At 48.0% G+C, this 288358-nt stretch overlaps 2 protein-coding genes across 2 annotated transcripts; one reads left to right on the forward strand and one right to left on the reverse strand.

Moving 5' to 3' along the window:
- Positions 1-25994: 25994 nt before the first annotated feature.
- Positions 25995-114691, reverse strand: matn4 (matrilin 4). The gene is made up of 13 exons (XM_070894904.1): positions 114320-114691; positions 70173-70330; positions 64741-65310; positions 62927-63049; positions 55919-56041; positions 52679-52801; positions 50808-50930; positions 40503-40625; positions 38427-38549; positions 35673-36086; positions 32644-32796; positions 30370-30546; positions 25995-26134 (listed from the first exon to the last, which is right to left on the reverse strand). The coding sequence occupies exons 2-13, from the start codon at positions 70282-70284 to the stop codon at positions 25995-25997; spliced, it is 2304 nt and encodes a 767-aa protein (XP_070751005.1). The 5' UTR covers positions 70285-70330; positions 114320-114691.
- Positions 96220-172051, forward strand: rbpjl (recombination signal binding protein for immunoglobulin kappa J region-like). The gene is made up of 12 exons (XM_070894905.1): positions 96220-96268; positions 114249-114423; positions 127126-127251; positions 133753-133823; positions 156978-157093; positions 159987-160161; positions 161335-161472; positions 163897-164006; positions 165017-165157; positions 167063-167218; positions 169182-169285; positions 171577-172051. The coding sequence occupies exons 1-12, from the start codon at positions 96220-96222 to the stop codon at positions 171848-171850; spliced, it is 1635 nt and encodes a 544-aa protein (XP_070751006.1). The 3' UTR covers positions 171851-172051.
- The last annotated feature ends 116307 nt before the right edge of the window (positions 172052-288358 follow it).

Here is a 288358-nt window from a genome sequence, read left to right on the forward strand (position 1 = left end):
GCCTCCTCATTGTGTTTCATCCTACTGTCTACTGGTCCAACTCATTCCCTCTCAACACCTCAAACCTGTCAAACCGCCGATTTGCCTTTGTTTACTGTTCCTTCTACAGATCCTCCACCACCGGCGCCCCCTGGCTGCAGTGTGTACGTCTACAAGATGCACTGCAACAACTTGCCAAGGCTTCTTTGGCAGCACCTCCCAAAGCCGAGACGCGGACAGCAGGTGCAAGGAAACACCATCATTGCCAAGTTCCCCTTCCAAGTCACACACCATGCTGATTTGGAAATATATATCGCCCGTTCTTTCATCGTCGCTGGGTCAAAATCCTGGAACTTCCTCCTGTAATATATACACCTGCAAGTATGCTCATAGATTTGTAGAGCTGTTGCATTGTGAGTGGCTTAGCCAGTCATGTGATGGTCACAAGACTCAATAAAACCCCAGTTAATTGAGTCTAGGTCATCCACGATGAGGTATGCAGTCGTGAGCCTGATGGATGAACTGGTAATGTGTAGTGTGATTGTTGAACCTTTGTTATTGTCATCATAGGCAGTCCCTCGGAATCAAGGAAGACTTGCTTCCACTCTTAAAATGAGTCCTTAGGTGGCTGAACAGTCCAATACAATAACCACAGTCCCTGTCACAGGTGGGACAGATAGTTGAGGGAAAGGGTGGGTGGGACAGGTTTGCCGCAGGCTCTTTCCGCTGCCTGCGCTTGATTTCTCCATCTCTCGGCGATGAGACTCAAGGTGCTCAGTGCCCTCCCGAATGCACTTCCTCCACTTAGGGCGGTCTTTGGCCAGGGACTCCCAGGTGTCAGTGGGGATGTTGCACTTTATCAGGGAGGCTTTGAGGGTGTCCTTGTAACGTTTCCTCTGCCCACCTTTGGCTTGTTTGCTGTGAAGGAGTTCCGAGTAGAGCGCTTGCTTTGGGAGCCTTTGTTAATAACCTTTGTTAATAAACTAACTAGTTCTTAATTAGCAATGTGTTGCTATGAATTCTTAAACAAAGCACCCATGAAGCAAATACATTACATCTCCCAGCAGCACTGTGGGAGCACCTTCACCACATGGACTGCAGCGGTTCAAGAAGGCGTTTCACCACCAGCTTCTCAGGGCAATTAGGGATGGGCAATAAATGCCGGCCTTGACAGTGAGATCCTATGCCCTGAGAATGAATGAAGAATAAAAAACCTGCAAGCGTTAATATCCTGCGTTGCTGTCCCCCACTGTTAATTGTTCGATTTATCTTGCCTGCTCTCCTACTTGGTGTTTTAACCTTGATGGTGTCCTGCACTATGAGCTCGGACCTTCACCTGTGTATGTCTCAATAATTTAAAAAGAAGTTGCAGGTAGGGTTGCGATGGTTGAGCCTGCCTATTGCCATTCCCTGCTGACCACGTGGATCACCTCACTGCATTCCCGCCCGGGAGTAAAATCTGCCCCAATATTGTTCAACTCGGATTGTTTGAAGAATATTTTCTTCTAGGTATTTTAATGGTATAAATTGATCATGGCAAAAAAAAAATCCCACAGGGCAAACAATCCTGACTTCTGACCAGAACGACAATCTGACGCTGATGAATGGTGCAAGCTAATTAAAAGTCTCAGGGGTGAGAAATTCAGCATGTTAGCGCCCCCTAGTTAGTGCCTGGCGGGAGGGCGCTAACGGGGCGCTCAACCAGCAGCACGGCAGCGGGGCGAATCCACGCTGCACGGCAAATTCGTCAGCCCTGTAGTGCCGGCCATAACAGTTAGCGCCTTGGCACCTTTCACCGTGCAGATCGCACGTCAGTGAGTGTGCAATGCTCACTGAGCGCCCGATCTGCAAACGTCAGTAGCGCCCCCCACCTTACCGCCTCGCGCCAACAGCACCAGCGAGCAGAGGCATGAACCAGCCGGCTGTCGGGGCGCTACTTAACGGGATGTGCACCAGCTGTCACGGAACTTCCGTTCCAAAGCTCAGTTATACGTGCCCGAAAGCGCAGGATGTATCTGCAGCCAAATAAAGGGCGGCTGAGTCCCTGGAGTGTCGCGGGCCGTCAAAGCACTTTGCATTTCATCCCTCGGCATATCACCGTTCTGCTCTCCCCGAATCACTGGGGACGGGGGTGCAGGCTCCAGTCACCCTCCCCTTTAATGGCTGGACGGCACCTTCACCAATGCTCACTCCTGATCACACAACACCCCATATTCGTTACCGCTTGGAGCCTAACGCCAATCACCTTCGCCATTACTGCCTGATTTAGCACTCCCCTGCATTCTATGAGCGCTGAGACTAAATTTTGCGGCAGCGGGATTGATTAGCGCCTGGCGCTAAACTTCCAACTTCTCAAAAGTTACTGCCACAGCCGAGGCGATACCGAATTTCTCGCCCCAGTGCAGAAATATCAACTTCAGTTTGAGGATAATTTGAAGAGAAATTGCTGTCTGGTTTTGCAATGTATTAAATGGCCAATATTGTGCTGAAATAGTGAGGTAATCCTTCCACTTTATAAATCATTGGTGTGAGCACACTTAGACCACTGTGTACAGGACAAAAAGGATATTGCTGCTATTGAAAGGGTACTGGAGAGAGTAACTAGAATGATTGAGGGGGTGGAGAGATTGGATTACGAGGAGCAATTATGTACATTGAGTATGTTGTCACTGGAAGGGAGAAGGTTGAGAGGTGATAGGATTGCTGTTTTTAGGGACTGCTGTTTCTAAAGGGACGAGATAATGTTGACCATGACCTTGTCCAGAATAATGCAACCACAGGACATGGACTGCGCTTGAAACGGATCTATGGAAACAATATTTCAGTGAGTGATTGACCAATCGATGAAACAGGCTCTGTGGGGAGACAGTGTAAACAGTTAGTATTGGCTCATTAAATGCAAATTTCAGGAAATAACATTTTAGGATGCGGTATGTGAGTATTTTTGAGGTGCGACGTGTGGTGAGTACAGCGCGTTCGGTGACTTTGGACCCGGGGTTCCCAAAGCTCTCCCCCACTGGAAGTTTTCCTCACCTCATGTCTGGGTTTGTTCTAGACTCGTTGGTAGAGATTGATTGCTGTGATTGGTCAACAATTCCATCACTGTTGGATCATGTGACTACCAGGATGTGAGAAGGTCAACGAGATGGACCTTGGTCTTTTTCCATCTAGATGTACCTGATGTACCGAAGATGAGGTCTTTTGCAAGGCACTTCGCTGGGTTTGTACAACAAGGATATGTACAACGAAATGATCGCCAAAATATTGGCACAGAATTTGTTGGAGTGGGGTATCCCATGGCGTGTCCCGGTAGTTAGATTTCTGTTCCTCACCCTCCAGCTCGACAATTATTTGCGCTGTAACTTGCTGGACATGCAAGCGGATAACGGGATATTGGGACCTTGGCGGATGATGGGACCAACCAATCTCCTTAACCAATGAGATTTAAAGATTGAGCAAGAAACTGAGCCAAGGACGGAGAAGGAAATGGAGCGCATTAGAGTTGAATTAGATACAGAAAGAGAACTAAAGAGAGGGGAAGGAAGATTCAATTAAGAGAGAGAGAGAAAAAAAGAGAAAGGAAAAGAAAGAAAAAAAATTAAAATGTTGCTTTTCAAAACCTCTAGGAACAATTTACTACATGCAGGAATGAGACTCCACAATTTTAACTGTTCCCTTTCTGGGCTGGAGAGGTTGGGTGGCATTGCAGGAACATAAATCTTGTCATTAAAAGGGTCCTTACGCTGTTAAGTACCAGCCCTAATATTCTACGGCGAGTTTACTGGGTATTTACAGCGCAAATGCAGCAAAGTCTTGATGCTCATGGGGAGGTTGAGGGCGAGATCACGTTTTCGCAAGGCTAACGGCTATAGAATAGATTGTGGACATTCAGGCTGCAACTAATTGGTTGCAACCTTGAATATAGAAGATTAAGGGGTGATCTAATTGAGGCGTTTAAGATGATTAAAAGAGTTGATAGGGTAGATAAAAACTATTTCCTCTGGTGGAGAGAGTCGAGAATAAGTTAAAATTAGAGCTGGGCTGTTCAGGCGTGATGTCAGGAAACACGTCTTCAGTTCTTCACACAAAGGATGGTGAAAATCTGGAACTCTCCCTCCCGGCAAAAAAAAAAGCTGTTGAGGCTGGGGTTCAATTAAAAATTTAAAAACTGAGTTTGATAGATTTTTGGGGGGCAAGGGTATTAAGGGTTACAGAACCAACGTGGGTAGATGGAGTTAAGGTACAGATCCGTCGTGATCTAATTGAATGGCGGAACAGGCTCGAGAGTCTGAGTGGGCTCCTCCTGCTCCTTTGTTCCTATCTGTAGCTGAGCAAACTTCTCGTCACGTTTCAATCCGGCTTTTGGATGAGGCCATTTCAATGAAATTAGTCTGCCGGAAATTTTACCTTCAGTCAAGCCTGCCTCGCGTATAAATAACATACCTACATAGCTAAAATATTTTGAATAGCTAAATTAATTTTTTCTACAGAGTTAAGCAATACCAGGTTTTTGAAAACATGTCTCTTGGACTGGCAGAGGATTCTAGCTTAGAACAAAAGAAAGCTGAAATAAGGTAAGCCTATTTGGCCCATAAGAACATAACACAAGAAATAGGAGCAGGAGTAGGCCATTCGGCCCCTCGAGCCTGCTTCGCCATTCAAAAAGATCATGGCTGATCTGAACCTGGCCTCAACTCCACTTCCCTGCCCGCTCCCCATAACCCTTGACTCTCTTATCGCTCAAAATTCTGTCTATCTCCAATTATATGCAATGACCCAGCCCCCACAGCTCTCTGGGGAAGAGAATTCCAAAGATTCACAACCCTCAGAGAAGAAATTCCTCCTCATTTCCGTTTTAAATGGGCAATCCCTTATTCTGAGACTATGCCCCCTCGTTCTAGATTCTCCCACGAGGGGAAACATCCTCTCTGCATCTACACAGTCAAGCCCCCTCAGAATCTTATATGTTTCAATAAGACCACCTCTCAGTCTTCTAAACTCCAATGAGTATAGGCCCAACCTGCTCAACCATTCTTCATATGACAACCCTTTCATTTCAGGAAGCAACCTCGTGAACCTTCTCTGAACTGCCTCCAATGCAAATATATCCCTTCTTAAATAAGGAGAACAAAACTGTATGCCGTACTCCAGATGTGGTCTTACCAACACTCTATACAGTTGTAGCAGGACATCCCTACTTTTATACTCTATCCCCCTTGCAATAAAGGCAACATTCCATTTGCCTTCCTAATTACTTGCTGTACCTGCATGCTAACTTTTTGTGTTTCATGCACGGACTCCCAGGTGCCTCTGTACTGCAGCATTTTGTAATCTCTCCCCATTTAAATAATCATTTGCTTTTTTATTTTTCCTACTAAAGTGGATAACCTCACATTTCCCACATTATACTCCACCTGCCAAAATATTGCCCACTCACTTAGCCTGTCTATATCCCTTTGCAGATTCTTTGTGTCCTCCTCACAACTTGCTTTCCCACCTATCTTTGTATCATCAGCAAACGTGGCTACATTACACCCAGTCCCTTCATCCAAGTCATCAATATAGATTGTAAATAGTTGAGGCCCCAGCACTGATCCCTGTAGCACCCCACTAGTTTCAGTTTGCCAACTTGAAAATGACCCATTTATCCCGAATCTGTTTTCGGTTAGTTAGCCAATTCTCTACCCCCAACCCTGTGAGCTCTTATCTTGTGCAGTAACCTTTTATGTGGCACCTTATCGAATGCCTTCTAGAAATCCAAATACACCACATCCACTGGTTTCACTTTATCCACCCTGCTCGTTACATCCTCAGAGAACTCCAGCAAATTTGTCAACCATGATTTCCTTTTCATAAAACCATGCTGACTCTACTTGACTGCATTATGATTTTCTAAATGTCCTGCTACTACTTCCTTAATGAAGGACTCCAGCATTTTCCCAATGACAGATGTTAGGTTAACTGGTCTATAGTTTCCTGCATTCTGTCTCCCTCCTTTTTTAAACAGGGGCGTTACATTTGCGGTTTTCCAGTCAGCTGGAACCTCTCCAGAATCCAGGGAATTTTGGTAGATTACAACCAATGCACCACTATCTCTACAGCCACCTCTTTTAAGACCCTAGGATGCAGGCCGTCAAATCCAGGGGACTTGTCCACCTTTAGTCCCATTAGTTTGTCTAGTACTTTTTCTCTAGCGATAGTGATTGTTTTAAGTTCCTCCCTCCCCCCACCAATAGCCGCTTGATTATCAATTATTGGGATGCTTTTAGTGTCTTCTACCGTGAAGACCGATACAAAATATTTGTTCAAAGTCTCCGCCATTTCCCTGTTTCCCATTATTAATTCCCCAATCTCATCCTCTAAGGGACCAGCGTTTACTTTAGCTACTCACTTCCTTTTTATATACCTGTAGAAGCTCTTACTATCTGTTTTTATATTTCTTGCTAGTTTACTCTCATAAACTATTTTCTCTCGCTTTATCATGTTTTTAGTTGTCCTTTGCTGATTGCTAAAAATTTCCCAATCCTCTGGCCTTCCACTGTTCTTCGAAACATTGTATGCCTTTGTTTTCAATTTGATACCATCCTTTACTTCCTTAGTTAGCCAGGGATGGTTCATCCTTCTTGTAGAATCTTTCTTTCTCATTGGAATATATCTTTGCTGAGAGTTATGAAATATCTCTTTAAATGTTTGCCACTGCATTTCTACAGTTTTACCCTTTAATATATTTTCCCTGTTCACTTTAACCAACTCTGCCTTTGCAATTGCCTTTATTTAAGTTCAGGACACTAGTTTGAGACCTAGCTTTCTCACCCTTAAACTGAATTTGAAATTAGACCATGTTATAATTACTCTTCCCAAGAGGATCCTTCACTACGAGATCATTAATTAATCCAGACTCATTACACATTACCAGATCTAAAATAGCCTGCTCACTGGTTGGTTCCACAATGTATTGTTCCAAGAAACCATCTCACATACACTCTATGAACTCTTCCTCAAGGCTACCTTGGCCAATTTGATTTGTCCAATCAATATGAAGATTTAAAATCGCCCATGATTATTGCCATACCTTTCTTACAAGCCTCGATTATTTCTTGATTTATACTCTGTCTTACAGTGTGGCTACTGTTAGGGGGCCTGTAGATCACTCCCACCAGTGATTTCTTTCCCTATTATTTCTCATCTCCACCCAAACTGATTCTACATCTTGATCTTCTGAGCCAATATCATTTCTCACAACTGCACTGATCTCATCCTTTATTAACAGAGCTACCCCACCTCCTTTTCATTTCTGTCTTTCCTTCCAAAATGGCAATACCCTGAATATTTAGTTCCCAGCCTTGATCACCTTGCAACCACGTCTCTGTAATGGCAATCAGATCATACCCATTTATTTCTAGTTGAGTCGTCAACTCATCTATCTTGTTATAAATGCTGCTTGCGTTCAGATATAGAGCTTTTAATTTTGTCTTATGTGTATACGTTCCATCCCTTCTTGTGACACTCTGGTTATCATTACCCCTAACGCTACTCTGCACTTTTACCTTCTCCTTTCGCTTTGACTTTTTTAATTTCCGCTCACCGGATACCCCCCCGCCTCCCGCGATTTAGTTTAAAGCCCTATCTACAGCCCTAGTTATTCGATTCGCCAGACACTGGCCCCAGCCTGGTTAAAGTAAAGTCCGTCCCGACGGAACAGCTCCCTCCTATCCCAGTATTGGCGCCAGTACCCCGTGAATTGAAACCCAGTTCTCCAACACCAATCTTTGAGCCACACATTCACCTCTCTGATCCTGTTTACCCTATGGAAATTTGCTCATGGCTCGGGTAGTAATAGATTATTACCTTTGTGGTTCTGCTTTTTAATTTGGCCAGTAGCTGCTCTTTGTTTGTCCTATCTATGTTGTTGGTACCCACGTGGACCACGACAACTGGATCTTCCCCCTCTCATTCCAAGTTCCTCTCCAGCACTGGGCAGACAACACAGCCTTCGGGACTCACACTCTCCGCTGCGGAGATCAGTATCTATCCCCCTAATGATACTGCCATACCACTGCCACGTTTCTTTTTACTCCCTCAACTTGAATGATGGTGCTGTACCACGGTGCTGTGGTCAGTTTGCTCATCCTCCATGCAGCCCCTGTTCTCGTCCACACAGGGGGCAAAAACCTCGAACCTGTTGGACAAGAGCACGGCCTGAGGCTCCTCCATCACGGCATCCTGAGTCCCCATACCTGCCTCACTCGTAGTCACACCCTCCTGTACCTGACCACGGACCAAATTTGAATTATTTAACTTAAGGGGTGTGACTCCCTGCTGGAACACAGCGTCCAGATAACTCTCGCCCTCCCTGATGTGTCGCAGTGTCTGAAGCTCGGACTCCAGCTCATCAGCGCGGAGCCCAAGTTCCTCGAGCTGCAGACACTTGTAACTGATGTAGTCGCCGTGGATCACACTGGTGTCCACCAGCTCCCACATCCTGCAGCAGTAACACATCGCCTCCCCTGCCATCTCTAATGTGTTTGATTTAATTCCATTAAGTTTTCAAGTTTTGAATGTTTAGTTTTTAATCCCGGCTCTTAAATTAAACCAATGCCCAAGAAAAAGAGAGAAATATTGACCAACCAATCACTTCCCTGCTTTCCTGTGAGGTCGCACTTTGATTACTGTTTACTTCTCATTGGTTGCACAGTCCAGTTCAATCATTGGCTGCCACACCGCCTCCCATGGGGTGCACTGAATTCACCCGTAGGGATGGTAGGGTTCTGACCCTGAGGGACATTAGTCGTACAGTCAGGTTTTTACATTGACTCAAAAATGTTTATGGTCATTTCAGGAGAACGTTCTTTACCCAGAGAGTGGTGAGAATGTGGAACTCGCTCCCACAGGGTGTGGTTGAGGCGAATAGTATCGATGCAGTTAAGGGGAGGCTAGATAAATGACAACAACAACAACTTGCATTTATGTAGCACCTTTAACGTAGTAAAACATCCCATGGCGCTTCACAGGAGCGTTATCAGACAGAATTTGATACCGAGCCACATAAGAAGGTATTAGGACAGGTGGCCAATAGTTTGGGCAAAGAGGTAGGTTTTAAGGAGCGTCTTAAAGGAGGAGAGAGAGGTGGAGAGGTTTAGGCAGGGATTTCTAGAGCTTGGGACCTTGTCAGCTGAAGGCACTGCCGCCAATACTTGATCAATTAACATTGGAGATGTTCAAGTAGCCAGAATTAGAGGGGTGCAGATATCTTGGGGGGTCGAGGTGAGTCTGGGAGCTGGGGGAGAGCAATCAAGGTTGGGGAGGGGGGCGGTGTGATGTATTTGCTTCATGGGTTCTTTGCTTAAGAAGTCATAGCCACACATTGCTATTAAGAACTAGTTGGTTTATTAACAAAGGTTTAACAATCACGCTGCACATTACCAGTTCATCCACTAGGCTCACAATTACAGTTAGGGTTAGGGTGACGTAAGCCCAACTGGCTGGGGTTTTATTGATTCTTGTGAAGATCACGTGACTGGCTAAGCCACTCCCAATGCAACAGCTCTACAAACCCGTCAGCATACTCACTGGTGCATACATTAGAGGGGGGCGGGGGAACGACTGTGACCCGCAGTTTTAATGTAGAGGAAGGGTAAGCAGTTCGGCTCCTCCTGACTCCACATTCAGGCAACTGTTCAAACACAAACCCTTTTGGAGGCGGCTTCCAGTGGTCCCTTTAAGAACCCCCACACACCGGTTAGGCCGCATGGAGACCCAATCATCCTGAACGCAGCAGGCCCGATGCAAGCTCAGGGCAAACCAATTACTGGTATGGGTCCCAAAATAGGCTTTAGGCACCTCATTAGCATATTCAAGGGGGCCTAACGCCTGCTTTAGGCGACCCCCCGGGGATGCCTCAATAGCACCCAAACCAATATGGTGTTGGAAGTGTTTCCAGCGCTATTCGGGCATGGGAGGCAGGCCCCCTAAATTGGACTTTTTTGCACTCGTGTTCTGCCTAGATAATCTAGCGCAATTTGACACTCATCATCTCTGGTTTAGTAATCCAGTGCCAAAATCACCATGCTAATAAGGCCGAGACCTGTGCAAGTGTAGGAAAGCAATACTGCTGCCTTATTGCAATGCATAAAAGAGGAATACGCTCACTTAACCTCGCTCTGGGAGAGACAATCCCTACTTTAACTGCTCGCCAAACCACAATGAAAAATAAACTTGGTCAAACTTTGAAACCTTGACATTGTAGAGAAGGGAGCATTTTACAATCCCGAGCATGAATTGGAGACAGATGTTGATGTGGAAAGGGTCTGTCCGACCATCCCGCTCCATTGAAGAGCGCTGACAACAAGAATGTTCCAGAATGTTCCGCAGGCCAGAACCATTCCGAACTGCTGAGCCAGAGGGAATGACTGGGGGGGTTGGGTTGCCAACTCTGGTTGGACTTATTCCTGAAGATTTCATCACATGACCTTCTGCCCCCCCTCCCCCACCCCCCCACCAACCGCCCCGCCCCTACACACTCCCGCTATTGGTCGCCCGACATGTCCATCCTTGCGGGGCCCCGCCTTCCCACGACCAATCAGAAAGCGCACAGAAGCTTCATCACCCGATTGGATGATTCTTGACTGTCCGGCAAACAGCCAATATTTTTACAACTTGTAAACAAAAGAGTTCCAAGAATTTTTTTTGAAGAAACACGATTAAAAATTCTCCTGGGTGTTGCTCACCGCAGTGTCCTGGCGATGAATCTTTAATTCCTGGAGACTCCAGGGCAATCCTGAAAGGTCGACAACTCCACTGGGAGCAATACTCCAGCAAGAGGGAATGGTAGCATAATGGTTATGTTAGTGAATTTGTCATCTAAATGCATGGACCAATGATCTAGAGATATGAGTTCAAATCCCACCATGTCAGCTGGGGAATTTAAATTCAGTTAAATAAATAAAACTGGAAATTTTTTTTAAAAGCTAGTAATGGTGACCATGAAACTACCGGATTGATGTAAAAACCCATCTGGTTCACTTATATCATTTCGGGAAATCTGCCATCCTTACCGGGTCTGGCCTATATGTGTCTCCAGACCCACAGCAATATGGTTCACTCTTAACTACCCTGGTGGCTCACCACCACCTTCTCGAGGGCAATTAGGGATGGGCAATAAATGTCGGCCTTGCCGGTGATGCTCACATCCCGCGAACAAATGAAAAAAAGGCATGAAAATACATTATCCTCAATCATCAACACCGTCAGACGATATCGAGATCTGCGTCACACATGGTTTATTTTTCAGTAAACTTGCGGTATACATTTATATTTTAAAATATTTTTTTATAACAATAAATATGTTAACATCATGTTTTTAAAAATGCTTTGTTTTTAAAAGTATTTTTGTGGAATTACTGAATACTAGGTGGAAGTCCACTGGTGAGGATACTAATACGTGTCAGCATTATGCAACCGGGCGGTTCTGGCAGCTGGCTCCGTGACAGAGACACAGGAAGTGGGTCTCCAGCCACACACACACGGTTCCGACGCTCTCCTGAATTTTCTCGGGACGGAATACAAACTTGGGATCATTTACACGGGTGTGGGACATGATGATGTCATTCCCTTCAACCACTGTCTGTCCCACCTGTGACAGAGACTGTAATTCCCGTATTGGACTGTTCAGTCACCTGAGAACTCACTTTTAGAGTGGAAGCAAGTCTTCCTCGATTCCGAGGGACTGCCTATGATGATAGTGATTGGTGGGGGAGTTTGAGTGACAATGAGATGTGTTTCCGGATAGAGGTGAGATTGGCCGATATGATGAGCAGGCAGGTTAGGTGGGGTGGATTTAAAATGGATTAGTCTATTGGGCTCGATGGCTATTCCCAAAAATGGGGTTCCTCTGTGTGTGTTTTACGTGGTTTTCAGGGTGGGCAAGGGAAGTGGCGTGTTCTTGCACTCTGACGGTCAATCCTGAAACTGTAGGCCTTTGTACAAATCGACTCTAGATATTACAATCTAGATGCATTCCCTCCCCTCCCCACTAGACTGCTCGGGACAAATGGAGCCTTTACTAAATGCTACATTGCTGGGACTAGATGGCTTCTGGGTGGAAAATGAAATAAAAATACCGAAAGGAAACAAAAATGTGTTCTGTAGCTCGGCCCTTTATTGCTATGGTTCTGGTCCTGGGACCAAGGAGATGGACCCTTTAGTAAGGGAGGTGGCCATTTGTCCATGACTTGCCCCGCTGCCTCTGTGAGTGGCAATGGTCAGACAACAATGTTCATTCCTGCCACCTTCGAGGTACAAGCTCGGGCGAACTTGAATCTGACAAGTCAACCCAACTCATTTTGATTGACACTAGTTATCAATTTTATCAACACGGGCCTTTGCATATTGGCACAGCGACTGGCAGAAACAGGGCTGACCTTCTCAGATGTTGCACTGTTTGCCTGGACCAGCAGATAGCTTGGCACCAGGCCAGCTTGTTGAAAGGATAAGTATGTGTGGTGAACACATTCCTGTAAGCCCCGGGTACTTTGCATGAGTGCGTTTGCGCACGTTAATATGAAAATCTTACAAGGTTCTTGAAGCACCTGGTACAACTACGAAAGCGTGAGGCGTTAGCTGTGGTTCAGTGGGTCTCACGTCTCAGTGTCAGAAGGTTTGTGCTCCAGGGACTTGAGCACATAAATCCAGGCTGACACTCCCAGTGCAGTGCTGAGGGAGTGCTGCACTGTCGGAGGTGCCGTATTTCGGATGAGATGTTAAACCGAGGCTCCGTCTGCTCTCTCAGGTGGATGTAAAAGATCCCATGGCATTGTATCGAAGAAGAGCAGGGGAGTTCTCCCCCGATGCCCTGGCCAACAACGTTCCTGCTAAGCTACGCAGCCCCGTGCACCAAAATGACCAGGGCCAATATTTCTCTCTCAACCAACACCACACAAAAAAACATCATCGCATTGCTGTTTGTGGGAGCTTGCTGTGCGCAAATTGGCTGCCGCGGTTCCCACATTACAACAGTGACTACACTCCAAAAAGTATTTTATTGGCTGTGAAGCGCTTTGGGACGTCCTGAGGTTGTGAAAGGCGCTATAGAAATGCAACTTCTTTCTTTCTTGTTGACATGAAGAGAGGGGAAAGAAATCTCCAGCTCCAATATCCCTACTTTAACAGGGCCCTTTCATCGGAAGCTGTCCGATTGGATTCTCCTGCCTCTGTTTGCTGGACAGCAAATACAGGGAAGGGAGCAGCTCTGAATTACACTTCCGCTAACAGTTAGTAACCAGGCAAGCTGAAAAATGGAGGCGCAGGAACTCAGTCTGTGCAGGGCCATGGTGTAGGTATGGGCTGGAGACAACCCCAGGATGTATTGTTTAAGAAGGGATATACTTGCATTGGAGGCAGTTCAGAGAAGGTTCACTGGGTTGATTCCTGACCTGAAAGGTTTGACTTGTGAGGAAAGGTTGAACAGGTCGGGCCTATACTCATTGGAGTTCAGAAGAATGAGAGGTGAACTTATTGAAACATATAAGATACTGAGAGGTGGATGCAGAGAGGATATTTCCACTCATTGGGGAATCTAGAACTAGGGGGCATAGTTTAAGAATAAGGGGTCGCCCATTTAGAACTGAGATGAGGAGGAATTTCTTCTCTCAGAGGGTCGTAAATCGGTGAAATTCTCTGCCCCAGAGAGCTGTGGAGGCTGGGTCATTGAATATATTTAAGGTGGAGATAGACAGATTTTTGAGCGATAAGGGAGTAAAGGGTTATGGGGAGCGGGCAGGGAAGTGGAGCTGAGTCCGTGATCAGATCAGCCATGATCTTATTGAATGGTGGAGCAGGCTCAAGGGGCCGTATAGCCTACTCCTGCTCCTATTTCTTATGTTCTTCTTATTGTGACGAGTGGCTCGCATTCTGACCCCTCAAACCCTCGCCACCATCTGCAAGGCTCAAGTTAGGAGTGTAATGGAATACTCCTTACTCACCTGGATAGATGACGCTGCATCAACACTCAAGAAGCTTAGACACCATCCAGGATAGAGCAGAACACCACCACCTCCAAGTTCCCCTCCAAGTCACACACCATCCCGACTTGGAAATATATCGGCCGTTCCTTCATCGTCGCTGGGTCACAATCCTGGAACTCCCTCCCTAACAGCACTGTGGGAGCACCTTCACCACACGGGACTGCAGCGGTTCAAGAAGGCGGCTCACCTCCACCTTCTCGAGGGGCAATTAGGGATGGGCAATAAATGCCGGCCTTGCCAGCGACGCCCACATCCCAGGAACGAATTTTTAAAAAAAATAATAGAACGGTTACAGCACAGAAGGAGGCCATTCGGCCCGTCGAGCCCGTGCCGGCTCTCTGCAAGAGCATCTCAGCCCGTCCCACTCCCCCGCCCTTTCCCTGTAGCCCTGTATTTTCTATTCCTTCCAATTCCCTTTTGAAAGCTACAATTGGGTCTGCCTCCACCACCCTTTCAGGCAGTGAATTCCAGATCCTAACCGCTCGCTGTGTAAAAAGGTTTTTCCTCATGTCGCCTTTGGTTCTGTTGCCAATCACCTTAAATCTGTGTCCTCTGGTTCTCGACCCTTCCGCCAATGGGAACAGTTTCTCTCGATCTACTGTGTTCAGATCCCTCATGATTTTGAACACCTCGATCAAATCTCCTCTCAACCTTTTCTGCTAGAAGGAGAACAATCCCAGCTTCTCCGGTCTATCCACGTAACTGAAGTCCCTCATCTCTGGAACCATTTTTGTACATCTTTTCGATACCTTCTCTAATGCCTTCACATCCTTCCTAAAGTGCAGTGCCCAGAATTGGACACAATACTCCAGTTGAGGCCGAACCAGTGTTTTATACAGGTTCATCGTCACCACAAGAGCAGCAGCAGTTCAAGGAGAAGGCACTAAATGCATCTTCTCAGGGAAACTCAGGATGGGCAATACATAGAGGTTGCAACACAGGAACAGGCCACTTGGCCTAACCGACGTGCGATAAATAGTCAGTTGGGTGAGCTGAAGCCATTACCAAATATAAGATGGCAGTGAAAGAAAGAACTTGCATCTTTATCGCGCCTTTCATAGAATCATAGAAGTTTACAGCACGGAAGGAGGCCATTTTGCCCCATCGTGCCCATGCTGGCCACAAGAGGCTATCCAGCCAATCCCACTTTCAGCTCTAGGTCCGTAACCCTGCAGGTTACGACATTTCAAGTGCACATCCAAATACTTGGCAAATGTGGTGAAGGTTTCTGCCGGAGAGGCGGGAGTCCAGGGCAGCGTCGGAGAGGCCTATAAAGGCCCAGCAGCAGCGTCAAGGAGGCAGTCGGAGAGGCGTGAGTCCGCGGTTGGAGGCCTATAAAAGGCCCAGGAGTCGGAGAGGCAGTCGGAGAGGCGGGAGTCCGGGGTTGGAGGCCTATAAAAGGCCCAGGAGTCGGAGAGGCAGTCGGAGAGGCGGGAGTCCGGGGTTGGAGGCCTATAAAAGGCCCAGGAGTCGGAGAGGCAGTCGGAGAGGCGGGAGTCCGGGGTTGGAGGCCTATAAAAGGCCCAGGAGTCGGAGAGGCGGGAGTCCGGGGTTGGAGGCCTATAAAAGGCCCAGGAGTCGGAGAGGCAGTCGGAGAGGCGGGAGTCCGGGGTTGAAGGCCTATAAAAGGCCCAGGAGTCGGAGAGGCGGGAGTCCGGGGTTGGAGGCCTATAAAAGGCCCAGGAGTCGGAGAGGCAGTCGGAGAGGCGGGAGTCCGGGGTTGGAGGCCTATAAAAGGCCCAGGAGTCGGAGAGGCAGTCGGAGAGGCGGGAGTCTGGGGTTGGAGGCCTATAAAAGGCCCAGGAGTCGGAGAGGCAGTCGGAGAGGCGGGAGTCCGGGATTGGAGGCCTATAAAAGGCAAGGAATTCGGAGAGGCAGTCGGAGAGGCCAGCCGGTGCAGCTGCAGAAGCAGAAGATAAACAAAGAAGTAGAAAGAAATCGAAAGGTGACGTCACAGCCAAGGAGGTAAGTGATTGGCTGGTGATTGGTGAGTAGTTTTTTCTTTTTCTTTCCTTTATCTATAGGTAACCTTTATCATTGTTGTTGCCAAATTAAGTTAATCTAGGGATTAAGTCATGGCAGGCGAGCTCGGACACATGTAATGCTCCTCCTGTGCTACGTGGGAAGTCAGGGACGAAGCGTCCCTGATGACGACATATGCGGGAAGTGTATCCGCCTGCAGCACCTGACAGACCGCATTGTGGCACTGGAGCTGCAGGTGGATTTACTCTGGAGCATCTGCGATGCTGAGGATGTCGTGAATAGCACGTTTAGTGAGTTAGCCACACCGCAGGTAAAAGGTACACAGCCAGACAGGGGATGGGTGACCAACAGGAAGAGCAGTGGAAGGAAGGTACTGCAGGGGTCCCCTGCGGTCCTCCCCCTGCAAAACAGATACACCGCTTTGGGTACTGTTGAGGGGGATGACTCATCAGGGGAGAGCAGCAGTAGCCAAGTTCATGGCACCATAGGTGGCTCGGCTGCACAGGAGGGCAGGAAAAAGAGTGGGAGAGCTATAGTGGTAGGGGATTCTATTGTAATGGGAATAGATGGATATTTCTGCGGCCGCAATCGAGACTCCAGGATGGTATGTTGCCTCCCTGGCGCAAGGGTGAAGGATGTCTCAGAGTGGGTGCAGGACATTTTGAAGGGGAAGAGTGAACAGCCAGTTGCCGTGGTGCATATAGGTACCAATGATATAGGTAAAAAACGGGATGAGGTCCTACAAGCTGAATTTGGGGAACTAGGAGTTAAATTAAAAAGTGGGACCTCAAAGGAAGTAATCTCAGGATTGCTACCAGTGCCACATGCTATTCAGAGTAGGAATCGCAGAATAGCTCAGATGAATACATGGCTTGAGGAGTCATGCAGAAGGGAGGGATTCAAATTCCTGGGGCATTGGAACCGGTTCTGGGGGAGGTGGGACCAGTACGAACCGGACGGTTTGCACCTGGGCAGGACCGGAACCAATGTCTGAGGGGGAGTGTTTGCTAGTGCTGTTGGGGAGGAGTTAAACTAATATGGCAGGGGGATGGGAACCTATGCAGGGAGACAGAGGGAAGTAAAATAGGGGCAGAAGCAAAATATAGAAAGAAGAAAAGTAAAAGTGGAGGGCAGAGAAACCCAAAGCAAAAATCAAAAAGGGCCATATTGCAGCAAAATTCTAAAAGGGCAAAGTATGTTAAAAAGACAAGCCTGAAGGCTCTGTGCCTCAATGCGAGGAGTATTCGTAATAAGGTGGATGAATTAACTGCACAGGCAGCAATTAATGAATATGATATAATTGGCATCACGGAGACATGGCTCCAGGGTGACTAAGGCTGGGAACTCAACATCCAAGGGTATTCAACATTCAGGAAGAATAGACAGAAAGGAAAAGGAGATGGGTTAGCGTTGCTGGTTAAAGAGGAAATTAACTCAATAATAAGGAAGGACATTAGCTTAGATGATGTGGAATCTGTATAGGTGGAGCTGCGGAATACCAAAGGGCAGAAAATGCTATTGGGAGTTGTGTATAGACCACCAAACAGTAGTAGTGAGGTTGGGGACAGCATCAAACAAGAAATTAGCGAAGCGTGCAATAAAGGTACAGCAGTTATCATGGGCGACTTTAATCTACATATAGATTGGGCTAACCAAAGTGGTAGCAATACAATGGAGGAGGATTTCCTGGAGTGCATTCGGGATAGTTTTCTGGACCAATATGTCGAGGAACCAACTAGAGGGCTGGCCATCCTAGACTGGGTGATGTGTAATGAGAAAGGACTAATTAGCAATCTTGTTGTGCAAGGCCCCTTGGGGAAGAGTGACCATAATATGGTAGAATTCTTTATTAAGATAGAGAGTGACACAGTTAATTCAGAGACTAGGGTCCTGAACTTAAGGAAAGGTAACTTCGATGGTATGAGACGTGAATTGGCTAGAATAGACCGGCAAATTATACTTAGAGGGTTGACAGTGGATAGGCAATGGCAAACATTTAAAGTTCACATGGATGAACTTCAACAATTGTACATCCCTATCTGGAATAAAAATAAAACGGGGAAGGTGGCTCAACCGTGGCTAACAAGGGAAATTAAGGATAGTGTTAAATCCAAGGAAGAAGCATATAAATTGGCCGGAAAAAACAGCAAACCTGAAGACTGGGAGAAATTTAGAATTCAGCAGAGGAGGACAAAGGGTTTAATTAGGAGGGGGAAAATAGAGTATGAGAGGAAGCTTGCCGGGAACATAAAAACTGACTGCAAAAGCTTCTATAGATATGTGAAGAGAAAAAGATTAGTGAAGACAAACATAGGTCCCTTGCAGTCAGATTCAGGTGAATTTATAATGGGGAACAAAGAAATGGCAGACCAATTGAACAAATACTTTGGTTCTATCTTCATGAAGGAAGACACAAATAACCTTCCGGTAGTACTCGGGGACCGAGGGTCTAGTGAGAAGGAGGAACTGAAGGATATCCTTATTAGGTGGAAAATTGTGTTAGGGAAATTGATGGGATTGAAAGCTGATTAATCCCCGGGGCCTGATAGTCTGCATCCCAGAGTACTTAAGGAAGTGGCCCTAGAAATAGTAGATGCATTGGTGATCATTTTCCAACAGTCTATCGACTCGGGATCAGCTCCTATGGGCTGGAGGGTAGCTAATGTAACACCACTGTTTAAAAAAGGAGGGAGAGAGAAAACGTATAATTATAGACCGGTTAGCCTGACATCAGTAGTGGGGAATATGTTGGAGTCAATTATTAAAGATGAAATAACAGTGCATTTGGAAAGCAGTGACAGGATCGATCCAAGTCTACATGGATTTATGAAAGGGAAATCATGCTTGACAAATCTTCTGGAATTTCTTGAGGATGTAACTAGTAGAGTGGGCAAGGGAGAACCAGTGGATGTGGTTTATTTGGACTTTCAAAAGGCTTTTGACAAGGTCCCAAACAAGAAATTGGTGTGCAAAATTAAAGCACATGGTATTGGAGTAATGTACTGAAGTGGATAGAGAACTGGTTGGCAGACAGGAAGCAGAGAGTCGGGATAAACGGGTCCTTTTCAGAATGGCAGGCAGTGACTAGTGGGGTGCCGCAGGGTTCAGTGCTGGGACCCCAGCTATTTACATTATACATTAATGATTTGGATGAAGGAATTGAGTGTAATATCTCCAAGTTTGCAGATGACACTAAACTGGGTGGTGGTGTGAGCTGTGGGGAGGATGCTAAAAGGCTGCAGGGTGATTTCGACAGGTTAGGTGAGTGGGAAAATGCATGGTAGATGCAGTATAATGTGGATAAATGTGAGGTTATCCACTTTGGGGGCAAAAACACGAAGGCAGAATATTATCTGAATGGCGACAGATTAGGAAAAGGGGAGGTGCAACGAGACCTGGGTGTCATGGTACATCAGTCATTGAAAGATTGCACGCAAGTACAGCAGGCGGTGAAGAAGGCAAATGGTATGTTGGCCTTTATAGCTAGGAGTTTTGAGTATAGGAGCAGGGAGGTCTTACTGCAGTTGTACAAGGCCTTGGTGAGACCTCACCTGGAATATTGTGTTCAGTTTTGGTCTCCTAATCTGAGGAAGGATATTCTTGCTATCGAGGGAGTGCAGCGAAGGTTCACCAGACTGATTCCCGGGATGGCAGGACTGACATATGAGGAGAGACTGGATCGACTGGGCCTTTATTCACTGGAGCTTACAATGATGAGAGGAGATCTTATAGAAACATATAGAATTCTGACGGGACTGGACAGGTTAGATGCAGGAAGAATGTTCCCGATGTTGGGGAAGTCTAGAACCAGTGGTCACAGACTAAGGATAAGGGGTAAGCCATTTAGGACTGAGATGAGGAGAAACTTCTTCACTCAGAGAATTGTTAACCTTTGGAATTCCCTACCGCAGAGAGTTGTTGATGGCAGTTCATTGGATATATTCAAGAGAGAGTTAGATATGGCCCTTACGGCTAAAGGGATCAAGGTGTATGGAGAGAAAGCAGGAAAGAGGTGAATGATCAGCCATGATCTTATTGAATGGTGGTGCAGGCTCGAAGGGCCGAATGGCCTACTCCTGCACCTATTTTCTCTGTTTCTATGTTTACCACCCTTTCAGGCAGTGAATTCCAGACCCCACAACCCTCTGCGTGTAGAAATTTCCTCTCAAATCCCCTCTAAACCTCTTACCAATTACTTTAAATTTATGCCCCCTGTTTGTTGACCACTCTGCTAAGAGAAATAGTCCCTTTCTATCCGTTATATCTAGGCCCCTCATAATTTTATACGCCTCAGTGAGGTCTCCCCTCAGCCTCCTCTCTTCCAATGAAAACAAATCCAATCTAATCTGTCCTTATAGCTTCGATTCTCCACTCCTGGCAACATCCTCGTAAATCTCCTCTGTACCCTCTCCAGTGCAATCATGGCCTCTCAGGATGACCCAAAGTGTTTTACAATGAAGTACATTTGAAGTGTTGCAATGTAGAAAGGTGGATTGTTGGCCTGCAAAAAGCTTCTCAATAATGTATTTTTTGGCAACGTTCAATCCCACGGATGGTTCTGAGTGAAGGGTGGATCAAAGCTTTCGCAAAACCAAGATCACTGCAGACTTGCGGCTTCCGACCAAATGGACTCTTCTGTTTATGCAGGAAATTTATTTCTCGCGAGCCGTAAATTCCTGGTAACATTGTTTGTTTAACACAAAGGCTTTCACTATCACAGGTGGGACAGGTAGTCGTTGAGGGTAAGGGTGGGTGGGACTGGTTTGCCGCACGCTCTTTCCGCTGCCTGCGCTTGATTTCTGCATGCTCTCGGCGATGAGACTCGAGGTCCCCTAAATAGGGATGGGCCCATAGCATAAATCTATTGTTAAATTGTTAAATCCTTCAGAGGTCACAGGAATGGTTGGGGTAGCTGGTGGAGAAATGGGATTGGCACTGTTATATATGTAGACTTGTATTTACTCTGTACTGCCACCAGAGGGCTCATCCCCTGGAGTCCCAAGGGATCCCATAATCCCTTGGGAGCACAGGTATTTAAGGAGGCTTCACAGGTTGGAGTGGCACACTGGAGACCTGCAATAAAAGACTACGGTCACACTTTACTTAGAGCTCACAGTGTTCAGTCTGACTCTTTCTCCATACATAACAACTGGCGACGAGATACAGTTTGCGAACCCAAAGATGCAGAGAACAGTGGGCATCTTGGAGAAATTTTCGGAGGGAGATGATTGGGAAACTTTTGTGGAGCGACTTGACCAATACTTCGTGGCCAACGAGCTAGATGGGGAAGGGAGCGCTGCCAAACGAAGGGCGATCCTCCTCACCATCTGTGGGGCACCAACGTATGGCCTTATAAAGAATCTGCTCACTCCAGCGAAACTCACGGAGAAATTGTACGACGATTTGTCCGAGAGCATTTGAACCTGAAGGAAAGCGTTCTGATGATGAGGTACCGGTTCTACACCTACAAAAGGTCTGAAGGCCAGGAAGTGGCGAGTTATGTCACCGAGCTAAGACGCCTTGCAGGACATTGCGAATTTGAAGGACATTTGGAGCACATGCTCAGAGACTTTTCCATACTTGGCATTGGCCACGAAACCATACTTCGCAAACTTCTGACTGTAGAGACCCCAATCTTGAGTAAGGCCATAGCGATAGCCCAGGTTCATTGCCACCAGTGACAATATGAAATAAATCTCTCAGCACACAAGTGCTGCTACAAGTACTGTGAACAAAGTGATGTTGTTTTCGAATCGTAACTTACAGGGCAGGTCACACATACCTGCAGCTACACGTCTGCAGATGACTCAGAGTCCACCATCAAGGGTGATGAATGCAAGGCAATTAACACCTTGTTGGCGCTGCGGGGGTGATCATCGTTTCCATTCACGCCGATTCAAAGGATACGTTTGCAAGGGCTGTGGAACAATGGGACACCTCCAAGGAGTGTGCAGTAGAGCTGCTAAGCCTGTTAAACCTGCAAACCACCATGTTGCAGAGGAGGACAGATCCTCAGATAAAGGAGGCAGAGGTACATGGGGTGCACACATTCACCATGAATTGTTCTCCGATAATGTTGAATGTTGAACTAAATGGACTCCCGGTGTCAATGGAGCTGGACATGGGCGCGAGCCAGTCCATCATGGGCAAAAAGACTTTCGAAAGGTTGTTGTGTAACAAGGCCTCAAGGCCAGTCTTAACTCCAGTTCGCACGAAACTAAGAACTTACACGAAAGAACTGATTCCTGTAATCGGCAGTGCTACCGTAAAGGTCTCCTACGATGGAGCGATGCACAAGCTACCACTCTGGATGGTATCGGGCGATGGTCCCACGCTGTTTGGCAGGAGCTGGCTGGGAAAGATATGCTGGAACTGGGATGACGTCCGACGCTATTGCCCGCTGACGATATTTCATGTGCCCAGGCCTTAAACAAATTTCCTTCGCTGTTTGAACCAGGCATCGGGAAATTCCAAGGAGCAAAAGTGCAGATCCACCTAATTTCGGGGGCGCGACCCATCCATCACAAGGCGAGAACAGTACCGTACATGATGTGAGAAAGGGTAGAGATCGAGCTAGACCGGCTGCAACGAGAGGGCATCATTTCACCGATCGAGTTCAGCGAGTGGGCCAGTCCTATTGTCCCAGTCCTCAAGGGAGACGGCACCATCATAATCTGCGGCGATTATACAGTAACTATCAATCGTTTCTCCCTGCAGGACTAATACCCACTACCAAAGGCCAACGACCTCTTTGCAATGCTGGTGGGAGGAAAGACATTCAAGAAGTATTATCTGACTTCAGCCTACATGACACAGGAACTGGAAAAATCATCGAAGGCTCTCACCTGCATCAACACGCACAAGGGCCTTTTTGTTTATAACAGATGCCCTTTTGGAATCCGATCAGCAGCGGCGATATTCCAGAGGAACATGGAAAGTTTTCTGAAGTCGGTCCCGCACACCGTGATCTTCCAGGACGACATCTTGGTCACAGGTCGGAACACAGTCGAGCATCTGCAGAACCTGGAGGAGGTTCTTAGTCGACTCAACCGCGTGGGGCTCAGGTTAAAATGCTCGAAGTGCATTTTCCTGGCGTCTGAAGTGGAGTTCTTGGGAAGGAGGATTGCGGCAGACGGCATCAGGCCCACCAACGCGAAGACAAAGGCAATCAAGAACGCACCGAGGCCACAGAACGTGACGGAGCTGCGGTCGTTTCTGGGACTCTTGAACTACTTTGGTAACTTCTTACCGGGTCTCAGCACACTGCTAGAACCACTGCATGTCTTACTACAAAAAAGGGGTGAAAAGGTTTGAATAGGTGAAGGGGGCAAAAGCCAAGAAAATGCCTTTGTAAAAGCAAGAAAATTGTTATGCTCAAACAAATTGCTTGTGTTGTATGATCCATGTAAGCGTTTGGTACTAGCATGTGATGCATCGTCATATGGCATCGGGTGTGTATTGCAACAAGCTAATGATTTTGGGAAACTGCAACCGGTTGCTTATGCATCCAGGAGTCTGTCTAAGGCTGAGAGAGCCTACAGCATGATTGAAAAAGAAGCGTTAGCATGTGTCTATGGGGCAAAGAAAATGCATCAATACCTGTTTGGGCTAAAATTCGAATTGGATACTGACCATAAGCCATTTATATCCCTGTTTTCCGAGAGTAAAGGGATAAATACCAAAGCATTGGCCCGCATCCAGAGATGGGCGCTCATGTTGTCCGCATACAACTACGCCATCCACCACAGGCCAGGCACAGAAAACTGCGCCGATGCTCTCAGAAGGCTGCCATTGCCCACCACAGGGGTGGAAATGTCGCAGCCTGCAGATCTAGCCATGGTTATGGAAGCATTTGAGAATGAGCAATCACCCGTCACTGCCAGGCAGATCAAAATCTGGGCAAGCCAGGACCCCTTATTATCTCTAGTCAAAAGCTGTGTGCTTCACGGGAGCTGGTCCAGTGTCCCAGTGGAAATGCAGGAAGAGATAAAGCCATTCCAGTAGCGCAAAGATGAAATGTCTATACAGGCAGACTGCCTTCTGTGGGGCAATCGAGTAGTGGTCCCCAAGAAGGGCAGAGACATCTTCATCAATGACCTCCACAGTACCCACCCAAACATCGTAATGATGAAAGCGATAGCCAGATCCCACGTGTGGTGGCCCGGTATCGATGCGGACTTAGAGTCCTGCGTTCACAGATGTAATACATGCTCGCAGTTAAGCAATGTACCCAGAGAGGCGCCACTAAGTTTATGGTCTTGGCCCTCCATAACCGCGGTCTATGGTACACGTCGACTATGCAGGCCCGTTCTTGGGTAAAATGTTCCTTGTGGTTATAGACACGTACTCCAAGTGGATTGAATGTGAGATAATGTCAGCTAGCACGTCCGCTGCCACTACTGAAAGCCTGCGGGCCATGTTTGCCACTCACGGCTTACCCGATATCCTGGTGAGCGACAACGGGCCATGTTTTGCCAGTGCTGAGTTCAAAGAATTCATGACCCGTAACGGTATCAAACATGTCACATCTGCCCCATTTAAACCAGCGTCCAATGATCAGGCAGAGAGAGCAGTGTAAACCATCAAGCTCGGCTTGAAGAGGGTAACTGAAGGCTCACTGCAGACTCGCCGATCCCGAGTCCTGCTTAGCTACCGCAAGAGACCCCACTGACTCACCGGGATCCCACTTGCTGAACTGCTCATGAAAAGAGCACTTAAGACAAGGCTCTCGTCAGTTCACCCTGATCTACATGAACAGGTAGAGAGCAGGCGGCTTCAACAAAGTGCATACCATGATAGCGCAAATGTGTCACGCGAGATTGAAATCAATGATCCTGTATTTGTATTAAATTATGGACAAGGTCCCAAGTGGCTTCCCGGCACTGTTGTGGCCAAAGAGGGGAGCAGGGGGTTTCGAATCAAACTTTCAAATGGACTCATTCACCGGAAACACTTGGACCAAATCAAACTCAGATTCACGGACTATCCTGAGCAACCCACCTTGGACCCGACCTTTTTTGATCCCCCAACACACACACCAGTGGCAACCGGCACCACGGTTGACCACAAAGCAGAACCCATCATCCACAGCAGCCCTGCAGGGCTCAACACGCCAGGCAGCACAGCAAGGCCAGCTGCACAACAGCCCAGCGAGACCCCAACAAATGATTCAACAACACCAGCTTTCACACTGAGACGATCAACCAGGGCAAGAAGGGCCCCAGATCAACTCACATTGTAAATAGTTACACTATTGACTTTGGGGGTGGGGGGGGGGGGGGAATGTTGTTATATATGTGGACTTGTATTTACTCTGTACAGCCACCAGAGGGCTCATCCCCTGGAGTCCCAAGGTATCCCATAATCCCTTGGGAGCACAGGTATTTAAGGAAGCTTCACAGGTTGGAGAGGCACTCTGGAGACCTGCAATAAAAGACTAAGGTCACACTTTACTTTGAGCTCACAGTGTTCAGTCTGACTCTTTTTCCATACACAACAGGCACCTTGCTGAGATTGCAGTTAGAGGCACATTGCTGGGATGCAGATGAGAGGGTTTTACTAACTGGACTAAAATTGACCTAGGGCTGCTTGATGCTAAGATTGGGTGTGTCAAAAACTGAAAGATGTTTCGATTCCCCTCTTGGGTTTACATACGTTTGACTTTAACCTGCTTTACAATGCTGAGGGTGAAGCTCCCTGTTGCTGGGGTATGTTGTCTGAATCAGCACAAGTCTTGATTATATGATGCATCCTGCAAATTCTACTAATTTGAAGTCACTTCATTCAAGTAACTAATAATTCAAATGTGAATTTTGCAAAAAATGACTTGGAATAATTCGGAATTATCTGCCAGCAAAATATGAAAATAGAAAAAATGTTTATATAAATCATGTATATGTTTATATACTTACACAGGTACTGATAAATTAATATGTCAAATCTATGTATAATATTTCTGGTAATATATAAAAGCATTATACTTGGGGTTTTTTGAAACAGAACTGCCCAATCCTATAAAGGTTCTTTGATTTTTGGTATTTTGTTCTCAATCTTTCTCCCCTCCTTCCCTGGAGATGCTGAAAGGCTGGGCTCGAGATCCATAACTGCTGGCTGCCTCTGGCCCTTGACAAAGTGTATACTCTTCACAGAGTCTGCACAGTGAATCCAGGCAGGCAATAAACCATGGGGTGCATCACAACTCAGCCCAGTTCTGTCATTGCCCAAGCTCCACAAATGTAGGCGTGTGGTCACACACACACTCACGCACTGTCCAACAGAGACACTCACATTCTCACACACACTCGCATACACTCTCAGAGACACACTCTCACACACATACATAAACACACATACACTCACTCATTGTCGAACAGAGACACTCACATTCTCACACACACATTCGCACACACACTCTCACATACACTCTCAGACACACACACACTCTCACATACACTCTCAGACACACACACACACACACACACACACTCTCACATACACTCTCAGAGACACTCACACACACACACACACACTCTCAGACACACACACACACACACACACACTCTCAGACACACACACACAGACACTCTCACATACACTCTCAGACACACACACACACACTCTCACATACACTCTCAGAGACACTCACACACACACACACACACTCTCAGACACACACACACACAGACACTCTCACATACACTCTCAGAGACACACACACACACACGCTCACATACACTCTCAGAGACACACACACACACACACACACACTCTCACATACACTCTCAGAGACACTCACACACACACACACACACACACACTCTCACATACACTCTCAGAGACACACACACACACACACACACACACACGCTCACATACACTCTCAGAGACACACACACACTCTCACATACACTCTCAGAGACACTCACACACACACACACACTCTCAGACACACACACACAGACACTCTCAAATACACACACACACACACACACACATACACTCTCTCAGACACACACACACACTCTTACACACACACACGCTGATGATTCCTCTATCCCGGCCTGTAGACACTGAAGCCAGTTGTAAGTCCGGAATTGCTTGCCCTGGTTGAGATCAGCAGAGACTGGGAACCAAACCCAGGACCGTCCGGGTCTGACTGCTTCGGTGCTTGAAACCCACGGAGCGAGTGAGGACCTCTTCGAAAACGATGCTCCACGTGGGAAAAAAGACACGGTCGGATTGCAGCGGTTTATGAAAAATGACTGAAGGTGTGAAGTCGAGCAGATAACCAATGAGATGGCCAATGGGATCAAACATCTCGTTATGTTTATTGCACATGTTTTTATTTCATGAAATAGATTGTCTTTATTAATCAAAAAAAAATTATAGTAAGCCCCATCATAGATTAGTGTGTTTTTCTTTTATTTCTGTCACAGGATCTTGTCGTCCATCTTGTATTGCACTGTATGGGGGGCGGGGGGGGGGTATCATTTCAACTTAGCGTGATGGTGTCAAATGGCTGCTATTCAATGGGCTGTCCATTATATGGCCCAGTCCTGTCTGAGGATGTCAATGGGAAGGAGAATAGGGCGTGGTGCATATTGAGCGGACAATTCGATATCGGCCATTTCAGACCATCGGCCAATGCTAAAATGACCCCCTCCCCCCCCCTCTGTATGTCACCAACATATCAACCGCACGCACACATTGTAAAATGGCTGTACTAGAGCGCCACCTAGTGGACTGCTGATGTAATAACAATAAAAGGTCATGTGGCAAGGTCACGTGATCACAGTTCTGTCGGGAGCCATCTTGAAAGGGTGTGTGCTTGTGCAGCTGTGTCAAAGGATATCGCAATGGTGGCTACGTGTCTGCCCCAAAACAACGATAAAAGCAGAAATTGCGCAGCAGGCCTGTCAGCTAGGCGGTAGGAAGGGAGTCGGCCTGTGTTTCACACATAGACCCTCCATCACATCGAGTTGTTTTTTTTAACTAGGTTAAAGGCACTGTATAGATGCAGGCTGTTGGTGTTGTTGAATTAAGAGGCAGTTGGACCGGTTCCTGACTGGGGCAAAGATGGCATCACATAGATGGTGAGCGTCTTTATAGATAACACTCGGTCCGTGTGATCGTCATGGACTGGTTTCCATCGGCTGAGGGGGGGGGTGGGTAAAGAGAGGAATTATCCAGAGTACTTTTCCCCTTGTTGGCCCTGGGTCATTTCCCAGGAGATGAGAAGGCTGCTGGGTGGTGTGGGGAATAGAGGGATGAAGTGTCGAGACACAATGCTCCAGCCATCAAGGTACGGGGGAGTTTTGATGGACCAGCTCGTCTTTGCCTAACCCTCAAATTTTGTTCGTACTCCATCAGGTTCCCTTTCAGAAGCTGATGGTGCCTGCTGTGCGTTTTCAGTTTTTACTTCACTTTCCCCGCCATTCTTTTACTCCTTGTCTCCTTTAAAACAAGCCTCCGACCTACACCCCCATTCAACTTCTCCTCGTGCGCCCTCTCAATCGGCCTCCGGTGTCCATGCAGACCCGACACAGTTTCAGCACTTTGCTCCCTTCGAATAATGTGCAGTTTTACACGTCTATGTTTTAAACAAAAATAACGACAGCTCTTACTGCATGCACGCGTGTAATATAAAAAGAGGAAAGATATACATCTTGTAAAATAATCATGTAAAAATGGTCCATAAACTGTTAAATAGTTCAAAGCGGTGGAAAAATGCATCCTAAATGAATATTTTCTTTTTTTTTTTAAAAAACACCCAGAAAATGAGACAATAACACAAAGAAAGCTAAAATCAACTTTAGCGATGTAGGAGCATGTCCGATGGCAATGACGGTGACGATTTTATTTTTCACATTTTATTTCACAGAATGGGCAGCCTGTTTTCCAAATCTTCCAGCTTCACTGTCATCTGGGCCAGTGTTCACGGTCAAGGAAGATTCGGAGTTGTGGTCAGGAGGGAAATTCGATTTTAATCACTGATGATGCTGGAGTCACATGGAATGTACAGCGCCGAAACAGGCCATTGGGCCCAACGGGGTCGGTGCTGGTGTTTACGCTGCACACCACCCTCCTCCCACCTATATCTCGCCTCATCAACAACCTTCTATTGCTGTCTCCCTCATGTGTTAATCTAACTTCCGCTTAAAGGCATCTAGGCTCTTCGCTTCAACCATTCCCTGTGGCAGCGAGTTCCACATTCTCACCGCTCTTTGGGTAAAGAGGTTTCTCCTGAATTCCCCTACTCAATTTATTACTGACTATCTTAGATTGATGGCCCCCCAGGTCTGATCTCCCCCCTACAAGTGGAAACATCTTCTCTACGCCTATCCTATCAAAACCTTTCATACTTTTAAAGGCCTCGATCAGGTCATCTCTCAGTCCTCCCTTTGCTTGAGAGAGGGGCCCCATCCTGTTCAGTCCCTCCTGAAAGTTGTACCCTCTCCGTTCCAGTGGCCATCCTTACAAATCTTTCTTTGCACCTTCTCCAGTGCCTCCATAACCTTTTTGGATATAGAATGGGGTGTTGGTGCTGTGGTAGGGCAACATTTCCGGAGGGGACCTTATACCTGACCAGAGATCTGTACCTGAAATATTGAGCCTCTTGCCTCTTTTTTGTCCCAAATGCCGACTGATTTTTTTCCTGATTTCAGAATATTTAGCACTTGCTGCTGATTTAAAAAAAAAATCTCAGTTACAACTACACGTGAACACTCAGTTATTACCAGGCAGCCTACAATTATAGCTTCTGATCATTGTCTTCTAATAGGTTATAATCATTCTCCCTTTAACCTCTAACCTCCAAGCTTTTGTGGTTTTTACATTTTGTTGATAGTGACAAGGTCAATTTTTCCTTTCATTTAGGTTGCTTCTTGGCTTCATCATCCCACATGGGCTTCTTTCTCACTGCACCATCATTGAGCTGAAATCGGGACTCACCACTCCATGTCATACACTACTCCTTCATACCTGGGGACCCCCAAACCAAGGCACTCGTGACCTCTCTCAGTCCTTCGTTCAGTCTACGGGCAGTTCAAACCCATACGTGCCCACACACCTTCTTAAAGTAATTCACCTCTCCTCCTACACTTTCAATTTTGTTTGTGTCCTGCACCACGGATCGTCACTGAGGCATCTCAATAATAAAACACAAAATGGCACATACTCCGAGTGAGTGTGAGTAATCTGCGTCTCAACTAAATATCTGACATCTTAACGTCGCTGCTTCTCTGTACTTCACGTGGTTGCCCAGATTCCATCCCATCCATGGCCTTCACCGCACGGACTGCAGCGGTTCAAGAAGGCGGCTCACCACCACCTTCTCGAGGGCAGTTAGGGATGGGCAATAAATGCCGGTCTTGCCAGTGACACCCACATCCCAGGAACGAATCAAACAAAAGGACTGCATTAGCAACAACACCCTCGGTATTCATCAGTAAAAGGATATGTTTTTGAGAGAATCCTTCTAACAGCGACAGAGTGTCCTGTTGGAATGCTACAAGGGTTTCACAGGCACACGGGTCTTTAATCGTCTCCTGCCCAGTAGCTTCCTCTGAAAGAAAGAAAAACTTGCATTTAAAGCGCCTTTCACAACCTCAGGATGTCCCAAAAGTGCTTTACAGCCAATGAAGTACTTTTGAAGTGTCGCCATCATCATCATCATCATAGGCAGTCCCTCGGGATCGAGGAAGACTTGCTTCCACTCTTAGCATGAGTTCTTAGGTGGCTGAACAGTCCAATACGAGAACCACGGACTTTGTCACAGGTGGGACAGATAGTCGTTGAGGGAAAGGGTGGGCAGGGAGCCTGGTTTGCCGCACGCTCCTTCCGCTGCCTGCGCTTGGTTTCTGCATGCTCTCGGTGATGATACTCGAGCTGCTCAGCGCCCTCCCGGATGCACTTCCTCCACTTAGGGCGGTCTATGGCCAGGGACTCCCAGGTGTCGGTGGGGATGTTGCATTTTATCAGGGAGGCTTTGAGGGTGTCCTTGTAACGTTTCCTCTGCCCTCCTTTGGCTCATTTGCCATGAAGGAGCTCCGAGTAGAGCGCTTGCTTTGGGAGTCTTGTGTCTGGCATGTGAACTATGTGGCCTGCCCAGCGGAGCTGATCAAGTGCGGTCAGTGCTTCAATGCTGGGGATGTTGGCCTGAATGAGGACGCTAATATTTGTGCATCTGTCCTCCCAGGGGATTTGTAGAATCTTGCGGAGACATCGCTGGTGATATATCTCCAGCGACTTGAGGTGTCTGCTGTACATGGTCCATGTCTCTGAGCCATACAGGAGGGCAGGTATTACTACGACCCTGTAGACCATGAGCTTGGTGATAGTTTTGAGGGCCTGGTCTTCACTCTTTTCCTCAGGTGTAGTCACTGTTGCAATGTGGGAAATGTGGCAGCCAATTTGCACACAGCAAGGTCCCACAAACAGCAATGTGATAATGACCAGATAATCTGTTTTTGTGATGTTGATTGAGGGATAAATATTGGCCCCCGGGACACCGGGGATAATTCCCCTGCTCTTCTTCGAAAATAGTGCGTCTTTTATGTCCATCTGAGAGAGAAGGCGGGGGTTCGGTTTAACGTCTCATCCCAAAGGGCGTTAATAAGAATGGGTCAACAATGATTGAGTCTTAAATCTGTTTTTCCTTTATTTTGTTAAATTGAATTGTTAAACTTAATCTGTTTTGGGGCAAGAGCCTGGGGATGATTAATTCAGATAAGGCCAAGAGCTGAACTGAACTTGGACATATACTCCAAAAGGAACAATGTGCGGGGCTATGGGAGTGGGACTAATTAGAAAGCACTCTCACAGAGGCGGGATAGGCACGATGGGCCGAATGGCCTCCTTCTGTGCTGTTAGATTCTATGATCCTACTTCCCCCCCCCCCAACCCCTTATTGAACACTGGTTGGGAACCTCCACAGGGCTGTTCTATTTCCGACACCGTGACTTTACAGGAAGTGCCAGGTAGTTACGGTAGTAGAGCAGGTTCAAGTTCGAGGGGAATTCCTCGCCGAAGTGGGTGTGTTCAGAAAGCACGGGACGGGAAGGGGAAGAGAAAGAAAAAAGGATCATAGAATCATCGGAATTTACAGCACAGAATGAGGCCATTCGGCCCATCATGTCCTTGCCGGCTGACTTAGAGCTATCCACTCCATCCCACTTTCCAGCTCTAGGTCCGTAGCCCTGCAGGTTACGGCACTTCAGGTGCATATCCAAGTACTGTTTAAATGCGGTGAGGGTTTCTGCCTCTACCACCCTTTCAGGCAGTGAGTTCCAGACCCCCCACCACCCTCCGGGTGAAAACAATTCCCCTCTAAACCTCTAACAAAAAAAGGAGGGGGAAGGAGACAGAGGGAGCATAGGGCCGAGTGTTTGAAAATCCAGTTAAGGTTCAGTAATTAACAAAAATACAAAAGAAAACAAAAGGAGGTCCAAGTATTTCCCCCTTACCACCCCCCCCATCATTTTAACCTTCAACTTGAGCCTGAAATATACAAAAATGGAACATGCGAAAGGGACGGGCAGGAAGAGGCCTGTTGGTCCGTTAAGACTGCTCCACACTCAGGATTCAAACATATATTAAAGATCTGAAGCTTCAGTGGTTTTGAGCCCAGTTACTGAATCGAACCGATCCATCTGACACTTACCCTCGCAGATGTTGAGTTTGAGGTTTTCAGCGATTTGATCGATGGCGCTGAAGTCTGAGGCGTAGAAGAAGTGTTGGTCCACAGGGTCCGAGGCAATTTCACGCAGCTCATCCTCCACCGCCTTCCCAACACCCACAGCGTACATGGTGATACCTGCAAGGGTGGGCCGCACCCGGGGACAGGAGCACTCATTACACACAGCAATAGCGTCCCGCATTATACACTGCAATAGTGTCCCTCATTACACACAAGTATAAGTTCACTCATTACACAGGCAGAGAGACTGGGACAACAAGCATCCCAATTGCTGGGAGAGTGAGTATGTGTGTGTGTGTATGTGTGTGTGTGTGTGTGAATGTCTGGGTGTGTGTCTGGGTGTGTGAGAGTGTGTGAGAGAGTGTGTGTCTGGGTGTGTGTGTGTGAGTATGTCTGTGTGTGTGTTTGTGTGTGTGTGTGTGTGAGTGTGTGTCTGGGTGTGTGTCTGGGTGTGTGTGTGCGCGTGTGTGTGTGTGTGCGCGTGAGTGAGTGAGTGAGTGTGTGTGTGTGAGTGTGTGTGTGAGTATGTCTGTGTGTGTGTGTGTCTGTGTGTGAGTGTGAGTGAGTGTGTGGGTGTGTATGTTTGTGTGTGCATGTGTGTGTGTGCATGTGTGTGCTTGTGTGAGTGTCTGTGTGTGTGTGAGTGTGTGTGTGTGTGTGTCTGTGTGTGTGAGTGTGTGTGTGTGTGTGTGAGTGTGTTTGTCAGTATGTCTATGTGTGTGTGTGTCTGTGTGTGAGTGTGAGTGAGTGTGTGAGTGTGTGGGTGTGTATGTTTGTGTGTACATGTGTGTGTGTGCATGTGTGTGCTTGTGTGAGTGTCTGTGTGTGTGTGTGAGTGTGTGTGTGTGTGAGTGTGTGTGTCAGTATGTCTGTGTGTGTGTGTCTGTGTGTGAGTGTGTGAGTGTGTGGGAGTGTGTGAGTGTGTGGGTGTGTATGTTTGTGTGTACATGTGTGTGTTTGTGTGAGTGTCTGCGTGTGTGTGTGTGTGTGTGTGTGTGTGAGTGTCTGTGTGTGTGAGTGTGTGTGTGTGTGTGAGTGTGTGTGTGAGTATGTATGTGAGTGTCTGTGTGAGTGTGGGGGGTGAAGGGGTGAAGGGTTCAGGTGGGATGTCAGCAGTCAGGTCAGAGGTTATTCTAAAAAAAGGAAAGGTCACTTTAAAATTAAACAGAGATGTTCAGCACCAGTCAATCTTAGAGTTTGGACATAAATTACAGGGTTATACTGCTCCCCTCTGATGGAAAGTCCTTATTGTCATGTGATAGGCAATCCTTCTCCTACCTCCCGAGTCTCCAATCTCTCGAGTGCAAATTTCAGGTCTGGTCCAGATATTCGCTCAGGTGATCTTATCGAGATATATAAGATAATGAGGGGGCTCGACAAGGTGGATGCAGAGAGGATATTTCCACTCATAAGGGAAACTAAAACTAGGGGACATAGTCTCAGATTAAGGGGCCGTCCATTTAAAACTGAGATGAGGAGAAATTTCTTCTCTCAGAGGGTTGTAAATCTGTGGAATTCTCTGCCCAGAGAGCTGTGGAGGCTGGGTCATTGAATATATTTAAGGTGGAGACAGACAGATTTTTGAGCGATAAGGGAATAAAGGGTCATGGGGAGCGGGCAGGGAAGTGGAGCTGAGCCCGTGATCAGATCAGCCATGATCTTATTAAATGGCGGAGCAGGCTCGAGGGGCCTACTCCTGCTCCTATTTCTTATGTTCTCATGTTCAGCGATCCCAGCTGTAAGTGTGACTCAGTGGGCAGCACCCTCGCCTCTGAGTTAGAAGGTTGTGGATTCAAGTCGCACTCCAGAGACTTGAGCACAAAAATCCAGGCTGACACTCCCAGTGCAGTGCTGAGGGAGTGCCGCACTGTCAGAGGTGCTACCTTTGAGATGAGATGTTGAGTTGAGGCTCCATCTGCTCTCTCAGGTGGGTATTAAAAATCCCACAGTGCTTTCCTGAACAGTGAGCCAATGTAGCTCTGTGAGCACAAGGGTGATGGGTGAACAGGATTTGGTCTGATTAATGTCCCATAGCATAATCAGACAAAATTTGACACCAAGGCACAAAAATGATGAATAGGAATTTCTAGCTTGCAAATCAGAATTTTTTCCTGGCGCACACATGTGCACAAGGTTAGGCTGTATTTCTACCTCTGTAACATTGCCCGTCTCTGCCTCTATCTCAGCTCATCTGCTGAAAGCCTCATCCATGCCTTTGTTACCTCTAGACTTGACTATTCCAACGCACTCCTGTCTGGCCTCCCACATTCTACCCTACGTAAACATGAGGTCATCCAAAACTCGCACCAAGTCCCGTCCACCCATCACCCCTTGTGCTTGCCTCGATTTCAAAATTCTCATCCTTGTTTTCAAATCCCTCCATGGACTCACCCCTCCCTATCTCGGTAATCTCCTTCAGCCTCACAACCCAATGAGATATCTACACTCCTCAAATTCTGTCCTCCTGAGCATCCCTGATTATAATCGCTCAACCATTGGTTGCCGTGCCTGCTGTTGCCTGGGCACCAAGCTCTGGAACTCCCTGCCTAAACCTCTCCGCCTCTCTTTCCTCCTTCAAGATACTCCTTAAAACCTAACCCTTTCACCAAGATTTTGGTCACCTGCCCTAATTTCTTCTTATGCGGCTCAGTGTAAAATTTTTTGTTGTTGTTGATACGTCCTTACTACACAGGATAAATGCACACGAGGCCCATGCTTGAGAGAAGGTCAGTCTGTGACCTGTCCTTTATTTCACAGCACGCAAGTGCAAGAAGTGGGTGGAGCTTCCCCTTTTATATCTGAAGGTCTAGGTTAGGAGTGTCTCCCACAAGTTCACCACCTAGTGGTCAGTGTTCTCACAGTGTACAACTTAGGTCAGATTATACATGGGTTACAATGCTGGTTGAATACATGACAGTTGTCTTGTGAAGTGTCTTGGGATGTTGCACCACGTTAAAGGCGCTATATAAGTACACGTTGGTGTTGTATCTTACCGGCATCTTTGGATTTTTTGGCCCACTCCGAGATGCTGTCTTGCGAACGTCCGTCAGTGAACACCACGCACACCCTGGGGAGGTTTTCGGAGGCAGGCCTGGCCCCTCCTGCTTCGGAGAAGCTGTCCTCCACCATGTGTTTGAGGGCGAGCCCGGTCATGGTGCCCTTCTCCATGTACTGCACCGCGCTCACCGCCTTCTTCATGGCCACGGCGTTCGTGTGCTCGCCCAGGCGAAACTCTGTCCGGACCTGGCTGGAGTACTGCACCAACCCGACACGGGTGCCCTGTGACGAGATGTCCAGGGCATCCACAACGTTGTTCACAAACTTTTTCACCAGCTCAAAGTTCTCCGGCCGGACACTCTTGGATCCGTCAATGACAAAGACCAGGTCGATGTTTGCCTGGCTGCATCCTGTTAAACAAAAGACAAGCGAGCGCGTTAAAATAAAGAGGCAGGGAGGATAGCACCACCATCCCCACCCTCCCCCAGCAATGGCTCAATGGGTTGCCGCGCCACCCAGTGTAGTCAGAGGGTCCCTGCTTGCTGCTGAAATTACTAGATCTCGAGTGGGCAAGGGTGTGGACATTATGGTCGAGAAATTGGCCTCCTTAGCGCCTCCCGTCATCGCCTCCGGGGGAGCGATAGTGGGGCGCGAGCCGGGTTCCGACCGGGCGAGGCGATAACAACGACTCCCGCCATATTCGGCGAGAGGCTTGCGGTGTCGGTACAGGGTTGCGGCCTGATCTCCTTCGCCCGGAGGTCGTGATGTCATCGCCGTGCGCATCGCCCCGAACCCGCACTTGCGCTCCGCCCCCTGCGGCAACGGCGGGCGAAAACACCGACAGCTGCCGGAGGCGTGGATCGGGAGGCCGGGCGTTTCGGGAGGGGGGCGGTGACTAAAGGCGAGGTGGCAGAGATAAGTACTAATAACATTGACCTTCTCTCCTGCAGGTTTTTGGCCGGTATTCTTTGCCGGCGGTCACTCAGCCCGGCGCTGTGCTTCAGCACATCGAGCTGATCGGGCCGGGATCGCGGCTGCCGTCGGGGAGAAGGTAAGTTTTTTTTTTGCAGAGCCTGCAGCGATGGCCCCTTCCCTTTAAGGGAGGGAAGGAACCTTTGAACGCGGCAGTGCTGCACCCCCAGTGTGAAGCGCTGCTCCACTCACTGCCCCGCCTGCTGCCCATTGCGCTCCAGGAAGGAGGGGAGCGTCTGATTTAATGATCCACTTCCTTCCTGGAGCACCAGCCCCAAATTTATTTAAAGTAGGCAAAGATTAGCATCTGGCACTCATTGTTTTCTACTTTTAGAAGTTAGTGCCCCAAGCGGGGCGCTCCTGAATTTCTCTCCCTGTAGATGGCTTTGAGGTCAAGCAGGGGAAAGTGCAACTCCTGCTCTTGATCTTTAGCCAGAAAACCCTGCTGGAAAGTGATATATGGGAACAGGATGGGGTATACCTTCGTCTCCACTGCTGGGACGGTAATATGTCAGAGCGAGAACTGCCGTCCGTTATAGAACCCGACCGATTTACATTGTCCTGGTGTCAGCTGTGGCTCAGTGTGCAGCACGTTCTCCCTACAGTTATAACGGTTGTGGGTTCAAGTCCCACTCCGGAGACGTGAGCACATAAATCTAGGTTGACACTCCCAGGGCAGTGCTGAGGGAGTGCTGCACTGTCGAAGGTGCCGTCTTTCGCATGAAACATTAAACCGAGGCCCCGTCTGCTCTCTCAGGTGCTTGTAAAAGATCCCTTGGCACTATTTCGAAGAAGTGCAGGGGAGTTAACCCCAGTGTCCTGGGGCCAATATTTATCCCACTATCAACACGACTAAAAAAAGCAGATTATCCGGTCATTATCACAATGCTGTTTGTGGGAGCTTGCTGTGCGCAAATCAATTGCCACATTTCCTACATTTAAACAGTGACCACACTTCAAAAGTACTTCATTGGCTGCAAAGTGCATTGGGATGTCCTGAGCATGAAAGGCGCTATATAAATGCAAGTTTTGCCTTCTTTGAAAGGGATGGGGCGCTAACAGGTGGTGCTAACCAATCAAATTTCTCCCCCTAATGTTTGCGAAATGACATTCATCCTTATCTTACAATGTATAAATGCCAGGGATGGGGCTGGGGGGTTCCAGTTATGTGGAGAGATTAGAGAAACTGATGAGGGGTCATCGACCTGAAACGTTAACTCCGACTCTCTCCACAGATGGTGCCTGACCTGCTGATTTTCCAGCATCTTCTGTTTTTATGACTGGAGAAGGTGGGATAGTTCTCCTTAGAGCAGAGAAAGGGAGATTTACTGGAGATGTTCAAAATTACCAGGGGTTTTGACAGAGCAGACAGGGAGAAACGGTTTCCATTGGCAGTGGGGGTCAGTAACCAAAGGACACAGATTTAAGATATTTGGCAAAAGAACCAGCGGGTGGAGATGAGGAGAATTCTTTTTACGCAGCGAGTTGTTGTGATCAGGAACGCTCTGCCTGAAAGGGTGGTGGGAGCAGATTCATTTGTGACTTTCAAAAGGGAATTGGATAAATACTTAAACATGAAAAATGTGCAGGGGCTCTGGGGAAAGAGGAATGGGATGGTGGGACTGATTGGATCACTCTTTCAGAGAGTCTGCACAGGCACGATGGGCTGAACGGCCTCCTCCTGCACTGTGTGATTCTATGTTCATGGTGGTTCAGTGCCAGCGGTGAAAACAGTTGCTGATGGAGACCGAGTAAGCGCAGGCAGCAATATAACTCACTGTTGCAGGTCTTTCCATTCTGGTTGAGTTGCCTTCCTGTTGGGCAGATGCAGAAGTAGGATCCAGGTGTGCTGACACACTCGAATTCACACCCATGGTCCACCGTGTTACACATATTAATAGCTGCAAAGCAAGACACTGGTCACCTTAAGAAATGAAACGTTACCGACGTATCGCTGATGTGTCAGGAGTTCGATTCGAGTTATACCCATGAGCATTTGTAGATTGAGTGAAAGGCTTCTATTGAAGCTGCGGGGCCCCGTAGATTTAACTAAATGATGGGCCTCTCGACTTCCTTTATTCTTTCAGCAGACATTGATGACAAGATTCAACACCGCCTCCAGTGCGCCAGTGCAGCCTTCGGCCGCCTGAGGAAAAGAGTGTTCGAAGACCAGCCCCTCAAACCTGCCATCAAGCTCATGGTCTACAGGGCTGTAGTAATACCTGCCCTCCTGTATGGCTCAGAAACATGGACCATGTACAGTAGACACCTCAAGTTGCTGGAGAACTACCACCAACGATGTCTGCGCAAGATCCTGCAAATCCCCTGGGAGGACAGACGCACCAACGTTAGCGTCCTCGACCAGGCCAACATCCCCAGCATTGAAGCACTGACCACACTTGATCAGCTCCGTTGGGCAGGCCACATTGTCCACATGCCAGACACGAGACTCCCAAAGCAAGCGCTCTACTCGGAACTCCTTCACAGCAAACGAGCGAAAGGTGGGCAGCGGAAACGTTACAAGGGCACCCTCAAAGCCTCCCTGATAAAGTGCAACATCCCCACTGACACCTGGAAGTCCCTGGCCAAAGACCGTCCAAAGTGGAGGAAGTGCATCCGGGAGGGCGCTGAGCACCTTGAGTCTCATCGCTGAGAGCACGCAGAAATCAAGCGGAAAGAGCGTGCGGCAAACCTGTCCCACCCTCCCTTAACCTCAACGGCTATCTGTCCCACCTGTGACAGGGATACTGTGGTTCTTGCTTGGACTGTTCAGCCACCTAAGGACTCATTTTAAGAGTGGAAGCAAGTCTTCCTCGATTCCGAGGGACAGCCTATGATGAGGGTAGCACCATTGCCTACTGAGTGGCAGGAGGGTCGGTAACCAGAGGACAGAGCTTTAAGGTCACTGACTGGCAAAAGAACCAGAGGAAACATTTTTTTTAAACGGAGAGTTGTTGTGATCTGGAACACACTCCCTGAAGGTGGGAGCAGATTCAATAGTAACATTCAAAAGGGAATTGGATAAATACTTGAAGGGGAAAGATTTGCGGGGATATGGGGAAAGAGCGGGGGGGGGATGGGACTAAGTGGATCGCTCTTTTAAAGAGCCGGCACAGGCACGATGGGCTGAATGGCCTCCTTCTGTGCTGTATCATTCTGTGATTCTACTGCATAGAGTTAATGCTTTTTGTTACCAATATATCACTAGTGTAGTCTCTTTCTATTGTTCCTCCATTATCTGCATTACTAACAAGCTAGGCATCTTGACTCAATGGCTAGCACTCTCGCTCTAAGGCAGAAGTTCTGGGTTCAAGTCCCTACTCCAGAGACTAGAGCACATAATCTGGGCTGACAGTCCAGTGTAGTGCTGAGGGAGTGCTGCACTGTTGGAGGTGCCGTCTTTTGGATGAAATGTTAAGTCTGCGCTTATAAAAGATCCTATGGCACTATTTCGAAGAAGAGCTCCCTGATGTCCTGGCCAACATTTAACCCTCAACCAACATCACTAAACAGATGATCTGGTCATTTTTCTGCTCATGGGTTCCTGCTGTACGCAGTTTTGCTGCTGCATTTCCCTACTTTACAACAGTGACTACACTTCAAAAGTACTTCACTGGCTGTGAAGCACTGAGGGGCGTCTTGAAAGCCATTGTATAAATGCAAGTTTATTTTTTTCTTCTTTTGAACTACACACCATCTATAGAGTTCGTCAGCAATGGACTGGAACAGCTCAGAGTTAGGTAGAGGTGGACAGATTTGCAAATGACCCCAATAAAGCCGGAGAGGTAGCTCAGTTTTGGAAATGACTTTCATAACCGATAGCGCTATGGATGGAACCCATTGTTCCTGCTTACCGTTACACGTTTTCCCATCATTTTGCAGTTCAAATCCTTCTCGACATGTGCAGTAGTACCCGCTGAGGATGTTCACGCAGTCGTGCTGACAGCTGTGGTTCCCAAACGAACAGTAGTTCACCACTGCAGGGAAAGATCCCACGCACATTAGCGTCAATGCTACAACCAGCCTAATAAGCACTTGAGATGGAGTTGGGTCACAGACCGGCCACGAATAGTGGGGGACAGGCTCGAGGGGCTGAATGACCAGAAGGTATGCTCCCCCAATCAGTCGCCCAAAACCCCAAATCACCCCCAGAGTTTCTGGTGACTGGGCAGGGTGCAATGGATGTTGGAGTTAGGACCCAGGCAGCAAATTCCCTCCCCAACACCTCTCCGCCTCTCTCTCCTTCTTTTATGATGCTCCGTTAAAACCTACCTCTTCGACCAATCCTTTTACATAAGAACATAAGAACATAAGAATTAGGAACAGGAGTAGGCCATCTAGCCCCTCGAGCCTGCTCCGCCATTCAACAAGATCATGGCTGATCTGGCCGTGGACTCAGCTCCACTTACCTGCCCGCTCCCCGTAACCCTTAATTCACTTATTAGTTAAAAATCTATCTATCTGTGACTTGAATACATTCAATGAGCTAGCCTCAACTGCTTCCTTGGGCAGAGAATTCCACAGATTCACAACCCTCTGGGAGAAGAAATTCCTTCTCAACTCGGTTTTAAATTGGCTCCCCCGTATTTTGAGGCTGTGCCCCCTAGTTCTAGTCTCCCCGACCAGTGGAAACAACCTCTCTGCCTCTATCTTGTCCATCCCTTTCATTATTTTAAATGTTTCTATAAGATCACCCCTCATCCTTCTGAACTCCAACGAGTAAAGACCCAGTCTACTCAATCTATCATCATAAAGTAACCCCCTCTTCTCCGTAATCAGCCTCGTGAATTGTCTCTGTACCCCCTCCAAAGCCAGTATATCCTTCCTTAAGTAAGGTGACCAAAACTGCACGCAGTACTCCAGGTGCGGCCTCACCAATACCCTATACAGTTGCAGCAGGATCTCCCTGCTTTTGTACTCCATCCCTCTCGCAATGAAGGCCAACATTCCTTTCACCTTCCTGATTACCTGCTGCACCTGCAAACTAACTTTTTGGGATTCATGCACAAGGACCCCCAGGTCCCTCTGCACCTCAGCATGTTGTAATTTCTCCCCATTCAAATAATATTCCCTTTTACTGTTTTTTTTCCCAAGGTGGATGACCTCACACTTTCCGACATTGTATTCCATCTGCCAAACCTTAGCCCATTCGCTTAACCTATCCAAATCTCTTTGCAGCCTCTCTGTGTCCTCTACACAACCCGCTTTCCCACTAATCTTTGTGTCATCTGCAAATTTTGTTACACTACACTCTGTCCCCTCTTCCAGGTCATCTATGTATATTGTAAACAGATGTGGTCCCAGCACCGATCCCTGTGGCACACCACTAACCACCGATTTCCAACCCGAAAAGGACCCATTTATCCCGACTCTCTGCTTTCTGTTAGCCAGCCAATTCTCTATCCATGCTAATACATTTCCTCTGACTCCGTGTACCTCTATCTTCTGCAGTAACCTTTTGTGTGGCACCTTATCGAATGCCTTTTGGAAATCTAAATACACCACATCCATCGGTACACCTCTATCCACCATGCTCGTTATATCCTCAAAGAATTCCAGTAAATTAGTTAAACATGATTTCCCTTTCATGAATCCATGCTGCGTCTGCTTGATTGCACTATTCCTATCTTGATGTCCCGCTATTTCTTCCTTAATGATAGTTTCAAGCATTTTCCCCGCTACAGATGTTAAACTAACCGGCCTATAGTTACCTGCCTTTTGTCTGCCCCCTTTTTTAAAGAGAGGCGTTACATTAGCTGCTTTCCAATTGGCTGGTACCTCCCCAGAGTCCAGAGAATTTTATTAGATTATAACGAATGCATCTGCCAAAACTTCCGCCATCTCTTTTAATACCCTGGGATGCATTTCATCAGGACCAGGGGACTTGTCTACCTTGAGTCCCATTAGCCTGTCCAGCACTACCCCCCGAGTGATAGTGATTGTCTCAAGGTCCTCCCTTCCCACATTCCTGTGACCAGCAATTTTTGGCATGGCTTTTGTGTCTTCCACTGTGAAGACCGAAGCAAAATAATTGTTTAAGGTCTCAGCCATTTCCACATTTCCCATTATTAAATCCCCCTTCTCATCTTCTAAGGGACAACATTTACTTTAGTCACTCTTTTCCATTTTATATATCGGTAAAAGCTTTTACTATCTGTTTTTATGTTTTGTGCAAGTTTACCTTCGTAATCTATCTTTCCTTTCTTTATTGCTTTTTTAGTCATTCTTTGCTGTTGTTTAAAATTTTCCCAATCTTCGTGCTTCCCACTAACCTTTTGATTGATCACCTGTCCTAATATCTCCCTTTTTGGCCTAGTGTCAAGTTTTGTTTGATAATCGCTCCTGTGAACTGCCTTCGGATGATTCACGACGCCAAAGGCGCTATTTAAATGCGAGTTGTTGTTGAAGTTATCGAGGAATCTACAGTCCTTCCGGCCTCCTGCCACGGGTTTAAACAAACAGCAGGCACAGGGAACGTTTGCCACCCAGAGCAAGGGGGTTGAAGTAGCAAGACTGACACCCGCCCCTTCCCCCGTCAGCATATCTGCCGTATAGCCATGAACTCATTGAATGGCGGTGCAGGCTAGAAGGGCCGAATGGCCTACTCCTGCACCTATTTTCTATGTTTCTATGTTTCTATATATGCTCGCTGAGTTGGGAGCTCAGCTTCATCAGTTCCTCGCTAAGGGTAAACGTCCCTACAGTTTGTCACGGTCAGTATATCTCGAGGAGAAGGCAGAATCCAGCCCTGTCAATGGATCACCTGCCAGGCCACATCAACAGCGGCCACAGAGAGTCTGATCCATAACATATGAACACATGAAATAGGAGCAGGAGTCGGCCATTCTGCCCCTTGAGCCTGCTCCGCCATTCAATGAGATCATGGCTGATCTTCTACCTCAACTCCACTTTCCTGCACTATCCCCATACCCCTTGATTCCCTTAATATCCAAAAATCTATCGATCTCCGTCTTGAATATACAAAAGACTGAATCTCCACATTCCTCTGGGGTAGAGAATTCCAAAGATTCATCATCCTCTGAGCGAAGAAATTTCTCCTCATCTCAGTCCTAAATGGCCGACCCCTTATTCTGAGACTGTGATCCCTGGTTCTAGACTCCCCAACCCAGGGGGAAACATCCTCCCTGCATCTACCCTGTCAAGCCCTGTAAGAATTTTGTATGTTTCAATGAGATCACCTCTCATTCTTCTAAACTCGAGAGAATATAGGCCTAGTCTATTCAATCTCTCCTCATAGGTCAATCCCCCCATCCCAGGAATTAGTCTGGTGAACCTTTAATTAAAGGATGCGTCCATTTATATTAACTGAATGGCAGCCGTTTCTCTGATTGGCTCTCCATTTTCAAAGGACCTATTGCTGATTGGTCCCCTTGGAGGATAAGCCACACCCTGAAGTTCCTCTGGAATGTGTAACTGGAACCGTCCAGCCCAAGTTCTCACTGACTTTCCAATTTGTAACTCGATCCATTTTGACTTCAGAAGTCACAGAGAATAGATCTCCAAAAAGTCACCAAGTTCCAGCTGAAGTTCATTAACTCAGTATAAATGCATCACTCTGCCAGCTGAAGTCCCTTACCCCAGCGTGACCTTACCCCACCTCCCTCCCCCCCTGCCCCCCCACACATAGATGGGGTGTTGTGTGCGGATTGTTGACAGGTTTATTGTGTGTGAAGTGAATAGTGACAGTGTTGTGACTTCTGGATATCATCCTGCCCAACGATGTCCCTTGTAACACATGCACTGGGCTTGCATACACCAGGGGGTTGGAAGAACATGATCCGTCTTCTCTGAGTTCCCTCTCTCTCCTCTGATCCCCACCCCACTTGTCTCCCTCCCATCCACCCCAAGCTCTCTCTCTCTCCCCCCCCACCCCTCCAAGGTTCTCGCGCTCTCTCTCTTCCCCCCCCTCCCCCAAGCTCTCTCTCTCTCCCCCCAGGCTCTCCCTCCTTCTCTCTCCCTCTCTCTCCCCCCCTCCACCCCCACCCCAGGCTCTCTCTCTCTCCCCCCCAGGCTTTCTCTCATCCTCCCACCCTCCCAGTCTCTCTCTCTTCCCCCAGGGCTCTCTCTCTCCCCCCCAGGCTTTCTCTCTCTCTCTCTCTCCCTCAGTCTCTCTCTCTCAGTCTCTCTCTCTCTCTCCCTCAGTCTCCCTCTCTCCCCGCCCCCCCCCCCCACCAGGCTCTCTCTCTTTCCTCTCTGTAAAATCCTTACTCTATCGCATGAAACCACACGAGGCACATTCTGGGGACAAGGTCACTCTGTGACCTTAACTCTTTATTCGCAGCACTCCACAAATGATGACCCTGCGTGGGACCTCCCTTTATATACCTGGGTGATCAGGTAAGGCGTGTCTCCCACAAGTTCACCCCTTGTGGTCAAGGTGTGCATCTAGGTTGTGTGTATACAGTAATACAGTGGTGTTACATTGTGGTTACATACATGACATCACCTTCCCCCCCAAAGTCTTATTAGGATCATAGGTTTAGTCTTTCAGGTGGTCTATGCTCCCTCGTGGAGCGCCGCCGTTGGGGCTCTGGTTGTTGGACACTGACGTGAGTGTCTGTCACCTGTGGTGATTCCGGCCTGTCCGGGCTGACCGCAGGGACTGTGCATTCCTCTGATTGCTCTTGTTGCTCGTTCACTGGCAGTGGTGTGAGCTCCATCTCATGGTCTTCTTCAGGTTCCTCCGTGTCCATGCTGAACCTTTTTTTTTACTTGGTCCAGATGTTTACGGCATATCTGACCATTGTTGAGTTTTACCATGATGACCCTATTCCCCTCTTTGTCAATTACAGTACCCTCAAGCCATTTGGGCCCCATGGCGTGATTGAGAACGAATGCAGGATCATTTATTTCTATACATCTTCCCCTCAAATTACGGTCATGGTACTTGTTTTGTGACTTGCGCTTGCCCTCAACTATGTCGGTCAGGACTGGGTGAATGAGGGACAACCGGGTTTTGAGTGTCCGTTTCATTAGTAGCTCTGCGGGTGGGACCCCCGTGAGCAATTGTGGTCGGGATCTATAGGCCAGCAGGAGGCGCGATAGGCGGCATTGTAGGGAGGGCCCTTGAATCCTGACCATACCTTGCTTAATGATTTGGACCGCACGTTCCACCTGGCCATTGGAGGCCGGCTTGAACGGCGCAGTCCTGATGTGGTTGATGCCATTGCCCGACATAAACTCCTGGAATTCGTAGCTTGTGAAGCATGGGCCATTATCACTAACCAGGATGTCCAGCAAGCCATGGGTTGCAAAGATCGCATGTAGGCTTTCCACGGTGGTGGATGATGTGCATGAATTCAGAATGATGCACTCAATCCATTTCGAGTATACATCTACTACAATAAGGAACATCTTTCCCATGAACGGGCCCGCGTAGTCAACATGAATGCGTGACCATAGCCTGGTGGGCCAGGGCCACGGGCTGAGAGGGGCCTCCCTGGGGGCATTACCCAGCTGGGCACACGTCGTGCACCTGCGAACACAGTGTTCCAGGTCTGAATCAATGCCAGGCCACCAAACGTGTGACCGGGCAATGGCCTTCATCAGCACAATGCCTGGTGCTCGCTGTGGAGTTCCCTGATGAATGCTTCCCTGCCCTTCTGGGGCATAACTACCCAGCTGCCCCATAGTAGGCAGTCGGCTTGGATGGAGAGCTCATCCAACCGTCTGTGGAACGGTCCGACCTCCTCAGGGCATGCTCTGTGTGCAGGTGCCCAATCCCCAGTCAGGACACATTTCTTAATCAGGGATAGGAGGGGATCTCTGTTTGTCCAGATTTTGATCTGGCGGGCTGTGATGGGGGAGCCTGCGCTGTCAAAGGCACCGGCAGCCATGACCATCTCAGCGCTTTGCTCCGCTGCCCCCTCGGTGCAATTTTCAGTGCCGGGCTGGTGCTGGATGGAGTAGTGATAAGCAGCCAGCATGAGAGCCCATCGCTGTATGCGAGCTGATGCGTTGGCATTGACAGCCTTGCTGTCTGACAACAGGGATGTTAATGGCTTGTGGTCCGTCGCTTCTTTCTCGACCATCCCATATCCCCGTTCTGCTTGAGAGAGTGACACATAAGCCACAGGTTGTAGTTGACCCTCAGCATTGCCCTGCTGCAACACGCACCCAACCCCATAGGACAATGCATCACATGTCAGAACCAATTTTTTACAGGGATCGTACAGGGTCAACAACTTGTTTGAACAAAGTATGTTTCGCACCCGATCAAAAGCCCGTTCCTGACAGTCCCCCCCAAAACCAATCGCAACCCTTATGCAGGAGCACATGTAGCAGCTCCAACAACGTGCTCAAGTTCGGCAGAAAGTTCCCGAAATAGTTCAACAGTCCCAGAAATGAACTCAACTCCGATGTGTTGCAGGGCCTGGGTGCTTGTCGAATCGCCTCTGTTTTGGATTCAGTGGACCGAATCCCATCTGCAGCAACCCTCCTGCCCAGAAATTCAACCTCAGGAGCTAAAAACACACATTTAGACTTCTTGAGTTGCAGGCCTACCCGGTCCAGTCGGCGTAGAACCTCCTCCAGGTTGTGGAGGTGTTCCTCGGTGTCTCGACCCGTGATGAGGATGTCATCCTGGAATATGATAATTCCAAGAATGGATTTAAGCTGGCTTTCCACGTATCGTTGAAAAATCGCGGTCGCTGATCAAATGCCAAACGGGCACCTGTTATAAGCAAACAGTCCCTTGTGCGTGGTGATGGTGGTCAGAGTTTATATTCGTCGGCCAGTTCCTGGGTCATATAGGCTGAAGTGAGGTCCAACTTGGTGAACAGCTTGCCACCTGCCAGCGTGGTGAAGAGGTCCTCCGCTCTCGGGAGCGGGTATTGATCTTGTAGGGTCACTCGATTGATGGTGGTCTTGTAGTCGCCACAGATCCTGACAGAGCCATCCGCTTTTAGTACGGGAACGATGGGGCTCGCCCAGTCGCTGAATTCAACAGGTGAGATGATGCCCTCTCTCAACAGCCGGCCCAGTTCGCTCTCGATTTTTTCCCGCATCACATACGGCACCGCTCTGGCTTTGTGGTGCACTGGCCTGACATCCGGGGTGATGTGTATTACTACTTTGGTGCCTTTGAAAGTCCCGACGGCAGGATGGAATAGTGAATCGAATTGTTGTATGACTTCGCTCCGCAGATGACATTGCGTGAACATCCCCCCATTTCCAGTTCATCTCGACTAACCAGCTCCTCCCCAAAATACGGGACCATTACCCGGGACAATCCAGAGCGGCAGCCGATTCACTAACCCATTGTGTGTGACAGCCAACATTGCACTGCCTAGCACCGGAATGATTTCTTTAGTGTAATCCGTAATTGTGTCTCAATACGTGCTAATTTGGGTCCACTGGCTTTAAGTGGCCATAGCTTCTCAAATTGCTGAACGCCCATGAGTGACTGGCTGGCCCCAGTGTCCAGCTCCATGTGTACTGGGATACCGTTTAATAAAACCCTCATCATCATTGGTGGCGTTTTGGTGTATCAACTGTTCGCCGCATGGACCCGCTGAACCTCGGTGATTTGCCCCAAAAGTCATCCTGCCTTAAAGGACCACCTGAGGTGGTCCCTCTGCCTCATATATTAGTCTGGTTGCAGGCTTCTTGCACATTCGAGCTAAATGGCCACTGAGATTGCAGTTTCTGCAGACAAACTGTTGAAATCTGCAAGATCTGGCTGAGTGTTATCCCCCACACCTCCAGCATGAGTGAAAGTTTCCATTGTTGGGGACAAAGGGACTATGGCCAGGCATTCCGCGCTGACTGTCCCTTTGACTGCTCTTAAGTACCCTATTAGTGGGTGTCAATGGCCCCATCCCGAGCCGCATTGTTCACTGTGATGGCATGAATGTCCGTTCAGCCTGCCATTGTCTCTGTTGAAGTCCTGCTCTGGGGTCTTTTGCTGCCTGGGGAATGTCGGACTGCCCCTGCCTGCCTGCGGGGCTCTGAGTCGCATTGATGATGTTGACTCCCTGATCCATCGCCGTGTTAGAGGCAGAATTGCGCCCGTATATTATTTTCGTCTCTTCTTCCCCCGCCATGAAAGTTTGAGCTAACAACACTGCCGCTTCCAAGATCAAATCCTTGGTCTCAATTAATTTGCAGAAAATTCCCGCATGACCGATGCCTCGATAAAGAAGTCCCTTAGCATCTCCCCCCTGCAGGCATCTGTGAACTTACAGAGGCTGGCCAAACGCCGGAGGTCCGCTACAAAGTCCGGTGTGCTCTGTCCTTCACGACGTCGGTGGGTGTAGAATCTGTGTCGGGCCATGTGTATGCTGCTCGCCGGCTTGAGGTGCTCCCTGATCAGTTTGCTCAGTTGTTCAAAGGTTTTGTCCGACGGCTTTTTGGGTGCTAGTAAGTCCTTCATGAGCGCAAAAGTCTTTGGTCCGCAGCTGGTCAAAAAATGAATCCTTCTTTTGTAACGAAGCTTTGCTGAAGCCTCTCGACAAAATCGTCCCAGTCTTCCCCAACACAGTACTGTTCCTCTGTGCCATTCTCGTGGGTCGTGAATTCCCGTTTCTTGTCGCCAATGTAAAGTCCTTACTCTATAGCATGAAACCACACGAGGCACATTCTGGGGACAAGGTCACTCTGTGACCTTAACTCTTTGCTCGCAGCACTCCACAAGTGATGACCCTGCGTGGGACCTCCCTTTATATACCTGGGTGATCAGGTAAGGATTGTCTCCCACAAGTTCACCCCTTGTGGTCAAGGTGTGCATCTAGGTTGTGTGTATACAGTAATACAGTGGTGTTACATTGTGGTTACATACATGACACCCTCCTACCCACCAGTCACTCACTCTCTCTCCCTCAGTCTCCCTCTCTCCCCCCCAGGCTCTCTCTCCCCAAGCTCTCTCTCTTTCCCCTCCTAACCCCCCAGTCACTCTCTCTCTTTCCCTCAGTCTCCCTCTCTCTCTTCCCCCTCCCCCCTCCCCCGGCGCTCGCTCTCTCTCTCTCCCCCAGGCTCTCTCTCTCTCTCTCCCCCCCCAGGCTTCCTCTCTCTCTCTCCCCCTCAGTCTCCCTCTCTCCCCCCCCCGCAGACTCTCTCTCCCCAAGCTCTCTCTCTCTCCCCTCCCCCCATCCCCAGGCTCTCTCTCTCTACCCCCCCAGGCTTCCTCTCTCTCTCTCGCCCTCAGTCTCTCTCTCTCTCTCTCTCTCTCTCCTCCTCAGTCTCTCTCTCTCTCCCCATCCCCAGTCTCTCTCTCTCTCTCTCTCCCTCAGTCTCCCTCTCTCCCCCCCCCCCCCCCCAGGCTCTCACTCCCCAAGCTCTCTCTCTTTCCCCTCCTACCCCCCCAGTCACTTTCTCTCTCTCTCCCTCAGTCTCCCTCTCTCTCTCTCTCTCCCCTCCCCCCTCCCCTGGCGCGCGCTCTCTCTCTCTCTCTCTCTCTCTCTCTCCCCTCCAGGCTCTCTCTCTCCACCCCCTCCCCCCCCCCACCACTAGCTCTCCCCACTTTTCGCTCTCCCTGGTGCTCCGCTTCTCGCTTTCCCTACTGTCCCGCTCTCTGCTCTCCCCCCCACCCAAGCAGATGCTTGTGGCGCTGTGGGGGGCTCAGGGCTCGGCGCTGCGGGGGGCTCGGAGACGGCGGATGCGTCCGGCTGCTGCTGGATGGATCTGAGGCATGCGCAGAAAAGGGTTAGTGGGAATTACTGGGGGGGGGGGGGGGCGGGGGGCGGAGTCGGTGATATTTGTCCTAACTCGTGTTTCTGCGCATGCGTTGAGAGACATATGTGCAGAAGGGAGACTTAGTACAAATAGTTACTCCGTTAATAAAAACGGAAAGTGCTGGAAATCTCAGCGGGTCAGGCAGCATCTGTGGAGGGAAACAGAGTTAACGTTTCGGCTCAATGACCCTTTGTCAGAACCCTTGTTGCACTCCCTCTATGGTAACATATCCTTCCTTAGGTATGGAGACCAAAACAATACTCCAGGTGCAGTCACACCAGGGCCCTATATAATTGCAGCTAGATGTCTTATACTCATATACTCAAATTCTCTTGTAATAAAGGCCAACATACCATCTGCTTTCTTAATTGCTTGCTAGATCCATACTCAGCTCCCCTTCTAGCTCACGAACCAGAATCATTGAAAGGTGAAAATGAATTGCAGGTTATGAACAGTCCAATACTCACTGGAGCAGGTCTTCTTATCCCGGTTGAGGGTGTACCCAGGGCGGCACTGGCAGATATACGAGCCAGGGGTGCTCACACAGAGCTGCTCACAACCATGATCTCCCCTTTCGCAAAAGTTGATGGCTGGGGAGGAAGAGCATGATTTGTTTTGGCATTAGCACATAGGGTGCACAGATGAAAGCTCAGACGACAGTACAGTACACCAGACAATCGTGGGTTCAAGCCCCACCCCCTCCAGAGATTGAGCACAAAATCCAGGCTGACACTCCCAGTGAGGGAGTGCCGCACTGTCGGAGGTGCCGCCTTTCGGATGAGACGTTAAAACCGAGGCCTCACCTGCCCTCTCAGGTGGCCGTAAAAGCTCCCGTGGACACTATTTCGAAGATGTCCCTGATGTCCTGGCCATCTATTGGTCCCTCGACCAACAGATGATCCGGTTATTTATTTCATTGCTGTTTGTGGGAGCTTGCTGTGTGCACATTGGCTGCCGTGTTTCCTACATTACAACAGTGACTACACTTCAGAAGTACCTGGGCTGGTTGTAAAGCGCTTTGGGACATCCTGAGGTTGTGAAAGGCGCCATATAAATGTAAGTTGTTGTTGCTATACAGTCGCCTCTGAGTCAGAAGGTTGTGGGTTCAAGTCCCACTCCAGGGACTTGAGCACATAAAGCTAGGCTGACACTCGCAGTGCAGTGCTGAGGGAGAGCCGCACTGTCGGAGGGGCAGTACTGAGGGAGAGCCGCACTGTCGGAGGGGCAGTACTGAGGGGGTGCCGCACTGTCGGAGGGGCAGTACTGAGGGGGTGCCGCACTGTCGGAGGGGCAGTACTGAGGGAACATCACACTGTCGGAGGGGCAGTACTGAGGGAGAGCCGCACTGTCGGAGGGGCAGTACTGAGGGGGTGCCGCACTGTCGGAGGGGCAGTACTGAGGGAGCATCACACTGTTGGAGGGGCAGTACTGAGGGTGCTACAATGTCGGAGGGGCAGTACTGAGGGAGTGCCGCACTGTCGGAGGGGCTGTACTGAGGGAGCGCCGCACTGTCGGAGGGTCAGTACTGAGGGGGTGCCGCACTGTCGGAGGGACAGTACTGAGGGAGTGCTGCAATGTCGGAGGGGCAGTACTGAGGGAGTGCCGTACTGTCGGAGGGGCAGTACTGAGGGAGTGCCGCACTGTCGGAGGGGCAGTACTGAGGGAGCGCCGCACTGTCGGAGGGTCAGTACTGAGGGGGTGCCGCACTGTCGGAGGGACAGTACTGAGGGAGAGCCGCACTGTCGGAGGGACAGTACTGAGGGAGTGCTGCAATGTCAGAGGGGCAGTACTGAGGGAGTGCCGCACTGTCGGAGGGGCAGTACTGAGGGAGTGCCGCACTGTCGGAGGGGCAGTACTGAGGGAGTGCTGCACTGTCGGAGGGGAAGTACTGAGGGGGCGCCGCACTGTCGGAGGTGCAGATGAGACTTTAAACCGAGGCCCCGTCTGCACTCTCACGTGGACAGCATCTATAACACAGGCGAGGCAAAGATTCAGCGTTGTATTGCCTGGAACAATTTGGAAGAATTTGAAAACGTATAAATGCTGGGGGTCCGGTGAATTGAGTTCAAGGTCGCTCCAAAAGGCAACGCAGTAAGTTGGTGATGGCCAATGAACATTGAGGCTCCACCGGCCCAATTCCCATGCAACGCCCATGAGAGAGATAAGCTCTCTACCCACCCAAGGAAGAGACTGGCACGTGGGCAGTGGGAGGAGCTTGCCAGCTGGTAATCTCAGTGCAGCCCCTGGTGCAGGCTGTAATATTAATGCCTCCCAACCCGTGAAGCAGCAATTGTGGGCGAGGACGGAATGAACCACGAATGAAGAGGCGAATACTAACCGGAGCAGGTCTTCTGGTCCTGGTTGAGGGTGTACCCAGGGCGACAGCGGCAGTGGTACGAGCCAGGGGTGCTCACGCAGATGTGCTCACAGCCGTGGCCTCCCAGGGCACAGAGGTTGATGGCTAGGAGGGAATTAAACTGATAGGTTAGAACATGGGCCGAGGACAAGGACAGATGGCACCTCTGTCAGTGTCAGCTGTGGCTCAGTGGGTAGCACCCTCGCCTCTGAGGCAGAGGATTGTGGGTTCAAGTCCCACTCCTGGAATTTGTACACAACAATCCACGCTGACACTCCCAGTGCAGTGCTGAGGGAGTGCTGCACTGCCTTTTGGATGAGACGTTAAACCGAGGCCCCCCTTTGCCCTCTCAGGTGGACGTAAAAGATCCCATGTCCACTATTTCGAAGAAGAGCAGGGAGTTATCCCCCGGTGCCCTGGGCAATATTTATCCCTCAACCAACATAACTAAAACAGATTATCTAATCATTATCACATTGTGCCTGTGGGAGCTTGCTGTGCGCAAATTGACTGCTGTGTCTCCGACGTTACAACAGTGACTACATTCCAAAAGTACTTCATTGGCTGCGAAGAATTTTGGGACATCATGAGGTAGTGAAAGACGCTATATAAATGCAAGTCAGAGGATTTTGATCATTTATAGAAAAAGACAGATGAATTTTAATGCTGATAAATGCTAAATGTTTCACATTGGATGAAATAATGAAGAACAAAAGTACAAATTGTATTGGTACACTGATGTTTCCATATGTGGGGGTGGTAGCGGGGTAGTTCAAAGCTATGGGATATAAATATAAGATAATCACTAAAATAAATCCAATCGGGAATTCAGGAGATTTTTTTACCCAGAGAGTGGTGAGAATGTGGAACTCGCTGCCACAGGGAGGGGTTGAGGCGAATAGTATCGATGTATTTAAGGGGAGGCTATATAAACACACGAGGGAGAAAGGAATAGAAGGATATGGTGACAGGGTGAGATGAAGAGGGGTGAGAGGAGGCTGGTGTATAATGTTTTTTGGCCCTGCTCAGCCCCTTTAAGGTGCTGCGGGGGGCATTCAAAATACCCTCGTAGGTGGACGTAAAGATCCCACGGCACTATTTCGAAGAGCGGGGGAGTTATCTCCGGTGTCCTGGCCAATATTTATCCCTCAACCAACATTCTAATCACTCTCTGGGTAAATTAGTCTCTCCTGATTGCTTTATTGGATTGATTAGTGACTATCTCATATTTGTGACCCCTAGTTTAACTCCTCCATTAGTGGAAATGTCTTCTTTAAGTCTACTCTATCAAATCCCTTCTCAATTTGAAAGAACTATTTGGTCACCCTCTCAACCTTCATTTTTCTGGAGAAAAGAGTTTTTGGCTGCCGCGATAGTTCTGGCCGCTCAGCTCTGGTATCATCCTTGTTAGCCTTTCTTTGCACCTTCTCCGGGAGTATCTCCATATCGTGATATGGGGACCAGACAGCGTTGGCAAGTGTGCTATAACGATGGTTCTATACAAGTTCACCATGACTTCTCAGCGTACCATCCCCCTTTACATATATGTACATAAAATAAAGCAAGGCTGGCTTATGTTTAGAACAGTAGCAAGACTTATGGGGCTGGATGTTCTGCTGCCGACCGCCTCTGTTTTCGCCCCGGTGGGGACGCAATGGCGGCGGTGAGCTCTTCTGGGCAGGCGGCCAGCTCCCAGCGCCCCGCTGGGGGTTTTGGGGCCGGTTTCGGCGGGGCGTGGAGCATTACCACCCGGAAGGGGTGAGTCGGCGTACAACGCCTCTGGTTGCGACACCGGCTCGAGTTTTGGCTCCCGCCCGACGCGGAGCGCCCCACAGCGCCCCCTGCTGGGCCCGCCCGTGAAAGCGGGCGGTGCGACCTCATAAATAATACCGACCTCAGGTCAGTGTGTTTGTTTTTTTTATTGTATTTTTTTTTGCGATTTACGTTGTGGTGGCATGAGTTATTTATTGGGAATGTTTTTGGTGGGGGGTTTTATCGCCCCCCCTCCCCCCCCCCGCCCCGAGGCCTCTCTCAGGGCACTCCGAGGCCGACTGTTTAGCTCGAGATTTTCAGCTGCTCAGCCGGCCTAGCGCCCTGAGAGAGATGTATAACGCCTCCCTTAGTGTTCCGCCCCACATTCAGGGCCCAGCTGCCCAATTTTGCTGACTGAGGCGCAAACTGTTCCCGGGCGTAAACTTTAATGCCCCGAAATCCAAAAATCCAGCCCCAAGACTTCCTTGCAGGTTTATTAAAAGAGGTTCTGACAGACTTAGAACTCTCCATTTCAGGCTCACAAGACAATTATCATGGTTAAGAAAATAGTTATTTTTGGAATCTTTGGAATTCCCTGCCCCAGAGAGTTGCAGAAGCTCAGTTGCTGAGTATATTCAGGGCAGACATCGACAGTGGGACCCCCCGCCCTGCCAGGAAATGCCAGCTGCAGGTCGTGGATAAAAGGAGCTGGCCTCTGCAGGGAGCAGTGCAAGCTGTCACAGGAGGGCAACAGATCTGAGGTGGGCGGCTGCATTGATGTCATCAAAATCCAAGTGGCCAATTGGAACATGGGCAGGACCACTGGCGGGGCTCAGGTACAGCAAGAGGAGCGGGGAGGTCGGGGCGGAGGAGCGACGAATGATCGTGGCGGAGGAGCGGTGAGAGATTGGGGCCCAGGAGCGCCGTGGTCGGGGCTCAGAAGAGGCAAGGGGGCAGCACGGCCAGCCCACACTGCGCACTGGGTCCGTGCAGCGGAGCTGGTCTCCAGTTAGTCCTGGTTAACCCTTGCCACTGGACCGAGACCTAGCTCTGCCAAGCCCGTGTGGTGGCTGGTGTGCAACGGCCACCCCACGTTAAAACAATCCACGCACAGGCATCTTCCACCCTTCAACATGTCGTTCTGGACCTGGAATGTCAGGTCCTTTACTGAAACACCTGTGAACTCATCCCTTTTTTGGTGCGGAAACAAAGTCATCCTCGATATGAGGGACTGCCTAATACTACTATACTATACTCAGGTCAGAGATCGATAGAAGTTTGGACACTCAGGGAATCGAGGGATATGGGGATCAGGTGGTAAACGAGAGTGGAGGTTGAAGATCAGCCGTGATCTTATTGAATGGCAGAGCAGGATTGAGGGGCCGAATGGCCTACCCCTGCTCCTAATTCTTAGTCATCCGTTCTTAAGTTACGCGCGGTACTAATAACAGATAGCGTTGGAACACTAACCGATGCACGTCCTCTTGTCCCGGTTCAGTCTGAAGCCCTCGCGACAGCTGCACTGGTATGATCCCGGAGAACTGATACACAGCTGCTCACAGTCATGGTCTCCGTGGGCGCAAAGGTCGATGGCTGCGGAGAAACACACACACTCACAGCTCAGAACAATCCAGCATGTTTCTAACAACCTGCTCTTTTTATTTCCTTTTTACTTCCCCCTTTTTGTGATTAAAAAAAAAATCATCACTTTTTCCCATCACGTATCTTCAGCGTGAAGCATTGCCAGGGCAGGTGCAACAAGGCCAGATGCAGGTTAAAGCTCTGCTCCAATAATGGGCCATAGCCAACTTCAGAAACAGCACCTCCTTGGACGGCAATGTGACATTTTAATAAACCTCACTGGCCATCACTGAGGCTCTGAGTGAGATCCACAATTTTATTAGTCAACCATTAAAACATTTTGTTTTTATTCTTGGGATACGGGCATCACTGGAAAGGCCCCATTCATTGACCATTTCTAGTTGCCTTGATAATGTGGTGGTGGACCTTCTCCTTGCAATGCTACAGTCCTTGTGACGTTATTTAAAAAAATTCCTTCATGGGATGTGGGCGTCGCTGGCAACACCAGCATTTATTGCCCATCCCCAATTGCCCCTTGAGAAGGTGGTGGTGAGCCGCCTTCTTGAACCGCTGCAGTCCGTATGGTGAAGGTGCTCCCACAATGCTGTTAGGGAGGGAGTTCCAGGATTTTGACCCAGCGACGGTGAAGGAACGATGTTATTGGGCACATGCCTAACGCGCTCATATCGCATTCCTTTCGCTGTTGTTTCTCCATTGAATTTAAACAAATTAATACTCATTGGTTCACTTGGTAGCACTTTCACCTCTGACGCTGAAGGTTATGGGTTCAATGCCTGGGGCTTGAGCGCATAAATCTAGGCTGACATTCCGGTGTAGTACTGAGGGAGTGCTGCACTGTCGGTGGCGCAGTACTGAGAGAGCACCGCACTGTCGGAGGGGCAGTACTGAGAGAGCGGTGCACTGTCGGAGGGGCAGTACTGAGGGAGCGGAGCACTGTCGGAGGGGCAGTACTGAGGGAGCGGCGCACTGTCGGAGGGGCAGTACTGAGGGAGCACCGCACTGTCGGAGGGGCAGTACTGAGGGAGCGCCGCACTGTCGGAGGTGCAGTACTGAGGGAGCGCCGCACTGTCGGAGGGGCAGTACTGAGGGAGCGGTGCACTGTCGGAGGGGCAGTACTGAGGGAGCGGAGCACTGTCGGAGGGGCAGTACTGAGGGAGCGGTGCACTGTCGGAGGGGCAGTACTGAGGGAGCGGTGCACTGTCGGAGGGGCTGTACTGAGGGAGTGCTGCACTGTCGGAGGGGCAGTACTGAGGGAGCGGTGCACTGTTGGAGGGGCAGTACTGAGGGAGCACCGCACTGTCGGAGGGGCAGTACTGCGGGAGCGGTGCACTGTCGGAGGGGCAGTACTGAGGGAGCGACGCACTGTCGGAGGGGCAGTACTGAGGGAGCGGTGCACTGTTGGAGGGGCAGTACTGAGGGAGCACCGCACTGTCGGAGGGGCAGTACTGAGAGAGCACCGCACTGTCGGAGGGGCAGTACTGAGGGAGCGCCGCACTGTCGGAGGGGCAGTACTGAGGGAGCGCCGCACTGTCGGAGGGGCAGTACTGAGGGAGCGGTGCACTGTCGGAGGGGCAGTACTGAGGGAACGGCGCACTGTCGGAGGGGCAGTACTGAGGGAGCGGTGCACTGTCGGAGGGGCAGTACTGAGGGAGCGGAGCACTGTCGGAGGGGCAGTACTGAGGGAGCGGTGCACTGTTGGAGGGGCAGTACTGAGGGAGCGGTGCACTGTCGGAGAGGCTGTACTGAGGGAGCGACGCACTGTCGGAGGGGCAGTACTGAGGGAGCGGTGCACTGTCGGAGGGGCAGTACTGAGGGAGCGGTGCACTGTCGAAGGGGCAGTACTGAGGGAGCGGTGCACTGTCGGAGGGGCAGTACTGAGGGAGCGGTGCACTGTCGAAGGGGCAGTACTGAGGGAGCGGTGCACTGTCGAAGGGGCAGTACTGAGGGAGCGGTGCACTGTCGGAGGGGCAGTACTGAGGGAGCGGCGCACTGTCGGAGGGGCAGTACTGAGGGAGCGGTGCACTGTCGGAGGGGCAGTACTGAGGGAGCGGTGCACTGTCGGAGGGGCAGCGAAGTCCGTCAAGAACAACCAAGAGACCACTGGAACGGCGCATGTGCAACGACCTCATGTCATTGGCATCAGTCGCATCCTTCTGGTCAATCTCCTCTGCACTCTCTCCAAGGCCTTGACGCCCTTCCTAAAACAACTATGGTTAAAAAATAATTACGCGTGGTACTAATAACGAATAGTGCTGGATCACTAACCGCTGCAAGTCTTCTTGTCCCTGTTCAGTATGAAACCCTCGCAACAACTGCACTCGTATGAGCCCGGAGAACTAATACAGAGCTGCTCACAGTCATGGTCTCCGTGGGAACAAAGGTCGATGGCTACTGAGAAGCACACACTCACAGGTCAGAACAATCTCGGATCTTTCTAACAACGGGCTCTTTTTATTTCCTTTCCATCCCTCCTCTTTGTGATTTTATTTTCAAATCAACACTTTTTCCCACATACTAACTTCCTGCAACAACTCCTGTGTCAGCCTGCTTCACTCTTGGCCTCTCTGTCAGAGGCTGTGGGTTCAAGTGACACTCCATGAGAGTTGAGCACAAAAATCCAGGCTGACACTTCAATGTAGTGCTGAGGGAGTGCTTCACTGTCAGAGGGCACAGATTGTCTTGTCATTGCTGTTTATGGGAGCTTGCTGTGCATATATTCCTTGTGGATTCAGTCCTGACAGGTTTCCCTGTAGGCCATGCAATTATTTCTAATAAGACAGAGACAGGCAGCTTCTTAACTGATAAGGGATTAAGGGGTTATGGGGAGCGGGCAGGGAAGTGGACCTGAGTCCATGATCGGATCAGCCATGATTGTATTGAACGGCGGAGCAGGCTCGAGGGGCCGTATGGCCTACTCCTGCTCCTATTTCTTATGTTCTTATATTTGGCTGCCGCGTTTCTTACATTACAATAGTGACTGCACTTCAAAAAAGTACTTCATTGAGTGTAAAGCACTTTGGGACATCCTGAGGTCGCGAAAGGTGATAAGCATTTCTTTCTTGTAATCTTATGAGAACTGGGACATCATATGGTATAGGAAAAAGAACAGGCAGGATGTATACACCTCTGTAGGCTTGTCACAAGGTCCTAAACAACAACTTAAATTTATATAGCACCTTTAACGTAACAAGAATGTTACCAAAAACCCCCAAATTTAACACCGAGCCATATATGAGGGCAGATGACCAAAAGCTTGGTCGAAGAGGAAGGTTTTAAGGAGCGTCTTAAAGGTAGAAAGAGAAGTACAGAGGCAGAGAGGTTTAGGGAGGGAGTTCCAGAGCTTGGGGCTCAGGCAGCTAAAGGCAAGGCCGACAATGGTGGAGCATTTAAAATCGGGGAGATTCAAAAGGCCAGAATTGGTGGAGTGCAAAGGTTTAAGGGGATTACAGGGCTGGAGGAGATGACAGAGATAAGATGGGACGAGTCCATGGAGGGATTTAAAAACAAGGATGAGAATTTTAAAATCGAGGCGTTGCTTAACTGGGAGCCAATGTAGGCCTGCATTGTATAGAGCTGTTACTTGTAGTAGGTTAATTCTTTTTAAAAATTCATTCAAGGGACGTGGGTGTCGCTGGCAAGGCCAGTATTTATTGTCCATTAATTGCCCGTGGGAAAGTGGTGGTGAGCCACCTCCTTGAATACAATGGAGTGTCTCGCTGGGCTATTTCAGAGGGCAGTTAAGAGTCAACTACATTGCTGTGGGTCTGGAGACACATATCGGCCAGACTGGGTAAGGGCGGCAGATTTCCTTCCCTAAAGGACATTAGTGAACCCGATGGGTTTTTTTATGACAATCCGCTGGTTCCATGGTCATCATTACTAATAGAAGCCTTTTATTCCAGATTTATTTTATTCATGAGTCCATGCCTCTGGATTACTAGTCCAGCAACATAACCATTATGCTACCGCTCCCGCGGGTAATGAGGTATGACCGACTCAACCTGATGCAATTATTGTAATTTTTTAATATTTTAAAATAAGATCACAACAGATTCATCTTTCCATATTTTTCAATATTGTAGTCTGAGACTTGTTAATATACAGGAAGATTATCCAGCAAATGCAGGAAAAATACAGAAATAATTACATGGTCTACAGGAAAACCTGTCAGATCTGAATGCACACTGAATATATCCTGTACCAATTGAGCGAGAAACAGACAGGGACGAAAGCCCATAGGGGTGAGTGTTTGGGGACTTTGGCTTGTGGTTAATATTTTGGACGTCAAAATTCGTCTTTAGACCATCTGAATTTCACTGAGGTCTAGAGGTGTGAGTCTTTGTGCTGATCAAGGTGAGAGATGTCAGGGATACTTTTCAGTCTGCCAAGGTTAGCATTAATATCCTAACTCACACCAAGTCCCGCTCACCCATCACCTGCTGTGCTCGCTGACCTACATTGGCTTCCGGTTAAGCAACACCTCAATTTCAAAATTCTCATCCTTGTTTTCAAATCCCTCCATGGCCCTCGCCCCTCCCTATCTCTGTAATTTCCTCCAGCCCCACAACCCCCGAGATGTCTGCACTCTTCTAATTCTGCCCTCTTAAGCATCCCTGATTATAATCGCTCAACCATTGGTGGCCGTGCCTTCTGTTGCCTGGGCCCCAAGCTCTGGAACTCCGTCCCTAAACCTCTCCACCTCTCTGCCTCTCTTTCCTCCTTCAAGATGCTCCATAAAACATACCTCTTTGACTAAGCTTCCTGCGCTAATTTCTACTTAGGCGGCTCGGTGTCAAGATTTTTTCACATTATACTCCTGTGAAGCGCCTTGTGACATTTCACTATTTTAAAGGCGGTATATAAATGCAAGTTGTTGTCTATCAGAGAGGAATACTCCTCTCAAAAATCTGGGCTCTGTTGAAACTCAGGTCCCAGAAGTGAACGGACTCTGCTACCTTCTCCCCACATCCCTGCTGCCCACGATGACACGAACATTGAGAAATGACTTTGCCTCAATTCCTTTATATTCTAAAACCATGGGAAAAGATTCTGCGATTACCGGGTCACATTTTAAAATAAAAATGTTCCAGAAGGTCTTCATGGATAAAGGCAGCTAGGTGGGAAGAGATGGCAGTTCAGGAGCAGTTTGATTAGAGTACCTGGCAAGCGACACACAGCATGATAGCCTGCAAACTGCTACACATGCAGAAGAGGCTGGTTAAGAAAATAAGAACATAAGAATTAGGAGCAGGAGTAATCCACACGGCCCCTCAAGCCTGCTCCGCCATTCAATAAGATCATGGCTGATCTTCTACCGCAACCTCAATCTTCTACCTCAAGAGCGGAGTGCATGATCAGATCAGCCATGATCTTATTGAATGACGGAGCAGGCTCGAAGGGCTGTATGGCCTACTCCTGCTCCTAATTCTTATGTTCTTATGTTCTTAACTCCACTTTCCCGCCCAATCCCCTTAGCCCTTGATTCTCATAGACTCCAAAAATCTATCGATCTCCGCCTTGAATATACTCAACGACTGAGCAACCACAGCCCTTTGTGGTAGAGAATTCCAAAGACTCACAACCCTCAGAGAAGAAATTCCTCCTCATCTCAGTCTTAAGTTGCTGACCCCTTGTCCTGAGACTGTGCCCCCCCCAGGTTCTATCCCTGAATGTGGCTACACACATACCAAAGATACAAACGGGATAGAAAGGACAGAGAGAGAATTTCTCTCTTCATTTCATCCCAGTAAAACAAGCTCAACAAACTGGTAACACAACTGTGAATTGATCTCAAAGGGAGAAAGGGTGCAACATGATAAACATGTAGAAGTAGTTATTCCCCAATTCCATCATGTATGAGATAAGTCAACATTTTGAATTTAACAAAGACAAGACAGTCAGCTATTTCTTGTGTAGTTGTTCCAGAACGGCCTACAATTACATTCAGTCAGCTCTGTATTGCTATCTGAAATACAATTTAAGTCAATGCTAAGGTTCCTAGGACTAGAAATTGCGTGGCGCCCCGTTTGAGGTGATAACTTTTCAGGCCGTTTGGGGCGATAACTTTTCAGGAGCGCAAAATATTGCCGGGTGAAAAAGATTTGCTTCTGCCGGGAACTTTCGCTTTAACACTCCAAGAGGGAAGTGGAGCTAAGTCAAACGCTACCACTTCCCTCAGAGCGCTAAAGGCAGTGAGAGGGGCGATGTCGGCAGAGCTCTGAGCAATGCGCGGGGCAGCGCTGCCGTCTGTACAGGCTCCTTCCCCTCGCTTAAAGGGAGGGGCCAGTGCTGCGCTGACTGAATCCTCAGGCTGTGCCTGTTGGGCCACGGAACCTGCGATTCGCTCAGTGCAGCCCCACGCGCTCTGAGAGAGAGCCGGGCTGAGCAATCGCGGGGGCCAAACAAAACACGAGACACCAGAAAGGGGAGATGAATACATTTTGCCCTACCTGACCACCACTGCCTTTAATTAGCGCTCCCTTAGTGGCCGACCAACGCCTCCTGCAGCTGCCGTTGTTAACGCCTGGCGATGCTGCAGGGGGCGGGAGCGAATATTGCATTTGAGGCGGTAACGGGGCGCTGCGCACCGGATGACATCACGATCTCTGGGGAGCTACAGAATGAGACGGTGAGTGCGAGCGCCAATGCAAAACCGCCAGGGAAATTCATGGGTGTCGGTGAATTTGCCGCACCCGGTCGGTGACCCCTTAGCGTCCCGTTACCGCCACCTGCAAGCGCTAACGGGAGGCACAAACCGGGTCAATTGTTCCCCCCTATGTCTTTAGCATCCGTTACTTGCAACCAGCTCCAGAACACCTGAAGTAGCAGCTTATAATCAGCCGCCACCTCTGTACATGAAATACCGCCCAGCTGTACCTGTGCATGTCTTCTTGTCTGCGTTCAGCACGTAGCCCTCACGGCAGGCACAATGGAAGGATCCAGCTGTGGTGATACAGATGTGCTGGCAGCCGTGGCTCCCAACAGCGCACAAGTCTTGACCTGGTGAGGAAAACACACACATCAAAACTTAATAGTTCATATTGTCCTGGTGTAATAGCAAAATCAGTGTGTACGAAATTGGTGAAGGGTCGTGTGTTCTCTTTAAGGTAACACATAACGAGGGCTATTACATTGAGCTAAGTGTATTATATACAGGTTATTTATAACTAAGGGTATTGTATAGAACAGAGTGCGTTATATAGGGGATAATATATAGCTAGGAGTATTGTGTAGACCAGAGTGTGTTATATAGAGGATAATATATAACTACAGGTCTTGCATTGATCAGTGTGTTATATACAGGGTAAAACACTGGAGTGTGCTACCTACAATGTACATATAACATAAACAATATTACATACCAACACATAGGCCAATATGCATCACATATAAGGCAACACATAGGCTAAAGTGTGTCACGTTTAGGGTCTAGGCAGCGGAAGGAGCGTGCGGCAAACCTGTCCCACCCATCCTTTCCCTCAACGACTGCCTGTCCCACCTGTGACAGGGACTGTGGCTCTCGTATGGAACTGTTCAACCACCTATGGACTCATTTTTAGAGTGAAAGCAAGTCTTCCTCGATTCCGAGAGACTGCCTATGATGATGATGAAATAGACTGGAGCATCTTATTTTTGGTTGCAATCACAAACCACAAACTGAGCCCCAAAAGATTTATCAGTGGGCATCTGAGCCACTCTGCTGCCTGACTCTCCTGGGGGCAAAATTGCGGTCGGAGGCTTCCTGCGTATGAACGCCTCCGACCCGGAAAATATCTGGTGGTCCCGGAAGAACGTAGGATTCCAGTCGGGAGCCTAGGTTCGCTGTGCAGCGCAAGGGGAGATGTCTTTCAGGTACGTACATGCTGGAATCACATGGGCCTGGATCACCAATCACTCTGCAGTATTCTCATTGATAAAAATGGGAGCTCTGTTTGTAGGGGCTCCGATTACTATCAATGAGAAAAACACCGAAACACAGCACAATAAATAAATAAATAAAGCACCTCACATATTTAAAATTAATTGAAATTAAATGTAATTAAATGTTTTAGAAAAAATATTTTTTGGGGGGGATTTTTAAAAATGTGTTTTAGAAACATAGAAACATAGAAAATAGGTGCAGGAGTAGGCCATTCGGCCCTTCTAGCCTGCACCGCCATTCAATGAGTTCATAGGGTTAAAAATAAACTTACCTTATTGGACAGGGTTTTTAAATATAAAAATGAATGTTTAAATTTAATTTTTATATGTTTTAAAAATCTTATGATGGTAAAAGTAAGCTATGCGCCTGATTTCACCAGACGAAAAAGTTTGAAGGACATTCGCTGGGCATGAGTTGGGCAAATAGCCCGATCTCTCCCGCGTGAATGCCCTTCTCCCGGGGATGTGGAGGAATTGTGAAGAGAAATCTTGACAGATTGAAAAAGCCGGTTCTCGGCGCATACGCATAGCGCCAAGAAAACAGGCAATTGCGAGGCCTCGCCCGGCGCGAGCACTTCGCATGGACCCGGCGAGGCCAGAATTTTCAGCCCATTAGTTTTCTGGTTCAAAATGCCGTGTGATGGCTTGGCTGGTAAATGCCTCTCTCACTGTGGCAACGTGCCATTCAGACGAGAAAATTCTCAGGCACATTCCACAACCTGTGCTGAGCTAGCAGAACTCTCTTTTCGTCGTTTTATTTCAGCACCTACCACACAATTTGTCCTGGAAGGTCTTAGCAAACTGGTCAATCAGGTCGAAGGTCTCAACGAGAAAGACGTGTTCTTCAAGAGGCAAGGAGGCCATGGCCCTGAGGGAGGTCATCTCTGCCCTCTGCACTCCCACAGCGTAGATCTCGATCCCTGCCTCGCGAGCCCTCGCTGCCACCTCGTTGACCCGGTCCTGGGGCCGCCCATCTGTCACGATGATGGCGACCCTTGGGATCTTCTGCTCCAGGGGGCGGACCCCCTCTTGCTCTGTGAAAGCCACGTTCATGGCGTACTGGATGGCCAGACCCGTCATTGTCCCCTGGGCCAGCGGGATCACCTCCTGGATGCTCTTGATCATGTCGGCTTTCTTCTGGAAGGTCTTGAAGGAGAAGACGTTCTGGATCTGGCTGGAGTACTGGATCAGTGCCACCCTGCCGGCATCGGGCCCCACCGTCAGGAAGTTCACCATGTCAATCACAAACTTCCTCATCAGCTCAAACTCGAACGGACGGACGCTCCTGGAGCTGTCGATAATGAACAGCAGGTCAATGGGGCCTGTGGTGCACCGTTTGTCTGAAACGAAAGGCAAGACATGTTACAGCCCAATGCCGGAGGGAACGCAGGTGACAGTCACGCCAAGTGCAACGCTCCTCGTTCATTGCTTTTACACCTTTCACCCGGGTTCTGAAGTCCACCGGCCTGAGAATGCGTGGTGCGGCCGCACTTCAGCGGTAGTACCGAGGTGCCCCTGCCCTGAGACCTCTGCCGCTGACCCTGCCCAAACAGAGGGTTCAAGGAGAGGTCCCTTCACTTGCCAACCATTGGTGGAGCACCTGCGCCACAAGGGGCACATCTGGGACACCCACTGCTGCAGTAAGGTCAGAGAGTCCAGAGGAGGAGGCTTGGTCAGGGTGGGGGGTTGGGAGTTGGTGGGGAGTGGGGGGGGGGTGGGGGGGGGGGTTGGGAGTTGGTGGGGAGTGGGGGGGGGGTGTGGGGGGGGGGGTTGGGAGTTGGTGGGGAGTGGGGGGAGTTTGGTGGGGAGCGGGGGGGCGGTGGGGAGTTTGGGGTTGGTGGGGAGTGTGGGGTTGGGGGAGTTTTGAGTTGGTGGGGGGGTTGGATGTTGGTGGGGAGTGGGAGGGAGGTTGATGAGGAGCAGGGGGATTGGTGGGGAGCAGGGGGGTTGGGGAGTTGGGGGTTGGGGAGTTGGGGGTGGGTGGGGAGTTGGGGGTTGAGGAGTTGGGGGTAGGGTGGGGAGTTGGGGGTTGGGTGGGGGGGAGTGGGGGGGTCACAGTATTCTGCGCCTCTTCCCTCAGAAACCAAGTAGTATTGGTCCCAGTGGCTTTCCTTACAGCTTAAAAAATTAAAAGTACGTCCCAATGAAGACCCGACATTCACCCCGGCCCCTTCTCCTTACATTGCTTTCTATGTTTGGAGCACACTGAGGCATCGATGCCCAACAGGTCACCCTGACGTAAGGTCGTTGCATACACACCAGGTTCGGACAAGGCCTAAAGGTAAACCCACCATCACGTGTGAGGACCACCTGGAGATCCATGCCCGAGATCGTGCTCTGAAACCCCCGGAGATTTTCAGGAGCATTATTTTTAATTTTTTAAGTTGTAAGGAAAGCCACTGGGACCAACTCTACTTGGTTTCTGGGGGAGGAGGCGCAGAATACTGCGCCCCCCACCTCCCGCTCCCCACCCTACCCCCAACTCCCCACCAACCCCCAACTCCCCAACCCCCAACTCCCCAATCCCCAACTCCCCACCAACCCCCAACTCCCCACCAACCCCCAACTTCCCAACTCCCAACTCTCCAACCCCCAACTCCCCAACCCCCAACTCCCCACCCTACCCCAACTCCCCAACCCCCAACTCCCCACCAACCCCCAACTCCCCAATCCCCAACTCCCCACCCTACCCCCAACTCCCCAACCCCCAACTCCCCACCAGCCTCCAACTCCCCAACCCCCAACTCCCCACCCTACCCCAACTCCCCAACCCCCAACTCCCCACCAACCCCCAACTCCCCAATCCCCAACTCCCCACCCTACCCCAACTCCCCAATCCCCAACTCCCCAATCCCCAACTCCCCACCCTACCCCCAACTCCCCAACCCCCAACTCCCCACCAGCCTCCAACTCCCCAACCCCCAACTCCCCACCCTACCCCAACTCCCCAACCCCCAACTCCCCATCCTACCCCCAACTCCCTAACCCCCAACTCCCCAATCCCCAACTCCCCACCCTACCCCCAACTCCCCAACCCCCAACTCCCCACCAGCCTCCAACTCCCCAACCCCCAACTCCCCACCAACCCCCAACTCCCCAACCCCCAACTCCCCACCAACCCCCAACTCCCCAATCCCCAACTCCCCACCCTACCCCAACTCCCCAATCCCCAACTCCCCAACCCCCAACTCCCCACCCTACCCCAACTCCCCAATCCCCAACTCCCCACCAACCCCCAACTCCCCAACCCCCAACTCCCCAACCCCCAACTCCCCAATCCCCATCCTACCCCCAACTCCCCAACCCCCAACTCCCCATCCTACCCCCAACTCCCCAACCCCCAACTCCCCACCAGCCTCCAACTCCTCAACCCCCAACTCCCCACCCTACCCCAACTCCCCAACCCCCAACTCCACAACCCCCAACTCCCCATCCTACCCCCAACTCCCCAACCCCCAACTCCCCAATCCCAACTCCCCACCAACCCCCAACTCCCCAACCCCCAACTCCCCAACCCCCAACTCCCCAATCCCCAACTCCCCACCCTACCCCCAACTCCCGAACCCCCAACTCCCCATCCTACCCCCAACTCCCCAACCCCCAACTCCCCAATCCCCATCCTACCCCCAACTCCCCAACCCCCAACTCCCCATCCTACCCCCAACTCCCCAACCCCCAACTCCCCAATCCCAACTCCCCACCAACCCCCAACTCCCCAACCCCCAACTCCCCAACCCCCAACTCCCCAATCCCCAACTCCCCACCCTACCCCCAACTCCCGAACCCCCAACTCCCCATCCTACCCCCAACTCCCCAACCCCCAACTCCCCACCAGCCTCCAACTCCCCAACCCCCAACTCCCAACCCCCAACTCCCCAACCCCCAACTCCCCATCCTACCCCCAACTCCCCAACCCACAACTCCCCAATCCCCAACTCCCCACCAACCCCCAACTCCCCAACCCCCAACTCCCCAATCCCCAACTCCCCACCCTACCCCCAACTCCCGAACCCCCAACTCCCCATCCTACCCCCAACTCCCCACCCCCAACTCCCCACCAGCCTCCAACTCCCCAACCCCCAACTCCCAACCCTACCCCAACTCCCCAACCCCCAACTCCCCAATTCCAACTCCCCACCAACCCCCAACTCCCCAACCCACAACTCCCCAATCCCCAACTCCCCACCAACCCCCAACTCCCCAACCCCCAACTCCCCAATCCCCAACTCCCCACCCTACCCCCAACTCCCGAACCCCCAACTCCCCATCCTACCCCCAACTCCCCACCCCCAACTCCCCACCAGCCTCCAACTCCCCAACCCCCAACTCCCCACCCTACCCCAATCCCCAACCCCCAACTCCCCATCCAACCCCCAACTCCCCAACCCCCAACTCCCCACCCTACCCCAATCCCCAACCCCCAACTCCCCATCCAACCCCCAACTCCCCAACCCCCAACTCCCCAACCCCCAACTCCCCAATCTCCAACTCCCCACCCTACCCCCAACTCCCCAACCCCCAACTCCCCACCAGCCTCCAACTCCCCAACCCCCAACTCCCCACCCTACCCCAACTCCCCAACCCACAACTCCCCAACCCACAACTCCCCACCAACCCCCAACTCCCCAATTCCCTACTCCCCACCAACCCCCAACTCCCCTACCCCCAACTCCCCAATCCCCAACTCCCCACCCTACCCCCAACTCCCCAACCCCCAACTCCCCATCCTACCCCCAACTCCCCAACCCCCAACTCCCCACCCTACCCCAACTCCCCAACCCCCAACTCCCCATCCTACCCCCAACTCCCCAACCCCCAACTCCCCAACCCCCAACTCCCCAACCCCCAACTCCCTATCCTACCCCCAACTCCCCAACCCCCAACTCCCCATCCTACCCCCAACTCCCCAACCCCCAACTCCCCAACCCCCAACTCCCCATCCTACCCCCAACTCCCCAATCCCAACTCCCCACCAACCCCCAACTCCCCAACCCACAACTCCCCACCAACCCCCAACTCCCCAATCCCCTACTCCCCACCCTACCCCAACTCCCCAACCCCCAACTCCCCACCAACCCCCAACTTCCCAACCCCCAACTCCCCACCAACCCCCAACTCCCCACCAACCCCCCAAATCCCCACCCTCCATTGCTCCCCACCAACTCCCCTCCCAACAACAACCCCCACTCTCCACCAAACCCCTGTTCCTCACCAAACCCCCCACACACTCCCCACTCCCCTTCAGCACTAAGTGTATCTGGGGCCCAGCGTGGTTTCGTCAGGATCATGGTGTGACGGCCAGCGATTTTCAGGACATGTGTTTACATAAGAGTAACCCGACTTTTTTGTTCGACAAGTAAAGACTTGGATAAAGGGACGATAAACTTTCAGAACTACACCCCCAGGAAGAGCCAGTACCTTCAGGAGAGGAGAGGGAAGAGAAATGGAGATGGGCAAATAATATGTTTCACATTTTAAAACATTTTCTTTAAAGAAAAACGTATTTCGTTTTTATAGCGATTTCTCCTAATTTTGGACTACTTTGTCTCACTCCATAGCCTATCAGTAAAACCAGTCCACCCAAAATTGATCAACATTTAATTGGTCAATTGGCTGCACTTTAGGAAGGATGTGAAGGCCTTAGAGAGGGTGCAGAAAAGATTTACGAGAATGGTTCCGGGGACGAGGGACTTGAGTTAGGTGGACAGACTGGAGAAGCTGGGGTTGTTCCCCTTGGGGCTGAGAAGGTCGAGAGGAAATTTGATAGAAAAATCATGAGGGGTCTAGATAGAGAGAAACTGTTCCCTTTGGCAGAGGGTCGAGAACCAGAGGGCACAGATTTAAGGTGATTGGCAAAAGAACCAAAGGCGACATGACGACATTTTTTTTTAACGCAGCGAGTGGTTAGGATCTGGAATGCACGGCCTGAAAGGGTGGTGGAGGCAGACTCAATCGTGGCTTTCAAAAGGGAGTTGGATAAGTACCTGAAGGAAAAAAAAATGGCAGGGCTACGGGGAAAGGGCGGGGGAGTGGGACTGGCTGAAGTGCTCTTGTAGAGAGCCGGCACGGGCTCGACGGGCCGAATGGCCTCCTTCTGTGCTGTAACCGTTCTATGATTCTAACTGAGCTATTTGAAGTCTCCACTGTTTTAGACGACGTATTGTTCTTCAATTATTTTTTCTTTCTTGTTGCTCCTCCTCACCTGAAAGCATTCTGTTCCTTATCTTCGTTTGTCTTATTCTGGCAGAGTGAATCCCATCCATCAAGACAACTTCCATTATCAGGAACACTCCAATTGCCAGGGGCAACTTCATCTTTCAAACAGAGGAGTGTGATTGACTGAGAAACTGAGACACACCGCTGTCGAGAAAAAAGGAAGAACATTTAGCAACACAAACACTGGAGCAGCATCTATCATTCTTCATTCCTGCCGCTGATTCTTGTGGGCGTTACTGTCTGGAAACATTAACGGTGGGAGGACAACAAGAGGCATACAAAGGAAGGAGATCACAGTTCCACAATGTGATGGATTGGCAGGTATAACAAGAGCTGATACAACCCACCCTTTTAACAATTATTCTCGGGATGTGGCCGTCGCCAGCAAGGCCGGCATTTATTGCCCATCCCCAATTGCTCTCGAGAAGGTGGTGGTGAGCCGCCTTCTTGAACCGCTGCAGTCCCATGTGGTGAAGGTATTCTTTGCATTTATTTTGAATCTTTGGAATTCTCTGCCCCAGAGAGCTGTGGAGGCTGGGTCATTGAATATATTTAAGGTGGAGATGGACAGACTTTTGAATGATAAGGGAGTCAAGGGTTATGGGGAGCAGGCAGGGAAGTGCAGTTGAGGCCAAGATCAGATCAGCCATGATCTTATTAAATGGCGGAGCAGGCTCGAGGGGCCAAATGGCCTACTCCTGCTCCTATTTCTTATGTTCTTATGATACAACTGCTTGCTAGGCCACTTCAGAGGAGAATTAAGAGTCAATTACATTGGTGTGGGACCAGAGTTACATACAAGGGCAGCAAGTTTCCTTCCCTAAAGGACACTAGTGAACCAGTTGGGTTTATTATCAATCAAACAGCTTCATGGTCATTTTTACTTGTACCAACTTTTCCTTAATTTCCAGATTTTTAAAACTGATTTCAAATTCTCAAAATGCCATGGTGGGATTTGAACTCGCATTCTCTGAATTACTAGTCCAGTAATATGACCTGTGCAGAGACAAGGCAGTAAAGAGTATACTGAAGAGGTGACTCATAGAACAATATAGCACAGAAGGTGGTCATTCATCCCATCGTGCTTATGCTGGCTCTTTGAAAGATCTCGGGGGGGGCGGGAGGAGTTGTGGGGCCGGAGGGGGCAAGGCCATGAAGGGATTTGAAAATAAGGATAAGAATTTTAGGTGTTGCTCGACCGGGAATCAGTGGTTAGTGAGCACAGGGCTGATGGTTGAGCGGGACTTGGTGCCAGTTTACCAGGCAGCCGAGTTTTGGATGAGCTCAAGTTTACTGAGAGTGCAAGGTGGGAGGCCGGCCAGGAGAGCGTTGGAATAGTCAAGCTATACTTGCTGAATTTTGGCCAGTTTTCTTTGTGGTGGTTCATTATCCACCAAGTATTGTGCTGACCATCCCCAAGTTGATTGAACATTTGTGTTTTCAGTCTGGCAGAGATCCCATCGATCTGAGCAGGGTATGGATCAAGAACCAAGGACCAAGGCACTTGACAATTGCCAATCTCCAGACCCGTTCGCTCAGCCTGCAGTCAGTGATTGTGATGGGAAGTTTATCTATCCAGTGATGTTGATTCAGATGAAACTCCGGCTGCACGTCCCGACAATAGTGAACCTTGGAAGCAACTTCAAAGGCAAAGCTCTCGTGTGACATTTCCTTTTCCCACACTTTTTAATCTTACTGCCTTTCTGAAAAGGATTGCCAAATCAGTGCTAATGGATGCCAGGTTTAAAAGTTCTGTGTTGTGGTTTAATCTGTAACCTTTGAACTAGATTAATGCTGTCCAGACATAATTTCCTTTGAAAGGATATTGTTACCGTGCTAAGATGTATTTGCAAAACACTTTGCTCCTTTTTTGCACATGAGGTGCATAATAACAGTGAGGGGATTGAACTGATGGTGTCTACCATTTTGTGAAATATTAAATTGAGAAGCTCAGATGAAGGCCTGTGGTGTGGAGTGTCACTAATGTTGCCAACTCTGGTTGGAGGTATTCCTGGAGATGTCATCACATGACCTCCCAATCCTAACCACCTCGCCTTCCTCCCCCACACTCCCGCCATTGGTTGCTCGACAGATCCATCCTTGACGGGCATGCTTGATTGGCAGCCCATCCATCGCCTTCAACATTCACTCCCTCCACCACCGGCGCCCCCTGGCTGCAGTGTGTACCATCTACAAGATGCACTGCAGCAACTCGCCAAGGCTTCTTCGGCAGCACCTCCCAAACCCGCGACCTCAACCACCGAGAGGGACAAGGGCAGCAGGCGCATGGGAACACCACCACCTCCACGTTTCCCTCCAAGTCACACACCATCCTGACTTGGAAATATATCAGCCGTTACTTCATCGTCGCTGGGACAAAATCCTGGAACTCCCTCCCTAACAGCACTGTGGGAGCACCTTCACCACACGGACTGCAGCGGTTCAAGAAGGCGGCTCACCACCACCTTCTCGAGGGCAATTAGCATTTGGACAATAAATGCTGGCCTTGCCAGTGATGCCACATCCTAGGAACAAATTTTTTTAAAATCCTCACAGTGCCCTGCCTTCCCTTGTCCAATTGGAAAGCAAATAAACTCCATTACCTGACTGGATGATTTTTGACCCTCAGTCATACAGCCTTTTACTCCCATCTCAGATATTTTTATGACTAATAACCAAAGTGTTCAAAGAATTTATTTAACAAAAAACATTATTTATTGCTCCCTCCGTATAATTTTTCTCCCGCGTGTTGGTCCCAGCAGTGTATTGGAGATTAATCTTCAATTCCTGGAGACCCCAGGCCAATCCTGGAGGGTTGGCAACCCAAAACAAAGTTAAAAAGAATAAGATGGAGAACGGGATAAAATCTGGAAGCAGCGATGCTGAACTTGGGGTTCAGCAGCCGATAGCTTGTGAGGAACAAGCGAGGAATGTTCAGGTAAGTAATGACTATGGTAGCATCACTCGAAGACAAGCAAGACTGTAAATGGAACAGAATGAAGTAATCTTTCACTTCAAAAAGAAAGAAAGACGTGCTTTTCTATAGCGCCTTTCACGACCACTGGACGTCTTAAAAGCAATTTACAACCAAGAGGAGGATGGGAAAAGTGAGGGCAGATAAGGAGTCCCATAGTTTTTGAGGAAAGCATCGAGGCATTGGATTGTACAGGAGCAGAAAGGACCATTGCTGTCCATCTGGCAGATCCCAGTGCCTGGGAAATATCTCACACACCCTCCCATTAAATCTTTCTCCACGTTCTTCTCCAACTCTGTCTTGAATTTGCTCCCAGTCCTTCCCCCACCTCTCCCCCTCCAATGGACTCTTTGGCTAGTCCATCCATACACCACCCTCGATGTAAAGTAGTTAAATCCTGTCACCCATCCTCTTCTCAGTTTAAGGCTCGGTCCTTGGGCTGCAGAAACTGTGACTCTGTTATACCTACTTGGGGGGGGGGGGGGGTAGAAATTTGCTTTGCACACAAAACGGGCAGTATCCTATCGGTAATACCACCCGACGTCAATGGAACTGAACATCGAGCAGAGCCCTCCTGAAAACTCCGCAATCAGTTGATGATTCTCCCTTTAAGACCGTCACACACCCCTCGCATGTCTGTGGCGAATTTGAAGCCACATCTCAGAGACATTCCAGTGCATTATGCAACCAGCCCCACTTCCTGGCTTTCTGTTTTACTCCGTAAATCTCGAAGATGCTTAAACGGTAAAATCCGAGAAAACCCAGGAAGACATGAGGTCGGCGGCGGAGTTGTGCGGGGAATCATCAAGTTCAGAGAACTTAGTACAAACTTATGACTCTGTATGATCTTTTCAAATTTGTTTTTAATTGTTAAAGCTATACTTTCCTTTCAAACCTTTGACGGAAATAGCACCAGCCAAAATCAGGAATGCATGTTGTGATAGGGAAGCTTTGCCTTAAATTGTGTTTAATTCTAACCTCAAAATATGGCTTAATTATAATTTTTTTTACTAAAAATAATAAATCTGTACTCATTTTCATGTAAAATGAACTTGCATTTATATAGCGCCTTTCACAACCTCAGGACGTCCCATAGCGTTTTGCAGCCAATGAAGTACTTTGGCAGTGTGGTCATTGTCGTAATGTGGGATATAAATCCATGAATGAACGAACTTGGAAAATTCGAATCCTTTCAAGCGACAAATGGATCTAGAACTGTTACTTCATAAGATTGACCAAAATATTTTGTCAGCTGTGGCTCAGTGGGTCACACTCTTGCCTCTGAGTCAGAAGGTTGTGGGTTCAAGCCCCACTCCAGGGAACTGAAGTGTCATCACTGTTGTACTGTGGGAAACACGGCAGCCCATTTGCGCACAGCAAGCTCCCACAAACAGCAATGTGATAATGACCAGATCATTTGTTTCAGTGATGTTGGTTGAGGGATAAATATTGGCCAGGATGGCAGAGAGAACTCCCCTGCTCTTCTTTGAAATAGTACCATTACATTGACCTGAGAGAGCAGACGGGGTCTTGGTTCATGCGAAAGACGGCACCTCTGACAGTGCTGCACTGCACTGGAGTGGAGTGACAGCCTAGATTTTTTTTTGTGCTCAAGTCTCTGGAGTGGAAATTGAACCCACAACCTTCTGACTCAGAGGCGAGAGTGCTTCGCACTGAGCCACGGAGAGAAAAGAAAATCTGTCACGGTGTAAAACTAACTGCCGATTCGCGATGGCCTGCTTTGTGCTTTCACAGGAGACGATATCTTCCCCCTCCCCCAAGTGTCTTTTCCACTCAGTTGCCGTTGTCGAGAATAAATCAGTCCGATATATACATACACAGAGATACTTTTTCATTATTACAACGTTTGTCACATTTGATGCTTATTGCAGGCAATATTTCATCCATTCTTTTATTTGGATGATCATTCCCAGGCAGAGTGATCTTCATTTAATTTAGCCATCTTCCCCCAGCACACACTTAAATGACTGATTAATTCTCCCACTGTCACTTTTACAAACACCAATCTGTTAATTGAATCAAGAAGCTAAATATCGAGCGAGTTTAACTCCTCGTTTTTCATATTTGCTGGAGACTTGCTCGAGCCAGTTTATGGCTGATGTCCCATTGAGATCACAGCCAGTCCAGATTATAAAGGGCTGAGCGGATTGCACAGCAAGATCCCACAAACACGCGAGGATGCGTCAAGGTGGCTGTTGTAGTGGGAGCAAGTGGTTTGAGCACCTGATCATTTTCGATCTGAAGCAGGAACCAGATCATCTGTTTTTAGTGATGTTGGTTGAGGGATAAATATTGGCCCAGGACACTGGGGATAACTCCCCTGCTCTTCTTCGAAATAGTGCCACGGGATCTTTTATCTCCACCTGAGAGAGCAGACGGGGCCTCGGTTTAACGTCTCATCTGAAAGACTGCACCTCCGACAGTGCAGCGCTCCCCTCAGCACTGCACTGGAGTGTCAGCCTCGATCATTGTGCTCAAGTCTCTGGAGTGGGACTTGAACCCATGAGTTTGAGATCCGTCTGTGGGAATCTGAATGCAAGTGAGGAGCGGGGAGGGGTTCCCACAGCAGATGTTTCAAGGGTCAGTCCGACCACGCCATCCTCCACCAATGCCTCTCCTCCGTTGTCCAGCTCAGTGAGACGGCCTTCGCCTGGCTCCATTCCTACCTGTCCAATTGTAGCCGGAACATCCCCTGCAATGGCTTCTCTCCCTGCCCTCGCACCGTTACCTGTGGAGTCCCCCATGGATCTATCCCTGCCCCCCCCCCTTCCTCTTCCTCATCTACATGCTGCCCATCATCTGAAAACAGGTGTCGGATTCCACATGTGAGTGGACGACCCCCAGCTCTACCCCACCACCAACTCTCTCTCTCAATGCCTCCACTACCTTGTGGTTAGCCTGTTTGTCAGACATCCAGCAACGGATGAGCAGCCATTTCCTCCAGTTAAACATTGGGAAGACCAAAGTCATCGTTTTTGGAGCCCTGCCACAAACTCGGTACTCTGCCTCCGATTCCATCCACCTTCCCTGGCCACTGTCTCAGGCTGAACTAGTCAGTTCATAATCTCAACCTCCTATTTCACCCCGAGCTGACCTGCTGAACCCATCTCCTCGCCATCACAAAAAGCGCCTACTTCCATTTACAGACATAAGAATTAGGAGCAGGAGTAGGCCATTCGGCCCCTCGAATCTGCTCCGCCATTCAGTGAGATCATGGCTGATCATCGACCTCAACTCCACTTTCCTTCACTATCCCCATATCCCTTGATTTCCTTAATATCCAAAAATCTATCGATCTCCACCTTGAATATACTCAAAGGCTGAGTCTCCACATTCCCCTGGGGTAGCGAATTCCAAAGATTCACCACCCCTCAAAGTGAAGAAATTTCTCCTCATCTCAGTCCTAAATGTCTGACCCCTTATTCTGAGACTGTGACCCCAGGTTCTAGACTCCCCAGCCCGGGGAAACAGCCTCCCTGTATCTACCCTGTCAAGCCCTGTAAGAATTTTGTATGTTTCAATGAGATCACCTCTCATTCTTCTAAATATCAATCAATCTCTCCTCATAAGGCAATCTCAGGAACCAGTCTGGTGAACCTTCGTTGCACTCCCTCTGTGGCAAGTATATCCTTCCTTGGTTAAGGAGACCAAAACTGTGCACAATACTCCAGGTGTGGTCTCACCGGGGCCCTATATAATTGCAGTAATACGTCTTTACTCTTATACTTAAATCCTCTTGTAATAAAGGCCAACATACCATTTGCTTTCTTAATTACTTGTTGTACCTGCATGTTAACTTTCAGTGATTTGTGTACAAGGACACCCAGGTCCCTTTGAACAGCAACATTTCCCAATCTCTCACCGTTTAACAAAGACTCTGCTTTTCTATTTTTCTCCAGCAAAGTGGATCACTTCACATTTACCCGCACTATATTCCACGTGCCGTGTTCTTGCCACTTATGCAACATCAGCTATCTCCGATCCCTGCCTCAGCCGACCTACTGCTGAAACCCATATCCATGCCTTGGTCAGCTCCCCACTCGCCCATTCCAATGATCCCTGGCAGGGGTTCCCATCCTCCGCCCACCATCAACCTCAACCTCAGCTCATCCAGAGTGCTGCTGTCTGCATCCTCAGCTGCTCCGAGTCCCACTCAGCCACCAGCCCTCAGGCGAGCCTGTGTCCTGCAGCGCACCGTGTAAACATTCTTCCATGTAAAGACAAGCTGCTGTTATTACATTCTGCCCTGTTTACTTATTCTCCCTTTCTTGTACCATCGCTGGCGGCACTGACCCCAGCCACAGTGCAGCGATGTAAATGAGGTGAAAATGCTCCCTCTAGCGGAGCCTCAGCCCCACTTTAGGCAGTGCTTTCCCAAAGAAAGAGAGGCTTGCAGTTATCATTGTCCATCATAGGCAGTCCCTCAGAATCGAGGAAGACTTGCTTCCACTCTTAAAATGAGTCCTTAGGTGGCTGAACGTGTCCAATATGAGAGCAACAGGTGGGACAGATAGTCGCTGAGGGAAGGGGTGGGTGGGACAGGTTTGCTGCACGCTCCTTCCGCTGCCTGCACTTGATTTCTGCATGCTCTCGGTGATGAGACTCGAAGTGCTCAGCGCCCTCCCGGATGCACTTCCTCCACTTAAGGCAGTCTTTGGCCAGGGACGATTATATAGCGCCTTTCACAACTACCAGACGTCCCAAAGCACTTTACAGCCAATGAAGTACTTTTTTGAAGTGTAGTCACTGTTGTAATGTGGGAAACGGGACAGCCAACATGTGCAAAGAAAGCTCCCATAAACAGCAATGTGATAATGACCAGATATTCTGTATTCGTGATGTTGATTGAGGGATAAATATTGGCCAGGACACCAGGGATAACTCCCACTGCTCTTCTTCGAAATAGTGCTGGGAGATCTTTTACAGCCACCTGAGGGAGCAGACGGGGCCTCGGTTTAACATCTCATCCTGAAAGACGGCACCTCCGACAGTGAGCACTCCCTCGGCTCGGCACTGCACTGGGAGTGTCAGCCTAGATGTATGTGCTCAAGTCCCTGGAGTGGGACTTGAACCCACAACCGTCTGACTCAGAAGTGAGTGTGCTGCCCACTAAACCACAACTCCTCTTGTGGTTGCAGTGTCACAGACGTCAAATGCAAATGGCCGTCTTGATGTTTAGCGGTGGGAAACTTGACAACAAGGTGACTTTCAGATTGCCGGCTTTTCTGGACGTTTTCTGCACGTTCCCCAATATCCGGGAAAGTCCACAGTCTGGAGGTGAAAATCGCTTGGCACGGGTGAAGTTACTTCTCAGTCGCTACATGGTGCTGGGAAATTGACTCTGCAATGTAAATGGGGGTTGTTCTGTGCTCCTGGGAGCCCCAGTACACTGCAGGGCCACTTGAAGTAGATGTGCTTCTGTAAGCTGTCAGCTGTGGCTCAGTGGTTAGCACTCTCGCCTCTGAGTCAGTGAAAGTCCTAGGTTCAAATCCCACTGCAGAGATCAAGAACAAAATCCAGGCTGGCACTCCAAGCACAGTGTTGCACTGCCGGAGGTGCTGTCTCCCGGATGAGACGCTAAACCAACCAACTATTTCGAAGAAGAGCAGGCGAGTTCTCCCTGGTGTCCGGGCCAATATTTAACCGACATCAATAAAAAACAGATTATCTGGACATTATCATATTGCTGTGTGCAAATTGCCTGCCACGTTTCCCACATTACAGCGGTGATTACACTTCAAAAAGTTCTTTATTGGCTGTAAAACATTTTGGGATGCCCTGAGGCGCGATACGAAATGCAAGTCTTTCTCCTGAGAGTTCACTGATGCAGTATTAAACTCTTTGGCTGGAAGCATTGTTCTATATATCTGTGGGGCAGCACAAAATATCCTTTAATCTCTGGTTCCACTTGACACTTGTTATTTTTGCACTCAATCCTCTGGTTCTGTGCTCTCTTTTCAAGTTAAATATCCCGCTCACATCTACATTATCTCTGCCTTGCAGCATTTCTGATTACAGTGGTTTGCTTTGGAACGGAAGGATGCAGGATAAGATATCCACAAGCAGCATAACACTGGAATACACACCATCACAGTGACGCCCAGGCTCTCACGCTGTTGGTGTTACCTGTGGCTCAGTGGGCTGCACTCTCTCGCCCCTGAGTCAGAAGGTCATGGATTCAAGTCCCACTCCAGAGACTTGAGCACAAAAAATCTAGGCTGACACTCCAGTGCAATACTGAGGGAGTGCTGCACTGTCGGAGGTGCCGTCTTTTGGATGAGATGTTCAATCATCTGCCCTCTCAGATGGATGTAAAAGATCCCATGGCACTTTTGAAGAAGAGCACGGGAGTTATCCCCGGTGTCCTGGGGCCAATATCTATTCCCTCAATCAACATCACTAAAACAGATTATCTGGTCATTATCACATTGCTGTTTGTGGGAGCTTGCTGTGCGCAATTTGACTGCCGCGTTTCCCACATTTCAGCAGTGACTACACTCCAAAAGTACTTCATTGGCTGGAAAGTGATTTTGAGATGTCTGGTGGTCGTGAAAGGCGCTATATAAATGTAAGTCTTCCTTTTTAGTATCCCCAGTACTCCGTTAATGGATTGCGTTTGTGCAGACAGTTCGGTTCAACTAAATAGTTTAGGGAGGATCAGGGGTGTCAAAATCTCAAGCTGCGGTGAAGCCAGAACCCACGTTACCACTTGAAGTCGAACTGACTTTTTCAATATTAAATTTCACGCATGAGTGAAGCTGTGAATGGGCTGGGCACCCAAAAACACATTAGGGGGAACGTTAGCCAGAATTAGGTTAGATGTTAGGAGGTGGTCCTTTCCAATGTTCCCTTTAAGCCGCGCAGCTGGCCAGTCCACCAGGAAATCCACACATTAGGCTTCTCAATACAAAAACTGTGCATGTGTGGTATTTTGAATGGGCCGCTCAGCATCTTAAAGGGGCCATGAGGCACCAAAAAAGATTACAGGGAATTTTGGTCCTTTCTCCAGAGAATAGTGTCCTGGGAGGACAGACGCACCAGTGTTAGCGTCCTCGAACAGGCCAACATCCCCAAGATCGAAGCACTGACCACGCTCGCTCAGCTCCGTTGGGCGGGCCACATTGTCTGCATGCCTGACATAAGACTCCCAAAGCAAATGTTCTACTCGGCAAGTGAGCCCCACGTGGGCAGAGGAAACGTTTCAACGACACTCTCAAAGCCTCCTTGATAAAGTACAATATCCCCACCGGCACCTGGGAGTCCCTGGCCAAAGACTGCCCTAAGTGGAGGAAGAGTATCCGGGAGGGCGCTGAGCACCTCGAGTCTCGTCGCTGAGTGCATGCAGAAAATAAGCGCAGGCAGTTCAACCACTGTCTGTCCCACCTGTGACAGAGACTGTAATTCCTGTACTGGACTGTACAGTCACCTGAGAACTTACTTTTAGAGTGGAAGCAAGTCTTCCTCGATTTCAAGGAACTGCCTATGATGATGAGTGAACATGTGGAATCATTGCAAGGCTGTTATCTTCTGATTCCAGATGGCGATTATAAACCATTCAATGAAATTATCACCTTGTAATGCCTCCCAGTAGACCAATTGCCTTTCCCAGTTACTTATTAACCAATGCGTGACACGTTTAAGAAATAAGTCACTTATATCTATTATTTCTAGGGCTGGATATCCATCTGGGGCAGTAGTGCCACTGGAGGCTGGTTTCATTGAATCATAGAATGGTTACAGCACGGATGAAGGCCATTTGGCCCGTCGAGCCCGTTCCGACCTTCTGCCAGTCCCACTGCCCTTCCCTCTCCCCGAAGCCCTGCAATTTTTTTCCCTTCAGGTATTTATCCAACTCCCTTTTGAAAGATAAAATTGAGTCTGCCTCCACCACCCTTTCAGGCCGTGCATTCCCGATCCTAGCCACTCGCTGCATAAAAAGGTTTTTCTTACGTTGTCTTTGGTTCTTTTGCCAATCCCCTTAAATCTGTGTCATAGAAACATAGAAACATAGAAAATAGGTGCAGGAGTAGGCCATTCGGCCCTTCGAGCCTGCACAGCCATTCAATGAGTTCATGGCTGAACATGCAACTTCAGTACCCCATTCCTGCTTTCTCGCCATACCCCTTGATCCCCCTAGTAGTAAGGACTACATCTAACTCCTTTTTGAATATATTTAGTGAATTGGCCTCAACAACTTTCTGTGGTAGAGAATTCCACAGGTTCACCACTCTCTGGGTGAAGATGTTTCTCCTCATCTCAGTCCTAAATGGCTTACCCCTTATCCTTAGATTGTGACCCCTGGTTCTGGACTTCCCCAACATTAATAAGAATATAAGAACATAAGAATTAGGAACAGGAGTAGGCCATCTAGCCCCTCGAGCCTGCTCCGCCATTCAACAAGATCATGGCTGATCTGGCCGTGGACTCAGCTCCACTTACCTGCCCGCTCTCCATAACCCTTAATTCCCTTATTGGTTAAAAATCTATCTATCTGTGATTTGAATATATTCAATGAGCTAGCCTCAACTGCTTCCTTGGGCAGAGAATTCCACAGATTCACAACCCTCTGGGAGAAGAAATTCCTTCTCAACTCGGTTTTAAATTGGCTCCCCCGTATTTTGAGGCTGTGCCCCCTAGTTCTAGTCTCCCCGACCAGTGGAAACAACCTCTCTGCCTCTATCCTGTCTATCACCTTCATTATTTTAAATGTTTCTATAAGATCACCCCTCATCCTTCTGAACTCCAACGAGTAAAGACCCAGTCTACTCAATCTACATCATAAGGTAACCCCCTCACCTCCGGAATCAGCCTAGTGAATCGTCTCTGTACCCCTTCCAAAGCTAGTATATCCTTCCTTACGGCCTCACCAATACCCTGTACAGTTGCAGCAGGACCTCCCTGCTTTTGTACTCCATCCCTCTCGCAATGAAGGCCAACATTCAATTCGCCTTCCTGATTACCTGCTGCACCTGCAAACTAACTTTTTGGGATTTATGCACATGCACCCCCAGGTCCCTCTGCACCGCAGCATGTTGTAATTTCTCCCCATTCAAATAATATTTCCTTTTACTGTTTTTTTTTCCAAGGTGGATGACCTCACATTTTCCGACATTGTATTCTATCTGCCAAACCTTAGCCCATTCGCTTAACCTATCTAAATTTCTTTGCAGCCTCTCTGTGTCCTCTACACAACCCGTTTTCCCACTAATCTTTGTGTCATCTGCAAATTTTGTTACACTGCACTCTGTCCCCTCTTCCAGGTCATCTATGTATATTGTAAACAGTTGTGGTCCCAGCACTGATCCCTGTGGCACACCACTAACCACCGATTTCCAACCCAAAAAGGACCCATTTATCCTGACTCTCTGCTTTCTGTTAGCCAGCCAATTCTCGATCCATGCTAATACATTTCCTCTGACTCCGCGTACCTTTATCTTCTGCAGTAACCTTTTGTGTGGCACCTTATCGAATGCCTTTTGGAAATCTAAATACACCACATCCATCGGTACACCTTTATCCACTATGCTCGTTATATCCTCGAAGAATTTCAGTAAATTAGTTACACATGATTTCCCCTTCATGAATCCATGTTGCATCTGCTTGATTGCACTATTCCTATCTAGATGTCCTGCTATTTCTTCCTTAATGATAGCTTCAAGCATTTTCCCCACTACAGAAATTAAACTAACCAGCCTATAGTTACCTGCCTTTTGTCTGCCCCCTTTTTTAAACAGAGACGTTACATTAGCTGCTTTCCAATCTGATGGCACCTCCCCAGAGTCCAGAGAATTTTGGTAGATTATAACGAATGCATCTGCTATAACTTCCGCCCTCTCTTTTAATACCCTGGGATGCATTTCATCAGGACCAGGGCACTTGTCTACCTTGAGTCCCATTAGCCTGTCCAGCACTACCCCCCTAGTGATAGTGAATGTCTCAAGGTCCTCCCTTCCCACATTCCCGTGACCAACAATTTTTGGCATGGTTTTTGTGTCTTCCACTGTGAAGACCGAAGCAAAATAATTGTTTAAGGTCTCAGCCATTTCCACATTTCCCATTATTAAATCCCCCTTCTCATCTTCTAAGGGACCAACATTTACTTTAGTCACTCTTTTGCGTTTTATATATCGGTAAAAGCTTTTACTATCTGTTTTTATGTTTTGCGCAAGTTTACCTTCGTAATCTATCTTTTCTTTCTTTATTGCTTTCTTAGTCATTCTTTGCTGTCGTTTAGAAATTTCCCAATCTTCTAGTTTCCCACTAACCTTGGCCACCTTATACGCATTGGTTTTTAATGTGATACTCTCCTTTATTTCCTTGGTTATCCACGGCTGGTTATCCCTTCTCTTACCGCTCTTCTTTTGCACTGGAATATATTTTGGTTGAGCACTATGAAAGAGCTCCTTAAAAGTCCTCCACTGTTCCTCAATTGTGCCACCGTTTAGTCTGTGTTCCCAGTCTACTTTAGCCAATTCTGCCCTCATCCCACTGTAGTCCCCTTTGTTGAAGCATAGTACGCTCGTTTGAGACATTACTTCCTCACCCTCAATCTGTATTACAAATTCAACCATACTGTGATCACTCATTCCGAGAGGATCTTTACTAGGAGATCGTTTATTATTCCTGTCTCATTACACAGGATCAGATCTAAGATAGCTTGCTCCCTTGTAGGTTCTGTAACATACTGTTCTAATGAACAATCTCGTATGCATTCTATGAATTCCTCCTCCAGGCTACCCCGTGCGATTTGATTTGACCAATCGATATGTAGGTTAAAATCCCCCATGATTATTGCCGTTCCTTTTTCACATGCCTCCATTATTCCCTTGATTATTGCCCGCCCCACCGTGAAGTTATTATTTGGGGGCCTATAAACTACGCCCACCAGTGACTTTTTCCCCTTACTATCTCTAATCTCCACCCACAATGATTCAACATTTTGTTCATTAGAGGCAATATCGTCTCTCACAACTGCCCTGATATCATCCTTTATTAACAGAGCTACCCCACCTCCTCTCCCTTCTTGGCTATCTTTCCGAATTGTCAGATACCCCTGTATGTTTAATTCCCAGTCTTGGCCACCCTGCAACCACGTTTCAGTAGTGGCCACCAAATCATACCCATTTGTAATCATTTGTGCCGTCAACTCATTTACTTTGTTTCGAATGCTGCTTGCGTTTAGGTAAAGTGTTTTAATACTAGTTTTTAAACCATGATTTTTAGTTTTGACCCCTCTTGCAGCCCCTTTATATTCATACATATTGTCTCTTCCTATCACCTTGTGGTTTACACTTACCCCAGTGCTAATCTGCTCTGTTGCCTCCTGCCTATTGCATTCTTTCTTGGGGTTCTGTTCATCTGAGCTCTCACCCACTCTAACTAGCTCAGAACCCTCTCCTAGGTTCCCATCCCCCTGCCAAGCTAGTTTAAAGCCCTCCCAACCGTACTATCAAAACCACCTGCGAGAACATTGGTCCCGTCTCTGTTGAGGTGTAACCTGTCCGACTTGTACAGGTCCCACCTTCCCCAGAAGCGGTCCCAATTGTTCAGGAAACTAAAGCCCTCCCTCCTACACCAACAGGAAAGTGGAGAGCACCAGTTCCAACTGTCGCAGGAGAGAGAGTGGAGAGCATCAGTTCCCACTGTCACAGGACAGAGAGTGGAGAGCATCAGTTCCCACTGTCACAGGACAGAGAGTGGAGAGCATCAGTTCCCACTGTCACAGGACAGAGAGTGGAGAGCATCAGTTCCCACTGTCACAGGACAGAGAGTGGAGAGCATCAGTTCCCACTGTCACAGGACAGAGAGTGGAGAGCACCAGTTCCAACTGTCGCAGGAGAGAGAGTGGAGAGCATCAGTTCCCACTGTCACAGGACAGAGAGTGGAGAGCATCAGTTCCAACTGTCACAGGACGGAAGAGTGGAGAGCACCAGTTCCCACTGTCACAGGACAGAGAGTGGAGAGCATCAGTTCCAACTGTCACAGGACGGAAGAGTGGAGAGCACCAGTTCCAACTGTCACAGGACAGAGAGTGGAGAGCACCAGTTCCAACTGTCACAGGACAGAGAGTGGAGAGCACCAGTTCCAACTGTCATAGGACAGAGAGTGGAGAGCACCAGTTCCAACTGTCACAGGACAGAGAGTGGAGAGCACCAGTTCCAACTGTCACAGGACAGAGAGTGGAGAGCACCAGTTCCAACTGTCACAGGACAGAAAGTGGAGAGCACCAGCTCCAACTGTCACAGGACAGAGAGTGGAGAGCACCAGTTCCCACTGTCACAGGAGAGAGAGTGCAGAGCACCAGTTCCCACTGTCATAGGAGAGAGCTGGTGTCCTCTGGTTCTCCAATGGGAACAGCTTCACAGAAACATAGAAACATAGAAAATAGGTGCAGGAGTAGGCCATTCGGCCCTTCGAGCCTGCACCACCATTCAATAAGATCATGGCTGATCATTCCCTAAGTACCCCTTTCCTGCTTTCTCTCCATACCCCTTGATCCCCTTAGCCATAAAGGCCATATCTAACTCCCTCTTGAATATATCCAATGAACTGGCATCAACAACTCTCTGCGGCAGGGAATTCCACAGGTTAACAACTCTCTGAGTGAAGAAGTTTCTCCTCATCTCAGCCCTAAATGGCCTACCCCTTCTCCTAAGACTGTGTCCCCTGGTTCTGGACTTCCCCAACATTGGGAACATTCTTCCCGCATCGAACCTGTCCCATCCCGTCAGAATCTTATATGTTCCTATGAGATCCCCTCTCATCCTTCTACACTCCAGTGTATAAAGACCCAGTTGATCCAGTCTCTCTTCATATGTCAGTCCAGCCATCCCGGGAATCAATCTGGTGAACCTTCGCTGCACTCCCTCAATAGCAAGAACGTCCTTCCTCAGATTAGGAGAACAAAACTGAGCACAATATTCCAGGTGAGGCCTCACCAAGGCCCTGTACAACTGCAGTAAGACCTCCCTGCTCCTATACTCAAATCGCCTAGCTATGAAGGCCAACACACCATTTGTCTTCTTCATCGCCTGCTGTATCTGTATGCCAACTTTCAATGACTGATGAACCATGACACCCAGGTCTCATTGCACCTCCCCTTTTCCTAATCTGCTGCCATTCAGATAATATTCTGTCTTCACGTTTTTGTCCCCAAAGTGGATAACCTCACATTTATCCACATTATACTGCATCTGCCATGTATTTGCCCACTCACCTAACCTGTCCAAGTCACCCTGCAGCCTCTTAGCGTCCCCCTCACAGCTCACACCGCCACCCAGTTTAGTGTCATCTGCAAACTTGGAGATATTGCACTCAATTCCTGCATCTAAATCAATGATGTATATTGTAAAGAGCTGGGGTCCCAGCACTGAGCCCTGCAGCACTCCACTAGTCACTGCCTGCTATTCTGAAAAGGACCCATTTATCCCGACTCTCTGCTTCCTGTCTGCCAACCAATTCTTTATCCACGTCAGTATATTACCCCAATACCGTGTGCTTTGATTTTGCACAACAATCTCTGTGTGGGACCTTGTCAAAAGTCTTTTGAAAGTCCAAATACATCACATCCACTGGTTCTCCCTTGTCCACTCTACTAGTTACATCCTCAAAAGATTCCAGAAGATTTGTCAAGCATGATTTCCCCTTGATAAATCCATGCTGACTTGGACCGATCCTGTCACTGCTTTCCAAATGCACTGCTATTTCATCTTTAATAATTGATTCCAACATTTTCCCCACTACTGATGTCAGGCTAACCGGTCTATAATTCCCCATTTTCTCTCTCCCTCCCTTTTTAAAAAGTGGTGTTACATTAGCTACCATCCAGTCCATAGGAACTGACGCAGAGTCGATAGACTGTTGGAAAATGATCACCAATGCATCCACTATTTCTAGGGCCACTTCCTTAAGTACTCTGGGATGCAGACTATCAGGCCCCAGGATTTATCAGCCTTCAATCCCATCAATTTCCATAACACAATTTCTCGCCTAATAAGGATATCCTTCAGTTCCTCCTTCTCACTAGACCCTCGGTCCCCTAGTACTTCCAGAAGGTTATTTGTGTCTTCCTTCATGAAGACAGAACCAAAGTATTTGTTCAATTGGTTTGCCATTTTTTTGTTTTCCATTATAAATTCACCTGATTCTGACTGCAAGGGATCTACGTTTGTCTTCATTAATCTTTTTCTCTTCATATATCTATAGAAGCTATTGCAGTCAGTTTTTATGTTCCTAGCAAGCTTCCGCTCATACTCTATTTTCCCCCTCCTAATTAAACCCTTTGTTCTCCTCTGCTGAATTCTAAATTTCTCCCAGTCCTCAGGTTTGCTGCTTTTTCTGGCAATTTAAATGCCTCTTCCTTGGATTTAACACTATCCTTAATTTCCCTTTTAAGCCATTGTTGAGCCACCTTCCCCGTTTTATTTTTACTCCAGACAGGGATGTACAATTGCTGAAGTTCATCCATGTGATCTTTAAATGTTTGCCATTGCCTATCCACGGTCAACCCTTTAAGTATCAATTCACGCCTCAAACCATTGAAGTTACCTTTTCTTAAGTTCAGGACCCTAGTTTCTGAATTAACTGTGTCACTCTCCATCTTAATAAAGAATTCTTCCATATTATGGTCACTCTTCCCGAAGGGGCCTCGCACAAGATTGCTAATTAGTCCTTTCTCATTACACATCACCCAGTCTAGGATGGCCAGCTCCCTGGTTGGTTCCTCGACATATTGGTCCAGAAAACTGTTCCTAATACACTCCAGGAAATCCTCCTCCACCCCATTGCTACCAGTTTGGTTCGCCCAATCAATATGTAGATTAAAGTCACCCATGATGTACCTTTATTGCATTAATCCCTAATTTCTTGTTTGATGCTGTTCTCAACCTCACTACTGCTGTTTGGTGGCCTGTACACAACTCCCACTAGCGTTTTCTGCCCTTTGGTATTCTGCAGCTCCACCCATACCGATTCCACATCATCCAGGCTAATGTCCTTTCTTACTATTGCATTAATTTCTTCTTTAACCAGCAATGCTACCCCACCTCCTTTTCCTTTCTGTCTATCCTTCCTGAATGTTGAATACCCCTGGATGTTGAGTTCCCAGCCTTAGTCACACTGGAGCCATGTCTCTGTGATGCCAATTACATCATAACCGTTAACTGCTATCTGTGCAGTTAATTCGTCCACCTTATTCCAAATACTCCTCGCATTGAGGCACAGAGCCTTCAGGCTTGTCTTTCTAACACACTTTGTCCCTTGAGAATCTTGCTGTAATGATCTACTCTGACCAGACCCCTCATGATTTTGAACACCTCTATCAAATCTCCTCTCAACCTTCTCTGCTCTAAAGAGAACAACCTCAGCTTCTCCAGTCTAGCCATGTAACTGAAGTCCCTCATTCCTGGAATCATTGTTGCAAATCTTTTCTGCATCTTCTCCAAGGCCTTCACATCCTTCCTAAAGTGCGGTGCCCAGAATTGGACACAATACTCCAGTTGGGTCCGAACCAGTGTTTTATATAGGTTCATCATAATTTCCTTGTTGGCGCGGGACCTCTGCCAGTTGCTCCGTCGTGTGCCTGACCCCACCTTCCTGAGGTCGGGGTCATAACACATGTAGGACGGGCTCCTGACATTAGCAGAGGGAGTCTGCCAATGGCGGTCAGGCAAATCCAGTGGAGCTGCGGCAGAGAGGAGGCAACATCAAAGGGTGGGAGAGATACGGTTTGGGGCATACGACCCCTGAAGACTTCCAGCAAGGTTTGGCAGAAGGGCTGTGAATCAGCCATGAATATCCATTTGCCGATGTGGAGAGGGCAGAAGAGAGGGAGAGTTTGCTCGCATCTGGGTCCTCTCTCCCCATTTGTAGGTCCGCTTCCCTTCTTGTCGCTGCCGATATCAGTGCCGCCGCCCCTTCCTCTGTTCTTACCTGGGGTAACTGCATGCCATTGAGTAACAGCCATGGTTCAGCAGGTAGAAACCTTACCTTTAAGTCAGATTGCTGTGGGGTGAAACCCCACTCCAGAGACTTGACCTCAGAATCTAGACTGGCGCTCTAGTGGAGTACTGAGGGAACGCTGCACTGTCGGAGTTGCCGTCTTTTGGATGAGATGTTAAACCGAAGCCTCTTCTGCCCTCTCAGGTGGGCATAAAAGGTCCTACGACATTATTTCAAAAAAGAGCAGAGGTGTCCTGGCCAACACCTAAATACGAATTATCTGATCATTATCACGCTACTGTTTGTGGGAGCTTGCTGTGTGTAAATTGGCTGCAGCGTTTCCTACATTACAACAGCGACTACACTTCAAAAGTAGGTAATTGGCTGTAAAGGTGCTTTGGGACGTCCTGAGGTCACGAAAGGCGCTATATCAATCCAGGTTCGATCATGACTCCTGTACCGCAGGCCGAATGTGTCACTGAGGATGTCCATTGTTGGGCACTGTGAATGTTCAGGCCGGTCGATTCCACCTGGCAATAAGAATTAATGAAGGGCTTTTATACAGCTCTTCAGGCGTGTTCGAAATAATCTAGCCCTTGTGTTAGGCTTCCTGCACAGGCTCGAAAACCTGTGTCAGAGGTTCGACGCACAAAGGGCGCTCTTGTCCTCTCTCCTGTGCCTGCAATTCAGCTTGTTTACTCCGCTCTGTACTCTAACTTTAACAGATAAATTTCAAATGTCACCAGGGACAGATTACACCACTGTGAGTTGAGTCCACCCTCGAGCCAATGCTTTAGAGAACAGAAAATACATAATAGAAGGACCTCTTCTCGCGAAGGACAAGGCAGACTAGCACTAGGGTTTATTTCTGATCACCATATTATAAAAAGGATATAGAGGCGCTGGAGAGGGTGCAGAGAAGATTTACAAGGATGATACCAGAAATGCAAAGGTATACATATCAGGAAATGATGAACAGGCTGGGTCTCTTTACTATTGAAAAAAGGCGGTTGTGGGGTGACCTAATAGAGATCTTTAAAATGATGAAAGGTTTTGATAGAGTGGATACAGAGAGAATGTTTCCGTTTGTGGAGAAGAGCATAACTAGAGGCCATCAATATAAGATAGTCACCAAGAAATCCAATGGGGAATTCAGCAGAAACTTCTTTACCCAGAGAGTGGTGAGAATGTGGAACTCGCTGTCACAGGGAGTGGTTGAAGTGAATAGTATCGATGCATTTAAGGGGAGGCTAGACAAGCATATGAGGGAGAAGGGAATAGAGGGTTATGCTGATAGATTTAGATGAGGAAAGACGGGAGGAGGCGCAAGTGGAGCATAAACGCGGGCATGGACTGGTTGGGCCGAATGGCCTGTTTCTGTGCTGTATATCCTGTGTAATCCAGACCCTATGTTTATATAATTATTCCTAATAGTCAAACACTATTAAAGTATATACATTGATCATATGTTGCGTCCACTAGGCTCGTATTCCCTTTAGTGTAGAAGATTAAGGGGTGATCTAAATGAGGTGTTTGAGATGATCAAAGGAGCTGATAGGGTAGAGAGAGAGAGAAACTGTTTACTCTGGTGGGGCAAGTCCAGAACAAGGGGGCATAACCTTAAAATTAGAGCCAGGCCGTTCATGGTGATGTCAGGAAGCATTTCACACAAAGGGGAGTGGAAATCTGGAACTCTCTCCCCTCAAAAAGCTGTTGAGGCTGGGGGGGTCAATTGAAACTTTCCAAACTGAGATTGTTAGATTTTCTTTCGGTAAAAGTGTATTAAGAGTTACAGAACCAAGATGGAGTTAAGATACAGATCAGCGGTGGTCTAACAGAATGGCGGAACAGGTTTGAGGGGCTGAGTGGCCTCCTCCTGCTCCGATGTTTCTATCACAGTTGGCATTCATGTATTGAAGAACTAGAGTAATGAACTGTCTCTAACTGCATGTATGCATTCGTTAACACCTGGGTCTAAAGCTGATCCAGTTCCATGACACTGATACCGTTACACAGCAACCACTAAACCCCGATACAGTCTGCCGTTCATTTCAAGTTTCTGAATTCAAATGATCTGATGATTAAAAATTCTTTTCAAGCACAGAATTCTCGCTTTGCTGAATTATTTATATTACTTAATTAAAATAATTGGATAATGCAATTTATTATTGGTTGGAACAAAATGACTTTAAATGATCAACAATTGAGCAGTATAATTTTTTAAAAAACAGCTAATTAGTAGTTCCCCTTCGATATCTCATTCCATCATCTTGTCCATTCAGGCACAGGAGCGGAGGTGTCCTCTGGGAATGTGTGTGTGGATGAACTTGTGCTCATCCAAAATTCTGCCACCCGTGTCCAAATCGCACCAAGTCCCATTCACCCATCACCTCCTGTGCTCGCTGACCTACATTGGCTCCCAGTCAGGCAAATCCTCCATTTTAAAATTCTCATCCTTGTATTCAAATCCCTCCATGGCCTCACCCCCTCCCTATCTCTGTAATCTCCCCCAGCCCCACAACCAATGTTCCCTGTAAGCCGTGAGGCTGTGCAGCAATCTGAGAGGTCCCACGCAGGTGGCTCACTGCGTTTCCATTGTAAATACTCTGTGTGCGCAGGAATTTAAAAGGGTCCGCGCATTAAAAAAAAACAGGCCGCACAAAACAAAGTGCAGTTCATAACCCGCCAAGATCTCTGTGCTCCTCCAATTCTGGGCTCTTGCATATTCCCACTCTTCATCATTCCACCATTGGTGGCCGTGCCTTCAGCTGCCTGGGCCCCAGGCTCTCAAATTCCCTCCCTATAAACCTCTCTACCTCTCTCTCCTCCTTCAAGATGCTCCTTAAAACCTAACTCTTTGACCAAGCTTTAGGTGCCTGGCTTCTTGTGCATCCCCGATTTCAATCGCTCCACCATTGGCAGCTGTGCTTTCAACTGCCTGGGCCCGAAGCTCTGGAATTCCCTTTCTAAACCTCTGTACCGCTCTCTCCTCCTTTAAGATGCTCCTTAAAACCTACCTCTTTGATCAAGCTTTTGGTCATCTGCCCTAACAGCTCCTTATGTAACTCAATGTCAAATTTTGTTTAATAATGCTCCTCTGAGCCTTGGAGCATGTTACTACGTTAAACGTGCGGTATAAATGCAAGTTGCTGTTGTATCCAGAAACACGCATTCAGTAAGAAGGGACCAGGAATCCCAAGGCTGTAAGTTCAAATCCCACTGCAACAAGGTATGAAATTGAATTCAATAAATCTGGTGATTTGTGAGGTGTCACGAGAAAAATAATGACCATTAAAGTTGGCAGATTGTCATAAAGGCACATCTAGTTTGTTGATTCTCTTCAGGAAAAAGATTCCACTACCCCTACCTAGTCTGGCCTACACTCAAATTACAGTCCCCACAATGTGGTTGACTCTTAATGTCCCAATTCGCCCGGCAAGCCATTCAATTGTAAAAACAATCGGTACTTCATTGAAGAAGGTCCATCGCTAGCTTCTTAGGGCAATTAGGGATGGGAACAAATGTCAGCCGTGCCAACATTGTCAGCCGTAGCTCATTGGGCAGCACTCTCGCCTCTGAGTCAGAAGGTTGTGGGTTTAAGTCCCACTCTGGGACTTGAGCACAAAAAATCTAAACTGACACTCCCAGTGCAGAGCAGAGGTGTCGTCTTTCGGATGAGACTTTAAACCGAGGCTCCGTCTGCTCTCTCAGGTAGCCGTAAAAGATCCTATGGCACTATTTTGAAGAAGAGCAGGGGAGTTATCCCTGGTGTCCTGGCCAATATTTATCCTTCAATCAATATTACTAAGCAAGCAGATTATCTGGTCATTATCACTTTGCTGTTTGTGGGAACTTGCTTGTGCGCAAATTGGCTGCCGCGTTTCCTACATTACCACAGTGACGGCACTCCAAAAAGTACTTCATTAGCTGTAAAGCGCTTTGAGACGTCCAGTGATTGTGAAAGACGCTATATAATTGCAAGTCTTTCTTTCTTTAACATCATGGACATCCTGAGAACAACATTTAAAAAATTGTCTTCCTTCTATGTCCCAATTTAAAAAAAAAATTATGGTGCAGTTTTAAGATGCAAGATGACTGTCCATAGGATCCTTCAGGCTACATATGTGCAGCTTCTAATGTATAACAGCCAGTGTCCAAGGCCTAACTAAATTAATTAAAATATGATGTTATCAGTTTTTAGATTTGTCTATCGGTCCATATTACAAGTCTTGCATATAGTACATGTCACATACACACTTCATTGCTACGTTCATAGAATCATAGAACGGTTACAGCACGGTAGGAGGCCATTCGGCCCATCGAGCCTGTGCCAGCTCTCTGCAAGATCACCTCAGCCAGTCCCACTCCCCCGCCCTTTCCCCGTAGCCCTGCAAATTATTTTCCTTCAGGTACTTATCCAATTCCCTTTTGAAAGCCATGATTGAGTCTGCCTCCACCACCCTCTCCGGCAGCGCATTCCAGATCCTAACCACTCGCTGCATAAAACAGTTTTCCCTCATGTTGCCTTTGGTTCTTTTGCCAATCGCCTTAAATCTGTGTCCTCTGGTTCTCGACCCTTCCGCCAATGGGAACAGTTTCTCTCGATCTACTCTGTCCAGGCCCCTCATGATTTTGAACACCTCTATCAAATCTCCTCTCAACCTTCGCTGCTCCAAGGAGAACAACCCCAGCTTCTCCAGTCTATCCCCGTCACTGAAGTCCCTCATCCCTGGAATCATTCTTGTACATCTTTTGTGCATCCTCTCTAAACCTTTGCTAAGGTCCCTGTCTCTCTCTCTCTCTCTCTCTCTATCTCTCTCTCCCTCCCAGTCTCTGCCGAAGCTGAAGTCCCAGGGCCTGCACTTGGTGGCCTTACCGCCTGCTGCCACCGGCTGCCGCCGAGTTTTTGCATCGCTCTCCCCTCGGTGACAGATTCCTCTAGCTCTGCTGCCGGTGGGAAGGGAGGACCGCTGGGAACTGCCCGTTAGCGACTCAGTCGCGTAAGTGACCTCTCGCCCGCCGAGCTAGCAGATTCCTCCGGGCGGGAGTCGACGGCAGCAGCGGGACATGGATTGAGAACTGGTTGTCAGACAGGAAGCAAAGAGTAGGAGTAAATGGGTACTTTTCAGAATGGCAGGCAGTGACTAGTGGGGTACCGCAAGGTTCTGTGCTGGGGCCCCAGCTGTTTACATTGTACATTAATGATTTAGACGAGGAGATTAAATGTAGTATCTCCAAATTTGCGGATGACACTAAGTTGGGTGGCAGTGTGAGCTGCGAGGAGGATGCTATGAGGCTGCAGAGTGACTTGGATAGGTTAGGTGAGTGGGAAAATGCATGGCAGATGAAGTATAATGTGGATAAATGTGAGGTTATCCACTTTGGTGGTAAAAACAGAGAGACAGACTATTATCTGAATGGTGACAGATTAGGAAAAAGGGAGGTGCAAAGAGACCTGGGTGTCATGGTACATCAGTCATTGAAGGTTGGCATGCAGGTACAGCAGGCGGTTAAGAAAGCAAATGGCATGTTGGCCTTCATAGCGAGGGGATTTGAGTACAGGGGCAGGGAGGTGTTGCTACAGTTGTACAGGGCCTTGGTGAGGCCACACCTGGAGTATTGTGTACAGTTTTGGTCTCCTAACCTGAGGAAGGACATTCTTGTTATTGAGGGAGTGCAGCGAAGGTTCACCAGACTGATTCCCGGGATGGTGGGACTGACCTATCAAGAAAGACTGGATCAACTGGGCTTGTATTCACTGGAGTTCAGAAGAATGAGAGGGGACCTCATAGAAACGTTTAAAATTCTGACGGGGTTAGACAGGTTAGATGCAGGAAGAATGTTCCCAATGTTGGGGAAGTCCAGAACCAGGGGACACAGTCTAAGGATAAGGAGGAAGCCATTTAGGACTGAGATGAGGAGGAATTTCTTCACCCAGAGAGTGGTGAACCTATGGAATTCTCTACCACAGAAAGTTGTTGAGGCCAATTCACTAAATATATTCAAAAAGGAGTTAGATGAAGTCCTTACTACTAGGGGGATCAAGGGGTATGGCGAGAAAGCAGGAATGGGGTACTGAAGTTGCATGTTCAGCCATGAACTCATTGAATGGCGGTGCAGGCTAGAAGGGCCGAATGGCCTACTCCTGCACCTATTTTCTATGTTTCTATGTTTCTATGAAGGACCGGTGTGTGGACTAACCCCGATGGCAAGTATGAAGACTTGCAAAAAAAAGTTGGTGAACTTCTTTTATTTATTTTTTTCCAGCGATTTATGTGGATGGGCTCCCCTGAAAGTTTTCTATTGGGTTTTTTCTATTTTTTTAAATTAAATTAATTTTTTAAAAATCTGTACACCACCCCCCCCCCCCCCCCCCCCCACCCCCCGCTCCCTGGGCCTGACTCAATCCTCGGCTGCACTTTGGCCAGGATCACATTTGCTGCCGAGATTGGGAGCTCCCGCTCGCTGCCGCACAGCGTAAGTCGTTTTCTTCCCGTTGGGCGGTACTGGGAAATCTGTTAGAGGAATCTCCCTGGCAAAGTACCGCCCGGTCTCTCGGCGGTCCTCCGCCGTTCTTTGGGTGGCACTTGGCTTTGACCAAGTTCGGGCCCCCAGTCTCTCTGGTCTCTGTCTTCGCTAATTTCTCTGTCTCTCTCTCCCCCAATCTCTCTCCCTCCCAATCTCCCAATCTCCCTGTCAGCTGAGTTCCTAGTCTCTCTCCCTCCTGGTCTCTGTCTTCGCTAATTTCTCTGTCTCTCTCTGTCTCCCAATCTCTCTCCCTCCCAGTCTCTGCCTTAGCTAAGCTCCCAGTCTCTCTGTCACTTGGTCTCTGCCTTAGCTAATTTCTCTGTCTCTCTCTCTCTCCCAGTCCCTGCCTTTGCTAAGTTCCCCTGTTCCTCCCTCTCACATTTCCTTGTTGACAGATCGCTGGGAGGGGAGGGCGTGAGAACGAACCGCGTGTTGAGCAGATGGGAGCAGGAGAATGCAAACAGAGGCAGGGCGCCGGGACCTTGGAGACAGAGGCGGTGGTGGGGCAGAGAGAGGCCGGGAGAGAGAGAGCCAGTCAACTAGCGCCCTGCACCGACCCTCGCTCGGCACGATGTCCGGGGACTCCGCGCTGTCCGCACAGCACTGCCGGACACACTGCAGTAAGTAGCCGGGGCTGCGCTCCAGGGTAGCTGGCTGCCAATCTCGCACCAGCCGCTGCCACATAAACCTAAGCTGGGGTGGGTGGGAAGTCCCAGTAACACTCAAACTCAGGGAGGGAAAGGGTCCAATTTATGGCCATTGCACAGTGATCACTCTGTGAAACTGACCATTGCACAGTGGTCACTCTGTGAAACTGACCATTGCACAGTGGTCACTCTGTGAAACTGACCATTGCACAGTGATCACTCTGTGAAACTGACCATTGCACAGTGGTCACTCTGTGAAACTGACCATTGCACAGTGATCACTCTGTGAAACTGACCATTGCACAGTGGTCACTCTGTGAAACTGACCATTGCACAGTGGTCACTCTGTGAAACTGGCCATTGCACAGTGATCACTCTGTGAAACTGACCATTGCACAGTGGTCACTCTGTGAAACTGACCATTGCAAACTGACCATTGCACAGTGGTCACTCTGTGAAACTGACCATTGCACAGTGGTCACTCTGTGAAACTGGCCATTGCACAGTGATCACTCTGTGAAACTGACCATTGCACAGTGGTCACTCTGTGAAACTGGCCATTGCACAGTGATCACTCTGTGAAACTGACCATTGCACAGTGGTCACTCTGTGAAACTGACCATTGCACAGTGGTCACTCTGTGAAACTGGCCATTGCACAGTGGTCACTCTGTGAAACTGGCCATTGCACAGTGGTCAGTCCCTATGATGAAAGCGGTCATTTCAACCTCCCACTCCGTGGCGACTGTGATTTGCAGCTGGCAGTTATACTGCAGGCTACACTATGCTCTTTTCGGCCCTCAAGTACTTCAAAAAGTACTTAATTGACTGCAAAGTGCTTTGGGATGTCCTGAGGTCATTAACTCTTATTGATAAGGATGATTAAATCATCATACGGAAACGCTTAAACCATAAATGTCCCCTTTTTAGAAGGGCACAAACATAAGTTCCAAATTATGACAAAACTAACAAATAAAAACGCAATCAAATTATAATTGTATTCCCTTTATCCACAATGCCTTTCGATTTTTTGGACTCATGGGGAATCAAGAGATATGAGGATCAGGCGGGAAAGTGGAGTTGAGGTTGAAGATCAGCCGTGGTCTTATTGAATGGCTCGAGGGGCCGAATGGCCAACTCCTGCTCCAGTTCTTATGTTCTAAATGCACTCCAGTCCCTCCAGTATCCACCGGTCATGGAAAGCCTCAAGCTTACCTGTGGACACAGCGTGCTCCCTCTCCAGAGACACCCCCTTGAGGGACAAGTGGTGAGCTGAAATAAAGATTTGAAGCACGGATTTTTAGCAGGGTGATACCAGACACGAGAGAATATTTTGTTCAGCCTTCAGCTGCCTGGGCCCTAGGCTCTGGAACTCCCTCCTTAAACTGCTCCGCTTCTCTCTCCTCCTTAAAACCTACCTCTTTAACCAAGCTTTTGGTCACCTGCCCTGAAACATAGAAAATAGGTGCAGAAGTAGGCCATTCGGCCCTTCGAGCCTGCACCACCATTCAATAAGATCATGGCTGATCATTCACCTCAGTACCCCTTTCCTGCTTTCTCTCCATACCCCTTGATCCCTTTAGCCGTAAGGGCCATATCTAACTCTCTCTTGAATATATCCAACGCACTGGCCTCAACAACTCTCTGTGGCAGGGAATTCCACAACTCTCTGAGTGAAGAAGTTTCTCCTCATCTCAGTCCTAAATGGCCTACCCCTTATCCTAAGACTGTGTCCCCTGGTTCTGGACTTCCCCTTCTGTGGCTCAGTATCAAAATTTGTATTGTTAAGCACCTTGGGATGGTTTACTACATTAAAGGCGCTATATAAATGCAAGTTGTTGATATAGGAATAATGAGAGGCATAACAATACTTCTGTTGTATTCAGTGAGGGAGATGAAAGGGAATGTAGTGTTCCGATTGTGGGAAAACTTTAGCGGGAAATATTGAACTCTGTTGACTGGTTGGTGAATTGGTAACAAGGGGAGTAGCAACTCAGAATTGGAACTAAAAGCACGAAGGGGAAAGTTACAAGCATTTTTTCAGGCAAAAAGCTATCAGTATAAGGCAAGTCAAAAGGTAATTAAATGAACATAAGAACATAAGAAATAGGAGCAGGAGTAGGTCATTTGGCCCCTCGAGCCTGCTCCGCCATTCAATAAGATTATGGCTGATCTGATCATGGACTCAACTCCACTTCCCCACCCGCTCCCCATAACCCTTGACTCCCTTAGCATTCAAAAATCTGTCTATCCCCACCTTAAATATATTCAATGACCCAGCCTCCACTGCTCTCTGGGGTAGAGAATTCCAAAGATTCATGACCCTCTGAGAGAAGAAATTCTTCCTCATCTCCGTCTTAAATGGGCGACCCCTTATTCTGAAACTATGCCCCTAGCTCTAGATTCCCCCACAAGGGGAAACATCCTCTCTGCATCTACCTTGTCAATCCCCCTCAGAAACTTATACTTTTCAATAAGATCACCTCTCATTTGTGAAGAAAGAGCATGGGGGCAAGAGCAGTCATGTCCAAGAGGTGCAATAACAACATCTTGCATTTTTATAGCACCTTTCCAAAGCACTTTACAGCCAATGAAGTACTTTTGGAGTGTAATCACTGTTATAATGTAGGAAACATGGCAGCCAATTTGCACACAGCAAGCTCCGACAAAGAGCAATGTGATAATGACCAGGTGATTTTGATTGAGGGATAAATATTGGCCAGGACACCGGGGATAACTCCCCTGTTCTTCTTCAAATTAGTGGCCATAGGATCTTTTACGTCCACCTGAGAGAGCAGACAGGGCCTAGGTTTAAAGTCTCATTCAAAAGACGACACCACCGACAGTGCAGCTCTCCCTCAGCACTGCACTGGAGTGTCAGCCTAGATTTTTGTGCTCAAGTCCCTGAAGTGACAACCATTGGAGGTTGGATAGATCATTATCATCATCATTGGCAGTCCCTCGGAATCGAGGAAGACTTGCTTCCACTCCCAAAGTGAGTTCTGATGGCTGAACAGTCCAATACGAGAGTCACAGACCCTGTCATAGGTAGGACAGACATTCGTTGAGGGAAGGAGTGGGTGGGACTGGTTTGCCACATGCTCTTTCCGCTGCCTGCGCTTGACCTCTTCACGCTCTTTGCCCTCTCAACGCCCTCCTGGATGCACTTTCTCCACCTCAGGCAGTCTTCCGCCAGGGTCTCCCAGGTGTCAGTGGCGATGTCGCACTTTAGCAGGGAAGCTTTGAGGGTGTCCTTGTAACATTTCCGCTGCCCACTTTTGGCTCGTTTACCATGAAGGAGCTCTGCATAAAGCATTCGATAGAATCCAACTCCTGACAGCCTGTTGGGGTAACCCCATGTGCTATGTTTTTTGTAGAATTATTTCTGATGATCTAGTATAGGGAGGTCCAAGCTTTTGCCTTTGTGCATCACACAGATGCATCTTGGAGACACATGTAAAGTATTAACCCACGGTCCCATTAATTTACATATATCTCAATTGGCTGGGTCTTGGTGTTCTGAAATAGGATTTATTCACCAATTAAAACATAGGAACAGTAGGAACAGGAGGAGGCCATTCAGTTCCTCGGGCCTGCTCTGCCATTCAATTAGATCTTGGCCGGTCTGTGCCTCATCCCCATTTACCCGCCTTTGTTCCATATCCCTTGATACCCTTACACAACTAAAATCCACCAATCTCAGTCCTGAAAGCTCCAATTATCCCGCAGCATCCACAGTCTTTCAGGGAAGAGAGTTCCAGATTCCCACTACCCTTTGTGTGATGAAAGTGCTTCCTGATTTCACACCTGAATGGCCTGGCTCTAATTTTAACATTATGCCCCCCTCGTTCTTGATTCCTCCACCAGAGGAAATCGTTTCTCAGTGTCTACTCTCTCAAATATTCCATCTGATCAGCTCTCAATCTTCTATACTCATGGGAATGCAAGCCAGGCTTATGCAACTAATGAGACAACAGCATGAAAAACAGGACTTTCCAAACTTTCAGAGTCATGAAATTCAAACAGGCCAAACCTACCAAACAAGAAACCCAAGCACAAATTGGATTGAGGTGCCTGGGGTTCAGGGGATGGACTGCCAAGGCGTGGGGCCTCAAGTGGCCTTGGGGTCTCCAGTTGGACACTCTGGTCAAGAGAGGAGAGGAGCGGAGAGGAGAGAGCTACAGATACCTAGTGGTCTATTATGTGCCCGTTACCTCTACTGGAGTGGTTAGCGATGGAGGGTGGTGTGAGAGGATCTATATTTGATCCTTGGAAATGCAGAGGTCGATATACATCTATTTTATATAGTAGCCCAGTGGAGGGAGGAAGTTGATGATACATCCCTGTACTCCGGAAGCTCGTGATTACTGGCTGCCGGACTTGGAATAGGAATTTGTCTTCTGTGAATACCCAAATTACTGAAGCAGAATGTTGGAAGAAAATCAACTTTGTACTACATTAAGTAGCATCACAAAGTCCACCCACCTTTCCTGTGGTTAAGAAGCCAATTAGATCTGATGCGATATTCAACAGTGGGTTAACATAGATCCTAACTAACACAAAGAGCTGTTAATCTGCTGTAGTGTCAATAACAGAAAAATGGTGCAATAAAAGCAAAAACAAAATGGTGGAAATGCACAGCAGCTCCATCAGCATCCAACTGACAAAAGGTTGGTTTGGGACAGACTTCATCATAACTCCGCCCACAAAATTCACCTTTAGTCAACAACTGATGGTCTTTCTCTGTTTTACCCAGTATTTACAGCACAAAAGCAGACATTTGGCCTAGCTGATCCATACCAGCCTCCTCCCACCCCTCTCCATCTCACCCCATCAACATAGCCTTCTATTCCTTTCTCCCTCATGTGTTTATCCAGCTTCCCCTTAAATGCATCGATACTATTTGTTATGTATGTAAAATTTACAATTGTGTAAGACTTGCCACCAGGGGGGCGCACCTGTTGGAGACCCAAGGGTCACCTGCACACCCTGGGCAAGCAGGTATAAAAGGCAGTCTACCATGCTGCTTCCTGACTCTGGAGTTACATTAAAGAGACCAAGGTCACAACAGTTTGAGCTTACAGTATACAGTCTTGTGGAGTTATTCTGAAACATAGAAAATAGGTGCAGGAGTAGGCCATTCGGCCCTTCGAGCCTGCATCACCATTCAATATGATCATGGCAGATCATTCACTTCAGTACCCCATTCCTGCTTTCTCTCCATACCCCTTAATCCCTTTAGCCATTAGGACCACATCTAACTCCCTTTTGAATATATCTAACGAACTGGCCTCAACAACTTTCTGTGGTAGAGAATTCCACAGGTTCACAATTCTCTGAGTGAAGAAGTTTCTCCTCATCTCGGTCCTAAATGGCCTACCCCTTATCCTTAGACTGTGACCCCTGGTTCTGGACTTCCCCAACATCGGGACATAACACTATTCGCCTCAACCACTCCCTGTGGTAGCGAGTTCCACATTCTCACCAGTCTCCTGAATTCCCTATGGGATTTATTCGTAACTGTCTTATATTTATGGCCCCGAGTTCTGGTCTCCCCCATAAGTGGAAATATCTTCTCTACAGTTGTCAAACCCCTTCATAATTTTAAAGCTAGATCAGGTCACCCCTCAGCCTCTTTTCTAGAGAAAAGAGCCCCAGCTCAGGTATAACCTCTCAGTCTGGCAGCATCCTTGTAAATCTTTTTTGCACCTTCTCCAGTGCCTCTATACCCTTTTTATAATATGGAGACTAGAACTGTGCACAGTATAGTTTCAAGCACTTTCTGTTTTCTATAATGATTAATCTCCTCTTGGTGTAGGTGAATTATTAGCTCTATAATAATAGTGTTGAAACCTTTGGGCTCAGTGACATATCCCTGATCTAAATTATATTTATGGAACACGCAGGAGTAGATTAGAACCAGATAGAAAATACGTTACTGTTTGGACAGGCAGTGAAATGTTCCCTTACACAAACCCTGCAGCAATGGTTTGATTGGAACCTATAATCCAAACCTCACTGAAGCACACTGTGCCACACTCACTGTCCAATCCTAAACACTCATCCTGACTTAAACACCGAAGAACAAAAATTGCAAGAACAAAATAATTATTTTATTTTTACAACAAATAATCCAGAGATATGTGAAGAGCATTAGAATATAGATAAAAAGAAAGAAAGGCTTGCATTTATATAGCGCCTTTCACAATCATTGGATGTCCCAAAGCGCTTTACAGGTAATGAAGTACTTTTGGAGTGTAGTCACTGTTGTAATGTGGGAAATGCGGCGGCCAATTCACGCACAGCAAGCTCCCAGAAACACCAATGTGGTAATGACCAGATAATCTGTTTTAGTGATGTTGATTGAGGATAAATATTGCACAGGATACCAGAGATATCTCCTTCTGCTCTTATTCAAAATAGTGCTGTGAGATCTTTCACGTCTACCTGATGGGGCAGATGGGGGTCTCGGTTTAATTACCGACAGTGCAGCGCTCCCTCAGCACTGCACTGGAGTGCCAGACTAATTTTTTGTGCTCAAAGTTCCTGGAGTGGGATTTAAACCCACAACTTCTGAGTCAGAGGTGAGGGTGCTACCCATGGAGCTAGGGCATAGCGTTTGCAGTATTGTCAAATGGGAAACTTCTGTGTAATGTGCTTTACCAAGTTTGAAAATGGAAAAGCACACAATGAAGTAATGGTGATAAAATAACATAATCACCTCACACTTCTGTCTGCCAAAAAAGATGTTTCAAAGTTCAGGCACAATTCCATCTGGACTCCGGGAAAAGACATGTTTAGCAATTGGTTTCTGCTGCAGAACAAATTCTCTCTCTGCTGAGCATATTCCACATGTACACTGATGACACCCAACCTTACCTCATCGTAACCTCTCGCGACCCCTTCACTGTCTTTGAATTGTTGCACTGTTTGCAGTACTGGATGTGCAGAGATTTCTTCCCACTAAATATTGGGAAAACTGAAATCATTGCCTTCGGTCCCCACCACAAACGCTGTTCCCCAACCACCGACTCCATCCCTCTCGCTGGCAGCGGTCTGAGGCTGAACCAGACCCTTCGCAACCTCGGGGTCGTACTTGACCCCGAGGTGAGCTTCCGACCACATACCCGCTCCACCACCACCCTTACTTCAAACCCCGTAACTCCGCCCCTGCCTCAGCTCATCTGCTGAAACCCTCATCTCTGCCTTTGTTGCCTCGGGCCAGACTCCCATCTTCCACCCGACATAAACTTGAGCTCATCCAAAACTCTGCTGGCCGTGTCCTAATTCGCACTAAGTCCCGCTCACCCACCATCCCTGTACTCACTGACCTACATCGGCTCCCAGTTCAGTAACACCTCGATTTCAAAATTCTTACCCTTGTTTTCAAATCCCTCCATGGCCTCACCTCTCCCTATCACTGTAACCTTCTCCAACCTTACAACCCTTCGAGATTCTCCAAATCTGGCCCCTTGCGTGTCTCTGATTATAATCGCTCTACCATCAGCAGCCATGCCTTCAGTGGCTGAGGCCCCAAGCTCTGGAATTCCCTCCCTAAACCACTCCGCCTCTCTCTCCTCCTTTAAGACGCTCCTTAAAACCTACCTCTCTGACCAAGCATCTGTCTGAATATCACATTATGTGGCTCGGTGTTAAATTTTGTTTGATAATGCTCCTGTGATGCGCCTTGGGGATGTTCCCACGGTGTAAACGGTGCTGTATCAATCCTCCTGGCAACGTTGTTGTTGAGCAAACAACGCAATAGATTTTACAGTAAGTTAGGGAGAAGGACCTGCCTGGTTGTTCCAACTTGCTTGTAGCCCCCTCAGCCGCCAGAGATAATGCTTCTTTAAAATAAAATTACCCTGGGTGTTTTGGACTTTGAAACAAATATTGAAAGCTTCTATTTATACTGTATATCATATTAAAAATGTTACATCTGTCAACTCCAGCATTATAAATTCCAATGTCCACATTTATAAGGGAAGCATGTGTCAGCATGCCAAGGTGTGATTCCACACTCCACCAGTGGAGGTGCTGCAGCATCACCAGGTTATAATGACCATATGGCAAGTCTATGTCACAAACATGGATATAGGAATTTATAATGGAATATAAAAGTAAGGAATATAAAAATTGGTCCAATTATCCTCCTGGCTTCTAACCCCACTTCACCTGTAGATTACACAGCAACAACAACTTGTATTTATATAGCGCCTTTAATGTAGTGAAACATCCCAAGGCAATTCACAGGCGTATTACGAGACAAAAAATTCGAAGCCACATAAGCCGAAATTAGGGCAGGTGACCAAAAGCTTGCTTAAAGAGGTAGGTTTTAAGGAGCGTCTTAAAGGAGGATAGAGAGGCGGAGAGGTTTAGGGAGGGAGTTTCAGAGCTTAGGGCCCAGGCAGCTGAAGGCACGTCCATTGATGATTGAGCGATTATAATGAGGGTTGTTCAAGAGGGCAGAATTTGAGGAGCGCAGACATCTCGGGGGGTTGTGAGGCTGAAAAAGATTATAGAGATAGGGAGGGGCAAGGCCACGGGGTGATTTGTAAACAAGGATGAGAATTTTGAAATTGAGGCGTTGTTTAACTGGGGGACAATGTAGGTCAGCGAGCACAGGCGTGATGGGTGATCGTGACTTGGTGTGAGTTAGGACATGGGCAGCCGAGTTTTGGATGTCCTCAAGTTTACGTAGGGTAGAATGTGGGAGGCCAGCCAGGAGTGAGTTGGAATAGTCAAGTCTAGAGGCAACCTTGATGTTATAGACTTTGAAAAAACTATTGACAGCTTATATTTGTATGTATGTGTCTATGACATATTAAAAATGTTACATCTGTCAACTCCAGCATTATAAATTCCAATGTCCACATTTATAAGAGAAATAAAAACAGAAAATGCTGGAAATCTCAGTGGGTCAGGCAGCATCTGTGGAGAGAAAAGCAGAGGTAATGTTTCAGTTCGACGACCTTTCCCGCTGAGATTTCCAGCATTTTCGGTTTTAATTTAGATTCCAGCATCCGCAGTATTTTGCCTTTTTATAAAGGAATTGTCTGTGTAAGCATGCCAACCTGTGATTCCACACTCCTCCAGTGGAGGTGCTGCAGTGCCACCGGATTATAATTACCACGTGACAAGTTTATGTCACTAGTATGGATATAGGAATTTAGAATGCTGGAGTATAAAAATAAGGATAGATTTCGTGACTTTAATATTGGGACTGAATTACATCTGTGTGTTTTGATCCAATTATCCTCCCGGCTTCTAACCCCACTTCACCTGTAGACTATTACACAACAACAACTTGCATTTATATAGCGCCTTTAACGTAGTGATACAACCCAAGGTGCTTTACAGAAATATTATGAGGCAAAAAATTTGACACCGAGCCACATAAGGAGAAATTAGCGCAGGTGACCAAAAGCTTGATCAAAGAGGTATGTTTTAAAGGAGCGTCTTGAAGGAGGAAAGAGAGGCGGAGAGGGTTAGGGAGGGAATTCCAGAACTTAGGGCCGAGGCAAGAGAAGACACAGCCTTCAATGGGTGAGCGATTATAATCAGAGACTCTCAAGAGGGCAGAATTAGAGGAGCGCAAACATCTTTTTTGGGGGGGGGGGGGGAGGGGGAGATTACAGAGATAGGGAGGGGCGAGGGCCACAGAAAGATTTGAAAACTAGGATGAAAATTTTGAAATCGAAGCGTTGCTTAACCGGGAGCCAATGTAGGTCAGCGAGCACAGGGGTGATGGGTGAGCGGGACTTGGTGCGAGTTAGAGTGCAAGTGGATTCCTTGTGTGAAATGCCACAGGTGAATAACTAGTATTATAAATGTTTCAAAATTCTCAGTTTATGTTTCAAATGTGAAGCTTCCCTCCCCTTTAGGTGAAACTGTTCGAGTGGATGCTATTGTGTATTGGTCAGACATTGGTGTATAAATAACATATAGATGATATCTTATAATGTCATCAATGAAACAATCTAGAGAACTTCTGGGAAGCCAAATAATGCTGTATTGGGAATGTAAAACTGTCAAACAGTATCGCTGCGAATTTCCTTCGGCCACCAGAAACACCGGTAAACAGGGTTTCTGCCGATCTTCCGCCGTTACAGCGGCTGACCGGGAGAACCCAGAGGAAATTCCCAGCCTATAGTGGTAGAACCTTCACTCCCTCCATCACCGGCGCACCGTGGCTGCAGTGTGTACTATCCACAGGATGCATTGGCGCAACTCGCCAAGGCTTCTTCGGCAGCACCTCCCAAACTCCACCACCTCGAAGGACAAGGGCAGCAGGTGCATGGGAGCACCTTCACCTGCAAGTTCCCCTCCAGGTCTCACACACCATCCTGACTTGGACACATATCGGCTGTTCCTTCATCGTCGCTGGGTCAAAATCCTGGAACTCCCTCCCTAACAGCACTGTGGGAGCACCTTCACCACACGGACTGCAGCAGTTCAAGGCGGCGGCTCACCACCACCTTCTCAAGCAGTGTTGGGCAATAAATGCCAGCCTTGCCAGCAATGCCCACATCCTGAGATTGAATAGAAAAATGCCTTTTTGCAATGTTAATTCATTCATAGGGCATAATAATAATTCCTAAGCTAAGGGCCCCCCAGTAAAACACATGGGGGAGGTTGTGTGGGGGTATAGGGAAGGGCCTGGTATATATCTTAGTGCCCAGGTACCATGGCTCAGTGAACCAGCTAGAAATGGCTGTTCATTTTAAGAGGGTTAACATTACCATCTAAATAGTGCAAGAAGAAAAATCATATGACAGCTTCAGGGTTTTTCTGCGAACAGTTTCTAGACTCATAAAATGTTAATACAGGCTTCATTATGCATTAGATAGGAATACATTTTGCCATCGGCAATCTCGGATGGATATTTCTCTTTATAGAACAGATTTCTCGAGAAATGAATAGGAGCCGTTTCAGTTTTTGGAAACCATGTCGCGCATCTTTCTAAATGGTGCACCCATCGGGCCCCGCCAGCAATGATTATTCGTTCCTTGGTTAATATAGCATTAGAGCAAGGAACGGATTTCGGGTACCTTTTAGTTCACGGTATTTTCTTGGAGAAAATGAAACAGAATTTAATTAAATTCTTATATCTGCTTTTGGCACTGACGGGCTTTAAAGGTGATTAAGGAGGAATGCACTGGATGGGTCCATGAATAGCATTTACATGTCTAATTGGAGTAGATCGCCTTTTAAAGTAGAATGCCCTTTTGTTGTTAACTGCCCAGAGCCCATCTTGCAAAATTTGATAAATATTGGGATTTAAAAAAAATCAGTAATTTACCATATTGTTATTGCTGTTAACATGTGATGTCAAATATTGGTTTAGCATAGCATACGCAGGACTGTCATCACCCAGGTAACATTTAGAATCTATAAAGAACTGTAACTTCACACTCAAAACTCTTGTCATCTTCACCCACGTGAGAAACTCTTCAAATGATTTCATGACAAGGGCCGTGAAATAATCAAAAGTTATCACATTCCCAAGAAACCCAGATCAAATATCTCACACAAATCTCACTCTTATAATTCAATGTTACTTAAAGATAGCCAACTTCGCCCTGATGCAACAATAATAACTTGCATTTATATAGCGCCTTTAACGTAGTAAAACATCCCAAGCCGCTTCACAGGAGCGTTATGGGACGAAAATTGACACCAGGTTACATAAGGAGACAAGTGAGCAAAAGCTTGGTCAAAGAGGTAGGTTTTAAGGAGTGTCTTAAAGGAAAAGAGAGGTAGAGAGGCAGAGAGCTTTCGGCAGGAAATTTCCAAAGCTTTGGGCCCAGGCAACTGAACGCACTGCTGGCGATGGTAGGGTGAAGAAAATCGGAGATGCACAAGAGGCCAGATTTGGAGGAGTGCAGCAATCTTGGAGCGTTGTAGCGCTGGAGGAGGGTACAGAGATAGGGAGGGGCATGGCCATGGATCGACTTGAAAACAAGGATGAGAATTTTAAAATCGAGGCGTTGCCGGGCCGGGAGCCAGTGTAGGTCAGCTACATTGTAGCTACCAAGTCTCTCCTGAGGGACAAATACTATCTCAGATATCTCATACTGCTTTTCAGAACCCTAAGAAGACAATTCTTATTATCTCTGATCTGGCATGATACCGAACCAGACTCTGACACAAATCTAAAATGACCAAGGAACAAGCAACTTGATGCAATCCACTTCTAATAGCAAACAGATCGCTAGATAGTCAACATGACCCGAGATGTACCCACGGTGATTTCATCTTCCACTGACTCTAAGTCCGATAAAACACATCCACCCACTAAACCCATTCACAAGCTGACCTGTGCCATCTGCAAGATATTCTTTATGCTTCCTCTGTGTCTATCTAAACCAGTAGCAATTCAACACAAAATTGATACCATTCTTGAATAGTTCATGCAAAACCTAAACTCACCAACTCAACACAAGGATCAAATACTCCTTCCTCAGCTCTTCAGCTGTAGTGCATGATGCCAATAAGGACCAGAGATGGTGAAACATTTTTCAGGTACGAGATACTTGACTTTATTAACCGAGGCATAGATTATAAGAGCAGGGAGATCATGCTTGAACTGTATAAAACACTAGTTAGGCCACAGCTAGAGTACTGCGTGCAGTTCTGGTCACCACATTACAGGAAAGATGCGATTGCACTAGAGAGGGTACAGAGGAGATTAACGAGTATGTTGCCAGGACTGGAGAATTTTAGCAATGAGCAAAGATTGGATAGGCTGGGGTTGTTTTCTTTGGAACAGAGGAGGTTGAGGGGAGACCTGATTGAGGTGTATAAAATTATAAGGGGCCTAGAGTGGATATGAAGGACCTATTTCCTTTAGAAGAAGGGTCAATAACCAGGGGGGGGGGGGGGGGGCGGTAGATTTAAAGTCATTGGGAGGAGGTTTATAGTAATTGGAGGGGAAATGTTTTCACCTGGAGGGTGGTGGGGATCTGGAACTCACTGCCTGAAAGGGTGGTAGAGGCAGAAACCCTCACCACATTTAAAAAGTACTTGGATATGCACTTGAAGTGCCGTAACCTGCAGGGCTACGAACCAAGAGCTGGAAAGTGGGATTAGGCTGGGTAGCTCTTTTTCGGCCAGTATGGACACGATGGGCCGAATGACCTCTTTCTGTGCTTTAAATTTCTATGATTTTATGATTCTACTCAACCAACTTCAGATATTCAATGCGTCCATGCAAATGACCAAGGCTTGACACAACACTTAGATACTCAGTAAGGTCACAGATGGTCAATGTGATTGAGTAGATTGGGCCTATCCTCTCCGGAGTGTAGAAGAATGGGAGGTGATCTCATTGAAACATATAAGATTCTGAGAGGGATTGACAGGTTAGATGCTGAGAGCTTGTTTCCCCTGGCTGGAGAACCTAGAACCAGGGGGCACAGTCTCAGGATAAAGGGACAATCATTTAAGACTGAGATAAGGAGGTAGTTCTTCATTCAGAGTTGTGCACCTTTAGAATTCTCTACCGCAATGTGCTGTGGATGCTGAGTCATTGAGTATATTCAAGGCTGTGATAGGTAGATTTTTGGACTTTAAGGGAATCAAGGGATATGGAGATCGGGCGGGAAAGTGGAGTTGAGGTCAAAGATCAGCCATGATCTCATTGAATGGCGGAGCAGATTCGAAGGGCCCTATGGCCTACTCCTGCTCCTATTTCTTAAGTTCTTATGACCTTAAAAGGCTGGTTGAACTCTTCATAAATAGCATGACTGACTTATGGTTAACATGACATCTGGATTTATAAAAAAAAGAACTCTTGGATATTGGATGGAACACTTGATCCACACTAGAAATGTGAATACATTCACCAAGACTCCCAACGTAACAGATGATTTTAAACACTGGGGTATTCTTGATGTTCATGAACACCCACAGATATACAGGATTTCGGTTATCCATAGTTAAGAGAAGCAAGTGCGATCTGAAGTCACTGAGCTGTCCATCCTGTCACCTCGAACTACAGAAGCACAGTAGTGATGCCCCATTTGTTTTAGTGAGCTGGCACAGAGAGTGCAACATAATGCTGCTGACGTCAGTCTCTCTCTATGTTTGCAAAGCGATCTACAAGAGGTGGTCTTCTGTTGCTTTTGCTTTGCACTACTGACAGTGTATCCACTGCTGTGACCTTTTATTTTATTTTAAAATTAAGTCTGCCTCCTGCAGTGCCATTCTACTTTACACCAATTGAAAGGAACTAACTCTCCCTTTACTGCCTCTCGATTCACTGCCTAGGCTGACACTCCCAGTGCAGTGCTGAGGGAGCGCTGCACTGTCGGAGGTGCCGTCTTTCCGATGACATGTTAAACCGAGGCCCCGTCTGCCCTCTCAGGTGGACGTAAAAGAATCCCTTCGTGCTATTTTGAAGAAGAGCAGGGGAGTTATCCCCGGTGTCCTGGGGCCAATATTTACCCCTCAATCGACATCAGTGAAACAGATTATCTGATCATGATCACATTGCTGTGTGCGGGAGCTTGCTGTGCACAAATTGGCTGCCGCATTTCCCACATTACAACAGTGACTACACGCAAAAAAAGTACTTCATTGGCTGTAAAGCGCTTTGGGACATCCTGAGGTTGGGCAAAGCGCTATATAAATGCAAGTCTTTCTTTATTTAAAGGATTCTCACTTGCTGATAAATATTGCTCCTTGCATGACTTTCATCTTGCAAGTATAGGGTTGGCCCCTAGCCTACTCCCACCCCATACCCCACAATGGTGTGAGGGAACGTGCTCCTTGCTCCAATTGCAATATGGCAAGAGCTGCAAAACACCATACAAGATGATGGTGAGCTGACCATCAAAACTGTCAGGACCACTCCCTCACAGCCTTATACATTAATCCAGTTATAAACAGTCAGTGGTACCTTGTTACATGGTTCACGTATTCTGCCTGACAACCCCCTGGCTATCAGCTTTCAGGGCATCCCATCCTATTACAACCAGAGGCAGGGCATATGGCTATGTGTCAGCCATGGCTCAGTGGGCAGCACCCTTGCCTCTGATGCCAGAGGGTTGTGGATTCAAGCCCCACTCCAGAGACTTGAGCCTGCATTGGAGGAGTGCAGATATTGTGAGGGGAGGAGGGCTGGAGAGTTAGGGTGGCTATGGAGGGAGTTGAACGCAATAATTTTTTTTGAACGATAAGGGAGTCAAAGGTTATGGGGAGCGGTCAGGGAAGTGGAGTCGAGGCCAAGATCAGATCAGCCATGATCTTATTGAATGGCGGAGAAGGCTCGAGGGGCCAAATGGCCTACTCCTGCTCCTATTTCTTATACTCTTATATAAAAGCAAGAAAGTTATGCTAAACTTTTATAAGTCAGTGGTTAGGCCTCAGCTGGAGTATTGTGTCCACCGCACTTTAGGAAGAGATGTCAAGGTTTTGGAGAGAGTGTTGAAGAGATTTACTAGAATGGTACCAGGGATGAGGGACCTCAGTTACGCGGAGAGACTGGAGAAACTAGGGATTGTTCTCTGCAGAGCAGAGAGATTTAATCGAGGTGTTCAAAATCATTCGGATTTTGATCAAATAAATAAAGGGAAACGGTTTCCAGTGGCAGGAGGGTCGGTAAGCAGAGGACACAGACTGAAGATAATCGTCAAAAGAACCAGAGGGGGGAGAGAGGAGAAATCTTTTTTATGCAGCGAGTTGTTGTGATCTGGAACGCACTACCTGAAAGGGCGGTGGAAAGATATTCAATGGTAACTTTCAAAAGGCAATTGGATAAATACTTTAAAAGTAAAAATTTGCAGGGCTACGGGGAAAGAGCAGGGGGAGTGGAACTCATTGAATAGGTCTTTCAGAGAACTGGCACTGGCACTGTAGGCCGAAATGCCTCCTTCAATGCTGTATTATTCTATGTGCTGACTCGAATTACCCTTTTTAAATTGGAGGATAAAGTATCGAGTGGCCGTGGAAGAGTTACAGCGACACAGTCTTTGCCATAGAGTAGCTGCAGTGTGGAAAAAACATAGTTCCGCAGCAAAAATGCTGAGTTTGACAAAAAAAAAATTAAGCCAGCCAGTCTCCCTCCTAAGGAAAACATTTAAAACAGGTCTGCCGATTCCAAAGTTCGTATGCAGTGTGCAGTTCGAAAGCCCCTTGAGATGAATGGAAGCTTTGTGACTGCACTTGAAACAGTTACCACAATCAGAGCCTGAAACAATTTGGAAATTGTGGCGAGGATTCTTCCACAGGTACTGAATGTTGTAACATTGAAGGTTTTGCAATTTTGATCTTAATGGTGTGAAGGGACAGGGGTCAGGGGTGGGGAAAGCGAGGGGAAGGCTGTTGCTCACTTTCATTTTAAAATATCACAGGGTCAGTACAAATATCCACAGACATACCCGTTTAAAATTAATTGTTAGGCAAGTTGGTGGGGCCCACTTATTGCCAGTTTAAAGCTCTACACAGCTTTGAAATTCATAGAATCATAGAGCGCGGAAGGCCATTCAGTCCATCACCCCTGAATAGCCTAGCTCTAATTTTAAGGTTCTGGGCTGCCCCACCAGAGGAAATAGTTTCTCTATCTACCCCATCAAATCCTTCAATCTTTATCAACACCTCAATTAGATCACCTCTTAATCTTCTATATCCAAGGGAACACAAGCATAGTCCATGCAATTTGACCTCATAATTTAACTCTTTTAGCCCCGGTATCATTGGCAGGAGATTTATAGTTCCTGTGCAATCCCTTGTCCATCATCACCGGATTCTGAAGCATCCAACACCAATATAACAGTATATGCAGCTATGTCAACAGACTGAGATATCACGAAAGCAAAATGAACAATAAATGCAACAATCTGCAAACCAGTGTGAAACTATGATAAAATATATTCATTTACATATGTAAATGTCAGTGTCAGTCAGTGGCACAGTGGGTCAGGAGGCTGTGGGTTCAGGTCCCACTCCAGAGACTTGAGCACAAAAATCCAGGCTGACACTCCCAGTGCAGTGCTGAGGGAGTACTGCATTGTCGGAGGTGCCGTCTTTCGGATGAGACGTTAAACCGAGGCTCCCGTCTGCTCTCTCAGCTGGATGTAAAAGATCCCACAGCACTATTTCGAAGAAGAGCAGGGGAGTTCTCCTTGGTGTCCTGGCCAATATTTATCCCTCAATCAACATAACAAAAACAGATTGTCTGGGTCATTATCACAGTGCTGTTTGTGGGAGCTTGCTGTGCACACATGGGCTTGCTGTGTTTCGTACATTACAACAGTGACTACACTTCAAAGCAAGTATTCATTGGCTGTAAAGTGCTTTGGGGCATCCTGAGGTTATGAAAGACACTATATAAATGCAAGTCTTTCTTATATTCCTGCAAGCAAATCCTTACTATAAATAACCAGGAGTGGCTGGTGTGAATTATTAGTACAGAATGTTCCGAATGTTTAATCCCTTTCTAAAAAAATAAATGCTGAGAACAATTAGTGATAATCTAACCCCGGGCTCGGTCTCACCCATACAGTCAGTGGCACTGGGGAGGGAGACGCAGCTTACGGGCACACTTTCCCATTCCAGTTCCACTTATCTTTACTCCTGTTTAAATGTTCGGAGCACATAGCCGCCCACACCGATGCTTCAAAACCAAATGAAACACTGCACGCTTTCAAGGTGATTCTGTTGGTGGGGACCACCAGTAACAATGTCCAAAACAGAGGCGTGACTTGTTTAAGAGTTGTATAGGTTGTCTTCAGCCTGTGTCCCTCACCTTCTTTGGAGCCCAATCTAATAATACTTAAGGGCACTTTCACTTGCAATAATTGGCAATCTTTGCGTGTGCTAGGAAATTAAATCGGATTTAAAGTTTCTCTGCCCCCCCCCACCCTTCCCCCAAACAATCTGAATCCAATATTACTTTCAGATCATAATGCAGTAATTAAAAACAAATCTCGCTCCTTTCCCCTTACACCTAGCAGATGCTTCGAGCAGAGAGCGAGAGGAGCTGCCTGGGCTCTTCTGCTCCCCAGCGGGAGCTCACACTCACCTGATCCGGGCTGAGAGCGATGAAGGACGGCGAAGAATCCCGATCGAGCCGCGGCGAGAGGCGGAGAGCGAGAGCAAGTTCCCCCGGGCAGACTTGTGGCACAGGTAAGAGAATAATATGTATGTATATATAGAAATAGGCAGGGGTGCCTGCTTCAAGCCCTCTTCAATAAATATTAAAATAACACACACACACAAATGCTCAGAGATATCCTGGTGGTCTTTGGAAATGCAATGAATGAATGGACAGGGAAGATAGCCACGAACGCAGCACTGTCAACCGGGGGGGGGGTTCTGTGAATGAACAGTCGGAGACAAAAACTCTCTCTCTCTCTCTCTCCTATCTGAAGCACCCAAATAAATCTTCGGGATGTGTTCTTGTCTCGGAGTAAGCAGGGTAGGAATGTGGGGCAGGTTTTTAATACATTGCCTCGACCCGGGGTAAATAAACCACTCCCTCTGGAATGCTGCAAGGGTCAGGGATCAGAGGGAGTTGGGATGAATTGTACGATTGAAATCCCACTCGAAGAAAGTTAGACACCGTCTAGGATTTTTATTTTGCAGAGATTCAGCAACACAGAAATCTGGCCGCAGAAATGAAACTTGCACTGGGGGGCAACGGACTGCAAAGCAGATATTAAAACCGAATATAGATATATTCTGTACTGAAATATTTCTCAAGGGAATTGCTTTGCGGGCGACAATGAATGGCATTCATTTATTGGCTATTTAAAAAAAAAACTAAAGTTTACACATGGGGAAAAGTACCAAACTTCTTTCTGTTGTTGGAGAATGTAATTTAATTATAGCTTGCAGTGCAGAATTAATCCTGCAGAATTTATACATGTTGCAAATGCACTCCAATTGAGTTTAAGAAATGTTTGGAATATTATTTTCTGAATTTTGCATCAATGTTATTGTATCAAAACAGTTTTGGAAGATTTTTTTTTGTGCCCAATCTGGGTGTTGACAAATGAAAAGTTCTTTCGCGAGTTAAGTCGACGTGGTGGGAGGTAGAGTTAAAGGACTTTTTTTCTGCAAGAAGAACACATTAAAAGGAAATTAAAAGCTCGAAAATACACAATCTCCAATGTGTTAGCGACGCCGATTGTTTATCAGTTGGTTAGGGTGTCTCTCCGCCCGCTGTGTTCCCAGCAGACAGCTGATTCCTTGTTGCTGGGCTCCCGGGAGAGGTGGTCTCACTGGGAGCACTAGTTCAGAAATCGTAACCCTTCCACTCCCCCACCCCAGACTTTCAACTAGAGAGCCCCCCGCCACCCAATGAGGGAATCCTCCTTTAGATGAGATCTTTCTCCTAGGATGGTGAGTCTCTAGAATTTGAAAAAACAACACGAGGCAGGTTAGTCCTTACTGTATCAGCCATGGCTCAGTGGGCAGCACCCTCGCCTCTGAGTCAGGAGGTTGTGGGTTCAAGTCCCACTTGAGCACAACAATCCAGGCTGACACTCCCAGTGCAGTGCTGAGGGAGTGCTGCACAGTCGGAGGTGTGTCGTCTTTCGGATGAGACGTTAAACCCCTCAGGTGGGCATAAAAGATCCCGTGGCACTATTTCGAAGAAGAGCAGGGGAGTTATCCCCAGTGTCCTGTGGCCAATATTTATCCCTCAAGCGACATCACTAAAACAGATTACCTGGTCATTATCATGTTGTTGTTTGTGGGAGCTTGCTGTGCGCAAGTTGGCTGCCGCGTTTCCCACATTACAACAGTGACTACACTCCAAAAAGTACTTCATTGGCTGTAAAGCGCTTTGAATCGTCCGGTGGTCGTGAAAGGCGCTATATAAATGCAAGTCTTTCTTTCTCTTGCAAGGATCCTAACATGGCGATGGAATATTAACCTAGCTTTTGTCTTTCAGCTGCTGAAAGACCTGTTTTGCTTTTCTGTTTTTGACCTGTTTTTGTTTGAATAAGGCCCCCCCAGAAGTGACTGGCTAGGATCTAGAATGCACGGCCTGAGAGGGTGGTGGAGGCAGACTCAATCATGGCTTTCAAAAGGGAGTTGGATATGAACCTGAAGGAAATAAAATTGCAGGGCTGTGGGATTGGCTGAGGTGCTCGTGCAGAGAGCCAGCACAGGCTCGACAGGCCGAATGGCCTCCTTCCGTGCTGTAACCATTCTATGATTCTAAGTGCCATCACTGTTGTAATGTAGGAAATGGGTAAGCCAATTCGTGCACAGCAAACAGCAATGAGATAAATGGCCAGATAATCTGAGAGGGCAGACGCAGCTTTCGTTTAATGTCTCAGCACCTCTGACAGTGCAGTGCCCCCTCAGCACTGCACTGGGAGTATCGGCCTAGATTTTTGCGCTCAGGTTCCCAGAGTGGGATTTGAACCAATGACCTTCTGACTCAGAGTCGAGAGTGCTACTCACTGAGCCACAGCTGATGCATGAAGTCATTAAAACTGGATATCGGGTGGCCAAGGCAATACCTCCCATTTTGCGCTCTCGCTCGAGACAGATTTCTGCCCCTTTGTACTCTATGGTTCCGAATCCCCGGCACCATCGCGGACCTCTGATCTTCGAGACAGATCTCCCCACTGGTAGTGTCACTGTGGCTCAGAGATTCACCTCTGAGTCAGAAGGTTGTGGGTTCAAGTCCCACTCCTGGGACCTGAGCACCTAAATCTAGGCTGACACTCCAGTGCAGTGCTGAGGGAGTGCTGCACTGTCGGAGCTGCCATCTTTCAGATGAAATGTTAAACTGAGGCCCCATCTGCTCTCTCAGATCCCATAGCACTATTTCGAAGAACAGCAGGGGCGTTATCCCCGGTGTCCTGGCCAATATTTATCCCTCAATCAACATAACTAAAACAGATTATCTGGTCATTATCACATTGCTGTTTGTGGGAGCTTGCTGTGTGCAAATTGGCTGCAGAATTTCCCACATTACAACAATGACTACACTTCAAAAGTATTTAATTGGCTGTAAAGCTTTGGGATGTCTGGTGGTCGTGAAAGGCGCTATATAAATGCAAGTCTCTCTTTCTTTCTTTGCTGTGTTGCTCCAGATGGCTCACTGGAGATGTGTAGTTGAGAGGTTTGGCTGCAACACGGAGGAAGGCCAGGACCGTCACTTGGGATCTTCCTGTGCAGATCGGGAGACGTAAAGGCTGGGGTTTTCCACCTCTGCACTCGCCAGTCTGTGGCTTTCCACTTGCTGCCTTTAATGGCTGGCAAATTATGGGTTGGCAAGAGCAGAAGCAAAAATAAATCCTGGCCATAAAGTATGAATTAATGGCTTGTAAACTGCCCGAAGGTATCCACCTTTCTCCATTTAAATTAGTTATTAAAGCAGCGCGGCAGATATATTCTGCATTAATTCACTTGAGGTATTGAGCTGCCCCTGACATTTATTAAATAAACAAAGCACTTTGAAACAGCGTCGAATGTAAATCTAAGTCAGAATCTTTCAAATGAAGGCTTTTTACAGTCTCACATGTACCTTTATACCACCATGGTGCATTTGTGAGAAAATATATAGGTGATAAAAAATGCTTGACAGCGAAGTGTGAGACACTGATAATATTAGGAGGTGCTGATATATGAAAAATCATTGAAAATAAATTGAATATTATTTTACTGATGTTACGATCTGTGAGAGAGATAGAGAGAGAGAGAGAGAATGCCAACAGAGGTTGGTCTGCATTAGGTATCATAGAATGTTACAGCACGGAAGGAGGCCATTCGGCCCATCGTGCCTGTGCCGGCTCTTGAAAGAGCGATCCAATTAGTCCCACCCCTTGCTCTTTCCCCCATAGCCCTGCAATTTTCTCCCCTTCAACTATTTATCCAATTCCTCTTTGAAAGTTACTGTTGAATCTGCTGCCACTAATTCTAACAACTTGCTGCGTGAAACATGTTCTCTTCATCTCCCCTCTGGCTCTTTTGCCAATTACCTTAAATCTGTGCCCTCTGGTCACTGACCCTTCTGCCACTGGAAACGGTTACTCCTTATTTACTCTTATCAAAACCATTCACGATGTTCACCATCACCTTCTCAGGGCAACTAGAGATAGCCAGCACCAAACTGGATTTATATAACGCCTTTAACGTAGAAAAATTATCCAAGGTGATTCGCAGAGGTGTGAGGGGAAAAAATGGAGGCCATACCAAGGAAAGAGGTATTGGGCAGGTAGAGAGCAAGGTCTCCTCTACACTGGGGTCACCAAACGCAGATTGGGTGACAGCTCTGTTCCGTCCGTAAGGGTGACCCTGTGCTTCCGGTCGCCTGTCACTTTAATTCTTTGCTCCACTTCCATTCTGATCTCTCCATCCTCGGCCTCCTACACTGTTCCAATGAAGCTCAACGTAAACTTGAGGAACAGACCTCATCTTTCGTTTAGGCACTTTACAGCCTTCTGGACTTGTTATGTCTTCAGATGCTCTGATAATGACTCCACGAGGCAATGTATTGTACTTGAACTGTAGTGACCTTAGTCCATTTAATGTAACTCCAGAGTGAGGATCACACCTGGTGGCCTGCCTTTTATACTAGGCCTGGCACACCTGTACAGGTAACCTACAAGTCTCCTGCTGCAGTGCCCTCTGGTGGCACACCTTAGTGACCCATACAGCTGGTGTACAAGTTTCCCATAGTAGTGCCCTCTGGTGGCACATCATATGTAATAGTACAAACAGTAAACATGTTTGGATACATGACAGGACTCAACATCGAGTTCAACAATTTCAGACCATAACCTTTGCCCCTATTTTTTATTCCCATGGCAGCTGTTAATTCTGCTATTCCCATAAACACCCTATCTAGACCCATCTTTTGTTTCTTAACTTGCCCCATTACCGTCTCCTTTTGCCTTGTAACATCATCCCTTTTTGACTCTTAATCCCTTCTGCCTTCCACCTTTTCACTGACCTTCCCTTTTGTTCTTTCCTCCCCTCCCTCCTTTCCCTGCTCCTATACTTGCTTAAGAATGTTACATCTCCAACTTTTTCCAGTTCTGACGAAGGGTCAGCGACCTGAAACGTTAACTCTGTTTCTCTCTCCACCGATGCTGCTATCATTTTCAAGGACCTCAAAACTGTAAAGTTCCTTACTTGGAATCAGAGAATGATGCAGCCCGCCGTGCCTGTGCTGGCTCTTTGGTAGAGCTACACTTTTCAACCTTGGTGATGCTGAGTGTTTGAAGCATTTTCTGTTTTTATTTTAGAGAGCATGGGGTTGGAAGCTCAGCTCAGAGTTGAGTAGGTCACCGGTGTTGTGAATATGGCCGGGGTGGGGTCGGAGGCCAGGGTACAGAGTTTGTGCCAGGGGCCAAGACCATGATCGTCCCAGTGTTTATGTGGAGAAAATGTCATCTCTGACAACACAGGAATAAATGCAGCCCTGCCAGTGTCACCCGCATCTAGAGACTAAATAAAAGAATAGACAGGAGACCTGAAGGTAAAGAGCTGGTTTCTGGGTGTAGAAGGAGCCAAGCATCAGAACCTAGAAAAATCTAGTATGCATCAGATGTTTTTATTAATAGGAAACTTAGATAAAAGTGTAATGTATTTGCTTCATGGGTTCATAGCAACACATTGCTATCACGAACTAGTTGGTTTATTAGCGATGGTTTAACAATCACACTACACATTACCAGTTCATCCACCAGGCTCACAACCACCTGCCTCATCGTGGATGATCAAGACTCAACTGGCTGGAGTTTTATTGAGTCTTGTGAACACCACATGACTGGCTAAACCACTCACAGCTCGACAGCTCAATCAGCCTGTGAGCATGCTCACTGGGGCATACATTACAAAAGATACAGGCCATCACCAAGGTTGAAAAGTGTAGCTCTACAAAAGAGCCGGCACGGGCACGATGGGCTGCATCATTCTCTGATTCCAAGTAAGGAACTTTGCAGTTCTGAGGTCCTTGAAAGTGATAGCAGCATTAGGAGACAGTGTGACAGGAGACATTAGGCAACATTGTGAGATCTTAATTTCAACATAGTGAGAATGTAAGGAGAAGGATGAGTTTCCACAATGGTGATAAGAAGGAGCCAGAGAGGAAAGTCCAGAAAACAACAATAACAATGCATTTATATAGCGCCTTTTAATGTAGGAAAATGTCCCAGGGTGCTTCACTGGAGCGTTATCAGACAAACAATGACACCGACTCAAAGAAGGAGATATTAGGAATGGTGACAAAAAGCTTGGTGAAAGTGGCAGGTTTTAATGAGGATGTTCAAGGATGAGAGGTTTAAGGAGGGAATACCAGAGCTTAGGCGGCTGAAGGCACGGCCACCAATGGCGGGGGGGGCGAATGAAGCGGGGAGGCGTGAGAGGCCAGAGCAGGATGAACACAGTGTTGTCGGAGAGTTGTATCGTCATCATAGTATCAATAAAATAGAGACAAGAAAGATTGGGAGTAGGATATTCCCACATATATTATTCAGCTGCCAAGGCCCTAAGCTCTGGAATTCCTTCCACGAACCTCTCTACCCTTCTCTTCTCCTTTAAGGTGCTCCCTAAACCTACCTCTTTGACCAAGCTTTTGGTCACCAGCCTTAATATCTCCTGACCTGGCTCGGTGTCAAATGTTGATAACGCTCCTGTGAAGCGCCTTGGGATGTATTAATTCGTGAAATGAAGGAAGAAAGACTTGCATTTATATAGCGCCTTTTATGACCACCAGACGTCCCAAAGCGCTTTACAGCCAATAAAGTACTTTTGAAGTGTAGTCACTGCTGTAATGTGGGGAAAAGGTGATAGATAAATAAAAGTTGTTGCTGTTATATACTGTCAGCATCCAGCCACGGTGCGTGCGAGGGATTAGTTTTTTCGTGCCCACAACTGAAGTCTGGACTCACCTCCTTTGATTCAGGATCGTATAACAGACCAAGTCAGCTCAAGCCCCAAATTACAGTTTATTTCGGGAGTGACTCACGGCGATAACACTGCTGCAGTTTTGAAGTTTAAGACTCAAAATAAATAATTCTTAAAAAGTTTCAAATAAACTGGTGCCCACTGCACAGACATAAAACCCACACACACTGGGCTTCTGCACGCTGGTATTGAGGTAGTCAACATCAGCCTTGTTCAAGTTGTTAATTTCAAGTTATTTATAAGGAGCCTAAGTATTCATATTAATTTAGTGACTCACTGCTGCATGTCTCCCCCCTCCCCCAGTGTTGGATGCCTTACAGATGAAGAAGTTTCAAGGTTCAGTTGCTAGTCCGGGACGAGTTTGCTAATCTCGGGCAGCAGGGAAGGCCAGTGAGGTTGCTGTGTATTGCCTCGGCTCCACTCGGTTAGGATGATCATCCAGTGCCGATTGCTATTTCTTCCCAAAATCTTCCATTCCCATTCCTGACCTCTGTCCCTTCCCAATCGCTATTTGTTGCCACTCCTCACCTCAATCGTCAAGGGTTACGGGGAGCGGGCAGGAAAGTGTTGAGGCCAGGATCAGATCAGCCATGGCCTTATTGAATGGCGGAACAGGCTCGAGGGGCCGTACGGTCTACTCCTGCTCCTATTTCTTATGTTCATTCTCAATCCTGATCCCAATGGTTATTGCCTTTGATGTTCACAGTGATTATGTGGAGTAAATTACATCCCTGCCAACACAGAGATAAATCAAACCTCACCAGTGTCCACACCCAGCGAATAAATAAAAGAATACAAGTCATTATCCATTTCCACTCCTGATCTCTGTCCCTTCCCAATTGGGTCTAGTGAGAAGAAGGAACTGAAGGATATCCTTATTAGGTGGGAAATTGTGTTAGGGAAATTGATGGGATTGAAGGCTGTTAAATCCACGGTGGGCCTGATAGTCTGTATCCCAGAGTACTTAAGGAAGTGGCCCTAGAAATAGTGGATGCATTGATGATCATTTTCCAACAGTCTATCGATTCTGGATCAGTTCCTATGGACTGGAGGGTAGCTAATGTAACACCACTTTTTAAAAAAGGAGGGAGAGAGAAAACGGGTAATTATAGACCGGGTTAGCCTGCCATCAGTAGTGGGGAAAATGTTGGAATCAATCATTAAGGATGAAATAGCAGCGCATTTGGAAAGCAGTGACAGGATCGGTCCAAGTCAGCATGGATTTAATGAAAGGGAAATCATGCTTGACGAACCTTCTGGAATTTTTTGAGGATGTAACTAGCAGAGTGGACAAGGGAGAACCAGTGGATGTGGTGTATTTGGACTTTCGAAAGGCTTTTGACAAGGTCCCGCACAAGAGATTGTGTGCAAAATCAAAGCGCATGGTATTGGGGGTAATGTACTGACATGGATAGAGAACTGGTTGGCAGACAGGAAGCAGAGAGTCGGGATAAACGGGTCCTTTTCAGAATGGCAGGCAGTGACTAGTGGAGTGCCGCAGGGCTCAGTGCTGGGACCCCAGCTCTTTACAATATACATTAACGATTTAGATGAAGGAATTGAGTGTAATATCTCTAAGTTTGCAGATAACACTAAACTGGGTGGCAGTGTATGCTGTGAGGAGGACGCTAAGAGGTTGCAGGGTGACTTGGACCGGTTAGGTGATTGGGCAAATGCATGACAGATGCAGTATAATGTGGATAAATGTGAGGTTATCCATTTTGGGGGCAAAAACACGAAGGCAGAATATTATCTGAATGGCGGCAGATTAGCAAAAGGGGAGGTACAACGAGACCTGGGTATCATGGTTCATCAGTCATTGAAAGTTGGCATGCAGGTACAGCAGGTGGTGAAGAAGGCAAATGGTATGTTGGCCTTCATAGCTAGGGGATTTGAGTATAGGAGCAGGGAGGTCTTACTGCAGTTGTACAGAGCCTTGGTGAGGCCTCACCTGGAATATTGTGTTCAGTTTTGGTCTCCTAATCTGAGGAAAGACGTTCTTGCTATTGAGGGAGTGCAGCGAAGGTTCACCAGACTGATTCCCAGGATGGCAGGACTGACATATGAGGAGAGACTGGATCAACTGGGCCTTTATTCACTGAAGTTTCGAAGGATGAGAGGGGATCTCATATAAACATATAAGATTCTGATGGGACTGGACAGGTTAGATGCGGGAAGAATGTTCTCGATGTTGGGGAAGTCCAGATCCAGGAGACACAGTCTTAGGATAAGGGGTTGGCCATTTAGGACTGAGATGAGGAGAAACTTCTTCACTCAGAGAGTTGTTAACCTGTGGAATTCCCTGCTGCAGAGAGTTGTTAATGCCAGTCCATTGGATATATTCAAGAGGGAGTTAGATATGGCCCTTATGGCTAAAGAGATCAAGGGGTATGGCGAGAAAGCAGGAAAAGGGTACTGAGGGAATGATCAGCCATGATCTTATTGAATGGTGGTGCAGGCTCGAAGGGCCGAATGGCCTACTCCTGCACCTATTTTCTGTTTCTATGTTTCTATGTTTCTATGTTATCCATTCCTGCTCCCGATCGTTATCCCTTCCCGATCGCTTTCCATTCCCAATCACCATCAGATCTCACCCCCGATCTCTAGCCAGCGATCTCCTGCAGGAAAGTGCTGTATGTGAGTCAGGACCAAGATTTGGCTGTGAAGCTGATCTTCTCCCCCTCCCCCACGGTTGAAGAATCCATTCCACTCACTGTCAAGGCTCAAACATGAAGATTGGCTTCTTGGACTACTTACAAATGTTGAGTCACAAATGACCTTGGAGCCACAGAGCGTGATTTAAACAAGCTCTGGTAAATTTAGTAAATCTCAATGAATGTAAAACAAACGAGCTAGGCTCCCAATTCCAACGTTATCCACGGATGTCTTAATTGCATGTTTAAAAAGCAATCATTCCAGTTCAGCAGTTGGAAGTGGGCAGTCCTCACAAACACAGTTGTTACCGAGCAAGTTATGATCTGGAACACGCTGCCTGAAAGGAAGCAAATTCAATGGTAACTTTCAAAAGTGAATTGGATAAATGCTTGAAGGGGAAAACATTTGAAGGGCTATGGGGAAAGAGCAGGGAGGAGTGGGACTAATTGGATCACTCTTTCACAGAGCCGGCACAGACACGATGGGCGGAATGGCCTCCTTCTGTGCTGCATCATTCTATGATGCTATGATTTTATTTCAACACAGTGGTCAGTTGGGAGCAGGTAAAGTTCAAACCCAGGAGGAGTTGATGATGTATCCCTGCCCATTATATCGCAGACTCCCTGGATTAGTGTCAAGAATGCAGAACCATGTTTAGGATATCTGATGGGTCGCTGTAATGGAACGTGATATTTCTTTCATCAAACTGACAGCCAGTGGCACCTAACCAACCAGGAGCTGACGGATGGAGCGAGGCTCTCGATACCGGAATACATTCTTGTTTGGAAAGATTTTCTGTACAAGAGTTCCAATGCATTGCATACCTTTCATTGAAACCCTCATCCATGCCTTTGTTATCTCTAGACTTGATTACTCCAACTCACTCCTGGCTGGCCTCCCACATTCTACCCTACGTAAACTTGAGGTGATTCAAAACTCGGCAACCCGTGTCCTAAGTCACAAACACCCATCACCACTGTGCTTTCTGACCTGCATTGGCTCCCGGTTAAACAGGGCCTTGATTTCAAAATTCTCATCCTTGTTTATAAATCACTCCATGGCCTCGCCCCCTCCCTATCTCTGTAATCTTTTTCAGCCTCACAACCCCACAAGATGTCTGCGTTCCGCAAATTCTGCCCTCTTGAACATCCCTCATGACAACTGTTCAACATTGGTGGCCATGCCTTCAGTTGCCTGGGCCCAAACTCTGGTACTCCTTCCCTAGACCTCTCTACCTATCTTTCCTCCTTTAAGATACTCCTTAAAACCTACCTCTTCAACCAAGCTTTTGGTCATCTGCCTTAATTTCTTCTTTTGTGGCTCGGTGTCAAATGTATCTGTTTTGTCTTATAACACTGCTGTGAAGTGCCTTGGGGCATTTTACTATGTTAAAGGCGCTATATGAATAAAATTTATTATTATTATTATTTCAGTACAGAGAATATGGCCCAGTAAGCAGTGAGATACGCTATCTCATGGGTAACTAGGAACACTACATCATAAGAACATAAGAAATAGGAGCTGGAGTAGACCATTTGACCCCTTGAGCCTGCTCCGCTATTTAATACAATCATGGCTGATCTGATCTTGGGCTCAGCTCCACTTCCCTGCCCGCTCCCCATAGCCCTTTATTCCCTTATCGCTCAAAAATCTGCCTATCTCCACCTTAAATATATTCAATGACCCAGCCTCCAGAGCTCTCTGGGGCAGCGAATTCCACAGATTTACGACCCTCTGAGAGAAGAAATTTCTTCTCATCTCAGTTCTAAATATTCTGAAACTATGCCCCCTAGTTCTAGATTTCCCCCACGAGGGGAAACATCCTCGCTGCATTCACCCTGTCGAGCCCCCTCAGTATCTTATATGTTTCAATAAGATCACCTCTCATTCTTCTAAACTCCAATGAGTATAGGCCCAACCTGCTCAACCTTTCTTCATAAGTCAACCCCATCATTTCAGGAATCAACTGAGTGAACCTTCTCTGAACACCCTAATCTCTGGGTGATTTCTGAATGAACTGTGCACAGCAGACTGCTTAAAACTGTCTCCACAAAGACAAGCTCTCTCATGTATCATCATAGGCAGTCCCTCAGAATCGAGGAAAGTCTTGCTTCCACTCCTGAAGAGAGTTCTTTGGTGGCTGAACAGTGAAATACGAGAGCCACAGACTCTGTCATAGGTGGGACAGATAGTTGTTGAGGGGAGGGGTGGGTGGGGAGTCTGGTTTGCCGCAAGCTCTTTCCGCAGCCTGCACTTGATTTCTGCATGCTCTCGGTGTTGAGACTCGAGGTGCTCAGCGCCCTCTCGGATGCACTTTCTCCACTTAGGGCGGTCTTGGGCCAGGGACTCCCAGGTGTCAGTGGGGATGTCGCACTTTATCAGGGAGGCTTATAATTAATGTACGTTCAAGAAAAAAATATCGGGGCTGATTTCCCTGACCTCTGCCGCCAAGGAATGCCTATTTCCTAGGTGCACAGGCCAGGAAAAATGGGACACGGAGCAATTACACCGAGACTCTGTTCCTTTTATGTTGCCGTGGGATTTACAGGGTTTCCCTGGTGACATCTGCCTCTAAATTAAGCGCTAAAGATGACTACATTAGGCCTGGTGCTGAGGACTCCCTCCTGGCTCATCCTGCTGTGTGGCTGGGCTGGGATTCCACCCGCTGTGTGGCTGCACAGTTCCTCCTCTCTCCTACTGGTATTTCCAGCCCCATTCCAGGGACGTGAACATACAATCTAGGCTGACGCTCCAGTGCAGTGCTGAGGGGGTGCTGCACTGTTGGAGGTGCCGTCTTTCAGACGAGATGCTAAACCGAGGCCCCGTCTGCTCTCTCAGGTGGAAATAAAATATCCCATGGCACTATTTCGAAGAAGAGCAGGGGAGTTATCCCTGGTGTCCTGGGGCCAATATTTATCCCTCAATCAACATAACAAAAACAGATTATCTGGTCATTATCACGTTGCTGTTTGTGGGAACTTGCTGTGTACAAATTGGCTGCCGCACTTCCTACATTACAACAGTGACTACACTTCAAATAATACTTCATTGGCTGTAAAGTGCTTTGAGATGTCCAGTGGTCGCGATAGGCGCTATATAAATGCAAGTCTTTCTTTATGTGGAAGCAAGATCTCAGCAGGTCGGGGAGTTGTGTCCTGCACAGCGTGTTGGAGCATTTCTCCAACTGGGGCTCCAGTAAGATATATGATTTGGCATTACTGTCATTGGCAAATAGTGAGTGAATAAGCAGATCTGTAACATCAAACAGCATCCTTCATATATCATTATATCCCTCCTTAGGTCTGGCCCGGATCAGCCCACTGTGACTCGTGACATTGTACGACAATACCTTCAGCAACGCCCTGACCAGACCGTGCTGATTCTTCATGCTAAGGTTGCTCAGAAATCATACGGGAATGAAAAGAGGTAAGAGGGCACAACCTTAGATCTCAGACCTAAGATATATATATAGATAACCTTTGAAAGTATTTTGGGAGTCTAGGACCAGGGTTCACAGTCTCAGAATAAGGGGTCAGCCATTTAGAACCGAGAGAAATTTCTTCACTCAGAGAGTTGTGAATGTTTAGAATTCTCTACCCCAGAGAGCTGTGGAGGCTCAGTCGTTGAGTATATTCAAGGCAGAGATCGATAGATTTTTGGATATTCAGGGAATCAAGGGATATGGGGATAGTGCAGGAAAGTGGAGTTGAGGTAGAAGATCAGCCATGATCTCATTGAATGGCGGAGCAGGCTCGAGGGGCCCTATGGCCTACTCCCGCTCCTAATTCTTATGTTCTTAGTTACATTTTATTTCACTGCTCACGAGCTGCCCACTTTCTATGGTTTCAGTTCAGTATCGGTAGCCATCACTGCAATAACTTATAAAGTGAGTGATTATGAGTGTGACAGTTCCCCTAATTGAGAGTTAGAGAGATATTCTCAGGGTCAATGTACACAGGGGACAAAGTCCACTTATGGGAACCAGTGAGAGAGAGAGAGAGAGAAGTTCATTCAGCTTGCAACACTAGTTTGAGTCGATTGGACCTATACTCTCTGGAGTTTAGAAGAATGAGAGGTGGTCTCATTGAAACATACAAGATTCTGAGGGGGACTGACAGGGTAGATGCTGAGAGGTTGATTCCCCTGGCTGGAGAATCTAGAACTAGTGGGTATAGTCTCAGGATTGTGATATCTTCTGTACGACCTCACAAACACACAGGCTTTAAGATGGCTGATAACTTCAGGAAACTGTCAGGTGACCTGTTCCCTCTTTATTGTTGTAAACAGCAATGGCTGCATCACCACAGTAGTCCACTGGGTGGAGCTAAATATATATTACATTTCTCCCTCCTTAATGAAGAAGTAATTATAACAGCAATCATCATACATAACTTGCATGGTTATACATAACAAAGGATATGGACTTATTTTTGCCATATTTACAAATCAAACTTAACCACTTGTTTTCTGTTTTGAAGAGGATACCTTCACTCTCGAACAGAACTTTCTAAACATGGTGTTGAACTTAGACTCATTCTAGGCAGATCCTGAGGAAAGTTTTCCTGCAAGGGATGCCCTTGATCTACATTTGAACTCTCTACAACTTCAGAATGTTTGTCTGCCTGACTTGGACTCAGACTTAAATTCTGACTTTCTCGTGGACTTGTTTCTAGTACAACTGATGTAGGATTTGCTACTTTACTTGTATCAAAACTATCTGATGAGTCAGAAATAATCGAATCATTCCAACCTTCAACTCCTTCCACATCTGTAGGTAAAATATGATCAGTGAACAAACCTAACCTGTCAATGATCAAACATCTTGACCAAATATGTCCGAGGACCATACATCTTCACCACTCTTCCTGGTAACCACTTTAACCATTTATGGTGATGGTTCTTCACCCTAAACTTCTGATTTAATTTCACACTTCTCCTTTTTACTCTACCTCGATCATGATTCTCTTTCTGTTTTAATTGTTTCTCTTCTACGGACTGTGCCAAATTTGGTTTTAACAACGAGAATCTGGTTCATGGCTATCATTTGAGAAACAATACTGCTGGTGTTCTACCAGTTGTTGTATGAGGAGTATTATGATACGTAATTAGAAAATTAGCCAATTTTTGATCCAATGACAATTGTCGTTTCTTTGGATTTGGAGCCCAACATCTGTTCTATGAGGGCATGTTTTACAATTTGTACAGTGCACTCTGCTGCACCATTTGAAGCAGGGTGGTATGGTGGAACCTTGGTATGTTTCGCACCATTTTTGCTCATGAACTGTGCAAATTCTTCTGAACGAAATTGTGGTCCATTATCAGAAACAATTTCTTCTGGCAGGCCAAATGAAGAAAATACATTTTGCAAAATGTCTAATATTTTACTTGTTATTTTCCACGTTGGAAACACCTCAACCCACTTCGAATGGCTATCAATCACAATGAACAATTGTTGTCCTTCTAGCTCAGCTAAATCGATATATAGCCTTTGCCACACCCTGGTAGGCCATTTCCATGGCTGTAATGGTACTGGTGGTGGTTGCTTGCTTACCGATTGACATGTTGTACACTGACTCACAATGTATATATCTTTATCTAAACTTGGCCACCATAAGTAACTGCGTGCAAAACTCTTGGTCAAGCACATTCCCAGGTGCTGGTCATGAAGATCTGCTAATAATTTGGACCTGAATTTATTTGGTATAACCACTCTTGCACCCCACATGATATAATCTCTATCAACTGATAATTCATTTCTACGAATGAAGAAAAGATGAATATCTTTCTCTAATACCTGATTTGGTCAGCCATTTGTGATGTAATCATACACCTTTGACATCACTGGATCATGTTTGGTTGCTCTACCAATCTCTTCAGCTGTGATTGGCAGTTCATCAATGTATGAAAAATAAAACACTTCTTCCCTATCAGGTGTAACTTGTGATGAGGAAGACAATCTAGACATAGCATCAGCATTACTGTGATCAGCTGATCATCTGTAATCAATATCTTATGTATATGTAATCAAAGCACATCTCTGCATTCGGGCTGCAGCTAATGTTGGAACTGGGGACATTGGATGGAGGATTGCTGTCAGGGGCTTATGGTCCGTAACGATGGTAAACTTATGACCATACAAGTATTTGCGGAACCTGTTGACCCCAAAAATTAATGCCAAAGCTTCTTTTTCGATTTGTGCATAATTACGCTCACTAGCACTGAGAGTGTATGAAGCAAAAGCAATTGGTCTCTCCTCCCCATTATGTAATACATGAGAGATCACTGCCCCAACTCCATACGGAGAGGCATCACATGCTAGCTTGATCTCCTTCGATACGTCATAGTGAACTAACATGATGCTCTCCACCAATTTGCTTTTACACTCCTTGAATGCTGCGTCGCATTCTTCTGACCACTTGCACGGGACCTGTTTTTTCAACAGCTCATTCAGTGAATATAACACGGTAGCCAAATTTGGTAGAAACTTCCCATAATAGTTCAAAAGACCCCAAAATGATCGAAATTCAGTGACAATCTTGGGAGTGGGTGCATTTCTAATTGCATCCAGCTTTCCCTTGGTTGGAATTAAACCATCTTTGTCTACTCTGTACCCTAAGTACTGCACTGAGTTTTGAAATAACTGATTGCTCGCAAGTGTGACTGGCACTCTGTGCTTCTCTAGCCATTTGAGGACTTCATTCAATATGTTATTATGGATTTGCCAGTTTGTTGCTGAAATTAGTATGTCATCTACATAACATACTATCCCTTCAATGCCTTGCAAAATCTGGTTCATCACCCCTTGAAATATGACAGGGGCGGAAGACACTCCAAATGGTAGCCTATTAAATTGATGTAGGCCTAGATGAGTATTTATCGTCAAGCATGACTTGAACTCCTCATCTAGTTCAAGTTGTAAGTAGGCATTTGTAAGATCTAACTTTGAGAAGATCTGATCACCTGTCAGTGTTGTGAACAAATCTTCTACATTTGGCAATGTATTGGGGAGATTACCCTCCATAACCTGGTTTACGGTTACTTTATAATCACCACACAACCTTATCTTACCGTCGGACTCAGGTACAACAACAATGGGTGTAGCCCAATTACATTGATCTATCTTAAGATAATGTTCTCAGTCTCTAGTCTTTTGAGTTCTTGCTCAACTTTCTTCTTGTGTGTATGGTACGGGACATGGCTTGGAGTAAACTGGTCTAGCGTCCTTCTGTACCCTGACACTCGCCTTGAAGCCTTGGATCAGACTGCCTGTTTCACATAACACCTTCGGATATTTCTTGATGACGTCATCCTTTGATGCAAATCTCGTTTCAACACGAAAAATCTCACTCCAATCCAGCTTCAGTGACCCCAACCAATTTCTTCCTAGTAATGCAGGCTTGTCTCCTGCCACCATTAAGAGGGCCAAGCTCTGAAATTGATCCTTGTATTTCACTGGTACTGTGATACGACCTATCACAGGAATGTTTACTCCTGTGTAGCCTCGCAGCTCTATCTTGGATTTCTCCAATGGGAAATCACGCAATTTGTTAAGGTATAGTGATTCCGGTACTACACTCTTGGATGCACCAGTGTCGATTTCCATGGGTATCTTGTTTCCTGCAACATCTACTTGGATGATGATACTTTTAGAATCGCTGTTAGATACCCTCATGCTCCTGATGATGTATATCTCTTCATCCTGTTGCTTTTCTTCCATGCTATGTAGTCTCTGGGGATTTCTACTTATAGCCTTGAAAGTTGGTTTACTCTTCAGTTGGCATGCCTTTGCAAGATGCCCAGTTTTCCTACAGAAGAAACACTCTGCCTTCACATATGGACAACTTTGAGCAATGTGTTGTCCCAGGCACCTACAGCATGACTTCTTCAGTGTATTGCTATCTTGGCCAGTTTCTGAGGCCTTGGGACCCAACTCCCTTTTTATTTTTAACCTGCAGGTGACGACATTCAAGGTGAATCACCTGCAGGTTAAAAATAAAAATCATTGAAGGTTGACATGCAGGTACAGCAGGTGGTTAAGAAAGCAAATGGCATGTTGGCCTTCATAGCGAGGGGATTTGAGTACAGGGGCAGGGAGGTGTTACTACAGTTGTACAGGGCCCTGGTGAGGCCACACCTGGAGTATTGTGTACAGTTTTGGTCTCCTAACTTGAGGAAGGACATTCTTGCTATTGAGGGAGTGCAGCGAAGGTTCACCAGACTGGGATGGTGGGACTGACATATCAAGAAAGACTGGATCAACTGGGCTTGTATTCACTGGAGTTCAGAAGAATGAGAGGGGATCTCATAGAAACGTTTAAAATTCTGATGTGTTTAGACAGGTTAGATGCAGGAAGAATGTTCCCAATGTTGGGGAAGTCCAGAACCAGGGGTCACAGTCTAAGGATAAGGGATAAGCCATTTAGGACCGAGATGAGGAGAAACTTCTTCACCCAGAGAGTGGTGAACCTGTGGAATTCTCTACCACAGAAAGTTGTTGAGGCCAATTCACTAAATATATTCAAAAAGGAGTTAGATGTAGTCCTTACTACTAGGGGGAATCAAGGGGTATGGCGAGAAAGCAGGAATGGGGTACTGAAGTTGCATGTTCAGCCATGAACTCATTGAATGGTGGTGCAGGCTCTAAGGGCCGAATGGCCTACTCCTGCACCTATTTTCTATGTTTCTATGTTTCTATGACACGAAATATTATGAAATTCTTGGGAATATTAGTCAGCCATGTCCATTGACATAGCTATCTGACAAGCTAAATTAATAGTCAAGTTAGGGGTTGTCAATAACTCTCTACTGATCACTTCATTTTCCATCCCACAAACAAAGCGGTTACGCAATGCTCGGTCCTGAAAGTTTCCGAAATAACAGTGAATAGATAGCTCCTTTAATGCTACAATGTACTCACTGATACTTTTGTCGGTTAACTAATATCATATTCCGAAACGATAACTTTCAACAATTTTCAGGGGCTCAGGACTGTAGTGCTGTTCTCTGCTTAAGTAATGTGTCCTTTGGCACAAGCTAATTTTTCAGGGTTTCACACACCTCAGGGCCTGCTTCAGTTAAGAAAATAGCCCGTTTTCTTTCCAACACCACCTGGTTACAGTTTTCATCATCAGGGACTTCGATGATACTATTCGCAGTGAAAATCATTTCTAGCCGCTCCACATATGCTCCGAAAGTTTCACAGTGCTGTTGAAACTTACCCAAGTGCCCTATTATTCCCATAGGCGCAGCTATCTGGACTCTGGCAGTTCAGCCAAGTGTGCTTGTAATTTACCTTTGATTTTTTGCTGTTAATCAAAACAAAGAAGCTCTCAAAGTCTCTCTGTTGGTTGGTTAAATCATCCACCAACAAAAATTTTAGCTAGGTTATCCAGAAATCCTATCCTTCGTCACCAATGTGATATCTTCTATCCGACCTCACAAGCACACAGGCTTTAAGATGGCTGATAACTTCAGGAACCTGTCAGGTGACCTGTTGCCTCTTTATTGTTGTAAACAGCAATGGCTGCATTACCACAGTAATCCACTGGGTGGCGCTATATATATATATATATTACAAGGCTAAGGGGTTGGCCATTTAAGACTGAGATGAGGAGAAATTTTTTCACTCAGAGGGCTGTGAATCTTTGGAATTCTCTGCCCCAAAAGACCGTATGCCGGGTCTCTCAATATATTCAAGGCTGGCTGAGATCGATAGATTTTTGGAGTCTAGGGGAATCAAGGGATATGGAGATCGGGCGGGAAACTGGAGTTGTGGTCAAAGATCAGTCATGATCTTATTGAAGGGTGGAGCAGACTCGAGGGGCCGACTGGCCTACTCCTGCTCCTAGTTCTTATGTTTGTGTGCACAGGCTAAAATCAAGCTAATAACTTGACTGATGGAAGGTTTACTTTAAACTCCCATTTTAGGTTTTTCTGCCCTCCGCCCTCTGTCTACCTGAGCGGTCCGGGATGGAGAATAAAACACGAGCAACTCAAATGTAAGGAAGTCTTAACATTAACCGGGGTATTTACTTAGCAATTACGTGGCGTTTGGAGGGAATCTATTATTCAGGATCTGCATGCCACGGCAAGACTGACAGACGGAGAAAGGTCAGACAGAAAGGCATTGGCTAAGGGCACGAGATGTTTTGCGGTCGGAAATGACGGAGAGGAAAGGACCGCCTGGCGCATCGATCCCGCCGCACGCACGTTGTGATGGCGGAAGCCTCTTGGTTAGAAACCCATACAGCACAGAGGAGGCCTCTTTGACACGCGCCTCCCCACCATCAGCCATGTAACCTCCGAGGAGAGGCCAAAAAAAAACTCATAGACAATTCAGGGAAAAAGAACGATTCCTCTCCGACACCCCAACCCCCCCCCCCAGACCCCCGCCCTCCCCCCCGACCACCCCCCCCTCCCCCCCCGCACCCCTTTAGGCGATTGCCAGGAATTTCTGCCTTTCAAATAACTTGGCCCGCTCCCGCGTTTCTCCGATTGGCTGACCAGGAGAGAGGTTGAATTTGCAGGGTCATGTGCGCGCTAGCTGAAGTATTACAATTTAAAAAAATGTTTATTTAAAAAAAAAAACTAGCACTTGGGGCACTTTAGTGCAGCGTACGAGCACACTGACCTTTCACCTCTCGGGCCTGGTTCACATCGATAAGGCGACGGTTGTTCGGCTGCAAGGGCTCCGATGGGAAATGGGTTTGGAGCAGCATCGACCCACTGGGCATGGGCACACGGCACAGCAGTGCACACGATCTGCCACCACATTGGCCATCGCACACTTGGTGGGAAGTGTGGCCCAATGGCACTGCCCGTTTGAGGTTGAGGTATACTGCCTAACACGTTACTCTGTAGTTGGTTTGCGCTTGGAATGCTTGAGTGCCTGAAATGAGAAAGTGTCTTACAGAGAATGTACAGCACAGAAACAGGCCACTTGGACCAACAGGTCCGTGCCTGTAGATACGCTCCACACCAGCCTCCTCCCACCCTATCAGCACATCCTTCTATTCCTTTCTCCTCCATGTGTTTACCTCGCTTCCTCTTTAAATGCATCTATACTACATACACATACAAGATTCTGAAGGGGATTGACCGGGTAGATGCAGCGATGTTGTTTCCTCCTGGCTGGAGACTAGAACTCGGGGGCACAGTCTCAAGATAAGGGGTCAGCCATTTAAGACAGAGATGAGGAGGAATTTCTTCACTAAAAGGGTGGTGAATCTCTGGAATTCTCTGCCCCAGAGGGCTGTGGATGCGGAGGCTCTGAGTATATTCAAGGCTGCGATCCATTGATTTTTGGAGTACAGGTTGAGCATCTGAAATCCGGAGTTTCGGAATTGTGATATATTCACAGAGCACAGCACACAGAGCTCTTAACATGGCAGGCAGCTCTCTCGGAAGCTTCCGGAATCTGCCTGGTTCTGTTTATTATCAACTCCGCAGTGCAGTACACAATACGTCCACATCCACAGTATGGAGCTACAAACATTACAAGCTTACAGACATTACACTTCTCCCTCCTTAATGAAGAAGTTATTATAACAAACATCATACATAACTTTCATGTTTATACATATTTACAAATTCAACTTTACCACTTGTTTTCTGTTTCGAAGAGGATACCTTCGTTCTCGAACAGAACCCTCCAAACATTGTGTCGATTTCACATTCATTTGAGGCTCATCCCGAGGAACATTTTCCTCCATGGAATTTCCTTGATTTTCATTTGAACTCACTCTAACTTCAGGCTCTTTGTTTTCCTGACTCGGACTCAGACTTTCATTCTGATTCTCTCCTGGATTTGTTTCCAGTACATTGGATTTAGGATTTGCTACTGGTGTATCAAACTATCTGATGACTCAGAAATAATTGAATCATTCCCATCTTCAACTCCTTCCATGTCTGTAGGTAAAATATGATCAATATGAACAAATCTAACCTGCCCATTATCAAATGCCTTTACCAAATATGTGCGAGGACCACATATCTTCACCACTCTTCCACTTTAACCATTTATGGTAATGGTTCTTCACTCTAACCTTCTGGTTTAATTTCACACTTCTCTCTTTTACTCTACCTCTATCAAGATTCTCTTTCTGTCTTAATTGTGTCTCTTCTACGGACTGTGCCAAATTTGGTTTTAACAACGAGAATCTGGTTCGTGGCTGTCGCTTGAGAAACAACTCTGCTGGTGTTCTACCAGTAGTTGTATGAGGAGTATTTCAATATGTAATCAAAAAATTAGCCAATTTGTGATTCAATGACAACTGTCGTTTCCTTGGATCTGGATCTAACATTTGTTTGATGAGGGCACGTTTGAGAATTTGTATAGTGCGCTCTGCTGCACCATTCGAAGCAGGATGGTATGGTGGAACCTTGGTATATTTCACACCATTTTTGCTCGTGAATTGTGCAAATTCTTCTGAATGAAATTGTGGTGCATTATCCAAAACAATTTCTTCAGGGAGGCCAAATGAAGAAAATAATTTTCGCAAAATGTCCAATGTTTTATTTGTTATTTTCCACATTGGAAACACCTCAACCCATTTTGAATGGCTATCAATCACAATGAACAATTGTTGTCCTTCTAACTCAGCAAAATCAATATGTAGCCTTTGCCACACCCTGGGAGGCAATTTCCATGGCTGTAATGGTACTGCTGGTGGTTGCTTGCTTACCGATTGACATGTCGTACACTGACCCACGATGCACTCTATATCTTTATCAAGACCTGGCCACCATAAATAACTGTGTGCAAAACGCTTGGTCAAGCACATTCCCAAGTGCCGGTCATGGAGGTCTCCTAATAATTTGGACCTGAATTTAATTGGTATAACCACTCTTGTATCCCACATGATATAATTTTATCGACTGATAATTCATTCCTACGAATGAAGAATGGATGTGTATCTTTGTCTGTTACCTGGTTTGGCCATCCATTTGCAATATAATCATACACCTTTGACATCACTGGGTCACGTTTGGTTGCTCTACCAATCTCTTCAGCTGTGACTGGCAGTTCATCAATGTATGAAAAATAAAACACTTCTTCCCTATCGGGTGTAACTTGTGATGGGGAAGGCAATTTCGACATTGCATCAGCATTACTGTGACCAGCTGATCGTCTGTATTCAATATCATATGTATACGCTGACAAAATCAAAGCCCATCTCTGCATTTGGGCTGCAGCTAAGGTTGGAACTGGGGACTTTGGATGGAGGATTGCTGTTGGGGGCTTATGGTCTGTAACGATGGTAAACTTACGACCATACAAGTATTTGTGAAACTTCTTGACCCCAAAAATTAATGCCAAAGCTTCCCTTTCAATTTGCGCATATTTACTCTCACTGGCACTGAGTGCGTGAAGCAAAAGCAATTGGTCTCTCCTCCCCACTACTTAATACATGAGAGATCACTGTCCCAACTCCATACAGAGAGGCATCACATGCTAGCTTAATCTCCTTAGATATGTCATAGTGAACTAACATGGTGCTCTCTAACAATTTGCTTTTACACTCCTTGAATGCTGTATCGCATTCTTTTGACCACTTCCAATGGACCTGCTTTTTCAAAGGTTCATTCAGTGGATGTAATACTGTAGCCAGATTTGGTAGGAACTTCCCATAATAGTTCAAAAGACCCAAGAATGAACAAAGTTCAGTGATATTCCTGGGAGTGGGTGCATTTCTAATTGCATCCAATTTTCCTTGGTTGGATGTAAACCATCTTTGTCTACTCTGTACCCTAAGTACTCCACTGAATTTTAAAATAACTCACACTTACGAGCAGACACTCGTATTCTGTGCTTCTCTAACCGTTTGAGGACTTCAATCAATATTTATTATGAATTTGCCTATTTGGTGCTGAAATTAGTATGTCATCCAAAAAACATACTACCCCTTCAATACCTTGCAAAATCTGGTTCATCACCCCTTGGAATATGGCAGGGGCGGAAGACACTTCAAACGGTATCCTATTAAATTGATATAGGCCTAGATGAGTATTTATAGTCAAACATGACTTGGACTCCTCATCTAGTTCAAGCTGTAAGTAGGCATTCGTAAGATCCAGTTTTGAGAAGATCTGACCACCTGTCAGTGTTGTGAACAAATCTTCTATATTCGGCAATGTATTGGGGACATTACCCTCTAGAACCTGGTTTACAGTTACTTTATAATCACCACACAATCTTACCTTACCATCGGACTTAGGTACAACAACAATGGGTGTAGCCCAATTACATCGATCTATCTTACAAATAATGTTCTCAGTCTCTAGTCTTTTGAGTTCTTGCTCAACTTTCTCCTTGAGTGCATATGGTACGGAACGCGGCTTGTAGTAAACCGATCTAGCGTCCTTCTGTACCCTGACACTCAGCTTGAAGCCTTGGATCGGACTGCCCGTTTTGCAGAACACCTTCGGATACTTCTTGATAACCTCATCCGTTGATGAAAATCTCGCTTCCACACAGAAAATCTTACTCCAATCCAGCTTCAGTAAGCTCAACCAATTTCTTCCGAGTAAGGCAGGCTTGTCTCCTTTCACTACTATTAGAGGCAAGTTCTGAAATTGATCTTTATATTTCACCGGTACGGTGATACGACCTACCACAGGAATTTTCTCTCCCGAGTAGCCTCGCAGCTCTATCTTGGATTTCTCCAGTTGGAAATCATGCAATTTGTCACGGTACAGTGACTCTGGTACACTCACGGATGCACCCATGTCAATTTCCATTGGTATCTTGAATCCCGCAACATCTATGTGGATTTTGATGCTTTCCGAATCGCTGTCCGTTAACCTCGTGCTCCTGATGACGTGTAACTCTAACATCTCCTCGTCCTGTTGTTGTTCTTCCATGCTATGTAGTCTCTTGGGATTTCTACTCATAGCTTTGAACTCTGGACTCGTAGCTTTAAAAGCTGGTTTACCCTTCAGTCGGCATGCCTTTGCAAGATGCCCAGACTTCCTGCAGAAGAAACACTCTGCCTTCACGTATGGATAACTTTGAGCAATGTGTTGTCCCAGGCACCTATAGCACGACTTCGACGCTCTGTTAGAATTTCCAGTTTCTGAGACTTTGGGCCCCCATCATCTTTTACTTTGAACCTGCAGGTGATTTACCTCGGTTGACTGACGACAGTAATTATTATTTAATTCTCGGGAATATTGTTCAGCCATGCCCATCGACCTCGCAGTCTGACAAGCAATCTCAAAAGTCAAATCATCCATCGTCAATAGCTTCCTTCTGATCGCATCATTTTTCACCCCACAAACAAAATGATCCCGCAATGCTCGGTTTTGAAAGTTTCCAAAATTACAGTGCATCGATAGCTTTTTTTAATGCTACGATGTAATCACCGATACATTCATTAGACTTTTGATTCCGAATCCCAAAACGATAGCTTTCAGCAATTTCTAACGGTTTCGGGTTACAGTGCTGCTCCAGCTTCATTAAAATCTCTTTAAGCGTTGTGTCCTTTGGCTCGTCAGGCACAAGCAGATTTACAAGGGTTTCGTACAATGCCGGACCTGCCTCCGATAAGAAGATCGCTTTCTTACGTTCCAACAGCCTGGTTCTGGACTGCATTGTCTGGAACTTCGATTATGTTATTTGCAGTGAAATACATTTCTAGCCGATCCACATACGCTTTAAAACATTCCCGGTCGTGTCTATATTCACCCAAATGTCCCAATACACCTGCCATTTTAATCTCTAGCTGTTCACACCGTGTGCTGTATTTTACCTCGGATTTTGTAGCTTTTTCCCAAAGACAGAAACTTCCAAAGTCTCTGTCGGCTGGCTGAATCCTTCAACAAAATTTAAGCTTTAAATCATCCGAAAAATCCCATCTCATCGCCAAATGTGATATGTTCACAGGGCACAGCACACACAGCTCCTAACATGGCAGACAGCTCTCTCGGAAGCCCCCAGAATCTGCCTGGTTCTGTTTATTATTAACCCTGCACTTGCAGTCCACATCCACAATGTGGAGCTAAAAACATTACAAGCCTACAGACATTACAGGAATGTTCCGGAATACGGACACCGGGCCGATCTGTGGCGGGGTTGTCCGGAATCTGGAAAATGTTCCGAAATCCGGACCCTCCGCCGCCCCCACACCCCGCTCGGCCGCCTGGCCTCCTTCCGCCCGACCTCCTCCCGCTTGACCTCCCGACCTCCTGACCCCCTCCCGCCCGACCTCCTCCCGCTCGACCTCTCGACCTCCTGACCCCCTCCCGCCCGACCTCCTCCCGCTTGACCTCCCGACCTCCTCCCGCTTGACCCCCCGACCTCCTGACCCCCTCCCGCCCGACCTCCTCCCGCTCGACCTCCCGACCTCCTGACCCCCTCCCACCTGACCTCCTCCCACTTGACCTCCCCACCTCCTCCCGCTCGACCCCCCCGACCTCCTGACCCCCTCGCGCTCGACCTCCTCCCGCTTGACCTCCCGACCTCCTCCCGCTCGACCTCTCGACCTCCTGACCCCCTCCCGCCCGACCTCCTCCCGCTTGACCTCCCGATCTCCTCCCGCTCGACCCCCCGACCTCCTGACCTCCTCCCGCCTGACCTCCTCCCGCTCGACCTCCCGACCTCCTGACCCCCTCCTGCCCGACCTCCTCCCACTTGACCTCCCCACCTCCTCCCGCTCGACCCTCCCCGACCTTCTGACCCCCTCCCGCCCGACCTCCTCCCGCTTGACCTCCCGACCTCCTCCCGCTCGACCTCCCGACCTCCTAACCTCCTCCCACCCTAACTCCTCCCGCTTGACTTCCTCCCGCCCGACCTCCTCCCGCTCGACCTCCCGACTTCCCGACCACCTCCCGCTCGACCTCCTCCCACTCGGCCACAGGACAACCCCCCCCACCACCCTTACCTCGGCTGGGGCATTTCCGAATTTGGGCCTCAGTCCCGAGGTTTCCGGATTTTGGAAGCTCCACCTGTATAGGGGAATCAAGGGATATGGAGATCGGGCGGGAGAGTGGAGTTGAGGTCAAAGATCAAAGATCTTATTGAATGGCGGAGCAGGCTCGAGGGGCCGAATGGCCTTCTCCTGCTCCTAATTCTGATGTTCTTATTCATCTCAATTACTCCCTGTGGTAGAGAGTTCCACTCCCTGGGTAAAGAAGTTTCTCCTGAATTCCTATCTTCCCTCGGTGAATCCCAAAAATAGTTCACCCAATGAAAGCTCCCTCTCATCGAAAAAAATAAAAACAAAACCTGCTTTTTTTTGGGAAACGTTGCTATTTTAACACGGGCACCTCTGCACAAATATTGCCATGTTTAAACTCCCCAAAAACGGCTTTACTCTGAAGATCACAAACTAAAAGTCTGTCACGGGGTCTGAGATTTCTGACGGTATTAGGACCAGATTAAAACTGCTCTGCCCCTGTTTCAATAAAACCCGCTCCCTTTCCTCACTGGCCCCGCCATCATGGCCCTGCTCGAAAACACGTAAATCTCTGCAGCTCTGGAGAAGTGGATAGGCTTTTCCAAGGCATAATTGTAATCCAGTGTGAGTATTCCACTGCACTCAACCACTTCCCGTTTATTCCCAATGTATTGAATTCCCAGTCTAAGCATGAAATGCTTCTCAGTTATCTGCTTCTAGCGAAGCTTTGTCCACAAAAACACAGTCACCCCTCTGCCAAGCTTAACGTGGAGTCCATGGCATGACATAGAAAGGCTGAACGGCTTTAGTCTGGAGCCTCGCGCTCTGTTAGTTTTGTTTAAACTGGATCTCTGAATGAACTATTAAGTGGGACAGGGCATTAAGGTTTGCACCTCAGGATGGGAGCAGCCCTGATCCAGGACTAGCCCAGTCCAAGCGTAGCATTTCCTGGCAAAGCAGCCCTGCTTTAGTCAGGACTGGGCTGTGTGTGGATCGGTCCCGCAGAGACCGGGCAGAGGGATGGAACAGAAAGGAGCAGTGTGGATCCCCAGTCGGAGACGCACCTGGTGGATGAGCAGTTTTTATCCGTTGCTTCCCCCCCCCCCCCCACCCACGCTCTCACTCCCTGCCCACCGACCCATCGGCCTGTGGCAAACGAGCAGAATTAGGCTGTACAAAGGGACGAGTACATTCTCGAACTGCGGACGGCAGATTGCGTCCCCCAGGAAATGATGCAGTGCCGGTTTGTACTGTGGAGCCGTGCAGGTCGGTGATGTTTGCAGCCGCTCCTTGGACGAGTGAACGGAGAGTTTCGTGGGGCCTCCGACTTGTGCCTTGGGATCCTTGAGGTCTGCCGAGACTGTTGGACAGCTGGCACCTTCTTTAAAAGGGCATTGCTGTCGGGAAAAAAAACATCTTAATCTTTGCAACTTAAAGGGTGTCATTTCCTTTTCTGTGTGTGGGTGTATTCAATATTTTTTAAAAAAAAGTATCAAAATCAGTCTACCTTGCAGCGTGAGTTAGATGCAAGGTAAATCTAATAATCAGATACATCTGTCTCTGCTTTGCTCCAGTAAAAAGAAAGAAAAACTTGCATTTCTATAGCACCTTACACAACCACCGGACGCCTTAAAGCACTTTACAGCCAATTAGATACTTTTGGAATGTAGTCACTGTTGTAATGTGGGAAACACGGCAGCCAACCTGCGCACAGCAAGCTCCCACAAACAGTAATGTGATACTGACCCAGATAACATCATCATAGACGGTCCCTCGAACGAGGATGACTTGCTTCCACAAGAGTTCACAGATGTTTCAATGAAGGACCCGATGTTCCAGTCCTGAACTCCAGTTGAGGGGGTGGAAGATGCCTGTGTGTGGATTTTTTTAACGTGTGGTGACCGTTGCACACCAGCCACCACACGGGCTTGACAGAGCTAGGCCTTTATCCAGTGGCAAGGGTTAACCAGGACGACTGGAGACCTGCTCTGCTGCATGCTCTAACTGTAACCTCAAGAAATGCTCCTAACATTTCAATTTCTCAAACCTGCACTCTTGGAATGCGAAATGACAGTGAATGTTAAATTGTTTGTTGCTATGGATTCATGCTGGACCAGATGGGGTAGAGAAAGAGCATCTATTTCCTCAGCTGGGCAGATCAAGGGGGCACCATCTTAAAATTAGAGCGAGACCACTCGGGAGTGAAATCGGGAAGCACTTCGTCACACACAGGATTGTGGAAATTTGGAACTCTTTGCCGCTCCCCCTCCCCTCCCCCAATCTCAAAAAACTCCGGATGCTGAGGCTCAAATGAAGCTTTCAAGGCTGAGATCGATAGATTTCTGTTCGGGAAGGATATCGAGGAATTTGGATCAAAGGCAGGTAAATGGAGTTGCGATACAGATCAGCCATGATCTGATTGAATGGTGGAATGGACTCGAGGGGCTGAATGGCCTCCTCCTGTTCCTATGTTTCTATGACTAAGAACGGCAAGGCCAGCATTTATTGCCCATCCCTAATTGCCCCTTGAGAAGGTGTTGGTGAGCCACCTTCTTGAACCGCTGCAGTCCGTGTGGTGAAGGTGCTCCCACAGTGCTGTTAGGGAGGGAGTTCCAGGATTTTGACCCAGCGACGATGAAGGAACGGCCGATATATTTCCAAGTCGGGATACTGTGTGACTTGGAGGGGAACGTGGAGGTTGAATCCCTCAAACTCATTGAACTATCAGAGACGTAACATACACGGTGTCTGTCATGTATGTATGCTTGGGTTTACTAGCCACCAGGTGAAGCCACTGTCGGAGGTCATTGGGGTGTGCGCACGTGTGTGCAGCCCAGGTATAAAAGGCCAGCCATCTTGTAATGTGAGCTCTTCAGGCCCTAATAAAGTAGAGCCAGGTTTGTACCTGTTCGGAGTTTACAGTATTCAGTTTTTTGAGTTATTGCATACACAATATTTGGCGACGAGGTAACAAGAACCTTCTCATGCAAAAATGAGCGCAGTTGGAATTCTGGAGCGATTCGTGGAGGGAGAAGATTGGGCAGACTTTGTAGCCCACATGAACCAGTAAATCGTTGCCAGCAAAATGGAGAAAGAGGACAACGCAGTTTGGTGTCGGGCGGTCCGCCTCACGGTTTGCAGTCTGACAATCTATGGACTCTTAAAGAATCTCCTCTCACCCTTAAGTCTAACGGATGAGGACTATGAAACATTGTGTGCTCTAGTACATGACCATCTCAAACCAGATGAAGGGATCATCATCTCAAGGTATCGATTCTATACGCACGTTCGTTCTGAGGGCCAGGATGTATCGGAATTTGGACCATGTAAGTTCGAAACTACGTTGGCAGACATGCTGCGGGACTTCTTTGTAATCGGCATCAACCATAAAGTGATCCTGCGTAAGCTACTGGTGGCGGAGACGCTAGATTTGAGCAAGGCCATCACGAATGCCCAATCATGCATGACGATGGACAAAAGCTTAAAGCAGATATCTTTGAAAAATTGGAACTCGGCAAGTACTGTAAACAAGATAATATCGTCGTCTGGCAGAGCCTCATATGGCAGGGCCTACCCGACTGCGTACACAAAACCTGTGGCTGCTCAAAGTCCGCCAACAGGAATGAATCCGATATCACCGTGTTGGCATTTTGGGGGAAATCATCGGCATCATCAGTGTCAGTTTAAACAGTATATTTGTGAAGGCTGTTCAAGAGTGGGGCATCTCCAGCGCATGTGTCCGCAACTGAGCAAGCGTGCTGCAACACATCACGTGGAGGATGATGACCAGTCTAGGTCGGATCCTGACATGTAATCGGAGATACCTGAGGAGGAAGTGTATGGACTGTATTCGTTCCTAACAAAGAGCCAACCGATAATTATTAATGTAAAATTTAACGGTGTGCCGATATCGATGGAATTGGACATGGGTGCGAGTCAATCAATAATGAGCCAGAGGACATTCGACAGGCTGTGGGATACTAAGGCTGTGAGGCCTAAGCTGAGTCCAGTCAATGCCAAGTTGCGTACATACACTAAAGAGCTCATAACAGTGATTGGCAGTGCAGTAATCAAGGTGTCGTATGATGGTGTGGTTCACGATTTACCGTTATGGATTGTTCCAGGCAATGGTCCAACGCTGTTCAGCAGGAACTGGTTAGAAAAAATCAAATGGAACTGGAACGAGATCAAAGCGTTGTCGGAGGAGGATACTCCATGTGCTCAAGTGCTGAGCAAGTTCCCCTCGCTGCTTGAACCAGGCATCGGCAATTTCACAGGAGCCAAGGTGCAGATAAATGTGAACTCGGATGCAAGACCCGTCCATCATAAAGCTCAGGTAGTTCCGTACATGATGAGGGAGAAGGTCGAAATCGAACTGGACAGATTCCAGCGTGTAGGGATCATATCACCGGTCGAATTTAACGAATATGCCAGTCCCTTTTTCCCATGTTGAAAAGTGATGACACTGTCAGGATTTGTGGAGACTACAAGGTTACGATCAACCGAGTTTTGAGACAGGATCAATACACGTTACAGAAGGCTGATGACCTGTTTGCAACGCTAGCCGGGGGGAAGTCGTTCACAAAACTGAATCTGACATCGACCTACATGACACAGGAGCTGGTGAACACGTCGAAGAAACTTATGTGCATCAACACTCATAAAGGACTGTTTATCTACAACAGGTTCCCTTTTGGCATTCGCTCAGATGCAGCCATATTTCAGAGGAACATGGAGAGTCTACTGAAGTCCGTCCCCAGAACCATCGTGTTCCAAGATGGCATATTGGGCACAGGTCCTGACTCCGCCGAACATCTGAACAACGTGGAAGAGGTTCTACATCGTCCAGACAAAGTGGGACTCAGACTGAAACGCTCGAAGTACGTCTTCATGACACCGGAAGTCGAATTCCTGGGGAGGAAAATCGCTGCTGACGGTATCAGGCCCACGGACTCAAAAACCAAGGCCATCAAAAATGCACCCAAGCCTCAGAATGTGACGGAGCTGCGATCGTTCCTTAGTCTACTCAACTACTTCGGTAATTTCTTACCTAGATTGAGTACCTTATTAGAGCCACTGCACATGCTGCTAAGAAAAGGCGACAAGTGGGTTTGGAGTGCGTCTCAAGATAGAGCTTTTGAGAAAGCTACTAATCTGCTTTGCTCTAACAAGCTGCTGGTACATTATGATCTGTGTAAGCGTTTAGTATCGGCCTATGATGTTTCGTCATATGGAGTTGGTTGCGTGCTCCAACAAGCTAAGGAGTCGGGCAAATTATAACCTGATGTATATCCTTCAAAAAGTTTGTCAAAGGCGGAAAGAGCCTACAGCATGGTAGAGAAAGAAGCACTAGCCTGTGTGCATGGGGTTAAAAAGATGCATCAGTACCTGTTTGGTCTTTGGTTTGAACTGGAAATAGATCACAAGCCACTCATTTCATTGTTTTCGGAAAACAAAGGCATCAATGCCAATGCATTGTCCCGCCTCCAGAGATGGACGCTAACATTATCATTCGCCTTCTACCTGGCACTGAGAATTGTGCTGATACATTGAGCCATCTGCCATTCCCCACACCGGAGGTGTAAACGCCACAACCGGCAGACCTACTTGAAAGTGAAGGAACCCCTGTCACGGCCCAACAAGTTAAGACATGGATCAACCAGGAGCCGATATTATCGGTTGTGAAACGCTGTATCCTTAGTAGTGATTGGTCTGCCATACCCAAGCAAATGTGTGAGGAGACCAAATCTTACATCCGTCACAACGACGAACTATCCATTCAATCAGATTGTATACTGTGGGGCAATCGTGTTGTTATGCCTAAGAAAGGCAGAGAGAAATTTGTGCATGATCTACATAGCACGCATCCCGGTATTGTCATGATGAAAGCCTAAATATTGGCTTGCACATTAATAGGAGTTAAGTATGACCTTTTCAACTCTAGGAATTGATGGCCTGGAATTAATTCTGATCTGGAATCAGGTGTGCATCAGTGCAACACTTGCATGCAGCTTAGTAAAGCACCAGCGGAATCGCCGCTGAGTCTCTGGTTGTGGCCACCTAAACCATGGTCCAGGATCCACATCGACTTTGCAGGTCCCTTCCTGGGAAAGATGTTCTTAGTTGTGGTGGATGCTTATTCCAAGTAGATAGAGTGTACAATCATGTCATCCAGCACATCAACAACTACCATTGAGAGCCTTCGTGTCATGTTTTCTACGCATGGTCTGCTTGACATCGTTGTAAGCGACAATGGATCTTGCTTCACCAGTATGGTGTTTCAAGAGTTCATGAAACTCAATGGTATCAAACATGTGAGGTCAGCACCATTCAAACCCGCATCCAATGGACAAGCAGAGCGTGCTGACCAAACCATCAAGCAGAGTATGAAACGTGTAACTCAAGGTTCACTGCAAACTCGCTTGTCATGCATATTGCTTAGTTACAGGACAAAACCCCATACGCTTACCGGGGTCTCCCCTGCTGAACTATTGATGGAGTGGTCTCAAGACCAGGCTCTTTCTTGTCCATCCCAACTTGAATAATCGTGTCGAATACAGATGTCAAAGTCAACAAGAGCATCATGATCACGTTACTGTGTCACACAACATTTCTATCAATGATCCTGTGTATGTACTGAATTATGGTCAAGGTCTCAAATGGATCGCCGGTACTGTTACGGCCAAGGAGGGTAACAGAGTGTTTATCGTTAAGCTCAAAATGGAAAAACATGCAGGAAACATATCGATCAGATAGAGCTGCAGCACACGGATGAACCGGAACAGTCTGAGGAAGACACAACCAGTGACCAACCAATCTACCCTCAGTCATCAGAGGACTCCGCTGTCAACAATGAATCTGGACTTTCAATCACTGACATGGTCAATGAATCTGGACTTACAATCCCTGAAGTGGTCAATGAATCTGGACTTACAATCCCTGAAGTGGTCATTGCCACTCCCATCAGATCAGCTACCCAGCTCCCAGTATTAATAGACTCAGAATGTTCACCCAAGGCTGGAGTTGAACTGAGACGTTCAAATCGGGAGCGGAAAGCCCCGAACCATATCAGTTTGTACAAAGACCGTTACTAATATCTTAAAGGGGGGTATTGTCATGTATGTATGCTTGGATTTACTAGCCACCAGGTGGCGCCACTGTTGGAGGTCATTGGGCTGTGCGCACGTGTGTGTGGCTCAGGTATAAAAGGCCAGCCATCTTGTAATGTGAGCACTTTGGGCCCTAATAAAGTACATCAGAACATAAGAACATAAGAAATAGGAGCAGAAGTAGGCCATAAGGCCCCTCGAGCCTGCTCTGCCATTCAATAAGATCATGCCTGATCTGATCATGGACTCAGCTCCACTTCCCTGCCTGCTCCCCATAACCCCTTATCCCCTTATCATTTTAAGAAACTGTCTATTTCTGTCTTAAATTTATTCAATGTCCCAGCTTCCATAGCACTCTGAGGCAGCGAATTCCACAGATTCACAACCCTCTGAAAGAAGAAATTTCTCCTCATCTCACTTCTAAATGGGTGGCCCCTTATTCTAAGATTATGCCCTCTAGTTCTAGTCTCCCCCATCAGTGGAAACATCCTCTCTGCATCCACCTTGTCAAGCCCCCTCATAATCTTATACGTTTCTATAAGATCACCTCTCATTCTTCTGAACTCCAATGAGTAGGGGCTCAACCTACTCAACCTTTCCTCATAAGTCAATCCCCTCATCCCCGGGATCAACCTCGTGAACCTTCTCTGAACTGCCTCCAAAGTAAGTATATCCTTTCGTAAATATGGAAACCAAAACTGCACACAGTATTCCAGGTGTGGCCTCACCAATACCCTGTATAGCTGTAATAAGACTTCCCTGCTTTTATACTCCATCCCCTTTGCAATAAAGGCCAAGATACCATTGGCCTTCCTGATCACTTGCTGTACCTGCATACTAACCTTTTGTGTTTCATGCACAAGTACCCCCAGGTCCCGCTGTACTGCAGCACTTTGCAATCTTTCTCCATTTAAATAATAACTTGCTCTTTGATTGTTTCTGCCAAAGTGCATGACCTCACATTTTCCAACATTATACTCTATCTGCCAAATTCTTGCCCACTCACTTACCCTGTCTATGTCCTCCTGCAGCCTCTTTATGTCCTCCTCACACATTACCCTTCCTCCCATCTTTGTATCGTCAGAAAACTTGGCTACGTTTACACTCAGTCCCCTCTTCCAAGTCGCTAATATAGATTGTAAATAGTTGGGGTCCCAGCACTGATCCCTGCGGCACCTCACTAGTTACTAGTTGCCAACCAGAGAATGAACCATTTATCCCGACTCTCTGGTTTTCTGCTTGTCAGCCAATCTTCTATCCACGCTAATATATTACCCCCAACCCTGTGAACTTTTATCTTGTGCAGTAACCTTTTGTGTGGCACCTTGTCAAATGTCAAAAGTAGAGCCAGGTTTGTACCTGTTCGGAGTTTACAGTATTCAGTCTTTTGAGTTATTGCATATACAACAGTGTCTTTTGGAGTTGTCCCCAATTCCTAGGGTTGAAAAGGTCATACTTAACTCCCATTAATGTGCAAGCCAGCAATGTATTGATGCAAATAGCTGTTAGCCTTGAGCCTTCAAGAGGGTGGTGATAACCCACTTGTTCCACTGTTTTGCAAAGCTGTTATTTTTGGATGTTCTCTGAAGGTATAGCAACAGAACTTCCTCTCATTTTACACTATACTTGTAAAAGCAGCTGTTTTGGCAACATCCTTTTAGCTCGACACTCTTTCAGAATTTACTAGAGTGTTGTAGAAGGCATTGGAGGATGTTGTGGAAGTTTCCAGATAAAATCAGGCACATTGCCGCAATATGGCTGGGTTCTGTTCAGAGGCAAATTCTCTTCCTGTGATGTCAGGTTATTCCGTGCGGGAAGTGTAACTTGCGTCCAGCAGTTGTTGTGTGTCATTCATGGGACTGCAGCTTGATTTGCACCAGTGCGGGAGTTAAGGAGGCAATTTTTGTAATGGCTACCTCCTTGCTTGCGCTGAAAAACACGTCGGTAGAGGGACGGAAAGTTAAGTAAATAAACTTGTCCACAGGGGTGTCCGCTGTCTGTCGATTCGGCCCTTTGAGCCTGCACCACCATGCAATAAGATCATGGCTGATCATTCCCTCCGTATCCCTTTCCTGTTTTCTCTCCATACCACTTGATCCCTTTAGCCGTAAGGGCCATATCTAACTCCCTTTTGAATATATCCAAACTGGCATCAACAACTCTCTGCGGCAGGGAATTCCACAGGTTAACTCTCTGAGTGAAGAAGTTTCTCCTCATCTCAGTCCTAAATGGCTTGCCCCTTATCCTTAGCCTGTAACCCCTGGTTCTGGACTTCCCCAACATCGGGAACATTCTTCTTGCATCTAACGTGTCTAGTCCCGCCAGAGTTTTATATGTTTCTATGAGATCCCCTCTCATCCTTCTAAACTCCAGTGAATACAGGCCCAGTCGATCCAATCTCTCCTCATATGTCAGTCCTGCCATCCCGGGAATCAGTCTGGTGAACCTTCGCTGCACTCCCTCAATAGCAAGAACGTCCTTCCTCAGATTAGGAGACCAAAACTAAACACAATATTCCAGGTGAGGCCTCACTAAGGCAGCCACCAAAACAGGCAGGAACCTTTTCTAAAAAAAAAGTACTTAAAGAGCAGTCCTGCACTGGTAGCAGGACCCCAGTGCAATTTTCGGCTACCGATCGGCTGTTTCACCCAGTGGCACCCAACCTAGGGCAACCTGACCAGCAGTCCTTAAAGGGCCGCTGCAAAAATGGGGCTAAACCCTTCATGTCCCCTAACCTTTGTGAGGCCACGAGGAGTTGCCAGTCAAGGAGTGTTACCCGCAGGATTGCCTCCCCCACCACGCCCGCCCCCCCCTCCCCCCCCACTCCCCCCACCCGCTCCCTCCCTCCACTCACTTTTAAGATTTAATGTCTGGCATGGCCCTGCAGAGCAGCCACTTCATAAGAACATAAGAAACAGGAACAAGAGTCGGCCATTCGGCCCCTCGAGCCTGCTCCGCCATTCAATAAGATCATGGGCTGATCTGATCTGATCTTGGGCTCAGCTCCACTTTCCCCACCTGTTCCCCATAACCCTTCACTCCCCTGTGGTTCATGATTTTCCACCACCCCTCCCCCACTCATTGGGCACTGGCAGCTTGCCAATCAAATTCAAGGGAGGCCCGACCGTGAATATTGACGATTCTTTGACCGGTGGATATTTTGCAGAATCTTCTGGTTCGTTAATCGGGAGCCTCGAATCCGAATTCCCTCAGACCTTCTGGCCACCGCGCCGCCGTAACCTTGCCGGAGTTCCGGAGGGAAGCCTGGTTGCCCGCCTGAATGGGGTTACCTGGGGTCAGCCTGCTAGAGGTCCCGGTGGTTGCTGGCTGACCTCTGATCTTACAAATCCCCTTTCACTTCCGACCAAGTCACGGCAGGGCGATGGCGGATTGTTTGCAGAAACTCGGGGCACAACTTTCCTGACGACAGATCGGGGGGAGGGGGGGAGTGGGTGGGAGACAGCTGTGGTACAGTGGAGCAGACCTTTGAAACTCTGTCCAGACTATCTCGCAGTAACCGAAAACTCCAACTCGTATAATTTAAGGAGATATTTTACAACTCTCAAGAAAAATATATTCCAGTGAGGAGGAAAAGGTGTAAGAGAAAAGATAGCCATCCGTGGCTAACTAAAGAAATAAAGGACGGTATCCAATTAAAAACAAGGGCATACAAAGTGGCCAAAACTAATGGGAGGACAGAAGATTGGGAAGCTTTTAAAAGCCAGCAAAGAATGATGAAAAAAATGATTATGAAAGGGAAGATAGACTATGAAAGTAAACTAGCACAAAATATAAAAACAGATAGTAAGAGTTTCTATAGGTATATAAAAAAGGAAGAGAGTGGCTAAAGTAAATGTTGGTCCCTTAGAGGACGAGACCCGGGAACTAATAATGGGGAACATGAAGATGGCAGAAACTCTGAACAAATATTTTGTATCAGTCTTTACGGTAGAGGACACTAATAATATTACGACAGTGGATAGTCAAGGGGCTATAGGGGGAGAGGAATTTGACACAATCACAATCACTAAGGAGGTGGTACTCAGTAAGATAATGGGACTAAAGGCAGATAAATCCCCTGGACCTGATGGCTTGCATCCTAGGGTCTTAAGAGAAGTAGCAGCAGGGATTGTGATGCATTGGTTGTAATTTACCAAAATTCCCTGGATTCTGGGGAGGGCCCAGCAGATTGGAAAACTGCAAATGTAAAGCCCCTATTTAAAAAAAGAGCCAGACAAAAATCAGGAAACTATAGACCAGTTAGCCTAACATCTGTGGTTGGGAAAATGTTGGAGTCCATTATTAAAGAAGCAGTACCAGGACATTTGGAAAAGCAAAATTCGGTCAGACAGAGCCAGCATGGATTTATGAAGGGGAAGTCATGTTTGACAAATTTGCTGGAATTCTTTGAGGATGTAACGAAGAGGGTGGATAAAGGGGAACCAGTGGATGTGGTGTATTTGGACTTCCAGAAGGCATTTGAAATGGTTCCACATGAAAGGTTATTGCACAAGATAACAGTTCACGGGGTTGGGGGCAATATACTAGAGGATAGAGCATTGGCTAACGAACAGAAAACAGAGAGTCAGGATAAATGGTTAATTCTCCGGTTGGCAACCAGTAACTAGTGGGGTGCCGCAGGGATCAGTGCTGGGACCTCAACTATTTACAATCTATATTAACGACTTGGAAGAAGGGACTGAGTGTAACGTAGCCAAGTTTGCTGACGATACAAAGATGGGAGGAAAAGCAATGTGTGAGGAGGACACAAAAAATCTGCAAAAGGACATTGAAAGGCTAAGTGAGTGGGCAAAAATTTGGCAGATGGAGTATAATGTTGGAAAGTGTGAGGTTGTGCATTTTGGCAGAAAAAAATCAAAGAGCAAGTTATTATTTAAATGGGAAAGATTGCAAAGTGCGGCAGTACAGCGGGACCTGGGGGTACTTGTGCATGAAACACAAAAGGATAGCAGGTACAGCAAGTGATCAGAAAGGCCAATGGAATCTTAGCCTTCATTGCAAAGGGGATGGAGTATAAAAGCAGGGAAGTCTTGCTACATAGAATAGAAACATAGAAACATAGAAAATAGATGCAGGAGTAGGCCATTCGGCCCTTCGAGCCTGCACTGCCATTCAATAAGATCATGGCTGATCATTCCTTCAGTACCCCTTTCCTGCTTTCTCTCCATACTCCTTGATCCCCTTAACCATAAGGGCCATATCTAACTCCCTCTTGAATATATCCAATGAGCTGGCAGGGAATTCCACAGGTCAACAACTCTCTGAGTGAAGAAGTTGCTCCTCATCTCAATCCTAAATCTTAAGACTGTGTCCCCTGGCTCTGCACTTCCCCAACATCGAGAACATTCTTCCCGCATCTAACCTATCCAGTCCCGTCAGAATCTTATATGTTTCTATGAGATCCCCTCTCATCCTTCTAAACGCCAGTGAATAAAGGCCCAGTTGATCCAGTCTCTCCTCATATGACAGCCCAGCCATCCTGGGAATCAGTCTGGTGAACCTTCGCTGCACTCCCTCAATAGCAAGAATGTCCTTCCTCAACTCAGAGACCAAAACTAAACACAATATTCCAGGTGAGCCCTCACTAAGGCCCTGTACAACTGCAGTAAGACCTCCCTGCTCCTATATTCAAATCCCCTAGCTATGAAGGCCAACATACCATTTGCCTTCTTCACTGCCTGCTGTACCTGCGTGCCCACTTTCAGTGACTGATGAACCATGACACCCAGGTCTCGTTGCACCTCCCCTTTTTCTAGTCTGCTGCCATTCAGATATTATTCTGCCTTTGTGTTTTTTCCCCCAAAATGGATAACCTCACATTTATCCACATTATACTGCATCTGCCATGTATTTGCCCACTCACCTAACCTGTCCAAGTCACTCTGCAGCCTCTTAGCGTCCTCCTCACAGCTCACACCGCCACCCAGTTTAGTGTCATCCGCAAACTTGGAGATATTACACTCTATTCCTTCATCCAAATCGTTAATGTATATTGTAAAGAGCTGGGGTCCCAGCACTGAGCCCTGCGGCACCCCACTATTAACTGCCTGCCATTCTGAACAGGACCCATTTATCCCGACTCTCTGCTTCCTGTCTGCCAACCAGTTCTCTATCCACGTCAGTACATTACCCCCTATACCATGCACTTTGATTTTGTACACCAATTTCTTGTGTGGGACCTTGTCAAAAGCCTTTTGAAAGTCCAAATACACCACATCCACTGGGTCTCCCTTGTCCATTCTACTAGTTACATCCTCAAAAAATTCCAGAAGGTTCGTCAAGCATGATTTCGCTTTCATAAATCCATGCTGACTCGGTCCGATCCTGTCACTGCTTTCCAAATGGGCTGCTATTTCATCCTTAATGATTGATTCCAACATTTTCCCCACTACTGATGTCAGGCTAACCAGTCTATAATTACCCGCTTTCTCCCTCCCTCCTTTTTTAAAAAGTGGCGTTACATTAGCTACCCTCCAGTCCATAGAAACTGATCCAGAGTCGATAGACTGTTGGAAAATCATCACCAATTAATCCACTATTTCTAGGGCCACTTCCTTAAGTACTCTGGGATGCAGACTATCAGGACCCGGGGATTTATCGGCCTTTAATCCCATCAATTTCCCTAACACAATTTCCCACCTAATAAGGATATCTTTCAGTTCCTCATTCTCACTAGACCCACTGTCCCCTAGTACATCCGGAAGGTTATTTGTATCTTCCTTTGTGAAGACAGAACCGAAGCATTGGTTCAATTGGTCTGCCATTTCTTTGTTCCCCATTATAAATTCACCTGAATCCGACTGCAAGGGAGCTACGTTTGTTTTTACTAACCTTTTTTCCTTCACATATTTATAGAAGCTTTTGCAGTCAGTTTTTATGTTCCCTGCAAGCTTCCTCTCGTACTCTATTTTCCCCTTCTTAATTAAACCCTTAGTCCTCCTCTGTTGAATTCTAAATTTCTCCCAGTCCTCAGGTTTGTTGCTTTTTTTCGCCAATTTATATGCCTCTTCCTTGGTTTTAACACTATCCTTAATTTCCCTTGTTAGCCATGGTTGAGCCACCTTCCCAGTTTTATTTTTACTCCAGGCAGGGATGTACAATTGCTGAAGTTCATCTATGTGATCTTTAAATGTTTGCCATTGCTTATCCTCCGTCAACCCTTTAAGTATCCTCTGCCAGTCTATTCTAGCCAATTCACACCTCATACCGTCGAAGTTACCTTTCCTTAGGTTCAGGACCCTAGTTTCCGAATTAACTTTGTCACTCTCCATCTTAATAAGGAATTCTATCATATTATGATCACTTTTCCCCAAAGGGCCTCGCACAACAAGATTGCTAATTAGTCCCTTTTCATTACACATCACCCAGTCTAGGATGGCCAGCTCCCTGGTTGGTTCCTCGACATATTGGTCCAGAAAACTATCCCTAATACACTCCAGGAAATCCTCCTCCACCGCATTGCTACCAGTTTGGTTCGCCCAATTTATATGTAGATTAACGTCGTCCATGATTACTGCTGTACCTTTATTGCACACATCCCTTATTTCTTGTTTTATGCTGTCCCCAACCTCACTACTACTATTTGGTGGTCTATACATGACTCCCACTCGCGTTTTCTGCCCTTTGGAATTCCGCAGCTCCACCCATACCGATTCCACATCCTCCAGGCTAATGTCCTTCCTTATAATTGCATTGATTTCCTCTTTAACCAGCAACGTCACCCCACCTCCTATTCCTTTCTGTCTATCCTTCCTAAATGCTGAATACCCTTGGATGTTGAGTTCCCAGCCTTGGTCACCCTGGAGCCATGTCTCTGTGATGCCAATCACATCGTATCCGTTAACTGCTATCTGCGCAGTTAATTCATCCACCTTATTCCGAATACTCCTCGCATTGAAGCACAGAGCCTTCAGGCTTGTCTTTTTAACACACTTTGCCCCTTTTGAATCTTGCTGTTATGTGGCCCTTTTTGCTTTTTGCCTTGGGTTTCTCTGCCCTCCACTTTTACTGTTCTCCTTTCTATCTTTTGCTTCTGCCCCCCTTCTATTTCCCTCTGTCTCCCTGCATAGGTTCCCATCCCCCTGCCATGTTAGTTTAACTCCTCCCCAACAGCACTAGCAAACACTCCCCCTATGATATTGGTTCCGATCCTGCCCAGGTGCAGACCGTCCGGTTTGTACTGGTCCCACCTCCCCCAGAACCGGTTCCAATGTCCCAGGAATTTGAATCCCTCCCTTCTGCACCATTTCTCAAGCCACGTATTCATCTGAGCTGTCCTGCGATTCCTATTCTGACTAGCACGTGGCACTGGTAGCAATCCTGAGATTACTACTTTTGAGGTCCTATTTTTTAATTTAACTCCTAGCTCCCTAAATTTGTCTTGTAAGACCTCATCCCGTTTTTTACCTATATCGTTGGTACCTATATCATGACAACTGGCTATTCACCCTCCCTTTTCAGAATGTCCTGCACCAGCTCCGAGACATCCTTGACCCTTGCACCAGTTACAGCGTGCAGTTTTGGTTTCCATATTTACGAAAGGATATACTTACTTTGGAGGCAGTTCAGAGAAGGTTCACTAGGTTGATTCCGGAGATGAAGGGGTTGACTTATGAGGAACGGTTGAGTAGGTTGGGCCTCTACTCATTGGAATTCAGAAGAATGAGAGGTGATCTTATTGAAACGTATAAGATTATGAGGGGGCTTGACAAGGTGGATGCAGAGAGGATGCTTCCAATGATAGGGGAGACTAGAACTAGAGGGCATGATCTTAGAATAAGGGCCACCCATTTAAAACTGAGATGAGAAGGAATTTTTTCTGTCAGAGGGTTGTAAATCGGTGGAATTCGCTGCCTCAGAGAGCTGTGGAAGCTGGGACATTGAATAAATTTAAGACAGAAATAGACAGTTTCTTGAGCAAAAAGGGGATAAGGGGTTATGGGGAGCGGGCAGGGAAGTGGAGCTGAGTCCATGATCAGATCAGCCATGATCTTATTGGATGGCGGAACAAGCTCGAGCCTTATGGCCTACTCCTGCTCCTATTTCTTATGTTCTTATATCGCCCTGGCCGAGGTGGGCAAAGCATTTGCAACTTGCCTTTGGTGACCGACACCGATTTCTGTTTTAGTATGTGGGCTGAATGAATCGAGCTGTAGGCTCTGTGCGTACATGGGGCTGGACAGTGCGGGGAACAGTCAAGGAGAGGCATTGAAGATCAACTTTGAAGACCAGCCAGACACTCAGGTAAGAGCAGTTGTACCTATACTTTAGCACCATACATTAAAGTCATTGGCCCTGGCGTTCCACCCCCGGGGATTAGGTTGATCCACAGGGAGTAGGTGGGGTGATGTGCTTTTGGCAAGTTGTCGATGATCTTGGCGGTACCCAGCCATTTGTCCCCGGTTCAGCTGCTTTAAATATGTTGGGTGAAGGTCGGATCGGGCTGAGAATCCACACTTGGGACTGGAAAGCTGTGCGGTGCTGTAGGACTGAAAGGCTGCACCAGGGTTAGTTGGTGGTGAAGATAAGTCCTGCCTAACTCAAGGCTACTTGACACTCCCAGTGCAGTGCTGAGGGAGTGCTGCACTGTCGGAGGTGCCGTCTTTGGGATGAGACGTTAAACCGAGGCCCCATCTGCTCTCTCAGGTGGACGTAAAAGATCCCGCGGCGCTATTTCGAAGAAGAGCAGGGGTGTCCTGGCCAAATATTTATCCCTCAACCAACATGGTTAAAACAGGTCATCTGGTCATTATCACATTGCTGTGTGTGGGAGCTTGCTGTGTACAAATTGGCTGCCCCGTTTCCCACATTACAACAGTGACTACACTCCAAAAGTACGTCACTGACTAAAAAGTGCTTTGAGATGTACTGAGGTCGTGAAAGGTGCTATATAAATGCAAGTCTTTATTTTTGATGGTTTTTGCCACATTCAGCAACACAGTGACCTCAAGCTCTGATACATTGCGCGCTCCCCTCTAAAAATTGCTAACACTTGGCCTGTTAAAGCTCCCAGTGGTTGCTGGCTGCCCTCTGACCTTATAAATCCTCTGACCTGGAGGGGCCGCAGCTGCTAATAGCCCAGTTTTTTCAGGTGGTGCTGGATTACTAGCGGACACCATGAAGAATCCCCCCCTCTCTCCCCCCCGCCCCCACCTCCGAGAGGATTTGCAGCTCCTTGGGGCATTGTGGATGTGACTCTGTTGTGTCAGTTCCCAGCCTGGCCACCAGATGGCCCCCTATCGCAGAAGTCGAGTGTTCCACCCCGGGAAGGAACCCTCGACTCCCATTGGTTGCATACTGCCCAGTTGGCATGGAGATCTCCAGGGTACTGGACAATTTGGGTAAGAGTGTCAGAATAGGGTCCAATGACCAAGACAATGTGGGAGAAATAGAGGTTTAATAAAAAAAATAAACGTTTTACTGATTATTTTCTGGAACAAATTTACTTCATAGAATTGTAGAATGATACAGCACCGAAGGAGGCCATTCACCCAGTGCCGGCTCCTTGGTAGAGCAATCCAATTAGTCCCACTCCCCCCTTGCTCCTTCCCCACAGACCTGCATTTTTCTTCTCCTTCAAGTATTTACCCAATTCCATTTTGAAAGTTCCGATTGAATCTGCTCCCACCGCCCTTTCAGGCAGCGCGTTTCAGATCACAACAACTCGCTGCGTTAAAAAAAAAAGTCACCTCTCTCCCCTCTGCTTCTTTTGCCAATTACCTTAAATCTGTGTCCTCTGGTTACCGACCCTCCCATCTGTGCAAACACTTTCTCCTTCTATCAAAACCCTTCATGATTTTAAACTCCTTTTATTGAATCTCCTCCCCCCAACCACCTCTGTTGCAAAGCGAACAACCATAGCTTCACTAGTCGCTCCACGTAACTGAAGTCCCTCATCCCTAGGACCATTCTGGTAAATCTCCTCTGCATCCTCTCCAAGGCCTTGACATCCTTCCTAAAGTGTGATGCCCAGAATTGGACACAATACTCCCGCTGGGGCCGAACAAGTGTTTTATAAAAGTTTAGCATAACTTCCTTGCTTTTGTTCTATTTATAAAGCCAATGATCCCGTATGCTTTTTACATCGGATTCCATAGGATATACAACACAGACACAGGCCATTCGGCCCAACCAGTCCATGCCGGCATTTATGTTCCACTCGAGCCTCCTCCCGTCTTTCCTCATCTAAATCTATCAGCATAACCCTCTATTCCCTTCTCCCTCATATGCTTGTCTAGCCTCCCCTTAAATGCATCGATACTATTCGCTTCAAACACTCCCTGTGGCAGCGAGTTCCACATTCTCACCACTCTCTGGGTAAAGAAGTTTATTCTGAATTCCCGATTGGATTTCTTGCAGCAGAGCTGGTCTCCAGTCGCCCTGGTTAACCCTTGCCACTGGACCAAGACCTGGCTCTGTCGAGCCCGTGTGGTGGCTGGTGTGCAACGGTCACCCCACGTTAAAAAAATCCACGCACAGGCATCTTCCACCCTTCAGGATGTAGTCTGGGTTCTTCATTTGAAACATCCTTTTTTTGGCGTGAAAGCAAATCATCTTCGTTTCGAGGGACTGCCTATGATGATGATGATGATTGGATTTCTTGGTGACTATCTTATATCGATGGCCTCTAGTTATGCTCTTCCCCACAAGTGGAAACATTCTCTCTGTATTCATCATCATCATCATAGGCAGTCCCTCGGAATTGAGGAAGACTTGCTTCCACTCTAAGAATAAGTTCTCAGGTGACTGAACAGCCCAATATGGGAATTACAGTCTCTGTCACAGGTGGGACAGGCAGTGGTTGAAGGAAAGGGTGGGTGGGGAGTCTGGTTTGCCGCACGCTCCTTCTGCTGCCTGCGCTTGGTTTCTGCATGTTCTCGGCAATGAGACTCGAGGTGCTCAGCGCCCTCCCGGATGCTCTTCCTCCACTTAGGGCGGTCTTTGGCCAGAGATTCCCAGGTGTCGGTGGGAATGTTGCATCATCCGCTCTGTCCTTGTAACAGCGTTATCAGCTTGTCCTGCCTCCTTCAAAGATTTGAGCAGGTGAATCCCCCAGATCTCTCTGTTCTCTCTGCACACCCTTTATAATTACACCTTTTAGTTTATATTATACTTCAAGTACTTTGTTGTCCTGCAGAAGTTCGGCTGTGCCAAAGCACTCTATATTTCTGATGCCGACAAACGCAAACACTTCCGGATATTTCTCAGACTGTTCCTCGGGAATGGGCAAGAGGTCGGCACCTTCTACAGTAAACTCATCAAAGTCATTTCGAAGCCTTCCCAGAAGAAACAATCCATTAAGAATGCAGACTGTAAGTATCACTGGGTGTGTGGGGTCTTCAGCCCAACTGTTGGGAAGCGTGGGACCAACCATGGCTCAGTGGGCAGCACTCTCGCCTTTGAGTCAGAAGGTTGTGGGTTCAAGTCCCACTCCAGGGATTGAGCACATAAATCTAGGCTGACACTCCCAGTGCAGTGCTGAGGGAAGTGCTGCACTGTCGGAGGTGCTGCCTTTCCGATGAGCCGTTAAACCGAGGCCCCATTTGCTCTCTCAGGTGGATGTAAAAGATCCCATGACACTATTTCAAAGAAGAGCAGGGGGAGTTATCCCTGGTGTCTTGGCCAATATTTATCCCTCAATCAACATCATTAAAAAATATCACATTGCTGTGTGTGGGAGCTTGCTGTGCGCAAATTGGCTGCTACATTACAACAGTGACTGCACTTTAAACGTACTTCATTGGCTTTAAAGCACTTTGAGACATCCGGTGGTCATGATAGGTGCTATATAAATGCAAATCTTTCTTTTTATAGAGCGCCTCCAAATCTTTGCACTGTGAATTGTCTCTGAATGGAGAGGTTGCACCTCCAGGATTTGGTTGATTGAAGCCTCATCAATTCTCGATTCTTATCAAGCAGCAGCTTAAGGTTTTTTTTTAATTGACAAATTCCTCTTTGAAAGAGCTGGCACAGATTCGATGGGCCGAATGGCCTCCTTCTGTGCTGCACTATTCTATGACTCTATGATTCGAGGACCATTCTCCCTCTTACAGGATACCACCCAATGGCTCAAACCAGTGGAGAGGTGAGAATCATAGAATCGTAGACGCTTATGACACAGAAGGAGGCCATTCATGTCCGCACCGGCCGACAAAGAACTATCCAGCCTAATCCTACTTTCCAGCTCTTGGTCCATAGCCTTGTAGGTTACAACACTTGAAGTGCATCTCCAAATACGTTTTAGGTGAGATACATCCAGCCCTCTCCGCACTGCCCTGGAGCATCAGCCTAGATTATGTGGTCAAGTCTCGGGAGCGGGACTTGAACCCATGACCTTCTGACTCAGAGGCGGGAGCGCCATCCATTGAGCCATGGCTGGCACCGCGCTTAAACACATCATTGAAGTGGCAACAGTTCGGAAGCGTGTCAATGAGCCCAAACTTTTCCAGTCACAAGGTATTCACTGTTGCTAACCCTGTGTCCAGTGTGTATCTCTTCAGGCTCCAAGGTGGCTTTGTTCAATCGCCTGCGATCTCAGACGGTCAGTACCCGCTACCTGTGTGTGGAGGGAGAAGAGTTCATCGCCAGTGCCAGGCAATGGGCAGCTTTCACCCTGCACTTGGGTAAGAGTTCACTGTGGACTGCGTCAGCCTTTTCAGCAGATACTCCTGGCAGAAATTAACCCGAGTTAGTGAAGTTACCTGTATATTACTACACCTTTTATAAATTGTTCTGATGAACTTTTATAAATCCCTGGTTAGGCCTCAGCTGGTGTATTGTGGCCAATTCTGGGCACCGCACTGTCGGAAGGATGTCAAAGACTTGGTGAGGGTGCAGAGGAGATTGGGGATGAAAGACTTCAGATACGTGAAGAAACATCCCAATAGTGGATAATCAAGGGGTCTATAGGGAGGGAGGAACCTAATACAATCACAATCACTAAAGAAGTACTTGGTAAAATAATGGGGCTAAAGACAGACAAGTCCTCTGGACCTGATGGCTTACATCCTAGGGTCTTAAAAGAAGTGGCTGCAGAGATAGTGGATGCATTGGTTGTAATCGACCAAAATCCCCTGGATTCTGGGGAGGTCCCAGCGGATTGGAAAACCGCAATTGTAATGCCCCTATTTTAAAAAAGAGGCAGACAGAAAGCAGGAAACTATAGACTAGTTAGCCTAACATCTGTTGTTGGGAAAATGCTGGAGTCCATTATTAAGTAAGTAATAGCAGGACATTTGAAAAAGCATGATTCAATCAAGCAGAGTCAACATGGTTTTATGAAAGGGAAATCATGTTTGACAAATTTGCTGGAGTTCTTTGAGGATGTAACGAGTACAGTAGATAAGGGGGAACCAGTGGATGTGGTGTATTTGGATTTTCAGAAGGCATTTGACAAGGTTACTGCACATGATGAAAGTTCACGGGGTTGGGGGTAATATATTAGCATGGATAGAGGATTGGCTAACTAACAGAAAACAGAGAGTTGGGATAAATGGGTAATTTTCCACTTGGCAAACAGCAACTAGTGGGGTGCCGCAGGGATCGGTGCTGGGACCTCAACTATTTACGATCTATATTAATGACTTGCATTAAGGGACCGAGTGTAATGTAGCCAAGTTTGCTGATGATACAAAGATGGGTGGGAGAACAAATTGTGAGGAGGACACAAAAAATCTGCAAAGGGATATAGACAGGCTAAGTGAGTGGGCAAAAATTTGGCAGATGGAGTATAACGTGGGAAAATGTGAGGTTAGCCACTTGGGCAAAAAAAATAGAAAAGCAAATTATAATTTAAATGGAGAAAAATTGCAAAGTGGTGCGGTACAGAGAGACCTGGGGGAACCTTGTGCCTGAAACACAAAAAATTAGTATGCAGGTACAGCAAGTAATCAGGAAGGCAAATGGAATGTTGGCCTTTATTGCAAGGGGGATGGAGTATAAAAGCAGAGAAGTCCTGCTACAACTGTACAGGGTATTGGTGAGGCCACACCTTGAGTACTGTGTACAGTTTTGGTCTCCGTATTTAAGGAAGGATATAGTTGCATTGGAGGCTGTTCAGAGAAGGTTCACTAAGTTGATTCCGGAGACGAGGGGGTTGACTTATGAAGGTAGGTTGGGACTATACTCATTGGAGTTCAGAAGAATGAGAGGTGATCTTATCAAAACATGTAAGATTATGAGGGGGCTCGACAAGGTGGATGCAGAGAGGATGTTTCCTCTCGTGGGGGAATCTAGAACTAGGGGGCATAGTCTCGGAATAAGGGGACCGCCCATTTAAAACTGAGATGAGGAGGAATTTCTTCTCTTAGAGGGTTGTAAATCTGTGTAATTCTCTGCCCCAGAGGGCTGTGGAGGCTGGGTCATTGAATATATTTAAGGCGGAGATAGACAGATTTTTGAGCAATACGGGAATAAAGGGTTATGGGGAGCGGGCAGGGAAGTGGAGCTGAGTCCATGATCAGATCAGCCATGATCTTATTATATGGCGGAGCAGACTCGAGGGGCTGTATGGTTGACTCCTGCTCCTATTTCTTATGTTCTTATGTTCTTAAGCTGGGGTTGTTCTCCTTAGAGCAGAGAGGGTTAGGGGAGATTCAACAGAGGTGTTCAAAATTGTGAAGGGTTTTGATAGAGTAAATAAATAACTGTTTCCAGTGGCAGGAGGGTTAGTAACCAGATGGCACAGATTTAAGGTAATTGACAAAACAACCAGAGGGAAGGTGAGGAGAATGTTTTTAATGCAGCGAGATGTTGTGAACGGGAACGCACTGCCTGAAAGGACAGTAGGAGCAGATTTAATAGTAACTTTAAAAGGGAATTGGATAAATATTTGAAGGGGAAAAAAATACTGTAGGGCGATGGGGGAAAGAGCAGGGGGGTGAGACTAATTGCATCGCTCTTTCAAAGAGCCGGCACAGACACGGTGGGCCGAATGGCCTCCGTCTGTGCTGTGACATTCTATGATTCTATGAAATCATTGCTGGGAAGCACAGAGAACTCCTCATCGTGCCAACCACCCCATCCTAACCCTCTTCTTTCCTGTCCAGATATTGATCATTGTCAGAGGGGCGAATTCTGTCCTCGTGATGGATACATCAGATATGGCTCAGCTGTCAAATTAGTCTGCACCACCTCAGGAGTCTCCCTGCCAAGCATGGTACGGCCATCTACTGTGGAGTCCGATTGTCCTCAATATTACTGCGAATTGTGGTGTAACATATGGTGTAAGATATCCGCGAAAATGAGAGTTCTGTATCGGACAGAGCACTTCTTATCAATGCGTATTAAATTATTGGCAGTTTTGGTAAATGTACAACTTTCAGAAAAATATTATTCAAGTTGAATGTGGGTGAATGTTAAGTATTACTGCTTCCCTTCTCCCTCCTCCCCCCCACCATTTTATTTCCTTCCCCCCCCCCCCTCCGCCCTTTCTCTCTCGCACCGGCATGGACTGGTTGGGCCGAGTGGCCTGTTTCTGTGCCGTATATTCCATGTAATTCTATGGTAAGATAGTGACTTTTGCCGGGAAACAGGATCATGGACATTGACGGCTCCCCTGCACCTCACCCCAGTGTGTAATTGTGCATCATTACACTATCGTAGAAATTGACGGCACAGAAGGAGGCCATTCGGCCCATCGTGTCCGTGCCGGCCGACAAAGAGCTATCCAAGCCTAATCCCACCTTCCAGCTCTCGGACCGCAGCCCTGTCGGTTACAGCACCTCGAGTGCAAATATCCAAGTACTTTTGACATGCGGTGAGCAATGTGCCCCCTCATTTTGAAGGTGGGTGTGCGGTGCCTTCAATGGGATACGTGGCCCATTCAAAGCATGCGTGAATCTTTACGTTGGAGGAAGCGGATCCAGGCTGTGCGGGTCTGGTAAGCAGCTGTACAGCTGAGAGGGAGCATTCTCGGTGGAGGTTTCTGCCTCTATCAATGGTTCCAGACCTCCACCAGCCCGTTTTACATCTCTCCCAATTTTTCTTTCCATTGGGCCATTCAAATTGTGTCAAGGCAGCTCAGTCAGCCAGGGAGGCTGGCCTGCTGCTCTGCTTGTGAAGCTGATTGAAAGTGTAGAAAATGTGACCGCCTTGCGCTAATGGCTGGTCTGCGCTCGACCTACCTGGGCAACAGTTGAGCTGATGTGTTTCTCGCTGTGCGCACAGATTATTCGCAAGGTGAACAAGCAGTACGCGGTGCTGGATGTGGACGAGCCTGTCTCTCAGCTTCACAAGTGCGCCTTCCAAATCAAGGACACCAGCCGGATGTACCTGTGCCTCTCCAACGAGAAGATCATCCAGTTCCAGGTAGCGCTGACAGCGGGCTGGGGCACCCCCTTCCAGCGGCCGGGCGCATTCGATTGCTTGGGTGCAGCGGGCAGAGGATTGGGCCGCCAACACAGGGCTGGACGCATCACATGACCTCCTGCCTCTGACCGCCCCGCCCACTTAATTCCCTTATTGGTTAAAAATCTATCTCTCTGTGACTTGAATACATTCAATGAGCTAGCCTCAACTGCTTCCTTGGGCAGAGAATTCCACAGATTCACAACCCTCTGGGAGAAGAAATTCCTTCTCAACTCGGTTTTAAATTGGCTCCCCCGTATTTTGAGGCTGTGCCCCCTAGTTCTAGTCTCCCCGACCAGTGGAAACAACCTCTCTGCCTCTATCTTGTCTATCCCTTTCATTATTTTAAATGTTTCCATAAGATCACCCCTCATCCTTCTGAACTCCAATGAGTAAAGACCCAGTCTACTCAATCTATCATCATAAGGTAACCCTCTCATCTCCGGAATCAGCCTAGTGAATTGTCTCTGTACCCCCTCCAAAGCTAGTATATCCTTCCTTAAGTAAGGTGACCAAAACTGCACGCAGTACTCCAGGTGCGGCCTCACCAATACCCTGTACAGTTGCAGAAGGACCTCCCTGCTTTTGTACTCCATCCCTCTCGCAATGAATGATAGGGGGGGAGGGTGTTCCCATCCAGCTCCCAGGGGAGTACCAGTTTAATGCAGGACTGAGCATCTGGACTGATGTTCCAACACTCCAAGTGCATCATGGGATAAGGCCTCTAATTCATAGAATGAAATCATCTAAATTTACAGCACAGAAGGAGGCCATTTGACCCACTTCCCTCCCACGCTCCCGCCATTGGTCGCCCGAACCGTCCCTACTCGCGTTGACCCCACCCCCACCCCCCCCCCCCCCACAGCCAATTGGAAAGCCAACAGACTCCTTGTTAGCCAACTGGATGGTTCTTGACTCACACTCAAACAGCCTTTATCTCCCCATCTCCCAACATTTTTATTACCGATAAAAAAAATATTCAAAGAAAGTTTAAAAGAACACATTGGGCTGGAAATTCGGTCGCGCCTCTGTTGCGGTGTTAATCCAGGTGGAGCGGTAAATTTTGCGGCGGGAAATGGTTTGCGTCTCCAGCGGAGAGCTACGGGAGGCGTTGCACACCTCTCTCAGGGCGCTAGGCCGGCTGAGCAACTGAAAATCCCGAGCTAAACAGTCTACCTCGGAGCACCCTGAGAGAGGCTTCCCTGGGAAAAGAAAATCGACAACCCGCACCCCCCCCCCACCCCCAACATTCCCAATACCTTACTGACGTCACATCAACATAAATCGCCAAAAAAAAAACACGCACACTTACCTTCGGTAGACATTCCTTCCCACGGTGTGGCCGGTACAGTTCGGACCACCCGCTCTCCCAGGCAGTCCCACTAGGGTGCGCTGCGGGGCGCTACAGCTCGGGCACGAACCAAATATCGAGCTGGTGTCGCCACCAGCGGGGATTGCATGCCGGCTCGCCTCTCGGGCGGTACTGCTCCTCGCACCTGCAAACCCCGCACCGAATGTCCCGGCGGAGTGCTGGGAGCTGGCAATTATCGTGTGGGAATACTCTCCGCCGCAATTACCGCCCCTCTGGGGCGCAAACAGAGGCAGCAACTGTCCGAGGATCCAGCCCGTTAGTTTTAATGCCTCGATGATATGTCTCCCGTGTTGCTCTCGGCAGGAGAATTAATCTTTAATCGGGAGAATAAATTCATAATTGCAACTTGCGAAACCTCGGTGTCCGATTACGGGGGGGGGGCGGGGGAGTTGTTGGACAATCTCTGCAAGTTGAATAAGTAACCAACAGAAAGGCAATGCGTTGCCTCTCCGCCAACTCCACTTTGACCCGGTGTTTTACTGTGACCTCTCAAGGCGACCCCTTGCTCCAAGGAAGCCAACAGGGACGTGTTGAATGACGGTGCGTGCTGGACTATCATTGGTACTGAGGCCGTGGAATACACCTTCAGTGAGAGCCGTGTACAGCTTCATGTTCCCGTCACCCCCATTCCCACCATCAGCAGCCTCGAGGTAAGGTCTTCGCAGTGAAATCAGAGCATGTGATAGACTGGATTTACACTGCCCTCGGGGTTTAGGAACACAAGAACAGGCCATTCAGCTCCTCGGGCCTGTTCCGCCATTCAGTGAGATCATGGCTGATCTGTGACCTAACCTGTCTTTGCCTCATATCCGTTAATACCTTTCGGTTAACAGAAAGCTATCAATCTCAGATTTAAAATTAACAACTAACAGGGTGTCAAGGGCTATGGGGAATGGGCGGGGAAGTGGAGCTGAGGCCAAGATCAGATCTGCCATGATCTTATTGAATGGCGGAGCAGACTCGAAGAGCCAAATGGCCTACTCCTGCTCCTATTTCTTATGTTCTTATGTTCTTAATTAATCTAGCATCAATTGCCGTTTGTGGAAGAGAGTTCCAAACTTCTACCACCCTTTGTGTTAGAAGTGTTTCCCAATTTCACTCCTGAAAGACCAGGCTCTAATTTTTAGACTATGCCACCTAGTCCTAGACTCCCCAACCAGTTTTGTTATTAAAACTGAGAAACTTAGTTCAAGGGGCAAGATCAATGGTGCAGGACATCACCGAGCTTGAAAATAATAGGAGGGAAGACCAGATGAATGGTGATTCGCTGATGTCCAACCAAGTCTGCAGACTGTAGGGGGAACAGAAAGGAGGAAGGAAGGAACGGAAGGAAGGAGTGAAGGAAGGAAGGAGTGAGTTAGTTAGTTCCAGAGATCTCCAATCCTGGAAAAGAATGAATTTGAGCAAGAGATGGCGGGGCCTGAAGTTCTGCTCTGCTGGTGCAAGTGCAGCGAAGCAGAACTCGCTGCCATTCCTGGGGGGTGGGGGGGGGGGCAATGTCGGCCCCATTCCAAGCTGCGGGGATGGGAACATTAACATATTAAAGGGACAGGTGGTCTGCGCCTGTAAGGGCGTTTGAGAGGCACCCATTCTAAATGTCCAGCAGAGGCACCCTGCACTCCCACTAAAGGGAGGTTAATATCTCCGCGATATCTCCAATGGTGCGTCCCTCGTGCCAGTTATAGTCTTGGGAGGGCGCACTGTACAGAATCTGGGCACAAGCCCAGAGAGAGAGGGCCTCTCTCGGAGGTTGACAGAGGATTGCCTTTCGCAAGAAAGCAATAACTTGCACTCCTAACATGCTTTTAGCCACCTCAGGATATCCCAAAATTCTTTAAGAACACAAAAAATAGGAGCAGGAGTCGGCCATTCGGCCCCTCGAGCCTGTTCCGCCATTCAATGAGATCATGGCTGATCTTCTACCTCAACTCCACTTTCCTGCACTGTCCCCATATCCCTTGATTCCCTTAATATCCAAAAATCCGTCGATCTTTGACTTTATTATACTCAACTTTACAGTGAATTAAGTACTTTTTGAAATGTAGTCACTGTTGTAATGTAGGAAAAGCACAGCCAATATCGGCACAGCAAACTCCCACAAGCAGCAATGAGATAAATGACCAGATAGTCTGTTTTTCAGTGATGTTGGTTAAGGGGTAAATGTTGGCCGGGACACCAGAGAAGAATTCCCTCACCGCCTTTGAAACAGTGTCATGGGATTTTTTACGTCCCACCCAAAAGGGCAGGCGGGGTTTTGGTTCGACATCTCACCTGAAAGATGGCCTCTATCAGATCGCCTAGCCTTCCTTGTTCTAAAGAAAAAAGTCTTGGTTTGTCTGGTGCCTGGGTTTGTGGGGCTGGAGGATATCAATCTCACCTTAGTCAATCTCTTCATCGTGGCCTTGATATCCTTCCTAAAGACCCTGTTGAGGAAGAGCGAGGAACGCAATGTCTGATTTATTGGAGATGGTGCTTGGGGCCTTGGTCACACGGTCGAAAGACCGACCTTGACCTCACTGGATGATCCTTATGTCTTGTGTTGACCCCTAATAACCTTGCAGGGCATGTTGCTATTACTGTAACCTACCACAGTGTGTTCTCTCATTTCCCAAGCTGAACGGAGGAGGTGATGTAGCCATGCTGGAACTCCAAGGCGAAAGCTTCACCCCAAACCTGAAAGTCTGGTTCGGTGATGTGGAGGCAGAAACAATGTACAGGTAAGAGAGATATTATAAACTAGACCATACCGGCAGGCATCTTGAGCTGACTGTTTTCACCCTCGTTGGGTTCTAGAACCATTTTAAAGTCTTATTTTGTATTCATAGAATGATACAGCACAGAAGGAGGCCATTCGGCCCATCATGCCTGTGCCAGCTCTTTGAAAGAGCGATCCCAGTAGTCCCACCCTTCCCTGCTCTTTCCCCATAGCCCTGCAAATTTTTCCTTTTCAAATATTTATCCAATTCCCCTTTGAAAGTTACTATTGAATCTGCTCCCACCGCCCTTTCAGGCAGCGCGTTCCCGATCACAACAACTCGCTGCGTAGAAATGTGCTTTTCAAAAAGATGGGCAAATGAGGCTTTGCATTTTCATAGATAAGTATCAAAAGGAGGAAGTGTTTTGTGGTTCACGATATGTGGGCTGGATTCTCCTGTGGTCAGTTATCAATAACAGTCACAGTAAAAGTGTGGTGTGAAGATACTGACGGCTTTAAGGGGAGTTACCACTGGGACACAGGGAAAGGGTTGTGCTGGTCAATCAGGAAGGTTAGCAGTAAACTTGGGCTTGAATTGATTACTTTATAGAAACATAGAAATTTACAGCGCAGAAGGAGGCCATTTCAGCCCATCGTGTCCACGCCGGCCGACAAAGAGTCGCACGGCCCACAATCAGCAGCCCTGAAGGTTACATATAAACCTATGAACAATGGCGGAAAGGTAAAGAGCATCCAGCCCAACCAGTCCACCCCACACAACTGCGACACCCCTTACACCGAAACATTCTACACTCCACCCCAACCGGAGCCGTTGCTCTCCTGGGACAGATTCAAAACCCAGGCCAATCGGGCCATTTTTGAGGATTACTTCGAAGATACGGCACAGCAACAGGCCATTCGGTCCAATGGGTCCGTGCCGGTGTTTATGCTCCACACGAGCCCCCTCCCACCCCTCTTCATCTCACCCTCTCAGTTTATCCCCTTCCCCCTCACATTTTTATCTAGCCTCCACTTAAATGCATCGTTACTATTCACCTCAACCACTCCCTGTGGTAGCGAGTTCCACATTCTCACTGTTCACTGGGTAAAGAAATTTCTCCTAAATTCCCGATTGGATTTTTTAGTGACTATCTTATAGTGATGGTCCCAGGTTTTGATCTCCCCTATGAGTGGAAACATCTTCTCTACATCTATCCTGTCAAACCCTTTCATAATTTTAAATATATTAGTTCACTCCCTCAGTATTATAACAACAACAACAACAACTTGTATTTATATAGCGCCTTTAATGTAGTAAAATGTCCCAAGGCGCTTCACAGGAGTGTTTTAAGACAAAATAAATAAATTTGACACCGAGCCACACAACCAGAAATTACAGCAGGTGACAAAGAGGCAGGTTTTAAGGAGCGTCTTAAAGGAGAAAAGAGAGGTAGAGAGGCGGAGAGGTTTAGGGAGGGAGTTCCAGAGCTTGGGGCCCAGGCAACAGAAGGCACGGCCACCGATGGTGGAGTGATTATAATCAGGGATGCTCAAGAGGGCAGAATTTGAGGAGCGCAGACATCTAGGGGGGTTGTGGGGCTGGAGGAGATTACAGAGATAGGGAGGGGCGAGGCCATGGAGGGATTTGTAAACAAGGATGAGAATATTGAAATTGAGGTGTTGCTTAACCGGGAGCCAATGTAGGTCAGCGAGCACAGGGGTGATGGGTGAGCGGGACTTGGTGTGAGTTAGGACACGGGCAGCTGAGTTTGGATCACCTCTAGTTTACGTAGGGTAGAATGTGGGAGGCCAGCCAGGAGTGCGTTGGAATAGTCACGTCTAGAGGTACCAAAGGCATGGATGAGGGCTTCAGCAGCAGTTAAGCTGAGGCAGGGCGGAGACGAGTGATGTTATGGAGGTGCAAATACGCAATTTTAGTTTTGTTGCGGATGTGTGGCTCATTTCAGGGTCAAATAAGACAACTGTGTGAATGTGTGTACATACACACGTTCACAGACACACACAGACGCACCCATAGTTCAGCCATGAACTCATTGAATGGCGGTGCAGGCTCGAAGGGCCGAATGGCCTACTCCTGCACCTATTTTCTATATTTCTATGTTTCTATAGTAGATATGCACCTGTAAAGTGCTTAAATGGAAACTAGGAGACGGTTAAATGTCTGAAGTGCTATTAATTAAAGAGACAGAGAGAATGCGTGAGTGTCCAAGGCACTGGGGAGGGAGAACGGCAGGTCAGAAATGGAAATGGGGAAAGCTGGACTCTGACATATCCAATATCTTCTCTTCACAGAAACCACAAATCGATCATTTGTGTGGTTCCCGATATCTGCGCGTACAGCAGCGAGTGGCGATGGCTTCGACAGCCCATCACCGTACCCCTCTCTCTAATGAGGAGCGATGGAATCATCTTCTCCAGCACCTTCTCCTTCAGCTACACCCCCGAGCAGAGCTGCTTCCCCAGCCAGAGGGTGGTCCGGGAAATCCCAGATGATTCTGACAACTTTCTGAACACCATCCATCAGGAATTCACTCGAACCAACTTCCATCTCTTCATGCAGAGCTAACGGCCAAGGAACCGATGTCTCCTTCTGCTGCCCATGCCCTGACTCACGCCGAGTCCCGCTCGCCCATCGCCCCCTGTGCTCGCTCACCCCCACTGGCTCCCGGTCCAGCAACGCCTCGATTTCAAAATTCTCATCCTCGTGTTCAAATCCCTCCGGGGCCCTCGCCCCGTCCCGATCTCTGTAACCTCCTCCAGCGCTACCATCCCACCAAGACCTCCAATTCTGACCTCTTGCGCTTCCCCGATTTCCTTTGCCTCATAAACCTCGCCGGTCTCTCTATCTCAAAGAGGTACCACAGGGAGAAACTTGCTCTAGACGCCGCCCCACAAAATTACAAGCCAGGTCCACAGGCAGCTGGGGACTAGCTGTAAGAAGCTGTCCCAGAGACTGAATCAATTAGCACATAAACACCAGAGATAACCAGCACAGGAATAACATCACAGCTGGATAAAAACATAAGATAAGAACATAAGAATTAGGAACAGGAGTAGGCCATCTAGCCTCTCGAGCCTGCTCCGCCATTCAACAAGATCACGGCTGATCTGGCCGTGGACTCAGTTCCACTTACCCGCCCGCTCCCCATAACCCTTAATTCCCTTATTGGTTAAAAATCTATCTATCTGTGACTTGAATACATTCAATGAGCTAGCCTCAACTGCTTCCTTGGGCAGAGAATTCCACAGATTCACAACCCTCTGGGAGAAGAAATTCCTTCTCAACTCGGTTTTAAATTGGCTCCCCCGTATTTTGAGGCTGTGCCCCCTAGTTCTAGTCTCCCCGACCAGTGGAAACAACCTCTCTGCCTCTATCTTGTCTATCCCTTTCATTATTTTAAATGTTTCTATAAGATCACCCCTCATCCTTCTGAACTCCAACGAGTAAAGACCCAGTCTACTCAATCTATCATCATAAGGTAACCCCCTCATCTCCGAATCAGCCTAGTGAATCGTCTCTGTACCTCCTCCAAAGTCAGTATATCCTTCCTTAAGTAAGGTGACCAAAACTGCACGCAGTACTCCAGGTGCGGCCTCACCAATACTCTGTACAGTTGCAGAAGGACCTCCCTGCTTTTATACTCCATCCCTCTCGCAATGAATGATAGGGGGAGGGGGTTCCCATCCAGCTCCCAGGGGAGTACCAGTTTAATGCAGGACTGAGCATCTGGACTGATGTTCCAACACTCCAAGTGCATCATGGGATAAGGCCTCTAATTCATAGAATGAAATCATCTAAATTTACAGCACGGAAGGAGGCCATTCGACCCATCGTGTCTGGGCCGGCCGAAGAAGAGCTACCCAGCCTAATCCCACTTTCCAGCTCTTGGTCCGTAGCCCTGCAGGTTACCGCACTTCAGGTGTCCATCCAAGTACTTTTTAAATGTGGTGAGGGTTTCTGCCTCCACCACCCTTTCAGGCAGTGAGTTCCAGACCCCCACCACACCCTGGATGAAAAGAGTTCTCCTCGACTCCCCTCTAGTCCTTCGACCAATTACATTAAATTTATGCTCCCTGGTTATTGACCCGTCTGCTAAGGGACTCCGCTCTATCTCGGCCCCTCATAAAGGGCTCAATTTTCCCCAGTGATTTGGGCCGTTTTTTTGAGCAGGCTGCTTTTCCTGGCCTAACTTAAAAACCCGCAGTTTCCCCAATCAATTTGCACCAGCGTAATTCATTTAGTTACGTTTTTTTTAGATACATTTATTTTCATCCAAAGGGGGCGTAACCAGCTACCCACGCCAATTCTGGCCAATTAGTGAACTTTGGCCAGCTGAGAGTTACTCGATTTCTGCTTAGGCCAGTGTATGTGGCCGCTCGAGAAACACTTGCGGAGAGTTAAAGAAATCGGCACAGGTAGGTAATTCAGAGGCCATTCGGCCTGGGCTCGGGGCGGGGAGCGGAGCAGACTTGGACCGGCACTCACTCGGGGCCACAGCTGACCGGGACCGGCACTCACTCGGGGCCACAGCTGACCGGGACCGGCACTCACTCGGGGCCACAGCTGACCGGTAAGGCACTCACTCGGGGCCACAGCTGACCGGGACCGGCACGCACTCGGGGCCACAGCTGACCGGGACCGGCACGCACTCGGGGCCACAGCTGACCGGGACCGGCACTCACTCGGGGCCACAGCTGACCGGGAAGGCACCTCACTCGGGGCCACAGCTGACCGGTAAGGCACCTCACTCGGGGCCACAGCTGACCGGTAAGGCACCTCACTCGGGGCCACAGCTGACCGGGACCGGCACTCACTCGGGGCCACAGCTGACCGGTAAGGCACCTCACTCGGGGCCACAGCTGACCGGGACCGGCACGCACTCGGGGCCACAGCTGACCGGGACCACATGCACTCGGGGCCACAGCTGACCGGGACCGGCACTCACTCGGGGCCACAGCTGACCGGGACCACATGCACTCGGGGCCACAGCTGACCGGGACCGGCACTCACTCGGGGCCACAGCTGACCGGGACCGGCACGCACTCGGGGCCACAGCTGACCGGGACCGGCACTCACTCGGGGCCACAGCTGACCGGGACCGGCACTCACTCGGGGCCACAGCTGACCGGGACCGGCACCTCACTCGGGGCCACAGCTGACCGGTAAGGCACTCACTCGGGGCCACAGCTGACCGGTAAGGCACTCACTCGGGGCCACAGCTGACCGGGACCACACGCACTCGGGGCCACAGCTGACCGGAACCGGCACTCACTCGGGGCCACAGCTGACCGGGACCACACGCACTCGGGGCCACAGCTGACCGGAACCGTCACTCACTCGGGGACCGGAGAGAGTCGGAAACAACCGATCTGAAGGCTTGGTACTCGGGGAGGGGGAGGGGGGAGGGAGAGAGAGGTCACAAGACTCAAGGGGGTGGGGGCGAGAGGAGAGGACTCTACTGCGCATGCGCGGTCATTTCAGCGACGTCGAGAACGTAAGTTTTTTTCCTGCGCATGCGCAGAAGGTCCAGCTCTGTTTTTCAGCACAGACCGCAGGCTCCACCTCCCGAGGTGACTGGCCACGCTGTGCGGCTCCGGATTTCCATATAAATATCGGGGAAAGTTTGGACGTGTTTTTCTGGCGCATTTCTGGACCTAAATAATCGGCGCAACTCTGGCCATACGCCAGAAAATAGGCTGGGGAAAATTGAGCCCAACATAAGAACATAAGAATTAGGACCAGGAGTAGGCCATTTGACCCCTCAAGCCTGCTCCGCTATTCATGGCTGATCTTCAACCTCAACTCCACCTTCTCGCATTACCCGCATATCCCTTAATTCCCTTAGTTCCCAAAACTTTATCAACCTCTGCCTTGAATATACTCAAAGACTGAGCCTCCACAGCCCTCTGGGGTAGAGAATTCCAAAGACTCACCACCCTCTGAGAAAATAAATTTCTCCTCATTTCAGTCCTAAATGACCAACCCCTTATTCTGAAACTGTGACCCTGTGAATAATTTTATACACCACAATCAAATGTCCCCTCAGCTGCCTCTGTTCCAAGTAATACAACCCCACGTGTTCTATTTATGGCCATGATGAACCGAGCTTGGTCGATAGGCTCTCTGGGCCAGTGGTTCTGCAGGATCTCATTAACACGTGGCCTACACACTCAGCACTAAGTAGCTCTGAGGGCCCCCATAACATGTGTCCCTGTTGCCGCAATGCACGGCGACACTAGGGTCTCCGTAGATCACATTATTGATCACCTTATTTGATTACCATCCATTGGACTTAGCGTTTAGCTTTGTGTCTGAGACCGGTCACTAACCCATTTCTAATGGCAGGTTAGACGATGAGACATAAATCTGGCCCATTGAACTCCCAAGAACTGGGTCTGTCATTGGAAATGGAAAATGGGGAGAGACGTATAATGGGCGGCTGATGTGATCGCACCCGTTTTACGCCATTGCCCCAAAGTCAACATTTTTCTATTCCTTCATGGGATGTGGGCGTCGCTGGCAAGGCCGGCATTTATTGTCCATCCCTAATTGCCCTCGAGAAGGTGGTGGTGAGCCGCCTTCTTGAACCACAGAGGGCAGTTAAGCGTCAACCACATTGCTGTGAGTCTGGAGTCACATATAGGCCAGACCGGGTAAGGGCGGCAGATTTCTTTCTTTAAAGGACATTAAAAAAACAGATAGGTTTTTACAACATTCCGGTAGTTTCACGGTCACCATTACTGACACTGGCTTTTTATTCCAGATTTATTTAATTAACTGAATTTAAATTCCCCAGCTGCCATGGTGGGATTTTAACTCACGTCTCAGCGGATCATTGGTCCAGGCCTCTGGATTACTGGCCCAGCAACATAACCACTATGCTACAGTTCCCTCCAAATCAGCAATTACCAATGATATACACTGGAAATAAACCCTCTGGGAGAGGGTGAACGATTTAATGGTATTTTTACAGGCTGTGTAAAATCTGTGGCGTTGAATTGCACTGTGCAGTTTAGAGTACACTCACACACACAGACCCACACACACACACAGTCATACCCACACACACACACACAGACACACGCCCCACACAGACACACACACACAGTCACACAGACAGTCACACCCACACACACACACACACCACACACACACACAGCCCCCACACACACACACCCCACACAGACACACACACATACACAGACACGCATACCCAAACACACACACACACACAAACACAAACGCACACGCACACGCATACACTCACACATACACACTCACACACACAGGCACACACATACACCCACACACATACACCCACACACATACACACACACACATACACACACACACATACACACACACACAAATGTACTTATTTGGCATTCCTTCACCTGCTATTTTAAGGAAGACGTTAACACCTCTTGAAATAACAGAGAAAAGAATTTTACACGATTCCAATTGTGCTGTTATATTGTTATTTGATCCTGACGATGTTCGGGCTGTTGTGTAGTCCGGCTCTGCCTGAGGGAGGGTGTGACCTTCCAGGGAATGTGTGGTGGATGCAACCAGCCATCAGTGAGGAGCGATCCTCCCTGGTGCAGTCGGGGAAAAAGCGAAAAAAAGGAAACAGATGTAATTACTGGAATTTATAATTGATTTGTAAATTACCGTGCACAAATAAATCCTGATTTTATTGTTCTCATGGTGGGGGCCTGGGGGGCCCTAGTGCTGCTTGTAGTTGCAAAGAGTTGGTGCGGGGGGCGCGGGCAGCCTGCTCTGACACACTGGGAGACTCGTCGGGGCAGATCTTGGCATTACGCGATAGTGTGAAACAGGCGAGACAGACAAGAAAAATTGCCGAGCAAGAGAAGACACTTATAATGGCCAGAGCATCAGGACTAAACACTACTTCCGGTCCCTCCCCCAACACCACCATGTGGCCCCGTGTCCCCCACAGCCATGTAACCGTCTGGGAGTAGGGTCCACATCATCATCATAGGCAGTCCCTCGGAATCGAGGAGGACTTGCTTTCACTCCCAAAGTGAGTTCTTTGATGGCTGAACAGTCTGATACGAGAGCCACAGACCCTGTTACAGGTGGGACAGACATTCGTCGCGGGACGGGGTCAGTGGGGCTGGTTTGCCGCGCGCTCCTCCCGCTGCCTGCGCTTGGCCTCTTCATTCTTTTTGCGTTGAGACTCGAAGAGCTCAACACCCTCCAGGACAGACTTTCTCCACCTCGGGTGCACTTTACCAGGGAGGCTTTGAGGATGTCCCTATAACGTTTCTGCTGTCCTCCTTTGGCTCGTTTACCATGAAGGAGCTCCGCATAAAGCATTTGCTTAGGGAGTCTCGTATCTGGTATGCGTACTATGTGGCCTGCCCAGCGAAGCTGATCGAGTGTGGTCAGTGCTTCAATACTGGGGATGTTGGCTTGGGCGAGGACACTGATACTGGTGGGCCTGTCCTCCCAGGGGATTTGCAGGATCTTGCGGAGACATCATTGGTGATATATTTCCAGTGACTTGAGGTGCCTTCTATACATCGTCCATGCCTCAGATCCATACAGGAGGGCGGGTATTACTACCGCCCTGTAGACCATGAGCTTGGTGGTAGATTTGAGGGCCTGGTCTTCAAACACTATTTTCCTCAGACGGCCAAAGGCTGCACTGGCGCACTGGAGGCGGTGTTGAATCTCCGCATCAATGTCTGCCTTTGTTGATAAGAGGGTTCCGAGACATGGGAAATAGTCCACATTATCCAGGGCCGCGCCATGGATCTTGATGACTGGGGGGCAGTGCTGTGCGGCGGTGACAGGCTGGTGGAGGACCTTTGCCTTACGGATGTTAAGCGTAAGGCCCATGCTTTCATAAGCCTCAGTGAATACATTGACTATATCCTGGAGTTCAGCCTCTGAATGTGCGCAGACGCAGGTGTCATCTGCATACTGCAGCTCAACGACAGAGGTTGGGGTGATCTTGGACCTGGCCTGGAGGCGGTGTAGGTTAACCAGCTTCCCACTGGTTCTGTAGTTTAGTTCCACTCCAACGGGGAGGTTGTTGACTGTGAGTTAGAGCATGGTGGCGAGGAAGATTGAGAAGAGGGTTGGAGCGATGACACAGCCCTGCTTGACCCTGGTCCAGACGTGAATTGGGTCTGTGATGGATCCAGTTGGTAAGGATCACGGCCTGCATGTCATCGTGAAGCAGGCATTGGATGTTGACCAACTTTTGGGGGCATCCGAAACGGAGGAGGATGCTCCATAGACCCTCACGGTTGACAGTGTCAAAAGCCTTTGTAAGTTCGAAGAAGGCCATGTATAAAGGGCCATGTATAAGGGCTGGCGCTGCTCCCTGCATTTTTCCTGCAACTGTCGTGCTGCAAAGATCATGTCCGTTGTGCCCCATAGGGGATAAAATCTGTACTGCAACTCCGGGAGGAGCTCCTCGGCCACGGGGAGAAGACGGTTGAGGAGGATTCTAGCGATGACTTTCCCAGTGGCTGATAGCAGGGAGATTCCTCTGTAGTTGCCGCAGTCGGACTTGTCCCCTTTTTAAAAAATGGTCACAATCACTGCATCTCTGAGATCTCCCGGCATGTTCTCCTCCCCCCAGATGAGAGACAACACTGCCAGCCGTGGCTCAGTGTGTAGCACTCATGCTCTCAGATAGTCGTGGGTACAAGCCCCACTCCAGGAACTTGATCACAAAAATCCATGCTGACACGCCAGTGCAGTACTGAGGGAGTGCTGCACTACTGGAGGTGCTGTCTTTCGGATGAGACGTTAAACCGAGGCCCCGTCTGCTCTCTCAAGTGGACATAAAAGATCCCATGGCACTATTTTGAAGAAGAGCAGGGGAGTTATCCCCGGCGTCCTGGGCCAATATTTATCCTTCAATCAACATCACTAAAAAAAAACGATTATCTGGTCATTATCACATTGCTGTGGGAGCTTGCTGTGCGCACAGTTCCTACATTACAGCAGTGACTGTCAAAATGAATGTGGCCATGGGCCCTTTATGGAAACCGGCTGATGATACATCATCGAATGATGTCACCAGAACCGCTTTCACTAATTGGCTGGGAAACGCGCTGGGCGGGCTTAACAAGCCCAATCAACGGAAAACCATTTCAGAGGCCGGGATGGAACCAGCAGCGGGGTCGGGACAAACCACGGACTTTCTGAGGTAGGAAAATCCCGGCCTTTGTTAATCGATTGCGTGACTCTTGAACAAGCAGCCTTTTTTCCAATCTCCAATATTCTTATAACTAATAAAGGAAAGCGTTCAAACAAAATGAAAGAAAAATGCTTTTTTTAAATGTTCCCTATGATGTTTCTCCCGAGTGTTGTGTCCTGGAGATTAAACTTCGATCCCTGGAGACTCCAGGGCAGTCCTGGAGGGTTGGCAACCCACCTTGGGCAATAAGGGGAAAATGTACTCGCGAAAATTCCTCTCCGACCACCTCATGCGATGGAAACCAGTCCAGGAGATCACATGGGCCAAATGTTACAGCGAACCGGCAGCCCGGTTTACCCCTCTCCCGATTTTTATTTCCGTTGACTTCACAGTAAAACTGGCTGACGACTTGCTGTATCCTGTCTTGCACATGTTGAGCTCTACGCCACCATTGCTGGAGAATAAAGCTGCCGCTCACGAGAGGGGGGGGGGGGCGGTACAGAAGAACATAAGAAGATAAGAATTAGGAGCAGAAGTCGGCCATTCGGCCCCTCGAGCCTGCTCCGCCATTCAATGAGATCGTGGCTGAACTTCGACCTCAACACTTTCCCCCACTATCCCCATATCTCTCGATTCCCTTAATATCCAAAAATCTATCGATCTCTGTCTTGAATATACTCAAAGACTGAGCCTCCACAGCCCTCTGGGGCAGAGAATTCCAAAGATTCTCCACCTTCTGAGTGAAGAAATTTCTCCTTATCTCAGTCCTAAATGGCCGCCCCCTTATTCTGAGACTGTGACCCCTGGTTCTAGACTCCACAGCCCAGGGGGAAACATCCTCCCTGCATCTACCCTGTCAAGCCCTGTAAGAATTTTGTATGCTTCAATGAGATCACCTCTCATTTTACTAAACTCTAGAGAATATAGGCCTAATCTACTCAATCTCTCCTCATAGGGCAATCCCCCATCCCAGGAATCAGTCTGGTGAACCTTTGTTGCACTCCCTTACAAATATATCCTTCCTTAGGTAAGGAGACCAAAACTGTACACAATACTCCAGGTGTGGTCTCACCAGGGCCCTATATAATTGCAGTAAGACGTCTTTACTCTTGTTCTCAAATCCTCTTGTAATAAAGGCCAACATACCATTTGCTTTCTTAATTGCTTGCTGTACCTGCATGTTCTGATGACATGACACACTAAGAGTGACAGAATGTTTTTACGAGTCCTAGACAGGCAGTGGGAAGCTGATAGGGACACAGGAATCTACAAGGTCGGGAAAGGCTGCCGTGGACCAGGCAGCCGGTTCCAATGTTAAGCTGCGCTGGTTAAACTTCACCAGTAGTCCTGTACACACTTGGGAGTCGGCAAGCCTTTTCACTGGCCAATAGGTTTGCCAACGCAAGTTGGACTTATTCCAGGAGATTTCATCACATGACCTCCAAGCGCCCCGCCCCCACACTCCCGCCAATGGTTGCCCAAGACACCACCTTGCGACGGACAATTGGAAAGCAAACAGATTCTTCGTTACCCGATTGGGTGATTCTTGACTGCCAATCAAACAGTGACCACACTTCAAAAAGTAATTCATTGTCTGCAAAACGCTTTGGGATGTCGGTGACAGGTATAAAATGCAAGTCTTTTCTTTTTCCTCTCCAATATTTATATAACTAATAAAGGAAAATGTTCAACGAAAATGAAAAGAGCTAATTTATTTAAACACCCCGCCCATGATTTTTTGGGGGGATTACGTGCAGGAGTGCCCTGCAGATTAATCTTTCATTCCTGGCGACCCGCAGGTCAATCTTGGAGGGTTGTGCCTAAGTTTTCTGGGCTTTAGTAAATGGGCATGACCTTTCGTGGAGATAAAGAGAATTGCACGTCAAACAAATGCACTGGTTGTGCTTGTGTCATTGGGTCATCCATACAGCACAGAAGAAGGCTATTCTGCCCATTGAAAGAGCTATCCAATTAGTCCCACTCCCCACTCTCTCCAAAGCCCTGAAAATGTTTCCAATCCAAATATATATCCAATTCCCTGAGACCTACCTCCTGTCTTGCCTTACCTTTAGCTGTGCCTCAATCACGGTGCAACCAAACGTGGATTACCAGCAGAATCACCAAGATCCTTTAATGTAGTAAAACATCCCATCTAGAACTAGGGGGCTTAGTTTCAGAATAAGGGGTCGTCCATTTAAGACGGGAGATGAGGAGAAATTTCTTCTCTCAGAGGGTCGTGAATCTTTGGAATTCTCTATCCCAGAGAGCTGTGGAGGCTGGGTCATTGAATATATTCAAGGCGGAGATAGACAGATTCGTGAACGATAAGGGAATAAAGGGGTCATGGGGAGCGGGCAGGAAAGTGGAGCTGAGGCCAAGATCAGATCACCGTGATCTTATTGAATGGCGGAGCAGGCTCAAGGGGCCATATGGCCTACTCCAGCTCCTAATACTTATGTTCTTATGATGCCTTACAGGAGCGATTACCAAACAAAGTTTGATACCGAGCCACCTAAGGAGATATCAGGACAGGCGACCAAAAGCTTGGCCAAATAGATAGGTTTTAAGGAGCATCTTAAAAGAGAAGAAAGAGGCAGAGAGGTTTAGAGAAGGAATTCCGGAGCTTGGGACCCGGCAGCTGAAGGCGAAGCGATGAAAATTGAGGATGGGCAAGAGTCCGGAATCGGAGGAGCGCAGAGATCTTGAAGGGATCTCAACGACATTTCAAACCAAGGGTTCAGCACGTAGGGGAACTCTAGGTATAACTCACTTCTCTGTGGTGCAACTTGGAGCGTTCCCTCCAGCATGTCTCTATTTAGGATTGCGGCTTTCAGCATCGCTTGGAGTGTTTTGAGTGAACGATGCAGACTGGCTGGGCACACACTGTTGTGAGCTGTGGACTAGAGTCTTCCTCACTGCATTCAGGCAAAGTATTTGCTGTGTGTTATTTTGTTTGGTTATGGAATGTTCTAGTTAAACAGTCGGTACGCCTTATGGACCACAAGGAAGCACTGGCTTTATCCCACTGGCATCCTGGCCCGAATTTCTCAAGGTTGCTTGTGGCCACAGCATTATCAACACCAGAGCCCTGTTAATAAACATACTGGGGTCAGTTGCAGGATCTCCGGAGCCTCCGGTGTTGCTACGCATCAGGCATGAGAGCCCCATATCGTGGAACCCTCAGCACGGATGAGGAGCAGCACCGATTCACCAGAATCATACCGGGGCTCAGAGGGTTAAATTATGAGGACAGGTGGCACAAACTTGGCTCGTATTCCTTTGAGTATGGAAGACCAAGGGGGCGAACTGTTTAAAATGATAAAAAAAAGGATGCAATAGGGTAGACGCGGAGAAAGTATTTCCTCTCGTAGGAGCGGGGGGGGGGGGGGGGGGGGATCAAGAACGAGGAGAGACAATCAGAAAATTGGAGTTCGGCCATTCAAGAGCGAAATCAGGAAACATATCTTCACACAAAGGGCAGTAGAAACCTGGGATTCTCTCTCCCCGAAAGGCTGTGGAGGCTGTGGGACAATTGGAGCTTTCAAGATTGAGATCCGATAGATTTTTGTTAGATAAGGGTATCAATGGATATCGAGCAAAGGATGGAAAATAGTGTTGAGGTGTGTCATGTATTCAACCAGCATTGTAACCCATGTATAATCTGACCTAAGTTGTACACCGTGAGAACAATGACCACTAGGTGGGAGACACTCCTAACCTGGGCCTTCAGGTATAAAAGGAGAAGCTCCACCCACCTTCATCACTTGAGTGCTAAGGAATAAAGGACAGGTCACAGATTGACCTTCTCTCAAGCATGGGCCTCGTGTGCATTTATACTGTGTAGTAAGGACCTATCAATGGTGACGAGAAACTGGGATTTAAACCACGCGAGCATGGCCACGAGCAGAACAGACGAGAGGTACTGTGTTAAGGAATGGTTGGGACAGAGATTCAACATTGTTAAAGCAGCACACAGTTCTCCAGGCAGACAAGGGCAGTCGGGCATGCCCCAACATCTAGTCGAACCCAGAGGGGGAGTTCGACAGAGACAATGGCAAGTTGAACGGCGATTCACGCCATTGCAAGGATCAATGCGGCCAGTAATGGGGCCATCAACACCTGTTAATGGCGCACTCAAGGACAGTCACAGGGGCAGTCAGGGACGATCGACTGGCAAGGGACCTTTTGTTTCCAACAGCAGCTCATGTTGGAGGCGTGGAGGCACACACTCTGCCGGAGTTTGCAGAGATGAGCAAAATACCTGCAGAAATTGCAGAAATGAACACTGGGAGGACATATCAAGGTGCATGGTCTAATTGAATGTCAGGGCAGGCTAGAGGGGCTGAATGGCCTATTAATATCCTAAACGCTTGGTGTAAAAGGCCCATTATATGGACCTGAGGCACCACTGGTGTTGTGAACTTGCACACCTTCCCTGCACTCAGCTCTTCACTGATAAAAATCAAGCATCACTTTTCACTGCAGTTGCCTCCTGCTGGCCTCTTTTTCTATAACAACAACTTATATTTAAATAGTGCCTTCAATGTAATAAAATACCCCAAGGCGCTTTACGGGAGTGGAACACCACCACCTCCAAGTTCCCCTCCAAGCCACACACCATCCTGACTTGGAAATATATCGGCCGTTCCTTCATCGTCACTGGATTAAAATCCTGGAACTCCCTCTCTAACAGCACTGTGGGAGCACCTTCACCACACGGACTGCAGCGGTTCAAGAAGGTGGCTCACCACCACCTTCTCAAGGGGCAATTAGGGATGGGCAATAAATGCCGGCCTTGCCAGCGACGCCCACATCCCAGGAACGAATAAGAACAAAATCTAACACCGAGCCATATAAGATGTTGGGGCAGATAATCAAAAGTTTGGTTGAAGTGGTAGGCTTTAAGGAGCGTCTTAAAAGAGGAAAGGGAAGTGGAGAGGCAGAGAGGTTTAAGGAGGGAGTACCAGAGCTTAGGGCCCAGGCAGCTGATGGTGTGATGGCCAATGGTGGAGCATTTAGAATCGGGTGATGTTCAAAATTACAGAATAGGTGGAGCGAAGAGGCCTAGGGGATTATAAGCCTGGAGGAGATTACAGAGATCAGGAGGGGGCGAGACCATGGAGAGATTTGAAAACAAGTATGAGAATTTTAAAATCGAGGCGTTGCTGGACCAGGAGCCAATGTTGGCCAGTGATCACAGGAGTGATGGGTGAACGGGAATTGGTGCGAGTTAGGACACGGGCAGAAGAGTTTTGGATCACCTGTTGTCATAGTAGAAAGACTTGCATTTATATAGCATCTTTCATAACCTCAGGGTGTCCCCATGGGCTTTACAGCCAATGCAGTATTGTTGAATTGTAGTCACTATTGTAATGCAAGGAAACACGGCAGCACAGCAAGCTCCCACAACCAGCAATGTGATATAATGGCCAGATAATCTGTTTAGTTATGGTGCTGATTGAGGGATCAATATTGGCCAGGGCACCGAGGAGAACTGCCCTGCTCTTCTTCGAAGTAGTGCCATGGGATCATTTTCATCCACCAAAGAGTTTAGCAAAACCCCTCATAATTTTGGGCATCTCTATCAAATCTCTGCTTAACCTTCTCTGTTCTAAGGGGAACAATCTCAGATTTCTTCGCCTCTCCACATCACTGAGGTCCCTCATCCTATATGTTATTTTTCCTCTTGGAAAAACATCCAAACTTTCACTAGAAATTGTCCGGAAAAAAATTCTCAGAAACCTTTTACTGAAAATATCTGGGAAATTTCCCAGTAGCATCCACCTGACTAAGCAACTCCACCTTTGTGAATTATAGAAAGAGAGGCTGTTCTTGCATTTTCCTCTTAGCAACAGTCTTCGGTTAACCGGAATTCAGAGTGAAGTATTGGAACTGATGTGTCAGCTGTGGCTCAGTGGGTAGCACCCTCACCTCTGAGTCTGTAAGTTGTGGATTCAAGCCCCACTTCAGAGAACTGAGCACAAAATCCAGGCTGACACTCCTAGTGCAATACTGAGGGAGTGCTGCACTGTCGGAGGTGCCATCTTCCGGATAAGACATTAAACTGAGGCCCTCATAGGTGGACGCAAAAGATCCCACGGCTTAATTAAAAAGAAGAGCAGGGGAGTTATCCCACTGGACCAATATCATCACCAACGTCACCAAGAAAAAACGCATTATCTGGCGTCATTATCAGATTGCTGTTTGTGGGAGCTTGTGCAAATTGGCTGCCGCGTTTCCCACATTACAACAGTGACTACACTTCAAAAAGTACTTCATTGGCTGTGAAGCGCTTTGGAACGTCCTGAGGCTGTAAGAGACTGTGTATTATGACTTGGCAGCCAGTTTAGGTTTTGCAGGAGGCAACTCTGTCTTTCAGGCTGATGTTTTAAATCTCTTGAAGGGTCGGCTGTATAATCTTAGGCTTGTCAGCGATTCTAGCTCTGCGGGGAAGTGTTGTCCTGTCGGGCACTGAAACTGCCCCCTTTTTATTGCAGCTCGTTTTAATTATATTTTTATAAACAGAAACCCATATAATATTTTGTTTTTCCTGGAAGGTAAATGCACGTAGGTGTTTGAGGAGAAAATACTCTCTGTATGGCTCGCACAGACTGCACTATATACTGGACTGAGTGTAGCGTCAGGATTTAAATCATACAGACAAGTCACGCTTCATAGTGGGGTCACAATGAACCATTCAAAATAGTTCCTCACTCTCTGGATTCATGGAATAACTGCTTGTGTAGTAACAAAGAGCATGCTCAACCAACGACTCTCAGCAAGTTGCCGACATTGCAGTGTTTCATTTTGATCAGGGAAAGATAATAGAGGTAATTTCTGTAATGTGTATCTGCTTCATGGGTTCTTTGCTTAAGAATTCATAGTAACACATTGCTATTAAGAACTAGTTGGTTTATTAGCAATGGTTTAACAATCACACTACATATTACCAGTTCATCCACCAGGCTCACAACTGCATACCTCATCGTGGATGATCTAATGCCAACTGGCTGGGGTTTTATTGAGTCTTGTGAACATCATGTGACTGGCTAAGCTATTCACAATGCAACAGCTCTACAACGATTTTAGATAGAACTTTCAAATCAAGTACCCCCTTTTAGTAAGGGCACCAGAACCCACACATTTCCAAATCAACTGGGAACTTTACCAACTTAAATTAAAATTTGGTTGCCGGGGGTGATGATGCACTCCAATCCCTCCGGCACCCACCTCTCGCAGAAGGCCGCGTGCTCCATCTCCAGGGACACCCTGGCGCGAGCATAGTCACGGAAGAGAGGCTGGCAGTCGGGCTGAACGACCCCCTCCTACCTGGACCGGTTAATGCCCACCTTGGCCAGGCCCAGGAGCAGTTCTACAGGATGCCCAAAGGTCAGGAGCGTGGGACTGAAGTGCAGCCAAAATTTAAGGAGCAGTCCCCTTAAATAATGGAAGAGGGGCTGCAACCTCACACACTGAACATACACGTGGAACACGGACTCCTCCAGGCCACAGAAATTGCAGGTGGCTTGGGAGCCCAAGAACCGACTTTGGCCGGAGGTGGAAAACTAACGGGTCAGTCGCCCGCTATACATTCTGCCCACTGGACGGAGAGGGAAACCGGGAGTGGTGTACAATATGCGGCTGAATCATTCTCGCCCGTTTTGGCCCAACGTCGAAATGAACCTCCCCACCCCCATCACCTTCAAAATGCCGATCTTCATTCAGCGCTCGACACCAGCCTTGGAACTTTGGTGCCAAGTGAGGTTGTCACTTTTATGAGTGGTGTTACCAACGGGCACTTTTTCAGATCATCTGCAGGCCTCTTTTGAAGCTAAAATCCTCCGTGAATGCTGTTGCCAACATTGCTTTTCCATCTGAGAGTTAGCTGGATTCAAAGTATCCCAAATCGGGCCTATCGTAAGTCCAACAGGCCATTTTACCAGCTTGCCTGTATTTACATAGTACCTCTAACGTAGTAAACCATTCTGACGTTCCTCACAGGAGCGATTATCAAACAAAATTTGACACCGAGCCACATAAGGAGATATTAAGCCGATTTCCTTAAAGCGACCATGCATACATTTGTTTTGACAGCTGTGCTGTCAGTGTTCTACAGCATTGAGGTGCTGCAAACTTTGACAAGCACTGCACAGAGGTGCACGGCTGCAACCAGGCTCTCCCATCACTCCCTCCACATGCTTAAGAGTGCATTGCCACAAACGTTTCCATGCTCATGGAGGGAGTCACAGCCTGAAGGGAGGTCCTCTTCCCTTCCAATGGGCGGAAGAGACCTCCCCAGGACACCAGCGCAGCCTGGTTGCACATTGTACAGGAGGGCACAAGCAGGGATGTGGTCAGGAGGACCTGGCTGCAGTGGTGCAAACCTTTCAATGACCTCGGTGGATCACGAAATGTTACTGTAAAGCCGCACTCAACCTCATCCTGCTGTGCCTCTCATCACATCCCCATCGCTCTGCCTTCCCTACCCTACTCCTGCACATCCTCACTCACACCAACTTACCCATCCCTCTATCTTATCACATCCCCATCTCACTAGCCACTCCTCACACTCGCCCTCGTCCTAGTTAATCATACCAACTAACAACACACAAGGGTAGGCACTTGTGTGTTTTAGCCAATGTTCATTTAAAGTTTCTGTTAATATGCTGTCAAACATTGAAACCTTTATTTTCAACACTTTCCATTCTTGGACAGATTTGTGTGCACCTTTTGAAGTGGCTTAGTGAGTTGCAGTGAGTGGTGAGACATAACGGTATCCCTCCCCCTCCGCAATGGTGATGAGTGTGAATGGAACGGCTTGGACATTGTAGGGATGCTTTATGGAGCTGGTGTGGGGTGGTGCCAACCTGGGCCATCATGTGGCAGCCAGGGTGTACAGCATCAAGTGAAGCAAATATGGCCAAGGTGAGGCCATCTCAGGAATCCTGGGCAACAATGTGGTCGGGTACTGATGCCCCGTGTCCTGTGCAGCTTCAGGGCATTGTGGAGAAGGTTGGTGTTGGTGGTGGTGCTGCTGGTGTGCCTGGTGCTGCTGGTGTTGGGGCTGATCGTGGTGCGATTCTGAGGACCAAGGTGAGAGAGTATAAAGGGCACCCTGATGGAATAGATGGCAGGTGAAGTAGAGATGACAGAAGCGATCTGACAATGGCGAGAGAGGTAATGAGGTCAGACTGGATGGAGACTTGGGTAAAGTTGTGAGCATGTGGAATTCTCTACCACAGAAAGTTGTTGAGGCCAGTTCGTTAGATATATTCAAAAGGGAGTTAGATGTAGCCCTTAAAGCTAAATGGACCAAGGGGTATGGAGAGAAAGCAGGAATGGGGTACTAAAGTGTATGATCAGCCATGATCATATTGAATGGTGGTGCAGGCTCGAAGGGCCAAATGGCCTCCTCCTGCACCTACTTTCTATGTTTCTATGTTTCTAAGACATGCAGCACGTTGAATCTGTTGTGGAAATGCAGTGAGGAAGAACTTGTGGCTGAGGAAAGATATCTCTGTAAGGTGGGAGCTTGAACTTTAGCTGTCACCTCATCAGCTGATTCAATGGCCACTGAACTCCCGCCTCAGCTTGACAGACATGGTCCACAACCAGCATCGACCCCGTGGGCAAGCCACTAACGACCTGAATTGGCTCCCCAGCCGCTGCCTGTCGTGTCTGCTCAGCCCTGACTGACCCGACATCGGGGAAAAGTGCGTGGCGGCGGGTTCACAGTGGGGTTGTGACCTGCTGGGGGAAAAAAAACGCTTCCCCACCCAACCTATCACCGATCGCGCCCACGACTGAAAGGAAGAGAGACAGGTGGAGAAGCAGAAAGGTTTAGGGAGGGAGTTCCAGAGCTTGGGGCCCAGGCAGCTGAAGGCACGGCCACCGATGGTGGAGTGATTAAAATCGGGGATACTCAAGAGGGCAGAATTGGAGGAGCGCAGACATCTTATCCCCAGTTGGACACAGTCAGGTGGGCCGAGGACCCCATTGCCATGTCATGTCATTATCAATGATTGAGAGCCAATAGTCCGACTGTAAATCAATGGAGAGCATCTTTGCAAAACCGAGATTTAGTGCAATGTCAAAGTGAAATGAATTTGATTCTCATCTCTTCCAAACTACTATGGTGACATATTCCTGTGCCTACGTACACTTACAGAATTTCCCTCATGGGAAGTTTCTGATCTGCTCCATAGGAAGGTAAGAAATAGGAGCAGGAGTAGGCCACAGAGCCCCTCAAGCCTGTTCCACCATTTAATAAGATCATGGCTGATCTGATCATGGGTTCAGCTCCACTTCCCCGCCTGCTCCCCATAACCCTTGACCTCCCCCCCCCCCCCCCCCCCCCCCACCCTCCTATTGTTCAGGAATCTGTCTATCTCCACCTTAAATATATTCAATGACCCAGCCTCCACAGCTCTCTGGGGTAGAGAATTTCAAAGATTCACAACCCTCTGAGAGAAGAAATTCCTCCTCATCTCCGTCTTAAATGGGCGACCCCTTATTCTGAAACCGTGCCCCCTAGTTCTAGATTGCCCCATGGGGGGAAACATTCTCTCTGCACCTACCCTGTCGAGCCCCCTCAGAATCTTATACGTTGCAATAAGATCACCTCTCATTCTTCTAAACTCGAGAATAGGCCCAACCTGCTCAACCTTTCCTCAGAAGACAACCCCTTCATCCCGTTCATGTCGTGGAGAGAGGATTGTCGAACATTTGGATTTGGATTTGATTTTTGTCTTCTTGCAATGGGCAAAGTGTTAAACTCTGTTACTAAGTAGATATGATTTGTAAAACTCTGCATGGCAAAAAGTTAAGAGCGAAAGTAACGTTCATCAGATTCCTGCATCCGCAGTATTTTTTTTTAGTAACTTTCATTGGATACTGTAACTGAGAGTTTGAAAGAAAGAAAGAACTTGCAGTTATATAGCACCCTGCACAACCTCAGGATGTCCCAAAGCGCTTTACAGCCAATGAAGTACTTTTTTTTGATGATGTAATGTAGGAAATGCGGCAGAAAATCTGCGCACAGCAAGGTCCCACAAACAGCAATGTGATAATGACCCAGATCATTTGTTTAGTGACATTGGTTGTTAGATAAATGTTGACTAGGACACCAGGGATAATTTCCCTGCGAAATAGCGCTGTGGGATCTTTTTACGTCCATCTGGGAGGGTTAAATCTCTCATCCGAAAGATGGCTCCTCTGTCAATGCAGCACTCACTCAGTACTGCACTGGAGTGTCAGCCTAGATTTATGACTTGAGCACGCCCCTGGAGATGGACTTTGAACCCACAACCTTCTGACTCCGAGGTAAGCGTGCTACCCACTGAGTCACTGCTGACACCTTCAATGGAAAAATCTTGGGCTGCGGGTGTTAGCGATTGCAAATTCTTTTCTTTCAAAGGGAAAGTTTATTCATTTCGACAGACTATCTATCTGAGTGCCGTTCATTGTGGGAGAGGGACCAGTGCCATGTGGAATGAGAAAGGGTCTTTTAGCTCAAGTCTATTCTTTCATTGACTATGTATATTTGTTCCCAAACACGTTATTCAAATTCTGAAGCTGGTAACCAGCTATAGATTAGGATTCCAAGACACTATTCTGTAAAGTTTCTGCCTGACCCTTTAAGGTAATTTCAGAAAACTTTGGATATCAATCTACAGTATCCAACCCCGACATAAAGTAATCAGAAAGGCTAAAGGAATGTTGGCCTTTATCTCGGGGGCTGGAGTACAAAGGGGAGGAGGTGATACTTCAATTGTACAGAGCCCTGGTCACACCCCGTCTGGAGTAACTGCGTTCTGTTCTGGGCCCCACACCTCACTCACTTGCTCACTCACTCACTCACTCCCTTTCTCACTCACTCACTCCTTTGCTCACTCACTCACTCACTCACTCCCTTGCCCACTCACTCACTCACTCATTCTCACTTACTCACTCACTCACTCCCTTGCCCTCTCACTCACTCACTCACTCACACTCACTCTCTCACTCACTCCCTTGCCCACTCACTCACTCATTCATTCACTCCCTTGCTCACTCACTCACTCACTCACTCATTCTCACTCACTCACTCTCACTCACTCACTCATTCACTCACTCACTCCCTTGCCCACTCACTCACTCACTCATTTACTCATTCACTCACTCACTCATTCACTCATCCTTACTCACTCACTCACTCACTCACTCCCTCTCTCTCACTCACTCATTCACTCACCCTCTCACTCACTCACTCATTACCCAGAGGCCCACTACCCGACAATAAGCAGCTACCCATAGGCTGCAGCAAAATGGCGGCTGAGACTCTTGGAGAAGCTTGGTGGGATTGTGGGGTGAAGAACGAGTAAGGAACAGCTTTATGTTACAGGTCGGCCTTGCACGCACAGTTGGAGACTGTCTTGAAGCAGGCGAGAATCCAAATATTCCTGTTCATACATTAATAATTTGAACTGTTAAAGGCTTTGTGTTGCTGAGGCGGAGTGGGGTAGTTGGGAGGAAGCTCTGCGTCCTCCGTGTGTAATACCTCTGACTGCGTAGACCGGAACCTGGGCTCCCCAAAGAAAGCCATCTCTGTGAGACCGGGCTGCAGCCATCAAAAACACATTGTGCTCAGCCTCACATCAAGTAGAAATATTACTTTTTAAATATAAGGAAACAAGGGATGCTTATACTTGCTGCCGAAAAATTTATTAAAGAGGGCACACAGATATCAAGGCGACTGTTCCAGCTCCTCAGCTGCGCGTGAAGCTGGTTATACGTTTGAACTCACGCATGTGGAAAGGTGCTGAATGAACGGAATGTGAAACCAGCTACTGTACGAGGGAGTCGGTACCAGACTAGAACGTTGCTGCGGAGCTGGGCAGCTCCTGTGAAGAATGTGTCGAGTTCACTTTATCGCCCTGTGACTTGAGCGCATAATCCAGGCTTGAGGTTCCCAGTGCAGTTCCGAGGGAGCGCTGCACTGTCGGAGGGGCCGTTTTTCGCATGATACTTTAAACCGAGTCCTCGATGGCCCTCTCAGGTGAATGTAAAATATCCCGCGGAACTACCTGCAGAAGAGCAGGGGAGTTATCCCCAGTGTCCTGGTCAATATTGATCCCTCAATCAACATCACTAAAGCAGCTTACCTGGTCATTATCACATTGCTGTTTGTGGGAGCTGGCCATTCTGCGGCGAGTGTCTCTCCTCCTGACTCCCCAAAGCCTTTCCATCATCTGCAAGGCACAAGTCAGGAGTGTGATGGAATACTCCCCACTTGCCTGGATGGGTGCAGCTCCAACAACACCCAAGAAGCTCTATACCATCCAGGACAAAGCAGCCCGCTTGATCGGCACCCATCCATCACCTTCAACATTCACTCCCTCCACCACTGGCGCCCCCTGGCTGCAGTGTGTACCATCTACAAGATGCACTGCAGCAACTCACCAAGGCTTCTTCAGCAGCACCTCCTAAACCCGTGACCTCTACCACTTTGAAGGACAAGGCCGGCAGGTGTATTGGAACACCACCACCTCCACGTTCCCTTCCAAGTCACACACTCTCCTGACTTGGAAATATATCGGCCGTTCCTTCATCGTCACTGGGTCACAATCCTAGAACTGCCTCCCTAACAGCACTGTGGGAGCACCTTCACCACACGGACTGCAGCGGTTCAAGAAGGCGGCTCACCACCACCTTCTCAAGGGGCAATTAGGGGCGGGCAATAAATGCCGGCCTTGCCAGCGACGCCCACATCCCATGAACGAATAAAAAGCAAAGGTGGACTTCTAACTATTCTGACTTCTGTCCCCATGTATATTTTCCTTAGCTAACAGTTCCAGCTATTCTCGGGCACCATGGCTCCACACTGAGTTATACACCTGTCTACAGTCTACAGTGGAGAGCCAAAGATCTGTCCCTTATACCTAGAACCTTCCAATCGGGGTGACACCAGTTCTGAAACACACTGACCTTTGTTGCAGCTTTCCATCCACAAGTCACGGATTCATAGCCTGGAGTCCTCCAACATACACCGCCCCTGCACGCTAAACAGGTTAACGCTCGGGATCTCTGACTCTCCTTCCAGTCCATAACTAAATCATTACTGCCAATTTAATACCCAAGCAATGAAAGGGCTGAATAGCATGCCCATTGATGGGTTATTCCTGTTTAACAGATTGGCGAAGGCCAGCGGACACAAGTCTAAACAATGTAAGAGCAGCAATAAACGGGATGTTGGCCCGGTTGTTCTTGCCCTGGAGAGCAGTGAGCCTCTGGATTATGTTCCTGGCTGGTGTGGTGGGCGCTGACACTCTGCTTTCAAGAGGGAGTTGGACAGGTTCCTGACTAGGGTAGAGATGGCATCATATAAAAGGTCAGTGCCTTTATAGACAACACTTGCTCCATGCAATCTCCTGGACTGGTTTCTATCGCCTGAGGGGGTCAGAGAGGAATTTTCCACAATATATATTCTCTTTTGGGCCCGGCGTTGTTTTTTCTCTGTTTTTTGTCTCTCCCAAGTGATTACATTGCTGCGAGAGGGGTGGGGTGGGGAGGGGGGTTGGGGGAAGGGTTAAAAAGGAACTGTCTCGTCACGATGCTCCGACCATCATGAGTCTGGGGCAGGCTTGATGGACCAGCGGGTCTTTTCCTGCCCGTCATGTCCGTATGTTGGGAATTTCCAATCTGAGGTGCTGAGGTCCATTTTCACACTCTGTGGAACATGTAGTGAAGCTTTGGCCGTCTCTAAGGCTCCATCCTCAGCTTTTAAATATGTCAGCAGCAGTTCCTCAAACACTTAAAGCTTTCTCTTTACTCGTCTTCCACAGTGTCAATCCCCTTCCTCCAACGGGACTTCCCTCTCTCACTGTCTAGGCCAGTCCACCAGCTAACCCTGTCTGCTTCCTCATCCCAGGTACGCGTCACCATCTGAATGACACCCGCAGTGTACACACTTTAATACTGAACTGCTCCGCCAAGAATGGCTTGGATCAGAATTTCCGTGTGAAGTGTTTTTGGAGGAACCTTTTTCCTTTTTTGCTCCAGTTTGCATATTTTAGGCTTCCCTGTCTCAGAGATGAGCAGCAGTTCTGTGTATCCCAGAGAGAGAGAGAGAGCGTGCTTTTGTCTAGGTGTTTATGTAATATTTGTAGCCTGCCCAGGGAGTGAACTGGGAACCCTTTTCAGATGACTCCAGCTGCTGTTTCTACCACATGACTTCATGGGATCTTCCTGTTCTTCCTAGGTGGGAAATGACGTTACATTGGGCTTCAGCTACAAAACAAATATTTTAAAAGAGTAGAAGAATAAGCAGAGAGTAGCAGTAACACAAGATGTATTTTCACTGTCGTTGTTAAGTTTAGCCAGCTCCTTGTGCAGCAGAAAAATATAAATAGCAATAACTTTGTTAAACCGTGACAGAAGTAATTTATATACAGGTTGAACTTCCCTTATCCGGAACCCTTGGGACCTGGCCTGTTCTGGATAAGGTATTTTTCCAGACGTGGGTTGGTCACATTAAATTGGATGGTACAGGTACTGAGCAAGGGGATATTGGGGCTGGGTGGCTTGGGGCTGGGAGTGCGGCAGAGAGATCATGGAGTGGGGGGGGGGGGTGATGGATCGTGGGGTCAGGCCAGCGATTGCAGGAGTCGGCAGCGAGGAAGGACTTCAATTTGTTCAATTTGTTCGTCGGAGTTCTGCGCATGCGCCACCCTGTGGCTGGGAATAGTTCCGGACGAGGGGTGGTTCTGGATAAGGGAGTTCTGGATAAGGGAGTTCTGGATAAGGGAGGTTCAACCTGCACTTTACTTCCTCTCACCAACCATAAGAACTAGAAGCAGGAGTAGGCCATACAGCCCCTCGAGCCTGCTCTGCCATTCAATACGATCCTGGCTGATCTCCGACCTCAACTCCACTCCTATCCGATCCCCGTATCTTTTCATTCTTAAACACCTATCAACTCCTGTCTGAGGCTGAACCAGACTGTTCGCAATATTGGTGTCATATTTGACCCTGAAATGAGATTTTGACCGCATAACCGCAGCATAATAAAGACCGCCTATTTCCACCTTGGTAACATCGCCTGTCTCCACCCTTGCCTTGGCTCATCTGCTGCTAAAACCCTCATCCCTGCCTTTGTTACCTCTAGACTTGACTATTCCAATGCACTCCTGGCTGGCCTCCCACATTCTACCCTACGTAAACTATCCAAAACTATGTCTGCCCGTGTCCTAACTCACACCAAGTCCCGCTCACCTGATCGCTGACCTACATTGGCTTCCAGTTAAGCAAAGCCTCAATTTCAAAATTCTCATCCTTGTTTTCAAATCGCTCCATGGCCTCGCCCCTCCCAATCTCTGTAATCTCCCCCAGCCCCGAGATATTTGCACTCCTCTAATTCTGTCTCCTGAGCATCCCTGATTATAATCGCTCAACCATCGGTGGCTGTGCCTTCTGTTGCCTGGGTCCCAAGCTCTGGAACTCCCTCCCTAAACCTCTCCGCCTCTCTGCCTTTCTTTCCTCCTTAAAGACGCTCCTTAAAACATACCTCTTTGACCAAGCTTTTGGTCACCTGCCCTAATTTCTACTTATGTGGCTCGGTGTCAAATATTTATTGTCTAACACTCCTGTGAAACACCTTGGGACGTTTCTCTAAGTTAAAGGCGCTATATAAATACAAGTTGTTGTTGTTGGTCTCATCCTTGAATATACTCAATGGTTGAGCATCCACAGCCCGCTGGGGCAGAGAATTCCAAAGATTGTTATTTGACCTGTCTAACATGCTTCGTAGATTTCAGACAAACTCCATCATTTGAAAACTTGAAAAACAATGAATGTAAATAAATTCCAAAGCAGCTGCCAGTCACGCGCACACTTGTTATACAAGGTGACAGCTTTGGCTCTGAGTCAGAAAGGTTGTGGGTTCATCATCCCACTCCAGGGACGTGAGCAGAAAAGTCCAGGCTGACGCTTGCAGTGCAGAGCTTGGGTCGTTGCACCACCTTGTCGGCCATGGAGCGACGGGTGATGGGACGGCAGCTTTTGAGATGGCTGGCTGGCTTTAGGATGGCAATGGCTTTGGAACGGCGGCAGAATTCTGGGATTGTCCCAGTGTCAAGGATGTGTGGGAGGCAGGTTTAGCAAGCCCCACCCGTCCATTTAGGGCCTGGTCCTTGAGGAATTCGGGATAGATGCAGTCGATCCGGCAGCCTGCTCAGACTTGGTGGCCTTCAGCACTGTGTCCACCTCCCCGGGGGGTGGGGGGCGGGGGGGTGAAAAGGTGGCGTGGGGAGCGGCTGGTGGCAGAGAAAGCTTACGCAGCATTTTCACTCCATGCTGGTTCTCGGTGGTAGTCTTTGGGCCTGAAGTTGATGGACTCACCACCCACTGCCGCCGACATTTCTCTTCGGGTTCCGCCCAGCGCGACTTTCCATTTGGTGTGGAGTGGGCGGGAGGGGAGATGGTTGACAGCCGATTAATTTTCTTGAAATACATTCAATTACTGTCGCAAAACTACACACTCGGCGGACGGCCGAGTGGTGCAGCTGACCTCCTGCCCGCCGAGATGCCGTATTGATGCAGACGGGAATCAGCGGGAGTCGGCGCCAGAACGGGGTTGGACCGCTGGCGGGAGGCTGGTCTGTCCCCGATGGTAGGCATGGAGGACCTGAGAAAAAAGGATAGTAAACTGTTTTACATATTTTTTTTCACGGCGACTTACCTCAACGGTGTCCCCCGTGAAGTGTCTTCCGATGGATTTTTATTTTCTCTGATGATTTTAACTTTCAGCCCTTCGGCCCTCCGGGGGCCCGACTCCATCCTTGGCGGCACTTGGGCAGCAAGCGCCTTTGCCGCCGAGAATGAGAGCTCCCGCCGGCTCCCGCCCAGATTGGCGGTGAAGGTCACAGATTTGCCGCCTGCCGACCTTCGAGGGACCTGGGTGGTGAAATCCCCGCCCAAAGGAGCGTCAGGGACCTCGCCGGCCATCGGCGGTCCTCTGGACGGCACTTGGGCGGCGGGGGGGGGGGCCTTCACCAAATTCGGGCCCATTGCCTTTGAGGCGAGCTGCAGTGCCACTGCAGTGACCTTTGGAACCTCACGTGGGGGCAGTGGAGGGGGGGCCAAGAGACGGAACAGGATCCGGGGTCCGGGGTTCCCTGCTGGAAACCTCTTTTGGATGAGACGTTAAACCGAGGTCCCGTCTGCTCTCTCAGGTGGACGTAAAAGATCCCATGGCCACTATTTCGAAGAAGAGCAGGGGAGTTGGGGTCCTGGGCCGATATTATCCCTTAATCAAGATCACTAAAACAGATTATCTGGCCATTATATCATTGCTGTGTGTGGGAGCTTGCTGTGCGCAAATTGGCTGCCGCGTTTCCCACATTACAACAGTGACTACACTCCAAAAGTACTTCATTGGCTGTAAAGTGCTTTGAGACGTTCGGTGGTCGTGAAAGGCGCTATATAAATGCAAGTCTTTCTTTCTTTCTTCGTTCTTTCTCACCATCCCTCGGTCCAGGGAATCCATACGAGCTGTCGCTGTATCCGGGTCTCGAGTGACATTGAACACCGCCGGCAGTCTCTGGCTCTCCGGCGACCAGGACGACACAAATTCTTTTCTGCAACCCCAGGGCATGCTTGTGACAGCCCCCACTCTCATCAGTCGAGAGAAACAGTGGTAGTTGTTTTGGAACACCGGTATCGGACCCTCGACAATGCCCGTGAAGGTGGGCCACGAGGCCCTAAGGAAGCTCCACCTCGGTTTCGGGACTGAGGCGACTATCAGCAGCTCGATACCTACGTGTCCGACGCTGGCTCGGTGCTGTGAGTGGGGGCAAGGATCTCCCGGGAGCAGGTGAGCAGCTGTCCTTTGCCGACACTGGTCATGAATCGGAGGTCCGGTGAGTATTCCTTCCGCCAGCGGGCAGAAGGAATGGAGCCCGGCTGTTTTGGATTGTAGCCGAGGTGGATATCGCAGGCCAGCGCTTAGTCTATGAGTTGCTCGTCTGCGCAGTCTGCTGTTTGCGAGCCCCACCTGCAGTAGTGGCCGTTGGTACCTCCGGCGCAGATGGCCGGGTGGTTAGCGGTTGCTAGGGCGACGGTCGGCGGCTTAATCAAGGCACTCACGGCGGTCAGCTGGCCCACTCTGATTGTGGCGGTGAGCCGTATGCCGGCGGGATTTCCTGCAGCTTGGGTAAGCGGGTCGGCCCGCACGTTTGTGGGCGTGCCTCATTTCGCGAGGTATCGGCACGCCAGCATGTGGCGTCCGTGGGTCTGCAGCCGGTACGGGTTGGGTTCAGGTGGGCGGGTCTCTCGGGAGGACAAGAATATCGATCATTGACGGTCTAAGATCCCTTGACCAGATCTCACACTTCGCTCTAGATAGGCCCCCAACCTTGAGTCGAGAAACGCAGAGTGCTGCGCCGGCTATCTTGGTTGGTTGGTCCGGAAAGGGATCTTGGTTGATATGTTCGATGCACTCACGCTTTTTAGACCGAAAGCCGTCTTTGGGCGTTCGGTTGTCTTCTTGACGACGTCAGTTGGCAAGTTCTCGGTGCAGTAGCACACACAGGGAGGCCACGTGTAGGCTGTTATCAGCTAGAGTGAAGCTGATTTTTAACCTCTTATTCGCCAATTCGGAATTAAACAAGCTAAGACCAAAGGCAGATCTTGAGACAAAAATCCTTCATTTTTATCCTTTAGTAATTTCTCATATACACGAGAGAAGAGTCTTGAAGAAAGTGAGCGTGACCTTCATGAGTTGAGGGAGAGCACAGCTTGGGTAAGTTAGATTATGGGACAGAACATAAGAACATAAGAATTAGGAGCAGGAATAGGCCATACGACCCCTCGAGCCTGCTCCGCCATTCAATAAGATCATGGCTGATGTCATGTATTCAACTGTCATTGTAACCCATGGATAAACTGACCTAAGTTGTACACCGTGAGAACACTGACCACTAGGTGGTGAACTTGTGGGAGACACTCCTAACCTGGACTTTCAGGTACAAAAGGGGAAGCTCCACCCACCTTCTTCACTTCAGTGCTGGCTAATAAATGTTAATGATCACATAGTGATCTTCTCTCAAATATGGGCCTCGTGTGCATTTGTACTGTAAGGTAAGGACATATTATTGGCGATGAGAAACTGGGATTTAAACCACGCGAGCATGGCCACTAGCAGCACAGACGAGAGGTACTGTGTTGGTGATGATTGGGACGATTTTATTGAGAGACTACAGCAAAGTTTTTTCACTAAGGAATGGCTGGGACAGGATTCGGCCGACAAACGCAGGGCTCATCTCCTGACGGTTTGTGGATCCAGGACGTACTCCCTGATGAAGGACCTTCTAGCGCCAGAGAAGCTGGCGGACAAGACGTTCGAAGAGCTCAGTAAGTTGATCGGGGAACACCTTAAACCGGCGAGCAGCATGCACATGGCGAGACACCGGTTTTACATGCACCGGCAGCGAGAAGGGCAAAGCGTTCCAGACTTCGTGGCAGACCTCCGGCGACTGGCAAGCCTATGTAAATTCCCAGATGCATGCAGAGCGGAGATGCTGTGAGACTTTTTTATTGAGGGCATCGGGCACGCTGGGGTTTTCAGGAAACTGATTGAGACCAAAGACTTGACCCTGGAAACAGCGGCTTTGATGGCCCAGACATTTATCTCAGGGGAGGAAGAGACCAGAATGATGTTTGACAAAAATCTTGGTTTAAATGCAGCAAATGGACAGGGAGTCAACATTGTTAATGCGGCACACAGTTCTCTAGGCAGACAAGAGCAATCGGACATGCCCCAGCATGTAGTTGAATCCAAAGGGGGAATTCAACAGAGACAATGGCTAGCTGAACGGCGATTCATGCCATCGCAAGGGACAATGCGGCCAGTAATGGGGCCATCAACACCTGTCAATGGTGCGCTTAAGGACAGTTACAGAGACAGAGACGATCGACTGGTAATGGATCTTTTGTTTCCAACAACGGCTGATGTTGGAGGTGTGGAGGCAAACACACAGCCAGAGCTTGCCTTGCAGGTATCAGCAATATACTTGCAGAAACTGTAACGCCAGCGGTCCCTTGGCGCGTATGTGCAGGAAGCCTGCAGCCAGGTTGATGTACGAGGAGGACGGGACCGATGTAAGGCCTACGAGGCCAAATGAACACTGGGGGAAATCGCTGGAAGCTGAAGTTCAGCGAGTTCATGTGGAGCACATATACAGTTCCTACACCAGGACGCCACCAATAATGATGAAAGTGCTCCTCAATGGCATCCCAGTATTAATGGAACTAGACACGGGGGCCAGCCAGTCCCTGATGAGTATCAAACAGTTGTGGGCGTCCATGGCCAGGAGGCCAAAATTATTGCCGATTGACGCATAGCTACGGACATATACAAAGGAGATCATTCCGGTGCTCGGCAGCGCCACGGTAGTCGTGACCCACAAAGATTCGGAGAACAGGTTGCCAATCTGGATTGTCCCGGGGGACGGTCCCGCACTACTGGGGAGGAGTTGGTTTGCTATCATGAACTGGAAATGGGGCGATGTCAATGCAATTTCTTCTGTGGAGCGAGTATCATGCTCACAGGTCCTGGACAAATTTGACTCACTATTTCAACCCGGCATTGGCACTTTCATGGGGACCAAGGTAGTGATTCACATAAACCCGGACGCCAGGCCAGTACACCACAAAGCCAGAGCGGTGCCGTACGTGATGCGGGAAAAGATAGAAGGCGAATTGGACTGCCTGCTGAGGGAAGGCATCATCTCGCCAGTCAAATTCAGTGACTGAGCGAGCCCGTTTGTGCCGGTGCTCAAGGCGGATGGGTCGGTCAGGATATGTGGTGATTACAAGGCCACCATCAATCGGGTGTCACTCCAAGACCAGTACCCGCTACCAAGAGCGGAGGACCTCTTTGCGACGCTATCCAGTGGCAAACTTTTTTCAAAATTGGACCTGACCTCAGCTTACATGACCCAGGAGCTGGCGAGTGAGTCGAAGAAGCTGACCACTATCACGACAAACAAGGGATTGTTTGAGTACAACAGATGTCCGTTCGGGATTCGCTCGGCCGCCGCGATCTTTCAACGAAACATGGAAAGCCTCCTCAAGTCAATTCCAAGGACGCTGGTTTTTCAAGACGACATCCTCATCATGGGTTGTGATACTGAAGAACATCTCCACAACCTGGAGGAGGTGCTACGCAGACTGGACCGGGTAGGTCTGTGACTGAAAAAGGCGAAGTGCGTCTTCCTAGCTCCAGAGGTAGAACTCCTGGGGATGAGGGTAGCAGCAGACGGGATCAGACCTACTGCATCCAAAACGGAAGCAATCCAGAGAGCACCCAGACCCTGTAATGCGATGGAGCTGCTTTCGTTCCTGGGGCTCCTGAACTATTTTGGTAACTTTCTTCCCAAATTGAGCACGCTGTTAGAGCCGCTACATGTGCTCCTATGCAAAGGTCGCGAATGGGTCTGGGGGGGACAGCCAGGAAAGGGCTTTTGATAGAGCACGCAATTTGTTATGCTCCAACAATCTGTTAACGCTATATGACCCGTGTAAGAAACTTGTTTTAATGTGCGATGCGTCGTCCTATGGGGTCGGGTGTGTGTTGCAGCATGTGAATGCCAAGGATCAGTAACAGCCGGTAGCTTATGCCTCCAGAAATCTGTCCCAGGCAGAAAGGGTCTACGGGATGGTAGAAAAGGAAGCGCTTGCATGTGTATATGCAGTAAAAAAAATGCACCGGTACCTGTTTGGCAGGAAATTTGAGCTGGAGACAGACCACAAACCCCTAACGTCCCTTTTGGCTGACAACAAGGCTATAAATGCAAATGCATCAGCCCGCATACAGAGGTGGGCACTCACGTTAGCTGCCTATGACTATACAATTCGGCACAGACCGGGCACTGAAAACTGCGCCGATGCACTCAGCAGGCTCCCACTAGCCACCACCGAGGAGGCAACCGAGCATGCTGCTGAGATGGTCATGGCTGTTGAAGCTTTCGAAAGCGAAGGCTCACCCGTGACAGCTCGTCAGATCAAAGTCTGGACAAACAGAGACCCGCTACTGTCTTTAGTCAAGACATGTGTCCTGAATGGGGACTGGGCAGCCACGTACGGGGCATGCCCTGAGGAATTTAAACATTTTCACAGGCGTAAGGATGAACTCTCGATTCAGGCCGATTGCCTACTGTGGGGAAACCGAGTAGTCATGCCCCAGATGGGCAGAGAGGTGTTCATCCGAGAACTCCACAATGAGCACCCGGGCATTGTCATGATGAAGGCAATTGCCAGGTCACACGTTTGGTGGCCAGGGATAGATGCAGACCTGGAACTTTGTGTTCGCAGATGCAACACGTGTGCCCAGCTGGGCAACGCACCCAGGGAAGCCCCCCTTAACCCCTGATCCTGGCCCGCCAAGCCATGTCATGCATCCATGTGGACTGCGTAGGTCCTTTCATGGGAAAAATGTTTTTGGTTGCAGTAGACGCCTACTCCAAATGGATCGAGTGTGACATTCTCAATTCAAGCACATCCTCTGCCACGGTAGAAAGTCTACGGGCAATGTTCGCCGCCCATGGTCTACCAGACATCTTAGTCAGCAACAATGGCCCGTGCTTTACAAGCTTTGAATTCCAGGACTTCATGGCAGGCAATGGAATCAACCATGTCAGAACGGCATCATTCAAGCCGGCCTCAAACGGCCAGGCGGAACGAGCAGTGCAGATAATCAAACAGGGGATGCTCAGAATCCAAGGGGGTTCCCTACAAAGCCGCTTATCACGCCTCTTGTTGGCCAATAGATCCCGACCACACTCACTCACAGGGGTTCCACCCGCAGAGCTGCTAATGAAAAGGACACTCAAAACCAGGTTATCCCTTATACACCCCACCATGAAAGAAATTGTTGAGAGCAGGCGCCGGTCACAATGTGACGACCATGACGGGAATGCGAGGGCGCGATGTATTGATGTCAATGACCCTGTCTTTGTCCTCAACTATGCTACAGGGCCCAAATGGCTTGCAGGCACTGTGAGTGCTAAAGAGGGGAATATGATTCTGGTAGTTAAACGTACCAATGGACAAATCTGCCGCAAACACGTGGATCAAACAAAAATGAGATTCAGCAACTCCATGGAAGAAGCAGAGGAAGAACACGATGTAGAGTTCACTCCACCACAGGTGACCGAACACCGGAACCAAGCGGAGGAGAGCCCAGTCACTGTGGGCAGTCCGGACAGGCCTGAGGCACCGCAAACAGCAGACACTCAGGCCAGCGCCCAACAACCGGAGCCCCAACTCAGGCGCTCTACAAGGGAGCATAAACCACCAGAGAGACTTAATCTGTGATCCCAATAAGACTTTGGGAGGAGGTGATGTCATGTATTCAACTGTCATTGTAACCCATGTATAATCTGACCTAAGTTGTACACCGTGAGAACACTGGCCATTCGGTTGTGAACTTGTGGGAGACACTCCTAACCTGGACTTTCAGGTATAAAAGGGGAAGCTCCACCCATCTTCTTCACTTCAGTGCTGGAAATAAAGGTTACTGGTCACAGAGTGACCTTCTCTCAAGTATGGGCCTCATGTGCATTTGTACTGTATCGTAAGGATATATTAGCCGATCTTCAATCTCAACACTTTCCTGCACTATCCCCATATCCCTTGATTCCCTTAGAGCCCAAGAATCTATCCATCTCTGACTTGGATATACTCAAAGACTGAGCCTCCACAGCTCTCTGGGGTAGAGAATTTCAAAGGTTCACCACTCTCTGAAGAAATTTCTCCTCATCTCAGTCCTAAATGGCTGACCCCTTATCCTGAGACTATGCCCCCCAGCTTTAGACTCCCCAGCCAGGAGAAACATCCTCCCTGCATCTACCCTGTCAATCCCCTTCAGAATCATATGTTTCAATGAGAATCTGGACCTTTTTTCCTCCATCATAAATTCAGCTGGTTGGGGGTGTGTGTGGGTGTGTGTGTGGGTGTGTGAGTGTGTGTGTATGCTGGGTGGGGGGGGTTGCAGAGCTGTCTTCCACCTACCTCTCAGCATCGGTTTGGGGGCGAGTCTGGGGGAATTCGCAGGCTGCCTCGGGGTCGCCCACTCTCATTCCACTTATTCCTGGAGGTTCCATCACGTGACCTCCGCCCTCCAAGCGCCCCACCCGGTCAAACAGCCTGTTTCTCTCCCCATCTCCGATATTTGTATAACTAATAAAACAAAACTGTCCAAAGGAATTTTTTTTTTTTAAAGCGCACTATTTTTTTTATTGCCCCAATGATGTCTCTCCCTGGATTTTTACCTGGTGGCAGTGTCCTGGGGATTAATCTTCAATTCCTGGAGACTCCAGGGTCAATCCTGGAGGGTTGGCGACCCTCGGGATATCTGGGAATTCCGCCCAGCAAGCTGCTCTTGGGCGCTAGCGGATTTGCGAGGCATGTGCTCCGAGCTGGGCCTACTGACGAGAAACAAGGGAGGTCTCCCAGTGCCCTGACTCGCGACTGTCTGTAATGTCTGTACCTGCGAGTATGCTCACAGGTTGGCAGAGCTGTTGTCGCCTGCAATTTCTGCGGTCTGGAGGAGTCCGTGTTCCACGTGTATGTACAGTGTGTGAGGTTGCAGCCCCTCATCCATTATTCGAAGGGGCTGCTCCTCAATTTCTAGTCGCGCTTCAGTCCCGCGCTCCTGATCTTTGGACACCCTGTGCGGAGGGGAGCGGGCAGGTCGGAGGGCCTCCTCGTGGGCCTGCTCCTGGGCCTGGCCAAGGGGGCCATCAGCCGGTCCAGGCAGCGGGCGGTCGAGGGTGTCATGCAGCCCGACTGCCCGCCTCTCTTCCGCGGCTAAGTTCGCGCCAGGGTGTCCCTGGAGATGGAGCACGCGGTGTCCACCGGTACGCTCGCGGCCTTCCACATGAGGTAGGTGCCAGATGGACTGGAGTGCATCATTTCAACAGGAAACAAAATTTTAATTTCATTTGATTTGACAGGGTTCCCTTTAAAGTTTATTGGTTAATTTGTGGGTTTTGGTGCCCTTAAAAACAGGGCCACTTGATTTTAAAATTTTACAAAAATAGTTGTAGAGCTGTTGCTTTATGAGTGGCTTAGCCAGTCATGTGATGTTCACAAGACTCAATAAAACCCCAGTCAGTTGGATCTAGGTCATCCACGATGAGGTATGCAGTTGTGAGCCTAGTGAATGAACCGGTAATGTGTGGTGCGATTGTTAAACCTTTGTTAATAAACCAACTAGTTCTTAATAGCAATGTGTTGCTATGGATTCTTAAGCAAAGAACCCATGAAGCAAAGGCATTACATCACCGAAGGTCAGATTAACCGGTTAGTCTTCGCCTTGCGGCTTGCGGGATCTTGCTGTGCGCACAGTTTGCCGACCGAGGCCTCAACAGGAGCGGGAAGGATCGATTTTGATATCTCAACCGAAGCACGGAAAATCCATGGTTGCAGCACTGAGAGTGTCAGCCGAGAGCATGTTGCTCAAGCCCCTGAACTTCTAACCTTCTGAGTCAGAGGCAACAGTGGTGCCACTGAGCCAAGGCTGGTGCTTGGCGCACTATCCTTTCACTCCAGGGAGCTGGGTTTGACTCCAGGCCAGGCAGCTGAGATAAAAAGTCTCCTCTCTGTGCTGGCTGTAAGGGATCCAATATGTAAGGAGACCAGGCAGTCTCCCTCTCTCTCTCTCTCTCTCTCTGTCTCTGTCTCTCTCTCCCCCGAGGGGCCCCGATTCTCGGACAGGAGCTGGCACTGACCACGGTTTCCGAGGCCGCCGGCGTGTCCTCAGAAGATGGCCTCTGCGGATCGAAGGCAATTCGGCTTTGCGCAGTGCAGCAGCAGCGAGCGAGGTAGGCAAGGCGAAGACAATGGAGCAGTTTTCGCAGTGACATCAATGGTGGCAATATAACCCGACTCTTGAGAAGCCACCATTGCTATTTTTTTCGTCTTGGCCACAGTTTGCCCGAGTAACAACAGTCACCGTTAGGGGTTGTCAACCCACCAGGGTCGGCCTGGAGTCTCCAGGAATTGAAGATTCATCTCCAGGACTACTGCTGGGAGCAACTCCTGGGAGATACATCATCGGGGGCATTAAACAATTGTGTTTTTTTTTTCATTTTCTTTGAACACTGTGCTTCTTAGTTATTAAAATATTGGAGACGGGGTAAAGGAGCTGTTTGGTTGAGAGTCAAGAACCATCCAATCGGGTAACAGAGAGTCTGTTCGCTGTCCAATCAGCCATGGGAAGGCGGGGCACCGTGAGGATGGGCGTTTCGAGCGGCCAATAGCGGGAGAGTGCGGGCGGGGCAATTGGCGGTGGGAGGTCATGTGATCGTCAAGGAACGCATCCAATCAGAGTTGGTGACCCGAGCCACCATACTATATTGTATGTACCAGGGCAACATTAGCAACACGAGGAGGCCATTTGGCCCATTGTGCCTGTTCCACTATTCAGAAGCTCGACACCATCCAGGAGAAAGCAGTCTGCTTCATCAGCACCCCATCCACCACCTTCAACACCCACTCCCTGCACCGTGGCTGCAGTGTGCACCATCTACAAGATGCACTGCAACAACTCGCCAAGGCTTCTTCAGCAGCACCTCCCAAACCTGTGACCTCTACCACCTAGAAGGACAAGAGCAGCAGGCACATGGGAACACCACCACCTCCAAGTTCCCCTCCAAGTCACACACCATCCTGACTTGGAAATATATCGGCTGTTCCCTCATCGTTGCTGGGTCAAAATCCGGGAACTCCCTCCCTAACAGCACTGTGGGAGCATCTTTACCACACGGACTGCAGCGGTTCAAGAAGGCGGCTCACCACCACCTTCTCAAGGGGCAATTAGGGATGGGCAATAAATGCTGGCCTTGACAGCGACGCCCACATCCCGTGAATGAATTTTTAAAAGTTAGATCATGGCTGATCTAGGCCACAGCTGGAGTACTGCGTGCAGTTCTGGTCACCACATTACAGGAAGGACGTGATTGCACTGGAGAGGGTACAGAGGAGATTGACAAGAATGTTGCCGGGAGTGGAGAATCTTAGCTATAAGGAAAGATTGGATAGGCTGGGTTTGCTTTCCTTGGAACAGAGGAGGATGAGGGGGGACCTCATTGAGGTGTATAAAATTATGAGGGGCCTAGATATCGTGGATAGAAAGGGCCTATTTCCCTTAGCAGAGGGGTCAGCAACCAGGGTGCGTAAATTTAAAGTAATTAGTAGAAGGTTTAGAGGGGATTTGAGGGGAAATTTCTTCACGCAGAGGATTGTGGGGGTCTGGAACTCACTACTTGAAAGGGTGGTAGAGGCAGTAATCCTCACCACATTTAAAAAGTACTTGGATGTGCACCTGAAGTGCCGTAACCTGCAGGGCTACGGACCAAGAGCTGGAAAGTGGGATTAGGCTGGATAGCCTCTTGTTGGCCGGCGCGGACACGATGGGCTGAAATGGTCTTCCTCTGTGCTGTAAACTTCCATGATTCTATGATCTGTATTTTAACTCCAACACGATCTCCATAATCCCTTGATACTGTTACCTCATAAAAATCTTTTGATCTGAGTCTTGAAAGCTTGTGAATCATTTTGAGATGTTTCTGGGTGGTGTGATAAAGGTGCTATGTAAGTTCAGGTCCTTCTTAACAAAAAAAAAATCTAATTCCATCTATATAGTGCCTGGGCTCGCTGTGGCTTTGAGGTGAAGTTGCTGTTGTTATGTAGGTAAATGTGGTGGCCCTTTTGTGCCAGTGGGTTCCCCTCCATAACTATGAACCCAATGGCCGCTTCACCGGTTATTTCCATAACGTCGCCCGTCTCCGCCCCTGCCTCAGCTCATCTGCTGCTGAAGCCCTCATCCATGCATTTGTTACCTCTAGACTTGACTATTCCAACGCACTCCTGGCTGGCCTCCCACATTCTACCCTACGTAAACTAGAGGTGATCCAAAACTCGGCGTCCTGTGTCCTAACTCGCACCAAGTCCCGCTCACCCATCACCCCTGTGCTCGCTGACCTACATTGGCTCCAGGTTAAGCAGTGCCTAAATTTCAAAATTCTCATTCTTGTTTTCAAATCCCTCCATGGCCTCACCCCTCCCTATCTCTGTAATCTCCTCCAGCCCTACAACCCCCCTAGATGTCTGCGCTCCTCAAATTCTGCCCTCTTGAGCATCCCTGATTATAATCGCTCCACCATTGGTGGCCGTGCCTTCTGTTACCTGGGCCCCAAGCTCTGGAACTCCCTGCCTAAGCCTCTCCACCTTTTTGCCTCTCTCTCCTCCTTTAAGACGCTCCTTAAAACCTACCTCTTTGACCAAGCTTTTGGTCACCTGGGCTAATTTCTCCTTATGTGGCTTGGTGTCAAATTTGTTTTTGGTCTCATAATACTCCTGTGAAGCACCTTGGAACGTTTCACTACGTTAAAGGTGCTATATAAATACAAGTTGTTGTTGTTAATTGAGGCAGGATGAGACTCTGAGAGCCACCTCTTGCTCTTGAGTCTTTACCATACACCCTGAACAGGCGAGCAGGGTCTTGATGTGATGCCTCATTCAAAGGACAATATCTCCGGCAATACAGGACTGCCTCGGTCCCGCTCCGCATTGACAGCGTGAATAACGAGCTGTGGTGTGGCGACTGGACCCACTCTCCTGACCCAGAGACACCTGAGTGATAAGGGAGTCAAGGGTTATGGGGTGTGGCGGGGAAGTGGAGTTGAGGCCAAGATCAGATCAGCCATGATCTTATTGAATGGCGGAGCAGGCTCGAGGGGCTGAATGGCTGACTCCTGCTCCTATTTCTAATGTTCTTACGTTGATTTCAAGCATAAATGGGCAAATTTCTGCCCGTGGTACGTCCGAATCGGAAAGGAAGAACACAAGAGAAGCGCGATCGGAGCGAAAGGCCACCCTGCTCTATCAAGAAACCAGGAGCAATCCAACTGTGCGTGAAGTCTGCTCCAAATAAAAGCAGCAAATGCTGGAATCGCACAAAAGGTCGGCCAAGGCCCGAGACCCTTGTCAGTTCTGACAAAGGTTTACCGCGGAATGGTGAACTGCTCTTTTCTCCTTCCAGTTGCAGATTGGCCTGCTGTGTGTTCCCACAAGTTGCAGGGGTTTGGGTTTGTTGCTTTTGATAGACATAGGGACAACGTTTCCACTTTTGGGGCGACTACAAAAATACAAGATATTCACTAACAAATCCAATGGAGAATTCGGGAGAAACTTCTTTACCCAGAGAGCGGTGAGAATGTAGAACTCGCTGCCACAGGGAGCGGTTGAGGTGAATAGCCTAGACGCATTTAAAGGGAAACTAGATAAACACATGAGGGAGAAAGGAATAGAGGGTTATGCTGATAGGGCCATAACCTTCTATCCATGATCTTATTGAATGGCGGAGCAGGCTCGATGGGCGAAATGGCCTAATCCTGCTCCTATTTCTTATGTTCTTATGAAGAGGGTGGGAGGAGGCGCGTGTGGAGCATGAACACCGGCACGGACCTGTTGGGCCGAATGGTCTGTTTCTGTGCATTTTGGATCTCTAGCTAACCCTTTTCCTCTGCTGAGAAACAGTTCTGCAAATCCCCCCCTCCACCTTAGGCAATTAATCAAAGAACTGTTTAATTTTATATTCTACATCATTCAGCTCTGACCAGTTGCCACCCTTGGTTGAACATTCCCATCATCCCTACAACTCAGGGGCTACGACTTTTACACGCCATTCAATTTATCTTTAATTTTTTCAAATCAGGGTTTCTCTCTGTGGGCTCCAGAAGATCAGAACAAATAAGGAAGTCTATCGGACCACCCCAACTTCTCCATCCATCACTGATCCTCCAGTCTCATTCCCACCCATAGAAGAAAGAATTTGTATTTATATATAGCACCTTTCACATCCTCAGGACATTCCAAAGCAGTACTTTTGGATTGTAAACTTCACTGTTGTAAAGTGGGAAACACAGCAGCCAATTTGCACACAGCAAGCTCCCACAAGGAGCAATGTGATAATGACCAGATAACCTGTTTTGGTTTTTTTTTTTTTAGTGATGTTGATTGAGGGATAAATATTGGCCCCAGGACACCAGGACACCAGGGAGAACTCCCCTACTCTTACAAATAGTGGCCATGGGATCTTTTACATCCACCTAAGAGAGCAGACAGCATTTCAGTTTAGTGCCTTTTCTGAAAGATGAAAGACTGGAGTGTCAGCCTAGATTTTGTGCTCTGGTCTCTGGAGTGGGATTTGAACCCACAACCTTCTGAGTCAGAGGCGAGCAAGCTGCCCACTGAGCCACGGCTGACCCGAGCCTGCCAGCTGTTTTATTTAACAAGGTCTTATGGTTGACATAGCATTAGCTGTTTCAGCTGTGGGGGTGGGGAAATATCCTTCTGGTTGCGAGTCTTGCTCGAGGCCTGTTAGTCTTACACCCATGCTGTGTGCCAAATGGATTGGACTCAGAGACTGTACAGTTGCTGTGTAAACTGTGGAATATGCTGATAATTTCATTTTCTGCCAAGACAAAATGCCTTCCTTCCACATGATGCCTCTGCTCCATTTGTTAGCTTTCATTAGGTGTCAGTCTTGACTCAGTGGGCAGCGTAGCACACTCGCCTCTGAGTCACAAGATCACGATGAGATTGGAAAACAAGGACGAGGAATTTTAAAATCGAGGCGTTGCCGGACCGGGAGCCAATATAAGTCAGCGAGCACAGGGGGTGATGGGTGAGCGGAATGAACACGAGGCTGAATATATACCTCAAATCTTGGTTCAACACAATATTGGGCTCGAGTTTCCCCAAAGCATTTTTTTGGCCATACTTGAAGAGTTACCCCCGATTTTGTGGGGGGCCAAAGCTCGCCAAAAAAAAAAAATTCGAAGTTTCCCCATTGGATTTGTTCATTTTGGCGTTGCCTAACCCGACTTTTAGTTTTGGGTTACTATGGCAGCCCCATTAAAAGAATTGAAAAACATACATAGCAGCAACTTACCTCCAACCACGCCCGAAGGGCTTTCCGGCCCGGTCCCATTCTCAGTCCCCGCATTATTGGTTTCTTTTCACTCTCTCTCTCTCTCTCTCTCTAAAAAAAATAGTAACTAACTGCCTTACACTGGCGCAAATTGCTTGGGGAAACTGTGGCTTTTCCAACTCAGGCCAAAAAGAGCAGCCTGCTCCAAAAAAAAAACGGCGCAAATCACTGGGGGAAATTGAGCCCGATGTACCGGGTTTAAAGGGTTAAATTATGTGGCCAGGTTGCATAAACTTGGCTTGTACTCCCTCGAGTTTAGAAGGGTGAGAGGTGATCTAGTCGAGGCGGTTAAAATAACAACAGGATTGGATAGGGTAGATACGGAGAAACCAGAAAAAAAGCAGGCAAAACCTTAAAGTATAGGGGGGGAAATCAGGAAGTACTTTTCACACAAAGGGCAGTGGAAATTTGGAACTCTCTCCAAAGGGTTTCAAGGGATATGGAGCAAAAATTTGGTAAATGGAATTAGGTCACAGATCAGCCGTGATCGAACTGAATGGGGGAAGAGGCTCGAGGGGCAGTATGACCTCCTCCTGTTCCAATGTTCTTTGAATATTTGCCCTTAGGGAATGCCATATATCTTCCTCGGATGCCCTGACTGTGGGTAGGGGACGGAGTGCTTGAATACCTGCCGGTGGCCTGACCCTTTTGTGAAGTAGTCAGAAGCAAGTGCCAGCATCGGTAGGCAGAATGGTGACGAGCGATCGCGGTCAACCCACAGCAGTCGGAACCCAAAGATCTCCGGCCTCTTCCTCCCGCAGGAGCTCCTCACTGCTGCCTTAATCAGCGGACGTCACAGGCTGCTGGGCCTCATGGAACCCGCACCGGCTCACCCCAGAGTCCAGGCGACTCAGAGGTGTCTCACCAATTGCTCGCACTTTGACCCACGCCAGTGAGGCCAACAGCGGCTCGGCAGGCGGGTGGTGAAGAGCGGGGAGAATGTCGCCCAAAGGCCGAAGAGACTTCCACCCAAATTCCTCGCAAATCAGTTTAAAAAAAAAAGTTTCGCATGTCATTCCGGCAAAGCATGTGCATCAGAAAGGGCAAGGAAATTCATCCTTAAGAATTACGGAAGATGTAAGTTGAGAGAAAAGGCAAGAAAGACTTGCATTTATATAGCACCTTTCACAATGACCCAGACGCCCCAAAGTGTATTACAGCCAATGAAATACTTCTTGGAGTGTAGTCACTGTTGTAATGTGGCAAATGCAGCAGCCGCTTTGCGCACAGCAAGATCCCACAGACAGCAATGTGATCATGACCAGATAACCTGTTTTAGCGTTGTTTGGTTGAGGGATAAATATTGGCCCAGGACAGTGGGGACAACTCCCCCTGCTCTTCTTCGAAATAGCGGCCACGGGATCTTTTACATCCACCTGAGAGAGCAGACGGGAGCCTCGGTTTAACGTCTCATCTGAAAGACGGCACCTCCAACAGTGCGGCGCTCCCTCGGCACTGGCACTGGGAGTGTCAGCCTAGATTTATGTGCTCGTGTCCCTGGAGTGGGACTTGAACCCACGACCTTCTGACTCAGAGGTGAGTGTGCTGCCCACTGAGCCACAGCTGACACCGAGAGGAGCATTGGTCACCCCAGAAACAAAAGATAGATAAGGATTTGGGGGTGGTGTGCTGATAATTTTGACTTTGGGCCATCATTTACGACGGGCAATCTTGACTCAGCCGTCCGAGAGTGAAAAGTGCTCTCCAGTGTCTTGGGGCAATATTGATCCCTCAATCAACATCACTGAAACAGATTATTTGGTCATTATCTCATTGGTGGCTGACTCTACAAACTGGAAAACACAAGATAAAAGATATGTTCAAATGTAAAACGCCAAAAGTCCAAATATAGGTGATGTAACGTCCTTCAGGGCAAAGACTGGACCATTATACAATGCTTCCTTTGGGACAAAGCAGTTAACAGAGGATTTCAGTGAGTTCAAACAACCTTCTGCCTTTGGAAAACTGAACCATTATTTGTCCCAACTATGGTGAATTGGCTGCCGTGTTTCCTGCATTGCAACCGTGATTGCAACCATTGCAAGATCCTACAAATCCCCTGGGAGGACAGACGCACCAACATTAGCGTCCTCGACCAGGCCAACATCCCCAGCATTGAAGCACTGACCACACTTGATCAGCTCCGCTGGGCAGGCCACATTGTCCACATGCCAGACACAAGACTCCCAACAAGCGCTCTACTCGGAACTCCTTCACGGCAAACGAGCGAAAGGTGGGCAGAGGAAACGTTACAAGTGCTGTGTATCTGTAAAGCATGCACTTCCATGTTCCGCCCCCAGGGAGCACATCCCCTGAAGTACCAAGGGATCCCAGCATCCCTTGGGAGCACTGTATATAAGCCGGCTCCTAAGGCCTGTACCTCACTCTGGAGTGTCTTAATAAAGACTGAGATCACTGTTACTTTAACCTCGTGTGCAGTCTCATCTGTGTTGGGAACACAATAACAAGGACACCCTCAAAGCCTCCCTGATAAAGTGCAACATCCCCACCGACACCTGGGAGTCCCTGGCCAAAGACTGCCCTAAGTGGAGGAAGTGCATAAGAACATAAGAGATAGGAACAGGAGTAGGCCATACGGCCCCTTGAGCCTGCTCCGCCATTCATTAAGATCATGGCTGATCTGATCATGGACTGAGCTCCACTTCCCCGCCCGCTCCCCATAACCCCTTATCCCCTTAGCGTTTAAGAAACTGTCTATTTCTGTCTTTAATGTATTCAATGTCCCAGCTTCCACAGCTCTCTGAGGCAGCGAATTCCATAGATTTACAACCCTCTGAGAGAAGAAATTTCTCCTCATCCAGGAGGGCGCTGAGCAGGCAGTGGAAAGAGCGTGCGGCAAACCAGTCCCACCCACCCTTTCCCTCAACGACTATCTGTCCCACTGTGACAGAGACTGTCATTCTCGTATTGGACTGTTCAGCCACCTAAGGACTCCTTTTAAGAGTGGAAGCAAGTCTTCTTCAATTCCGAGGGACTGCCTATGATGATGATGATGACTGCACTTCAAAAAGTACTTTGTTGCACGCCCCGAGGTGGTGAACAGTGCTTACGAAATGCAAATTCTTTCTTTCATTTCTTTTCTTTCTTCTACATCGTTCCTGGTTTTCCATTGACTTCAATCGAGATGAAATCAAGGAGTGTGATGGAATACTCTCCACTTGCCTGGATGAGTGCAGCTCCAACAACACTCAAGAAGCTCGACACCATCCAGGACAAAGCAGCCCGCTTGATCGGCAACCCATCCACCACCTTCAACATTCACTCCCTCCACCACCGGCGCCCCCTGGCTGCAGTGTGCACCATCTACAAGATGCTCTGCAGCAACTCGCCAAGGCTTCTTCGGCAGCACCTCCCAAACCCGCGACCTCTACCACCTAGAAGGACAAGGGCAGCAGGCTAATGGGAACACCACCATCTCCAAGTTCTCCGCCATATCACGCACCATCCTGACTTGGAAATATATCGGCCGTTCCTTCATCGTCGCTGGGTCACAATCCTGGAACTCCCTCCCTAACAGCACTGTGGGAGCACCTTCACCACACGGACTGCAGCGGTTCAAGAAGGCGGCTCACCACCACCTTCTCAAGGGGCAATTAGGGATGGGCAATAAATGCCGGCCTTGCCAGTGATGCACACATCCCATGAATTTTTTAAAAACATTTTAAAAACGGCCAGTTGATTCGCTATCTCCCCTTACACATTATCGCGCAGTCAAGGTGGCCCCCAAGGAATGTTGTGATGGTGAGCGTGTAGCTGGAAGTGAGGAGTGAGGGAAAGTTCATCTGTCAGATAACCAGCTCTCTCCAGTATCCTGCCTAGGAGGCTGAGAGGTGCTGGAACAACCCTGGCTGATATAACACAGCTCTATCACTTCTAACTGGGAAGAGACTGTGCAGATGTTGTTCAGCGCCCCTCCCTCTCCACTATAAGGAAAGCAAGTGATTGCTCCCTGGCCCATTTCGCAGTGTTTGGTACAACGGACAGATGCAGTGAGAGAGCGATGACATGTTTACACTAGTGAGGTTCCTCAGTTGCATGAATAATTATGTTTGAAAGATATTTCAGCCTGTTTGCCATTCACGGTGAATGATAAAAGCTGTCAGATAATGAATCACATTCTGGTTACAACAAGTGTCTTATTAATAGGAGAGTGATTAACGGCCTTTGTGCAAATTGTAGAAAATTGTGTCTAATCTAATGGAACTTTATTACACAGGACATCTTATCTACTCACCGTATTATACAGAACATAATATGATCTCCATCTGTGCTGCTAGATTCTATGATTCAAGGGCCTTGGGACGCTTTACTACACTAAAGGCGCTATATAAATGCAAGTTATAGTTGTTGATTATCCCGGGATTATGATGTGTGTGGGCACTCGGACTGGTACACCTGTCTCAGGTAAGAGGAGGGAGATGTCTGTGCGGCCTTAGAGGCCGAGAAAGGCACGTGTTTTATTTCCGTTGTGGACCCTGCAAGGAAAGGTTAGCCCTCCCCGCCCACTCAATGCCCACCCACTCAAAGCCCATCCACTCAAAGCCCACCCACCCATCCACCCAGAGCCCACCCACTCAATGCCCACCCACCCACTCAATGCCCACCCACTCAAAGCCCACCCACCCACTCAATGCCCACCCACCCACTCAATGCCCACCCACTCAAAGCCCACCCACCCACTCAATGCCCACCCACTCAAAGCCCACCCACCCACTCAATGCCCACCCACCCACTCAATGCCCACCCACTCAATGCCCACCCACCCATCCACTCAAAGCCCACTCACTCAAAGCCCACCCACCCATCCACCCAGAGCCCACCCACTCAATGCCCACCTACCCAGAGCCCACCCACTCAATGCCCACCCACCCAGAGCCCATCCAGAGTTAAAATCGAGGACACCAAGTGGGAAAAAATTGCAGAAACTAATTTAGGATAGAAAGATCCCAGAGCGTACCAGTTGCAGTCCGAGGTGCCACAGCAGCGAGTGGGGGTTCGAGCAGACGGGCCCTGCCGGGGACAGCAACAAATCAGAGCAGACACGTATTGGAGGCCTGACTCCAAGCCGTGTGTCTGTCTCTCTCTTGGTCCATCCTTTATTCATATCCTATTCCCCTCCACCCCGATACTGTGCCTCTTTGGTCGCTGTGTTGACAGGGCCCCAGGTCCACTGCTGCATTCAGATCTTGATCCCTTTTTTTACTTACTACTTCAAAGTTATATCTGTGAAGCATGTGGGTACGGCAGTGTGCTGGACCAGTAAAATAGAGGCCTAAGCTAAATCCAGCGAACGCGAGTTCAAACCCCACCATGGCAGCTTGAGAATTTAAATTTAGTTTTTTTTTAAATATGGAAATAAAAATCTGGTCTCAGTAAAAGTGTGCGTGATGTTGCCGGGTTGTCGTAAAGAAAACAACTAGTTCACCAACGTCCTTTAAGGGAAGGAAATCTGCCGTCCTACATGTGATTCCAGTCCCAAGCCAATGGGATTGCCTCTTGTCTGCCCCTCTGAACTTTACCGACCACCTCCTCAGGGCAACGCGGGATGGGCAATAGATGCCCCTTGCCATCGACGCCCGCATCCCGCGAATGAACATCTTATAAAATACCAAAAAGAACAGCATGCAAAATAAATAATCATTCTGTGAGTTTCACTTGACCTTTGCCAAAAAAAAAAAGATTTTAAAACCGGTTCTTTACTTAACAGGCAGAATTCTGTGAACCGTCACCAAGGCCGGCTTCGTGGAGAATCCTTCCTGGCCGTGCTCGCAGAGAGAACCAGCTATTGAGCTCAGGTGCCCCCATTGGCCTCGCTCGCTTGTGGTTATAAACATTGTCGTCTTGAACCCCTGGGCTGGACGCCACATGTCTGCCTTTGACCAAAACCACAGTCTAGACTGGCAGAAGCCAGAGAGGTTTGTACTGTTCTGTGGAAGGGGTTGCGTGCACAATCTCTGGGACGTGATGCTGGCCTGTCTCTGTTTGGGCTCCGGGCAACAGCCGAGGCCTTGTCACCATGGAGACGGTCGTCTGCTGGGTTTGTGCATGCAGAGGGGGGAGGGTGGGGGCGAAACGCGGAGTGGGGGGGGGGGGGCAGCCTTTGGGGGGGGAGCCCAAAGGGGGGCTACCTGCGGGGGGGGGGCAGCCCCGGGGTGGGGGTGGGGGGGGGCAACCTTTGGGGGGGGGAGCCCTGGGGGGGGGGCAACCTTGGGGGGGGGCAGCCCAAAGGGGGGGCTACCTGCGGGGGGGAGGCAGCCCCGGGGTGGGGGGGGGCCAACCCCGGGGGGGGGAGGAGGCAGCCCAGGCCGGGTGGGGGGGGGGCAACCTGGGGGGGGGGGGGGTGGGAACCTGGGGGGGGAGCTGCCCGGGGGAGGGGGGGCAACATGAGGGGGGGGGGAGCAGCCCGGGAGTGGGGGGTGCAACCCGCTCATAACCCATAAAGGCAAACGATAGGATTGATACAGAGGAACTATTTGCTCTGGTGGAGATGTCCAGGCAAGAGGGAGTCATCTTAAAATCAAAGCCCACCCGGTGATTAGGAGAGAGATCAGGACCCACCGGGCATCCCAACGCGCTTTGCAGCCGATGAAGTACTTTTTTTTTTGAAGTGTTGTCACTGTTGTAATGTGGGAACCGCAGCAGCCAATTTGTGCACAGCAAGCTCCCACAAACAGCAATGTGATAATGACCAGATAACTTTTAGGCTAGAAATTGCGTGGCGCCCTGTCTGGGCCGCTAACTTTTGCAGGAGCGCAAAAGAATTGCCGGGGGGAAAAGATTTTCAGCTGATAGGAATTTCTGTTTTAGCGCTCCAAGAGGGAGGTGGAGCTAAATCAAGCACTATCACTTCCCTTAGAGCGCTAAAGGGAGTGAGAGGGGCGGTGTTGGCAGCCCGCTAAGCAATGCTCGGGGCAGTCCCGAGCGCTCTAAGAGTGTGCTGGGCTGAGCAATCGCGGGGTCCAAAAACAGCAAAAGACACCAGACTGGGGAGATCATTTTTTTTTTTTGCCCTACCTGACCACCATTCCCTTATAAATATCGCTCCCCAAGCAGCCGGCCGAGGTGACAACGCCTCCTGCAGCTGCCGTTGTCGACGCCCGGCGATGCTGCAGGGAGCGGGAGCGAATATTGCATCCGGGGCGGTAACGGGGCGCTGCGCACCGGATGACATCACGATCTCCGGGGAGCTACAGAGCGAGGCGGCACGTGCCAAAACCACCAGGGAAGCTTGTGGGCGTCGGCAAATTTGCCGCGCCCGGTTGGTAACCCCTGTTACCGCCCCCCGCAGGTGCTGACAGGAGGTGCAAAGCAGTCAAATTTCTACCCCGTTGTTTTTGTTATGTTAATTAAGGGATAAATATTGGCCCCAGGACACCGGGGATAACTCCCCTGTTCTTCTTCGAAATAGTGCCGTGGAATCTTTTACATCCACCTGAGAGAGCAGACAGGGCCTCGGTTTAAACATCTCATCTGAAAGACAGCACCTCCAACAGTGCTGCCCTCCCTCAGCACTGCACTAGGAGTATCAGCCTAGATTTATGTGCTCAAGTCCCTGGAGTGGGACCTGAACCCACAACCTTTCGCTGACTCAGAGACGAGGGTGCTGCCCACTGAGCCACTGGCTGGCACATCAAGTGTTATGGAGCAAGGGCGGGAAAATTGAGTTGAGCTGCAGAGCGGCCGTGATCTAATCGATTGGCAGATCACGAAAGAAGAATGAAGTTGTATTCGTATAGCGCCTCTCACAACCTCAGGACGCCCCAACGCGCTTTACAGCCAATGAAGTACTTTTGAAGTGTAGTCACTGTTGTAATGTAGGAAACGTGGGCTCAAGGGGCTGAATGGCCTACTGCTGTTCCCATGTAAAGATGGACTCTTCAGCTCACTTGTGACATGTGGATGTCGAATAGGAAGAATGGCAAAGTGCCAATGGCAACATGGACACAAAGAACTAATAGATTCACGTATAAATAAATATTTGTTATACTCATAAAATTGTTATTTTTCTTGTATGCTTTTGTAAATAAAATACATTTATGCTATCGAAAGAATTTTGTGGGCAAAATTGTGGACAAAGAATGTCTTGTAAATAGGGACTCTTGTGTGATTTAAAAAAAATATGTCTGCACAGGCGGCTAACTGAGTCAGATGTAGAGGAAAACGATCTTTGGGGGTAATGCATGGTGCAGAATTCCAGACCAGCGGTGAATAGCAGCGTGGAGTGATGAGAGTCGGGTTTGTACCTGTGAGTTGTGGGAGGGTCGAGGCCCGCCCACACCAATGATGTCTCTGCAAGCTCCTGCAAATCCCCTGGGAGGACAGTCGTACCAACGTCAGCGTCCTCGATCAGGCCAACATCCCCAGCATCGAAGCACTGACCACACTCGACCAGCTCCGTTGGGCGGGCCACATTGTTCGCATGCCCCAGACACGAGATTCCCAAAGCAAGCGCTCTACTCGAAACTCTTACACGACAAGCGAGCCCCCAGGTGGGCAGAGGAAACGTTTCAAGGACACCCTCGAAGCCTCCCTGATAAAGTGCAACATCCCCCACCGACACCTGGGAGTCCCTGGCCGAAGACCGCACAAAGTGGAGGAAGAGCATCCGGGAGGGCGCTGAGCACCTCGAGTCTCGTCGCCGAGAGCATGCAGGAACCAAGCGCAGGCAGCGGAAGGAGCGTGCGGCAAATCAGTCCCACCCACCCTTTCCCTCAACCACTGTCTGTCCCACCTGTGACAGAGACTGTAATTCCTGTATTGGACTGTTCAGTCACCTGAGAACTCATTTTTAGAGTGGAAGCAAGTCTTCCTCGACTCCGAGGGACTGCCTATGATGATGATGATCGTGGGGAGATCTGATACTACCCCACAGGAGTGTGCGGGGGAGGAAATCAGAGACAGAGTCATTTTAATTTCATTCACTCTCAGGATGTGGGCGCCGCTGGCAAGGGCAGAATTTATTGCCCATCCCCTAGTTGCCCTTGACAATATGGTGGTGGGCCGCCTTCTTGAACCGCTGCAACGCTTTGGAGTGGTTTTGATACAACCGAGTGCCTTGCTAGGCCACTTCAGAGGGTAGTTAAGGGTCTCTAGTTCCACAAGTTGGTGTGAGACTGGAGTCACATATAGGCCAGGCGGGGTAAGGGTGACAGGTTCCCTTCCCTAAAGAAACAAGTTGGGTTTTTACAACAGGCCATCTGTTCTAATGGTCATTTCACCTACTGTCTGCCTGTCATTTATTGAATCCAATTTTGTAACTTCTGTGGGCCGAAATCGCCCTTCCCTTAAGGCCTGTTAACACCGCAAATCGGCAAATCGGTGGCCACGCTGTGTGCAGTTTTGGTCACCTTACTTAAGGAAGGATATACTAGCTTTGGAGGGGGTACAGAAACGATTCACTAGGCTGATTCCGGAGATGAGGGGGTTACCTTATGATGATAGATTGAGTAGACTGGGTCTTTACTCGTTGGAGTTCAGAAGGATGAGGGGTGATCTTATAGAAACATTTAAAATAATGAAAGGGATAGACAAGATAGAGGCAGAGAGGTTGTTTCCACTGGTCGGGGAGACTAGAACTGGGGGGCACAACCTCAAAATACGGGGGAGCCAATTTAAAACCAAGTTGAGAAGGAATTTCTTCTCCCAGAGGGTTGTGAATCTGTGGAATTCTCTGCCCAATGGAGCAGTTGAGGCTAGCTCATTGAATGTATTCAAATCACAGCTCGATAAATTTTTAACCAATAAGGGAATTAAGGGTTACGGGGAGCGGGCGGGTAAGTGGAGCTGAGTCCACGGCCAGATCAGCCATGATCTTGTTGAATGGCGGAGCAGGCTCGAGGGGCTAGATGGCCTACTCCTGTTCCTAATTCTTAAGTTCTTATGTTCTTATGTATGGTGGCCCAGCGGGCCGAAGATTTTAAAGTGAAGGGCAGAGCCATGGTGACGCGCGCTGTGATGACATCATCGCTCGCGGCGGTCACTCCGCACCGCTCCCAACTTCCGCCCCTCGGGTATCCACCCCTCTCGTCTATTCACCGCCTGTATCCACCCCTCTCGTGTACTCACCACCCGTATCCACCCCTCTCGTGTACTCACCGTCCGTATCCACCCCTCTCGTGTACTCACCGCCCGTATCCACCCCTCTCATGTACTCACCGCCCGTATCCACCCCTCTCGTGTACTCACCGCCCGTATCCACCCCTCTCGTGTACTCACCGCCCGTATCCACCCCTCTCGTGTACTCACCGCCCGTATCCACCCCTCTCATGTACTCACCGCCCGTATCCACCCCTCTCGTGTACTCACCGCCCGTATCCACCCCTCTCGTGTACTCACCACCCGTATCCACCCCTCTCGTGTACTCACCGCCCGTATCCACCCCTCTCGTGTTCTCACCGCCCGTACCCACCCCTCTCGTGTACTCACTGCCCGTATCTGCCCCCCTCGTGTACTCACTGCCCCGTATCCACACCTCTCATGTACTCACCCCCCATATCCACCCCTCTCGTGTATTCACCGTCCCGTATCCACCCCTCTCGTGTACTCACCCCCCCCGTATCCACCCCTCTCGTGTACTCACCGTCCCGTATCCACCCCTCTCGTGTACTCACCCCCCCCGTATCCACCCCTCTCGTGTACTCACCCCCTGTATCCGCCCCTCTCGTGTATTCACCCCCCTGTATCCGCCCCCCTCGTGTATTCACCCCCCTGTATCCGCCCCTCTTGTGTACCCACCGCCCCCGTTAAGAGCGACTTCCAGATCTGATTTAAAAAACCAACAAAGAGCGGAATTTCATTCAAGAGGCGACCTCAACCACGACCGCGGTAAAAACCAGTGAAACGGGGTGAGTGCACCTTGTTTCGGGCAGAGGGCAATCTCTACACCTTGATCTCTCAGTTGGTATCCATTAACATAACAACTACACTGTTGTACTGTAATGGTAGAGCTTATAGTTCGAGTGTCAGCTGTGGCTCAGTGGGTAGCACACTTGATTCTTGATGTCAGAAAGTTGTGGGTTCAAATCCCCCTCCAGTGATTTAAGCACAAAAATCTAGGCTGCCACTCCCAGTGCAATGCTGAGGGAGTACAGTGCTGTCTTTCAGATGAGACATTAAACCGAGGCCCTGTCTACTCTCTTGGGTGGACATAAAAAATCCCATTGCACTATTTCAAAGAAAAGCAGGAGAGGTGTCCTGGCCAATATTTATCTCTCGATCAACATCGCTGAAACAGATTAATTGACTGCCGCGTTTCCTACAATGACTACATTTCAAGAAGTTCTTTAAAGTGCTTTGGGACGTTTGGTAGTGATGAAAGGTGCTATATAAATGCAAGTCTTTCTTTCTTTCTATGAATGGAGGGTGTATATTGGGCAGTGGGCACTTATGTAAACTAAAGTACTTAGTGTCTCATTGGTCAGGACACAGGTTTATTTTTGTTTACCACCCTCCCCATGTGTCCTACCTATACAATATACTAGAATTGGACTGGATGAATAATCCAGAGAATGTGTATTCAAATCTCACCGTGGTAGTTTGAGAACTCTGAATTCTGTTTTTAAAAAACTGGAAATAACAAAACTGGTCTCAGTAAAAGTGATCGTGAAGCTGTCGGATTGTCGTAAAAACCCAACTGGTTCACTGATGTCCCTTAGGGAACATATGAACATAAGAAATAGGAGCAGGAGTAGGCCAATTGGCCCCTCGAGCCTGCTCTGCCATTCAATAAGATCATGGCTGATCTGATCCTGGCCTCAACTCCACTTCCCCGCCCACTTCCCACACCCCTCGACTCACCTATAGTTCAAAAATCTGTCTATCTCCACCTTAAATATACTCAATGACCCGGCCTCCACAGCTCTCTGGGGTAGAGAATTCCAAAGGGTCATGACCCTCTGAGAGAAGAAATTCCTCCTCATCTCCGTAAGATCAGCCATGATCTTATTGAAGGGAGAAGCATGCTCGAGGGGCCGAATGGCCAACTCCTGCTCCTATTTCTTATGTTCTTGTGCAGTTTCCCGGGAGAGGCAAAAACAAGATGAAAACCCCAGGACAATTAAGGGGGATGATGAGAAGAATTGCCGTCATGTCCCTCAAGAACAGAGGGACCGAGGGGTGCGTGTTCACAAATCCTCGATGCCCAAGGCAGCATGTCTATGTGGGACAGTCTGGACGGACCGGCCGGTGTTTTCCCACCGGACATTGCCGTATGGACATTGCCGATGGCGGTGAAACCAGCCGCCAGCATCAGCCGCTTGGCGACCGTAGTGAGGGCTTGTCGGAGTGTGACATCCCGCGGAGAGTCCTGCAAATCTCTACACTTACTGCTGATTGGTCCCCCGAGTGGGACAATTTTGCACGGGTAGTCCCAGAGGGAGCGATCTGAGCGGGCCGAATACAAACTCAACAACAACAACAACTTGTATTTATATAGCGCCTTTATCGTAGTGAAACGTCCCAAGGTGTTTCACAGGAGCATTATGAGATTAAAAATTTGACATCGAGCAGCATAAGTAGAAATTAGCGCAGGCGACCAAAAGCTTGGTCAAAGAGGTAGGTTTTAAAGAGCGTCTTGAAGGAGGAAAGAGAGGTAGAGAGGCGGAGAGGTTTAGGGAGGGAGTTCCAGAGCTTGGGGCCCAGGCAACAGAAGGCACGGCCACCAATAGTTGAGCGATTATAATCAGGGATGCTCAGGAGGGCAGAGTTAGAGGAGCGCAGACATCTCGGTGAGGTTGTGGGGCTGGAGGAGATTACAGAGATAGGGAGGGGCGAGGGCCATGGAGGGATTTGAAAACTAGACTGAGAATTTTGAAATCGAGGCGTTGCTCAACAGGGAGTCAATGTAGGTTTACTGGTGAAAAACCTGGAGAGCGGGACTAATGGGATCGCTCTTTCAAAGAACTGGCTCAGCCACGATGGGCCGAATGGCCTCCTTCTGTGCTGTAAGTTTCTATGGTTCTAGGTGATTGAGGTGACCATGACGTCACCCAAGCATATATAAATCGCTGTTTGGATGGACACATGAATAGATTTTGGGGAAAAAAACAAGAACAATGTGCTGAAAGAGTTAAATTGTTAAGCAAGCCTCTGGCTCATAACTGAACCTTAAGGAGACATACATTTTTTAATGTGGATTTGCAAATGAGATTTATAGTTGCTGGAGGCCAGTATTGCAATCTTAATGGACTCTTGCATGATGACAGTCTCTCATCTTCTGTACAGAACAGCTTATCATACTAATTAGTTTGCTAATGTAACGAAGGCCCTTTCAGAGAAAGAAAATGCCCCCCTCCTTCCCCTCCAAACCCCCCAACCCCGCAATCCCTCACGGTACACCCTCTATTGCGGTTGAAGAAAGTTAATTTCCTCTCTCTGGGCCTGTGTGCTGCGATTGTGCTCGAAGCCCTCCACCCACAGACGCCCTGTACGGAGGGCAGTGTATCCAGGGACTGCCTGGAGCCAGATGTTTGAAAGGTAAATAAAGACAAAAAGCCAGTTCCACATCAGGGTTCCTTCTCATCTCTGAATATTTCTCCAAACCGAATATAAGCATGGAAATTGAAAAAAAATAACACGTTCCTCCTGTCGCCGTTTCTATGTTTTTTATTTTCTCCTCCACACAAATCCATTTGTCTTTTTTCCCCCCTCCCAAGCTAAGTAGCAGTGCCAGCTGTGGCTCAGTGGGTAGCACTCTCTCGCCTGAGCCAGAAGGTTGTGGGTTCAAATCCCACTCCAGATACTTCAGCATAAAAAAAATCTAGGCTGACACTCCAATGCAGTGCTGAGGGAGTGCTGCATTGTCAGAGGGCACAGATTATCTTCTCATTGCTGTTTATGGGACCTTGCAGTGCTGAGGGAGCACTGCAGTGTTGGAGGTGCTATCTTTTGGGCGCGATGTTAAACTGAGGCCCCGTCTGCCCTCTCAGGTGGATGTAAATGGTCCCATGGCACTTTTTTTTAAGAAGAGCAGGGTAGTTCTCCCCAGTGTCCTGGCCAATATTTATCCTTCAATCAATGTAACAAAAGCAAAACACATTGGCCCTGAAATCCCGGCCTCCTGGGTCCGTATGCAGTGTGTACGGACCCGGGAAAGCATCGCAAAAGCCGGTTATTGGCGCGCAATGCGCATGCGCTGAAAACCGGCTGTTCCGATCTGTCAAGTTTTAGCGCATAGACTACTGTTATCAACGTAAGAGTTTTAAAACATATCAAAAACATATCAAAATAAAATTAAAAAATATATATTTATGTTAAAAACACTGTCCACTCAGGTAATTTTGTTTTAAACCATAATTAAAACTTTTTTAAAAAATCAGCAAATATTTTTTTTTTTCAAAAACATTTCTATCAACTTTAATTTCTATAATGTATTTATGTGAGTTGTTTTTTAAAATGTTTTATGTAGTGTTTGGGTGTTTGGGGCTGTTTCTCATTCATAATAGGAGTTTCGGACTTACGAAACTCCTATTACTATGAATGAGAAAATACTTTACCGCGATTGGGTGTCCAGGCCCACATGACTCCTATGGACGTCCCAACGTGAACGCGCTCTGTTGCACAAGACGAGGGAGGCCTCGAGTCCCGAATCTCTGGGGAGAGTTCGACCAAAAGGTAAGTGTGCATCTTCTCTCCTATTTTTAGTCGAATGCCCGCAGGAAGAAGAAACCAGGATTTTAGTGTCATGATCTGGTTATTATCACATTGTTGTTTGTGGGAGCTTGCTGTGCGCAAATTGCCTGCCGCGTTTCCCACATTACAACAGTGACTACCTTCCAAAAGCCCTTCATTGGCTGTAAAGTGCTTTGAACCGTCCGGTGGTCGTGAAAGGCGCTATATAAATTCAATTCCAAGTCTTTAAGCACTATAAGTGGATTGAAAGGTTGGGCTTCACCCAGACCCCTGCTGACCCTGCTTAGTAACCAGATGCTAGGCGATGTGTGACAGCGAACTGACGCGCCACTGATTACACAGTATTTACGGCACAGAAACAGGCCATTGGGCCCCACGGGTCCGTGCCGGGGTTTATTCCCCACACCAGCCTCCTCCCGCCCCTCTTCATCTCACCCCATCAGCCTATCCTTCTATTCCTTTCTCCCTCCTGGTTTTAATCTAGCTTCCCCTTAAATGCATCGATACTGTTCACCCCAACTACAGCCTGTGGGAGCGAGTTCCACATTCTCACCCCTCTCTGGGTAAAGAGGTTTCTCCTGAGTTCCCTGTTGGGTTTATTGGTGACTAACTTATATTTATGGCCCCGAGTTCTGGTCTTGGCCGCAAGTGGAAATATCTTCTCTACGTCTACCCTATCAAACCCCTTTCACAATCTTACAGTCAGGTCACGCCTCAGACTTCTCTTTTGTAGAGAAAAGAGCCCCAGCCTGTTCAATCTTTCCCGACGGGTACAACCTGTCATGCTGGTATCATTCTCCTAAATCTTTTGTGCATCTTCTCCAGTGCCTCTATATCCTTTTATAATCTAGAGACCAGGGACTCAATTTTCCCACAATGCCGTTTTTTTGGCGCATTGCCAGAGTTACCCCCGTTTTTCTGGGCCCCGACTACTCTAAAAATAAATGTGTCAAGTTTCCCCGCTCTATTTTTTTAAACTGGCGCCGCCCAGCCTGTCCTGCAGCCTCGGTGGGTGGAGCCTAATGTCTGCGCCGGAAAAAACGATGCTGCCCCTTCTGCGCGCGCGCGGGGAAAAAAAAGAACGTCTTTGATGTGATTCCTATGGGCCCCGCATGTCCAGTACAGCTCCCGGTCTGCAATCGGCCATTTATAAAGAGCCAGTTGTGCTGTGTGAGAACTTTAATTATCATCGGACAAATCAGAGTTGCAATACAAGATGCAACGTGGCGCAAGGACCAAGAATGTCTCACAGGGTGAAGCGGAGGCACTAGTTACTGTGATTGAGGCCAGACGGCACGAGCTGGACACCAGCAGAGGTCACATAAAAGTTTCACTGGAACCAACTTGCAGAAGATTACTGTGCAATGGTGACCATCCCGAGGTCTGGAGGCCAGTGCAAAAAGAAGTGGCAGGACCTTGGTCAAGTAGTTAGTGTAAGTAATATTTTCCTTTATTCAATGGAATTGCAATTGTAAATGGGACCATCTGTACATGTCCCACCCAGCAGAAAGACACCCTCTCTAAAAAGTTATATTTTCATCTTTGCAGAGGAAGGTGACCCACAACAAAAGGGAAAGCACGCGAACAGGAGGAGGCCCGGCAAATCTGCACCCACTGACACCCTTACAAGACAGGGTCGCTGCTTTGATGGGTCTTGCCTGGAGAAAATCAACCATCACTGCACAAGCTGGGCCCACACTCGAGGGAGAGGGTAAGTCCTGCAAATTCCACAGCCTGGCTTTGCTAAATGTTAAGTACTGCGCGGGTTAGCCATGTTTCGGTTCATGGGGATGTCTCCGTCAGCTACGCTTCGGTAGATGCAATGTGCTATCATTCATTGTGGTTCTTCAAATCAGCCTGCTGCCTGCGCTGTGTGAGCCTACTCATGCCACCCACCCTGCCCCCTCCTCTGCTGCTAACCATTTATCTGATCTGTTATATTTTGCAGAACTTGAGGCCAACCCTGACGATGCAGAAGAAGATTTAGACGAGGACGAGCCTGGAGAGAACATCGTCCAATCCCACCTTCCAGACCAAGAGCATGGGGGTGAGGGGGAAGGGGAGGGGATGGATGATGTTGTACTCACTTTGGAAGAGGTCCAGGTGTCGCCCATTAAGGTGCTACCCCCTTCTGTGACTAGTGGTTTGAGTGTTGGTGGGACATTCCATGGTTTCCCACCGTCCCAGGCTGCGGATCCCAGTGGGATGCAGTGAGGCACACCCAGGGCTCCACCGTCCGAGGCTGCGGGTCCCAGTGGGATGCAGCGAGCCATACCCAGGGTGAGGAGGATAGGAGAGCTCAGCAGCACTCTCCTGACATGCAGGATCTAACAGATGTGGTTCAGATGATGGTAATGAGTGCGGAGAGCATTTACCTTACACGATCACTCCTGGACACCATCAGTGGTGTGGGTGATGAGGTATTGGGACTGTCGGGAGAAGTAACAACACTCTCACGAGAAATGGGAACGATGTCCGGGAACATGAGGGAGGGAATATCTCAGTCAGTTGAAACAATGTCGGTGCACATGAGGGAGGGAATGTCGCAGGTAGCTGATACGCTGTCAGTGAATATGAGGGAGGGAATGTTGTAGGTAGTTGACACACTTTTGCTCAACATGAGGGAGGGCATGTCACAGGTAGTTGCGACACTATCAGGGCACATGAGGGAGGGAATGTCGGAGTTAGCTGCTGCAATAGGGAACACGCCCAGACCCCACACCCATTGACAGAATCAACTGCCACCCCCCTCCCCCCCACCCCCATCAACAGATGTACATTACCCGAGATGTTCGAGAGAATAAACTTGGTACCAACCCGAGAAACGTTGCGTCATCGCCTGTGGGCAGAGGTGGAGTCAACAAGACCAAGCGCAGCGGGTGGTCTTAGAATAAGGTGGAAGAGATATGGGCGCAGCCTTACTTTGCTGCTGCTGCTGTTGTTGTTGTTATTATTGTTGTTACTGTTATAACTGTTCTCAAATTAAAAGATTTTTGTAAGTTATGTAAATTTACAAGTTTAAAAGTCAGTAAGTAATCTTAAAGTTTTTAAGTGATCTTAGAGATTGTAAGTGATCTTAAAGTTTGTAAGTGATCTTAAATGAAAACTTTAAAGTTTGATACAAGAATATTTTTATTATAGTTAAGTTAAGTACAAACAAATGTTTGTTAAACTTTTGAATAAAATATATTTTAAATTATAACTGAATCATTTACATTATTTGTTCCATTATTAACACAACTTTTGGAAGTAAGCAAACAGCTGAACGGCCATGCCACTTAGCTGGAACGTTGATTGTCGGACCGTGAACCAGTGTTGGTCAGCAGAGCATGCGAGACTCACCGTCACTGTGTGCTACCCATGCCACTGGGGATGAAATCCCCCACCACATCTACCTGCGTCTGCTCCATTACACCTTCCCTTCCATCTGTTGGGTAGTCCCTTTCATCACCGATTTGCAGTGTCGATTGGGAATTCCTCCCCCAGATCACTCTTGCTATCCTTCTCCAAACTATTCAAAACATGGAGCTGATGGACAGCTCATGGAATCAAGGACATGGCGTATACATGCTGGGTAGAAATACTTTTAATCATTTTGATACTTAATGACGTAGACATTATATATGAGGTGCAGGGTCAGAAATAACATACACAATGCAGTTAGCCCAGTATATTTAGCTAAATACCAGATAGCTCCAGTGTTGTGATATGAGAGCTGTGGGATGTCAAGTGATCCTTTACCTTCGTTTCCTATGACAATATCACTTTTATTTTCCTTTACCTACATACGACTTTATGTAAAGGACATTGAATATTCTTTGTGAGTTACAAGGCATTAATCCATTCCTGGGAATCCATTAAGTAAAAGAGTAACAGGTCTCATCATGGGATGAGACTGCACTATGGGATGTTCGCATATGAGGACGTCAATATCTTTTTTAAGAAACACCTTTTTCATAGAATCACAAAATGATACAGCATAGAAGGAGGCCATTTGGCCCATCATGCCTGTGCCGGCTCTGTGAAAGAGCGATCCAATTAGTCCCACTCCCCCTGCTCTTTCCCCATAACCCTGAAAATCGTTCTCCTTCAAGTATTTATCCAATTCCCTTCCGAAAGTTACTATTGAATCTGCTCCCACCGCCCTTTCAGGCAGCGCGTTCCAGGTCACAATATCTCGCTGCGTAAAAAAAATTCTCCTCATCTCCCCCTCTGGTTCTTTTGTCAATGATCTTAAATCTGTGACCTCTGCTTACCGACCCTCCCGCTATTGGGAACAGTTTCTCCCTGTGTGTTCTGTCATAATTTTGAACACCTTGATTAAATCTTCCCTTAACCTTCTCTGCCCTAAGGAGAAAAATCTCAGCTTCTTCAGTTTCTCCATGTAACCAAAGTCCCTCATCCCCTGTACCATTCTGGTAAATCTCCTCTGCACCTTCTCCAAGTCCTTGATATCCCTCCATGCAAATAATAATGGGAGACATGTGTAATGGGTGTTGTAACTGATGGTGCCTGTTTTACACCATCACCCAATGTCAAGATGACTCCCATCAGGTTAAGGATGCTGTTAAACTAGCAAACAAAGGATTTACAAATAAAGAACAACAATTTGCATTTATATAGCACCTTTAATGTAGTAAAACATCCCAAGATCCTTCACTGGAGCGTTATAACACAAAGCCACATAAGGAGATATTATTTCAGATGACCAACACCTTGGTCAAAGAGGTAGGTTTCAGCCATAAGATCAGCCATAATCTTATTGAATGGTGGTGCAGGCTCGAAGGGCCGAATGGCCTACTCCTGCACCTATTTTCTATGTTTCTATGTTTCTATGTTTTAAGGAATGTCTTAAAGGAGGAGAGAGAGGCAGAGAGGTTTAGGGAGGGTATTCCAGAGCTTGGGGCCTCGGCAACTGAAGGCACGGCCACCAATGGGGTGAGCGATGAAAGTCGGACATGCGCAAGAGAGCAGAATTAGAGGAGCTCAGATATCTCGTGGGGTTGTGGGGCTGGAGGAGGTTCCAGAGATAGGGAGGGGGCGAGGCCATGGAGGGATTTGAAAACAGGGATGAAAATGTTTAAATCGAAGCGTTGCCAAAAGTCGGTCAGCGACCATAGGGGTGATGGGTGAGCGGGACTTGGTGCGAGTTAGGACACGGGGCAGCCGAGTTTTGGATGAGCTCAAGTTTATGGAGAGTGCGAGGTGGGAGGCCGGCTGGGAGGGATTGGAATAGTTGAGTCTGGAGCTAAGAAATGCATGGCTGACGATTTCAGCAGCACAGAATCAGCCCATCAGTGAATTACAGGGCCAGTAACCCACACCATATCGTGCACTGAACACAACAGCAGGTTTATGTCTCGCTGCAGCCGGCCGATAGACTCCTGTCTAGTATTCCTCAATTGCGTCTCTTGCTGATTGAATTTACTAAAGACTGTAAACTTTCTGTCCAGTTATTAATCTTTGTTTTCTCTTTTAGGACTAGCTCCAACCTACGGTTCTGGTTTCCCTGCCCTTTTGCTCAAAACAATAAATCACTTTAATGGATTTCCCTGCTGCTCTCAGATATGCTCGTGGCCAATCTCATCATCATCATCATAGGCAGTCCCTCGGAATCGATGAAGACTTGCTTTCACTCTTAACATGAGTTCTTAGGTGGCTGCACAGTCCAATACAAGAGCTACAGACTCTGTCACAGGTGGGACAGATAGTCATTGAGGGAAGGGGGGGGGGAGTCTGGTTTGCCGTACGCTTCCTTCCACTGCCTGCGCTTGCTTTCTGCATGCTCTCGGTGATGAGATTCGAGGTGCTCAGCGCCCTCCTGGATGCACTTCCTCCACTTAGGGCGGTCTTTGGTCAGGGACTCCCAGGTGTCAGTGGGGATGAAGGGTGCAAAATTCATGGGAACCCCCCCCCACTCCCAGTGTTTGGACTTATTGGAAAGGGAATTTAATTTGGAACTAGCTACCAGGAAGTTTGAAATCCTAAAGTACACATGGAAGAAACTACAAACTTTAATCGAATTTGGGATTTTACAAGACAAATTTAATCTGTGTGGGCAGGGCTAGAGAACTAAAGGATGACGATCCTACAAAGAAACCAGTTTGAGTATTGAAGCTGTCTGGGGTATTGAAACTAAAGTAAATTGTCTGGAGAATTATGGATAATCGAAAATCCTGCTCCACAAGAGACATTAACATAGCAACAATTAACCCAGAGATAGCTAACCATCATCCAGCATATGCATAACAACAAAGGCCCATCCAGCCCGCATGAAAAAAACCCAAGCACAGACAGACCTTGCAAATACCAAGCTAATATTTCCATCAAGAAATAGATTTAGAAGATCAACACACCCGTGATGGGTTAACATTTAATGGGCCCGCCAAAATATGACAAAGAAATATCAAGGCCGCCAAAATTAAACAAAGAAACCGGGTTGATTTGGCGCGAAGATTAGGACAGCTCAAAACGTAACAAAGGGTATGGCTTATGCATGCTACTGCCTCAGGAGACACTGCTAGGGACGCTTAGCAGAAGGTATGCACACAGCAGCCTAGCATCATAGAGCATCAAGAAAGGAGAGAGACCACCAGCAACAATTGTAACTAGCTTCTCCAGCCCCGACATCCTGAAATCGAAAAGGAAAGAAGAGCATCACCATCGCGGCAGCAACCGACCACAGCCAACGTGGTACCACCAAAAGCACCGCGATCGACCAACTTCGAAACAAAACTCCACAAGGAAGAAACTGAAGAATCGAAAGTTTCCACTCTACAACCTAGGCCTGACTACCAACAGGTGAAAACATTCTCTAAAAAGACTTTGAAACCTATTTCTAATGAAAGAAAATGGGTACTTACCCCATAAGAACCAAAACGCGCCCTACCGCATCAGCGGACACCACCCAACTGAAGATTGCGCAGTAAGAAGTCTTCTCCGACGTTCGGGGCACGGCAAGCAGAACCTACAGAATCCAGCGAACCCCAAAATCGCGAACTACCGCTAACTGACCATAAAAGATTGCTAAGCATAGTCCCTGTTTGCCCTGGAGTCTAATCTAGTCAGTGTTAGGTATTGGGAGGTGGGAGGTGTATTATTCACGGTAACCCCTTTGAATGTGTGATGTACTGTTCTTTATTAGAGTAATTATAAGTTTGACATTGTATTTTCTTGTCTTTAATAAAATCAAAGTTCGTTTGCACCAAACCAATTGTCTCTTGCACTTTATCACATCCCCCAAAAAAATCCAGAGTCTAGAACCCAAGGGAGTGGGAGCGATTCGAAACACTCAGAAGGTCAGAGGTGAACCTGACCCCCAAGACCACCCCTTACAGGGATGTTGCACTTTATCAGGGAGGCTTTGAGGGTGTCCTTGTAACGTTTCCGCTGCTCACCTTTGGCTCATTTACAGTGAAGGAGCTCCGAGTAGAGCGCTTGCTTTAGGAGTCTCATGTCTGGCATGCATACAATGTGGCCTGCCCAGTGGAGTTGATCAAGTGTGGTCAGTGCTTCAATGCTGGGGATGTTGGCCTGGTCGAGGACGCTAATGTTGGTGCGTTGTCCTCCCAGGGGATTTTTAGGATCTTGCGGAGACATCGTTGGTGATATTTCTCCAGCAACTTGAGGTATCTACTGTACATGGTCAATGTTTCTGAGCCATACAGGAGGGCGGGTATTACTACAGCCCTGTAGACCATGAGCTTGGTAGCAGTTTTGAGGGCCTGGTCTTCAAACACTCTTTTCCTCAGGCGGCTGACGGCTGCACTGGCGCACTGGAGGCGGTGTTGGATCTCGTCGGCGATGCCTGCTCTTGTTGATAGGAGGCTCCCGAGATAAGGGAAGTGGTCCACGGTGTCCAGGGCCGCGCCGTGGATCTTGATGACTGAGGGCAGTGCTGTGCGGCGAGGACAGGCTGGTCGAGGACCTTTGTCTTATGGATGTTTAGCGTAAGGCGAATCTAGATATATAACGGCAGAAATGTAACTTGGGAAAGAGGGAAATGTGAAAGCAAAGGACCCGGGCACTCTGCTCTCGGTGCTGCGCCCATACTAGTGAGCTGGTGGATCTTGTTTCCCAGCCAGAGATAAAGTTTACGAACAAACAAAAATGACGGGCATGAAAAGCCCAGATGGTCCATGAATCTGATGGTCGGAGCATCACGACTAGACACTTCCCCGCAACCCAACCAGCCCCGCCCAACCCCCCACGTCCCCACAAAACCTTCCATACTCCCACAGCCATGTCATCTCCGAATTGTGGCAAAATTCTGCTTATTCTTCTACTCTTTAATATATTTGTTTTGTAGATAAAGCCCAATGTAACGTCATTTCCCACCTAGGAAGAACAGGAAGATTCCATGAAGTCATGTGGTAGAAGCAGCAGCTGGGATCATCTGAAAAGGGTTCCCAGTTCACTCCCTGGGCAGGCTACAAATATTACATAAACACCTAGACAAAAGCATGCTCTCTCTCTCTCTCTGGGCTGCTCATCTCCGAGACAGGGAAGCCTAAAATATGCAAACTGGAGCAAAAAAGGAAAAAAGATCCTCCAAAAACACTTCACACGGAAATTCTGACCCAAGCCTTTCTTGGTGGAGCAGTTCAGTATTAAAGTGTGTACGCTGCGGGTGTCATTCAGACGGTGACGCGTACCTGGGATGAGGAAGCAGACAGGGTTAGCTGGTGGACCGGCCTAGTGAGAGAGGGAAGTCCCGTTGGAGGAGGGGGATTAGCACTATGGAAGACGAGTAAAGCTTTGAGTGTTTGAGGAACTGCTGCTGACACATTTAAAAGCTGAGGATGGAGCCTTAGAGACGGCCAAAGCTTCACTACATGTTTCACAGAGTCTGAAAATGGACCTCAGCACCTCAGATTGGAAATTCCCAACATACGGAAATGACAGGCAGGAAAAGACCCACTGGTCCATCAAGCCTGCCCCAGACTTATGATGGTCGGAGCATCGTGACGAGACAGTTCCGACCCTTCCCCTCCCCCACTCCTCCCTCCATCCCCTGCTCCCCAGCCATATAATCTCCTGAGAGAGGCAAAAAACGGAGGAAAAACTCAGGCCAATAAGGGGGAAAATACTCTGGAAAATTCCTCTCCGACCCTCTCAGGCGATGGAAACCAGTCCAGGAGATCACATGGACCGAGTGTTCTCTATAAAGTCACGTACCTTCTGTTATGTGTTTAATACTCTTACGAATGACTCCACGAGGTCTAGTATTGTACTTGAGCTGTTGTGACCTTAGTCCCATTTATTGTAACTCCCGACTGAGGCACAAGAATGCTGGGCAGCCTTTTATACTGGGCCCTGCACACCTTTGCAGGAGACCCTCAGGTCTCCCACTGCAGTGCCCTCTGGTGGCGCGCCTTATGTGACCATACGTGGTCTGCATACATGACACCTTGTATATGATGTGATCTCTGTCCCAGTCAGGAACCGGTCTAGCTCCCTCTTGAAGGCCTTCATGGGCTGGCAGGAGGCTGGTGTGGGACGTACCGGCACGGACCCATTGGGCCGAATGACCTGTTTCTGTGCCGTAAATACTGTGCAACCAGGGGTGCATCAGTCCACTGTCCCACATCTCCTAGCAACTGGTTACTAAGCAGGGTCAGCAGGGGTCTGAGTGAAGCCCATCTTTTCAGTCCACTTATGGTGCTTATTTTGGGAGGGGCTAAAAGAGAAATGGGAATTGTGGAAGATTTCTATTTTTGGAGTGTCGTCACTGTTGCAATGCAGGAAACACAGCAGCCAATTTGCGCACAGCAAGCTCCCACAAACAGCAATGTGATAACGACCACATAATCTGCTCTAGTGATGTTGGTTGAGCGACAAATATTGGCCAGAACGCCGGAGAGAACTCACAATCTCTTCTTTGAACTAGTGCCACAGGATCTTTTATGTCTACCTGAGAGGGCAGACAAGGTCTTGGTTTAATGGCTCATGCAAAGAGCAGCATCTCTAACACTGCAGAACTCCATCACTACTGCACTGGAGTTTCGTGCTCAGGTCTCTAGTGTGGGACCTGAACCAACGTCTTCTGAGTCAATGGCAAGAGAGTGCTACCCACTGAGCCACGGCTGATGGTTGTCCATGAGGGTCAGAGTGAGTGATGGAGGTGACTCTTGAGGTGCCTGAAAATTTTAACGGGCTGAGCAGCCTGATTTCTGTGCGTGCTGCCATTGAAAATTGATGATTCCCATTTCCTCACTCAATTCGGTGTTGCCTTTGCCCAGGGACACAGGACCACTGGATTTGGGAAGCCGTTTGGTTGACCCCAGTGCCCTCGGGCTAGGGAGCTGTGGGGTGGGGGGGGGCACGGATGGGGGACGGGGATGAGGGGGGGGGGGGAGCGGGCTCGGGTTCCCCTTCCCAAATCGCTGTCCAGTGAGCCCCGCTGAGACCAGCAGATGTCTGAGCGGGGTCCCCATGGTTACAGCATGACTGGCCATTGGCTAGGCTCACACAGGACCGATAAACTCTTGGTGGGGTAGTCTGTCAGCGAGCAGGGAGCCGGATCCCAGCAGGAGGTCAGCACCTTTCAGGAGAAGAAGGGAGAAAATAAAACAAAATTAGGGAAAAGAGGCTACAACGCAACGTAAGCAGCCGGTGTCAAGAGATACAAAATACTGCGGATGCTGGAATCTGGAATAAAAACAGAAAATGCTGGAAACCTCAGTTCTGACGAATGGGTCACAGACCCGAAACATTAACTCTGTTTCTCGCTCCACAGATGCTGTCTGACCTGCTGAGTATTTCCAGTATTTCTTTGTTTTTATGTCAAAAGCTGGCTCGGGAAGGGAATTTTTGCAATTCTCTATGTGTAATGGAATCCTAACCCTGCTTATAAAAGGAGGTATTCATGATTTTGTTACTCAGTGCACACACAATGGAAATCTTCCCCTTAACGTTTAGCCGCTGAATCCCATACGTAAGGAGGGCCTGTCCGCTTGCCAGTTTGACATCTATCGCTTCTTTCCATTATGTTACTGGTGGAATGATTTGTGTATTCAAGTGGTACATCAAGCCTCTTCCATAAGCAGTGGCCTGGCCCAGGGTTGTATACTCTGGACCAGATGGGTATAGTATGAGCTGATCATAACCTCCGGCCACATTTCTTTCCCTTCTTTTTTTCTTACAACCCCCCCAAATCCTTTTTCTCTGCTTCCCACGGCAGCTGGTGACGATTCCGCCATTCCCACCCCATCCAGACTCATTTTTTGTTTCCTAACTTGTCCCATTACCATCTCATTTTTTCCCATCGTCCCTTTTTGTCTCTCTAATCTCTCCTGCCTTCCACCCGATCACCGACCTTCCCTTGTGTTCTTTCCTCCCTCCCCTTTTCCCTGCCCCTGGCAGCTCCTTAAGAATCTGTTACATCTCTAACTATTTCCAGTTCTGACGAAGGATCATCGACCCGAAACGTTAACTCTGTTTCTCTCTCCACAGATGCTGCCTGACCTGCTGAGATTTCCAGGGTTTTTCTGTTTTTATGTCGGATTCCAGCATCCGCAGGATTTTGCTTTTGTAACAGTATGGGCTGAATTCACACTGGATTTTCAATTGCTGAGAAGTCTAATAGTATGTTGCATGGGAACACCAGAGTACATGTCCAACTTCTTTGCAGTTTGGGTCCAGCTTGGTACTGAAGTGGACTACTTGATTCGGTATCTGGCATTCTCCCATCAACCTTTATATCTTTCAGGTGGATCTCTGAAAATGAGTGTAGCAAGCATCTGGGAGCCACTGCTGCATCAAAAAGCCCACAGTGCGGCTATCCTCACATCCTTGTTTTCAAATCCCTCCATGGCCTCGCCACGCCCTCTCCCTCCAACCCCATAAGCCTCCGATATCTGCGCTCCTCAAATTCTGGCCTCCATGCATCCCGGATTTTAATTGTTCCGCCATCGACGGCTGTGCCTTCAGCTACCTGGGCCATGAGCTCTGGAATTCCCTCGCTAAATCTCTCCGCCTCTCTACCTCTCTCTCCTCCTTTAAGATGCTCCTTGAAACCTACCTCTTTGACCAAGCTTTTACTCATTTGGCTTGATATCTCCTTCTATGTCTCGGTGTCAAAAATGATTTCATTGATATCATAGAATCATAGAAATTTACAGCACGGAAGGAGGCCATTTCGGCCCCTCGTGTCCGCGCCGGTTGACCAAGAGCTATCTAGCCTAATCCCACTTTCCAGCTCTTGGTCCATAACTCTGTAGGTTACGGCCCTTTAAGTGCACATCCAAGTACTTTTAAATGTGGTGAGGGTTCCTGCCTCTACCACCCTTTCAGGCCGTGAGTTCCAGACCCCGCCATCCTCTGGGTGAAGAAATTTCCCCTCAAATCCCCTCTAAACCTTCCCCCAATTACTTTAAATCTATGCCCCCTGGTTGTTGACCCCCTCTGCCAAGGGAAACAGGATCGTTCTATCCACTCTATCCAGGCCCCTCATAATTTTATACACCTCAATCAGATCTCCCCTCAGCCTTCACTATTCCAAAGAAAACAGACCCAGCATCTCCAATCTTTCGTCATAGCCAAAATTCTCCAGTCCAGGCAACATTCTTGTAAATTTCCTCTGCACCCTTTCCAGTGCAATCACATCTTTCCTGTAATGTGATGATCAGAACTGCACGCAGTACTCCAGCTGCAGCCTAACCAGTGTTTTATACAGTTCAAGCAAACCTCCTTGCCTCGACTAATAAAGGCAAGTATTCCATATGCCTTCTTAACCAACTTTTCTACCTGGCCTGCTACCTTCAGGGATCTGTGGACCTGCACTCTAAGGTCCCTTTGTTCCTCTACACTTTTCAGTGTCATACCATTTAATGTGTATTCCCTTGCCTTGTTAGCCTTCCCCAAATGCATTACCTCACATTTATCCAGATTGAATTCCATTTGCCATTGTTCCGCCCACCTGATATCTTCCTGCAGTCCGCAGCTTTCTTCTTCATTATTGACCACACAACCGATTTTAGTGTCATTTTCAAACTTCTTAATCATACCCCCAGCATTTAAGTCCAAGTCATTGATATATACCACAAAAAGCAAGGGACCCAGCACTGAGCCCTGCGGAACCCATATAGCCTTCCAGTCACAAAAACACTCATCAACCATTACCCTTTGCTTCCTGCCTCTGAGCCAATTTTGGATCCAACTTACCACTTTGCCCTGAATCCCATGGGCTTTTACTTTCGTGACCAGTCTGCCATGTGGGACCTTATCAAAAGCTTTGCTAATATCCATATACACTACATCATACGCACTGCCCTCATCTACCCTCCTCGAAAAATTCAATCAAGTTAGTCAGACACAACCTTCCTTTGCCAAATCCATCGCTCTTGTTAAGCGCCTTGGGATATTTTGCAACCGCATGTGCTCTATAAATGTAAGTTGTGGTTCTTGTTGTATTGGTCACAGTGCTCCTAGGTGTGAGAAGGGGAAGCATCAGCCAGGATTCCCACTCCTGGTGTCTAGTCAGCAGTGATACTTGTCAGGACATGCGTGTGTGTGGACACAGGGTTAAGAACAGGCCCAGCCTCCACTGCAAAGCCTCTCATGAAGCTATATCCTGCTGACGTTCGCTCATGAACAACGGCCAGCTGAGCTGGAGGCCGGAGGAAACTGGTAGGACCCCAGCTCGAGCTAACGCCTTCAGGAGAAGAGGAGAGGACATTGAAAGGGCGACATCAACGAAGTTTAAATTTAAAGAAAGAAAGACTTGCAGTTGTATAGCGCCTTTCACGACCACCGGACGTCCCAAAGCGCTTTACAGCCAATAAAGTACTTTTGAAATGTAGTCACTGTTGTAATGTAGGAAACGCAGCAGCCAATTTGCGCACAGCAAGCTCCCACAAACAGCAATCTGATAATGACCCAGATAATCTGTTTTAGTGATGCTGATTGAGGGATAAATATTGGCCACGACACCGGGGATAACTCCCCTACTCTTCTTCAAAATAATAAGAACATAAGAACATAAGAAATAGGAGCAGGAGCAGGCCATATGGTCCCTTGAGCCTTGCTCTGCCATTCAATAAGATCATGGCTGATCTGATCATGGACTCAGCTCCACTTTCCCGCCCGCTCCCCATAACCCCTTATCCCCTTATCGTTTCCGAAACTGTTGATTTCTGTCTTAAATTTATTAATTGTCCCAGCTTCCACAGCTCTCTGAGGCAGCGAATTCCACAGATTTACAACCCTGTGAGAGAAGAAATTCCTCCTCATCTCTGTTTTAAATGGGCGGCCCCTTATTCTAAGATCACGCCCTCTAGTTCTAGTCTCCCCCATCAGTGGAAACATCCTCTCTGCATCCACCTTGTCGAGCCCCCTCGTAATCTTATACGTTTCAATAAGATCACCTCTCATTCTTCTGAATTCCAATGAATAGAGGCCCAACCTACTCAACCTTTCCTCATAAGTCAACCCCCTCATCTCCGGAATCAACCTAGTGAACCTTCTCTGAACTGCCTCCAAAGCAAGTATATCCTTTCGTAAATATGGAAACCAAAACTGCACACAGTATTCCAGGTGTGCCATGGGATCTTTTACGTCCACTTGAGAGGGCAGGCAGGGTCTCGGTTTAACGTCGCATCTGAAAAATGGCACCTCCGGCAGTGCAGCACTCCCTCAGTACTGCATTGGAGTGTCAGCGTAGATTTTTTATGCTCAAGTCCCTGGAGTGGGACTTGAACCCACAACCTTCTAATTCAGAGGCGAGAGTGCTACCCACTGAGCCACAGCTGACACTAAAACAAATTTTTAAAAAATGAGTGGAAAATCGAAGGTGTTCCATTACAGACGAGAGCTGCTATCCTTTCGGATATAACAAGGTTAATTGCAGAGTAGAGCTCCCTCTACAGTGCCCAACAACATGCCTCAACCCCAGCCCCAAAACAGCACCTTCTATGGCACCAGTGTGGCTATTATGGGCATTTTTGCATCAAGAACATAAGAATTAGGAACAGGAGTAGGCCATTCGGCCCCTCGAGCCTGCTCTGCCATTCAATGAGATCATGGCTGATCTTCTACCTCAACTGCACTTTCCTGCACTATCCCCATATCCCTTGCTTTCCTTAATATCCAAAAAACTATCGATCTCTGTCTTGAATATACTCAAAGACCGAACAACCACAGCCCTCTGGGGTAGAGAATTCCAAAGATTCCCCACCCTCTGAGTGAAGAAGTTTCTCCTCATCTCAGTCCTAAATGTCTGACCCCTTTATTCTGAGACTGTGACCCCTGGTTCTAGACTCCCCAGCCAGAGGGAAACATCCTCCCTGCATCTACCCTGTCAAGCCCTGTAAGAATTTTGTATGTTTCAATGAGATCACCTCTCATTCTTCTAAACTCTAGAGAATATAGACCTAGTCTGCTCAATCTCTCCTGATAGGCCAATCTCCGCATCCCAGAAACCAGTCTGGTGAACCTTCGTTGCGCTCCCTAATACATTCTTACTATACAGTATAAATGCACACAAGGCCTATGCTTGAGAGAAGGTCAGTCTGTGACCTGTCCTTTATTCCTTAGCACTCAAGTGATGAAGGTGGGTGGAGCTTCCCCTTTTATACCTGAAGGTCCAGGTTAGGAGTGTCTCCCACCTAGTGGTCAGTGTTCTCACGGTGTACAACTTAGATCAGTTTATACATGGGTTACAATGCTGGTTGAATACATGACATTCCCTCAATGGCAAGTATATCCTTCCTTAGGTAAGGAGACCCAAACTGTACACAGTACTCCAGGTGCGGTCTCACCAGGGCCCTATACAATTGCAATAAGATGTCTTATATTTTTATACTCAAATCCTCTTGTAATAAAGGCCAACATACCATTTGCTTTCCTAATCGCTTGCTGTACCTGCATGTTAACTTTCAGTGATTTGTGTACAAGGACACCCAGGTCCCTCTGAACACCAACATTTCCCAATCTCTCACCATTTAAAAAATACTCTGCTTTTCTATTTTTCCTACCAAAGTGGATAACTTCACATTTCGCATTGTGGATCCGTGCCCACGAAGAGCTGGATCAAGACTGGCCAACTCATCGCAACTGATATTTAAACTGGCATTCAGATTATTATTACATTTTGAAGATTTTTACATTGGAATCAATTGGCTTCCTGTGGGTTTTACGGCTTGTTTTTAAGTTTTTATGGGTTCAGTGAAATGCTCTTCATTCTTCTGGGCAGTTTTGGCTTATTTATGCATCGCAAAGGCATTCTTCATCGGGTCTTGGTGTGAGGCAACTCCTGTGCATCGGTGCCCATGTCCAAACTCGCACCAAGTCCCATTAACCATCACCCCTGTGCTCGCTGATCTACATTGGCTCTCAGTTAAGCAATGCCACAATTTCAAAATTCTCAAACTTGTTTACAAATCACTCCATGGTTTTGCCCCCTCCCTATTTCTGTAATCTCCTCTAGCCTCACAAACCCCCGAGATGTCTGCGCTCCTCAAATTCTGCCCTCTTGGGCAGCCCTGATTATAATTGTTCGACCATTGGTGGACGTGCCTTCAGCTGCCTGGACTCTAAGCTCTGGAACTCCCTTCCCAAAACTCTCCACCTCTCTCCCTCTCTCTCCTCCTTTAAGATGCTCCTTAAAACCTACCTCTTTGACCAGGCTTTTGGCTGTCTGCCGTAATTTCTTCTTATTTGGCTCGGTGTAACATTTTTTTTTTAAATCTCATGACACTCCTGCAAAGCGCCTTGGGATGTTTTACTACGTTAAAGGCGCGATTTAAATACAATTTGTTGTTGTTGTTGTTTTTTGTGACTCACATGGCACCGTGTCATTGTGACGCTAGTCTCGGGTGGGAAGTGCAGACCTCCCGCATTGCTCACGCCTTTGTTTCTCTCCCCACCTCACTGTCCTTCTCCGTGGGGCTGATGATACAAAGCTAGGTGGGAAAGCAAGTTGTGAGGAGGACGCAAAGAATCTACAAAGGGATATAGATCGGCTCAGTGGGCTCAATTTTCCCCGAGCCCGTTTTCTAGCGTACTTACCTGAGTTGCACCGCTTCATTATGTCAAGAGATGCTCCAGAAACAAATCTTCCAACTTTCGCCGCTGTTTGGCCTCTACTCTGCAGCCGCGCAACGTGGCCAGTCGCCTCTGGGGGTGGAGCCTGCATTCTGTGCTGGAAAAATGTGGCGGGATGTCTGCGCATGCGCGGTGGAAAAAAGTGACGTTCCTGCCGTCTCTGAAATGGCCGCGGATGTGCAACAGCGCTCCAAGTTGGCAATCGGCCATTAACCCTACACAAGAGGGTTAGAAGGAATTAAGTCCATAAGAGAAAGGTATTTACGTATTTAATAATTGATATTTGTTCTTGCATTGAGTACCCTCCCGCCCACCCGCCAGCCTTTCCAGTGACTTGCCGTCCATGTGGCCCCTGATGCCGGCCAGTTCGCTCCCTCCCGCCCCTAGCCCAGGCCGAGTCACCTCCCGGATCGTTCTCCCGCCCCTAGCCCAGGTCGAGTCACCTCCCGGATCATTCTCCCGCCTCTAGCCCAGGCCGAGTCACCTCCCGGATCATTCTCCCGCCTCTAGCCCAGGCCGAGTAACCTCCCGGATCATTCTCCCGCCTCTAGCCCAGGTCGAGTCACCTCCCGGATCGTTCTCCCACCCCTAGCCCAGGCCGAGTCACCTCCCGGATCATTCTCCCGCCCCTAGCCAAGGCCGAGTAACCTCCCGGATCATTCTCCCGCCTCTAGCCCAGGCCGAGTAACCTCCCGGATCGTTCTCCCGCCCCTAGCCCAGGTCGAGTCACCTCCCGGATCGTTCTCCCACCCCTAGCCAAGGCCGAGTCACTTCCCGGATCATTCTCCCGCCTCTAGCCCAGGCCGAGTAACCTCCCGGATCATTCTCCCGCCTCTAGCCCAGGCCGAGTCACCTCCCGGATCGTTCTCCCGCCCCTAGCCCAGGCCGAGTCACCTCCCGGATCATTCTCCCACCTCTAGCCCAGGCCGAGTCACCTCCCGGATCGTTCTCCCACCCCTAGCCCAGGCCGAGTCACCTCCCGGATCGTTCTCCCGCCCCTAGCCCAGGTCGAGTCACCTCCTGGATCATTCTCCCGCCCCTAGCCCAGGCCGAGTCACCTCCTGGATCATTCTCCCGCCCCTAGCCCAGGCCGAGTCACCTCCTGGATCATTCTCCCGCCCCTAGCCCAGGCCGAGTCACCTCCTGGATCATTCTCCCGCCCCTAGCCCAGGCCGAGTCACCTCCTGGATCATTCTCCCGCCCCTAGCCCAGGCCGAGTCACCTCCCGGATCGTTCTCCCGCCCCTAGCCCAGGCCGAGTCACCTCCTGGATCATTCTCCCGCCCCTAGCCCAGGCTGAGATTTATTTAACATTGCTAAGGCTTGGTTGGTTTATATAATACGTGTTGGTTTAGTTTGTAGAGTGCTACATCGTTTCAGAGCTCCTTTTTTTTCCAATGGCCCCGATGTCTCGTTTGAACTGGAATCCCAACCTTTCGAGGAGTCTCTTGTTAAGCTGCATATATTTTTCCCTACATGTTTTGCTTGATGCATAATCCCATGGTTTCCCTTTATGTGGTGGACTTTTCAATCTCGTTCTTTTTGTAGTTATGTTGTTGCCTTCTGTCTTCAACCTCCCGGTCTGCTCTCCCTCTCCTAGCCCAGGCCGAGTGGTCTCCTCCCTCCAGTCAAAGGCTACCCTCCACCCCCTCTGCCTCCCCCCACCTCTCTCTTCCTCCCCCACCTCTCTCTCCCCCTCTCTCTTACCTTTCCTGCTCCTGCTGTCCCGGCATCTGCTGCAATTACCTGCGTCGATTTCCTTACCTGCGTCGATTTCCTTACCTGCGCCAGTTTCTTTAACTGTTCGCAAGGGTTTTCTCGAGTGGCCACATACGCTGGTCTAAGTAGAACTGGAGTAGCTATTAGCTGGCCAAAGCTGCCTAAATGGCCAGAATTGGTGTAGGTGGCTGGTAACGCCCCCTTTTGAGCAAAAGAAAACTTAGCTAAAAAAAACTTAACTAAGTCAGTTACGCTGATGCAAATTGATTGGAGAAACTGGAGATTTTTAAGTTAGGTCAGAAAAAGCAGCCTACTCCAAAAAAAACCGGAGCAAATACTGGGGGAAATTGAGCCCACAGTGAGTGGATAAAAATTTGGCAGATGGAGTATAATGTGGGAAAATGTGAGGTTATCCACTTTGGTAAGAAAAATTAAAAAGCAAATTATTATTTAAATGGGGAGTGAATACAAAATGCTGTAGCGCAGAGGGTTCTTCTACATGAAATGCAAAAAGTGAGTATGCAGGTACAGCGAAGGTTCACCAGACTGATTCCCAAAATGGCAGGACTGACATATGAAGAAAGACTGGATCGACTAGGCTTATATTCACTGGAATTGAGAAGAATGAGAGGGGATCTCATGGAAACATATAAAATTCTGACGGCGGGATTGGACAGGTTAGATGCAAGAAGAATGTTCCTGATGTTGGGGAAGCCCAGAACCAGGGGTCACAGTCTAAGGATAAGGGGCAAGCTATTTAGGACTGAGATGAGGGGAAACTTCTTCACTCAGAGAATTGTGAACCTGTGGAATTCTCGACTGCAGAAAGTTGTCGAGACCAGTTCGTTAGATATATTCAAAATGGAGTTAGATGTGGCCTTTACTTCTAAAGGGATCAAGGGGTATGGAGAGAAAGCAGGAATGGGGTACTGAAGTTGCATGATCAGCCATGATCATATTGAATGGTGGTGCAGGCTCGAAGGGCCGAATGGCCTACTCCTGCACCTATTTTCTATGTTTCTATCGGTCAAACCTATGGTTTTTATACTAAGAACATAAGAACATGTAAACAGAAGGAGATTACACAGCTGTTTGAGCCTGCTCCGCCATTCAATTAGATTGCAGCTGATCTGTACCTTAACTCCATCTACCCGCTTTGGTTCCGTAACCCTTAACAACGTTGCCCATCAAAAATCGATCAATCTCAGTTTTGAAATTTTAAACAGCTTTTTGGGAGCGAGTTCCAGATTTCCACTCCCCTTTGTGTGAAGAAGTGCTTCCTGACATCACCCCTGAACGGCCTGTCTCTAATTTTAAGGTTATGCCCCCTTGTTCTGGACTAAATTGAACAATGTTCATTCAACTGAATTGAAAGTACGCAGCCATAACTCTCAGCTTTTCCACAAGTAATAAGTGTTCTTTTACTAAGTTCTGCCCAGAGACATGACGTTTTAAATCGGTCTTAGTTACATGGTTGTTTTAAGGGGCTGATGGTTAGTCTCTGCAATGTCCGGATGCTTCTCATATTCTGCTGAAAATGTTGAAAATTGCTGATGGTGATTTGAAGGATCATTGGCACACTGTGCTTTAATGGGTCGACTTGAAACGTGTTTCAGCCACATACGTACAGGGATTGCTTTATTCTACAGCACAAGTTGGATTTACGACAGAAAGTGGCAGAAACATCATAATCACCGTGAACTGCCCATTTCTTGCCTTGTGTTTCTAGAATCTGAAAGAGTAACGTGAGTTATGAGTAAAGATTGGATAGGCTGGGGTTGTTTTCTTTGGAACAGAGGAGGCTGAGGGGAGGCCTGATTGAGGTGTATAAAATTATGAGAGGCCTGGATAGAGTGGATAGGAAGGACCTATTTCCCTTAGCAGAGGGGCATAGATTTAAAGTAATTGGTGGAAGGATTAGAGAGGAGTTGAGGAGAACTTTTTTCACCCAGAGTGTGGTGGGGGTCTGGAACTCACTGCCTGAAATGGTGGTAGAGGCAGAAACCCTCAACACATTTAAAGAGTACTTGGATGTGCACTTGAAGTGCCGTAACCTACAGGGCTACGGACCAAGAGCTGGAAAGTGTGGCTGTGGTACTGTGTAATGAGACAAAATTAATAAACAATCTCCGAATAAAGGATCCTCCAGGAATGAGTGACCATAACATGGTTGAATTTCAAATTCAGTTGGAGGGTGAGAAATTTGGTTCTCAAACCAGCGTCCTAAGCTTAAATAAAGGCGACTACAAAGGCCTATGAGGGCAGAGTTGGCTAAAGTGGACTAGGAAAATAGATTAAAGTGTGGGACGGTTGATGAGCAGTGGCAGACATTTAAGGAGATATTTCATAACTCGCAACAAAAATATATCCCAATGAGAAGGAAAGACTGTAAGAGAAGGGATAACCATCCGTGGCTAACTAGGGAAATAAGGGATGGTATCAAATTGAAAACAAGGGCACACAATGTGGCCAAGACTAGTGGGAGGCCAGAGGATTGGGAAACTTAAAAGCCAGCAAAGAACAACGAAAAAAATGATAAAGAGAGGGAAGTTAGATTATGAAAGTAAACTAGCACGAAATATAAAAACAGAGACTAAGAGTTTCTACAGGTACATAAAAAGGAAAAGAGTGGCAAAAGTAAATGTTGGTCCCCTGGAGGATGAGACTGGGGAATTAATAATGGGCAACAGGTAAATGGCAGAGACTGTGAACAAATATTTTGTATCGGTCTTCATGGTAGAAGACACTAAAAACCTCCCAATAGTGGATAATCAAGGGGCTATAGAGAGGGAGGAACCTAATACAATCACTATCATTAATGATGTAGTACTCGGTAAAATAATAGGACTAAAGGCGGACAAGTCCCCTGGACCTGATGGCTTACATCCTAGGGTCTTAAAAGAGGTGGCTGCAGAGATAATGGATGCATTGGTTGTAATCTACCAAAATTCCCTGGATTCTGGGGCGGTCCCAGCGGATTGGAAAACCGCAAATGTAACGCCCCTATTTAAAAAAGGAAGCAGACAGAAAGTAGGAAACTATAGACCAGTTAGCCTAACATCTGTCGTTGGGAAAATGCTGGAGTCCATTATGAAGGAAGCAATAGTGGGACACTTGGAAAAGCATAATTGAATCAAGCAGAGTCAACATGGTTTTATGAAAGGGAAATCATGTTTGACAAATTTGCTCGAGTTCTTTGAGGATGTAACGAGTAGGGTGGATAAGGGGGAACCAGTGGATGTGGTGTATTTGGATTTCCAAAAGGCATTCGATAAGGTGCCACATAAAAGATTACTGCTCAAAAGTTCACGGGGCTGGGGGTAATATATTAGTATGGATAGAGGATTGGCTAACAAACAGAAAACAGAGAGTTGGGATAAATGAGTCATTTTCAGGTTGGGAATCAGTAACTAGTGGGGTGCTGCAGGGATCAGTGCTGGGGCCTCAGCTATTTACAATTTATATTAATGACTTGGATGAAGGGACCGAGTGTAATGTAGCCAAGTTTGCTGATGATACAAAGATGGGTGGGAAAGCAAATTGTGAGGAGGACACAAAAATCTGCAAAGGGATATAGACAGGCTAAGTGAATGGGCAAAAATTTGGCAGATGTAATATAATGTGGAAAAATGTGACGTTAGCCACTTTGGCAGAAGAAATAGAAAAGCAAATTACAATTTAAATGGAGAAAAGTTGCAAAGTGTTGCAGTACAGCGGGACCTGGGGGTACCTTGTGCATGAAACATAAAAAGTTAGGATGCAGGTACATCAAGTACTCAGGAAGGCCAATGGAATGTTGGACTTTATTGCAAGGGGGCTACAACTGGACAGGGTATTGGTGAGGTCACACTTAGAGTACTGTGTACAGTTTTGGTCTCCGTATTTAAAGAAGGATGTATTTGCATTGGAGGCTGTTCCGAGAAGGTTCACTAGGTTGATTCCGGTGATGACGGGGTTGACTTATGAAAATAGGTTGAGCCTATACACATTGGTGTTCAAAAGAATGAGAGGTGATCTTATCGAAACATATACGATAATGAGGGGGCTCGACAAGGTGGATGCAGAGAGGATATTGCCATTCATCGGGGAGACTAAAACTAGGGGACATAGTCTCAGAATAAGGGGTCGCCCATTTAAAACGGAAATGAGGAGGAATTTCTTCTGTCAGAGCGTTGTGAATCTTTGGAATTCTTTCCCCTGGAGAGCTATGGAGGCTGGGTCTTTGAATATATTTAAGGTGGAGATGGACAGATTTTTGAATGATCAGGGAGTAAAGGGTTATGGGGAGCGGGCGGGGAAGTGGAGCTGAGCCCATGACGTATCAGCCATGATCTTATTAAATAGCGGAGCAGGCTCGAGGGGCCAGGTGGCCTACTCCTGCTCCTATTTCTTATGTTCTTATGTTCTTATTAGGCTGGATAGCTCTTTTTCAGCCGGCGTGGACCTGATGGGCCGAATGGCCTCCTTTTGTGCCGTAAATTTCAATGATTCTATGAGTTGCGTACACACTTTCAAATCAGCATCATGGGTTGATGATGCACTCGGAAAGTGCTGAATTTCCTCATTACCCAGCAGATACGATCAGTGCAATTTGAAATTAACTTGGCATGATTTAAAGTCATTGGAGTATAAAAGAACACGTTGGAAGGAAAGCCAGCAGAGCATCGTGGTTAAAATTGGGCTGACGATATAGGAGGGGTGAACAGACTGTGGGAACAGAGGTTGGGTAGAAAACCATCTCAACCCGAATCGCCAAATTTCAATAGTCCCATTCCCTCCACCGCTTTATTGGCAGCCTGAAGTCGCTGGTGCGTGCGATTCTGATGTTCCTGCCAGTATTTCCATACTTTCAGTGGAGGAAAAAAAGTTAGTTTATTTGCTTGGGCAATATCTCCAGCCAAGTTGAGTGCAGGGATAGAGTCTATTCGTCCCCCACCCCACTCCCCCTGCCACCGCCCCCTCCCCAGTCACTCAGATATTAGCACAACATGTTCCTTCCATTTACAACGCTTCTTATGTTAAGAGAATTTCATACTTTCCAAGGAAGAGAAAAGAAGCCAAAATAGAAGAGAGAGATAAATATTATTAGCCCGAAACTTTAGCACATTGCGTTTTAATACACTCAGAGTACAGAACAAGCAACAACTGTACAGGGTATTGGTGAGGCCACACCTGGAGTACTTGCATTGGAGGCTGTTCAGAGAAGGTTCACTCGGTTGATTCCGGAGATGAGGGGGTTGATTTATGAAGATAGGTTGAGTAGGTTGGGCCTACAAACATTGAAGTTCAGAAGAATGAGAGGCGATCTTATCGAAACATGTAAGACAATGAGGGGGCTCGACAAGGTGGATGCAGAGAGGATATTTCCACTCATTGGGGAAACTAAAACTAGGGGACATGGTCTCAGAATAAGGGGCCGCCCATTTAAAACTGAGATGAGGAGGAATTACTTCTCAGAGGGTTGTAAATCTGTGGAATTCTCTGCCCCAGAGAGCTGCGGAGGCTGGGTCATTGAATATATTTAAGGCGGCGATCGACAAAATTTTGAGCGATAAGAGAATAAAGGGATATGGGGAGCGGGCGGGGAAGTGGAGCTGAGTCCGTGATCAGATCAACCATGATCTTATTGAATGGCGGAGCAGGCTCGAGGGGCCAGGTGGCCTACTCCTGCTCCAGTTTCTTATGTTCTTATGTTCGGGGGGTCCTGTCCGTGATCGCTCGGCCCGGCAGTCTGCCTGAGTGCCGGACTGATCGCACGACACCCCCGCTCCCCGTGGTCCAGGTAGGTACCTTTTTCTCCTACAGAGTCGGCAGCGTGGGCCCTTTAAGGGAGGGAGGAGCCCCTCGGACACGGCAGCGCGGCACGGCCCAGTGTGCAGCGCTGCTGAGGGGTCCTCCCCCGTTAGCGCCCCAGGAAGGAAAGCTGGATTTACCGCTCCACTTCCTTCCGGGAGCGGTGACCCGAATTTCCCGAGAGGAGCGAGACGTCAGGGCCCGGCCCTAAGTCTCGCGCCTCCCGACTGTTGCCGCCCCCAAACGGGGCGATGCCCGATTTCTCCCCCCATAAATTTTAAAAAGATATCACAAGGTGAAATTGCGAACAAAATGATCTTTTGCCTAGATTTCTCTCATTCAAAAAACAGGAACATCGCTGCTCAAATTACACAAAGTCAGTCACAATCGCCCATCTGATTGGCAAAGATATTGCACACCATTAGTTCCCTGAATAATCTGTTTATTGATGTGGCTGAGATCAGAGAAACTCCCAACTCCCAAGTCGCCTTGTCTACAAATGCTGAAAAAAGCCTTTCATGGTGCAATGGAGATATCTTCTCTGATCTTTGTCTGGCTTTGGCCCGCCTTTTATTAAAATGGTTTCTCGACTTCCACTTCGACTTTCCTGCTGTTCATTGGGCTTTGTCACCCCTCATTTTCTTCATTCGGTCTCAAACTTCTCTCCCTCACGCTGTCCTGAAGTTACTGGTGCAGCAAGCATCCAAGGGTACTTCATCCAAGGAGCCATCCTGCATCTGTGAGCCGAGAGATTGAGTCGCAAGTCGGCTGTTCAACTACATGGGGTATCGCAGCTGACCACTTCCCCCTCGCCAACTCCCTGCCCACCCATTTTTGTTCTCACTCGAACTCGACACAAGTGTGCGTTTCGGTCAGGGTCACTGGATCGTGATGAGGAGTGAGAATTGTGGCTGATTTTTGGAGTGTCGATGTCAATTGTGGCGAAAATTGAGAGCGGGGTTGGGAACCTCCACACCGCTGCTCCCGCTCCGCTGCCAGTACTTCACCCGGAATTACCGTAACCATAGAGATAGAAATGCCGGCGGAGTGGGAGCGGCGGCGAGGAAATTTTCCCAGCCCTGGTCATTTCGGAGTGACAAGGACTAAACCTAGGATCTTCGTGTTGTGTATGGCTGGGATCCACATAATATAGCGAGCATATCAACCGAACCACCCGGGGAGCCCAACGTAACAACAACAACACTTGCATTTATATAGCACTTTTAAAGTGTCCCAAATACAGAGGAATACAGAGGAAGAATACAGAGGATATACCGCACAGGAATAGGTCATTCGGCCTAACCAGACCATGCTGGCATTTATGATCTACTCGAGACTCCTCCCGCCTTTCCTCATCCCACCCTATTGGCATATGATTCTCTTCCTTTCTCCCTCATATGCTTGTCTAGCTCCCCTTAAACGCATCGATACTATTTGCCACAACCCCTCCCTGCGGTAGCGAGTTTCACATTCCCATCACTCTCTGGACAAAGAAGTTTCTCCTGATTTCTTGGTGACTATCTTATACTGATGATATAAGAGATGTCCCTCCAATTCTGGCCTCTTGAGCATCCCTGATTTTAATCGCTCCAACATTGGCGGCCTTGCTTTCAGCTGTCTGGGCCCCAATACTGGAAATCTCTTCCTACACCTCTCTGTCTCTCTCTTTGACAGCGAGCCACATAAAGAGATATTAAGACAGGCGACCAAAAGCTTGGTCAAAGTGATAGGTTTTAAGGAGCGTCTTAAAGGAGGAAAGGGAGGTAGAGAGGCGGAGAGGTTTAGGGAGGGAGTTCCAGAGCTTGGGGCCCAGGCAGCTGAAGGCACGGCCACCGATGGTGGAGCGATGAAAATTGGGGATGCTCAAGAGGCCAGAATTGGAGGAATGCAGAGATATTGGGGGTGTAATGTATTTGTTCATGGGTTCTTTGTTTAAGAATTCATAGCAATATATTGCTATTAAGAACTAGTTGGTTTATTAACAAAGGTTTAACAATCACACTACACATTATCAGTTCATCCACCAGGCTCACAACTGCATACCTCATCGTGGATCCCCCGAATCCAACTGGCTGGGGTTTTATTGAGTCTTGTGAACATCATGTGACTGGCTAAGCCACTCACAACTCTACAATTATTTTGGTGAAAACTATAAATCAAGTGCCCCCTTATTAAAGGGGCACTAAAATCGACAAATTAAACAAATTAAACTTTTAACATTAAAGGATCAAATTAGAATTTGGTTGCCGGGGGTGATGATGCAATCCATTCCCTCTGGTGCCCACCTCTCACGGAACACACGAGCGTACCGGTGGACACCGCGTGCTCCATCTCCAGGGACACCCTGTCTCGGATGTAACCGTGGAAGAGAGGCAGGCAGTCGGGCTGAATGATCCCTTCGACCGCCTGCTGCCTGGAACGGCTGATGGCCCTCTTGGCCGTGCCCAGGAGCAGTCCTACGAGGAGGCCCTCCAACCTGCCCGCTCCCCTTCGCACCGGGTGCCCAAAGATCTGGAGCGTGGGACTGAAGTGCAGCCAGTATTTGAAGACCAGCCCCTTCAAATAATGGAAGAGGGGCTGCAAGCTCACACATTGAACATAAACGTGGAACACGGACAACTCCAGAAATTGCAGGCGGCCTGGGAGTCCGTGAACTGACTTAAAAACTTATCGTACGGGACTGTTCCGTGCAACACCCTCCAGGCCAAGTCTCCAATCGATAAAGGGAGGACTCTCGCGTGGAGAGCACTCCATTGGGGCAACAGCTCTCCAAACCTGTAAACATGCTCACAGGTGCATACATTATAGGGGGGGGGCTGTAGGGCTGGAGAAGGTTACAGAATCGGGAAGGGCGAGGCCACGGAGCGATTTGAAATCAAGTTTGCAAATTTTAAAATGGAGGCAATGCCGAAGCGAGAGCCAACGCTTACATCTGAACAAACAGCCGGAAAATAACCAAAAATGGACTTTTATGGGGAACAGTGGAGAGTTTTGTGAGAAGGCCTTTATATAATCTTCGGGGGATTATTTGCATTCGTTAATGAATAAATTACAGAGGCCAACAAAGACATGCAGTGACTTTCATCTGTTGGAAAAGAGAGTAAACATAAGATTGTGTTTCAAACCACTGGTTACGGAAGTTTCAATTTGAATAATAATTGAAGGGCTTTGTAGCAAGGCCGGCCCATTTGGAGCAAGATTGAAATTATGAAAAAAATCACGAAGAAGAATAAAATTAAGATGTGACTTATCCTGACTCCCGGGCAAGCCATAAAATTATTTTCCAACAATGATCGGTTACCTCTGATTGCCTTCTGTTTCATTTTGCCATGAGCTGGAAGCAATTTGCTCTTTGCAAAGATGGGCAGTCTGTTCAAGATCTCGGAGAGTACGTGTGCCTTGGCATATTGGGCGATGAAAGGGTCTTATTAATTTTCTTTATTTTAAATGTCTTTTATCTCAAGGCTTTGTAGCAGCAGCCAAACAGAATGCCACGTGGGGGTTTGTCAAGGAAATCTTTGATTCTCTGAACCAAAATTAACGGCAAATACCAGGGCATTTTGCTACTGGCACAGAATAACATACCCTTCACAGTTAAGAGCTCTCCATCAAGGATTACTGTCAGTGATAGGAAAGAAAGACTTGCATTTATATAGCACCTTGCACAACCTCAGGACATCCCAAAACGCTTTACATCCAATGCAGTGACAGGTACGGTAGCATAGTGGTTATGGTACTGGAGTAATCCAGAGGCCTGAACTAATGATCGGGAAATGTGAGTCCAAATCTCACTGTGGCAGCTGACAAATTTAAATTTGGTTAATTAAATAAATCTGGAATAAAAAGCTACTATCAATAATGGTGACCATGAAACTACCAGGTTGTTGTAAAAATCCATCTGGTTCACCAATGTTCCTTCAAGAAGGAAATCTGCCGCCCTTACCCGTTTTGGCCTATATGTGACTCCAGACTCACAGCAATGTGGTTGACTCTTAACTGCCCTCTGCAGTTCAAGAAGGCGGCTCACCTCCCCCTTCTCGAGGGCAATTAGGGATGGGCGATAAATGCCGGCCTTGCCAGCGACACCCACATCCCGTGCATGAATTTTTAAAAGTACTTTTTGGCGTGTAGTCACTGTTGTAATGCAGGACATTCGGCGGCCAATTTGCGCACAGCAAGCTCCCACAAACAGCAATATGATAATGACCAGATAATCAATGGTAGGGGTGTTGGTTGAGTGATAAATATTGGCCAGTCCACGGAGGAGAACTCCCCTGCTCTTTTAGTGTCATGGGAGAGGGCAGATGGGGCCTCAGTTTTTCGTCTCATCCAAAAGGCGGCACCTCCGACAGCGCAGCACTCCCTCAGCACTGCACCGCGTGCACATTGCCTGTCATATTGGACCCTTCGGCACCCGTGTTACACCTGTAAACGCAACACTGTTCAATTTCCAGGCCACAAGTCAGAGAGAGTTAAAGATTGCTGTCGCCTGGAGGCGTAGATTGTGGAACAAATAGCTTCTATACCCAGGAGTGTAAACAAAGGAGCTGAAGCCAAGGACAGTGGGCCTCAGAGTCACTGATTCCTCTGACCATAAGAGTCAGAGTAGAATTGCAGATTCCTGTGGCCTGGAGGATGGGAATAGAATCAGAGACTAGGTTGTAATGCCGTGGATTCCTCCACCTCGCAATAGAATTAGAACCTTCCACGCCGAGGCACTCCGGACATGCCCAGGAGGAACACATTCCTCTCCTGCGCTCCTGGCCAATCACGGGCGGGCTGGTGCGCGAGTCCGTGCCGCGAGCTGTTGGTGTGCGCTGGGACTGAGGAGTTTATCACCCCACACTTTTCTCTGTGCTTCTTACACTGAACCCCGTGAGACAGATTCAGCACAGACGGAGGCCATTCGGCCCATCGTGCCTGTGTCGGCTCTATGGTAGAGCGATCCCATTAGTCCCACTCCCCCCTGCTCTTTCCCCATAGCCCTGCAAATTTTTTCGCCCCCCTGGTTAAGTATTTTATCCAATTTCCTTTTGCCGGTTACTATTGAATCTGTTTCCATCGCCCTTTCAGGTAGCGTGTTCCAGTTCATAATAAAACACTGTGTAAATATATTCTCCTGGTCTCCCAATGTTCCCTGTCAGCTGCACTTTGTCCTGTGCAGACTGTTTCTGTTAGTGTGCCGTCCCTTTACATTTCCGCACACACGCGGTATCTACAATGGGGAAGCCGGTGAGCGGCCTGCATGGGACCTTTCCCATAGAGGGAACATTATTTATCTCCCCTCTGGCTCCTTTGCCGATTACCTTAAATCTGCGTTCTCTGCTTATCCACCCTCCTGCCAGTGGAAACAGTGTCTCTCTACTTACTCGGTCAAAACTGCTCATGATGTGGAATGCCTCGGTTAAATCTCCCCTTAACCTTCTCGGCCCTTAGAAAAACAATCCCAGCTTCTGTAGTCGCTCTACATAATTCAAGTTCCTCATCCCTGGTTCCATTCTAGTACCATTTGCAGTTGTGTGGGGCAGACTGGTTGGGCTGGTTGCTATTGACCTTTCCGCCATTGTTCATTGTTCACAGGTTTATATGTAACCTTCAGGGCTGCTGACCGAGAGCCGTACAGCTCTTTGTCGGCCGGCGCGGACACAATGGGCCGGAATGGCCTCCTTCTGCGCTGTAGATTTCTATGTTTCTGAATCTCCTCTGCACCCTCTCCAAGGCCATGACATCCTTCCTGTTATATATGTGGACTTGTATTTATTCTGTACAGCCACCAGAGGGCTCATTCCCCGGATTCCCAAAGGATCCCACAATCCCTTGGGAGCACAGGTGTTTAAGAAGGCATCACAGGTTGGAGAGGCACTCTGGAGACCTGCAATAAAAGACTAAGATCACACTTTACTTTGAGCTCACAGTGTTCAGTCTGACTCTTTCTCCATACACTACAACTGGCGACGAGATACAGATAGCGAACCCAAAGATGCAGAGAACAGTGGGCATCCTGGAGAAATTCTCGGAGGGAGATGATTGGGAAGCCTTTGTGGAGCGACTCGACCGATACTTTGTGGCCAACGAGCTAGATGGGGAAGAGATCGCTGCCAAACGAAGGGTGATCCTCCTCACTGTCTGTGGGGCACCAGCGTATGGCCTCATGAAGAATCTGCTCACTCCAGCGAAACCCACGGAGAAATCGTACGACGATTTGTGCACACTGGTCCAAGAGCATTTGAACCCGAAGGAAAGCGTTCTGATGGTGAGGTACCGGTTCTACACCTACAAAAGGTCTGAAGGCCAGGAAGTGGCGAAGTATGTCGCCGAGCTAAGACGCCTTGCAGGACATTGCGAATTTGAAGGACGTTTGGAGCACATGCTCAGAGACTTTTGCGTACTTGGCATTAGCCACAAAACCATACTTCGCAAACTTTTGACTGTAGAGACCCCAACCTTGAGTAAGGCCATAGCGATAGCCCAGGTATTCATTGCCACCAGTGACAATACGAAGCAAATCTCTCAGCACACAAGTGCTGCTACAAGTACTGTGGTGTTGTTTTCGAATCGTAACGTACAGGGCAGGTCACACATACCTGCAGCTACACGTCCGCAGCTGTCTCAGAGTCCACCATCAAGGGTGATGAATGCAAGGCAATTAACACCTTGTTGGCGCTGCGGGGGTGATCATCGTTTCCTTTCATGCCAATTCAAAGGATACGTTTGCAAGGACTGTGGAACAATGGGACACCTCCAACGAGTGTGCAGGCAAGCTGCTAAGCCTGTTAAACCTGAAAACCACCAGGTTGCAGAGGAGGATCACGACGAAACAGAGCCTCAGATAGAGGAGGCAGAGCTACATGGGGTGCACACATTCACCACAAATTATCCTCCGATAATGCTGAATGTTGAACTGAATGGACTCCTGGTATCAATGGAGCTGGACACGGGCGCAAGCCAATCCATCATGGGCAAAAAGACTTTCGAAAGGTTGTGGTGCAACAAGCCCTCAAGGCCAGTCTTAACTCCAATTCGCATGAAACTAAGAACTTACACAAAAGAACTGATTCCTGTTAATCGGCAGTGCTACTGTAAAGGTCTCCTATGATGGAGCGGTGCACAAGCTACCACTCTGAGTGGTACTGGGCAGGAGCTGGCTGGGAAAGATACGCCGGAAGTGGGACGATATCCGAGCGCTATTGCCTGCTGACGACATTTCGTGTTCCCATATCTTAAACAAATTTCCTTCACTGTTCGAACCAGGCATCGGGAAATTCCAAGGAGCAAAAGTGCAGATCCACCTAATTCCGGGGGCTCGACCCATCCATCACAAGGTGAAAGCAGTACCGTACATGATGAGAGAAAGTGCAGAGATCGAGCTAGACCGGCTGCAACGAGAGGGCATCATATCACCGATTGAGTTCAGCAAGTGGGCCAGCCTGATCGTTCCTGTCCTCAAGGGAGACAGCACCGTCAGAATCTGTGGCAATTACAAAGTAACTATCAATCGTTTCTCCCTGCAGGACCAATACTCACTACCAAAAGTCGACGACCTCTTTGCAATGATGGCGGGAGGAATGACGTTCACGAAGATGGATCTGACTTCAGCCTACATGACGCAGGAACTGGAGGAATCATCGAGGGCCCTCACCTGCATCAACACGCACAAAGGTCTTTTTATTTATAACCGATATCCGTTTGGAATCCGATCAGCGGCGGCGATATTCCAGAGAAACATGGAAAGTTTACTGAAGTCGGTCCCGGAAACCGTGGTCTTCCAGGACGACATCTTGGTCATGGTCGGAACACAGTCGAGCACCTGCAGAGGAGGTTCTTAGGCGCCTGAAGTGGAGTTCCTGGGAAGGAGGATTGCGGCGGACGGCATCAGGCCCACCAACGTGAAGACGGAGGCAATCGAGAACGCACTGAGGCCACAGAACGTGACGGAGCTGCGGTCATTTCTGGGACTCTTGAACTACTTTGGTAACTTCTTACCGGGTCTCAGCACCACATGTCTTACTACAAAAAGAGGGCGAATGGGTTTGGGGCAAAAGCCAAGAAAATGTCGTTGTAAAAGTGAGAAAATTGTTATGCTCAAACAAATTGCTTATGTTATATGATCCATGCAAGCGTTTTGTACTAGCATGTGATGCGTCATCATATGGCGTCTGGTGTGTATTGCAACAAGCTAATGATTTCGGGAAACTGCAACCGGTTGCTTATGCATCCAGGAGTCTGTCTAAGTCTGAGAGAGCCTACAGCATGATTGAAAAAGAAGCGTTAGTGTGTGTCTATGGGGTAAAGAAAATGCATCAATACCTGTTTGGGCTAAAATTCGAATTGGAAACTGACCATAAGCCACTTATATCCCTGTTTTCCGAGAGTAAAGGGATAAATACTATTGTGTTCCGAACATAGATGAGACTGCACACAGGGAGGTTAAAGTAACAGTGACCTCAGTCTTTATTAAGACACTCCAGAGTGAGGAACAGACCTTAGGGGCCGGCTTATATACAGTGCTCCCAAGGGATGCTGGGATCCCTTGGGACTTCAGGGGATGTACTCCCTGGTGGCGAAACATGGGAGTGCATGCTTTACAGATACACAACAAATACCAACGCATTGGCCCGCATCCAGAGATGGGCGCTCATGTTGTCCACATACAACTACGCCATCCGCCACAGGCCAGGCACAGAAAACTGCACCGATGCTCTCAGTAGGCTGCCATTGCCCACCACGGGGGTGGAAATGGTGCAGCCCGCAGATCTAGCCATGGTTATGGAAGCATTTGAGAGTGAGCAATCACCCATCACTGCCCGGCAGATCAAAACCTGGGCAAGCCAGGACCCCTTATTATCTCTAGTCAAAAGCTGTGTGCTTCACAGGAGCTGGTCCAGTGTCCCAGTGGAAATGCAGGAAGAGATAAAGCTGTTCCAGTGGCGCAAAGATGAAATGTCTATACAGGCAGACTGCCTTCTGTGGGGCAATCGAGTAGTGGTTCCCAAGAAGGGCAGAGACACTTTCATCAATGACCTCCACAGTACCCACCTAGGCATCGTAATGATGAAAGTGATAGCCAGATCCCACGTGTGGTGGCCCGGTATCGATGCGGACTTAGAGTCCTGCGTTCACAGATGTAATACATGCTCGCAGTTAAGCAATGTACCGAGGGAGGCGCCACTCAGTTTATGGTCTTGGCCCTCCAAACCGTGGTCTAGGGTTCATGTCGACTATGCAGGCCCGTTCTTGGGTAAAATGTTCCTTGTGGTTGTAGACGCATACTCCAAGTGGATTGAATGTGAGCTAATGTCGGCTAGCACGTCCGCTGCCACTACCGAAAGCCTGCAGGCCATGTTTTCCACTCATGGCTTACCCGATGTTCTGGTGAGTGACAATGGGCCATGTTTTACCAGTGCTGAGTTCAAAGAATTCATGACCTGTAACGGGATCAAACATGTCACATCTGCCCCGTTTAAACCAGTGTCCAATGGTCAGGCAGAGAGAGCAGTGCAAACCATCAAACAAGGCTTGAAGAGGGTAACTGAAGGCTCACTGCAGACTCGCCTGTCCCAAGTCCTACTTAGCTACTGCACGAGATCCCACTCACTCACTGGGATCTCACCTGCTGAACTGCTCATGAAAAGAGCACTTAAGACAAGACTCTCGTTAGTTCACCCTGATCTACATGAACAGGTAGAGAGCAAGCGGCTTCAACAAACTGCATACCATGATAGCGCAAATGTGTCACGCGAGATTGAAGTCAATGATCCTGTATTTGTATTAAATTATGGACAAGGTCCCAAGTGTCTTCCCGGCACTGTCGTGGCCAAAGAGGGGAGCGGGGTGTTTCAGGTCAAACTTTTCAAATGGACACATTCACCGGAAACACTTGGACCAAATCAAACTCAGATTCACGGACTACCCTGAGCAACCCTCCTTGGACCCTACCTTTTTTGATCCCCCAACACACACACCAGTGGCAACCAGCACCACGGTTGACCATGAAGCAGAACCCATCATCCACAGCAGCCCTGCAGGGCCCAACACACCAGGCAGCCCAGCAAGGCCGGCTGTACTGCAGTCCAGCGAGGGCCCAACAAATGATTCAACAACACCAGCTTTCACACCGAGACGATCAACCAGGGCAAGGGCCCCAGATCGACTCACATTGTAAATAGTTATACTATTAACATTGGGGGGAATGTTATATATGTGGACTTGTATTTACTCTGTACAGCCACCAGAGGGCTCATTCCCCAGAGTCCCAAGGGATCCCATAATTCCTTGGGAGCACAGATATTTAAGAAGGCTTCACAGGTTGGAAGGCACTCTGGAGACCTGCAATAAAAGAATAAGGTCACACTTTACTTTGAGCTCACAGTGTTCAGTCTGACTCTTTCTCCATACACTACACTTCCTAAAGTGTGGTGCCCAAATTGGACAGAATACTCCAGCTGAGGCCGAACAAATGATTGATAAAGATTGCTACTATGGAGAACTAGTTTTCTGGCCTTCCCCAAGTTGGCTGCTTTTCCCGTTACGACGAGAAGGTGACATATTGATCGACAGAATGAGAAAAGGAAAGGCTTGCGCTTATACATTCTGTCCTCCAGAAACATTGCAAATTGTTTGATATACAAAGAATTACCGTGAAGTGGCGCTCTCAATCTGAACAAGACTATCCATAATCTGGGCATTATATCTGCTACTGAGCTTAGCTTCCAAAACCCGTCCGTCACCAAAATTACTTACATACCCTTTCACAATGTTGCTGGCCTCTGGTCTTACAGCAGCTCCTCCACTGCTGAAACCCTTATACAAAGCTTTCTCACTTACACACTCAACTACCCTAGTGCCCTCTTTGGTGGACGCTCCATCCTCCTCCTTCTTACAGGGTTTGACAGCGTAGATGCAGGGAGGATGTTTCCTCTGGCTGAGGAGTCTAGAACCAAGGGTCACAATCTCAGAATAAGGGGTCGGCCATTTAGGACTGAGATGAGGAGAAACTTCTTCACTCAGAGGGTGGTGAATCTTTGGAGTTCTCTACCCCAGAGGGTTGTGGAGGCTCAGTCTTTGAGTATATTCAAGTCAGACATCGATAGATTTTAGGTTATTAAGGGAAACAAGGGATATGGGGACAGTGCAGGAAAGTGGAGTTGAGGTAAAAGATCAGCCAAGATCTCATTGAATGATGGAGTAGGCTAGAGGAGCCGTATGGCCTACTCCTGCTCCTAATTCTTATGTTCAATAAGTCCAATTTGTCAAAAACTCTGCCACTCATGTCCTCTCCCGTGCTATATAGTTCTTTCATCACCCCCATCCTTGGTGACCTCCATGACAAATAATTTATTCACTGTAAAATCTTCATCCTTACCAATAAATTCCACCACAGCCTTGCCCATCTCTATCTCTGCGACCAAATCCAGTTGTGTAACCCTGAGCAAATGATCTGCTCCTCTACTTGAAGCCTTCTAGTTCTTCCCACTCTCTTCGCCCCATCATTGGTAGTGGAACATCCGGCTGCATTGGCCCTGCTCTCTGACATTCTCCCCATAGATCACTCCATCTCTGCAACTTCTTTTCCACCTTCAGACTGGCTCAGTGGTAGCACTTGGAGTCAGAAGGTCGTGGGTTCAAACCCCACTCCGGAGACATGAGCACAAAATCGAGACTGACACTCCCGTACAGTACCGAAGGAGTGCCGCACTGTCGGAGGTGCCGTTTTTAGGATGAGACGTTTAAACCAAGGCCCTGCCTGTTCAAGTGGATGTAAAGCATCTCATAGCCCTATCCGAAGAAGACCAGGTGAATTCTCCTGGAGTCCTGGCCAACATTTATCCCTCCAAAACACATCGCCCAAAGGGATTATCCGGTTACTTACCTCATTGCTGTGTTTGAGCTCCTGTGTGCACGCTGGTATTGTGTTAGACCACATACCAACAGTGATTGCCCTTCAAAAGTAATTAATTGACTGTGAAATGCTTTTGGATGTACCAAGGGCACCAAAAGGTGCTATATAAATAAACGCAAGTTCCTTCTTATCTTCAAGGCAGTGCTCCCCAGTTTGTCAAAGTTAGACAGAAGTACAGCCTGTAGTGCTATGCATGTGGGCAGGACTAATACCAAGTATACTCAACACCCTTCAGGGTAGAGAATTGAAGTCTGTTCTTGTGCCTTCAACTGCCTGGGCCCTAAGCTCTGGAACTCTCTCTCTAAACCTCTCCGCCTCTCTCCTCCTTTAAGACGCTCCTTAAAACCTGCCTCTTTGACCCAGCTTTTGGTCATCTGTCGTAATTTCTCCTTATGTGGCTTAATTTTTTTTTTTATCTTATGAAATTCCTGTGAAGCGCCTTGAGACGTTTTACATAGAAACATGGAAAATAGGAGCAGTAGTAGGCCATTCGGCCCTTCGAGTCTGCACCGCCATTCAATATGATGATGGCTGATCCTCTTTACTACGTTAAAGGCGCTAAATAAATACAAGTTGATGTTGTTGTTCTAGTGCGCAATTTTCGCCGGCTGATGGCCAATGATGCAAATTCATTACCTGTACTCGGTTACATTGCCAGGACAATTAAATATACAATAACAAAATGATGTGTGCTAACTTTTAAGACTTTGCTTAGGCCTCACGTGGAACACGGTGTCCGGTTTGCAACCCCTCACGGCCGGTGATATTGAAGCTTTGGTGAAGTTTCAGAGGAGGGACGCAAAAATTGATACACAGCTTAAAACACCCGAGTTACCCAGCTAGGCTTAACAGGCTGGGTCCATTTAATTTAGAGATGGGTAAGGCGAGAAATTCGTCTCTGGCGGTGGCGCAAAGCGGACGGTATTGGATTGGCTGCCCGTTATACGCAGTGCCCGACACTGAATTCCGTTGACTGCATTGGGCCTGAATATCAGGGCGCTGCGTGTAAGGGGCAGCCAATCCGATCCCGTCCGCTTTGTGCCATCAGCCGAGACGAATTTCTAGCCCATTATTATAGGACGATCTGATGGAGGTGCTTCAAATAATGAAGCCTGGTGTGTGTTCACATTGACCGATTGTTTCGATTAGATAGGTTCAGAAGGACCAGGGGTGGTGTGTCTAAATTTCACACGGGTCGGGGTCAGGTTCGATGTCAGTCGGTTTTTCTTTTCCCAGGGGATAGTAGGCCTCTGGAGGATGAACGGCTGCAGGAGCAGACGGCCGGTGGTCGTGTGTCTGAAAAGACAGACGGCAGTCACTACTTCATTGACAAAGGAGAGGAAAAGGAGGATTGAAGCCACTGTGGATTGAACTAATTCGAATCAGTAGTGATTGAAAACCTCGACCTACCCATAGTGCAAATTAAACATTGCAAAGATCATCTTAAAACTACGTACAGCAGCTCAAATGCTGTTATTTCAGTCTAGTTTCTACTCCATAAATCCACACCATTGGTCTCAAATGTTGTTACTTCATTCTCCTGGCCTGCCAGGCGAGTGAAGATTCGCGGCGTATCTTCAAAAGGAAGCTGAACCAGTTCCTGGCTGGGATGAAGATCACGGCCTACAAAAGATAAGTGGAATACTAAGTAAATACGCCCTCCTGTATGGATCTGAGGCTTGGACGATGTACAGAAGACACCTCAAAGCTGCTGGAAATGTATCACCAACGACGTCTCTGCAAGATCCTGCAAATCCCCTGGGAGGACTGACACATCAGAGTCCTCGCCCGGGCTAACATCCCCAGTATTGAAGCACTGACCACACTCGATCAGCTTCGCTGGGCAGGCCACTTAGTTCGCATGCCAGACACGAGACTCCCGAAGCAATTGCTCTACGTGGAGCTCCTTCATGGCAAACGAGCCAAAGATGGGCAGCGGAAACGTTACAAGGACACCCTCAAAGCCTCCCTGGTAAAGTGCGACATCACCACTGACACCTGGGAGACCCTGGCCGCAGACCGCCCGAGGTGGAGAAAGTACATCTGGGAGGGCGCTGAGCTGCCTGAATCTCATTGCTGCGAGCGTGAAGAGGTCAGGCGCAGGCAGCGGAAGGAGCGTGTGGTAAATCAGTCCCACCCCCCACTTCCCCCGATGAATATCTGTCCCATCTGTGACAGGGTCGGTGGCTCTCGTGTTGGACTGTTCAGCCACCAAAGAACTCACTTTAGGAGTGGAAGCAAGTCTTCCTCGATTGCGAGGGACCACCTATGAATGACTAAGTAAAATAAATCATGGTTAATATGGTCTCCTAGGCTCGTTTCCAGCACCGCACAGGATCGGAGAGGAACTTTACCGATTTTTACTGCCTAATTTTACCCGTCAGCCTTGTGCTCGTTGCCACAATATTTATGTGGCTGATCCATATCAAGTTTCTGGTCAATGGTGGCCCCCGGGATGTTGATGGTGAGGGATTCGGCGATGGAAATGTCATTGAATGTCAAGGGGGAGATGGTTAGGCTCTGTCTTGTTGGAGATGCTCACTGCCTGACACTTGTGTGGTGCGAATGTTGCTGGCCATTTATCAACCCAAGCCTGAATATCGTCCAGGTCTTGCTGCATTGTAGTAAATAGGTGATTCAGATTTTAAACAGTGAGATTATTCCAAGCTGGGCAAGTATGAACCAATAGTTCTTTGTCCTTTATTCCTTAACCAATTAATTGGCAGAAAAAATCAAAGAGCAAGTAATTATTTAAATGGAGAAAAATTGCAAAGTGCTGCAGTAAGTGGGACCTGGGGGTCCTGGTGCATGAAACACAAAAGGATAGTATGCAGGTACAGCAAGTGATCAGGAAGGTCAATGGAATCTTCAACAGTAGTTCCATTGGCTGTGAAGTGGTTTGGCCGTCCTGAGGTTAGGAAAGGCACTATATAAGTAAGTCTTTCTTTCTTTAGATTCTTAAGAATTGAAATGGGAGTTATGTGAACTCATCACTGTCTCATTCAAAGGATGGTACCTCCAACATTACAGCACTCTCGCTGGGTCAGAATCCTGGAACTCCCTCCTTAACAGCACTGTGGGAGCACCTTCACCACACGGACTGCAGCGGTTCGAGAAGGCGGCTCACCACCACCTTCTCAAGGGGCAATTAGGGATGGGCAATAAATGCCGGCCTTGCCAGCGACGCCCACAGCCCAGAACTAATTTTAAAAAACACCTGGGGAATCACTCTGACTCATTCACAGGACAGTAGCTCCAACATTACAGCGCATCTTCAGTATCACCCTTTACTAAGCCCTAGTGTGTATCTGGACCTAAAAACCTTTGAATCCACTGAGCCAAGCTGAGCCAATCTAAGACAGCAATAGGCAAACACTGTCCAAGCCTTGTTGCATTTGCAGGTTACAGCAGGAGTGCCCTCAGTCGGCCGGGCAGCTTTGGAATGCGTTCTTACAATAGCACGGGTCCTAAATGTTATTCTGTATCTCACAGAGAGCCAGAACCCACAGCCTGCCCTTGTGCTCCAAGTACTCTCCTTATTTAAAATTCCTTGCGAGATTCGGACATCCTGTCACTCTGCACTTGGAGCGGGATCTCTTGTTTATTATGTCTCCTGTCATCTAATGGCTGATATGTAAAGATCAGTGAGGAGCAACGAGGATGTGGGTGCAGTGTTTATTTGGCCTGTGTTTGGCTTGCAGCCTGTCGACTTTTCACTTCCTGAGGTCAGAGTTGAATGGGCTGCGAGGTTTATTTGTTAAGGTTTAATCTGACAGTTTCAGCAGTTTTTCCGAAAAAAAAATCTCTGACTGTTTGAGCGCCAGGCAGGATGGAAAGCTGGGGGAGGCATCCAAGCTATGAGTAAACACTGAGAGGACTGTGGCAGCAGTGCTGAGGCAGCCAGATTTCAGCTTCATGTACCAAACGTGCAAGGATTACTGCAAGAGGTATTAACACTGACCTGTTCTTCCACAGACACAGTGAAGCCGTTTAACCTGATTCATGACTGATTGCCCTGCCTGACAGAACCATGGAAATTTATGGCACAGAAGGAGGCCATTCGGCCCATTGTTTTTTTAAGAATTCGTCCACGGGATGTGGGCGTCGCTGGCAAGGCCGGCATTTATTGCCCATCCCTAATTGGCCTTGTGAAGGTGCTGGTGAGCCGCCTCTTTGAACAGCTGCAGTCTTTGTCTTATTGCTTTTGATAGCGGTTTGTTATAACAGAGTGGCTCGCTGGGCCATTTCAGAGGGGCAGTTAAGAGTCAACCACATTGCTGTGGGTCTGGAGTCACATATCGGCCAGACCGGGTAAGGGCGGCAGATTTCCTTCCCTGAAGGACATTCGTGAACCAGATGGGTTTTACGTCAATCCGACAGTTTCATGGTCGCCATTAATGACACTATCTTTTTATTCCAGATTTAATTAACTGAACTTAAATTCCCCAGCTGCCGTGGTGCGATTTAAAGTCACGTTCCCGGACCATTAATCCAGGCCTCTGGATTACTAGTCCAGTAACGTACCCACTATGCTACCGTTCCCTGTGTCCACGCCGGCCGAAAAAGAGCATAACTAGCTTAATCTCACTTTCCAGTTCTTGGTCCGTAGCCCTGTAGTTTACGGCACTTCAAGTGCACATCCAAGTACTTTTTAAATGCTCTGAGGGTTTCTGCCTCTACCACCCTTTCAGGGACTGAGTTCCAGACCACTACCACCCTCCGAGTGAAAAACGGTTCTCCTCAACTCCCCTCTACACCTCCTACCAATTACTTTAAATCTATGCCCCCTGGTTATTGACCCCTCCGCTAAGGGAAACAGGTTCTTCCTATCCACCCTATCTAGGCCCCTCTTAATTTTATACACCTCAATAAGGTCTCCCCTCAGCCTCCTCTGTTCCAAAGAAAACAGACCCAGCCGATCCAATCTTTCCTCATAGCTCAAATTCTCCAGTCCAAGCTCGAAAATCTCCTCTGTGCCTCTCTAGTGCAATCACATCTTTCCTGTAATGTGGTGACCAGAATTGCATGCAGTACTCCAGCTGTGGCCTAACTAGTGTTTTGTTTTGTTCAAACAAGACCTCCCTGCTCTTAGTTGAAGGTGCAGTTGACTGTTCTCGTCGTTCGTCTCCCTGCACCCTCTCCCCACCCCCCTCCCCAACCGCCCCCCCCCCCGCCCCCCCCGATTTAGTGGTCTCCCAGCCTACCTGCCTTTGAGATAGCTGCCATCTGCAGCACTTTAGTCAGCTGTGGGCTGCCGATAGAGTACTGAATCCACCATCTCTGTCCCGCCAAGCCCAACAGCGGTTGTCCCACCAAATTGGATATTTTTTAAAATGTTGTTTCTGGGACGGGGACTAAAATTGGCAAGGCCGCGTCGATTGTCTGTGTCTAGTTACCCTGGCTCACTAAACCACTTCAGGAGGGCGTACAGAGTCAGCCACGTGATAGGTAGACCAGACTGGGCAGGGGTTCCTTTCCCTGAAGGACTTTGGTCAAACAGTTGGGTTTTTAACGGCAGTCCAGAAACTTTCATGGTTATTTATTCCTGGAGCCGGCCCAAAAGAAATTGTCAGATTTTTTTTAAAAGTAAGGGTGAGAGATTGGGTGCATCCCATTAGCGCCCCCGGGGTCCTGCTGCCGTGGTGGGGTTTAAACTCACCTCTCTGGATTACTAGTCCAGTAACATATCCACTATGCTACTGTACCTACGATTGGGGGATGGGTAAGCGGCCAGAGTTGAAAGAGCGCAGTACAGTGTTCTCTTGTCAACATATGCTAAATGATGACAACTTTGGACTTACGTCTTCCACTAACTCGATGGAGACTGATGTGAGCTCAATTTATCCCGAGAAAGGAGACCTTGTGGCTGGAATGTTCGGCACCAGTGCTACCGACACATACTGGGAAATTCAACATTCCCACCCCATGACTGCTTGACCATTAGAAGTGAGCGCTCGGAGTATCCCATACATGACGATAGGCTCAGCTTTCAGTAGCTGTTCCCATACATAGATCACCAACTTCAGCTTATTTTTCCATTCAATGCCTGCCAAGTTTTCCATTTTTGAACCTTCTTTAGAAATGACAGACGCCCACCTGTGGGCCTGACTGCCTGGGTGAGCAAAAGATGGACTGAGTAACCTTGTCCATGTCTGCAGTGATCTTGTGAAAGTAACTGAGGAGCGGGCAGGGAAGTGGAGCTGAGGCCAAGATCTAATCAGATCAGCCCACGATCTTATTAAATGGCGGAGCAGGCTCGAGGGGCCGAATGGCCTACTCCTGCTCCTATTTCTGATGTTCTTTTGTTCTTGTGAGGCACCTGCGTTCGGGAAATGTTCGCTCAGCCCATTCAGCACAGCCAGCATGCTCTGCAAATGACGGAACTCCTGAGCGAAACGTGAACAATGGCAGCGTTCCCGTTTAAAGGCACACACAGGACAGAAGGTGCACTCTTAGCCTCTTACAGGTTGTGGTGTCACAAAAGGCCATGTGTTCCCCTCTGGAAATCCGAGCACTCTGACCTTGCAGATACTTTCTGCAGAAAATTACGTGAGTTCCCGCAATTTGCAGGATTGTTGTTTAATGTTCACGATGGAATAAGTTTAAGGCTTGCGGGTAGTGACAGCACTATTCACGGTTGGAAGGGGGATGATTGATTGGAAGTTTAGTGGGCGTTGGTAATTTCACCGCGCCTGGTCGGTATGCTGTTAGCGCCCCATTATCGCCCCCCCAGAGGTGCTAATGAGAAGCGCAAAGGAGGCCAATTTCTCCCCCGCAATATTTAGGGAGATTGTTAGAAAATATCAAACGTGACTGTCTTGCGGCCTCTCCATCACCTCTCCCAGTCCCCTCCACTGCCTCCGTAATGTCAGACTGCTTTTCCGACATCCAGCCTTGAATGAGCTGAGATTTCCGACATTGGGAAGACTAAAACCGTCGTCTTCGGTTCCCACCATAAATTCCGTCCCTTGGCACTGCCTCGAACCCCTCTCGTCACTGTGCCATGTTGAGCCAGACTGTTCACAACTTCATTGTCCTATTGTCCCCAAGCTAAGCTTCTGACCCCATGTCCTCTCCATCACAAAGACTGTCTGCTTCTACCTCCATATTGTCACCCACCCCTACCTACGCCTAGAACATAAGAACATAAGAAATAGGAGCAGGAGTAGGCCATACGGCCCCTCGAGCCTGCTCCGCCATTTAATATGATCATGGCTGATCCGATCATGGACTCAGGCCCATTTCCCTGCCCACTCCCCAGAACCCCTTAATCCCTTATCGGCTGCCGAGATCCTTACCCATTCCTTTTATCACCTCCATTGCTCTCTGATGCGATTCCATTGCCCTTCTGGTCCCATCTTCCGCCCTCCATAATCTTCAGCACATCCAGACTTCTGCCCGAATCCTATCCTGCGGAGTTCGCTGTGCTAAATTGGCTCCTGGTTCCCCCGCAGCCTCAGATTTTAAATTCTCATCCTTGTGTTGAAATTCTACCACGGCCTCAACCCTTCTTATTTGTCTAACCTTCTCCAGCATTGCAACCTTCTCGAAAGTCTCTGTCCCTTTGACCCCGCACTCTTATGCTTCCCTGTCTCTTTGCTCCACCCTTGGTGGCCAAACCTTCAGCATGCAGGTCCTGAGCTTTGGAATTCCCTCACAAAATCCTGCCACCTCTCTCTCGCTCCCTCTCCTCCTTCAAGAACCCCATTAAAACCTGGATTTTTCACCAGGTTTCTCGAAAACACCTCCCAATATCTCCTTCTTGGGCTGTACGCTCATCTTATGTTTTTCCTTGTACCTCTGCTAAGGGCCTTGGTACATTTTTCTATGTTCTGGGGTGCAAGTTATGGTTCTAATGGGAGAACGACTAAAAATGAGCTGCTGTAAGTTGCATTGGCTGTAAGTGAGGTTTGTTTTCAGACAACTAGAAGACTCGCCCTATCAAAAAGGAAGAGGGTGTGCAGCAGTGTTGCACTGGTAACTTCTGAGAGAGGTGACAGCCTCACATGCCAATTAATTAAACCCAGTAGAAATGTGGTGGTTCTTTTAATAGGCGATTCATAGGGGGTGCCATTATTCAAAGATGCTTTCTAAGACTCTGGGAGGCCAGGAATTTGTGAAAGGTAATACCTTGTATTGGTAAATAGATTCCTGAACGGGAAACCTCAAATATTTTCACGTGTGTTCCCTGAATGTGATGTGAAAACAAGCTCTCTTGAAGTCTATGGCTGTAAGCCAATTTCCTGGACAGACTGCCTTATAATGTGAAGCCTTGTGGCCATAGTTAATTTGTTCTTTTTCAGAAACGTATTCAATCTTCTTAAATTCAGATTGGTCTATACACTCTAGTGTTCTTGGCAACTAAAAAACACAAGAGTAAAACCTTTCCTTTTCCGTTCTTATTGGAACTGACTCTGTGGCTACATTCTTTTGGACTCTAAGGGAATCAAGGGATATGGGGATCGAGCAGGAAAGTGGAGTTACATAAGAACATAAAAAATAAAAGCAGCAGTAGGCCATTTGCCCCCTCGAACCTGCTCTGCCATTCAATAAGATCATGGCTGATCTGATCTTGGCCTCACCTCCACTTCCCTGCCCGCTCCCCATAACCCTTGACTCCCCTATCTGTCTATCTCCATCTTAAATATATTCAATGACCCAGCCTCCACAGCTCTCTGGGGTAGAGAATTCCAAAGATTCATGACCCTCTGAGAGAAGAAATTCCTCCTCATCTCCGTTTTAAATGGGTGACCCCTTATTCTGAAACTATGGCCCCGAGTTTTAGATTTCCCCATAAGGGGAAACATCCTCTCTGCATCTACCCTGTCAACCCCCCTCAGAATCTTATATGTTTCAATAAAATCACCTCTCATTCTTCTAAACTCCAATGAGTATAGGTCCAACCTGCTCAACCTTTCTTCATAAGACAACCCCTTCATCTCAGGAATCAACCTCGTGAACCTTCTCTGAACTGCTTCCAATGCAAGTGTATCGCTCCTTAAATAAGGAGACCAAAACTGTATACAGTACTCTAGGTGTGGTCTCATCAATTCCCTGTACAGTTATAGCAAGACTTCCCTACTTTTATACTCCATCCCCCTTGCAATAAAGGCCAACATTCCATTTGCCTTCCTAATTACTTGCTGTACCTGCATGCTAACTTTTTGTGCTTCATGTACAAGGACCCCCAGATCCCTCTGTACCGCAGTATGTTGTAGTCTCTCTCCACTTAAATACTAATTTGCTTTTTTATTCTTCCTACCAAAGTGGATCACCTCACATTTTCCCACATTATACTCCATTTTCCAATTATTTGCCCACTCACTTAACCTATCTATATCCCTTTGTAGATTATTTGTGTCCTCCTCACAACTTGCTTTCCAACCTATCTTTGTATCATCAGCAAATTAGGCTACAATACACTCGGTCCCTTAATCTACGTCATTAATATAGATTGTAAATAGTTGAAGCCCCAGCACTGATCCCTGTGGCACACCGCTAGTTACAGTTTGCCAATCTGAAAATGACCCATTTATCCCGACTCTCTGTTTCTGTTAGTTAGCCAATCCTCTATCCATGCTAATATATTACCCCCAACCCCGTGAGCTCTTACCTTGTGCAGTAATCTTTTATGTGGCACCTTGTCGAATGCCTTCTGGAAATCCAAATACACTACATCTACTGGTTCCCTTGATCCACTCTGCTCATGACATCCTCAAAGAACTCCAGAAAATTTGTCAAACATGATTTCCCTTTCATAAAACCACACCGACTCTGCTTAATTGTATTATGATTTTCTAAATGTTTTGCTACTACTTCCTTAATAATAGACTCCAGCATTTTACCAATGACAGATGTTAGGCTAATTAATCTATAGTTTCATGCTTTCTGCTTTCCTCTTTTCTTGAATAAGGACGTTACATTGGCGGTTTTCCAATCTGCTGGGACCTCCCCAGAATCCAGGACATTTTGGTAGATTACAACCAATGCATCCACTATCTCTGCAGCCACTTCTTTTAATACCCTAGGATGTAAGGCCATGGTAGAAGACACTAAATGCATCCCAATAATAATAGATAATCAAGGGGTTATAGATAGAGATGAAACAATCACTATCACGACAGAATATGTACTAGGCACTCCTTGTGGCAGCAAGTTCCACATTCTTGACCTTTTCCACTGAGGTATTTTCACACCCCTTGTGTTATTTAATGCTTTTACACACATGGACTGATCCTGCACATAGCCAGCAACTTTTCGAGTTCACAAATCCGAACCGGTGCAACGGTAATTCTGATACAAAAACAAAATGAAAAGTTGCTTGTCCCAGTTTTCAGCTCTGTGCTATTAAAATTCCACTTGGAATACAGTAACGCAAGGCACGACTTAACCCCAAACACTGGACATCTTTCAGCGACCTCATATAAAAAAAAATGACAGAGGTTGTTTCACTGTAGCCAAAACAAACTATTTGTGCTTGAGGGCACTGTACATGCCTTCAATGAGGGCACTTATTGTGGATCAAGCATGATGGTATTTTGGCAGCCGGGGGGCTGGGAATATCATTGGCAAACAGGCTCCCAGGAGAGGGGCACTCAAGGCAAGCACTGTTCCGGGCTTCCTGTGAGGACAGAGGCATGAGCGACTTCTTGCAAGTTAGGGATAGGCACGCGTCAAACACACAAGCTCGATTATAATCTCCCCGTGAATGTCCAGGTCAGTGTGTGGCAATGCAGCTCCAACTCCCACCGCGCTACAGTGCCAGCGGTCGGAGCAAGGAGCCTCTGGGCCGTTCGGCTGCAGCTTACAGACGGCGAGGTTACTGACGTGTGTCGGTAGGTGCGATTGAAGAATACTGTCTGGAGCCCGAACTCTGCCCAGCAAATCGTGGAAATAAAAGGTCTAATTTATGGAGTGTTGGTGTAAATAGTACGGATTGAACATTTCACCTGAGTTAGTTCCATTGTGCCCGAAATTCACCATATTACATAGAAACATAGAAAATAGGTGCAGGAGTAGGCCATTCGGCTCTTTGAGCCTGCACCACCATTCAATATGATCATGGCTGATCTTGCAACTTCAGTACTCCATTCCTGCTTTCTCTCCATACCCCCTGATCCCTTTAGCCGTAAGGGCCACATCTAACTCCCTTTTGAATATATCCAACGCACTGGCCTCAACAACTTTCTGTGGTAGAGAATTCCACAGGTTCACAATTCTCTGGGTGAAAAAGTTTCTCCTCATTTCGGTCCTAGATGGCCTACCCCTTATCCTTAGACTGTGACCCCTGATTCTGGACTTCGGCAATATCGGGAACATTCTTCCTGCATCTAACCTGTCCAATCCCGTCAGAATGTTATATGCTTCTATGAGATCCCCTCTCCTTCTTCTGAATTCCTGCTTCTAAGCCTAGTTGATCCAATCTTTCTTCATATGTCAGTCCTGCCATCCCGGGAATCAGTCTGATGAACCTTCGCTGCACTCCCTCAATAGCAAGAATGTCCTTCTTCAGATTAGGAGACCAAAACTGCACACAATACTCAAGGTGTGGTCTCATCAAGGCCCTGAACAACTGCAGTAAGACCTCTCTGCTCCTATACTCAAGTCTTCTCGCTATGAAGGCCAACATGCCATTTGCTTTCTTTACTGCCTCCTGTATCTGCATGCCAACTTTCAATGACTGATGTACAATGACACCCAGGTCTCTTTGCACCTCCCCTTTTAGTAATCTGTCACCATTCAGATAATATTCTGCCTTCCTGTTTTTGCCACCAAAGTGGATAACCTCACATTTATCTACATTATACTGCATCTGCCATGCATTTGCCCAATCACCTAACCTGTCCAAGTCACCCTGCAGCGTCTTAGCATCCTCCTCACAGCTCACATTGCCACCCAGCTTAGTGTCATCTGCAAACTTGGAGATATTACATTCAATCCCTTCATCTAAATCATTAATATATATTGTAAACAGCTCGGGTCCCAGCAGTGAACCTTGCGGTGTGACCTTAGTTTTTTATTGCAGATCTCCAGAGTGCCTCTCCAACCTGTGAAGCCTCCTTAAATACCTGTGCTCCCAAGGGATTATGAGATTCTTTGGGACTCCGGGGAATGAGCCCTCTGGTGGCTGTACAGAGTATGTACAAGTCCAGATACATAACAACATTCCCTCCTAAAGTCAATAGTGTAACTATTTACAATGTGAGTCGATCTGGTTCCCTTCTTGCCCTGGTTGATCGTCTCGGTATGAAAGCTGGTGTTGTTGAGTCATTTGTTGGGCCCTCGCTGGGCTGCTGTGCAGCTGGCCTTGCTGGGCTGCCTGGTGTGTTGAGCCCTGCAGGGCTGCTGTGGATGATGGGTTCTGCTTTGTGGTCAACCGTGGTGCTGGTTGCCACTGTTGTGTGTGTTGGGGGATCCAAGGTGGGTTGCTCAGGGTAGTCCGTGAATCTGAGTTTGATTTGGTCCAAGTGTTTCTGGTGAATGAGTCCATTTGAAAGTTTGAGCCGAAACACCCTGCTCGCCTCTTTGGCCATGACAATGCCGGGAAGCCACTTGGGACAAATACAGGATCATTGACTTCAAACTCGTGTGACACATTTGCGCTATCATGGTATGTACTTTGTTGAAGCCGCCTGCTCTCTACCTGTTCATGTCGATCAGGGTGAACTAACGAGAGTCTTGTCTTAAGTGCTCTTTTCAAGAGCAGTTCAGCAGGTGGGATCCCAGTGAGTGAGTGGGGTCTCGTGCGGAAGCTAAGCAGGACTCGGGATAGGCGAGTCTGCAGTGAGCCTTCAGTTACCGTCTTCAAGCCTTGCTTGTTGGTTTGCACTGCTCTCTCTGCCTGACCATTGGACGCTGGTTTAAACGTGGCAGATGTGACATGTTTGATCCTGTTACGGGTCATAAATTCTTTGAACTCAGCACTGGTAAAACATGGCCTGTTGTCGCTCACCAGGACATCGGGTAAGCTGTGTGTGGCAAACATGGCTCGCAGGCTTTCAGTGGTGGCAGCGGACGTGCTGGCCGACATTATCTCACATTCAATCCACTTGGAGTACGTGTCTACAACCACAAGGAACATTTTACCCAAGAATGGGCCTGCATAGTCGACGTGTACCCTAGACCATGGTTTGGAGGGCCAAGACTAGAGATAATAAGGGGTCCTGGCTTGCCCAGGTTTTGATCTGCCGGGCAGTGACGGGTGATTGCTCACTCTCAAATGCTTCCATAACCATGGCTAGATCTGCGGGCTGCGCCATTTCCACCCCCGTGGTGGGCAATGGCAGCCTAATGAGAGCATTGGCGCAGTTTTCTGTGCCTGGTCTGTGGCAGATGGCGTAGTTGTATGCGGACAACGTGAGCGCCCATCTCTGGATGCGAGCCGATGCATTGGTATTTATCCCTTTGCTCTCGGAAAACAGGGATATAAGTGGCTTATGGTCAGTTTCCAATTCGAATTTTAGCCCAAATAGGTATTGATGCATTTTCTTTACCCCATAGACAGACGCTAATGCTTCTTTTTCAATCATGCTGTTGGCTCTCTCGGCCTTAGACAGACTCCTGGATGCATAAGCAACTGGTTGCGGTTTCCCGAAATCATTGGCTTGTTGCAATACATACCCGATGCCATATGATGACGCATCACATGCTAATACCAAAAGCTTACCTGGATCGTACAACACAAGCAATTTGTTTGAGCATAACAATTTTCTCGCTTTTACAAAGGCATTTTCTTGGCTTTTGCCCCAAACCCATTCGCCCCCTTTTTGTAGTAAGACATGTAGTAGTTCTAGCTGAGTGCTGAGACCCGGTATGAAGTTACCAAAGTAGTTCAAGAGTCCCAGCAGCTCTGTCACGTTCTGTGGCCTCGATGAGTTCTTGATTGCCTCCGTCTTCGCGTTGGTGGGCCTGATGCCGTCCACCGCAATCCTCCTTCCCAAGAACTCCACTTCAGGCGCCAGGAAAATGCACTTCGAGTGTTTTAACCTGAGCCCCATGCGGTTGAGCCGACTAAGAACCTCCTCCAGGTTCTGCAGATGCTCGACTGTGTTCCGACCTGATGTCGTCCTGGAAGACCACGGTGTGCGGGATCGACTTCAGTAAACTTTCCATGTTTCTCTGGAATATCGCCGCTGCTGATCGGATTCCAAACGGGCATCTGTTATAAACAAAAAGACGTTTGTGCATGTTGATGCAGGTGAGGGCCCTCGATGATTCCTCCAGTTCCTGCGTCATGTAGGCTGAGGTCAGATCCAGCATCGTGAACGTCATTCCTCCCGTCAGCGTTGCAAAGAGGTCGTCGGCTTTTGGAAGTGGGTATTGGTCCTGCAGGGAGAAATGATTGATAGTTACTTTGTAATCGCCACAGATTCTGATGGTGCCGTCTCCCTTGAGGACTGGGACAATAGGACTGGCCCACTCGCTGAACTCTCTTTGATGCCCTCTCTTTGTAGCCGGTTGAGCTCGATTTCTACCCTTTCTCTCATCTTGTAAGGTACTGATCTCGCCTTGTGATGGATGGGTCACGCCCCCGGAATTAGGTGGATCTGCACTTTTGCTCCTTGGAATTTCCCGATGCCTGTTTCGAACAGCGAAGGAAATTTGTTTAAGACCTGTGCACACGAAGTGTTGTCAGCGGGTGATAGCGCTCGGATGTCATCCCAGTTCCAACGTATCTTTCCCAGCCAGCTCCTGCCGAGCAGCGTGGGACCATCGCCCGCTACCACCCAGATTGGTAGCTTGTGCACCGCTCCATCGTAGGAGACCTTTACGGTAGCACTGCCGATTACAGGTATCAGTTCTTTCGTGTAAGTTCTTAGTTTTGTGCGAATTGGATTTAAGACTGGCCTTGAGGCCTTGTTGCACCACAACCTCTCGAAAGTCTTTTTCCCATGATGGACTGGCTCGCACCCGTGTCCAGCTCCACTGACACCGGGAGTCCATTTAGTTCAACCTTCAGCATTATCGGGAGACAATTCGTGGTGAATGTTTGCACCCCATGTACATCTGCCTCCTCTATCAGAGGTTCTGTTTCATCATGATCCTCCGTGGATCTCTCCTCCTCTGCAATGTGATAGTTCGCAGGTTTAGCAGGCCTAGCAGCTCGCCTGCACACTCGGAGGTGTCCCATTGTTCCACAGCCCTTGCAAATGTATCCTTTGAATCGGCATGAATGGAAACGATGATCACCCCCACAGCGCCAACAAGGTGCTAATGGCCTTGCATTCATCACCCTTGATGGTGGACTCTGAGACATCTGTGGACGTGTAGCTGCAGGTATGTGTGACCTGCCCTGTCCGTTACAATTCAAAAACAACATCACTTTGTTCACAGTACTTGTAGCAGCACTTGTGTGCTGAGAGATTTGCTTAGTATTGTCACTGGTGGCAATGAATGCCTGGGCTATCGCTATGGCCTTACTCAAGGTTGGAGTATCTACAGTCAAAAGTTTGCGAAGTATGGTTTCATGGCCAATGCCAAGTAGAAAAAGTCTCTGAGCATGTGCTCCAAATGTCCTTCAAATTCGCAATGTCCTGTAAGGCGTCTTAGCTCGGCAACATAACTCGCCACTTCCTGGCATTCAGATCTTTTGTAGGTGTAGAACCGGTACCTCGCCATCAGAATGCTTTCCTTCGGGTTCAAATGCTCTCGGACCAGTGTGCACAAATTGTCGTACGATTTCTCCGTGGGTTTCGCTGGAGGGAGCAGATTCTTCATGAGGCCATACGTTGGTGCCCCACAGACGGTGAGGAGGATCGCTCTACATTTGGCAGTGCTCTCTTCCCCATCTAGCTCGTTGGCCATGTAGTATTGGTCGAGTCACTCCACAAAGGCTTCCCAATCATCTCCCTCCGAGAATTTCTCCAGGATGCCCACTGTTCTCTGCATCTTTGCGTTCGCTATCTGTATCTCGTCTCCAGTTGTAGTGTATGAAGAAAGAGTCAGACTGAACATTGTGACCTCAAAGTAATGTGTGACCTTAGTCTTTTATTGCAGGTCTCCAGAGTGCCCCTCCAACCTGTGAAGCCTTCTTAAATACCTGTGCTCCCAATGGATTATGAGATCCCTTAGGACTCCAGGGAATGAGCCCTCTGGTGGCTGTACAGAGTATATATAAGTCCAGATACATAACAGTGACAAAACAGGAACTCCACAGCAAGTACTCTGTACAAAATTGTATCAACGGCTGGCAGAGCTGCACATGGCAGGGCATCTGCAAGACCGGGAGCCATTCAAAGTTTGCCATTGAGGGCCTACTCGACTGCGTATGTGAGAACAGGAGCCACTCAAATCCTGCCATCGGGCGCAAATCCAAGCTCAATGTGTTGGCACTGTGGGGGGCAATCACCGACCACATTAGTGCCACTTCAGGCAGTATGTATGCAGAGGGTGTGCGAAAATGGGGCATCTTCAGCGGACGTGTCCACAGTGGAGCAAGCGAGCTGCGACACACCACGTGGATGATGATCAATTCAGCATGAATCTAGCGATGCAGCCCGAGACATTTAAGAACTACGAGGAAGAAGTGTATAGCATACGTGCGTTCCTAAGAGCCAACCGATAATGATGGAAGTAAAATGAAAACGTTAAATATGGTTTTATCTGAAGTACATACGTTGTTTTCTTGCCCACCAAATTCAGTGTTTGTTCTATAAAGATGCAGCCAGTATATATAAAACATGACACAATTCTGAAAACATTTCCCAAACTTGTCTTTCTAAATTTTGTGACTATCTTATTACTTATTATTTACTTCAGCCTCTCCCTTGTTTTCAGTTGCACTACTATTTCCTTTGAGCTTAAGCCATTAATTATATTTTAATACAAAGGTTTTGATTTTATATTTTCAAGCATGTAGTTTTGGATTCGGTGATCTTGATTCTTAAACCAGTTTGCTGTGCAGGTGTTACTCTAGTTTAATTCCAGTTCACTGTATGTACCTGGTGGTGTAGCTACATTCTGCTTCTTTCATATGGTCGTAGCAAAGCAAAAGAGTAAACTAGTAGAGTGGACAAGGGAGAACCAGTGGATGTGGTGTATTTGGACTTTCGAAAGGCTTTTGACAAGGTCCCACACAAGAGACTGGTGTGCAAAATCAAAGCGCATGGTATTGGGGGTAATGTACTGATGTGGATAGAGAACTGGTTGGCAGACAGGAAGCAGAGAGCCGGGATTAACCGGTCCTTTTCAGAATGGCAGGCAGTGACTAGTGGAGTGCCGCAGGGCTCGGTGCTGGGACCCCAGCTCTTTACAATATATATTAATGATTTGGATGATGGAATTGAGTGTAATATCTCCAAGTTTGCAGATGACACTAAGCTGGGTGGCAGTGTGAGCTGTGAGGAGGATGCTAAGAGGCGGCAGGGTGACTTGGACAGGTTAGGCGAGTGGGCAAATACATGGCAGATGCAGTATAATGTGGATAAATGTGAGGTTATCCACTTTGGGGGCAAAAACACGAAGGCAGAATATTATCTGAATGGTGGCAGATTAGGAAAAGGGGAGGTGCAGCGAGACCTGGATGTCATGATTCATCAGTCATTGAAGGTTGGCTTGCAGGTACAGCAGGCGGTGAAGAAGGCAAATGATATGTTGGCCTTCATAGCTAGGGGATTTGAGTATAGGAGCAGGGAGGTCTTACTGCAGTTGTACAGGGCCTTGGTGAGGCCCCACCTGGAATATTGTGTTCAGTTTTGGGCTCCTAATCTGAGGAAGGATGTTCTTGCTATTGAGGGAGTGCAGCGGAGGTTCACCAGATTCCTGGGATGACTGGGCTGACATATGAGGAGAGACTGGATCGACTGGTCCTGTACTCACTGGAGTTTAGAAGGATGAGAGGGGATCTCATAGAAACATATAAGATTCTGACGGGACTGGACAGGTTAGATGCAGGAAGAATGTTCCCGATGTTGGGGAAGTCCAGAACCAGAGGACATTGTCTTAGGATAAGGGGTAAGCCATTTAGGACTGAGATGAGGAGAAACTTCTTCACTCAGAGAGTTATTAACCTATGGAAATACCTACGGCAGAGAGTTGTTGATGCCAGTTCATTGGATATATTCAATAGGGAGTTAGATATGGCCCTTGCGGCTAAAGGCATCAAGGGGTATGGAGAGAAAGCAGGAAAGGGATACTGAAGGAATGATCAGCCATGATCTTATTGAATGGTGGTGCAGGCTCCAAGGGCCGGATGGCCTACTCCTGCACCTATTTTCTATGTTTCTATGTTTCTATGATTATGTCATTCGCCATAGACCAGGCACCGACAATTGCGGTGATATACTGAGCCGGTTACAGTTGCCCACACCGGAGGTGGAAACGCCAATGCCCGCAGAGCTACTCATGGTCATGGATGCCTTTGAGAGTGAAGGGTTGCCTGTTACTGCTCAACAAGTTAAGACCTGGACCAACCAGGATCCGACCCAATTGGTTGTAAAACGTTGTGTTCTTAACGGGGGCTGGTCGACCATCCGCAAGGAAATGGGTGATGAAACCAAACCGTACAGCCGTCGCAAAGATGAGCTTTCCATCCAGTCTGACTGTGTACTGTGGGGTAATCGTGTTGTAATGCCCAAGAAAGGCAGGGCGAGATTTGTATGGGAGTTACATAGTACGCATCCCGGTATTGTCATGAGAAAGGCCATCGCCAGGTCCCATGTTTGGTGGCCTGGCATTGACTCGGAGTCATGCCTGCATCAGTGCAGCACTTGCATGCAGTTAAGCAATGGCCCAAAGAAAGCTCCACTCAGTCTGTGGTCATGGCCATGCAAACCGTAGTCTAGAATCCACATCGACTTTGCGGGCCCCTTCCTCGGTAAAATGTTTTTTGTGGTGGTGGATGCATACTCCAAGTGGATAGAATGCGTGATCATGTCATCCAGCACTTCCACTGCCACCATTGAGAACCTGAGAGCCATGTTTGCCACACATGGTCGGCCAGACATCGTTGTCAGCGACAATAGATCGTGTTTCATGAGTCTGGAGTTTCAAGAGTTCATGAAACACAATGGCATAAAACACATGAGGAAAGCCCCATTCAAATCCGCGTCCAATGGTCAAGCAGAGCAGGCAGTTCAAACCATCAAGCAGAGCCTGAAACGCATAACTCACAGTTCCTTGCAGACACACCTGTCACACATACTGCTCAGTTGTAGGACAAGGCCACACTCGTTTACCGGGGTCCCGCCTGCTGAACTGTTGATGAAGACAGGCCTCAAAACGAGGCTCTCTCTAGTCCATCCTGACCTTAACGATCATGTCGAAACCCGACGTCAACGCCAGCAGTGGTATCACCACCGCGCTGCAGTGTCACGCGACATACTAATATGGCAGGGGGATGGGAACCAATGCAGGGAGACAGAGGGAAACAAAAAGGAGGCAAAAGCAAAAGACAGAAAGGAGATGAGGAAAAGTGGAGGGCAGAGAAACCCAAGGCAAAGAACAAAAAGAACCACTGTACAGCAAAATTCTAAAAGGACAAAGGGTGTTAAAAAAACAAGCCTGAAGTCTTTGTGTCTTAATGCAAGGAGTATCCGCAATAAGGTGGTTGAATTAACTGTGCAAATAGATGTTAACAAATATGATGTGATTGGGATTACGGAGACATGGCTCCAGGATGATCAGGGCTGGGAACTCAACATCCAGGGGTATTCAACATTCAGGAAAGATAGAATAAAAGGAAAAGGAGATGGGGTAGCATTGCTGGTTAAGGAGGAAATTAAGGCAATAGTTCGGAAGGACATTAGCTTGGATGATGTGGAATCTATATGGGTAGAGCTGCAGAACACCAAAGGGCAAAAAACGTTAGTGGGAGTTGTGTACAGACCTCCAAACAGTAGTAGTGATGTTGGGGAGGGCATCAAACATGAAATTAGGGGTGCGTGCAATAAAGATGCAGCAGTTATAATGGGTGACTTTAATATGCACATAGATTAGGTTAACCAAACTGGAAGCAATACGGTGGAGGAGGATTTCCTGGAGTGCATAAGGGATGGTTTTTTAGACCAATATGTCGAGGAACCAACTAGGGGGGAGGCCATCTTAGACTGGGTGTTGTGTAATGAGAGAGGATTAATTAGCAATCTCGTTGTGCGAGGCCCCTTGGGGAAGAGTGACCATAATATGGTGGAATTCTGCATTAGGATGGAGAATGAAACAGTTAATTCAGAGACCATGGTCCAGAACTTAAAGAAGGGTAACTTTGAAGGTATGAGGCGTGAATTGGCTGGGATAGATTGGCGAATGATACTTAAGGGGTTGACTGTGGATGGGCAATGGCAGACATTTAGAGACCGCATGGATGAACTACAACAATTGTACATTCCTGTCTGGCGTAAAAATAAAAAAGGGAAGGTGGCTCAACCGTGGCTATCAAGGGAAATCAGGGATAGTATTAAAGCCAAGGAAGTGGCATACAAATTGGCCAGAAATAGCAGCGAACCCGGGGACTGGGAGAAATTTAGAACTCAGCAGAGGAGGACAAAGGGTTTGATTAGGGCAGGGAAAATGGAGTACGAGAAGAAGCTGGCAGGGAACATTAAGACGGATTGCAAAAGTTTCTATAGATATGTAAAGAGAAAAAGGTTAGTAAAGACAAACATAGGTCCCCTGCAGTCAGAATCAGGGCAAGTCATAACGGGGAACAAAGAAATGGCGGACCAATTGAACAAGTACTTTGGTTCGGTATTCACTAAGGAGGACACAAACAACCTTCCGGATATAAAAGGGGTCGGAGGGTCTAGTAAGGAGGAGGAACTGAGGGAAATCCTTATTAGTCGGGAAATTGTGTTGGGGAAATTGATGGGATTGAAGGCCGATAAATCTCCAGGGCCTGATGGACTGCATCCCAGAGTACTTAAGGAGGTGGCCTTGGAAATAGTGGATGCATTGACAGTCATTTTCCAACATTCCATTGACTCTGGATCAGTTCCTATGGAGTGGAGGGTAGCCAATGTAACCCCACTTTTTAAAAAAGGAGGGAGAGAGATAACAGGGAATTATAGACCGGTCAGCCTGACATCGGTAGTGGGTAAAATGATGGAATCAATCATTAAGGATGTCATAGCAGTGCATTTGGAAAGAGGTGACATGATAGGTCCAAGTCAGCATGGATTTGTGAAAGGGAAATCATGCTTGACAAATCTTCTGGAATTTTTTGAGGATGTTTCCAGTAGAGTGGACAAGGGAGAACCAGTTGATGTGGTATATTTGGACTTTCAGAAGGCTTTCGACAAGGTCCCACACAAGAGATTAATGTACAAAGTTAAAGCACATGGGATTGGAGGTAGTGTGCTGACATGGATTGAGAACTGGTTGTCAGACAGGAAGCAAAGAGTAGGAGTAAATGGGTACTTTTCAGAATGGCAGGCAGTGACTAGTGGGGTACCGCAAGGTTCTGTGCTGGGGCCCCAGCTGTTTACACTATACATTAATGATTTAGACGAGGGGATTAAATGTAGTATCTCCAAATTTGCGGATGACACTAAGTTGGATGGCAGTGTGAGCTGCGAGGAGGATGCTATGAGGCTGCAGAGCGACTTGGATAGGTTAGGTGAGTGGGCAAATGCATGGCAGATGAAGTATAATGTGGATAAATGTGAGGTTATCCACTTTGGTTGTAAAAACAGAGAGACAGACTATTATCTGAATGGTGACAGATTAGGAAAAGGAGAGGTGCAAAGAGACCTGGGTGTCATGGTACATCAGTCATTGAAGGTTGGAATGCAGGTACAGCAGGCGGTTAAGAAAGCAAATGGCATGTCGGCCTTCATAGCGAGGGGAATTGAGTACAGGGGCAGGGAGGTGTTGCTACAGTTGTACAGAGCCTTGGTGAGGCCACACCTGGAGTATTGTGTACAGTTTTGGTCTCCTAACCTGAGGAAGGACATTCTTGCTATTGAGGGAGTGCAGCGAAGGTTCACCAGACTGAATCCCGGGATGGCGGGACTGACCTATCAAGAAAGACTGGATCAACTGGGCTTGTATTCACTGGAGTTCAGAAGAATGAGAGGGGACCTCATAGAAACGTTTAAAATTCTGACCGGTTTAGACAGGTTAGATGCAGGAAGAATGTTCCCAATGTTGGGGAAGTCCAGAACCAGGGGACACAGTCTAAGGATAAGGGGTAAGCCATTTAGGACCGGGATGAGGAGGAATTTCTTCACCCAGAGAGTGGTGAACCTGTGGAATTCTCTACCACAGAAAGTTGTTGAGGCCAATTCACTAAATATACTCAAAAAGGAGTTAGATGAAGTCCTTACTACTAGGGGGATCAAGGGGTATGGCGAGAAAGCAGGAATGGGGTACTGAAGTTGCATGTTCAGCCATGAACTCATTGAATGGCGGTGCAGGCTAGAAGGACCAAATGGCCTACTCCTGCACCTATTTTCTATGTTTCTATGTTTCTATATCTGTAAATGACCCAGTGTATGTACTTAATCAGGGTCAAGGGTCCAAGTGGCTCCCGGGCAATGTTACGGATAAGGAGGGTAACCGGGTGTACCTCAAGAATAGGCAGAAAGCACATTGATCAAATCAAGCTAAGACACACTGACAAACCAGAACAGTTGGAAGAAGACATCGCGAACTTAGACCGTCGGTGGTCCTCGGGTCATAGATACACCCGTGTGGGCCCGGTATATAACCTGAACTTCACCTTTGTATCTTGACTTCTGGAAGCCATTAAAAACTGACCAGGTTACACCTCATCACTGGCTCACAGTACGGAATTCATTGTATCATTTCATACACCACATTACCCCCCCACCACCACACCACCATAGATGGGGCATTGTGTACAGATTGTTAACCGGTTTATTGGTTATGAAGTGAATAGTGACAACATCATGACTTCTGGATTTCATCCACTCCAACGTAAGAACATGATCCATCTTCCCTGAGTTCTCTCTCTCGATCCCGCACCCCCCCCACCCCCGCCCCACCTCACAAACTCTCTCCCTCCAGGCTGTCTCTTTCTCCTTCCCCACCCCCTCCACCCCCCCCCCCCCCCAGGCTCTCTCTCTCTCTCTCTCTCTCTCTCTCTCCCCCCCCCCCCCCCACCCCCAGGCTCTCTCTCTCTCTCTCTCTCTCTCTCTCCCCCCCACCCCCCACCCCCAGGCTCTTTCTCTCTCTCCCCCGACTTTCTCTCTCTCCCCCCCACCGAGTCTCTCTCTCTCTCTCTCTTTCCCCCTCAGTCTCTCTATCTCTCTCTCTCCAGGCACTTTCTTCTGGAAAGGTAAACCAGAAGAAGAATGATGCCTCCGTGGGGTAGTTTCGCCATGAAAAATGAACTAGTTGGGTGTCTCAGAGACTCCCCTTGCGGGATAACTGAATGCCTCATAAACCTTTGGCTCACCCTAGCTCGGAACCAGTGCGCTACAGTCTTCAGTGCGTACGCCCCAACACTGGAAGCTACAGACGAGACGAAAGAGGAATTCTACTCCGGCCTTGAACAATTCCGGTCCTGAGTCCCATCGGGCGACAAGCTGATCCTCCTTGGCGACTTTAACACCAGAGTTGGAAAGGACACAGGTCACTGGGGAGGGTGATCGGCAGAGAGAGGGTAGGGAAAACCAACTCCAACGGTACCCTCCTCCTGACAAAATGCTTAGAACACGGCCTTGTCATAACCAGCACCTTGTTCCGTCAGAGAGACAAGTACAAGGCTTCATGGCAACACCCTCGCTCCAAGCACTGGCATCTGCTAGACTACATCATCGTCGGAGCGAGGGACCACAAGGACGTGTACATCACCCGTGCCATGACAGGAGCTGACAACTGCTGGACGGACCACCGCCTAATCTGCTCTGTCATCACCATCAGTGTAGCCCCAAACCAGCGGCGGCAACAGAAACAATGCCGCAGGAAAATCAATGCTGGGGCACTCAAAGATCCTGCTAAAAAAGCCCTATTCAGCCAGTGCCTCATGACCAACCTGGTGACTCCCAGTGATCCAGAGACGCAGAGTGTCCACAGCGTCTGGTCTTCCCTCAAGGCCTCCATAATTAGCACCTGTGAAGAGATGCTCGGTCACTCCACCGGGAAACACCAAGACTGGTTCGACGAGAATGACCAGGAGATCCAGGAGCTAATAAGTCGCAAGCGCAAGGAATTCTTGGACTGGAAGCAGCAACACAACTCGAGGGCAAGAAAGCAGCTCTACAGACGTCTGAAGGCCAACAAAAACCTCGTGACCTACAGAACAGATGGTGGGTGGAAAAAGCACAGGAGATCCAGCAGCTAAGCTACAACCACAATGTGCGTGGATTCTTCAGTGCAGTAAAGACCACCCACGAACCAAGCACCCAAGGTCCTAGCCCATTGGTCGAAGAACAGAAAAGTTCTCATCAAGGACACCGAGGCAGTCAGTGCTCGCTGGAAGGAGCATTTTGAAGATCTCCTTAAGCGAGACTCTGTCTTCGACGTGAGTGTATTTGACTCCATCCCACAGCATGCTACGCACCACCATCTCAGTACAACCCAAAACCTTCATGAGGTTGAAAAGGCCGTTCAACAACTGAAGAACAACAAGGCTTCAAGAGCAGATGGAATCCCCGCTGAAGCACTATTGGCGTGAATACATGAGGTAATTTCTCTTTTTTGGAAGGAGGAGAGCAAGCCAGATACACCGTAATCGTGACCATCTTCAAGAAAGGTGATAAGTCCGATTGCGGTAACCACAGAGGAATTTCCCTGCTGTCTACCACAAGGAAACATATCGCAAGAATCCTCCTCAACTGCCTTCTCCCCATGGCAGAAGAGCTCCTCCTAGAGTCGCAATGCAGATTCCGCCCACTAAGGGGCACAATGGAGATGATCTTCACCGAGCGTCAAATTCAAGAGAAATGCAGGGAGCACCAACCTCTATACATGGCCTTCTTTGACCTCACAAAGGCCTTTGACATTGTCAACCGTGAGGGATTATGGAGTGTACTCTTCAAATTCGGCTGTCCGCAAAAATTTGTCACCATCCTCCACTTGCTTCATGATGACATGCAGGCCGTGATCCTGACCACTGGATCCACCACAGACTCAATTCATGGATCGGGGTGAAACAGGGTTGTGTCATCGCACTGACGCCCTTCTCGATCTTCCTTGCTGCAATGCTCCATCTCACCGTCAGTAAGCTTCCCGCTGGAGTGGAGATAAACTATAGAACAAACGGGAAACTGTTCAACCTCCATCGCCTTCAGACCAGATCCGAGGTCGTCCCATCCTCTGTCATCAAATTACAGTATGCAGATGATGCTTGCTTCTGCGCACACTCGGAGGCTGAACTCCAAACCATCATCAACACATTCACTGTAGCATGCGAGAGCATGGGTCTTAAACTAAACATCCATAAAATAAAGGTGCTCTATCAGCCTTTCCCCGCCACATTGTGCAGTCCCCCAATTATTAAAGTCCATGATGAGGCCTTGGACAACGTGGACCATTTTCCATACCTTGGGAGCCTACTGTCAACAAGGGCAGACATCGGCGACAAGGTACAGCACTGCCTTCAGTGTTCCAGTGCAGTCTTTTGTCGCCTGAGGAAGAGAGTGTTTGAAGATCAGAACCTTAAAACTGGCACAAAGCTCATGGTCTACAGAGCAGTAGTGATACCTGACCTCATATATGCTTCTGAGACATGGACTATGTACAGCAGGCACATTCCCTGGCAGGCAGGTAAATCCCCTGGACCTGATGGCTTGCATCCTGAGGTCGTAAGAGAAGTAACGGCAGGGATAGTGGATGCATTGGTTGTAATTTACCAAAA

The sequence above is a fragment of the Pristiophorus japonicus genome, chromosome 12 (assembly GCF_044704955.1).
Source record: "Pristiophorus japonicus isolate sPriJap1 chromosome 12, sPriJap1.hap1, whole genome shotgun sequence".
Lineage (NCBI taxonomy): Eukaryota > Metazoa > Chordata > Chondrichthyes > Pristiophoridae > Pristiophorus > Pristiophorus japonicus.

What these genes read in the sequence shown, in the direction of transcription:
- matn4 (XM_070894904.1), bottom strand. Translation starts at nt 70,284, where the DNA reads ATGAAGTTGCCCCTGGCAATTGGAGTGTTCCTGATAATGGAAGTTGTC. An exon ending in GGACAAGAGGACGTGCATCG is followed by an intron (nt 52,802 to 55,918) that starts GTTAGTGTTCCA and finishes ATTCCCTCCTAG; the next exon opens with CCATCAACCTCTGTGCCCTG. An exon ending in TGATGGGAAAACGTGTAACG is followed by an intron (nt 38,550 to 40,502) that starts GTAAGCAGGAAC and finishes CTTGCTTTGCAG; the next exon opens with CTATTAATATGTGTAACACG.
- rbpjl (XM_070894905.1), top strand. Translation starts at nt 96,220, where the DNA reads ATGTCCGGGGACTCCGCGCTGTCCGCACAGCACTGCCGGACACACTGC. An exon ending in TCATACGGGAATGAAAAGAG is followed by an intron (nt 127,252 to 133,752) that starts GTAAGAGGGCAC and finishes CTCCCATTTTAG; the next exon opens with GTTTTTCTGCCCTCCGCCCT. An exon ending in CCACCATCAGCAGCCTCGAG is followed by an intron (nt 167,219 to 169,181) that starts GTAAGGTCTTCG and finishes TCATTTCCCAAG; the next exon opens with CTGAACGGAGGAGGTGATGT.